The 283,903-nt window shown below is 34.7% G+C and overlaps 2 protein-coding genes across 2 annotated transcripts; one reads left to right on the forward strand and one right to left on the reverse strand.

Moving 5' to 3' along the window:
• Positions 1-26,210: 26,210 nt before the first annotated feature.
• LOC129222288 (disks large homolog 5-like) lies at positions 26,211-138,164 on the reverse strand. Its single transcript, XM_054856773.1, is given in 27 exon segments — positions 26,211-26,314; positions 30,039-30,148; positions 30,342-30,451; positions 37,001-37,230; positions 41,031-41,266; positions 44,833-45,046; positions 46,580-46,682; positions 49,517-49,697; positions 51,547-51,724; positions 54,726-54,828; positions 56,123-56,285; positions 59,746-61,645; positions 63,328-63,514; positions 64,511-64,687; positions 64,772-64,874; positions 70,884-71,011; positions 75,374-75,509; positions 79,851-80,067; positions 113,028-113,349; positions 116,436-116,678; positions 122,265-122,588; positions 125,729-125,779; positions 125,781-125,897; positions 127,540-127,694; positions 128,990-129,074; positions 133,760-133,908; positions 137,879-138,164. Coding segments are annotated over 27 exon segments (6,312 nt in total).
• Positions 138,165-239,917: 101,753 nt separating this feature from the next.
• Positions 239,918-273,047, forward strand: LOC129223333 (growth factor receptor-bound protein 14-like). The gene is made up of 13 exons (XM_054857899.1): positions 239,918-240,075; positions 247,272-247,395; positions 257,557-257,716; positions 258,187-258,317; positions 259,215-259,304; positions 260,558-260,698; positions 263,252-263,359; positions 265,697-265,798; positions 267,379-267,486; positions 267,666-267,782; positions 268,977-269,152; positions 271,474-271,567; positions 272,883-273,047. Exons 1-13 carry the CDS (start codon positions 239,927-239,929, stop codon positions 273,045-273,047), a joined length of 1,665 nt encoding a protein of 554 aa, XP_054713874.1. The 5' UTR covers positions 239,918-239,926.
• Positions 273,048-283,903: the final 10,856 nt, after the last annotated feature.

The raw sequence follows: 283,903 nt of genomic DNA on the forward strand, positions 1-283,903 counted from the left end.
GATTTAAATCATTACTGGATTTTTAACCACAATTATTCTAAAAGTTTTTACAAAAGATTGTCTTTAGACTTTGGAACATCAGATGACTGAGGAGCAAAAAATTTGCAAACTGAGGCTATGAGAAACCTATAAGTTTTTTTTCCAAAAATTGGCTAGCTTTATGCATACATATTGTTGATAAAAAAATTTTGAAAAAAAAAATAGAACCGACTTCAAAATTGCTCTAAAAAGTGAAAAATAATTTTATTCTTTAAACACCATCGATAATGCTTTTAAACATAATTTTTGAAGTTGGCGCAAAAACGATCGATAAAACCATTCACAGCCATAACTCAACTACAAGTATAAATTTAACCACGTCCAGTTTCTTCACTACCACATGCATTACGCATTGATGACAGCATATTTGAGTAACGATATAAATGTTTCGTTCCTAACTTTGGATGCTTTTTTGATAAAAATATGAACGAAGCATGGTTACAATGGATTTTACTTTTTGTTTTTGCGCCAACTTCAAAAATTATGTTTAAAAGCATTATCGATGGTGTTTAAAGAATAAAATTATTTTTCACTTTTTAGAGCAATTTTGAAGTCGGTTCTATTTTTTTTTTTTCAAAATTTTTTTATTTCATTCTTTTTAGTGTATATGTAGATATTTCAGTAAAAGTAAGAAGTTACCTAGTAAGAAGTGCGGCTCTATATCACTGTATTGCTTTAGAAAAGCCTTTATTCAAAATTATCATTACAATTACTATTAATGTTAGAGTTATATGGCACCAAACTTTTATAACAATGAGTTTCATATTGTCGCGTAGATGAAGATAGCGAAGACAATGTGAAAGCCAAATGAAGCGAATACTCGTTAGTCTCAACTCGAGATCTTAATTCAGAACCACGAATGAACGTTACATCTCCTTATATCCAACTTGAAAAAGTGCTGAAACTTTCTAGACTTGAAAAGATACAGAAATTAATAGAACATTCGAGAAAATACGGAAAACAGTAGAAACGAAATTTTAGTAAAATTCACTTTGTCCTACTCGGGATTTGAACCCAGGTTGCTCGTGCGGGAGACGAGAATTCTACCACTGAGCCACCGTTATCCACGGATGACAAGTGCGAACTTTGCTACAATATCATTTTAATCATTTAATAGGGAAATTTACTGTTTTTTGCCCATAACTTTTTTTCTAAAGAACAAATATGGTCAAACAAAGTAATGGGACCTAAGTTGAGCCATCCTCTATCCATTAAAAAAAGAATCATCAAAATCGGTTCACTAGGTGAGACGCTATGAGTGGACAAACAAAAAAAAAAAAACATACATACGGTATGAACTGATAACCGCCTCCTTTTTGAAGTCGGTTAAAAATGTATCTAATTTGATGCTGCTGTATTATCGCAAACGGGACGAAGACTACCTTAATGATCAAAATTTGACGTTTGACTCCAAATTATGAAATTTTCGAGTCTAATACTTGCTTACTGCTAATAAAGACAGTAAAGTAACCAGGTTATAATCAAATAGTGTCACGATAATTCGTAACAGAGCATATTGCCATTTTCCCTGTAGTTGTTTACAATTATTTTTTTAATTTGAAAAAGACTGATTTGTACAGAAGATTTTTGTATTAGCAGAATAAACAGAACTCGTGTTTGGTGGTGAGATAGGTGGGTGCAATGCCTCCTCTTGATCTTTTAAATGAAGCATCAAATTGAAAACATCAGATGAAAATTGCCAATAATGTTCAAATCAGTCAAGACCTTATTAAAAAAAATTTATAAAAAGCAATAATTTACATTTTTTCCAAAATGTTGTTAAAATAAAAATACATAGATGCTTAATCTCATTCATTATACATTCCATTACTCGTCAGGTAAAAGATCTCTCAGGTATTCGTTTGGTTTGACAAAATTAAATCCCTAGTGCAGTTTCGCATCGCAAAGAGCTCAAGGGTCTGGCATCAGGTGGAAACTCGGCATTAAAATTTCCTGTGCCAGTCACATCCGCGCCTTAATGGTAGCATATGAAAGACTAGATGCCATATCGGTGGTTCGCACTATGTCCGAAAAAGCTAAAGCCTCTAACGAAACCCCATTAGAAAGAAAAACGAATTGGTAAATAATTATTATTCGTTGCAAAAAAAATAATAACGATAAAAAAAAACGTCAATACGCCTTTTTTTTTCTTCAAATGATTGCAGCAAAGGAAGTCTCCGTCCCTCAAAGAGTTAATAGTTTGTTCAAGCTTTTAAATGATGGTTAGATATGATAGTTGAATGAAATTTCTAATAGAAATTTCATTCAATTTCGTATTATCAAGAGAATGTTATAAACGTAAATAAATAAAGAACTAGTTCCAGTTTTTTAAATGAAACCTTGCTAATATTTTCGTAGCGAGGATGGTTGAATTTTGCCAGAAATCTTGTTCAAATCGAACAGAGTGGCGGAATTACGTTATATAGCATTCATACTGTTATACATTCGACTCGACAGATATAGATTTCTTTATTTTTTCAAATAAAATGACTTGTACATATTTTGTTGAAATATAAAACAAAGCTTTAATATCTTATTAAATTATCACCTGCATTTTCCAAGTAATCCCTAGAACAGTGTCCGTTTTCCGATTTTCTTTTATTGTGAACTTTTTATTAATAGGAATTATTCTCACTCATTTTCAAAGCATCAGGATTGAGGAAGCTTATGTGATGGAATTTTTCTATCCATGTTTGGAAACTTAGTATGGCATAACTTTGAGTTTAATGTTAATTTTATTAACTGACAATAATTTCTTTGCCACTTAATATAAAATTTTCGTTAACTAATTCTAACTAATTGCTCTATCAATTTCAATTATTTAATTAATTTTAGTTAATTATCATATTCTTATAATTAGTTTTAATTGGATTTATTTTTCTAACGTAAATATGAGCTACTAAGTCTGCTTTTGCATGCCTCCTCTTTTGAAGTTCGTGCAACCTTGGACCCCCCCCTTAACAAAGTTCTAGCTACGTGCCTGGGGTCTGTAAAAAGCTGCGGTTTCATTTCGCCGTCAGCTATTACCTCCTTCGACTACTCTGCACAGCTGCAGTTTCTGCAGTTTCCTTTAAAGATACGCGTTGCGACTCATTTACACCTTTTGTATTATGAAATATAGTGTCATCAATTTCTTCTTGAATGGGATTTTTAATTTCTTTTCGCGTTTTATTTTTTCCTAAATTTTCATTTGCAGTTGACTGATAATTCATTTCAAAGTCTGCTATTGTAGTAACATTTCCCTGAACAAGAAAATCATTTAATGCACATATTAATTTCTACGTCTGTTGCTTTATTAGAAATAATGTCTTGTGACTTTGTTACTACATCAGGATCGTAATTTTTTCGTAAAACATTAAATACATGTTTTGCTTAGCAATATATATGGTGTAAAATGTTATTTGCATGAGGGTCTTCTGGATTTGTACAGTCACTGAGTTTAATTTTGAAAGTTTCATTTTTGGAAATTTCAATGGCTTTTTTAAATTGCTGACCTGCAGAATCTGTTTTTATCGCCACCAACTGTTTTCTTACACCGCCTTTTCCGAGACAGAAAAACCACTTATTTTTGTCACCAACGAAAATTTTGGATCTGGTTGTGTGTAGCCTACAACATTGTCTTCATGAATGGAAGTAGGAACAATATAGTTTATTCTTATCCATTTCGTGAAATCTCTTACTTCTGCCCATGCTTGCTTTATGAGTGCACTTCTCTTAGCATTCTGCATGCCATGATGCGGTTTTCATTTTTCAATTCTTTTTGGGATCACATTCGTTAATCGTTCAGTAAGTAATGTATATACTCTTTGTCATTCCATTCTACTCTCTTCTTGATACATTCTAACACTTTATCATAACCAATGAGTTTAACTAATTAATGGGCACTTCATCTTAATCTGACAAAAAAATACATAGTTTATAATTAATTTTCAGCCTTTCTTTTTTCGAAGATGGAGGCAAAAAAACTTATAAATGAGTTTCTGGGAGAGAAGACATCGTGGATAAAATAGCAGTGATAAGTTAAGAAAAAAATAACCGTACTTAAAGATTTGCAGACTTTTCAATAACGAACCGACAAACAATACTTTCTCTACTCAGAAGCTTTCTCTTCTACTCTCCCTCCAAATTCCTTAAGAGCACTCCCAATGTACGATATTCATATCCGGTCAAAGAGTTTAGGGGGTCAGGGGTATACAGGTTATTAGAATTCTGTCAAACGATTATACAGTCAAACCTCGTTAAAATGAACTCAAAGAGACCTTCAAAGTGAATTTATCTCAACAGTAGCTCGTTTTATCCAAAAAACAATAGTGTTAGGTGTGTTAAGTGATTTTCAACAGAAGGACAGGGATCCCAAATGTACTTCGCTCTAGCAGTAGTTCGTTATAATCGTGTTCGAATTAACGAGGCTCGATTGTACTAATGTTTAATGATCTTAGTCTGAAAATTAAAAGTATTTTTAACTGCGAAAGTTCACCCGAAGTACTTTTAAAACAGCTAATTCCGAGAGCCAAAGTGAAAAAAAGATTTATCATAATTTTTTTAAAAATAAGTTAATAAACAAAAAAATTAAATATTTTGTTTTTAATTTATAATAAGAAGATAACTGAAAAATTAATCAAGTAAATTCACCAAAAAATTATCACAAAATACCCAAAAATTAGCTCATAATTTCAAAAACTCATTAAAGCCGCCATCTTGGATTGATGACGTCATACAGGCCGTCTGACACAAATTCAAGCAAAACACCCGGTGAGGCATAGTTACACAAACTATAAGGAATCTATTAAAGTTGGTCTCACAATTTCCTCACGAAATTTCCCACGAAATGTAGTATGCCCCCCTACTGTTGTTAAAACGCAGTTTAGACCATCTTTGATAATGTTAGTGGCCCACTAAGTGGGAGGAGAGGTTCGACGGTTATGGCATTACTTTCATTTCACATATTCCCGCCGAAATTATGCAGAACTATCGCTGCAACATGATTTCTTCGTTCCCCAATGAAAATTCCTTTCTTCGTCCCGATTTGTCTGTGCAATGTGAAAGCAAACAAGAACCGTTTATTACCGCAAAAGAACTCAATTACTATTCGCGTGGAATCAGATGAAGCGTGACGTCATCGCGTAAGGACGTACCAGGCCATTCAACCCTCACCTTGACACTCGGAACGTAGGCATGCGATGCGTTGCACCGGGGGGGGGGGGGGGGGGACCGATTGCCCCGAGGTTCTGTTTTCTTTTCTGCGCTTCTGTCATTATTTTCATCGCTCTCGGCCCTTTTGCAGTTTACATGATGATTTAGAACTGTCGCGTTGATCGTCGAAGTGGAACAGCGTCGAAAATTCAATTTTCAAGTGAATGCAGTAAAACCTCGCTGCGCAGAGGCATGAGCGCCCACAAGTGAGAGTAAGACCTCCCCCCCCCCACCCCGCCCCTAGACATTGGTACTGTCAATTTTGAAGTGAAACTTTTTATGTGAAGGCATTGAAATTCCGACCGGAAAGATAGGTGCAACGGAAATGACGTAGTTGTTTTTTGTGTGACGATAAATCAAACATGCGCTCTTCTCGCTTTCTTTCTCTCTCGTTGTCCATGGCTACGTGAACTGCTGTTGGTTATCAACAGAGCATCTGTTGAAATTCACACTTGTGTATAACCAAAGCATTATTGTTTCGTGTTCATTTCGTTGTTTAAAATCTATTTTATTCACTACTAGTGGCACCCGCACGACTTTGCCCGTAGTAGAAAATTAAAAGGTCTTTTGCTTCGCCTGTATATTTACAAATCATGTATGATAAATTTTCTCGCCAATTGTCTTGTGCCCATGTTACGGTTCCACGTTATGATAATTTCGTAATTTACTCGTCCATCATATGATAGTTTTGCTCTTAAAATTGGAATAGAAAAAGAACCACATCGAATTTTCGAAAAATCGCTTCGAGGTGCACACCCCCATGCTACAAACTAACTTTGTGCTAAATTTCATGAAAATCGGCCGAACGGTCTAGGCGCTAGGCGCGTCACAGAGATCCTGACGGACAGAGAGAGAGAAATCCGGACAGGAGAGACTTTCAGCTTTATTAGTAAAGAATTTTTTGATTTCCAACGAGAAATACCATGACCCCATGAGTGCCAACAAAATGTCCTAAACTTCCGAAACGAACATCACCAATATATTGTATGAATTAACAACTAGATAGATAATAGATAACACATAGTTCCAACTACCTCATACCTACAACCACAGAAATAAGTGAACAACAAACGAAAGAGGGTAATAAAAACAGGGAACATATCTTGTTCGTTAATTAACTGCATGTATATTACCAGGGGAAAAATGTGCTTTTAGCAGTTTGTTGACAGCAAGAGACTTTCCATCGACAGTGACAAAGTGGAGGTCACAGAGGCCGATACCCACCCCCCTCCCCCCAGGATGGTTCAAAAAAACTTTTTTTCACTTAGAGTCCAGGACACCCCTATTTTTTTTTTTTTTTATTTTTTTTTTTTAGACTTACTATAGTTTTTTGTTGTAAAAGTTTTAGCTTCTTACTCAAATTTTAAGAGGGTGATCAATGACCCCTTAATTTACCATTAGCCGTATCATAAAAAATGTTACAAATTTAGAAGAATTAAATTTCCCCAGCTGTTTTTTTTTTTTTTTGTAAATAATTATTTTATTGTAATGTATATGCATATTAATCGTGTATATTATAATATGCAGCGTTGTTTTGTCAGTTCAATGTATTTTTTAACCGACTTCCCCATACTGATTAAGTTTGGGGGAGGAGGTTGAGCACCTTCTTTCAGTTGAAACAGGTCGCTAAAATAAAATTCCTCTTGTATTACTATCCACAAGTCTAAAAATATTGAGTAGTGTCATGTTTATCTAGGAGAAACTTTTTTTTTTACATGTATTTTTAACCCCCCCCCCCTACCCTTGTTTGGGCTCCGGGTCCAAAGTTCGCAGGTTTACGCAGCTAATTCGTTTTCAGGGTCTTTCTACACACCATTTATGACTAATTAATATTAATTTCTAAGAGGACATAAGAGGACATTTTTTTGTAGAGTGTTCTTGAATTCCAAAGTTTTCGGTGCTGATCAGAACCGATTTTCGGTTTGAGAATTCGATTACTCTTTTTTTTTTCGTCCTATTACTATCGTTGGACACAAGAGTAATTAAATATACACTCTTTTAATAAGAAAAAAAATATAGACTGCTTAAAAACAATTTTTGTAACTTCTCGCACTCATGATTCTTCAACTTTCTAAAGGCTCCCTTCAGCTTTGCAGTGAACGAAGGGCTCTAAAATTCCAGTTTTGATTGCCTAAGAGGTAGGCTTATGCAAATTTATTAATCCTCAGTTAGTTTGATATAGGAAAAACAAACATTTATAAGTGCTTTTTGGCGTTTTCGACCCACTGTGCGCCCCTGCGGGAGGGGAATATTAATATTTTTAGCCGCCAAATGACGAATGGCGACCGCTAATCTTGATCTTTAGATGGCGATGACTTTGCTTACAGTATAATTGCAAATCGCTCTTCATTTAAAATATGTTATTTGCAGTTTAATCCTCCGAAAGCCCTTGAACCTTTCCCAAGAACAACTGTTACTTCTTATGGTTTTATTATGGTAATTTAGTTTCGAATATCTCGTTCAGAAAAAAAGAAAGTTCTCTCAATTTTCACCTTATCAACTCCTACACAATCGAATCAAAATTGTTCAACGCTCTCGTTCTCGGAACGGAGTTTCCTCTTGCTATGGATTGTTCCATTTTTTTTTTTTTTTTTTAATTATTATTTGCTTTATAAACTTATCAAATTAGTCATAAACTGTCTATTATCCTTTCAGAGAGACAATTGGCTTTATTATCCCTTTTGATTGGCATACAAATTAGAAATGTGGAACAATTGAATGATTTGGATATAAGGAAGACTCCAAAACGCTTTCAACTACTGCTCGAATTGACTGAAAAGCTTTGAACGAATTCAATTTTGTGCAGAAGGGATGTTTCCGGTGCGCAAGGGATTTCATTAGCGAATTCATGTAAAAAATTTTGCTAAAAACGGACAAGGTCGAATTATGAAAGAGTGGCACGAGGTGAGGTGCATGTCAAACTTCGTTGGCCTTACAATTTATTTTGTTAACAGTGCATTCTTCCAAGGGCGGAAGAGGAATCGGAACGTTTTGTTCGTTGTGCGTGACTGCTATTTCTCAAGTAATGGACGGATTCAGACAAAAATTGGTCCATAAGTAAACCTCGGAGAAGCAAGTGCTGATTCAATTTCAGCGCCAATAGATCGAGGGAGGGGAAGAGAAGAGTATCGAGTAAGTTTTCTTGATATCAATTGTAGCTATATCACAAAAAGTAGAGCAAGAATTCACACTAAATTCGATGTGCAGGTGAGCTACAGAAGAAACTGGTGCGAATTGGTTTTTGGAGTCAATAGTGGCTAAAAGGGGAGGTACAATCAAACGTTTCTTCTCGTTTTTGGCGTTATTTTTTAACAGTATCTTTTGTACGATTGCACACAGTATTTTGTCCAAATAAAGAGTTTGCAAAATGAAACTTTTTTTGCCTAAAAAAAATTACTGTTGATTCGCACATTATTTGATTTTGAGTGTTAGGACACACCCAAAATAAGATAATGCGTTAATCTAACAGTAAAAGAGTCAAAAAAAAAAAGAGTCATGTTGTGAGCTCTGGACAAACTAAAATTGTGGAATGACAGCTATACAAAACTCTCTGACAAAAGAATTTTTTCCTCTTAAAGAAACTACTAATTACGTGTAAAAGCGCAACAATGAAAGATGAAAATACGGGAAATTTAGCACAAAATTAGGGAGATTTAGCTACAAAAGTTTGAGTGTAAAAGGAATTTTTAAAATAAAGTAGGGAGTTTTCATACATCGATGCTGTAAAGAACCCGAAATTCGGCAGGAATATTTTCATGATCTGATACATGAAAAGGTCTCGGTTTTGCAATCACGATTGTTTTACTGTAAGGATGTTTCCCGAAATTCTAACCACTAAAAAAATCCCATATTGAGGGGGGGGGATTTCGTTGTTTTGATGAAAATTAGGGAGTTCAGGAGAAGGCATTAAAATTCGGGAGCCTCTTGAATAGAAAGAGTTGACAGCTATCTAAAAGGCAGCTATCTTAAAATTTGAATAACTATACAATATACATACTATTGCACCAATTTACAGCTATACTTTTTATAGAGCGATTTTCAAACAATAGATAGCATAAACGAAACGGTGTGTATAATTTGAAACCTCAAGTATTTTCTATTCCAAAATTTCGATTTTCCGAAAGCGGATAATCGAGGTGCGCATTCCGAAAAAAAAAAAAAAAAAAAAAAAGGGAGTATATTCGTCGGAACCATGCTAAATAACTAATGTGAAAAATCGCGTTTTTCAAATTCGATGTTTGCAGTCGTACTCAAAAAGGGCTATTGGTTATAACCACTTCAAATCATGGACGGATAAAAGGGAGGGGCGATGGGGCGAAGGCCCCCTCATTGAGTCAAGATGTAGGAACTCTCCCTACATCTTTCCACACGTTTTTCGAAATTAAGAAAATTAAATTTTTGACGATTTTAGATGGGTTTTTGTGGGCTCTCCACCAAAAAGTTTTTTTCAATTGAAGTCCAAAAAAAAAAAAAAAGCAATTATAAGGCACTTTTGATGGCGTTAAGGAAAGGAAGAGGTTCACATTCGGTTCACCCCTCCGGAAATTTTTAGAAATAAGATTTAAAAAAAAAAAACTTAAATTGAGACTATCTTTAATGAAGGGGGCGGAAGTTTGGGAATTCTTAAGAAGGCTTAGTATCTAAAATGAATTGCCCCCTCCTTGAATACGTTTTGGATCCGTCCTTGCTTCAAACAAGTTTTTTTTTTTTCTTTTTTTTGCTCTTAATGTTTTTTTTTAACAATTAAGACATTGAAAATAGCTAAATGCGTCTGGTGAGAAAAAATTATATTCAGTGTTTTGGCTCTCCTAAAAAAAACAATTTTCACATTTGTCAGTGTTTAGCATGGTGCCGACGATATGACAAAAACTTTTCACATACCAATAGAATGACTATATAAAAGAGAAATGAGACAAAACTACACGTGTTTAACAATGTAATCTTTTACTCTCTATTTCACATAACTTTACATCATAAACTAATATCAACACTTTTGGAAATATATAGCTGCAATCCACATGACTGATATTCCATGTTTTTAAAACCGGTTTCCCATTACCATTTTCTTAAAACAGTTTTAAAAAATCAATACTGAAACATAAATTGCAATATAATTTGAAGAATGTAAAACTAATAAAAGTATCTCTTTTGCATTGCAAATGAAAAATTATCACAAAACAGCACGCTTTTCCAACAAAACTCAACGTGCGGCTGCTACATAAACGTCATAATCGCAAGTAAAACACAATAATACACAATGAACTAATCAAATACAGTCAAATAAAGTATAGCTGATGGATATTAAACAATGATTAAGTTGTGGAAAATTAGAACTCCTTTTCGCCTCCTCCTTCTAAGCTATGTATAATACAATCTTTGTAAAGTTGCTAGCAGCAGGAAAATGCAGACTTTCCTAGAGCCCAACCTGGCAATAAACGCCGATAAGTTAGGGAGGGAGGGGACATACTTGGCAAGAAATAATTCGCCTAGCTAATAACTAGCTACGAAAATGCCAAAATGCAGACTTAACAGAGCTACAAATTCGTGGAATCTGTTAGATTTAACTAATAATAGCATGCAATATTTCCCCAGAAATCTTATTGCTGGAATGGGGACAAATATTTTACACCAAAAACAGACAAAATTACTAAAAAAAAAATTTCGCATTTCCACAACCAAGTTTGACTCGATCGGCACGTTTTTCAACAATGCCAAGCATGATCAGAGAAAAAAACATTCCAAGTGAGCCAAATCTGGTTACATCTGTATAGATAGCTACATGCAAAATTGGCAGAGTTTGAATTACTAAACTTGGCGAGCTATGTCCTTTTCGGCCTGGATGAATAAACGCACTGATTGAATTGAATACAGTAAACTCCCGATTATCAATTTCCGCGGATAATAAAAATCGCGGATAAACCACAAAAAGACTGAAATGAGGGACAAATAAGGTTGAAAATTGTCCTTCCTCTAAAACTCGGCTGCACTGATGCATAATACTTTTTACAAAGAGTTGAAATATATACAGTGCAGTAAAAATATTTTGTATTTTTACACAACGGAACTTTTCGTCAATAACAAACAAGTGTATGCACAATGAAGAAAGCCCCCCCCCCTCCAAATATATAAATAACCAAATAAATAAAACAAAAACAGCTGAGTTTAAATTTACAATTTTTCGGAAAAAAAAAACCATTGGTTTTTGCTTTTTGTTGCAAAAATACATGTTCCTAATTGTTGATTGACTCGCGGATAATCCACACCGCGGATAATCGGCTCGCGGATAATCGGGAGTGTACTGTATTACTATACCATCACAATGTGATAAACTGTTCATTCAAGGTATGCCGAATACGATTGTAAAATAACGAAGGCAGTGGTGTAGCGAAGGGGAGGTCTTGGGGGTAAAAACACCCCCAGAGGCCTTTGTTTTAACTTTATTGCCAATCCTAATGTAGTAGTTTATGCACATGTTAGGACTGCTTTGATCAAAATACCTTCCCTAAAAGGTAATTCTGGCTACGCTAGTGAACTAAGGTAACTGTTGTAGAATAACAACAAGAATTCTAACCAACAAACAAATTGTTGCCTGGTTGGGAGCTAGTCAAGCACGATACTGCAGTTTGAACTTTTGAGCAGTATAAAAGCTCTTATCTTTAAAGACTATCAAAAATGTGAACAATTATTGTTCATCCAGGGCTAACTGTGATCTAAATAAACTAGCAGGTGATATACTGCAACAAGCGTTCAACATCTACACTGAAAAAGTGTGTTCGATTAATCAACATTCAGTAACTGCACTGTAACATTTTCATCGAAATTTTAATATAGAGTTTTTATAAGCAAGATATTCACATGAGCACCATTTGCAAAGTGTAGCGGTCTTAAGCTTCTGTTTTAAAATCCTATAAATTGTAAGTTACAACAAATCGAGATTATCACATACACCTTTTAAACACCTGGCAAGAAATCTTCAATGGTTATGATATCAAAACATTATATAAATTTAATGCCATTTTAAGAATCTCCCAAATATTTTCAAAAAAAAAGGTCATTTTCTGAACTTTATTTTGAGCAGATAAGGCTAAATATTTTAAATAAAAACAAAACAGAAAAAAAAAAACACACAATTACTTTTGAAAAAAAAAAAAAAGAATGTTTGGACGTTTGGAAGCGTGAAACTTAATGAAGGAAAACCCTCCAGAGGGCAAATTTTTTTTTTTTTTTTTTACCAGAGAAGAAAAATGAGAACACAGCTAATTTCTAGTACAAATTGAAGCATTGTGTTCGATAACATGCTATTCTCAAGTCTAAACTAATTTCGACTACATCTGAATCTGTATTAATACTTTTTATCGATCTATTTATAACTCATTCAAAGACAGAATTGGTGTTTTTGTAAAAAAATATAAAAATTGAGAACAACATTTTCATCAAAGCAAAGAAGAAAAGCGTAACTTTTACATACACTAACAAAAAAGTGACCTCTTCTTACATGAAAATAAATAAATATAAAACTGATTACTTACAATAATTTTTACAAAACGGCCATAACAAGAGAAACGCAACAAAATAATCAGTTTGGCCTTGAAATAAGGAAAATAATAACAAGCTAAAAGCGAATCATTCACCTGGAATTAATTTGAAGTCGATACTTTCCAAACTTTCAGAAATAACAAAATATTTATTGCACATTATAACATAGAAAATCATATAAACAGCTTTTTTTTTAATTGAAATACCACATATCAATTTCACATCTCAAAGAAAATCTCACAGATATTCCATTCTTTTAAATAAGGCTCACAAGAAGACAGTCACCAAATTAGATTTACAATTGTAACAAAAATTTATACGTTCCAACTTTTATTAACGTAGGATGAAGAAGTTGAGCTGTAATGTTAACAATTTACTGGTTAACATCAAAAAGCGATACATCTTTTACAATTAAATGGTTTTGGACAAACACAGCTCAGATTTTTTTTTTCTCTCTTCAATTTTGAATGTCTAATCTAAAGTTGGAAAAATCCAACAATCAACTTTCTCTTTTAAAGTCAATTCTGAAAACGTTTTGTTCAAACAGGACGGAGATCAAAGCGTCTTCCAAACGTTGTTTTCAGGCAGAGTATTTAATGAGCAATGGACATCCATATGATTTACATATTGCAATATTTTGTGACCGATTCTCTGTGCAACTTTTTAAAAAAATATGTTGATCAGAGGAATTAACATTCGTTTTTGCATCAACAAGTCTGGAAAAAATGGAGGCAACAGCTACAGTGGGGGACAAAAAGTCCTAAACATTTCAGGTTTTTTTTCTTTTTTCTTTTGCTTACTTTTTTTTAAAGTTATTTTTTACAAAAAAATTATCAAACTATCTTGACCATTGCTATTGATTCTAATTTACTTTTTCATGCTGATTTAAAATCTGCTCAATCAGGCTGCTTTCAAATCCTTACTTGAGAAAAATATATTTAATTTAAAAAAAGGGAAAGATTTACTGATAAGTTTGATGTTAACTTATTTCGATACACATGCATAAAGAAAATAAATTAACTTAGTGTTTATAAAAAGTAGCTGGTTATGATATTCTTTTGGCAGCCATTTTTTATTTTCCCTGTAGTTCTTTTTGGGGCATTAATGCATTCATGGTCATTCTCATTACTTCAATGATGGGAATCTTCCTTTACTAACTCCTCAGAAAAATCATCAGCTATAGTCAAGAAATGGCTCAAAATTGTCAATCGGAAAGTTTTTGGACGTGTGTCATCAATGTCAGTATCCTCGTTGGTTTCAACCTCCCTTGCCACTTCTTAAAGATTTGCTTCAGTGAGCTCCTAATTGTGCGAGTTTAATAACTTTACTTCTGGGATGAGTTCTGGAACCAATATGAAAAAAATGTCTCCAGTAGCCCAAGCTCGCTTAAAAGAAGACCAAAATGCTGTTTATTGCATGTTACCAGAAATCTCAAAAGTTTGGATTTTGAAAGAAGTGAAAATTTATTCTGTGTGAAATTAAAACTCATCCTCAAAAAACAAAATAAAAACATTAAACCACGTATAATCAAGTCAGCATAAAATGAGGGACTACAATGTTTTCCCAGAAGCAGTACTTACGTACAACAGGGTGAATAGTTTTGAGTGCATGATCTTCATTGAGAAACAGTTCATGGGCGCCCATAATAGGAGGCAGAGGCAGGGTTGGCTTTCTGCCGGCAGAAACTAGTTTTTGCTGTACCAGTGGCAGAAACTGGTTATAACCGGTAAAAAATGGCAGAAACTGGCAAAAATTTAAAAGCGTCTTTAATAACTAAAGTAATTATTAAATGATATTTGTTTAAGTTAACTAAAAAATGAAACTTCATTTCATCATTTCAAAAAATAAAATCCTATGTTAGTGCCCTTGATTTAGTTTGGAAAAGGAACTTTTCAATTGCAGATGCTTGAAAAATTTGAATTAATATAACGAAGGACGAGAAATAATATGGATGCTCAGGAAATAGGAGTGACATACAGAATTAAACAGGGATCAGTGATTGTAATTTGCTAGCTTACATGCTTCATCTAAATTGCTTGTGATTGAAATTATTGTGTGCTTCAAGAAAGTGCCGGAATTTTACTTGCCAATATTAAGACTTTGTCGCTATGTCACAGCTTTATAAAATAAATTAGCCCTATTTCTAAAAACTTATTTTCCCAGTCAAATTTTTACCACTTTCCCAGGTACTAGATTGTGGACAAGTTTAGAAAAATATACAATGGATGAAAGTTTCACAAACATTGCTTGTTCCTTGATGCATTGCCTATTAGCTCTTCTGTAGCAAGGATATTCTAAAATTTCTTGTTTGTGCACATTAAATTGAGAAACTGTTTAGATTTTAGAAAACACCGTTTCTAAGATGCAACTGCAGGGTTAAAACAATGTCACATTTAAGTTTTAACTGTGAAGATATTGTAATTAAAGTGTGCTTTGGGTTTAACAACTAATTACGTTTTTCCATGCATTTGCTATTGTATGTCAGTAATTAATTTTTTGTCATTTTGTGAGTTTTTGCCAGTTTCTGCTGCACATGTGGCAGAAAGTGGTTTTTGCCATGCCGGCTTCAACCGGTTTCTACCAACCGCCTTGGCAGAAACTTGCCAACCCTGGGCAGAGGGGACTCAAGCCCCCCTCTAGGTATTAGCACAGCTAATTTTTACGAAAAACTGTTTGTACAAAAACCAAAACAGTTCACCAAAAACCATTGATGAATAACAGTTATTAAAATTCCTTAACTTGAAAAGTTTAACCTAATTTTATTCTGCTTTGAAAATATTTTCAGAATCATAGTAATGTATTTTAGATAACGGATTTGTCCTTTCATGGAAATGAAAGTATGAATTGGAAGTTTTTTTAAGTGCACTAACTACTGAAGTATGCCCAACATTAGAATAAGAAGGGTAATAGTAGTTTAAAATCTCCATTCAATTTAGGAAAATATTCCCAAAAAATGCCAATTGTAATGAGGACAACAGATTTGAAAAATCCTCATCAGTTAGAAGTTAGTAGGGAAATCGGTAGAAAGTGAAGGGAAAAAAAATCTCCCTCTAACCCACCTTTAAAATTACACATATGGGTGCCTTCAGAGCAGCCTAGTTGGGTGCAGATATCCAATTGCTGGAAATCTTTTTTTATCAATTCCTATACTTGATAACAACATTATAATTGTTTCAAATATATTTAAGTACAAAACAAAAGCCATAAAACACTGTTCCTTAAAGCACAGGAGTCAAAAAAAAAAAAAAAAAAATCAAATGTCAATCGCACATTTAGTTCCAAGCACAATCCAAGAAATCACACAAAGTTTAAAATGATGCATGTGAAAGTAGCCTGGAAATACTTTTCAATCTCATCCATACACAAAGTAATAAAGAGAACCGGTAACCAAATATTGCAATAGGTTCACATACTAGATCTGAGCAATGAGGTGCATAATGGCAGGCATTTTGTACCAGAAATATTGGTTTTTCAAGTTTGTTCTAGTTTGCTTTGGCAGTTATACAGATTTTAAAAGTTAGCAAAGTTCCAAAATACCCATCAGGATTTTTTCAAAAAAAGTATACACTGGGTCTTTCCTAGAACTACAAACCGGGGTAGATATTTACACCACTGAGAAGAAATAAAAAGTGGAAAGAGTGAAGTTTTCAATTCTTGAAGCAAGGATTCCAAGTCACATGACATATTAGGGTCAATCAATAACTAACAATTTAGAGGCCATAAAACAGATTTTCTTTATTTCAGTCAGTATTTTTGAAGAATGTGGAATAGAATCTGTTTTATAGTCTCTGACTCGCTATTTATTGATTGAACCTCATATTTGAAAGAAGAAATCAGGTTTCTTCTACTTATTTCACGTAAAACGTGTCTCCCATTCGTTGAAGTTGAACCATGTGACTTAAGATCTTTGCCTCAGCTTTTTCTATGCCAGTGAACTTGCTCTCTTCAGTTCCTAATTCCTGCTCTAAGATTGACCCCCAGTAAACTGGAGTTTCACCACTTTTAGCTATTCAAATTATATTTTTATCAACTAAATCTTGATAAAAATTAAATTGCTCTTTACTTTCTCTTTGGCATGAAAAAAAAAACATGTATTTATGAGACAGCTTACAGTTTTCAGAAAGATTTTACGAGTAAAAACTCATGGGGTACATATTTACCCCCGTTTGTAGTTCACAGGTTAAAAAAAATGGGTGTAGTTCTAGGGTTAAAATGAACCAGGGGACTGGGTGACAATCCATCACACAAGATTGTGTTTCATAAAGAATTTACAAGAAAACATTTCTGTTTTCCCTTTAATATTAGATATTTTCACATCTTATAATAAGAGTGACTAAAAACGGAAGGGGAATTGCACACTGCTATGTAAGAAATTGGCCGACACAGTGATATAGTGGTTAGACGTTAGTTCCTTACAGTGGCGTAGCTAGACCCGACTTTCGGGGGGGGGGGGGGGTTACTTCTTTTACATATATACATATATATATATAATCGCTTGGAATTTTGTCCTTTTCTTCTTTTTTTTTTCTTTCTCTTTTCTCTTCTTTTTCTCTTTTTTTTTTGAGACTAACGTTTCGGGGGGGGGGGGTTGTCCCCAAACCCCCCCTCCTTAGCTACGCCCCTGGTTCCTTATGATCAAAGGAGCAGGTTTGGTCCTGGCTCTAGTTGGTGGATTTTCAAGACGCAGAAAATCGACAGCATCCATGTCATATGATTATGCGGCACATAAAAGATCCCTTGAGTGTTCGTTTGGCATGGAGTATCTATTGGCAAAATTAAATTCCTATTGCTGTTTCGCATCAAATAGAGCGCAGGTGCAGCCATCTAGTGGGGAAACTGGGCGTTAAAATTCTCATGGCATGATATCTCACCGAAAATGGTGCCACATGAAAGAGCGGTTGCTATGCCAAGAGATTGCACTAGGTCTGCAAAAGGCAGTGCTTCTACCGCAGCACCATTAGAAAGAAAAAAAAAATGTAAGAATGATTTCACATGGTATATAATTGATGAAAAAATGAACTACACATTTTTTCACGGAAAAACTTGACTAAACATCAAACAAAAAAGAGATTTGCACATACAGTAGAAAAACAGCGAATCGGATAAACAAATTCCCTTTCTCTAGAATTGTCATCTTACAAAAAAAACAAAAAGGTTTTTAAGATATTGCAATTGAATGCTAACGAACCACGCGCAAAATGGTCAGAGTGAGGATTAACCACACTCCGAAATTTCTCACGACATCAATAATGGATACAAGCTATGAATATTGCTAAAATCCATGTACTGTCTGGTCGCCGATGATATGGAGAGTAACATCTGGTTTATAGATGGAAATGGAGGCATGTATTAGTCTTCAGGGATGCAAGGTTTTGCAGATATGTGTTAGCTTCTAAATTGAGCAGAGTCACATTCAAATGAATGAAACACGCACATCAAATTTGTACTCCATTCTCCCTCATTCAGATAGACTTGTTTGTCAATTCCACAGCAAACATGGAATGACAATATCTTCTAGTGGATACATGATTTATAACAGTAGAAACTATTTTTTTTCAACATTGTTTAGTTAATTGAGTACACAAAAAGACAACTACATCAAAAAAAAGTGGCATCTAATGAAATTATTACTAACCACTGACTATTTAAGAGTTTCACCAGTATTGCCATTTTCCATTTGCGCATGATTCATCTTTACCAGGTTTAGATCGAGGGGGGAGCCCCCCTCCACCCTAGAGTCTACTATTTATTATCTATTTATTATTCTACTATTTATTTTTAATTTTTCCACTCAAGAACGAATTTTCTTTTAGATAGCTAAACTCACAGAACCTTGGCAAAATCCTGTATCCCCACTTGATTTTCAGTTACCTAAATAGCATCTAATATGTTTATAATTTCTCAAAATTCTGTATGCGACAGGAGCGATTCACAGAAAAAGAAATTTTTTTAACTTAACACAAATTTCTCTGAAAAAGCACTGAATTCTCCTTTAGTGTTAGGATGCAAAATGCAGCATTAAGAGAATTACTTAAGTCTTAGAGGAAAAAAATGAACTTATATACTGATTTTGTTTTCCTTGCAGTTCAGAATAGACGACCTCAAATTGGGTGACTATTCTGCCATTTCAGAACGGAATAACTTCTGAACGGAATTCTGCTAGCTAAAGGCTTAATTGCTCCGAGTGTGACACGTATTTGAACATTGACTACAGCTGAGATAGATATATCCCAGCCGATAGTTTCGAAGCTATTTGTTAAAGAAAATCCTAGCACTAAATTTTTGAGTTTTAATGTTTGTCCACATAGTAAACAGTGATTTTTTTCTTTTTTATATTAACTTTTTAGTCAAAGGGTTAATTAATCACATCCACTATGAACATATATTTTGATGTGACAACTTTTTTTTCTGCACTTTCGTTTTCCTGTGAACATAAAAAGAATTAACTCACACAGCAGTGTGCCATGTTTTTCCCGACACATCTCATAAGAAAAACTAGTCTAGGATCACTGGGTATACAAATGGACTGGATTTTCTCTTATGAGGCATTTATAGGGTGTAGAATATGAGTTGGACTTTGTAACTGGTTAATGAATGGACTTCAGATTTGCAAAAGCACTCGGCATGCTGTGGGCGGTGTAATTCGATAAAAGATTTGTTTCGTATCTTGGATTACGAACCACCCAAATACTCTATTACGAAGATTTGTTTAACATAAAATACTCAACCAATACATGATTATTACTCGTGTTTTAAGTCTAAGGAAAGGATCTACCAATAAACTTAAAAAATAAATCTTTGAATGTGAAATCTTTTGCTAGAAAACTTTAAAATGTATCTCAATTTTCTCACTTAAGTTACGAAAACTAAAATTTTAAAAGCATAAAAAAGCTTGATCCTTTTCTTTTTCTTCTTATTTATTTATTTATATTTTGCCTTTTTTGGAAGGATTAGTCTTCTTTTAAGTTCACAAAAAAGTGGCAAAACATTGTGTGTAAAAAGAAAAACCTACTTAAAATATGCTCAAAGGAAAGCTGATGTAGATACAGAAACTTCTTACTTTTAATAAAACAGATATTATGCAGATGCCTATTTGAAAATAGAAATATTGGACAGTTTGTACTTTTGCAAACAAGTAATTTTGTTACCTAAATGTAAAACGTTACCTTCAAAATCATTAAAGTCACAACACTAACAAATTCTCTCCATGGGAAATTGTCATTAAATATGCATTGAGAAAAACAGTTGCAGAAAACAATAAAAAAGAAAACATTTCAGAAACAGGGAAAAATTGTTCCCATACTACGGAATAAGTTTCATGTACAAAATAAATTAAAGAATAAAGTTATTGCATAAAATAAATATTTTTTTAAAACTTAGTTCAAATAATAATAGAAATAATAATCAGAAGATTTTTTTAAACACCTACATTTTTTTTAACATTTTTTTTTTCAATTTGTTCAAATAATATGAACAAAAATTAAATGTGTCCTTTGATTTTTATTAAAATTAAGTAAATTTTGAAGGTTGTTTAAAAACATTCCTACGGAAAACAGTTTTTAAATGACTTAAAAACTTTTCTGAATGAATTAAAGTATGTAAAGCTCGTTTATCTTCCATGATTGTATTTTGAATGCTGCTTGCAAAAAAAAAAAAAACAGAAAAATTTTGTACATATCACTAGCATTGCATCCCCCTAAAAGCAAAATATTTCGAATACTTCAACAATAGCAGATAGATTAATGTTTAAAAAAACATAGAGTTCACATACACAATGACAATTCATGTGTAATCAACATACAGCTAAATCATTCAAAATCTATAACATATTAGAAGTTGAAACATTTATTACAATAAAAGCATGAATTATTTTTACATTTAAAATCATTTCAGCTGCCACTAAAACAACTGTATTTTGAATGCAATACTAAAGTTACTTTTCATGAGAAAATTAATAACAATCAATGACATATCACTCAAAGAAAATGTTACTTCCATCTATAAATAATTAAATATAATACAAAATGATAGAACTAATTACAAAAAGTCAGACAAACATATATATCACATAATTGAAAGTTATATATCTTTTACTACTTCAAGAAAATTCAGTAAATAAAACTTGTGATAAAAATACAATGATCAAACAGATGAAAGAAGAGTACTAAAAAGAATTAGAAATCAACTCTCACATATTGCCGAATCTAATACTGTATCATAATTTTTTACAATTACCTTGAAACTTATTAAAGTTTCAATTTCTTCGATAAGACATTTTCAAACAAATGAGGCACAGAAAAAAAAGGATAAAAACCATAACAGGGATATGATAATGTGAAAATACTTTGAAAACTTACTGGTCATATTGAAAACTGTTTGTCAAAATGCTTAATTCCTTTTAAGAGAAGAATGGTGATGATTATTACACTTTTAAGTTAACAGCATATGTTCATAATTAAAACAGTCATAAAGCATAGCTTCTAAAAAAAAACAATATTTTAACTGAATTCTGAAAGCAAAAACTTTCTTGGAAATAGAGAATTAGATTTTCATTATAACCAATAAAAAAATTCAAAAATATAATAAACATTAAAACAATCTATACTTAAATTTGAAAAAGTTTAACTTAAATTCAAACAAAGGTTTCATATATTCAAATCACAGGGGCCACATGGCTTTTGGAGCAGGGGCAAATCAAATTTCGCAACAGAGAAAATAAAATTTTAGAGCAGAAAAACTTTTGTAGCAGGAAAAACCAAAATTTGTAGCAGCTCCCCCCCCCCCCCCCCCCGAAAAAATGTAGCAAACATTATTCAATGTTTTAAAAACTTAAAAAGAAAGAAAGGAAAAAAAGGGAAGGAAAAAAAAACTAAGTACAGAACCCTGAGATTTGTACCTGTTCAGCTAAATTTGTGAGAAACACAATTTCAAATGTTTCAAAACTACTGGTAAATTGTTTTATAATGACACCCTATTTTATGACACTTGGTTTATAAAAGCAATAAATCACTGGTCCCAGCAGTTTATCATTGAGACCAATGTTAAACCGCCTCTCATTTAACGTCATAACATAGTATAAATGGTAAACTTAGTTTGTTTTGTATGACTTTGTTTCAAACTAAAATCTTAAGTTGAGAAAGTATTTCGCTGAAAGTTAGACCATAAAGTTCACCAGACGACCAATTATGGTCAAGAACCTTGTGATGCTGACAGCCTAAAAGTAACCCTAATGCTCACTCAACAGTTTTGCTGCGAAGTTATTACCTTATGACGGGAAATTCTATAATCCTGGGAGTTCACACAAAAAATAAGAAGAAATGGGAAGAAATTAATGTTCATTGATGTATAAATTTAACAGTCATAACAGATTTTAAAGAAACTTTAACTTGTTTACCTTAACTAAATAATTTTAACTTGTATTTCTTCATTTTCGAAACTACAACAAGAAAAAAACAACAATTAAAACTACAAGGAATAAAGCAATTTTGATCACAAATGTTACACAACATTTAAAAAACTTTAAAATAATTCGTTTTTGGCAAAAACAATATTGCATACATAATTTTCATCTTCTCTAAAGATTGCTAAGCATTTCTCTTCATGACTGAAATTTTTAAAAATAACATACAAAGACATTTAAAAAAATTAAAAAAAAGACTAACCCAAGAATAAAGTAGGAGAGTTGATCACATCCAAAATACTGATACTTTTTAGAAGCACTAAAAAAAGTGCTTCTCAGAGAGCTTTTTTTTCTTCTTTTACTACTACCATGAATATCCCTGTCAATGTCTATTATTGCAATACATCTGCGTTCACATAAGAAATTCAGAAAATAAATTAACAAGGTAGTCACAATATAGCCATAGACCAGATATTTAAGAAGAAAAAGCAAATTAAATTAAATGGTGCTATTTTTTAATATGTAAAGTCCTATAAAACCTTTATCAATATTATTTTGCTTAGCAGCCATTGTTTGTGTTATATAATTGTCTTAAAAAAATAAATAAACAAAAATAAATAAATTTTAACACAAGTAAAAGCAGAAAGTGTTTATGGCTTATCATTGACTTAATTGTTGTTTCAATAACTCTTGCTTTGTATTTTGTATATGTAAAGTTGTTTTTACTGCACTGATCATCTAGTCTACAGCTAAACTATTGTAGGTTTGCCCAACTTTCGTTGTAAGATCACCTCAGTTTTCTTTGTTTTTTCTTTTTGCAAATGTTTATTTATGGACTAAACATTAAATCCGGAATAAAACAGATCGATAGAATTACTTACAGTTTATATTAAAGTAAAACTATTCAGAAAAATGGTTAACAAAGTGTTTAACTTGAGCAGGGAAGTCTCCCTCCAACGGCCTGTAAACAGATTGCCAGGCTCATAAAAAGCTTTAAAAAAAAAGTTTGTTCAATTGATAATATATTTCAAAACCTTTTTAACGAAAACTAAGCAAAGAAAATCTCTAAATTCAACAATGGGTGCTTAAAAAAAAGTGGGTGCAGGAGAGGGGGGGGGGGGCTAGTACAAACTAGAACATCTGAACTGAAATATTGCCCCACCTCCAAAAATGTACAATATGAGTATAATAAATATGAATATATAGCATAGCTAAATACATTCAATAATAAATATGAATATATAGCATAGCTAAATACTTAAAAATATTTAAAATACACCGCCAGCTCAGTTATTCCATCAGAGGACTGCAGTTTCGTGCTTTTTAGCACTCATCAGCCGGGAATAGGAATTACCTGAGCTGGAGGCGAAAAACTGCGGTCACTCATCTGGTGTGCTAATTCTACATTTTAGCTACCAGTTTGTTTCTCTCTCTTGGCTCCCTTGAGGTTTTTCGCCTCCAGCTCAGGTAATTCCTATTCCAGGCTGATGAGTGCTAAAAAGCACAAAACTGCAGTCCTCTGATAGAATAACTGAGCTGGCGGTATATTTTAAGTATTTCTGCCTTAGCCCTGGCTTTGGGCGGTAAATTACTTAAAGATATTTTTTGTAAAAAAAAGGTAAAAACATTTGGATTTATGGAAGATTTTGCTGCACATTTTTAAATACATTGTTTTCAAATAAAGAGAGAGATATTTTGGATAATGTCAGATATTTTTAGATACTTTTGAGCTATTGCTGTCTTATGATCTACAAACATGTTGGGCAGTCCCACATTGCATGCAAGTCATAACTGGTTTCCAACAAGGAAAACAAGATTGAAACATCAAAAATAGAGGTGAGCGAATAAACTTCCATATTTAAAAACTGACGTCGTATTAACCAAAGACATACAAAACAAATTCTTAGGAAATGTATTTGAGTACCACAAATGATTTTTCCACTTTTAAAAATTACATAAATTTTCATTTCCTATTAAAGTTTAAAATACTAAAAGTATTAGTAATCTGGACTCTTACACAGAGCTGCCAACTTTTGAAAATCCAAAATCGTAGCAGCATTTTGAAGTGGGGGGAAGGGGGGGGGGGTGCTGCCGATTTAAACAGAGATGAATTTTCAACAGTATAAAGAACAAAAACTGATACTTAACAACTTTCTAGTATGATACAGAAAATATTAATACATAATTTTTTTTTAATTATACTCTTCATGGAATTTTTTTCAGTTTTTCTGTTTTTTTGCCGAAGATTCAATAACTGGATCAGCATCGCGATCTAAAAACCGATCCATCTTTTCACCATGCAACTTTTGAAGAGCGATGTTTGCTGCACAAAGACCGTCAGAAGTTAGATTTTCTGAACTAACGGGTTTAGTATTCATGCTGTTTTTTTCCCCTTCTTTTTTGTGAGTTTTTGGGGTTGTAAATTAAAAAATCCGAAAATCGCAGTTTTTGGACCCGCTTTCGTAGCGTAGTAGTTTAAAGCTGTAAATCGTAGAAACTGAGATTTTTTCGTAGCAGTTCGCAACTCTGCTCTTACACCTTATTTATCACTTTCAGAATCATTTCTGTGGGAGACACTTCTCAATGTTCATTTGCAGTTCTTACATTTATCGGAAAAAAAAATCTCACACATTTTTTTTGAAAGCTTTTACACAGTAATAACAATTAGCCCCCCCCCCTCTTGAAAAATTGATAGCTAAATGCAGCAAATTCACAGGCTGTTTATCGGATCATTTCATTACTTTTTGAGGATATACTTAAATTGTTTTTCGTTAAAAAAACTGGAAAAAAGAAAAGCTAAAAATTAAATTGTACATTAAATTTAAGATAAAATGAATGATTGAAGTTGCTCTTCAAAATATTTAAATTAGAATTTTAAAGTCTCTTGATTGGGAAGTTTCAACCAATTACACAATTCTATTCTGATTTCCCCGACATTAAAATAATTATAAAACTTGAAAACTCATCTACACCAGAACAGAAATTCAAACATTAATTATATCTTTTTTTAAATCTTGTTTGTAATAAAACAGCATGGCTTATTGAGCTGCCTTTTGACATTGCCATAATCAAGTAATTAGTCTAATTGGTAGTAAATAGAAATAAATAATATTTGTATGCAAACAATTGCTAGCATTGGTCAAACAGGTGATGCTCTATTGCCAAGCCATATATTTAATGTTGCAGTGTGCAAAAAGAATAACTTATGCTGTTCTTACTGCACACATTTTAAAAATAAGTACAACAAATCCTGTTAAGTTGACCCCCCTCCCCCCTTGTAAGTTGATTTCTTTTTACAGTGGTCAACTTACTTTTCCAGTACAACAACAACTAACTTTTTCCAGTGGTTTTTTATCATTTCTTTCAACCTATATAAGTTGACCCCACCTGTCAAAGTTGACTACAAAAGTACTGCCCAACAAATTTTCAAATTACACAGGTTTCGCTGTATTTATTATACGACTCTTTTTGTTGCATTGATCGTTCCACCATCAAATGAAAATGAATTTAAAACTTCTCTATGGCAAGACAAGCTTTCAATTCAGAAACAGTAAATTTTACTTTGGCTACAGATTAGCTTTTTTAAAAATAGTTCCTGAACAGACAATTTAAAAAAAAAAAATAAATAAACAAGTGTCTTCTTCTCCCATAGATCATAACCTTAAGCTTGAAATAATCAACAACACTTTCACATTTGTGGTTTGCATTCGCTCAACTCTAGATATAAAAATTTTAAGTCTCAACAATAGTCTGCAGGATGAGTTTCGAAAACAACGCTCAATACCTAACCTTCAGCGCCATCATAGCACGAGGCTGCTTTAATATCTGAAACAAGAGGCTCTTCCGACAGAACCGGATAACATTTAAAATAGTCAACGTCTTTATGCACCTTCCCACCGAAAACTGGAGTGGCAGTTCCGTCGAATAAGTGGACAAGAAACATGTATCATGAGCAAACAGACAAAGTGGTTTTGTTTTAAAAGATCACACATTTAAAAATCTGAAAAAGAGAGGTCCCTTGAACGACTACTCATTGTTTTTGTTAGAGGGAGCCACTGGGTACCCAAAGGGCTTTGCTCTGTTCCTCCTCAACACACGATTTCACCTGAGTGCACATGTAGGCCAGATTGGAGCCTGGAATAACAGCTGAAAAGCAAGTATTAGGCAAAAATTAAAAGCAGACAAAACAAAAAAAAAGAGAGAAAAAGTTTCAGTTATTGAATATGAATAGGAATTTATAAAATATAAAAACAAAGCAAACATTTATTTATGCACTTTTAAGCATTGCTGTGGAGTCGGAGTTGGACTGATTTTGGGGTAAAGGACTCTGAGTCAGGAGTTGAAGGATTAAAATTTCAAGAATTGGAGTCAGTCCTTTTCCCCCAAAATCTGGAACCTAGTCCGTGCTATCAGAGTCACAGTGATTTTGGGGTAGGTAAAAGAGTCGGAGTCAAAGTCTCTAAAATTCGCCGAGTCGGTCATTTTTCTTCCGACTCCCTGCTTTTAAGCATAAGAAGTAATTAACTAAAAGTAAATAAAAATTTCTGAAACAAGAAACTGAAAATTTTCATTTCTATATTTTGAATCATCATCTAGAAAAAAAAATTAAATTTAAAAACTTCATACTCAGTAAAATTTAACTTTATAATAAAAAAATTTTGAAAAAAAAATAGAACCGACTTCAAAATTGCTCTAAAAAGTGAAAAATAATTTTATTCTTTAAACACCATCGATAATACTTTTAAACATAATTTTTGAAGTTGGCGCAAAAACGATCGATAAAACCATTCACAGCCATAACTCAACTACAAGTATAAATTTAACCACGTCCAGTTTCTTCACTACCACATGCATTACGCATTGATGACAGCATATTTGAGTAACGATATAAATGTTTCGTTCCTAAGTTTGGATGATTTTTTGATAAAAATATGAACGAAGCATGGTTACAATGGATTTTACTTTTTGTTTTTGCGCCAACTTCAAAAATTATGTTTAAAAGTATTATCGATGGTGTTTAAAGAATAAAATTATTTTTCACTTTTTAGAGCAATTTTGAAGTCGGTTCTATTTTTTTTTCAAAATTTTTTTATTTCATTCTTTTTAGTGTAAATGTAGATATTTCAGTAAAAGTAAGAAGTTACCTAGTAAGAAGTGCGGCTCTATATCACTGTATTGCTTTAGAAAAGCCTTTATTCAAAATTATCATTACAATTACTATTAATGTTACAGTTATATGGCACCAAACTTTTATAACAATGAGTTTCATATTGTCGCGTAGATGAAGATAGCGAAGACAATGTGAAAGCCAAATGAAGCGAATACTCGTTAGTCTCAACTCGAGATCTTAATTCAGAACCACGAATGAACGTTACATCTCCTTATATACAACTTGAGAAAGTGCTGGAACTTTCCAGACTTGAAAAGATACAGAAATTAATAGAACATTCGAGAAAATACGGAAAACAGTAGAAACGAAATTTTAGTAAAATTCACTTTGTCCTAGTCGGGATTTGAACCCAGGTTGCTCGTGTGGGAGACGAGAATTCTACCACTGAGCCATCGTTATCCACGGATGACAAGTGCGAACTTTGCTACAATATCATTTTAATCATTTAATAGGGAAATTTACTGTTTTTTGCCCATAACTTTTTTTCTAAAGAACAAATATGGTCAAACAAAGTAATGGGACCTAAGTTGAGCCATCCTCTATCCATTAAAAAAAGAATCATCAAAATCGGTTCACTAGGTGAGACGCTATGAGTGGACAAACAAAAAAAAAAAATATACATACGGTATGAACTGATAACCGCCTCCTTTTTGAAGTCGGTTAAAAATGAAGAAAAATAAACAGGTTAAACTGAAGAAAAATAAACAAGACACATTTTAAAAAATCTTAGAAAAAGCAACATAAATATGCGATTTGCGCCATAATACTTCAAAGTTTCAAGAACTTTTTTATGATATCATAAAAAAAAAAAAGGAAAGACAAAAAAGAAAAAAAGTAATCATAGGTAATCGCTATACTGTCACAGTAGAAAAAACAAATATCATGCAAGGAGTTTCATCATTCGATTTCACAGAAAAACAGTATCTTTTATTGCCAGAGTTCCATGGTTGCACCGTATGTTGCTCAGATCATATAAAAACAAGAAGTTCTGTCTAGAACTAGACGAGCCTACTTTCCCATATACCCATACTACTTTCTAATACCTGATCAATCTTCCCAAAAATAGCTAAAATCACAAATTTTTTCAAACATATTTTTAAAATTCTTTAAGCTGATTTCTAGGAATAAAATATTTTTCACTCATCTAAAAAATTAGATGCGTAAAAAAAAAAAAAAATAGCAGCAACTTTTAAACAAAGCAGCTAATACACTTTTTTTCCATCAAAAATCTTTAACAGCTTTCAAAACAAAAAAATAATAATTAAAATTAATAAACTCATTAAAATAAATACATCATATCAAAAAAAAAATCATTTCATTTTCCCCTGTTGCCAAAAACAATTTTTTAAATGAATTAATGCACTTACCAAAATAAATAAAAACAATAAAATGTCAACTTAAAGAAATAATTTTCATTGTCAAAAAAAAATCGTCTGCGCGTATCTTTATGTAGAAACATAAATGACTTCGAGTTTATTCGCCGAAAACTGAATACCTAAATTAAAACTTTAGGTAAAAATAAAAACAAGTCAAATCAATAATAATTATTTCACAGTCAAAACCATAGCTGCAGAGTCAGAGTCAATCTCATTTTGGGGTAAAGGAGTCAGAGTCGAATCTCTAAGAATCGGAGTCAGTCATTTGTCCTACGTGTATAAATTTTTGCCGTCGGAGTTCGATTAATTGTGGGGCACAGGAGTCGGAGTCGAGTGCCCCTAAATTCTCAGAGTCGAAGTCTGGAGTTTGGCGTCAAGAGCTATTTCCAACAAAATTTGTTTGAAGTAAATCCACCTTCAAGTACGGAATCTACATTGACTTTCAGTTTCCCCGTAGGCGCTAATGTTAAAGGATTTGAACTGTTCAAAATTGAGCGGAAAATTGTTCAAATCAAAAAGATATTTTATATACAAGTTTTTCATCAAAAGCTTTTTCCTACAAAGTTTGTTTGAAGCAAATTCGCCTCACAGTTCGGAATTGCTTTGAATTTCCCCGTAGGCGCTCATGTTAAGTTTTTTTGAACTGTTCAAAATCGAACAAAAAATAGTTCAAATCAAAAAGTGAAATATGGGAATAAGGTGTCCTCGCCAAGATCTTTCGAAAAAAAAAAGTTTGTTCGAATCGGACTATTCAATCAAAAGTTATTAGGGGTGGACAGACAGACAGACCGACAGACAGACAGACCGACAGACATTTTTCCCCATCTCAATACCCTACTTTCCAATTTTTAATATTTCAATATTTATTTAATTATTTTATTTATTTTTGACTTTTTTTTTTTGTTTTTTGCGATATTTTTAAGATGCATTAAGCCTTTTTTCATGCTTTTTTCTTCTTTTTCTGACTTTTACTGGGAAAGTAGGCTAAAAATAGTACTCAAGTTCATCCCACATCCACAAACGGTACACACATTGAGCTCTGGTAACGAAAGTTATTGCTTCCTGTTTAATAAAATGATTAATCACCTTGCATGATTTTTTTTTTCTTATTGTGACAATATAATTGCACTTTTTTCCTTTTTCTCTTTGTACAATGTCATAAAAAATTCTTGAAGTATTTTGGGTCAAACAGCATGTTTATACAACAATTTGTTGCTTTTGTGTGAATTTTTAAAATGTGTCAAGGACTTTTCGGACACTCATATGATAATTTTAAACACTAGGAACAAATGTTCAACTTAAATCGAACAAACATTCAACGCACCATTGATTAACTGCTTGTATTCACTTTCAATCTTTAATGCATGTTCAAACATTTCTTTAGCTGCCTTTGTTGTAACTTTTTCTGTCAAGTATCGAGAGTCTTTAACTTCCCTAAATTAAAAAAAAATGAATCAGTTACATGTTTTTATGTATGAATTAACAGCAATTTTAAAAAGATAAATATGCAGCTTTTTAAAAGGCAAACATGCATCACAACATCGGAAAATTTCCAGCTTATGTTTTTCGCTACTGTCATATAAGTCAAACTTTTTTATTTTGAATATAGTAAATAGCACTAACTTACCTTATTTGTTTTGTTGATTTGTATTTTAAAAATATAACTATGGGGTAAATCATGCACTGGTTTAACCGCTCAACTGCTGAAAGACTACAATCCAAGAGAGCATGACAATTCTGCAAAAAAAAAAAAAGTCAGTCAATTGTTGCAGTTAGATTCAATTCTACAACAAACTATTGCTACATCTTCTACAAAAGAATTGCTTTTGCCTACTTGAACGAATTACTCTACCTCCGAAATTACACATCCAAAAGAAAATGGTGTGAATGAAAATACCATTTAATTAAATAATATGATTAAATTAATGTTACTAAGCACAGTAGAACCTTGATAAGCCAAGGTCCCTGTTAACTGAGCCAATAATGAAGTCTTTTTTTTTTTTTTTTTTTTTTTGTAAACAGGTGCAAAGAAAGGTAACAGACTTTTGTAAAAAAAAATGTAAATTTAATAAAATAATGAATTTTTAATTTGAAAAAAAAAAATTTTTCTGGAAATACAGTCAACCCTCGTTTATCGCGGTTAATTCGTTCCAGGCTTTACCGCGATAACTAAATTTCCGCGAAGTAGGATTTTGTATTTATAAACCGAATATTTTCCTAACTAGAGCATATAAACTTACTTAGGACAATTTAAATAGGTTTTTAACATAGTTTGAGTCCTCTAGACATGAAATAGCACCCTTAGCCACCATTACAATTGCATTACTTAACACTAGAACGACCGACATTTTCTGTATACCTAGAAAGACTGAAGGGGCCAGTGTGGCCCCTACCCATTTTTGGAGTGAATTCTTTTAAAAATTCTTCCTGGGGGTGTCCACATGCCTGATACACCTTCTTTCATGACTAAATAAAAACTTAGTACTTCATTATTTTTAGTTTTTCTCTCTATGCTGGTCAAAAGGTTGAATTAGTTTTCCTTTCTAAGAGCAATGGCCACCGTTAGGATGGTAAGCAGTCGGTACTGTTTATAGCACTTGGATATCCAACCGGCTGCATAAAGAGGAAGTTACAGGTTAAACTAGAGTGAATGGCGTTTTTTTATGCTACAACAATTAGGATAAAGGAAAAAAATTAATTTTTTAATTGTCAAAATGCTTAGGGGCCACTGTGGCCCCTCCCGTCTTTCTAGGTATAAGGATCAATATTAAAAGTACTATGAAGCGAATGATTAAATGATTAAACAAGCATTCAATTAGTGTCATATAATGAAAAGTCAGAAATTTCCATTAAGTTCCGTTAGATATTATCTGAGTTATTAAACAACAAACTACGCGAGGGGCCACACAGGCCCCTTCGACTTTCTAGTGTTAATATACTACATAAAATATGAGAAAATAAGATACATTAGACATAATAGATATCTCATAGTTATATTATTGGGAAGTGAAACTACATAGACACATGCTTTTCTTACACACTACTATTAATCTATGAAAATAGCTTAACTTATTCGATGAAGAATTAATTGCCAGTTAGTGACCATATATTCCCCCGTTCTTCTAGATTTATCCTCATTAAAGGTATTGCGCATACAACTTAAAAAGCTAGTACACTGTTGAACACCATTTACAGATTTATTTATCCTCTAGTGGTTTATACTTCCCAGTTACAGTGTTTAACGGTCAAACTGAAATAGTGATTTGCTACACTTTCTTCGGCGATTTTATACCTCCACTCCCTCAACTTGTACAACTACAGCCCCTCAGAAGAGCTTACCTTACTTGAAGGACATACTTTGTTATTATTTTGTAGGAAAAAATTTAATGAGTGCATAAAAAAAGGCTAATTAATATATTTGAAAAAAGAAACGAAAAAACCGCAATGTAGTGAAGCCGGGAAAGTCAAAGCGTGAAGTAGCGAGGGACGACTGTAAGTTTTTTTAATGTATCTTTCAATATTTAACTTGGCATTATAAAAAATTACAAGTTATTTTCATATTTCAGTTTTTTTACAACAAAACATACTTTTTTGATTTTCATTTTCATCTTTTAAAAATATTCTCTTGTATTTTTAACTAATACATTTTAAAAACTTGCAATCCTGTAAAGTTTTTATACAAAGTTTCTATTCAAACACCCGAGGCACTAGCAGTTCCAATTAGCTCTGATTATCAAGGTTCTACCATGTAACATTTTGTTCACAATCATACAACACTTGACATTTTTCATCAGAAAGAATGTTATTTTGTAACGGCAGTGTATGAGTTAACAATTGTGATCGCAAAGAGTGAGTTATTTACAGAGCTGTCAACTGCTACCAAAAAATCTTAGTTTCTACAAATTACAGCTTTAAACTACAATGCTACGAAAGCGGGTCCAAAAATTACGATTTTGTTTTTGTTTTTTTTTTTAAATTTTTAATCCCCCCCCCCATAAGCTGCATGAAAACTAAACTGTTACGCTCAGAAAATCAAACTTCTTAATGTGTGCTGATGGTCTCGGCTTAACAAGCATCACTCCTCGAAAATTGCATGGTGTAAAGATGAATCGGTCTTCAGATCATGACACTAATACAGTCATTGAATCTTCGGGGGGAAAAAGCGGGAAAACCTCCAAAAATTTCCGAAAGAATATAATTTTTTTAAATTTCATATTAATATTTTTTGTATCATATTTGAAATTTGTAAAGAACCACCTTCTTTTTTTGTTCTTTATGCTGTTGACAAGTTTTCACTGCTTCGGCAGCACCCCCCCCCCTCAATGCAAAATACTGCTACATTTTTGGATTTTCGAAAGTTGGCAGTACTGGTTATTTAATTCAAGTTTTTATTCAGCTCAATTGTATCACCTATTTTCATTATGCTTACACATTAAATGTTCCACAATTGCAACAATAACTGTTTAATATAATAAGTTTGCATACAATATTAAAACATTTTCTCCCCTTTGTATGGAAATTAACAAAGATAAAAATCGAAAAATGGATTTTTATAAAATTTCTGATGGAATGGAAATGGAGAAGCAATTCACATCCGTCATCTTATGACTGATGGTTCTCTAGATTTAGGTAAAACAGACATATGTATAAAGAAAGAAATGGTCATTTAGGATGTGGTAATTATAAAGATCTAGTTATTATGGCAAATTTGCACCCAAACACTCATTGTAAAGATTAAATTTACAGCGTAATGGGGTTGTTTCCAAAATTTTAAAAGTATTTTTTTCTGAAAGAGCATGTTTAAAAACATAGGATCTGACCATTTTTAAAATAATTTATTTAAGTTTAATATTAAAAAAAAAATACTTAAATCGTTACGCTTTCATTGTTTACACTTCTGTCGTGTGACATCACAAATGATAAAATGCCATTCAATGTTGCCATTCACAGAACAAAATATTTTATTTGCACCTTCATTCACATGTATTGGCAGCGATAGGGTTGATAGCAAGCGTAGAACGCAATTTTAATTCGCTGCTTGATTATCATAATGTGGAAACGTAGTAGAAAGATGCATCAAATTGCATCATTTGTGACGTCATAAAGTCATAAAGACCAGGCCTTGTTTGAAAAATCGGACATTTAAAAAAAATAATTTAAAAAAAACTGTTGGGAAAATGAAAGTATTTTCTGGGTACATGTAATTTTTTTGCTCATTCTATCCATTTCAATGACTAAAAGTAGTACTTTTGACTGAAGGAAACCACCCCATTACATATTAACTTTATGGTATTTTTATTTCTAATCAATCGTAAATGATGGAGATAAGTTATCTGGAAATTTTGTGTTTAGATGAAGTTTAGCTTTTTAAGTTCATCTATGTGGATGTTTTTCATGAAGAAACATAATCCCCCCCCCTTTCCCTTTTTAAAAGTAAAATCTGCTCAAGTCAAGCTTTGAATGAACCCAAACGATTTGTAACTGTGGTGATAAAAATTTGTCCTCTTAATAAACGGACGTCCCACTTGCCAAAATCGATTAACTTCATAAAAGCAAAAGGCGAGAAATGTGATGAACAAGATAGCGTTATCCGTAGAAGTGAATAGCAGACCCCGAAGTGGTTTTTTGAGGGGAAAAAGTAGGAAATAAGGAATCAAAAATTAAAAAAGTAGGAAAAAAATCGCTTAAAAAAGTAGGAAAAAATAGGAAGAGATAGGACTACACACACGTCAAGACGACTGACAATCATAAGTATGGAAAATAAACTAGTGGAAACAAAGATAGTAATTACAAAAATATGAAAATAAAATCTAAACAAAGAAACACCTTTCACCTTTTCACCAATACAGTAATAAAATTTTTAAGTGTGAAAGAATAAAATGCAATATAGCGATCGCAAAAAAATAAATAAATAAATAAATAATAATAATAATAAAACTCCTATTTTGGTTCAATAAAACCATTTTTGTTTCAGATTTGTTTTGTCAAAAACGAAAACATTCCTTCAAGAGCATCCATTTATCATTTAAAAATACTATCACTTTCAGCTCCTGTTATCATAAACTATGATACAAAAGCAAAGCAAATATTAAATTAGTTTTAGTCAAAAATAATCAGCAGTTGACATGCATTCTTGCATAATCAGAGGCAGATGTTTGAATTTGAAAAAAAAAAAAAAAAAAAAGGAAAACGACTGAAAATACAGAACTAAAATAAATGTGTTCTGAAGTATGGGGCATAAAATTTATAACAATATAATTAAACTAAATAAATAACGAAATAAGTCAACTAAAGGGTTTGTACTATGTTATGTATTTTTAGCATTCAACATACATTTTTGTTTCAGGCACGTCATTTATGGGGGTCAATTTCTCCCCTCCCTGGCTTTGGAAAATTAATGCTTAGCTATACATGTTTGTTCGGTTTTTTTTGTTTGCAGATAAAATTTGCATTCAGTATACATCCTTCGCTAGCCACCTCCGGGAGGGGGGGGGGGTTGGGGGGGGAATCAAAGTGATGCGTCAGTTCTAATTTTAATCAAGCAATAAAAACGAATATTGTTTTAATGGTTTGATGATTTTTACCTCCTTCTTGTTCCAAAATTTTTTGGCACGAAAATAAGAGGAAACATCCATGCATGGCAAACATAACATTTTTATCAAAGACAAAGATCAGTTACTAATGTTTCTATGTACATAAAAGGGAAGGCAAATAGTTTATCTCAATCCTCACCATACAACAAAAATATTCATTCGGAAATTGTTTACGAAATTGAGAGTGAGGGGGGGAAGCACTTGGCATCAAATGCCTGCATATATCTCTTTCTCCCCCCTCCCTTTGATCAGGCGCAATAAGTACAATAACTTACAGTAGATACGCCGCATCGGTATAATTGCCGCACCCCGAAAAGAGTTAAGAGTCTGTCAAAAAAATTTTAAATGCTCAGAAATGTCGCATTGCCAGAAACACAGCACATAAAAATGATGAGAAACTCCTCGATATTGATGATATATGAGAGTAGAAAATACCCATTAAAAAGAAAAAAAATACATATTAATTTGTAGCTCTATCTCCCAACTTTTAAAAATGAGAAGAAATAAAAACAAAGTATTGCATTTAAATTGATTTCCGATTTTTTTCTCCAAAAATTGGGAACGTTTTGCCCATCCAGGTTTTGCCGCTTTTTTTTTTTTTTTTTTTTTTGCAAATACACTCTTTGCAAGGAAAGAAAATGAAATTTTATAATCATGTTTACGATTTAGAATGAACAATAATCATATTTATGAACGAAAAAAGTTTCCGCGATTATTTTTGAAGTGGTCCGTTTTTGCGAATTTCTGTTAGATGTCGATTTTATGTTGTACTAAAATCAATAAAATATGTACAGTATACAAGTGTTTCAGTTTTTGTTTCTTTATGTCCTTTTAAGGTTTTACATTGCCTTTCTGTTTAAATAGAGCTCCATTTCACTTGTAATCATACAAAAAATTGGCGAATAGGAAATTCGGTTTTTCCCGCATTTTTTGAACAGTCGGCCGTTTACTTTAATTAAAGCTTCTAATTGATGGGTAAATAATATATAATTGCATCAGAATGAGCCAGTATCTATTTTTTTTTTCAGTTTCGTTAATACAGTAGGACTGAAGTCAGGGCGATAAAAAGAAAAGTCGATCATAAACGCCGCAACGGCGAAAAAAAGTCACTTACGAAAATTTAACTTTTAAACACACAAACGCCGCGGCGTTCCTTCCAGAAATTACTATAGTCTAGTCATTCAATGAAAAGCTAAGGATCCGCTTGTTCCTTTTACTTTTCAAAATCAAAACATGCAGAAAATTATCGGCGCGGCATTGTAAAAATAAGAATCAATGCACAACTAGAAGTGCTATACTAAAGAAAGAAAAAGTAGGAAAAAAAAGGAAAAAGTAGGAAAATAAGGAGAGAGCTCTAAAAAGTAGGAAAAAGTAGGAAAAATAGGAACTCTTCGGGGTCTGGAATAGCCTCTCAAGTTGCATTTTCTGCTATCACATAGTCAGAAATGTACTGAACCAAAACTTTAATATAAATTAACATACTAAGCATTGAAAAAGCACTATTAAAGAAGAAATGAGAGTTTTTTTTTTAAAGGTTAATCGATTTGGCATTTGAGGCATCCAAATATCAAAACAACGCTCTAGACTTATTCTGGTCGTCACCACAATCTGAAAAATCAGAGCAACTTCAGCTTCGGTGGAGTGAGCTAAACAAGCGATTCGTGATCGCTCAATCAGCAAATAAAACGCTTACTTTATCACAGAGTTGTTTGATAGCTGTCACGGTGGTGCATTCGAAGTGGTTTCCCCGCCGCCGAAAGTCCACGAACTTGAGCTCCTGAAGACCCCTCTCCATCATCGAGAGAGAGCCCTTCATTTTCTCGGGGATGCATCGTTGGAACACGTGCGGGAAGTCCTGCTCCAATTGGTCCACCACAGCTTCCATCAGGGGGCCCACCACGATCACAGGCCGCAGGGACTCGTCTATCGGATCGGAAAACAAAACCACGGTTTACTTGATTTAAAAACGGTTTCATTTTCTGATACAAATACAAATGAGATGACCAGTGCCCCAGCTAGGCTGGTCCTAGTCAATAGTCCTCAACAGGGTTGGCAAAAACCCAGGTTTTTTTTTAAAAAGCCCATGGACCCAGGGTTTTTTTAAATAAAACCCAAAAAAAAACCAACTAAAGCTGGGTTTTTTAAAAGAAATTGGGTTTTTTTTGTCTTTCTTTAGGGAAAATGTGGGGTACTTGTGGAATATTGTAGCGTAAGTATACAGACAAAGAGCAAAAATTGTCTTGGGGTAAAAAAAAAGCTGGAAAACTAGTTAAAACTCAGGGTTTTCTGAAGAAAAGTATAAAAGACGATGAAACCCAAGAATAGTGAAGTTTCAGAGTTTTTAGTTTCCATGATTACCAATAGTTAAGACAAGTTACTTCTCGAGTGATAAAATCTATTTTTCGCTTTATTAATTTTTTTTTTTGCATTTTACTTTATTGTATTTCATTTTGTTATGCAAAACTACTCTGGAACCTCAAGTAGTTTAAATCCCTTTTTACTGAATTCCAGCTTAATCAAGACATTTCTTTGAATTTTATGTTGCCTGTTTCTCTATTTCTGTGTTCAGAGTAAGAAATATTAAACTTTTTCGTAAAATAATGAAAATACTGTACATCCTATTCTGTTTTCTATCTGACCGTTTGTAAAACCTGTTAATTTCTAAAAAATATACCATGTTCGAGATATGTGACGTGTTAGTTTGCAGAAAATAATTCACATGAAAGCCTTTTAGCTAGAGTAGTTTCCTCTACACTTTAAAATCTTTGAAGTACTTTTTTAATGCGTTAAGAGTTAAGAAATACCTATTAAAGTTCAAAATTAATTTTTTTCCCATTGTCTGCGGTGAAGAACAAATAAAAAAGAAATTTAAATTATGAAAGTATTTAAATTTATTAACTTTTTAAAAAACTTCTCAGATATTAAAAAAAACCCAAAAGTGGGCTAAATAATGGGTTTTTTTAAATGGGTTTTTTCAAAAAAACCCATTAGGTCCAATCCGGCCAACCCTGGTCCTCAATGAAGATCAATGGCCCTCTTAAAACTATCCACCCCCTTGTTCATCATGGCCTTTTCCGGTAAGCTCTTTCGAGCGCCTAAGACCTTACTAAAGTAGTCATTTCCCCCCATTTCTGGCTCAGCTTGAGCCTTGATGACTTCTCCTCCTGCTTTCTGTGCAAAAACCCAGCCCAGCAACATCCTTCATTTTGATAAGTTAAAAGAGCTGAATTATGTCCCCTCTGACTCTCTTTTGATCCAGGCTATACATATTACACTTTTTAAGTCTGGTATCATAAATCTAAATCTGAAAGTCCAGTAAACTGCAGAAAAAACATTCAATTTTTCGAAGCAGTCTTAGTTTTATCATAATTGGTCCTAAAATATTTAAATTTAGGCTAATTTTCACGTATGAAACCTCCTTTCTAATTTATATAATTGAATCGATTTAAGTTAAAGTTAACTAAAAACGAATTAATATGAAACATTTACAGAGAACTCAGGATTCAATTCAGACACAAATTGGGTCTGCTTTGAGGCCCTTTTATAATATTCTACATTGCAAAAACAGCCACTTCACAAAATATTTTACTTTAAATTTAGATCTTTCACAAAATTTTATTTGTAAAAACTGTTCTGTCATCCCTTTTAGGCTTAAACAATTCCTCTAAAAGCAAAACATTGTGGCATAGTCGTAATGTTTGTGTTACGCGTACTTTGCCAAGTGACATACAGTTTCCATGGACTATAAATTTATTAGTGCAGTCTGGGCTATTTGCATATATATGAGTATTTACACTATTTACAGTCTTCACCAAAATGAACATACGTGATGTCTCACTAATCCTTTGCTTCAAACGGAGGACTTTAAGGAATTGCATACAGTTCGTATACTTTAATGCTGAAGCGGCACAACAAGAGAGTAGTGCCTCTGGAGCTCAGTTCCCAAACTTTGTATGAAATTGCTTCGTACCCCATTACGCGAGTCCGCAGGTATTTTTTTAACTCCCCACCACAGAGTCCTGACGTCGTCTCCCTGATCAAAAAAAATTTCTTTCACAAGAACTTACCAAGAGGCGTGTCCGTTGCCAACATTAATTTTTTAATTGGTTTCTTAGCGCTGCGATCATGGCCAAATCAGGAAGAAATTTGATTTCCTTGACCAAAGGCCCCCCCCTCCACAAAGTCTATACCCTCCCACTACACTCGGCATCTCGGCACAAGATCAAATGCAACCATGGTAATCATCCTTCAAAAGATGCAACACCGCCAAAGGATCGGAGTCCCAGCCTGTTCACTTACTCAGACAGAACAGCGCTGTACGTCAAATCTTAGGTGAACTACCAAGGTCGGTCAGCAGCAGAGTCACGTGGTAAGGAGCTTGTCGCAATATCAGTAACAAAACCTTCACCTTCCAAGTCATTCCCAGATGAAGTCCTTTAGGCGAAAAGGATTTCATATATTTAGAAGATTTGTGATAGCTAAACTTCCTGTGTAGGATATGCATAGCTGTACCTAGCATGGATGACACCTGGGGTGGTAATTAATGTTGAACCATTCCCCCAACGCAAAAAAAAAAGTTTTAACGTTCTATGTAAAAAATTATACTATTTTCAGAAAAAAAACTATATTTGTGTAAAACAAAACTTCAAGTTTGGCACAAACTTGCCAAAAAAGACAAATAAAAAGTACAATAGGCAAATAAAAACTATGAACGCTTTTTATATAAATTGCCCTGGCGCATATGTGTAGGGCTGTCAGGAGGTCAAAAAAGTGAAAGATTGCAGGAAAAGAAAATAGCATGTATTTTGCAAAAAGTCTTACAGTGCTTCTTAGAATGGCTTTGTCAGGATGGTTGGCCACCTGTATCTAATGGTTACTGACCAGACGGACATTGCTTGTCTGGAGGAGATAGAGTTACAGCCATAACATAACACTCCAGGGTCCCCTCCCTAACACTAGACATGGTTTAACCGGTTGGATGGGGCCCTGGAGACAGCCCCCTGCATTTTTTTTAACTGGACCAGGAGCTGAGCAACCCTTGATCCAGCATATCCATTCAATTGCAGGACTTGGTGACTATGAGCATATTTAACGTGCTCTAGTCACCATCAGCAAGCCCGGAACCCTCTAGCTTCGAGTCTGATGCCCCACCAATCAAGTTGCTGAATTGATACACTACATGTTGTTGTTGTTGTTACTTATGCCACTCGGTCGGGAACCCAAGCCCGAGTAGCGATGCTACTCAATTTTAAGGCAGAGGGGTTACGACTTCCGTTAAATCGAGCGCCTATTTTTAGGTGGAAGTCCAATTTGGCTTAGACAACACAATAGATGGCAGCACCATCTACGGACAGTTCGATAATTTAGAACCAGACCAGAACCGAATAACTTTCTGGTCTAGCACCCATAGAGGTATCGTTTCACTTGGAGGACATTGTGAACCCGAGCATATTTAACGTCGCCCAGTCACCATTAATGACGACGGTGGGTATTCGACCATCGAGGATCGAACACGAGACCCTCCGGTCACAAGTCTGATGCCTTACCGATCAGGCCACCACGGCCTCATATATACAGTACACTATATATATACACTATATATACAGTACCTAATGCATGCAATACATAAAACCCTATTCTGGCAGCCACGATTTTCGCTCGCACAATCTCAAACCAACATAAAGATTTTTTCAAAAGAAAAAAGTATGCGTTCTGTGACTCACAGTGCTTCTTCTGCACCCTCTGGTAGGTGGGGGGCAGCAGCTCCTCCCCCAGGTCGCTGCAGCTGTTGATGGAGACGTCCGAGAAGGAGGCCAGCTCCTTGCCCTCCCTCGAGTGGCTGCGGTGGTGGCGCTTGCGCCGGAAGAAGCTGCGCCGGGCGGCGGTCGAGCCCCTCCTGCCCCCCTCCGCCCCCTCCAGGTCCCCGATGCTGCGCTTCATCAGCAGCTCCTCCTCCACCCTGGAAGGACAAGACACAGATTAAGAGAGAAAAATATAAAATGGACTTGAAACCAGTATGCACTCAAACCTGTTTTTTTTTGCCGTCTTCCTTTTCTTTTTTTTTTTTGTGCAGTACAGTAATTGATGGGCTATAATTCTCCAGCATAAAGCAAGAAAGAGAATAGCCCAAGTTTTGCAAAGAATAATGATAATTCAAAGCTATTAAATTAGCAAAGTGTAATACGCGATTGGAATATTAAATAGAAATTTATCTTCTGCTGCATGAAGAATCTTATATTAAGTGACGAAAAGTCATTCTTTAAAAATATCAACGATTTATTAAACAATTAACAATTGTAAAAGATAAAATGAGAAAATAATAAAGTAACTTGAAGAATCAATAACTCAAAGCCATACGCAAAATTAAAGTATAATCATGGACTTTGTAGACCTATTATATCTATTTACTAATTCTATTAAATATTACCGAATGTTCCATTGAAGAGGTTTTCATGATCTCTATTCATAGATCTCTAATACTAACATTTCAATAATGCATCACGAACACTAAGTTCGGCGAGTTCTAGTAGAATCTATTAGATCACATCTAACTACCGATCAGAAAACTAATTTCCAATTGATCCATTCCAAAAACTGTGAATGGCTATCTCGATGGCTGAAAAGCCAAGAGCCGAAAACCCTCAACTGCAAACTGCAAGTTGGCAAACTAAAACATCTATCGTAGATACGAGAAGTGAAAAAGAGAAAGAGTCATATCACACGAGCGTATAAATACTGCTTTCCCAATTAGCATAACGCGTCCTCTCAAGTTCGACACGTGCGGAAAAGACGTGTGCAAAAAGCTTCTAGAATGGCTGAGAACGAGTGACGTCATCTGACCTTCAATTCTTCAATTCGCCGGGAAGCGAAAACAGATTCACTCATTGTTTACGTTTTCATCTGAAGTTGAAGTACGCGGGAAGAATCGCTTGTCAAAGCAAAAAGGATATTACAACGCGAACATGCTAACATGCATAGTAAGTTTACAATTAAATAACTTTAGTTTGTAAATGATGAGATACATATAATTAAATAATAACATTGTGCTTAGGATAAACTTAGTGTTTATCAGTAACCCCTCACTATATTGTGCTTGTTGGGAGACAACAAAAAAGCGCGATCATAGACTAATAATAAGAATAGACCCAGCTATGGCAACCCTTTTGCTGCTCATCAACGAAACCATGTGACTGGTGGATATCCTAGCAACAGCGGGCGTTGATCGTGGCAGACGATCAACGCCCGCGAGAAATAAAATAAATAGAATTGATGGAATACGGAAGAATGATCTTTTACGGAGTCCGATTTGCAAATTTGTTATTCTAAGTTGTAAATATTTTGTTAATAGAGTGAGTTTTTCGTTTAGATAGTATTGTGCATTTTTTTTAGTCAATTTCAATAACTCTCTGAGCAATTAAAGATGCGAGCGCTCAAAAAGAATCGGCAAACGGTAAGATTTTTACCTACAATTTCAATTTAAGATACCGATTAGTACATTTTTGCGTTAACGCAAAACGTTTACGCCATTACGTCCACGCCAACGCTGACGTAGCAGTTCCAAATGAAATAAAAGTTACTAAAAAATGTGATCAAAAACTAATTACTAATGTCAAAATAATGCATAACTAAAAGAAAAACAGTTCAATCTCTGCACCTGGAAAAAAAATTATAATGAAAAGACATTACGTCTTAAAATACATGTCGAGTGCCAAACTATAGATAATGTTGCCATCTGGCAACTATGCTGCCAAAGTTCTCGCCAAGCCTTTCACCAGTCACATGATGTATCCATGAACAATTTTTTCATCAGTAAGTCTGGGAAAGCTCGGTCTACTCTTATTATTAGTCTATGAGCACGATATATCCAAGAGAGTGATATAACCAAGGTCATAAAAAGTCAAGATTTAGTTAACATATTAATTAATGGCATGTGCACTTATACAAACATCATTATCATGTATAGACTAATTTTTCAATAAAAGCAGGAGAAAATTAACTTTACAATTGTCAAAAATATATATTTATATACATAAATATCTTTATTGCTTCATCTTGGAATAAAAATCAAGAGTTGTAGCTTAAACTGCAACAAATTTGGATGGATGGAAAACATAAAGGTTTTTTTAATTATTTGAAAAAGAGGAAAAGACCTTCTCTGAAAAATATAAACGTTTCTGTGGCATCAAACACAAAGTAACATTTTTTTTAATATGATTTTTCAGGAGACAAAGGAAAAGCACGATTTTTCCACATGAGCGATATATCTGTTAGAATTATTTAATTTATTTGGTTGTTTTTCGTACGTACATTTGAAAGCACATTTGCATATTCTTTCTTATGTATTTAAAGTGAAAAGTATCACTGTAAACCGTGAACTGTAAAATTCTGAATTATGCAAATGTTTCGCGTACTTATAAGGCAAGGAAAGTAGGTGTGTTTTTTTAGAAGGTTATGCCGTTAATTTTGTTAGCTACAAAGCTAGCAGCCATGAAATTCATGTTGTACATTATAAACATCCTCAATAAAAGATTTGCTTTTAAATAAGTGTCTTCTGATCTCAACAGACGGAAATTGTTATTTAGTTATCATGGTGGATGTATAAACACTATTAGCGGTATTATATTCTACAATATCAAGGAGCGATGTAGCAAGGGGTTACTGTACATGAAAATTTCAATTAAATCAGGACATAATTGAGGCAGTGAGAAGCAAAGGGATCTAAGTGGACATTTTCAAGTTTTGAGTAAAACACATTTAAAGATTTGCTCCTAGGTAAGCTTTCATTGAATTTTTTTTCTAAATCCTGCTCGATAGCAGCAACTACCAGGGCTACTAGTACCAACTCTTGCCCCAAGATAGAGGAGAGGTTCACCTACCATGTGTACTGGTTATCTCCAAATTTTTAATTTGCCCTTATTACATCCCTTTGTGTCTCACTGCCTCCATTGATGAAGTCATCTACAAAACGAATGCTAGATAATGTCTTCGAGTGCTGAAAGTGATTTTGCACCAGTTTACCACGAGAAAGTTCGCATGTGGTCAGACTACAAAGGATAATGGTTGTACGTTTTGAAAAGTTTTGGTTGGGTAAAATAAGAATATATATAGATAAAAAAAAAATTTAAATGTTCGCATGCTTATTTTTTAAATGAGAGTGTAAAAGGTTTGGTGAAATTCCGAGCAGCTGCCATGTTTCGATTTTGTCTAAAGAAACAATTCCTAAAGAGAGAGAAACTGAAACAATCAATTCCTTTTAGGGTATGCTGGTCTCACTCACTAATAAAAAAGTAGCTTTGTAGTGCTGATAATTTTATGCTAATTTATATAAAGATAAAGCGCTAAACTTGTCATGCAAACTTACAGAAACACTGTTCTAGTAATTTTATTTTATCTTTCAAACTCAGACTATTTACTTATGAACATAAGTTCTGAAAAATATAGAGATTTGTTAGAAATGAAGCCCTCATCCTAAGAAAAACATAAACACCACACAAAACAATAAACTGCAATTAAAAATCTAATTACTTGTATTTGCTTGGAATAAATCCACATTTGATTTTCTCGCCTTCTTCATCAACGAGCCAAGCCTGCCAAAGACCAGGGACACCGTTGTACATAGTGTTGTCCACGTACAGAATATCGTCTTTCTGGTAGGTCAACGAACCATTGATGCTCATGCGGTCAAACATTGCTCTGATGTAAAAGGAGTCCCCGGGCTGGTCCTGAATAGCTTGATATTCTAATCGGAAAGGAATACATTACGTAAAAAATTATCCATAAAAGTCTGAATAAGTCTCGACTCAGCTCCCCAAATTGATCTACACCCTATATTATTCAGGGGACAGTTACAAACATGTATAGGGTGGTGTCTAAAACGTAATTGACATATTTTAAAAATTCATAGCAAAGCAACAAATTGGCACATGGAGATGAGGTTTGGGCTATAATACTTTACAGGCTCAAGAATTTTTAATGATATCGCAAAAAAAATAAAAAAAATAATAATAATAATAATAATGGACAAAACAAAAAAGGGAAAAAAATCCCCTGGCTTAGGGGATTAACTTACCGCTTAAGTCATGTGAGGTGTTTAATCATTGTTTTAAACTGAAAGCAATACTTTTCATTATCATTCATCAATGCACACATTGATAAATGATAATAATCTTTTTTTTTTTTACAATGTCAGCAAAATGTGTCGAGGATTAATGATACTAATCATTTTTTTAACGATGTCATCAAAATGTGTCAAGGACTTTGGGACACCCTGTATTTTTAGAAATGGCAATTGTAAGAGAGACAAGAAATATATAGAACTATAATTTTCAAAAAACTATAAATTTCATTTTCATTAACACAATTTTTGCCAAAAATGATTTTGGTATAAAAACAAAAAAAGTCGAGTAAGTAGTCCTTTAAAAAGATAAAAAGTAAACCAAAAAGACTGTAAGAACAAAGGTACTCAAAAGATGTTGATTGTTTTCTGACCTGGGAATTTCAACCACGGTTGGCCTGATTGTCCTTAAAGGATATTTTCACCTTTTGGTCTTTTTTTTTAAAAGGATACTTGAACTGCAGAAAGAAAACTTAAAAATCACTTATCGTGACAATACACCTTCAAGAACAGTCAATTTCCTTTTTTTTTTTTTTTTTTTGCAAAATAACTGAATGAAAATCTGGAATCACAGAAGACAATTTTTCCCTATTTTAAAGATGCTTTTAAAAAAGACATTTTTCCCTTTCGAGTGCAATGAAAGAAAATTTGCTAGCAAATCCAAAGTGGGTTCACAAAAACAATCACTAGGCAAGTTTTGGGGATTAGAAATATTGTCAAAAACTATTGCCTTAGAGGTTATTTTGGTGAAGATATTAGAGACATTAATATTGACCCATTAAATAAATGTATTTATTATCATGAAAATGTTTTTCAATCTTAGTGAATAAATTAACAAATAAAATATAAATATTAACTCAAACTATAAAATTTGTTTTATCAGCTAAATATGAAATAAAAACTTCCTGAAATTTTTTTTTAAATACAGGAAAAAAACACGATTCATTGATGAAAAGAGCTTGGGAACTTGTAAGAGAAAAGGGGATTTTTCAAGACCCTGCAGTTTGTTTTACATTCGCTAAATATTGAGATTTAACATGCATAGTATTTTCCTAACAATTACAGCTTTTAGGTTTAAACACAAAACAGATTGCCATAACTACAAAAACATAAAATTAATAATTAAAAATAAATTACACTTAAACATGCAAAACTTACTTTCCATATTATGAAGAGCTAAAATCTTTACAGTGTCGGCCGGTTTCGCTAGCTCATATGCTGCTTCTTCTGCAGTTGCGTGCCTCAAGTCGATCCCATTATACTGTAAAAGAGCATAAATATATGGTTATATATACAGTAGACCCTTGTTTTATGCGGGTTTATTTTACGCGATTTCAATTATAGGCAGTTTAAGATTTGACATTTATTTTATTTTACGCAGATGAGTTTCAGTTTTATGCACATGCAGCAATGCAAACAGATAAAATTTTACGCTCTTTCAAAATCCAAACTCCTAAAGATTGCACATTACACATAATAGATTGCATTTTGGCGTGCTAATAACCGGAGCTTAGGCCACTGGAGAATTTTTATGCGATTGGTTCCAGGGCTCTTTCCAGAAGTAACGTTTCTAAACTCACACAGTTCAGAGCTCATTGGACAAAGAGCTTTTAAAAGTAACAAAGGATGAAAGAACCAACGAGGATACCGATATCGGTGACACACAACCAAAAACGTTCATATTAAAAAATTTGAGCCATTCCTAGACAATGGAAATGATCTTTCTGATTTGTTAGTGAAGGAAGATTCTATCATGGAAATGACGCAAGGGATCATGGATGCGTTAATGCTCTGCAAAGAATTATGGGGAAAAATTCTTAATGACTGCCAAAAAGACCAGCTTCTTTTTATAAACAGAACACGAAATTAATTCTTTTTATGCATGGTCTGCATAGAAATCGATAAAAGTACACATTAAACTTATACATACAATTAGTCATCACTAAATGAAGTTTTTTTTTTTTAAGTCTATGGAACCCAACCCCTATTTTAACACTAATATTAGGCTGTTTTGATTTATGCAGCATTTACGTGGAACATAACCCCTGCGTATAACGAATGTCTAATGTACCTTAAATACAACGGGATACAGACAAGCTGCTTTTATTACCGTACATTCAGTATGGAACCAATTACACAAAATGGTTGTTTCAGGTCCATTCATGGTTAACTAATTTGTGAACGAGGCAGTTCATTATTGATTATTTATACCATAATACACAAGAGTGCATAAAGCTCAGCATGGTTTGGAGACAGGAAGGTCCATCATTTTGAAATCAGAATGCCCCCTCCCCCCCCCCCCCCCACCATATTTTTTACACAAAGTAATTTTCTGTCAAGGGCAGGTGAAGGATAGCACACAACTGCAAATTTTTCTTTCTCATTTTTCTTTTTTACATTTTTGTCATCTATTGTACATTAGCATTGTTGTATAAACTTGTTTATTTGGTTTCTGCTTTAAAAAAAAAAAACTCTTAATTTCCAACATTTCTCTATTGTTAGTATTCAACCCAAAATGCGTTTCTTCAAATATCTCGAAAACTCATTCCTGTAGATACTGTCATTTGCCTGTTCACAGCGGTTTTGTATTTTGTTGCTTCTCCCTATAAAATGCACTGAGTATATAGCCTTTGCCAACCTCCCGTAATAAATTCAGAAATGACAGACACTTTTTTGTGGGGAGTTTGTGGGAGAAAAGGGCGGTTATTAACGCTGTAATATGATTACTTTCATAGGGGCATTGCAGCATTGACCCAACTACACAGCAACCCTATCCTTTTTTAAATGAGCTCCCAAAGAAGAAAGGTACACCTTCAAAATAAGTTACCGAGTTAAGTCGAAGTATTCGATAAATTTAGCAATTGAAGCAACCTTCAATAAATCCTCTTTTCTTTTTTCCTTTTTTTTTTCTGTTAGTATTATTTTAAATATTTTTTATTTTGGGAAGGCTGCTGCCTTCCCCTGCAACCTCTGGACATGCCCATGACAGCATATGTATCTCTATCTTTGTTACTTAAAATCAATAATGCTAAAATAATTATATTAAGCATAAGAAACAATCAATCAATGTTTATTTGCATAAGTTTAGAAACAATTGAGATTACTTGAAATAAAAAAAAATTACTCCTTTTATAATTTTCAATAGAAAAAGAAACTTTTCAACAAATAAATACCTTTTACGGAAAGGGGGGGGGGGGCATTTTGAGAAAACTAACTCTGTAGGGTTTTTTTTCCCCGACATTTAAGGCATTTGTTTCAAATTTAAATTTTGAAATAATTCCCATTTGAGATAAATAAATACCTTTGTGCTGAAAAGTAAAGTAAGAAATGAGAACCTCAAGAAGCACAAATTGCAGATTACTGCAAACACTTGTTTCGGCGTTACAAGGAACACCCTTTTCAAAGCAAAAAGTAATGAGCTTATGGATGAAAAGACAGTGTCTTTTCATCCATAAACTCATTACTTTTTGCATTGAAAAAAGCATTCCTTGAACACGAAATTACATTCCAAAACACATATCTGCAGTAATCTGCAAATTTGCTTTTTGACATTGTTATTTCTTACTTTAATTCCCATTTGGTTACATAATGAATACTTTGCATTTTTGCTTATTTTTAAGTGTTTCCTTGACACCCAAGTGTCACATGTTTTTGAGTTTTTGCTGTTGTTGTGCAGGAAACATTTTGGCATTTCCATTTACTTAATGCTATTTCTTTATTACTTTCTCACAAGTACACAATACAAAGCATAAGAAACAAAAGTTTGAAAGTTTTTTTTTTTTTCTGAAAAAAGCTACTTTAGTCATGTACCAAAAAACATTGTTTAGGGGCAAGTAATCATGATGCAAAATGCAGCTGATAGGTCAAAAAATGCAGTACATTTCAAACTTTACAACAAAATCTATTACAACTTAAATATTAGATTTAAAAATATGTTTAAAAACGAAAAGTTACAAATTACTACACTAATTGCATTTTGTAATGCCAAGTTAATTTGGCCTAAGCTTTGGTTGCTGGTCAATCAAAAAGAAACTTCAGGATAACTGGTTTATGGAAAAGAAGTTCCATTCTGTTACAAATACTTTTAAATGTTACCTCTAAAATCTGATCACCAGTTCGTAAGCCATTCGGGCCCTGTGCCGGAGAATCATCTTGCAGAGCATGAACGAAAATTCCAACAGCGTTTCCGCCCAACAGACTGATGCCCAAGTTTGAAGTTGCTTTCTTCAAAATCACAAGTCTCGCTTCAGGGTTGGAGCTTTTGTTCCTTTTCTCGCTACACATCAAAGTAGCAAAGAAAAAAAAAACAATTAAAATTTAGTTCTCAAAATAAAATATATGTTAAATACAGATGCCATGAAAGCAACATTAATTTTGAATTTAGTTACAGTGCTAGCCAAATTATTAGATTAAGACTGTTTTAAAAGAAAATTCTTTATTGATTACATAACTATAGACACATTAACGAACAGTGAAATAATTATCTAATATTTAGTATGCATTCCCTTGTTCTTGATGAGCATTTTAAGTCTTTTTGGCATACTTTTCACAAGGTTTACACTTTTTCTTTTACCACTTTTTAAAAAAGGAGGTAAAAATTGTTTTTACTCACTATTATACAGTAGAGAACCAATTATCCGGGAAGTTCGGGACCATCGCTATCCCGGATATCTGAATTTCCCGGTTTTCTGAATCGCTAAAAAACGCTATTGGACGATTGTTTGTAAAACTTAAATTACTATAATAAATAGTTATTCATATTAAAATAAGAAGAAAACAGTTCAGAAATGCTTATAAATATCGAAATATTAAAAACTACTAGTGAATGAATAATTTAAACACCAAAACACTACTAATCTGTCATAATGCCTAACTCATAATACCGGGGACCCTCTGTTTGGAAAAGAAAGGGAAAATCTTCCACTTTTCGATGCTTTTAAACGAAAGAAAATGAAGGGAAGGGCAAAAAATAAGTTTTTGAATTATAGTGTATAAAATAATTCACTTTCATGATCGCACTTTTTTTTTTTTTAATTTTTTGTAAAGGTTTCGTGTTTGCGATTACGGTAGCTATTGATAACTAATGCTTTTGCATTTCGTTAATATCAACAGAAATTTGATTTATGAGTTCTTGCAGCCTTATTAGTCTTGCGTTTAATGGATTTCTAGATTTCACGATCAACTAACTATCCAAAAAAATCGCAAATCTGGTTTTCGGCGTTTCCCACACTTTTGAGACGTCACTTACGCCAAATGCCTTTAATTAGAGGATATTCAATCAAATACTGCATTAGAATTTGACAATATTCATTTCCTTAGCTTTCAGTTGGAATAAAACACGAAAATTTCAGACTTACGAATGTACTTTTTAATTCAAGAAAATCTTTCGGAAATTTTGCCCCGCATAAAGGATAACCATTTGAAGTTAGTGTTTGCAACCGTTTCTCATCAGTTATATGGTGTTTATTAAGAAATCGTTCATATTCTTTTGGTATTGCAGAAAAAATGCTTCATTTTTCAAAAATAGTCAAAATGGCGTATTTTTAAAAGATGGCGGAAAAATCGGGTAAAAGTTGCCGGTTTTCTGGTTTCCCGGTTTTTTGGTTCCCGGATAAAAGGTTCTGCACTGTATATACTCACTAACTACCTAAAACTAACTTTAAATATAACAGAACACACTAATAAAAATAACTAGTGAACTGTTTAAGCTGATTGAGGTTATGTTCCTGGTAGGTAGATAAACAAAGAACATAAACAAAGCAGACAGTGCTGCCACCTGCAAACATTAAATTACGCTAAAATAACGTAATAATCAGTGTACAGTACGTACTGTACTTTAACAGTAAAATAAATACTATTTTAATACAGTGTACAAAAAAAACTCTTATAATAATTTGTCCAGCACTGTATTATTCACAGCTGTTCCAGTGTCAAAAGGAGTCTGTTTTCTACTTGTGGTGAAGTTTTAACTTTTACTTTATAACCAGAAAAAAATACAGCCTTTCTCCGGAGTTGAAATTTTCTGACCTACTTCAGAAATTAAAAAATTTCCCCAATTTAAATGGGTTTTTCAAACGGGTGGACACTCTGATGAAAGGATTTTCAGAAAACTGTAAATTAAGTACCTGTGTCCTGCTTTCTTCTTGGTTAGAGTAGAAGCTGCAGAACTGGGGGCACTCGGCACATCCTCGTTGGAAGCATCGATGGACTTCATGTGACTCATCTTATGCGGCATCACAGGAGTTTCACAGGGAGACATCGCATCGCTGGAATCTTCGTTATCGGGGACAACCTCTCTGAATTCTGAAACAATAGGGAAGTTGCAACCTATTAAATGTTCATATTTTGGCTATTGGATATTGTTAATTGACCCTCAAAACTAAAAAATTCCCCATCGCCGAATTTAAAAATACCGTGGTTGATTTTTAATGAATTTTTAAAAATCCACGCGCAAAAGTGTGCTCTTCTGAAACGTCACTAGCCTACGTCAGAGGGCACTAATGGGCAGCCTTCCGCCCGAAGATCCCTTGTTTTCGCTAGGGACATTTTAAGCGCGCCGATATTTATATTTTTTAGAAATTCAATAATCCTTTTGAACACACTATGGAGACCGGACTCGTTAAAGCACAATCTATATAATCTTCCTCATGTAACACCAATGAGGATATTCGAATATTTCCGAGAGGATGAGAGGTTTAATGTTCCAGAAACGCGAGGAGTTAAATGCGAGGAGATAAGCCTTTTACGTTTCGTCTGCGAAGTCGAATGCGTGACCTTCGGCTTCTCCCCTATCGGAAGTGCGCCACTTCCTATGCCATTTGACGTCACAAGCGCTTGAACTTTAAAAATTAATTTAAAAAAAACTACTTATCGTATCGCAAAATTTTTTTCACCTATGATGTTCATACATGTTACTCTATCATATAAAAATAAAATTCAAAAATCGAAAACTTCCCTATTCAGTGAAGTTTTTAACATTAAGATAATATTCTAAATGCTTCCTAAGCATGAAATGAGTCAAACAGAGTTGAATTTACTAGTCTGTTTCTTTAGAACAGGCACATATGCAGGGTTGTAGTTTTGGCCAGACAAAACTGATTTTATACAGGACACTGGCTAAAACCGGTTAAAACCGGCCAAAACTGGATTTAACCACCATAGAACTGGCCAAAACTAAATTACATGAAAACACACTTCTAATTTGTATGTATGTGAGATATGTGTGTTTTGCAACTACTAAATCTGTCAGTTGGAAGTTTTTTAACTAAGCACAGCAATTTTAGTTAATTAAATATAATATTAGTGAAGTAATTTATATTATTATAACAATAGTAGTGAACAAATTTCAACTTTCTTCAAAATTATAACTGAAATTGCTCGAAACTAAAACAAAAGACATAAGGAATACAAAACATCCTGTAACATAAATATAGTAACTTTTCAGTAGTGTTGCTTTTTAATTTTCAAAAGTGTTTTCCCCCTGTACCTTTAGTTTATCTTCTAAACATGCTGTAATTTCTACAAACTGTAAAACATACCTACTATGTAGATAAATAATGAAAGATGAATGATTATGGTTTGTTTTGCATTTCTTTTTAATAAATTATTATTTGGTTTTCATTTAAAATTTGATAATTATCTAAGTGGCCAAAACTGGATAAAACTGATTCTAACCCGGCCGGTTTAACCCGGTTTTATCCATGCTTAAAACCACCATTCGCCGAAACTCTTACAACCCTGCACATATAGGACACATTACCTATGTAGTCTCCATAGAAATGATAAGACAGATAAGTGAGCCACTCCTGTTTTTCTGGCGCTGCAATCAAGGAGCCTCAATGAAATGAATAGTGTGCTAAATCTATATTTATAATCACTTCAATCAGGCTCCTCAACTGCAGGAGGAATTGAAATAAATGTCGGAGCCCCATTGAAATATTGTGTTAGCACACTAGATAAAGGTTTTAATGAGGTTCAAAAAAAAAAAAAAAAATTATATATTTTTAAAATTCATTAAATAATAAAATATGCATGCATTTTTAAAAAATGTCAAAATTGGATAAGCACTTTTCCCCATTCTTTCACATAAATTGCAGGTCACACTCATGATGAGTTGGGAAGAAGAGGTTGGGGAAGTACTGATGTGAGCAGGAAAACGGCAGTATGTGCAGAAATGAGTTTTCGAGACATTTGAAGAAATGTGTGTTGGATTCAATAACAACAATAGGGAAATATTGGAGTTCGACGTCTTTTTGCCACCTTTTTTTCAGCGGAAACCAAATAAACAAGCTTGTACATGAAGGCTAACCTAAAATAGATGACATAAGTGCAAAAACAAAAAACAAAAATGAAAAATTTGCACTTACTGCCTTTACCTGCCTACGGCAGTGTAAATGGAGATTTTCAAGTTTTGAGTACAATGCGTTTAAAGATAACGTCCTAGGTAGGCTTCATTGATTTTTTTCTAAATCATGCTGTACAGCAGTAACTACCAGGGCTACTAGCACTTTCTCCTGCCCTAAGACACAGAGAGGTTCCCCTACTATTTGTACTAGTTATCTACAAAATTTTAATTTTGCCAATCGAAAAATTCATTTTGCTACAAAAAAAAATTAGTGATCCTCAAATGTATTGTAATACATAGAGTGAGATCCATCAAAAACCATCCACATAAACAAGATTCATGCAAAAGTTGTTAGAGGAAAATGTAAGCTTTACTCAGAAATAATTTTTTTACAGTTTTTTAGTTAAACAGCTTCATAAAATCAAGTTGGTTTGCCTGTTCTTGATCTTGAAACACATTTTCTCAACGATTAATTAATCTCTTCAGATTTACCAAATTAGAATTTAATACTTGCTTAATTTATACAATAGATTGAGCACATATTTCTGTAACATCTTCAAAATATTTTCACTTAAAAAAATTATGTACCGTTCGCCTCTGAGAAGTTGAGCTGTGGACTTGAGCAAGTCCATTTCTTTCAAGGGAGAGCAAGCAGTAAAGAGAGGAATTGTTAGACGCAGATGTGGGCTATTAAGCCTTCTGAACTTCAACCGTTTTTCATCACCCCTATTTCGACAAATGGAATCGTTTAATCGGCCGGCCAGCGGAGCTCAACTTTCCAGAGGCGGACAGTACACTTTTTTCCTCAAAATTATACATCAAAAATAAATTCAATACATTTACAAAAGTCCTAAAACTTAGTGGGGTATAAAAAAAAATTATCATTTATTATGAAGTTTAAGATAATTGTAAGCTTTTGTTAGACAAAATGTTATTTGATTATTCATACAAGACACTTACTTTCAGGATTGTATTGCACAAGCATCGTAATGCTGTCGATGCATTGCCGTAAAACATTTGCAGCAAGACCATAAGTTGCACTACGCATGTTTATACCACACACCTTTAAAAAAAAGAAGACAGAAAATTAATAACTTTTCAAAAATTTATACACAAAATGCGTAGTTTACATCCAACATGCAAAAATTGATGCTATGCCAGCTTTAAAAAAATAGAATATTGTTTTTAGAATTTTTATTTTTTGCTTTGGCACAGAAAATGTCAAAATATCAGTTTTGCAGCTACAAATTTTTCTGTCTGTCATTATTCCGCATAATTGATGCAGGAGTGAAAGCCCTGTAAGAGCAACTGAGGGAGATTTCAGAAAGAAAAAAAATTTTAATTCTTATTTCTGTTATATCAACTATTTTTTTAAAAGAATGTTTCATAGAATCACGAAGTTTCCCCATGAGGCATCTTAATTTTTGCTGTTTTTAATCTGCTGATAAATACTCCCAAATTAAACAGTTAATATAAATCTGTTATCATTAAAGACCAAAATTGAGGCTGTGAGAAGTGGATTTTTTTTAGTTTTGAGCAAAACGCATTTAAAGGTCAAACTTTAGGTAGGCTTCCATTGAAAAGTTTTCATAAATCGTGCTGTATAGCAGTCTCGAGCAAGGCTACTAGCACTACCTAGTGCCCAAAAACCAGAGAATATGTCCTACTACCATTTATACTTGTTATTTCCAAATTTTTAGTTTTTGGCCCTTGCCAAATTGGAGAATGTCAACTTTCAACGGCGATTCACTTGAAATATTCGGCCTTTGGGTCATGTCTCACCAAAGTTGATGCTCACTGAACATGTTGATATTCACCGACTAATGTCCACATTTATCGAATTTAAGACTGTAACAGTAACACAAACATACAGGTTTCATAAAAAGATACTTTAAAAATTTTTCAGGTTTCAATTTGCATAATGCAGTTATGATAAAATGTGTAGTAGACATTGACGGGGGGGGGGGGGGAGTTTTATCAAGGTTAAATGGAGTTTTTCAAAAATGACTTTTTGTTTTACAATAAGTTTTTTTTTTAAATTTCATCAAGTAAAAAATGAAACAATATCTTCCGTTTTAAGGTTTAATACATTGCATGTGTACATTAACATACTCTCAGTAAAATGAATAATTGGTGCACTTTTGATAGTTGAAAATTCAAAAAAAAAAAACTTCAGGACCATTTTTCCCCTACCTATTCAAATAAAAGTAAATCAAATTTTTTTTTTTTTTTTTGCATTTCTATTACAAAATATTTTAGCATTATTTTAGAAACCGCTATTAGGGTTTTTTTTTTTTTTTTTTTACTTTTTTTTTATGGAAATGTTTGTTAAAATACTTAGATATGTATGAAATTACTTCAAGAAGATGATCTCCGATTTGAAGACCAGCTTGGGCAGCAAGGCTGTTTTTGGTTACCGAGGAAACAAAAATGCCACCCCCAGCTCCACAGCTTATTTGGATGCCCAGAGGCTCGGAGCTCTTTTCGATGCAAATGCTTCTCAAATCACCAGGCTTAGGTCTGAAACAAGAGTAAGAAGATGAGCAAGCGATGTCAATAAACAAATAAACAAATGTTTTTAATTTGTTTTCAGAATACAATCAATACAACTTTGCAAGAGTCAGGAATACTAAGGGGTGAGGGGAGGAGGGAGAGAAGGTCTATTTAAAAAATTAAATTTAAAAACTAATTTATTAATTATAATAAATTGATAATTCATTAATCTTATTTTTTAAAACAATGGTCCCCATCTATAATGAAGTTGAAGGGACCTACTAAAATTTATTATAGCCATAGTTTTGTCACAAAAATAACGAGCAATACATAGGTAGCATTAACTCATCGGATTTTGCTCGGCCGATCATCGACTCCTCCTAAACTCATCGCGTAATGCACGCTGATATCGTTGCGATCAGAATCCGAGAACGGTTTTCGATGAGCTGTTTTTTATCGGAAAACTATATCGTTACAATCAAATTTTCCGATGAAAATTTTCCGAGCTACAATTCATCGGAAAAAGAGATCGTAACGATCAAATTTTCCGATGAAAATTTGCCGAGCTACATTTCATCGGAAAAAGAGATCGTAACGATCAAATTTTCCGATGAAAATTTGTCAAACTGCATTTCATCGGAAAAAGAGATCGTAACGATCAAATTTTCCGATGAAAATTTGCCGAGCTGCATTTTATCGGAAAAAGAGATCGTAACGATCAAATTTACCGATGAAAATTTGCCGAGCTACATTTCATCGGAAAAAGAGATCTTAACGATCAAATTTTCCGATGAAAATTTGCTGAGCTACATTTCATCGGAAAAAGAGATCGTAACGATCAAATTTTCCGATGAAAACTTGCCGAGTTACATTTCATCTTAAAAAAAGTAGGTCGTTTAAATTTTCCAATAAAAATTTTCCCAATCTAAAATTTTTGGAAATCTCCCAACTGTTAAAATAGGATAAGTTTTATTATTTGAATATCCTATTTATCAAACGTAAGGCTTTACGGATCAACATTTAGGCTTGAGAATCGGAGGAAAAATGACTGAGACTTTGACTCCGAATCCGACTCCTGGATTTTGGAAGGGTTTACTCCAATTTGCTGCAAAATCAATTCAACTTTAACTCCACGATTCCAACGCCGATTACCTCACTGGAATTGCGAACAAAATGAGACTCCGGCTCTTGAATGATTTCTCTCTATCTCCAAAACAATTCCACTCCGTTCAATTTGACTCCCAAAATTACCGACTCCGACTCGGTTTGCGGACAAAATGATCGACTCCGACTCTTCACTAGCTGGCGCCATAAGTATATTCCTTGAATAAAATTCTCACTTTCCGTTCAGAAATCTGTCATAGCCTTGCCACCCGATAGATGGCGCCACAAATGATTTTTTATTTAATACATTATTTTCCACCTTGGAGAGAGCATAACTTGTCTAGTGGTTAGCATATGAATCTCGTATTCCAGAGGTCTAGGGTTCGATTCCCGGCTAGAGTGACTAAGATTGAACTCACGAATCTCGCCCATCAAAAGTTGTTAAATTAGAAATTAATTAAACAAGTTATTAAAAAAATAATATATATATATTAAGTAATTGTCCCAAATGACGTCATCCGAAAATACCCCTTCTGAAATTTTCCTTTCCACTGTTAATTTTTTTTCCTCCTGCTTGTCCCTATATCGTAGTTGTTACTACTTGGCATCGTATTTTCATCCTAAATTCATCGCCTCGGAACGACACTGCTCGTATATTGCTCCAAATTTCATCGTATTTTCATCCAAAATTCATCACCTTGGAACAGCACTGCTCGTATATTGCTCCAAATCTCATCCTATTTTCATCCAAAATTCATCGCCTCGGAACAGCACTGCTCGTATATTGCTCAAAATCTCATCGGTATAGGGAGCAAAATTCATCGGTTTCCGATGATCGGATTCTACTATTGCCGATGAGACATATTGGAGCAATTTCCGATGAAAACTCATCGGAATCCGATCATCGGCCGATCAAAGTTTGATCGGATTTCGTTGAACGGCCGATCATCGGCCGATGAGTTGATGCTACTCGGGTATATAGCAAAAAAAAAAAGAAAACGGATTAATACTCTTAAAAAGGCCACAAAAAAAAGAGAGATTTCTGTAGAACTAGTTCGTCAGCAGCGTGTATTTCTTAATATTTTTATTTAAATGTTATAACATTTAATGACGTCTCTCAATTATTAAATTTAGCAGAATATTGTAATAACAAATTATTCTTACAGTTATGTCTAACTTAGGAATTTCTCATACCAAACCTATTTTAAATAAATTCATTTACAATAATAATTTTTGTTTTGAATATTTTTTGAGTGTCAGTAATTACCTTCCAAAGAATCTTTTGGGAATTCAATTGCATGATTAAATTTAGCCCTAAAAGAACAACAAACTAGGCAAAAATGTGAAAATACTGCATATTTTGCATGGAATGGGACATAAGTCTCATTTTGCTCCAAAAGTGTCAATCAGTTACCCAAAGAATTGCCCGACAGCTATTTAAACCAGGGCTGCGGAGTCTGGGGGAAAAGGACCGACTTCGGCAATTTTAGAGAGAGCCCTTGACTCCGACTCCTCTTCCCCGAAACCAGTCCGACTCTGACTTCGTACGCACTAACAGAGTTGCAGTCTTTGAGAGAAAATGACAGACTCCGACGCTTTGAACTTTAAACCTTCGACTCTCAACTCGGACTCTGTTACCACTAACTCAACCCCACTCAGACTCCACAGCCCTGATTCAAACAAGAACTAGAGCAAACTCCTCGGCTAGATCAATTGCTGAGGAGGGTGTGAGTCTTCCTGGAGATCTCACCTTTTGTAAGATTTCCACCAAGGCAAAAATAGAGTTAAATAGAAAAAGGAAAACTCACCCGACCTATGGTACTTTGCAAAATGCCTGGATGAATCTTTCAGATTCAGACATAGATCCCACTAGACCACCTACTCCCGATTTTTGAGTGGACATACGAGAGAGCTCTCGGGTTTTGTGAGGGTCATAAGACCTTTCTAGAACGCCACTGGTGTTTCATTCCACTGTGGCCTCACTTGCTCACATCTTAGTTTGCTTGGGATTTGCAAAGGATGAAGTCCTTTGCAACCCAAAACTCAGGCAGTGAGAAGCAAAGGGATGCAAGTGGACATTTTCAAGTTTTGAGTAAAATGCATTTAAAGATAACATCCTAGGTAGGCTTTCATTGAAATTGTTTTCTAAATCATGCCATACAGCAGCACCTACCAGGGCTAAGTACCATCTCTTGCCCCAAAACAGAGGAGAGGTCATTTTACTATTTGTGTACTAGTTACCTTCAAATTTCTTATTTTGGCAATTACATCCCTTTACACTGCTTCAACTGTTTTTCGACTTTTTAGAGATATTAGGGATTCATGGGGATTGTCTAGCGCTGCTAGCAAATTTCAATACAAGTAAAAAAAAAACTGAACTTACATTCTTCCCCTGAGGTCCAACGCTTGAGATCCGTCGGGATTCTGCCACTCGACCGTGAAAGGAGGCAACGGGCTGCTCCTCTCGGACACGGAAGAAGCCTTCTCGATGGAACTGCTGGACACCTTACCCGCAGAGGATTTGGAGGTGACGCTCGGATTGGACGGGATCCGTATTCTCTGCGTCCTCTTGGGGTAAGTCAGTAATCCGTCAGTCACGGAAGAGGGGCCGTAGGAGTCCTCCCGGTAGACCGTGTGGACGTGGGCCGGGACGACCCGCTTCGGAGTCTGGCAGGAAGAGTTGTGGTGGTAGTGCAGGTCGATGCTCTGGGTCGGCGACGGATTGGAATAGCTGTACTGGGACGGGCAGGGGGAGGGGGAAGGGGTGAAGCTGTGCCGGCTGCTGTCCTTCAGGGAATACCTCCCGCTGTCGGCGTGGGTGTGGAAAGAGCGGGAATCCACGAGCATGGATTCCGTGGCGGAGACGCTCAGGAGGGAATCCCCGCTCCTGGAAGTGTAAACGGAAAGACCGGGCGGAGAGGAATAGCGGGAAGCGGAAGGCAGCGGAGAGACGACCAGGGCGTTTCCGTGGTTACCCGTCGTGTGATTATGGGGGTGATGCGAGTGGGTGATGCCGCGCTGGCCGGTGCTGAGCGTGTAGAAAGGGGTGCTGCTCCGGAGGAGGTTCGGAGGACTCATGACGGATGACGTAATACTCGTAGGAACTGTAACGGGATACATGTGCCCGGACCGGGCGCTGAGGGGTCTGTCGGGCGAAGAAAACGACAACGGCATGCCGACAGAATGACTGAAAGAAGTCCTGTCCACACCCAAGCTCAGGAGGTTTTTGCCGCACTGACTCGAGGAGTTGGATTCCAGCGAACTCAGACAGTCGGAGTCGGAGACTCCGAACATGGCGGACTGCGGCCTGGCCCGGTTTCGGTTCTTGTAGTACTCGAGGACGTCCTTGTTGGGATAGGCGGACACGACGGAATAGTCTAGTAATGAGCTGGGACTGGAATTCCCGTTGTAAGGTAGCCTGATATCACTCAGCTGTTCATTGCTTTGACCAGACATGCTTGTTTTGTGTGGACTACTGATATCTGGTGAGGCATAAGAAGATCCTGAGCTAGATGTCTGAGTGTTGCTAGCACTTGGTGAGATAATAGGAATATTGGACTTTTTGGAACAACTAGAGGCCGGGTGCCCGTGTTGACAGTCCACAAACACCGATATCCTGTCACTGTTCATGGTCACTGAAAGACGGCCATTTTCATTATCACTGCAGTCGTCTAACAAGTGGTTCATGGGAGATTCTGGAGTTTGTTTTGAACATTGCATGGTGGGATCATACAAGCTGAACTGCTTGTTTACCATTGCTAGAGACTTCCTCTCAGATTTTTTGCGACTAGGATACCTCGCGACTGTCCCGACTTCCGAATACTGAATCAAGGGACCTTTGTACTTGGGCCAGGTGCCTCCGTTCTTTTCGGGTTTCTTCGCGCTCTCTTTCACCGATTTGTTCAGCATCTTGCTGTGGACTTCGAGAACAGAATCCAACTCTGCAATGGGATCCTCTTCCTCGTGACCTAGAACCGAAGAATGAGGACTGGTGGGAGAACTCTTCTTGTCTTTTGATGTGCGCTTCTCGCCGAATATTTTATTATAAGCTCGATCCAACAAAGTCGGTTGGGAAGATGGATATCTCGTTCGATCATCGGACGCAGCTTTTCTCCGTCTGGTGATTGGCGAGAGAGGAGACAGGTCTGGAGATTTTTTCGAATGCTCCGCCTGACTTCCGGGTGATTTTATAGAGCTCTCAGAGTCATTGTCATACATTAAAGGCTTCTTTGGTGTTGTCTGAAGCACATCTTTATCTGGCGATGACGGAATACTATCTCGACCTAAAGCAAAATGTTTTATTAGTATCTTAATTTGAATAGTTTGATTTTTAATTATTATGTAATTAACACAATGTTTATGGTTTATCATATTATTTAATTCTATAGTCTAATTTCTAAGAGCAAGCTTTAAGGCATAGCAGAAAATGCATAAGTATTTTTTGATAATTGTGGAGTTGGCTGAGAGACAGGAGAACTAAACACTGTTACAGCTTAAAAAGAATTAGCGTAGAATTCAATAAGAACTCATTCAGTAGCTAGGATTTCACCTCACCTAGCGGTGAGCTTTCTTACAGTTATTAGTATGAGCTTTGATGTTTTCTAGTTTTAATGCCAAGTATTGGTCTCTCTTCCATATTTGATAGCTAATAATGATTATTGGTATCATTGCATCAATATATAAGTTGGAAACACTGTAAAGTTTTATTCATTAATTAGAGTTATCTTTGTGGGCAGAATTATAAAGTCCTCTAATAGATAGCATAGCAATATACATAAAATTGAAAACAAAGCAGAAGAACAGTAATTTCATGTATGACAATAGGTAAATAAAACTGCTTTTATCTCAAAAAAATTTTTTTCAAATTATTTGACTTATTTTGTTCAGGATTGCAAAATTTGCTTGGTTAATCAGAAATTTTGTGCTTAATGGGTGCTTTTCCAATAGGTCTTAACAGATATTTGGATAGGGCAGAGTCTGTTACAACCCTTTTCTCTCCCGTAATTACTTTTTTTCTATCTTAAAATTTGGCTAATAACTGCAAGAACATTTACTTTGTATTTTCAAAAAATCTTGTTCCGGAAAACACACAACGAAAGATTGTATACTCAGTTTTTACGTACATGTACTATAATTAATTATGAAACTAACAAAGAAATAATGACAATACAATATGGAACACCATATCTGGAACACTAGGGACTGCAACCTCTCTAGATTTTGGATTTTAAACCCCAACTCAAAAAATAGGGAAAATTATTGCATTGTGTGATATTTGCCACACTTTTTCCAAATTTCACTAATGCTTGAGTCAAAATTCTTTATTTTCTTTATCAATCTTGATGAAAAGATATTTTGGTATGCTAAATAAAAAAATATTTAAAAAATGGAGATAATTAGCAGCAACATGCAATCTGTAGGTGATATTTTTTATTATTATGCAATTGCATGATACAGTTTGTCAATCAATACAATTTTTAAAAAAAACATATTTATACTGAAAAATCCCTTTGCATTTTTGCTCAATATGCTGCTTTGTAGTGCATACCAAAGAGAAAAAAAAAAGAAGTATAGTAAATTGTAAGCGGATGGTAAAAGATTTTCTGTACAATTGCAACAAGCATAGCATAAAAATAAGCTGTTAGTACTGTTTTCAACAAGTAATACCCAAATGGAAACAATTTTGAAAATTAAATATTTTTACTTCAAATATAATAATAATTTAAGGGAAAAGTTGTTGAATCAAGGATATCGTTAAATCGAGGAGAATAGACATTTAATGCAGTCAAATCCAGACCAGTGAAATGTACCATTAAATTGAGGAAATCGTTAAATCGGGTATGATTAAATCGAAGTTATACTGTATTAATATTTTGATATTTCTACTATTTTCAGATGCATAACAGCAGGGAAAACATGAAATTTCTTCTAATGATCTCATTAAATATTAAGACAGACAACAAACCACGATTTCCAATGGGACTAGAAGTTTTCTTCTCGTTTCGATGATCTGAATTTTGATAATTCGAAACAGAACTTGGTGGAGAACTCGGACAAGGAATGCATTTGGAAACTTGTAGAGTGAGGGTGGAACTGGCAAGATCTAGCAAATCGCTAGCACTTTTCACACTTTCGATGGATTTTCCATTAATCTAGAAAATATGAAAAAAAAATGATTTAAGTTACTCTAAATGAAATAGCATGTTTGGTTGATGCTGAACAACCTCGTTTTTTTTCACTAAAAACAGAAAAATAATTATTTCCAAAAATTAAAGATGAAAAAGAATTCACACTTAAAAGTTGAAATTTAATCTGAATAATAATATTTAAAAAAAGATAAAAGGAAACATATACAGTAAAACGTCTCCTAACGGTCACCCCTCTTATGCGGACAATTTTTGATTCCCTGATTCCAAGGGAAATAACATTATTGAACCCCTGTCCTGCGGACACCCCTTTATTGTGGACAAAAAAATTTGTCCTGTTCGTGTCCGCATTAGAGGGGTTTTACTGTATTTCATTTGTATAACAGTGGTTTAAAGGAGCTATGGAGAAACATCTGTTCCCAATCAATATTATTCCACATATGAAAAAAACAAGTACTTTTTAAAAAAAAGTGATACTGCAAGTATAAGAATGTAATGTAGTCGGCCTCTCGTGGTGCACCCTGGTTAAAACTAAATCCACTACAGTGGCAGAACATTATTTTAGATGTTACATTTTATATTTAAACATTTTCTCCTTTTGGATTTTATATTTTTACAATTTTTCAGTTTTACATTTTACATAAAGATTGGGCCTTTGACCTTTTTAATAGTTACATTTGACATTTTTATAGTTTACTTTGTCACATTTTTATATTTTACTCTCTCTCCATGTGTGCTGATGCACTATGTGCAAAATGATCAATGAATTCATATGCTCAAGTGCTACTGCTAAAAAAAACATTTATGCCGTTCATCTAACTTTTATTATGTACTTTTCCTTTAAAAACATACCTTTTTTAAATTGTAAGTGGAATTTGACAGTTAAAAAACCCCAGAATTCCAGGGTAGCATCACCCCCCCCCCCCCCCGTAGCTCCCTTGCTCTTAAGCCGTTGCCTATATGTGTACTTTATCAATAAAAAGCTGTTACAAATTAACTTACAGATAGCAAGCGATCTCCCACAGCTATAGAACCTTCTCTAGCAGCAACAGATCCAGGGGTGATTCTACTAATGTAAACTCCATTTTCAACAGCTAAACCATGATGTTTACCTCCATGGACACTCAAAATTACATTATTCACGCCTCTACTGTTGGTCATCTTTCTTCTTTTTACGACCTAAACGAATAAAAGCATTAGTTTCACCCTTAAATATTAATCTAGTAGCTTGATATTTCAATGCATGAAGTCAATACAACTCACCAACAGAGTCGTTCCATTGCAATTTTTAATGGCTTCAATTGCTGTTTTGCGATCCACATTAGAAACATCGATGTTATTGATTTTCACAATGCAGTCGTTGATTCTGAAATGAAATTGAATAAATGCTGAACTAACTCCAAACAAAAGTTACAAGTATATATTTTGCTTTCAACCTTAAGAAAACATTTTTAAAAATTGAAGTAGAAATAAAAGTGTCATCTCTAATTTGTAGTAAGCTCCGGCCTATCCACAATTTTCCATTTTCTAGCAAAAAAAATTTGCACTGATTAATTACTGGATGTAAAAAAATTAATCCTTTTCAACTTAGTACAGTACAACCTTGGATTCCTCGGGAAGAAAAAAAATTGGAGACATCAAGTTTTCAAGTTATCAAGGTTTTGAAACAATTACACCAGTAACTCTCACAAATGCACACACATACAACATATATATTTATATATGTACCGTACCATATGACCACTTTGCATAACAATTAACAAGTTAATTTTGAATTGTGTCGTAATTTCGACTTTCTTTCATCTACAGACGTCAAAGTTCTAATTTTATCTTCAAGCACATTCAAGCTTTTCATTAGCCATTTTGGCAATTTTAAAAAATGCAAAGTAACAAGGAACTTATTTTCCCCTTTTTTCAACTATAAATTTATCCCCTGTCCTCAAGGTGAGCATGCGTTCCAAAGAGTTAAGAATCTAACTTTTTGAGGAAAACACTGAGATTAAAAGAGACTGCAGCACCCCCCCCCCCTCCCACACAAATACCCACGACCCCCCATTCTTTGTTATACTTTCCAGTAAAAGGGAAGAAAAACCACAGCAGATATCTAAAACTAGTTCTACTACAAAAATTATCAATGGAAAAACATCAATTAAAAGTCGCTTCTGCGGAAAAATTTCAATAGATCAAGGGCTTTGAAAACCAAATTTCCAGATAACTATGGAAAATACATAAGAATTTTTATGTAAAATGTAGAGGAAAAATTTTGTTTTGAGATATCAAGGTTTCACTGTAAGTTTAAAACCTACTTTTCAACATTCCCACTTCTTTCTTCCTCCTCTCTTCCAATAACATCCAACCCTCCAAGGTCACCAAAACCCGACAAGTTGAAACCGGATTTTAACACCTACACTCTCTGTCTGCGTAAACAAGTAACCTAACTAGTTTTGTCCAAAAAAACAAATTTCCCTCTCCTACCTGTTTCTTGCTTAACTCAGTGACCTTGCTTAACTGATGATGGGATGAAACCCATCTCTAATAAATTCGTAAAGTAGCAGAGTATAATAAATGACTTTAAGCCTTTTTAAAAGAAGAAATAGCTTTATTTGCTATCAACACTTAAAATAAAAACATAATCATTTCAAATAAATATTTCTACGATGACAAATTGGATCCGAAGTAAAAAGCTTTAAAAAACTATTGCACTATTAATATGAGTTGTCGGGATAATATGAATATCACCGGTACTAATCATTTTCCTATTATTCAATAGACTAACTCTGTGAAACTATCTTCTAACACAATCCCATTGTGAGAGAAAAAGTGAGTCTTTCAACTACACAAACATTGTGAATTAGATCGCGGAGTGCAAGTGGTGAAGAGACGAAGTTCAGATTCTTTTATCTTCCACCTAATTACCATATCATTCACTAAAGTCGCATATGACCAGATGCCAACGCCCACTACACGTGGATAACGCTATTGGTTTGAGTCAGCAATGACGGGATAAGCCACTCCTTCTTCAGCATCACACTCATGCCACACCCCTTCAATGATCTTCACACATGTGGACGAAAAGCGAAAAAGATAACATCCGATAAATTTCCGATTATTAATCGTTGAAAAATACGATGTAGGAAAGTACTGATACAAGATTAATATCATGCAGATAGGACACTAAGCATGAACATAGGAAAATGACACTAAGTTGAATTCATACACACTAAGTTGAACACTAAGTTGAATAGCATAGGAAAATGACACTAAGTTGAATTCGTAACAAGGTTGAGTAGGTAATAGCCTAGGGTAGGAATTTTTTAGCAAAAGCAAACGTCCGAATAGTAAAAAGTGAGAAACATAAAATAGCATTTTTATCTAACATTAACCTGTAGCGCATGAAGTTGCTCCATGCTGCTCGTTGTAATCTTTACTAATAATAAAGCTGAAAGTTTCTCTGTCTGGATGTCTGGATCTCTGTGACACGCATAGCGCCTAGACCGTTCAGCCGATTTTCATGAAATTCGGCACAGAATTGGTTTGTAGCACGGAGGTGTGCACACGGAAGCGATTTTTCAAAAATTCAAATTTTGTTCTTTTTCTATTCCAATTTTAAGCACATTTTACCGAGCAAAATTATCACAACGTGGACGAGTAAATTACCTAATTATCATAACGTGGAACCGTAACATTGGCGAGCAAATGAACATAGCAAATTGGCGAGAAATTCGTCATTCATTATTCGTATAAATAAACAGGCGAATCAAATGACCTTTTAATTTTCTGCTACGGACAAAGCCGTGCGGGTACCACTCGTATCAAATATTATAGATCAAAAACTATATTCTGGGTCCTTTCAAAATAAACCGATCATCTTCAATTTGCATCAAGAACAAATGTTGTAAATTCGGAGCCAAATGAAAAGTCAGAAACAGGTTTCTAAACAACAGACAGAAACTTTTTACTAATAAAATAAGCATGCAACTAAGGAATACAACAATTCTTGGTTTGTTATTTTCTTTTCTTTCCCGAAATTCCTATGTTATATAAAAATAATTAAGTAATATTTTAATTACATATAAATTCTGGCTCACAAGATTGAGCTTAGCAGGAGGTGCGGACCTTCGGGTGAAAAAAGGTTGGGCATCATTGCCGTAATCTAACGTTACTTTGCTTCGATTTAACTTTTTTGAGTTTGTGTATGATGCATGTAATCCCTGTACAATAATGAACGATCTTTTTTTGAACTTCTGCATAAGTTTTTAATAAACATTGTCAACATTTTTGGCTTCAGTATAATATGTATGTAGGAGGTATTGATTTTTTAATTTTTTTTTTTAAATATTGTGTCCACCATCAGTTTTTTAGGGGTGCCCGCTAAGGGGGGTGGGACATGGTGCAGACTGCATCACTTAAATTTTCAGGGGGTGGTATCTTAAGGGATACTTTGCTTTTCTGGGGGTGGATACATCCTTGCTCTTGGGGGGGGGGAGACCCTTGCATTTTCTACTCATTTTACAGATTATCCGCAGTTGTTGTGTCACCCTATTCCACAGAAAATCAATTATTTATTGCATGCATCAATTTGAGTAATAAATTTTGTTTGCTTTCATGGCGAAATGTGTTGTTTGTGCATAACCCATGTTGATTTTTCTTCTGTCTAAAAGTATATGCTTGTTTTATATATATCAAGTATAAACCTATTTTGAGAGAGAGAGTAATATTTTCTTTAAAAAAGAAACAGCTTGTTTCAAAAAATTTATGACAATAATTTACAGATGTATCAAACAAAACAATCATGACAAATCATGACTGGAATATTAATGGCTATAAGTTCTAATAATAATATATATAGTGATAATAATATATTATTATTAGAACTAAGCATACTATATATGAAAAGAAAAAACTTTAAAATCCAACATAAACACACTAAGTTGAATTCGTAACAAGGCTAAGTAGGTAATAGTCTAGGGTAGGAATTTTTTAGCAAAAGCAAACTTTGGATATGTATTTAAAAATATCAGTACATTTTTATCTTCCACAATATCATATTCATTATTATATAGCATTTATCTTCATTTATCTCATGAAAATAAAGCATTTTCGAGGTAATGAAACGGTCCTACATAAATGCCTTAAATAGTTATCCCCGAGTCAACATTTGCCCCTGTTACAATAAATGAATATAAATTCAACAAAATAGTATTAAAAAAACAGCATTTATGCATAATTTCAAGTTTTTTATGTGAAAACTCTTCAGAGGTTTCAATTGGGATTTTAAAGTGGAAGTCTTTTTACTTTTAAGGAAATTGGGGTAGGGTTTGTGAGATACAGTCGACCTGTGTCCATTAGCAACAAATATCTTTGGTGATAAAGTCATTTCACAGTATCACTTTTTTTGCCATAACTATTTAATTAACTGTTTGATTAGCACATTATTTTATTGAGTCTTTCCTACCTACACACAAGCCTAGATTAAAATAATGTGCTAATCAAACAGTTAATTAAATAGTTATGGCAAAAAGAATCACAGTTCGAATTCCACATTTGGACAAAATACTGCAAAAACGTTCATCAACCATGTTTTCAGCTTTTTCAAAACGATTAAATGTTTAGTGAAAATATTTGCAAAATCTTTACTCTTTTTAGCATAAATCTCAATCTTTTCAGCATTCTGCAATCTGATTGCATCCACCTCTGAAAAACTTGCTCGTTTTTATTTTCTGTGTGATTCTACAGCTTGGAAATGTATAGTTTTGAATTTAACATCATTTTTAACCAATCTTATATTTTATCTTCTGTAAAGGAGGACTTGTGCGCCACATCATTTTGCCACACTCACTTGCAATAGGGAAGTTTTCGATTTTTCAATTTTATTTTTATATGATAGAGTAACATGTATGAACATCATAGGTGAAAAAAAATTTGCGATACGATAAGTAGTTTCTTTTAAATTAATTTTTAAAGTTCAAGCGCTTGAGACGTCAAATGGCATAGGAAGTGACGTCATGCACCCTTCCGATAGGGGAGAAACCGAAGGACGTGCATTCGACTTCGAAGACGAAACGTAAAAGGCTTATCTCCTCGCATTTAACTCCTCGCGTTTCTGGAACATTAAACCTCTCATCCTGTCGGAAATATTCGAATATCATCATTGATGTTACTTGAGGAAGATTATTTAGATTGTGCTTTAACGAATCCGGCCTCCATAGTGTGTTCAAAAGGATTATTGAATTTCTAAAAAATAAAAATATCAGCGCGCTCAAAATGTCCGTACGAAAACAAGGGATCTTCGGTGGAAGGCTGCCCATTAGTGCCCTGTGACATAAGCTCGTGACGTTTCAGAAGAGCGCACTTTTGCGCTTGGATTTTTGAAAAATTCATTAAAAATCAATCACGGTGTTTTAAAATTCGACGATGGTGAATTTTTTAGTTTTGAGGGTCAATTAACAATATCCAATAGCCAAAATATGAACATTTAATAGGTTGCAACTTCCTTTTTCCCAATGCTGCTGCATCCAATTTAATTCAAGGATTTTTAGAATAAAACTCTAATCAAGTTAGTGAAAGTTATCATTAATTTTAGCAGCCATTATCTTAAGTTGAAAAAGATTTTGTGTGAAAAAAAAATGATCAAATACGTTCACATGGCCAATAGAGAGACATCGGGGAATTTTCCTGCTTTGGTAAATTTTCCAAAAAATTTTGCAATTTACTCAAACCAAGGAGATTATCTTTATTACTTACATTGTTTAGTATTCATTATTAGCTTTTCTTAAAATTTTGGAGATCAATCCAGTTATTACAATTATTAATCATCCTGGCATTATGAATAATATAGCCTATAAATATTTTTGCTGTAAACACTTTCTTTCTGGAGATCGACATGACAGGGACATGGGCACCCATATGCAAAATTTTAAGGGGTGGCTCATATATTTTCCCCATGGTTTAGCAGGATATTTTTCCCCGTGAAAACCGATTTCAGTACAAATTAGAGTTATTAAAATTTGGCTATTTTAATCACTTATTAATTAATGGCTAGAAAAGAAATGTTTCTACATTTTTTCCAAAGAACAAAGTACTAAAAGCAAGGAAGTTTTAATTTCTAAGGGTGCGGGGCTTGAACCCCACTTGTCTCCCCCCTCCATATGAGCACTCTTGGACGGGGAGTGGGGGAAGTAAATATTTTTAACTGGCTAAAAATTTTTTTTTCTTTTTTCAAATTCCTCAAGGCCTGGGGGGGAAAGGGGTATTTCAAGTCAAACTTAGGCAGGAGAAAGAGCTGAACTCAATCCCAAACACAAATATAGATTCTCAGATCAATCTGTATTTAACAAACGATACGGAATTATCAGAAATATTTTCTCACACTTACTTGAGTTTACCCTCCGCTTTGCTGCCTTTTGCAATATTCCGAATAAAGATGGGATTTTCATTTCCATTTTGATTATCACTCTTGCCACCTCCAAGCTCAAGGCCAAGTTCATCCTCCGAAGAAAATTTCTAAAATCATTTATTTGACTTTTGAAACGAAATACAATAAGCATTTCAAACAATGATTGACTTAAACATAACAATATAGTACAAAATTTTAACATTTTAAAACTGCAAAATTTAATTTATGAAAGCACCCTTGGTCTCCAAACAAAAACAATTTACAGTAAATCTACAAACGTACATAGATATAAACTAACAAGCGATATACGAGTTTTATTTGTTGACAGGTGTCAATTTTTTTTCTGCAATGATAAAATGGCAATGCAGCTTAGAAACAACACAAGAGTTAGTTAAACAAATTACCATAAACAAAATGCTAAGTTGAGTTATAAGAAAGCAATCAACTGTATTAAATGGAAAAACTGATACATTAACCCTAATAGCATTTATCCATACTTGCATTTATATTTACCCTTGTTAGAATTTTTAAGTTTGATTTTAAAGTTTTGAAACATTTAGAGAAGTAAAATTAATGCAACACAAATGTCTACTACACTAATGTATGATTTGAATTTGAATGAACCCAAAACATAAAAACTAGAATAAATAAATTATTTATGAAAGCATCCTTGACAACTTAAGGGAAACTTATTAATGTTTTACAAACAGAAGACTTCCATCTAAAAATCACTCAGTTAATTTAAAGCTACAGTTGTTCTTTTTTTCAAGAATATTGAAAATGCATGTTATTACTGTTAATTCTGAAAATTAAAACAAAAACTTCTTTAATGAATTAAACATACTACCTAAAGAATTTTTTCAGCTGTGATGTTTATTAAAACTATAGATCAATATCTTCATTTAAAAAAAAAAAAAAAAGTGTAACATAAAACAAAGAAAAGAGATAGTTTTGAGCTGTAAAAGGGTAGTTTCTGTTACGAAATAACTAAAGTCGAAAATTTTCTGAAATATGTACTTGGTTAAAACCCTAACTACTACACAATCCACTCCTACTTAGCACTACTAAGAATTGTTAAACTATGACTAAGAAATATGTAATGTGGTTGTTTCCAAAATTTTAAAAGTATTTTTTTCTGAAAGTACATGCTTAAAAACATAGGATCTAACCATTTTTTAAATAATTTGTTTAAGTTTAAAATTCAAAAAAAAATTACTTATATCGGTGCACTTTTATTGTTTACATTCAAGGGCGCCCATATAGGAGGGCAAGGGGGGGGGCTTCAAGCCCCCCTTTGAAATTAGAACTTCCTTGCTTTTGGTATTTTTCCTTGCAAAAATGCAAAAATATTTATTCTACAGCCATTAATGAATATGTTATTAAAAATGAAATATTTTAATGACTAATATGTCCTGAAATCGGTTTCCATGGAGAAAATACCCTCCTAACCCATGGGGAAAATATCTGAGCTCCCCCCCCCCCTTATAATTTTGCATATGGGCGCCCTTGTTTACATTTCTTGCCGATGACATCACAAATGATGAAATGACATTCAGTGTTGCCATTCACAGAGCAAAATATTTCATTCGCATCTTTACCCACATGTATTGGCAATGATATGGTTGATAGATAGAAAGCTTAGAGCGCAATTTTAATTCGCGTCTTGATTAACATAACTTGGAAACGAGGTACAAAATGCGCCAAAGAGCATCATATGTAATGTCATCAAGACCAGGCCATGTTTGCAAAATTGGAAATTTTTAAAAAAGTAATTAAAAAATAACTGTTGGGAAAAAGAAAGAATTTTCTGGGTCCATGTTATTTTTTTTTTTTATTTATTTTTTTTTTTTTATTTATTTTTTTTTGCTTATTCTATCAATTTCAGTGACTAAAAGTACTAATTTTGACTGAAGGAAACAACCCTATTACCAAAGAAAATGAAAACAAGAGATTCATGTTTTATCATCAAAACTTGATAGTTACCCCCCAGGGGTTCCTAATTTACAAACCCTTTGAAGAATTATGATTATCCCACGGCCTATCTCTATTACATAGGTACATATTGATACCTTGAACACTAAATGGTACACCTTGTCTCTTCTTGTGGCACATTAGGGTGCCAGAGCCCCCCCCTCCCTTTTTTTTTTTTTTGGAAAACCCTGGCTTACCCCACATAGCTCAAATTTTAAGGTAAACAGTGTAACTAATCCAAAAAGTCTCTTGATTAAAGATAAACAATGTAATTAATGACAAACAATAGCAAAAGTAAACTTTTCACCACATTCTGTAGTTTTAGACCTTGCAATAGTTTATTTTCTTAAACATACATTGTACATGTAAAACGGCTTTTGCACCTTTTCTAAAATCGAATAAAATATATATAGGTTGAACTTGATTAGTTAAAACGTAAAATATCCCAATGGTTTATTTAGAAGAAATTAAGGTCCATATATGAAACTTTTTCTTAAAACAAACTCTTCACAAAATTGTAAAGTTTAAAAACAGAATCTAGCTATATTTCTCTGTGAAAAGATTTAATTCGCTTGTATTTATTTACAACTGTTTTATTGTCAGAATCAATATCAGTAATTTTTTTTGAAAATTTCATAAATTCCATAAGTGTTTTCACAATGTTTAGATAATTCTTTTAAAAATCCTCAAAGAAGGATTCTTGTGGGAATACCTGGACACACTGTACCACATTACATATGCAAGAGAAAATGTATGCTTTGGTAATCAAAACAAAATTCAGCATTCAATACCATATGTGAAAGAACAAAAAAATAGTAGTTCAGGCAAATGGTAAATTTTTAATGGGGCAGAATAGGCAATACACTGGTAGACAAAATTATATACTCAGGTTTTTTAAGTTTTGTTTTAATCATAACAAAATTCAGTTCTAACTTCTTTCATTCAAATAAAGATGAATAATTAAAAGTTCTTAACTCAGTATAACTAATCAATTAAATTTAAAAATTAACTTAATTAAAAAAAATAGCAACTTTAGTATTTTATCAGTGCAAAAAACTTGAACAAAATTATAAACTCAAAGGAAAAATTCCTGGATTACATTCAAGTTTTCTTTGAATAAAGTTCATTTCATGCCTAAATACAAACTAACGTTGCCATCTGTGCTCATTCTTTGCTTTATTTTTCAAAATTAATGACAAACATTAATACCACTGCTGGACAAAAACTCAAAGTCAGTCATTATATAGGATTATATCAAAGAAAATGATTGCCAAAATAGTGTCAGTGTCCATACGAGAGACAGGGTTCGTACTCAATTTCAGAAATAAAATGAAGGAGTTTTGGAGGAGTTAAATGAGATTTTGAAGAAGTATTTGGGCTGCCCTTAAATGTTTTTTTTTCAACGCATTCGAACCGAGTTCATCCTTTGTTACAAAGTGTCACACTTCACCTTACTCCTTCCCTTGCCACATGTCAAATTTTTCATAAATATAGTGTTATAATAACTGCATGCTTTCACTTTTTATCACCTTCTCACCTCCCCTTGTCACAAACCCCTCTCCCTCTCAAGGCATGACATCACTTGTGGATGACCTTTTTTACATTGTCAAAACTACAACTTATCAAACAATTGTTCTGTTTACAACATTCACATCTACTTATGTCAGACATGTGACCCAAACAGGATGAAAAATACTGAAATTGCATTGTTGTTAGTTTACAGTCAACTAATCAACTAACACAACATGGTTAGTTTACTCTACTACATCTGAAAGTTCTTCCGTGTATTTTTGTATCCTATTTTAATTGGATGCATGAAATTAACTGGAGCACGTTGAATTTAGCCCCTTCTATAATGAACGTCCCTTCTTTTTTCCTGCATACAGTATTTTGCTCTCACAAAAAATACTGAATTCAGTAAAAATACTGAAAAATCACATGTCTGTTATGTATTTTTAAATATTAAAAATAATAATTAGTGGAGGGAAAAGGCAGATTATGCAGTCTTGAACTAAAAAAGAAGGAGTTTTGAAGGAGTTAAAACCAAAATGAAGGAGATTGAAGGGCCCTTCAAAAAAATTTCCTAATTGAAGGAGTATTGGAGGAGTTTTGAAGAAGCGTACGAACCCTGGAGAGAGGTTCCTAATGCAATAGGCTTAGTACCTTTCTGCAGGGGAATTAAAAACTGTCAGCATAAAAGAGGTTTAAAAAGTTTTGATTTAGCAAAAAAAAAAAAAAAATCCTCAAATAAAAAGGGAAAGGTCATTTTTCAGATTCAGCACTAAAAATACATGAAACAATTATCAAAAGATAAAAACCAAAATGCTATTCAAATTTCGCAGGTTGCCTTATCTGGCTTACAATAAACTATCAGCTTTTGATTTTAACTTTCATTTAAAGCTAATCCATCAAAAAAGAAAGATAAAACTTGATGAATCAAAAAAATGATTTTTTTTTTCCTTGATTTCATTTAAGTCTAACATTAAGTAAAAACTTACCAAGGCAACTTCAACTGTTTCTGTATCCCACTCTTGCATATCGGCATCAATGGCAGAATCTCGGCTGTGGTTATTTCCGACCGAGTTCAACTGCTTCATTCGAGATTCTTTCTCTTGCTGAGCCTCGATCTTTTCCCTAAAAAATGTGTTTAGTTTTTTTAAAGCATACAAAAATTTCCTTTCCCACACATGAAGAAAATTTCTTTCGCTCAAACATGCATCCATTAGGCCTAGATTACTGTATTTCCGGGAGTAAGCGCTGCATCTAAATATATTCTCGAGGGAAAAACCATTTAATGTATGCGCCGCACCCCAGTATAAGCGCCAACCCAACATCAAACAACTTAAAAGCACAATTGAGGCAGTGAGAAGCAAAGGAATGTAAGTGGACATTTTCCAGTTTTGAGTTAAATGCATTTAAAGATAACATCCTAGGTAGGCTTTCATTGAAATTTTTTTCTAAATCCTGCTGTATAGCAGCAACTACCAGGGCTACTAGTACCATCTCTTGCTCCAAGACAGAGAAGAGGTTCACCTATCATGTGTACTGGTTGTCTCCAAATTTTTAATTTTGCCACTTACATCCCTTTGTTTCCCACTGCCTCAATCCAGGGGCGGCAAATAGGGGGAGCAAGAGGAGGCGGTTGCACCCCCAAATATTTTGCGCAAAATATTAAGAAATCGGGAAATTCAATTCACATAACGCGCGAATCAGTGATCATATGCAATACTTAAAAAAAATAATAATCTGCAGACGATCTTTAGTAAAAGTTGATGAAATTCGAGACCTGTCCAGACACGAGCAACTGTTTTTTACTATTTAGGGTAATAACTTAGAAATTCATGAATCATTTTCAGAACTTCCAGAATAAAAAACAGATGGAGAATAAGTTTGTTTCAACTGAAGAAGAAATTTCCTCATATGGGTTAAATGCCTCATACTTTTAAGTTCAGAGTTAAGATGATGCTTCTGCTTCTAATGTGAAAGGACAGTGCACAGGTGTGACTGGCTCGATTTTTACGAGAAGTTCCTTGGTATTTTGAGTTCATTGTTGCGATTATATTTAAAATGTACGTTCAGTTAGTGAGTGAACATTGATTCCTTCTGTTAAGAGGCATATTTGAGCAATTCAATACATTGTATACTTTCATGGAAACTTCTTACAAAAGACACGCTATTTTTGAAAAAAAAATTCGTGCATCAACAAGTACTTTTGTTGGGTTTACTTTTGTATTTCTTTAACTGAGAGGTACAAAATGGTATTCAAAAGTTAAAGCTAGAACTCTTGATTGAGCTCCTATTAAGAGTTTCTTGTTAATTTGGAATTATTAGACCCATTAAAAAAATATTTAAACAAGTGACAAAAATTCACATGATGATGCAAAGTCCTATGATTGGCTCAATATTTTGTATCAAATAATAGATTCATTCAGTTTCTAATGAAATTAACACAAGATTTAGTGATAAATCTAAGTTCAATATTATATGTGCAGGTTATTGAACAAGATAAATAAAATATTTCAGTTACATGTAAAAGTTGTTGAACGAAGCAAAAAGAATTGTTTTGTGAAGAGCCAGTGTACTTCAATGATGAAAAATGAAGACTAGAGCACAAATTTTAAACTTGCGAGGTTTTTTTTTTAAAGAGAAAATTTTTAAAGATGCATTTTCTAACATAATTTTGTAGCTTCAATTATTTTTCACCAATTCCAATCAACTCAGCTAACTGTGAAAGATCCTTTTCGTGTCTCAGAAGGTTAGAGATTTTTTTTTTTTTTGGTGCATGATGGGACAAGCAAGACTTTCATCTTCAGCTACACTGCCAAAGAGCATGCCACTGGACATTGACGGAATATAGTACCAAGATTTCCTTTTTTTTTTCTGGATTCCAAAAATCGAACATTAAAAATTTACTTTAGAAACGGCAGTATCAAGATCTTTTCCGTTACAGTTTACTATAAAATAAATTAAAAGCGTGGAAATTAAAATTTGAATTTCTTTAATGACCTTACTTAAAAAAATGTACTGGTATTTTATTCCATATTGAGAAAATTCATGTTTAAAAAACTCGACCCCCCAAATGAAATGTTGAAATGCCGCCCCTGCCTCAATCTATACATATAATAAAATAAGATGTTTGTGTGTGTGTGTGTGGCGCGCTTCCCGAGAAAACGGCAAGGCCTAGAAAGATGAAATTTGGTATACAGGTGCTGTTTTTGCCAAAGATGTGCAACTCAGGCTTCGATTTTTAATATTTTAATTAGGAAAAAAGTTATTTAATAATTTATGTGTTTTTTTGCACTTTTTAGTACTTTTTACCTCACAGACCCCGAACCAATCACACCACACAAATATATTTTGTACTGTAGTGTAGGAAGTTTAATTTTAAATATGATGAATGAAAAAAGTTTGAAGACAGAGCAATTTTTGTATTTTTTACGAATTTTCGAAAAAACCTTTAATTTGCAGTTTTTTCCAGGTTTTATTTTTTTCTAATATCATCCTGCGAGAAGTATCAAAGCCACATTTCTAAAATTTAATTTGGTTATAGTTAAAAACATTTCGCCCTCTTCAGAAGAAAAAAGTTCTTAAGAATAAGCAATAGTTTTTCTTTTACAATTTTTTTAAGCTGAACACATCATGTCTTTCCAGGCATCGGTCAAAAAAAGGTTCTTCATTCCTTTATGCCTCTGACGTCACTACTTGGATTTCGATTCGATATTTACGACAGAATCTTAATCGCAAACAATGGTAATCTTTTTTTTTACTATATAGCTTACTTCTACATTTTATGACGTGATGACCAGGTGTTTTTCCGGCAGCGCTTGCTTTTTTTCTTTCCTTTTGTTTTTATTTAGGGATTGCATTTATTTCTCTTTCCATCCCCCCCCCCCACCTCCAAGTTGGACGTTTTGCTGTATCTATAAAACGAAATATTTCATAGTTGTGCGCATTTAATTCAATAAAAACAGCGAGATTTTCTTTTCTTTGTCAAACGCTACTTTTTGCACACTATGGGGAATTTTGGAGATAACTTTTTTTTTGCTCAACTTAAATTTTAAAAAAAAAGCGGTTTTTTGAGTAATCTTTGTTTTTATTATGAAATGGGCGGGGAGGTTAAAATAAATAGTGGTAGATCGTAAAGGTAGATAGCCGCCGAAGGCGCCAATCTTGGCATGAAAATGCGAATGGCACAAAAAAAGATAGAGATGGATTGATTAATACTGCTGCCAAATTTATTAAAACAGCTGTCGAAGGCGGCAAATGCTAAGTAAAAAGATAAAGTTAGCCAAACAGCCGCCGTAGGTGGCTGCTTGCATAAAAGGCGAATGGCGTAAAAAGGCAAACCAGCTGGTCGCCGCAGGCGGCTAGTTAGTAATAAAAAAGCTGGAATGAAATGAAAATGAAAGAAATATTTTTACTTAACAAAACTATATACTTTATTGTAAATATAATTTTCTGACCTTGAGGGGAGACATTCGTTGGTTATACAGAGCGAGGGACGTGAACCTTTCCCCTCAGTGCCTCTATAATGTCAAACTCTCTGTCCCAATTAGCACAAAAACATTGATCGAAGTAGAAACGACATAGGTCGACGTTCGAAAATCAACCAATATTGGATAAGGTTCTTGAAACATATAGAACTAAGTCGATGTATATTTTTCGCCGACTTGATTTAAAAAGTCATTTTTACTGCCTATTTCGATGTATGAAATCAATTAATTATTATTAAAAGCATTTATATAATAAAACTGTTACTTATAGAAGTTACTTATAGATAGTTTTAATACATAGAAATTTGAATACATCGAAAAACATTGTTTTATGTTGGAAAAAGATATTGAAACACTGACACTTTTTGACGTGACTGACTTGACATACTTTTTCAATATTAATCGTTATGTTGTGTTAACTGCTGGCAGCAGGACGATGTGGTCCCATCTAATGGCAGCATTTTCAATGTTTTTTCTAAATCTTGGAAATGTTTTTTAATTGAAAAAAAAAGACTATCCGCCGCACCAGTTTTATGCGCCACATCGGCAATTGTTTTACTTTTTTCTTGTATGCGCCGTGGCACTTATTCCCAAAAATACGGTTATAAAAAATTCATCACCTCTATGACAGCTCTTGTCGAAGTCTTTGTCACAAAAGTGTGAATAAATATAGGGAAAAGCTAAATTTTAATCACTAAATTAGTTTTCAAAATTACTTTTATTCTGATAAATACACATCCTATTTCCTTTATTAATGCATTAAAATGTGCAACTTAATGCATCTAAATAATACATTTGTACACAAATATTAGTTTCAACAAGCTTTTTTGGCGGTAAAATCCCATTTTGGCCACTTGTAACCGGTTTTTAGCAGTGGCATAGTCAAAATCTGTTTTGTACGGCCAAAATTACAACCTCACAGTTAATTATCCAAGTTATGGTGTTATGAAGAAGCAAAAGCACTCCCAAACAACAAACTCACCTGAGTTCTTTAAGCTCCTTAGAGGTTTCATTCTTCTGTCTTTTTACGTCATCAGAATCCCTGAGTGCCTCGGCCAAATCGCTGACCGCTCGATCCCTTTCCTTCCGCAACTTATCACACAGGGATCGGATGCTCTCTCTTTCCAATACGATCTTGTCCCTCTCACTGAAAGCCCAGTCTCGTCTCCTCTTGCACACTTCGGCTTCTTGCTGTGCCTCTGCCAGGTTCAAGGAAAGAATAAACAAAACTTGAAATGCAAACATTTAATATAAAGCGTGGCTGAAGTAAATACGAGGCGTATTTTTTAGGTAAGTTCCGTTTTGATATAAAAAAAGAACGAGTACAGATAGAGCAAAGAAATTTATTGCACAAAAATCTACCATCCTTACGCTATTTTTTGACATTGCTCCCGTGATTTTCCAAACATTTGTCATAGCGTGGTACAGGTTTTTGTATACCTATTCATAGAAAATTGCCGCCTGTGTAGTCAGCCATGGGATAACATGTTCTCTGAGCTCATTATTGCTGTTGTGCCACAGACCACCTTCGAAAGACTTTAGATGCCGAAACAAATGAAAGATGCTGCGGGCGAGGTGAGGGCAGACCAGAGGATGTTCAAAAACGCCCAGCCAAAGCCCTGTAAGAGTCCTCATGGTTGACTAAACGGGCGGTAACTTTGTACGAATAGGTATACAAAAACCTGTACCACGCTGTGACAAATGCTTGGAAAATCACGGGAGCAATGTCGAAAAATAGCGTAAGGGTGGTATATTTTTGTGCACTAAATTACTTAGCTCTATCTGTACTCGTTCCTTTTTTATATAAAAACGGAACTTACTTTAAAAACACGCCTCGTATAAAGGACAGTAAATATCAACAACAATGAAGTTTCTGCAAAATTCTCACTGTTTTTAAATTCTGTTAATATTCTAATCAATATCATGATATACAGATTAGTTGCAGACATGTTTCCTGGCCTAAAGGAATCCCTTTTTCAATGCAAATGAAATTTATCAGATGTCTTTACATCCAAAAGCTCACTGTTTTGCATTGAAAAAGGGGTTCCTTGAAACCCAGAACCCTAAGTCTGCATTAATCTGCATGCTTGAGCTACAAAACTGTGGCTTCTCGGCACAAAGGGATTCATTTCTTAAATATCATGATTTTCCTGATATTTTGAAAAAATATTTGAAGTTATATGCATCATACATAATGTACAACCACTGTTCTCCCCTCCCCTCCCCCAAAATCACATGTTACCCATAGCATTTGCAACTGGATTCAAAATAACTAATCTTTTAACAATATGTATTTTCCCAGTCAAACAGTAGACTTCTAACTCACTAACAATGCGAAATAAATTTTTTCTTTTTTTTTTGTGGGGGGGGGGGGGAGGGGGGATTTCAACTCCTCTTTATGTGCAACTAATAGCATTTGTTTAGGTATTTTAATAATTTTACAAGCATATGATTTGAACTACTTACTCAACATCCTACTAATATGCAAGAAAAGATATAAAATAATAGATTTGTTTGTCATAACTTTTGTTAAAGAACTCAGGTCAAAACTAGAAGCAGTATCTGAACATCACAAACTAATAGAAAGAAAAATATTTTCCAATCGTAGTAATGTATAATTTAATGAATCTAGAAAATACAGACATTCAAAACCTGGGAACACCAGACATTTTTTCCAATCTTCATTTAATTAAATTTTAAAATAAGAGTTTGCTATATCCAATTCTAAATTCTTAATGAAATGTAGTTTAACTCTTTTAACTAAACACCAAATGAAGAAATCTACATATGCCCTAGAAAATTTCCTAAATCACAGACATTAGCAAAGCATTCATGAAGATTACGAATCACTGTTTAACTCTGTGGTTTCCAAATTGTGAGTTACACCTACGTAATTGTACAGAGGCACGCAATGTTTGCCAACGTGTCCTTTTTAACATTCATTCCCTGGTACTTCACTTGGCTCATTTTAAATGGTGAAGATCATTTTTCATTCCGTTCATTGTCATCATGTTTGGTCAAAGTTGCATAGAAACTACTTGTTTGGCGATATACTTTTTTTGCTTTTTTAATATAGACTTTCAAACAAAACAAGCATTTAAAAAAGACTAAAAGTTTCATTAAAATGAGAAAAAAGTCCTAAAATAAGTAAAGAAATGTATTACAATGTAAAATAATCCACCAAGTAACCACAAAGCCATTAAACAAAGTAAAAAGTTTGATTCAAATAATCCGCCAACTAAATAGAGAAAATAAAAGAAAAATGTTAAATCAACCCCTGCAGATATTCATGGAGTCACTTTAAAAGGTCAAATCAAAACAAGAGGAGCAAACATGGCGATGATATAAACATTATTTATCTATTTTTGGTTATACAGAGAAAGTAAAAAAGTCTCCAAAGTCAAGTGACGTGCCTGAAAGGAAAGGTCAAATCAAAACAAGAGGAGCAAACATGGCGATGATATAAACATTATTTATCTATTTTTGGTTATACAGAGAAAGTAAAAAAGTCTCCAAAGTCAAGTGACGTGCCTGAAAGGAAAGGTCAAATCAAAACAAGAGGAGCAAACATGGCGATGATATAAACATTATTTATCTATTTTTGGTTATACAGAGAAAGTAAAAAAGTCTCCAAAGTCAAGTGACGTGCCTGAAAGGAAAGGTTCCGAGAAGTGAACTTTCAATAATAATTGAAATAATTGAAACTTGAATACAACATTGAGAATTGTACTTTCAATATAAAGAAAAGTGATGTTTTCATTATGATCTAAAATTGCATGAAAATTGTATAGAACGTGCATAAAGAACAAAAATACAATATAACAGTGCCTTAGAGTGAACAAAAAAACATAAGCTAATTATATCCCTAGCTTATTACGAACTGATGCAGAAAAAGTGTATTGCAGAGATTCAGTTTATAAGTATCGACAATTTTAACATGATTCAATGGATTACATGTTAAATATTTTCAATTTGAAACCAGATTCAAATTTTTTTCTTCACTAAGTTTGCTGACAACTTGGCAATATATCGCCTAGTTGCTGGCGAAAACTTAACGACCATAACTGGCGAGTGGTTGCCAGATTATAAAATCACAAAAGTTTGCATCAAAATTAACACTGATATAAAAAAGTATAAAAGATCTCTTTTGGAGCATTTGAATGCAACCAAAAATAGAGGTATACAACTAGACCCCACTCTGAGTCTACATACAAAATTTCAACCTTCTACAGCAACCCATTTTTGAGTTATGCGAGATACATACATATACACAACCAGTGGTCGGAAGTAACCAGTCAGGCCGGTCATTTCAAAAATTTCCAGGGGGCAGCAAAGGGTTTTACATACATACGAAAATGCATAATTGCATTATATTTCTAAAATCCGGTGAGGGGAAGCAACTCACCCCCCCCCCCCCTCTCCACCACCACCACCACCACCATTGCCCAAATGACAAGTCTGACTGTAAAAGCTACTTTTTTTTTTTGGAGTTCGTCTTAGCAATTTGTGTTGTCTAAAACAGTAGGGTCTTGTGGGGTAAAGTGGCCATAAAATACAAGTTTTTCAACTTAGGTAAATAAAAAATACAGGAATTTGTTTTAAAACTTCAAAAATTTTTATCATTATTTTACATTACATTAACAACTAACGAACTGCACTAAATTTTAGGAGGGAAAAAATTGATTTAAATAGCGTAATGGCATTTTCTTTTCCATATGTGTTAATGACCTGGGGTGGGGTTAAGTGGTTATAATTAAAAAAATTGATATAAAACCATCATAAATAACCATAATTTTTTAAATGCTCAACACACCTAGTTCTTTTGACGAAATTAACTTTATTTAAATAAATTTTTGATGGTCAGAAGTTGGTTCACCAAAAATTTTAATCACATCACTCCTACATTTCATCAATATCATCAGGAAAGGTATCATAGTTTGAAATGTTTTATTTCTTTAGGAATGTATTCAAGATAGCGTCTGAATATGTCTAACCACCAATGTTTTTTTACATAATAAAAAAACATTACATTCAAATCGAGTTCCAAAAAAATACTTAATTAAAAAACAAAAGGGGAAAAATGATCAAGCTTAATCAATGCATACAAAATACTTCTAGTTAAAAGTTTCGATTTTTTACTGATATTTAACAGATGATTTTTTCTGAGAGGAGAAGGGGGGCGAGTAGCATAAATTATTCTACCAGAATAGACTGAAAGCTGTGGATGCAGAAAAAATTCTATGATTTTTTTTCCAAATATTCTACTATTACAATCTTGCCTTAATTCAATCAATATGCTATATCAAATTTAAACTTGGTTGTATTTAATTCATTTAACCCTAAAAAAAATGTTTAGTAAACTTAATATTTAACTGATATCTGCCTACAAGTGAAATTGTTATTATACCATACAGCTATTAGTGAAGATTAAATGATTTTAGATGAAAGATATATGTTAAGCTTAACCTATGACCACTTTACCCTATCTTACTTAAGTTGTTCTAAAATCTATATATATAAAAATGGAGTTTGGTAAATTTGTTCCCTAAGATCTCAGAAACTACCCGGCAGATTTGGCTGAAACTTTCACCGTTTGTTCAGTTTGGTACTGGGAAGGTTTATAGACAAGTTCGAAAAAAATCCGCTTGATAGTTCCCTTTTTATTCCAATTTTTGTCCCAATTTTCGCATAAATGCCCCCAATATGGGGGTGGAAAAAACGTGCACATACTAACATTATATGTCCATCGAAAGCGCCAATTTTTCTGCTGAAGATGGCATCTGCTAGAAAGTTCTAAGTTGTATAAAAAACAAGTTATGAGCTTTTTTGTTCCATGTTCGAAGGCTTTCATCAACCCAATTCATTATTTAATGTATCATCTCAACTCCCAGTTGATAGCTGAATTTGTTGTATTGTTGAATATTTTTGCGTTTCGTCTGACTGTTCAAGGCTTTTCTCAAGTTAAATCTTAAAGTAACGTTTTTACACAAGATTGGCTAATAATGAATGGATTTGGCTGATCATTTTCCATTTAAACGGAACTTTAATGTAATTAATGGTTTTTATTATTATTTATGCTGATTGAACACTTACTCATTGTCCAATCAATCAGCAGAAATATCGCCAAAATTTTTGCAGAAAGATTTCCGTAGCTGATGCATTTGGCAGTTTTTTCAACATCGCTGTTTTTGAAGCCGAAGACTGCGTCATAATGTTTCTCAGCTTTCACCATGTAAACAAAATATCGCCAATCAAAGAATCTTTAAAAAACTTTTTTTACTGTGTTAAATAATCCAGCAACTAAATTAGGCAAATCTATAAATAGCACAAAAACTTCCATTAATTTTCCTTTTTGCACAATTTCAAACAATCGCCAAATTTTACTACTTATTTTGGGAGTATTTCGGATGAAACTCTTTAGCGCCATTTTATGGTTACCAAAAGTATCTCAGCATCTGGCGACAATATTTCTGTAACGAAAATTAATATCATATCGTTTTACAAAGTAAGGAAAGGATGGGGAGCATCATCGAAGGTATCCCAAAACGATTCCCGCAAATTCGGTAAAATCGCACCAAGAACCCACAATGATTGAAATTTCCCAAAATAACTAAAGCAAGTATAAGGGATTACGAGCTCGGCTACATTTTTTTAAACACTTCGTACTTCAATAGCCATACAGAGAAGGTTTTAGATTCCATGTTAAAAAAAAAAGTATCAATAGATTAATCCTTCTAAATATGAAAAGATTAATTTCATATTGTGGAAATTTGTATATGCTTAAATATCGTGCTTTCGTTTCTAAATGAATACTTATTTCGTTCTTTATACTAATTGATATTTTAGTTTTATGGGTAGGGAAGAAACTCGATTTTTAATCACGTTAAAAAGACGTGTTTTAAATTCTTTCACTTAAAACAGAAAACAAAAGAAAGTAACGATTTTTTCTCATAATTATCACTGACCCAGGCAACGCGGGTATTTTTGCTAGTATTATATAAAATGAATCTAGCTCAGCTGTTTACGCAGACAAGTTTTAGAGACATCCGGGAAGGTGCCTAGACAACCAATCTGCAAACTATTTTAATAAAGAAAATTTTACAAAGAAGTATAAAGAGGTGTTCAGATTTTAAAATGTTTCATATGCAGACAAAATGATTTTTTCTCACGAAATAAAATACTGCAACTATCAAAATTTTAAATTCAGAGTATTGTTCTTAATTGTTAAAATCTAAAATAAAAAATTTACCACCACTTTCATTTATTTCGAATATATAGCTTGTTATTTGATTTATGACCACTTTACCCAACTGATCACTTTCCCCACCAGACCCTACATAAAAATCTCATTCTAATAAAATAGATTAAACACTGAAATAGCCATAAGTGAAATTCACGGTGTTCCAAAAATGACTAATACATTTGAAAAATCAATAAACGGGCAGCGACAGAAATATACTATTTGTTGCATTATGCTTGGGACAACAGTAAATTTTCAGACGGACAAACTTTCAAAATTAGTTACAATGTTTCTCAACAGATGGCGCTGCAAGTATTTAAAAGGTATTAAAGAAAACGCAGTCTGTAAGTTTTCCAAAATGACCGGTATATTTGAAAAATCATTAAAAACTAAACTGGCAGCGACAGAAATACTGTTTATTTGCAATATGCTTAGAAAAACAGCCAATTTTCAGACAGACACACCTGCAGCCTCCTCTAAATACCTACAGCGCCATCTGTTGAGGAACATTGTAACTAATTTTGAAAGTTTGTTTGTCTGACAATTTACTGTTGTCCCATGCAAAATGCAACAAACTTTATTTCTATTGCTACTCTTTTAGTTTTTTTTTTGTTTTTTTTCAAATGTATCAGTCATTTTTTTAAGAACCTGTATAAACCAAGGAGTTTCACCAGTTAATACAGAGTCAATGCAGCAAACACATTTATTTGAACTATAACAAGCATATACAACAAGTTTAAAATCAACAACAATATTTAAACAACAACACTTAACTAAATTAGGCTTCGGGGAAACTGAACTATTCTGCCATGCTAAGCACAAAAGTTGTATCTGCACTTTTTATCAAAATTGAGTTATAGTCACCAGGTGGTTCTTTATCACACATTTCACCTAAATATAATGTTTAATAAACATTTGGCCGTGGAAAATATTTTGGTTAATGCATCCACCACTAGTTTGATGTGAATAAGTCCTGGCCTCTAAATTTTGTTTTCATTTAATAATTAAAGTTAGAAAAGTATGTTTAAAAATGTACTTAAATCCATTAATAGAAAAAATTACATGAACTCATAATCAGAATTTTCAGAAAATATTTCATATGAGAAATTTTGAACAAATAAACTAAGTGCTTACCGTTAAGTATGAAAGTGTTAAATACAGAACAATAAAACTTAGATCTAGCAAAACTTAGAACAGAAATGTAAAAAAAAAAAAAAACCCTTGCACAAAGCAGTAACACAAAGATTTGTGAAGTAAAACTTTTTTAAAAATTGCACAAGTATTACTCATTAGTTGATAAAAAATTTGATTCTCATAGTAAATAATAAAATGAAACATGAAACGAACTAAGTACAAAATTACAAAACTTAACACATTTAATAAATTTACATTAATTCTAGCAGTCAAAAAAATAATAATAAAAGAAAAATACATAATAGCACGACTATACGACAAAACTTAGGATTAGCAAAATGGCGATTAGAAACGTAAAACTTCGAAGTTCAAAATATTAAAAAACTAAAATTATTTACATTAAAACTTAAATTTGAGAAAAGAAAAACTAGAGAAAAGGGATGAGAGTGGTCAGAGAGCAAAAGAGAGGAAATCTAAAAAAAAAAAAATTCATGCAGAAAAGGGATGATAACCAAAACTGCATCAAAATAACCCCTGGAAGCCAAACAAAAAATGATACTAGTTTCAAAAGTAATAATTTGTTTTCTCCCATATGAATTATGTTCGAAATAATTAGGCAGCAATTAATACATGGCACATCTTAAAGTATAATATTCATTTCTGAAATTTCAATCATAAAAAAAAAGGTCAAGAAAATGGGGATAGCTATGTTAAAAAACCAGTTGCATATCAAAGCTGTTAGTTGTAAATAAAAGCTGTTATAAATTGGAGTAGGAGGCAAATTGAAAGAAAAGAAGTTGAATCTTTTTTCGTCAAGCTATGTAACTATGGTTTTGTTATTATTGCTTTTCATTTGTTGCTATAATCTCATTTTGTACAAATTTGCTGCATTGCACGATTTTTTGCAAGTTTGTTTATTTCTATATAAATTTAAATTTCCAAAGAGAGGCAGCAATTTCTAACCCCTGAGTCTTCAAATAAAGGGTTGAGGGAGCCAGAGCTCAATCTGCATCACTCAATGTCAAATTTTCATATTTTTTGAGAAAAATATCTTCTTTGGTGAAAAACATTAGAATTAATAGTGTTGAAAATGAGAACATAAGTTTTAAAATCAGGTTTGTTTCTAAAATAAAAAATTTCAATAGAGTGAAAATCTTAAGTTTTCCTTGTGTGGTAGAACATACATTTCATCGCAAGAATTAAAAATAAATATATACATATATTTTTTAATAAATGAATGATTATCCTTTCTCCTTGCATTGAAACTCAAAACTTGAGTTTAAAAAACTTCATGATAACATTTCAGGGTCAAAAGAATAACTTGCAGTTGCCACATTGTAATCATGAAATCCCTAAAATTTTAACAGACTTTATGCTTAAACCATTTTAAATATTTTGCACACTTCTTAAATACATAAAAAAAAGTAACCATATCAAGTTTCATTAAAATCGAATCACTTTTTTTTTTTTTGATTGACTTTTGCATTTTTTAAAGAAATTTAAGAAATAAAAATAATTTTGAAATAATGAATAAAATAGGCAGATATAAGGTAGCATATGGCGAAAAACCTTCCAATATTAAAAATGATTGAAATATTTGCAGGATGGAAAAAGATTGAAATCTCAAACTAGGTATGCTGTTTTCGGCGAAGCGTTTTTCCTTAAATTTTTTCGGATTTCGGCGACGTTATTAGCATGTTTTCCAAACATAAGTTTTAGGCAGATATCGTGAAGAATAAAGATTCGAGGGGGGAAAACAGAAAGAATAAAAAAAAGGACCAAAAAGTAAGAAAAATTAGAATGTTTCCAGATTTTCAGAAAAATAGAAGCGTTAGGAAGACATGAAAATGGCAAAAAAAGGAGGGAAAGTTTTAAAAGCCAACAGAGAAGGCCAGAAATTCTGGCAAAAGCCGGAAAAATGTCATCCCTAAAACTTAAAAGGAAACAAAAAAAATGCATAAGGACTAATTTCATAGAAAATATTCATTTTAAAGATAAAACATGCAAAATGTTTTAAGTTCAAGAGATCAAAACTAAGTTTCATGAAGTTAAACTTAACAAGAAATGGAAAAGCTCTAACCATGGAAAGATAAAACTTAAACTTCAGAGGAAAGCTTAGTTTAAAAATTTAAAAATTTCTAAGTCCAAGAGATAAATCTAAGATTAATCTAGTAAAACCTAGGAAAAATTTCTAAAATACTAAGAAGGAAATAATAAACTTTAAACTCACACATCAAAACTTATGAAAATGCAAAACTTCCAAGTTCAAAACATCAAACACTAAGATTCATCTTGTTGAACTTAGTAAAAATACAAAAGTATTAAGTAGGAAACAAACTTTTGACTTACATAGCAAAATTTTACTTAGAAAAAAATTTACAAATTTTTAAATCCTAAAAAATAATATTCATAAACTCAAATTTAGTTTAAAAATATAGAAGCATTCTCACAAAATGACAAAATTTACATCTAAGCAAAAACTGAGAATAAGAATGCAAAACTTTTTAAAGTTCAAAATATCAACATTTAGACTTATATTGTTATACTTACGAAAAAAATGGGAAAGAATAAATTACATAGGAAAACTCAGAATTAAAAATTAAAAAAAAAAAAAAAAAAAAAAAAAATCCAAGTCCTGAAAAAAAAAATATTATTACTCAAGCTGGTAAGCAGTGAAAACTAAATAAAAGGCGTATAAGTACTAACAAACGTCTCCCCTCTACTGTTCGACCACGGATTGTATGGAATTGGCAAACATCCAGGTAAGGCGACTCGATCTGAGTGAGGGGAAAAAATAAAAATTTTATGCGCGTATTTCGCTTATTTGAATGAGATTCTGCTTAATTTAGAGGCTAACATACATCTGCAAAATCTGACATACCTGAAAACTAATAGATGCTTCCATTTCCGCGTGTAAACCGGATGTTTGCCTTTCCATACAATCCGTGGTTAGACAGTAACTGTCTCCCTAACTATGCTAAACAACTGAATGTTGAACAAGCATATAAACTTAATAAAAAAAATATATATATATTGAGAGTTCCTAATACACGAACTATCTTAAAACAATCAGATTTTTTACAAGCTTTGAATTGTAATCTGTAAAAACTCGCTGTTATAAACCTACATATACAGGGTATTCTGGTTTAACCTGCAAGACTTCTATTTTCGCAACCGTTAGTCCTAGTTGCAAACTTCCAGTTGCAAAAATGTTCAAAATCAGATGCAGAGTTAAGATATTGAAAGTTTGGAGCAAAAATATAAATGAGTCAAAAAATACAAAATTTAACTTTTTATACGGACCCTATATCCCCTAACTTATATTTAGGGAAATAATCTCCATTGAAAAATAATTCCAACACAAAAATTTTGAGTTTGATCAATATTCAGCGAGATATGAAAAGCTGCATTTTGTGACTTACACCACTTTACACTCGCTGTCAACTACTTTTGGGGGAAAATATAGTGGTTAACAATCGTTTTAAATTATACGCGTGCATAGATCGGTTTTTCAAAATTTTCGAGGTTTTGTAGTGTGTTTTTGAGTAGCATGACATTTGAATTCATTTTTGAATAGCAGTGAAATGTATGAATATAGTAAAAACCTGTGAAGTTGACCACCATTGTAAGTTGACCAGCTGTCTAAGTTGACAGCTTTTTTTCAGGAATGGAATTTGTCTTTGTCACATAAAATCAACCTTTGTAAGTTGACCACTTGTTTAAGTTGACCACTAAAGTAGTGCACCGCAAGTGGTCAACTTACACAGATTTCACTGCACTTTGTTCTTTTTTTTACTTTTGACAACCTGTCAATCCTTTGAAAAGGAGGTAAATTCCAATCTCACCTTCTGTACGGTCCCTTAAAACTTCGAACTATAATATCTCCTTGAGTTTTGGTCCCACAAATGTCAAGTTTTTTGTGTTAGTAATATATTTTAATGGAGATTATTTTCCTAAATATAAGTTAGGGGACCTAGGGCCCGTATAAAAAGTTAAATTTTGTATTTTTGACTCATGTTTATTTCTTCTTCAAACTTTCAATGCATAAAATCTGCATCTGATTTTGAACATTTTTGCAAATGGGAGTATGCATCTAGGACTAACGGTTGCGAAAATAGAGGCCTTGTAGGTAAAGCAGAACAACCAATATATTAAACAAATATTACAAAAACGCTGTTACAATATCATCCTTTTTTTCCAGGGCAAAAAGGATAGAAAGCCTCGAAAAACTCTTGATACATCACTCTTCTATTTACTCTTGAAAAAGGCACAATCCCATTTCAAAATATGAGTCAATGCTCTTAAGTAGAAGTCCTCAAAAACTGTCATATTCAATTCTTGACACCATGATACATCAGATCAGAAAAAAGTCCAATGCACTAATGCATGTTGTCCTGCAACAAAAACATTCTGCGAGTAGACTATTCAAAAATATATATTTTTTAAAACAAAATGACATCATGAAAACAAACATCATGAAAATCAAATTGTAGAAAAATAAACTCTAATACAATCTATTAAACTTTGCTTTTGTTTTTCAAAAAAAAAAGTGATACTTTTCTCACAACAACTTCAGTTTAAGATCCGTCAAGAACAATTAAGCACAAATAATTTACACTCTTATAAAAGATGTTAAAAACAATCCACTGCATTTTCTGCGATGTTTTTAAAATATCATAAAGATAATTCTATGATTCAAAAAACTCCTAATACAAAAATTCATTTATACAAAAAATTTCACTAAATTGCTTTTAAAAATTTTTTTAACTTTAATACATTCAAATAAATCTCGCTTTTAGGGACAAAGGTTTGGTGATAAAAATATTTTTTACTGTTTAGGCTATAAAAATACACAAACAAAAATTTTCAATTCTATCTCTTTCATGGAACTTAGATTTCTCTTTTCACCTAAAATTATATGTGATTTCCCGCACCATCTACTTTTCAAACCACCACCTACCTTTCTAAAAAAGGAGTATACAATTTTATATCTTCATCAATTCGATCCCCCTGATAATTCGATATTTTAAAAATCAACAGTTTTGTAATTTTCACATTATAGATCACTATCATTATAAAGCTCTTCATTTGTGTTAAACTCTGATGCCTAACTTACGGTACCTATCACCACTCCACTGCAGTTAAGTTGAAAGTCATTTTTGTAAAATTTATCCTCTTCTAACTGAGCAGATTAAAAGTTTATTTCTTATTACTGTCGGGCAACCAAACTCGGTATCCCTTCTTATGGGAAGCAGAGAATACCAATATTCCCTTTTCGGTATTTAAATCATCACTAGTTCTGTACTTTTTTGGAATTCCTGCATGAGACACTGTACCAAAAGGTTTGAGGTGTCTAACCAATAGTGTACAACCACTGAAAAACTCAAAAGGAGATTTTTTTTCGCATTGTGGTATAACTTATTCCAAGTACACATATATACACAATATAGCACAGACTCAGGCTAAAATCTTTTATCCATACCAATGTCTTTTAATAACATTTCAGTCCCTTTTGTTACTATTTGATTTAAAACATCCTGCTGTCCCATTAGTTCTGTCAAACTCTTTCCTGTTATCGGTTTAATTGCCTCTACTTTTAAAAACTTATAGGCTCTAACACAATTTTTCAAAACTTCTGAAACTCTCAGAAAAATCATCTTTCCTATTACATGGCCCTAACACTGAGACACGCAAAAGTTCCAAGGGCCTTTTTGTATCAAATTAAATTTTATGACCTCAAATTCTTCCAAATCACATTCGCATTGTAATTATTCCTTTTCAAGATAAGGTAGTTCTTTTAACATTGCATAAAACATAAGTATTTATTATTTACATAAGCTAGTCTCTTATGCCAGTCTTCCAAACTTCCTACATCATTGTTTTGATAAGCTACTTCAGATTTAACAACTTATGGATTTACATAATATACCCCCCCCCCCCCCATTTTAAAAACAGCTGTAAATATAAATTTTACTTTGTCGAATACTTTCATTAAACTTTTGTTGACCACGAAAACAGCTCCATTATGATCAAAACGAGAACCAGCTAACAGATTACTTCTCAAATTTGGAGCATGCACTACATTGGACATTTTTATTTTTGTTCTACCAAAATTAGCAATTATATTCTCAACATCTTAGATAGAAAGAGCGCAGCTGCACCGCTACCGGTAATTCTTTGTTACAGGAGCAAATTAAACAAATAAACTTTTATCACGGCAAAAATGATGGTTAGCTACAGTGTTAAAAAACCAAAGGGAAGAATTGTGATTTATTTAACTAAAATTCACTATGGAGATAAAAAGAATGATTGATACTCACTCCGACTGGGTGATGGAGGTCTTGATCTGCTCCTTGAAAAACTTCTTCAAGTCAGAAGTCCTCTGTAATTCTTCCTATTTGAGTCTACACCCTCTCTGGTTAACTGAGCAGCATTTTTACTTGGACTGATAGCAGGACATTTTTATGTTACTTCTGTTTGCATTTAAAACACAAGCTCAACCGAAGACCAGTTACTTAGATCAAAGTAATTATCCGAACACCAGCTTCAATTTTTTAAATTTTTGACGACATTCTTCCGGCACTAAATCTACTACAATTTTGTACTAGGAAAAAACCTTATCTGTTTTACATAAAGCGTATATATTCTCATAATTTTACTGTAAGTACCTCAACAGTTGAAAAGAAAGATATTTCTCAGTAAATTCTGCAAAGTACATGAAATCTATTCCACATATTCAACAGCCTGATCGCAAACTAGTCTACTGGTTCATCTTCTTTCATCCAACAACTAGTCAGTTCTGAGAACAAGCACATATGTACTGAGCAAACATCAGTGTGAAAATCGTCTAAGTCTTTCAAAAGAATCAGCTAGACAGTGACAGAGTTCTATAATGTTTTTAAAATGTGGATCAATACTCAAATAAATTACCAACAAAGCAGCCTGCTAGGAAATCATTTACTTCTTTATCAGTTGCACCTGATTTCTCATCTTTTAGGGATAATTTCTCCTCCCTAAGGGCAAATTCCACAAGCGTTTCCCCCTAAAAAAACGCAAACTTCATACCAGTAAACCATTGGGTGTAATTATCATCTTGAAGCATTTCAATATTGATGCCCTGAGTAGTCATTCTCAACAAAACAATATTAAGTTCACAGCAAGTTGAGAACATTTTCGAAATCCACCAAAACGAGCTGATGTGTGCATCATATGACTTCCTTTTACGTCAGTTTAATGATAATAGCGCCTTGGAGTAAGCAAGGAAACGCTAAATATTTTCACCCCTAGTTTCTTGCGAATCGAAGCAAAAAAACGTTTTACACACATTTATTTCCCCATTATTGGTAATTTTTAACCGACTTCAAAAAGGAGGCGGTTATCAGTTCATACCGTATGTATGTTTTTTTTTTTTTTTTTGTCCACTCATAGCGTCTCACCTAGTGAACCGATTTTGATGATTCTTTTTTTAATGGATAGGGAATGGCTCAACTTAGGTCCCATTACTTTGTTTGATCATATTTGTTCTTTAGAAAAAAAGTTACGGGCAAAAAACAGTAAATTTCCCTATTAAATGATTAAAATGATATTGTAGCGAAGTTCGCACTTTTCATCCGTGGATAACGGTGGCTCAGTGGTAGAATTCTCGTCTCCCACACGAGCGACCCGGGTTCAAATCCCGACTAGGACAAAGAGAATTTTACTAAAATTTCGTTTCTACTGTTTCCCGTATTTTCTCGAATGTTCTATTAATTTCTGTATCTTTTCAAGTCTGGAAAGTTCCAGCACTTTTTCAAGTTGTATATAAGGAGATGTAACGTTCATTCGTGGTTCTGAATAAAGATCTCGAGTTGAGACTAACGAGTAGTCGCTTCATTTGGCTTTCACATTGTCCTTACTATCTTCATCTACGCGACAATATGAAACTCATTGTTATAAAAGTTTGGTGCCATATAACTGTAACATTAATAGTAATTGTAATGATAATTTTGAATAAAGGCTTTTCTAAAGCAATACAGTGATATAGAGCCGCATTTCTTACTAAATAACTTCTTACTTTTACTGAAATATCTACATTTACACTAAAAAGAATGAAATAAAAAAATTTTGAAAAAAAAATAGAACCGACTTCAAAATTGCTCTAAAAAGTGAAAAATAATTTTATTCTTTAAACACCATCGATAATACTTTTAAACATAATTTTTGAAGTTGGCGCAAAAACAAAAAGTAAAATCCATTGTAACCATGATTCGTTCATATTTTTATCAAAAAATCATCCAAACTTAGGAACGAAACATTTATATCGTTACTCAAATATGCTGTCATCAATGCGTAATGCATGTGGTAGTGAAGAAACTGTGAACGTGGTTAAATTTATACTTGTAGTTGAGTTATGGCTGTGAATGATTTTATCGATCGTTTTTGCGCCAACTTCAAAAATTATGTTTAAAAGTATTATCGATGGTGTTTAAAGAATAAAATTATTTTTCACTTTTTAGAGCAATTTTGAAGTCGGTTCTATTTTTTTTTTTTCAAAATTTTTTTATAATGTGATTCAGTGGTTTATTCTTTAAATATCACCAACATTGGCCGAATTAAAACCAGACAAAAATTTAAAATAAAAAAAATCGCCAAATTGGCGACAAAACTTGGCGACCTAAAGCTTGGCGATATATCGCCAAGTGTTAGTCAAATTATAACACCACTTGAGTTAGCATTGAAATTAACAATGATCCCCCCAAAAATTAGTAAAAGACCCCCTAAGGAACATCCGAATGCAACCAAAAGGGAAGGTGCACAACTAGACCCGACTAGGAGTCTACGTACCAAATTTCACCTTTCTAGGACATACCGTTTTTGAGTTATGCGAGATACATACACACATACATACGTACGTCACGAGAAAACTCGTTGTAATTAACTCGGGGATTGTCAAAATGGATATTTCGGGTGTCTGTACGTTCCTGGGCATATATCCATGTGTGGTGGGGTCGAAAAAAAATCTCAACATTCATTCAGGGGTTAGCAAAATGGAAATTAAGGCCGATTTTTGAGTGAAAATTTTTTCCCGAATACAATACTTCCTTTTTTGTAAAAGGAAGTAAAAACAGCAATCCTACTTTTCAACAACTAAGTCCAACTATATTAACAACATTTTTTCAAAGTCAGAGTTGTTTCCTCCACAAAAACCAAATTCCAATCAATAATTTACACAATATGTGACCCCCCCCCCCCACACACCCTCTCCGCTTCTGATAAAACGGAGATAACTCTCAAATAGCCACAAATGAAAAATAAACCTAGAGATGTTTCATCAAGTAATACAGAGTCAATGATCAGAAAGCAAACACATTTATTTGGACCACAACAAACAAATACAACAAAGTGAAAATCAACATTAATATTTAAACAACACCAACATTTGATTAATTAGTCTTTGCGGAAACTGAACTGATACTAACTCCTTACTGCACCAAAATTTATAACATCTGAGTAATATTTTCACTGGGGTATTCAAATACCAATAAACACAACATGAAACCATATTTACCCAATTCTATCCTATTGACAATGATGATACACACACGTTTCAACTACTCACCCAATCCACACCTATTTCACTGTAGTCTAAGACAAAACTTCAACAACCATGGTTAAGAGTGCAAAAGAACGCTGAGAAATCAAACAGATCGCTTCTCATCATACTTACAATAAATTTTAATTATTATACTGAAATATTAATATAATTAAATATTTATCAAAGTATTTAATTATATCAATATTTTTGTTTAAATAAAGTAATTTAAAATATTGATTATTAAATTATTATGTCACTCACGATCGTCTTGAACAAGCGTGATTGTTTATATGCATCGGAAAACACTTGTATCAGAAACAACCCCAGTGAACCCTACAGCAGCGTACTTCAGACGCGTGTGCGTTTCTCATTCGTCAGCTTGAAACTCCTCCAACTACAGCAAACGTTGGTTGGTTCGCTTGGTTGCGTAATCACCTCTCTCCGGTGACGTCAGCGTGCGTTTCGGCGAGGAGAAGTGCTCCTCGCAGTCAAGGTCAAAACAGACGAAAAATACGCGAAAGTTCGGAAAAATTTGCATAGAGCTAAAAATCGGTACGGACCTTAAGGACATCATTGCATATGAAATGTCAAAAGTCCCCATCGATCCCGGAAGCGCTAAAAAATTTATTCAAGGTCAAAGGTCAAAAAATCGATTTTTTCATAAATATCTCTTAAACAGAAATTGTTATCGAAAAAATACAGGTTATAAAGTTCGAAAAGTATGCAATTGTGTACAAACAAGCGGGGATTAGGAGGATGGGTCATGGGGGTCATACAATTCCCCATAAAGCTACCAAATATAGCCTACAACTGCATTGGTGGACATAATTTTTTGGAAAATTCAACTCAGATCTCCTATTTGTACCCGTATTTGGCACTTTGACTGTGCAATTAACATAAATATAATTTAGGACATCATTATAAGTGGAATGTAACAACCCTCACTGATTCCAGTGCAGTTAAAAATTTTATTAAAAGTCAAAGGTCACAAAATCAATTTTTCACAAATACCTCTTAAACGATACTGAATGTTATTGTAAAAATGGGGGATACAAAGTTTGAGAATAATGCAATTATGTACAAACAAGTGGGGATTCAGTGGGTGTGTTGTGGTGTCATACGTCCTCCCCCCCCCCCACTGTAAAGCGATGAAATCAGCCTAAAACTGCAGTTTGGGGACCCAGATTTTGAAAAAGTCACCCTAATCACAATCTGTGTCCAAGTATTCGTTTCATTGCACAATTAACATAAAAATAATTAAGTACATCATAGAAAAGAGAAATGTCAAAAGTTCCCGACGATCCCAGTCGGGCTAAACGTTTTATTCATGGTCAGAAAATCGATTTTTCAATCTTAAACGGTGTTTTAAAAATAAAGGATACAAAGTTGGAAAATTATGCAACTATGTACTTAAACAAGTGGGAACTCAGATGCTGAGTCTTGGCAGTCATAATCCCTTTCCCTTCCCTCCTTTAAGCAAAAAAAAAATATTGCTTGAAACTACATTTTGGGGGCAGATATTGTAAAAGTTGTATTTGTTTATTTTACCAATTTTGTGAAATTTCCTTCTTCAGGCACTCATCATGGGCGGATTTATGAGGGGCGAAGGGGGGCAATGCCCATCAGTCTTGGGAGGACTTTATACATGTTAACAATAAACCTTCCAAAATCTTAACATGATTTTTTTTTTCTTTTTTGAATAGTTCAGAAGCGAAAATGAAGATAACAGCGACTGTCCTTTTCTGGGAGAGGGGGGGGGGGACAAATCTGTACAATATATTACGAGTAGTAAAGCGGTCACTGGGATGCTGAAATGTGTTGAAAACAACTACTTTGAACTGAAAGCTATTAGGGCAAATATATAAGTGAAAATATCGACTGAACGAGCTATGTATTCAGCTGCAATACTTAAAATAATCTACGATTATTTCAACAAATTAGAAACTGAAACTAAGATTTTAAAAAAGCGGATTTGCCTATAAACTAAACAAGCTATATAGCTTAGGACACTCGCTTTGTTGAAAGCCCCCAACTGCAGAAAATTTCATGATTTGTTCCTTACCAAAAAAAAGGGGGAAGGACTTGGAAAAATAAATTTCATTTTAAAGTGCTTGAAAACCTTGAAAATTTTGGAAAAGTACAGATACAAACCATAAATTTAAACATTTATAACAAATGGGAGGGGATAGACAAATCATGGTTCTCACGTTTTTGCAACATAGTATTACTTGAGATAAATTTTTGGAACTCACATGTTTCACATCTTGCTGTTTATTTAATCCCAAATGCAGTGCAGTATTTTGGAAATTCTTTTGTATTGCTTGCTTCTATCTTACTTCTACTGCATATTGTTAATCTGTTCAGCACAGGGGGGGAGGGACACCACCTCTATTCCTTTTCGTTTTCTGCACTGTTGTAATTAAATAATTTTAATTGTTCTAGAGTCCTTAAAACGGATTAGATGAGTCTTTGAAATTCCTAAGCAAAGGGTGAATCAATTTAATTTCTTATCAAGTGTATAAATTATGAATTGTCCAAATGGGCAGCATGGTACTCTCCTGTTATCTATTTTCTAAATCTGTACACCATTTTTTTAAAAGCATTTTTTACTATTGATCATTTTGTATTTAATTCATTGTTGTATTTGTGGGTGGGTTAAAGGCTTGACCAAAAACTAATTTAATTGAACCGACAGCCCGATGTAAGCAAATAACAAAACATAATCTTATCTTCTCCCTAGCTTTTTCTCTCTGAGGACTGCTGCCACTGATTTGTCCACCCGAAAACAATTTTTATTGTGCATTATCATAATTGGCAAAAGAGTATTTTGCTATTTTTTTCAGAGATCTTTGTGATTTGAATTGCAGAAGGTTTCAAATTGCAGAATTTTATATCTATTTTACAAAAATTCCTACAGGGGAGAAACCCCCCGGACCCCCTAAAACTGTTTATATTCTATTGGAATATTCTACTTGATATATCTAATTGGGTATATTCCCTACCTAAAAGAGGCACCATTTCCCATCGTGTACTTCTCTCGGTCTACAAAAGATACCAAAAAGCTGAAACAGCTTACGGCCATATTAAGTCTATATGAAAAAAATCCAGCCTTGATTACAAATAATATTGCTCCAAAAAAAAAATCCTGCCCCCCCCCCCCCAGGAACTCAGTCCTAAATCCGCCTATGGCACTCATATTATCAAAGTGGTAGGAAAAGAAGTGTTGACAGCTTTAGGGAAAGGAAGCATTTTAGTCAAAGTTTCAGTTGGAAGAAATACAGAAGTAATTAAGCTGAAAGATGTCTGGTATGTCCCTGGAATTAGCAGAAATTTGTTTTCAGTGTTAGCTGCTCAGGGTAGAAATCAGAATAGTGAATTTACTTCTACTCCTACTGAATGCTGGTTGAAGATACACAATGAAGTATATGTGGAACTCTCTACAGGGCTGCTCTAGAGCCAATACTTCCAGATAAAGAAATGGAAGTTTAAATTGCGCATACATACTGCGGGAAAAGTTCCTTACTGCAATTGTATCACAGTAGATGCGGGCATCAAGACAAGCGTCACGTTAGGAAAATGCTCAAAAATGAATTCAATATCAAAGTGAATATTGATAAAGAGCCATGCGAGCCTTGCATTATACGGTAAATCACATTGTTTAAAATTCGGCACTAAACCAAAACTCATGTCGATGGACGTCTGTGGACCATTTGAAGAGTCACATAGAAAGTATAAGTATTTTGTTGTGTTCAAATATCATTATTCCAAGCACCGGTATGTTTTCTTTAAGTCCGATGTTGCATTTTCTCTAAAATCCTTCATAGCTCATGCAGAAAATTTGTAGCATTCAATTAGAGAAAGGCTTAGGACAATAGTGGTGAGTTCGACAACCAAGAAGTTTGAGAATTTCTTCAGATGAAAGGAATTATTCAGAGACTCACAGCACTATACACACCAGAACAAAATAAAACGAGCGAAAGAGAAAACAGAACAATATAGTAGAAATCGCCAGAATGCTAAAGTATTCCAACCAAGAAATCGAATTTCCAGCATTTTTACGGACAGAGCTTGAGAATACAGCTGCATACACTTTAAACAGAACTGGAATTTCATCCGTGGAAAACGCTATTCCACATGACTTATGCTTTGGAAAAAGTCCAAAAATAAAACACATGCTTATGATTGGTTCACTTTGTTATGCTCATGTGCCGGTACAGAAAAGAAAGAAAATGAATGGGAAGTCTGTTAAAGATATAATGGTGATGAATGTTATAGAATTTGGATAGAAGAAAGAAAAGTAATCCTGGTCAAGAGATTTGATTTTTCATGAGAAAATGAAAGAGTGTGAAAACATATTACAGTTTTACAAGAAAATTCAGATTCAATAAATCATCCACCAAATCAAGAAACATGTGAAAAGGAGGAAGAAGAAGAATTAAGATAGGAAAGTGTTAACATGTCCAATACCGAAGCTGAAAGTACAAATGAAGAGGATGAACTTAAGTCTTCACATGGTATGAATCTAAGAGATTGTTCTCAGATAAAGAAACCAAAGCAATTTGAAAAATACATAATGGAAATTGAATTCTTCATCTATGAAGAAAAATATCTAGAAACATATCGAGAAGCCACAGAAAATTTGGAAATGAACAACTGGAAAAAGGTCATAGAAAGTGGAATGACTTCGATGAAAGAAACTGAGACACGGCAGTTATGTAAACTACCTAAAGGAGTCAAGCCAATACCATGCACAGGGCCGGATTTAGGGGAGGGCAGGCGGGGCTATTGCCCCGTGGTTTCCACAACAAAGGGGCCCCCACAATAACATTTTTACAAAATATCCCAACTTTCATGGGTTGAAAATATTGGATATATACATATATATATCAAAATTTTCTGATATACAGTCGGACCTCGTTTAAGGTCACCCCTCGGGACTTCACGAAAATGACCTTATAAGCGGGTTGACCTTATAACCGATTCATATACATTCATTGATAAATAAACATTTAATTCATTAAATCACTTCAAAATTTATTACGTTCAAAACTATCAGTTTATTAGGTTATTACAGTTAAATTGATCTGAACCAATTTAAATTTTTGGAATCAATAAGAAATTTTGAAATTATTTTTTAAAACTTTCATTTAGAGTAAAGCTGCATTCAAATATCCCCAAGCAAACAACTGATATGCAACTTACCTTACTTAAAATTGTCATTAATACAGGATTAATGTGTTTTTTCTTTAATTTAAACAAAATGGTTTCTGAGTATTTTCTGAAAATTTCTTCAGCTTCTCATGACTGGTAAAAGAGTGCAATATGTACACGCTGAGTGCCCGCATTACTGCTTCATATTTTAGTATCACTGTCGTAATGCTCACTTGCTACTGCATTCTGTGCATAGGAAAAACGACTTTTCACTTTTTAAGGATCGTATATCGCAGTGAATTCTTCGAAGTGAATCTGTTAGGCACTGAAATCATTCAAAGAAATCTGACAAAAGTGACCTTATAAGCGATTAATGTATTATGACCTGACCATATATCCGATAATACATGACATAGAATTTATATTCAGTGAGAAGGGACTTTAGAAAAGTGACCTTATATGCAGGATGACCTTATAAGCGGATGACCCTATATCGAGGTCTGACTGTATATCAAAGTATCGGATATTTTCGAAAATATGAAGATCTTTTCGAACACTGATTAGGGGTCTCCACTCCTTCGTTGCCACAGGGTCTCCACACTTCGGCCTTGACCATACAAGTGGGTTTACAGAATAAAAAGAAATCCAGATGGAAGTATTGAGAAATACAAGGCAAGGCTGGTAATAAAAAAGGTACACTCAACAGAAAGGAATTCACTTTCAAGAGACCTTCAGTCCGGTTGCAAGAACAAGCACCGTAAGAACTTTACTCAGTATAGAAGCAAGTAAAAATATGAATTTAGCACAATTTGATGTCTCAACAGCCTCCTTGTATGGCAAGTTAGAGGAAGATATTTTCATGTGTCAACTAGAAGGCTATGAAGATGGCATTGACAGAGTAGTATGCCACACATTTAAAGAAAAGTCTTTATTGGAGAATGTTTGCGTAAAATTGGTTTTGTAAGAAGTGAAGCAGATGTATGTTTGTTTATTAGAAGAAGCAATTGGGAACTATTTTTGTTTGCTCTGTATGTTGATGATGGTTTGGTTGCATCAACAAGTAAAGAACACTAAGAAAATTTTCTTGGAGATCTGAAGAAAATTTAAAATTACAACAAAACCAGCTGAATACTACTTAGGGTTTGAGATTCATCGTCAAGAAGATGATTCTATTAAGTTATCTCAAACAGCCTACACAAGGAAAGTTCTTGAAAGATTTGGTATGGGTGATTGTAATCCTGTGTCTATGCCAATTATCAAAGAGAGTATTCAATCAGGGAAAGTAATGGGTACTGAGACATTTCCCTATAGACAAGCCGTAGGAGCACTAATGTATATCATGACAGGAACTCGACCTGACATAGCTTATGCAGTAGGAGTAACTTCTAGAGCTTTAGAAAGTCCAAGTGAAGAAGATTGGCAAAGAGTCAAAAGATTCAGATACTGGAAGGTAACTTTAGATAAGGGATTAGTTTACAAATCACAGGATACAAGAAGGTATTCTAGAAAGGTATAGTGAGAGGACACGACAACAGGGCGTTCAACCACAGGTGTTGTTTGCATTTACACTGGTGGAGCAATATCACGGTGCAGTTAAATGCAGTCTACTGTAGCAATTTCCACTACAGAAGCAAAGATAGTTGCAGCAAGTGAGGCAGCCAGATAAGTAGTTTGGCTAAAGAGACTGATCAAGGAAATAACAAATCTGAAGCAGGTACCAGAACTTCAAGTGGATAACAAGGCAGCAGTCAAATTATCACAGAACCAAGGAGAATACCATAAGAGAACAAAGCACATTTGGATTAGACATTTCTTTGTCAGAGAAATGGTAACAAGTGAAGAAATTACTGTGATGCGAATTCCTACTGAACTAGTTAGCTGACATTTTTACTAAGCAACTTTACGGCCCTAGGATTCTAAATCTGAGTATCAAAATGGAACTGATTTAGAATTAAGAACTGCAAAATGAAATTCAGGAACACTAAACAATAATAAGGGAAAGTGTTAAAGTTGTATTATTATTTTTATATATTTCTTTATTATTGTTTGGCAACACTAAGTACTTTTTGAAGTTTTACAATGTTGATCATCTAGTTAGTTGGAATAAAGTTTTGCTTAGAATATTTTCATCACTTCATATTTATACAGTTTACTCTGCTAAGTAGATACATAACCTTAACATGTTATTTAAAGTCATTAGGTTATGTAAAATTTATCATATATATTGTTCCAAACCTCCTAGTTGTGTCCGTATATTGCACTTTGATCCCTTTCCAATAAAAGAGACCTTCCGAAACCAGAAGCTGGATCCACCCTTGGTATAAAAAATGTCTGAATATTGTTTCCCTCCCCTCTCCCCTCCTCCTTATAAAATAACATTCATGAGATATCTCGCAGTTTTTGAAATTTGGAAACACTGATATGTACTCCTTTATTTCGTTCTTTCTTGTGACCTCGAGAAACAATTAACTGTCACGCCAATTCCCCCTGTGATTCACACTCCCCCTCCAATTTGAGAGGGTCAAATTACCATTTGGGGGAGAGTGGATGCGTTAAAATTCCTTTGCATGAGCATAGTCAGTCGCATATTCAGGGCCGGATTTAAGGGAGAGCAGGCGGGGCTACTGCCTTGCGGCCTCCACAACAAAGGGACTCACTCCCCCACAATAAAATTTTTACAAAATATCCTAACTTTCAAGGGTCAGCAAATTTTACGTTTTTTTTCTCAGACTTTTTTTTTTTTTTTGTATTTCTACAATGGATGCTTGCACAAAAATAATATTATCGATATATCAGAAAGTCCTGATTGCAAGTATCCATTTACTATCAATTTTTTATTTGATCGAGCATTTCAGTGGCAATATATATATATATTTTTAGTCATTTAATTTGTAATTTGTACCTATGGGTTAAAGAGATGATGTATTGCAAATATCATATGAAAATAATCTTAAAAGTACTTAACTTTTAAAATGAAATGTATGTTTAGATATAAATAAGACATGTTTATTGGTATCATTTGCTACATGAATATGCACTATTTTAACAAATAATTTTTCAAAGATGTTGCAGGATTGCTTCATTTGCAGTAATCCTTTGGCTGAAGGTAAAACTGCTGCTGTTGGACGTGAATTAAAATTTTTGATTGATTCAAGTAGTGCAAGGAACGAAGGGTTTGTTGAATATTTGAAAGACAGACTGTCAGTGGCAGTCCATGCACAGTGTCACAAAATGTACACCCAAAAGTCCATCATGGCAATAGCTAAAATACAACGAGAGATAGAGACCAGAGCATCCTTGAGTAGTCTACCTTGTACTGGAGTCCAATCAAGTGAAACAATATTTTTGTTTTTAAATTGTTGCTTATTTTGTGGTGATGAAGGAAATGAAGAGACAGAAAGGAAAAAAAAGGCAGAATATTCGGCGTGCAATTTACCAAGTTGCTACTCTTTCCTTTAAAGATAACATTCAGAAGACTGCACATAACCTTTCAGATGACGTAGCAAAAACTAATTGCACACATGCAATATGAGTTATTTAGTGGCTGCCGAAGGGAAGTACAATATCAGTTGCTATAATTCGTTCTTCAGCCTACTACAGGTCTTAAAGCAGCTCGTCCTGAAAATCCTACTATTAACTATGGTGATGAAAGAAATATTTGCTTATATTGAAAATGACGATGTTCGGTTTTCACTACAAGAACTAAAAGATATTTGCAAAACTGAAGTTCTAGATGATAAAACAATTCAGACTCTACTTGCACCCGCTCTAGAAAAAACTATTTTTTTTAATTGCAACAAGGATTTTAGACATAATTGAGGCTGTAGAAAAGTTATATTGTTTTGCTCACAAATATGTAGTAATTGCCTAGGCCGATCGAGCTCCAATGTCAAATCAAATGCAATAGATGCTGATGAAGATGATGTTGATGAAGAAAGCATATGTGATCCACCTTTCCATTTGAGCAATCTTTAGAAGTTCAAGACCAAGGAGAAGAAGAAGAAATTGGACGATCATATCACTGTTCAAGAGCTTGAAGAATAATTAAAATGTATTTTTTTAAAAACTAAATAGAAAACTGTATGATAATATTTGTGTTATTACCTCTGTTGTTATTCTGCACCTCATATGAGAATCGTATTTTTAAATAGTGATATTTTGGTTTTGAAATACCCCGAAAAAAGTACTTATTTTTAAATTTTTGTGCAACGACTCCATTTGATCATGCGAAGCATATAAGAGACCTTTAAATGAAAGCAAGAACCATTTTTAAATGGCTTCACGAATTCCAATATCTTACTGTCGACAATTAATTGGTGCCATTTGCCAGAGAGGCAAAACTACATGAGCTTATTAACAAATTTCTTTCTTTGGAATAAATAAATAGTAGCCAAACAGGTAGTTTCTATGCAACTTTGACCAAACATGATGGTAATGAAAATGAAAAATGATCCCCAAGATTTAAAATGGGCCGAATGATATACCACGGAAAATACCCAATTCTCTATGTTTACTGCACTTAAATGTGTGTAAAAAAAAGTCTAAAAAGCTACTCATTTAAGAAGTACTGCTTCTAACTCACACACATAAGTATATGCCTCCATTATTTTGAGTTGCTAAAAATTTCTATTAAATAAGACTTAAAAGGAAGTAGTGTGGTGTGCTCTAATCATACTTTTTCCAAACAACTTTATTTTGTTAATCATATTTTTCAACATCCGAATAATGCCATCAAAAGCGTTTATCTAAACAAACAGATTTTATAAATGAAACTAGCCTGCGTGCCCGGCGTTGCACGGGCTACTTAAAAAATGAAAGAGATGTCCAATTGATGTTTTTGTATTACTCTGACATCAGTTTCTAAAGCGCTAAGAAGTAAATAAATACGCGTAATGCAAGGTTTGTAAAACACCAGTAGAGCATATTTTTGTCAAAATTCTCTTTAAGGTTAATCATAGTTATCAATGATACAAGTTATGAGTATTTTCAATTAGCACAAAAGATGAAAATATATGCATTATCAACTATAATTTCCTGTCACGTTGAATTAAATCTGATAGACTATATCTGAAATATTTATGTACAATTACGATCATCTTTTTACATAAAATGACACACACATTTTGATTGATTATGTGAAACTAAAGCACCAAGACTAAATAAATACCAATAAGCATTAATTAAATACCAAGTCATCAGATTCCAAGATAGCTTTAGTTAAAATCCTTAAAAAGAATTTTTTTGTTCAACTCTGTTTCACTTAAAGAAATCCAAACAATCTTAATTTAACATATTCTTTTAACGATACAAACTGTATTTCAAAAATAAAAACAGGAAAGAAAAAGAAAGTTATTGCAATTCGAAAACTCACCCATGTAACGGGAAAAAGTTCAACAAAATAAACATAATTAGTCGCACATCCTAAATGTATCAAAATATGAGGCCGGTGAATGATAAACTTACACTACAATCCATAAACATAGCTAAATAAACGACTTTTATATGAGGAAAAGAGTTAAGAACGTTGAATGTAAAAAATAAAAAAAGGACAGACGATAAAATAAAGGCTATATCCGAATAGAGCAACCAATTTTAAACTAATTTGAAATGAAATTCTGGATGGAAACGTTGTTTTAAGATTTGGACAGCAGCCAAAAAAATCTCTTTTAAAACAATTATTAGAATTTTATTTGTTCATACGCAAAATGGCAACAGGAAAGAAATAAAAATTCCTGAATAACGTTATGTTAATTAACGTTTTAATTAATATCTCCGCTAATTAAAGTCGTACAATTACGGGATTGGTTCTATTGTTTTCTTTGGAAAATTTCGAATTGATCGGTATCTCGTTCGACTTTCGATTCGCAGCGGTTCTCGAGGAGATCGATCTTCAGACAGACAGACAGACAGACGGACGCGAACAGATTTTAATATTATAGTGGATAGTTGCCAAGGTGGTTTGCGCAATCCCCCTCCAGTAGGTTTATATACAACTCTGTTCTTCCGAAGAACTAAATTTCAGCACCCTCAGCCAGGGTTCATACTCTTATTTGGATGAAAAAATTCTATGACTTTTCCAAGACTTTTTCATGACTTCATAAAAATTTTCATGACCTTGTTACACGAAGAGATTAGTACTATTTGTCAATTTTCTGCAATGGGTATTGGCAAAACTATTATGTGGATGACACTACCTTATCAAAGCATTCACTTGTGACAGAAAAAACATCAGCACATAGAACAAAAACTAATAACTATTCTTATTTATCTTTTTAATTCAAGTAAAGTAAAAATTTAATGAATGCAATACATAGATGTTCAAAATTAATAAATATTTAATAAACAGAGCATAATACAGTAAAACCTGTGTAAGTTGACCATCTGCGGTGCACTACTTTAGTGGTAAACTTAAACAGGTGGTCAACTTACAGAGGTTGATTTATATGATAAGGGCAAATTCTGTGCCTGAAAAAAGTGATCAACTTAGACAGGTTTTACTGTAGTAATAAATGGAGCAGAATATTAATAATTGGGACAAAGGTTGAATGAGTCATTACAAAGTTTTCAAAAATAAATTTACTTCATAAAAATATTGCACTTTGGTGTCAACAGTGTATCTAATAATCTATGTAACTTGACAGTATTTTTGTTTATTGAAGTAAAGCCTCATTTTTCAGTTAATTAATTTTTTGTTAAGTATTAGAATTCTCTATTTCTTTGTTCTATTGCCTGATTGAACCTTTATTTTCTAAAGCCTTCAACAAATTAAGATAAACTCTGACAAGTTGAATAATGATTTTTTATGAGTGTGTGGTTGAAACAAACTTATATGCAATTGAAGTATACTTTTTGAGTAGCTGTGGCAAAATCTAGAACGTGCAAGTCCAGTTCTAAAAAAATATAAAATGCGCTGAAAATAATTGTGAACTCTAAATAAGTGATATCCCAGCAGTAAAACCACATTACAAAAACAGGCGGAAGGCTCTAAAACAAGCAAATGAGATAGGATTCAAAACTCAGATTCGCTTTTTGGGATGGTTCAGTTTTCCAGTGTAAATAGCTTTTACATGCAATACTGTTAAATCACTGAAGATTTCTAATGTTCTTTTAGCTTCTGTTACTTTCTTTCTGCCCAAGACATTTTTCCATGACTTGAAATCAATTTCCATGACTTTCAATGAAAACATTAATTTTCTATGACTTTTCCAGGTCTGAAATCTGTTTATTTTTTTTTCCATGACTTTCCAAGATTTCCACCATCCATACGAACCCTGCTCAGCGCTGTACTTCCTTTGGCTTTGCTTAGTGAAAGAAATTTAATTAATATGTTTAAGGTACATAAATTGTACTCCTTCAAAGGAAAATAAGAAAAAATCATTGCATTAAAAAACACATCGCCTGATTCAGTAAAATAAATAATAAACAGTGTTTTCAATTTTTGTGCGACGCAGCTCTAGAATCAATCGATTCTGTTCCTCGCACCTTATAACTAAACCATTAACTCGAACTATTCAATAACTTCCACTTTAAGCAGAAAAAAGAGAAATATTGAACACAGTATAAACGAAGCCTTGAGAAAAGAAAAAACCTTGGTCTGCGAGTCGCTTCCGCTTTGGCCACTTGCCAGAATGAGGGTGGAAAATGATTACGAAAGAAGAACCAAGAGGAGAAAAGTTACTTTCAATCATTTTTAATTAATATCACCACAAATTAAATTTGCACAGCTATGCCACATAGCTAATTATGTGGCCAAGAAAATTACGAATCTATCCATGCCGGTTTGTTGCTCGGTTTTTCTTGTTCACCAGGTGTAGCGATGACATAGATAGATACATACAAAGATACAGCAACTTTTATCAATTAGAAATAGGAAATGATATGTCAAACAGCTTTCAATTACTGTAATGTTAAAAAAGCAGCACCAAAACATTACAAAAGACAGTAAAATCCTGTTTTAGTTAAGATTATTACAATGAAAATCCCATTTTAGTGAAAATTTTGGTAATCTCCAACTCAAATTATATAGGAACAATGCCAACAATTGTAATATAGGTATAAGGAAATGTAGTAAAATCAAAAGGATTTTGCTGTTCCGTTGGACTTTGAATGGAATTCGACTAGACTCTGTTTCCTTATTTTAAACTTAGTACTTTTAATGAATAAATAAAGAGACTTATTTTTTTCATCTGCTGCTTTGTGTAATATACAGTTGGCTCTCTGTTTAACGACTTTCAAGGGACCACAAGAAATCGTCCTTAAATAGAATGCTTTTAAAACTATAGTGGACCGTCTGGGATCGTGTAAAGCCGTCTTTAAATAAAGAAGGTCGTTAAATAGAGCGTCATTAAACAGAGAGCCAACTGTATTTTAATGCATTAGGTTCTAAAAATGCATACTTGCATATTTAACTTTAGCATATAAGTGTTTTGCTATGTAATTCCTACTTTAATATTAAATTTGCCAAGTTGGTTGTCATGTATTTTACAGAGGAAAACATGCATTTTGTGTATTATTGTAATATCATAACGAAAATGCTTTTTAACACATCTCCAAACTCTAGAGACGGAGTGGTCCCAAAGATTCCCGATTTTCATGGTTCAAAACATATATTAGTTTAGAAGCATTTAACACATTTAAAATCTTTATTTTACATTCATAGACATGTCAGATAATCTTTTGCCGAACTCTCCAATTATATTAATTTGATCCAAGTTTTTAGAATTCCAGATAAAAAAATTGTTGCTGTCGTGTTATGGCCAGCAAGTGACAAGCTAAACAGGTTTACTTTTTAAAAAGGTATCTCTAAGTACCGCCAGCTCCCAAATGTATTGTTACTGGACAGAACCAGGTGATAAAACCTGATCTCCTTCCAAAATGCTTGGTCATAAGAATAAAGAATATTCCGAGGGATATTTTCAACAATGCACAATAATATTGAGAACATCAACAAGTGAACGCTAAAACCTATTTCATGCCTAACCATGGATTTTCAGTCCATCACACATTTCAGAAAGCTTTTTTTTTTTAATCTCTAATCCAAGACACTTTTTTGAGTTGTATATATTAATTTTCCCCACATTACAAAAAATAATACAGTTGGCTCTCAATTTAACGACTTTCAAGGGACCACAAAAAATCGTCCTTAAGTAGAACGTGTCATTAAATAGAATGCTTTTAAAACTACAGTGGAGCATCCGGGACCGTGAAAAGTAGTCTTTAAATAGAGAATGTCGTTAAATAGAACGTCATTAAACAGAGAGACAATTGCATTAAAAAACTTTAGTATCAATTTTTTAAAAAAGTCTTGTCACAAATTTTGTAAAACAGTTATTATTTTTATGTTTTTATGTGACCAATTGGTAGTAATCTCCTTAATTTGGCATTCAATCCACTAATTTGCATTCAAAAGTATATTAGTTCATGATGCCTTACCTGTTAGCAATTTAACAAGCTCTCTGCATATTTAAAAGTCTTGGCAAGAAATAAATAAAATATTGCCAAGTTGGCATTATTTTTGGCGACATTTTTTTTAGGTGCAAAATTTAGTGAGAAATCGCCAAATGTCACCAAGCCTGCTTACTTTTTGAAGGTTATAGAACATTTTAGAAATTTCCAGTGCTTTACCATGCAAGATTATAAATAGGGCTTGCTTTGTATCGATAGTGAGTTGTCAGTCGACTGTTGAGAGCTCTGATTTGTAGCTTTGCGATTGTAATTGTATTTTTCAGTAAATATTTCGTTAGCGTTTTGTTTACACTGTTTAACAACATTTCATGGATCCAATTTAACAACTGTACATAATCATTAGTAAATATTTGTAAATGGTGTTGCTGTTTTTCTAAGATGTAATCTTTTGCCAAGATTACCTGAAGTTGACCTGGTCTCATAACAATATTAAATTTATGTAGCTAAAATTGCACATCACAAATATGCACATCTTACAATATACCTACAAATACTTTGAACTGAATTTCAAAAAAGAATAAATAGTTTTAAATTCAGAAGGTACAATATTTAAGAAACTTATTATACAATCAAACCATTGCATCTCCTGAAACTAGATTAAATAACAAAGCCAAATCCCTTCTATTATAGCTAATGCCCACAATCCTTTTTTTTTTTTTTAAATTTTTTCCTCCTTTCATTGAGAACTATTTAAATACATAGTACTGTGTGAAAAGAAACTTAAATGTGTATTTTTAGCACACAATGCTAAGCACAAAAGTGGTATCTGCAGGCGAGTTCGAACTGTGAAATTGCTTTTTAATGTTTTATGCCTAAATATATTCAATTAAGATGTCACTTTTTCAGCAAATTTTCTTTAATATTTCCCATTGACAAATAACTATGATACTTTGTATTTAGATAAAATTACGAAAAAACCACCAGATGACAATAACTGAATTTTGGTAAAAGTGTAGATACGACTTTTGTGCTTAGCACGGCAGTATTGTTCACGGGGTGAACAGCATATCTTGCTCATGTCATTTGTCTTCACCCTCTATGCGTGGTGGTACCAAAAAAGGAAACAAATAAAATTTCCTTTAAAAAAAATTTTCCTCTTTAAAACCACAAAAATTGCTGCAGAGGTAGTTATTTTTTCTTTCCTTCAACAATCATGGATGGCAGCAGAGCAAAAATGGCTTTTTACACTGTCTTAATTTTTTGTTCATATCTTCCCAATTTTTGAACCAGAAAATGAGAATTTTAGTGAAATTTTATAATTTTTAAGTTGTCATAGCACAATTCACCATTTTTCTTCCTTCTCTAAAGATGTTCAATTACATCTTTGTAAAAGATTTAAATTCATTTCTGAGTGGATAACAACAATTTTTCCTGCCACAAGTGGGCAGTGTTAACAAAAAACAACACCACCCAAACAAAAAAAAAAAAATCTTTAAAAAGTTTTTTTGTCTGTAAAATCTATGTGTAGATGAACATCTACACCATATCATAGTGTACTTTTCTTACAGTATTCAAAACTTTTAACAAATTTTGCCAGTAAGGGTAATGCACTTATGAAAGACAACAGCATAAAAAAATCCAAAATTAAAACTTACCCAAGAGCTCAGCCTGAAGCCTCTCAACTTGCCTTCTTAAGCTCTCCAATTCACTGTTGGCTTGATCCAAGTCATCCAGCCACTGAGTCTTGATCATTCCATCGCAGGAATTCTGCCACTGGTTTTCGCGTTCCTTTCGAGAGCTCTCTCTGGAGATGGAGTCCCAGTGAGATTCGCACTTCCTCCAGTCCTTCTCCCTCTGGCTGCCTTCTTCCCGACCAGTGACATAGTCTCCGTACTTCTCGCGCAGCTCGTTGCATTCTTTCAAAACGTGATCCCTGTCTTGCAGCACGGATGATATCTCCCTTCTTAACGTCTCAACCTAAATAGAGATGATTTTTAAAAACGTACCTTTGGTAAGGAGCAAAACACTGCAGAAAACAATCAAGGAAAAACAATATTGAATTAGTTTCTATAGGGGTACCCAACCTAGGGGAGGGAGGTCATGGTGCAGACTCTGCCATTGAAATTTTTAGGGGTGGGGTATTTTAAGGGGCATTTTCCTCTTTTTGAGGGGGGCTTCCATTTTGGTGGGGGGTCCTTGTGGAGTAGGGGTGGTGCTCTTGCTCTTAGGGGGATGGCCACTCCTGGTTTCTAACAAATTAAAGTTTACCCAACCAAGACTGGCAACCTGGTTTTGAAAAAAAAATTTAAAGGTTCCTATTTCTGTCTTTTTGAATTTCTATGCTCTATAGTAGATTAAGACATTGACATAGTAATTGTTACATTGAAATGTGTTAAAAATAATTTCTATTTGGATAATACAAGGAAATATGTTTAACATGAAAACACTTAACATAAAAAATAAGTAAATAAAAAACGATATGCATTAAGGACAGTACACTGCTCAATTTGAAATAATATTTTTAACACAAAATTTTTTTAACACAAAACAATATTTTGATCCCCTCAGTTTCATGTTAAAAGCTTTTCGCTGTATTTTCTGCATCCGAATTTTTTTTAAAAAAAGTGTAAAAGTAATAAAACAAAGAATACTGGTTCTTCCATTTAATACAAAATTATAATTTCAATTAGAGTAATACAAAATCACAGAATACTGAACTAATCATATGATACAATTCTGAAAGTGAAAGAACAAAAATACTAAAAATTGATAAAATAGAACAAAATAAAAATTTTAACCAAATCATTTTGCGGATATTTTTTCAGTTTTGAAAGAAAACCATCATATTAATACAAACAGGGCTGTAACCAGTTTTAGGGAAGGTTTTACCAAACACATTTTTTTGAGAAATCTAGATGATCAATCAAAATAGATTCTGTTCGTATTCCATTGATTTTTGCAAACAAAGTTTATTTGAATGAGGAGAGAAATTTCTGCTTTATGAGCATTAACATGAGCAAATGTAGCAGATGGCATGCACATTTAATGAAAAAAAAGTCTGATGTGGACTTAATATACTACTTCTTGGTACGACTAGTAAACATTGGATGTTATTTTACATACGCAAAAGAATAGGTGCATGTACCGATATACATTCATCAGAAGTAATGCTTCTCAAATGCATATTTTGTTGAAACTTATAAACTATGTCAAGTGCATAGAGCATGGCACTTTCCAATTGAAATAACTTGGATGTTTTGTTGCCCTCTGAGCTTTGAAATTGCAACGATAATATTAATAAAAAAAGTCACCAACTATCAAATACGCATACTCAGCAGAAAACAGAAAAACTGCGAACTGTTACAGAAACAATCATACTTTGCAGAATTCATTAAATTGCACTCGAGGGGCTCCTCATTTGGGAAAAATGCTGAATGGGAATGAGTTACAAGAAAAAACAGCAATGGAAAATTTCATGCTTAGTTAAGATTTAGAACTTCTTCTGGTGATTCAGTAATTTAAAAAAAATCTAAAAGTCAGGTTCAGAAATCAAGTAGAACAACAAGCTTCTATTTCAAACACAATTTTTCAGGCGGAAGGGGGAGGGGGCGGTTTGAAAGCAAGGGAGGGCAAAAATACCTCTGAATTTTAGTTCAATAAACATTGCACAGAGTACAATTCAGGAAATAATCAGAAAAAGGACAAACTAGAAACAGATGCTAAAAGATTGCTGCATAATCACCTGCAATGTGCTGAAATGACCTAAGCCTTTTTCTCACGTGCACGCATGCTATATACTGTACAGAACAGTGGTATCATCGGGTCATGGGAAATTCGAGAAGCTATGGCAGTGCCCTTTAATCAGGATTAGAGAAACGATTTTCCTTTTACAAACGAAAATCTTGATAAATTGCGATAAAATGATGATAAAATAAAAAATTTAGGAAAAACGGGAGAAATTGATACTTAAATGTAAAACTGGGAGAAATGGACAAAAAACGGGAGTCTTTGAAAAATCAGAGAGTTGGCGGGTCTGGAAAATGTCATTGAGGAAGGAACTCAAAAAAGTAAATGCTACAGAATGATGGTTAATGAAACAACGAACATCTCTCAAAAAAAAAAAGATACAGACGCAGCAAAAGTTTGTAAACATTTTTAATATTACTAATTTCATTTGTCACGTGAAATTGAACAGAATAATAATATAACTTTTTAGAATATATTTATTTAAAAGATCTTTAGAATAGTGTTTTAAAACTTCAGAGGGGTTTTATATCTATATACCTCCCCTGCAACTCCCTGAATACAACATTATAGAGGTTGTTCCATTTAAACCTGCAAAACCTCTATTTTCGCAACAGTTAGTGCTAGATCCATACTTCCAATTACAAAAATGTTCAAAATCAGATGCAGGGTTAAGATATTCAAAGTTTGAAGAAAAAATAAAAATGAGCCAAAAATACAAAATTTAACTTTTTACATGGGCCCTAGGTCCCCAAACTTACATTCAGGGTTAGCAGTTAACAAGTGTTTAAAAGTACATGTGTGCATAGAGTGGTTTTTCAAATCGATTGAGGTTTTGTAGTGTGTTTTTGCATATCATTGCATAACATTTGCATTTGTTTTTGAATAGCAATGGAAAACATAAATACTACGTTTTTTTACTTGGACAACCTGTCATTCTTCCGAAAGGGCGATAAGTTCCAATCTCATCTTCTATATGGTTTGAACTCTAATATCTCCTTGGGTTTTGGTCACACAAATATCAATTTTTTGTGTTAGTAATATCTTTCAATGGAGATTATCTCCCTAAATATTAGTTAGGGGACCTAGGGCCCATATAAAAAGTTAAATTTTGTATTTCTTGATTCATTTTTATTTTTGCTTCGAACTTACAATACTCTGCATCTGATTTTGAACATTTTTGAACAAGTATACATATAGGACTAACAGCTGCCAAAATAGAGGAATTGCAGGTTAAAATGGAACACCCTGTATAAGTTGAAACTGCTAGTAAAAAAATATATATATACATAACAGTTTGAAGACTTGTTATTGCTTACTTCTTCCGCATTAGCCTTCTTATTGCCTTCGGTGCTCTTTATCTTCTTCTGTGCCTCGTTCAACTCTTCCTGCAGCCTTTCCATTTCCTTGTGCACAGTGTCCCTCTCAGACATGATCAGAGAGTACTCTTGGACGGCAGCGTTCCTCTCTTCAGTCAGTCGAGCCAGATCTTTGGTGGCTTTGATTCTGACTGCCATGGCTTGGTTGATTTCTTTCATGGCTTCATCCCGTTGCTGCTGGACCTGCAATAAAATATGCATTTTCAAAAAAAATTAACATTCACAAAAAGAAGGAAAAGTAAACGTAATAGACAGTTGGAGATGCGCGATTTTTTGTACGAAGTAGTTTTGTTTTTTTATTACATATTTTGTTATTAATTGTTGCTTTTATTGTATTGATTTATTCCCTATACAGTAAAACTTGTAATCTTGAAAACCTGTCTTTGACTGCTCTTGTCAGGTACAAAATTAGCCATGTATCATATTTATCAACCTCCATAAGTTCTGTACTTCAGTGCCAGAAGGACATAGTCACATTATGATTATTTTACAATAGAGAGGAAAACTTTATTTCTGGTGTATACAGAGAATGAGATGCACCCTCTTTTAACCCTGGTAAAAAGTTGAAAAAGATTTTTTTTTAAGAATTACGTTCACATGGCTCGATGCAGAATGGGCTTCTACATACAATGCACTAATAAACAGAAAATCGCATTTTTTGGACATATGTCATTCTGGCTCTGAGGTACAGACTTGACCACTAAAATACTGCACCGAAAGTAGTAAACTTACATGGGTGTCTCTGTACTCTAAATAGTTATCAATATTTTGTGTTTGGTAATCTTATTACATTCAGTTTAAATAAATGCTTATTCTCATTTGATAACCATTCATATGGAGAAATAACTGATATAGTTTTAAAAGTAAAAAAATACATATGCTGTAATGTTTTTTTTTTTTTTTAATATTAGTTTTATGCATTTTCAAACAAACTACAATATTTTCTGGTTAAATATTGTTGATCAACAGAAAGAGTAACAAGTAGGACACTTTGCAACTTGCATGCATAGAATGTTTTGTTGAAACATATTAAAGGATTTGATAGCTAAATGATACATATTGTCTAGTGAATCCTTTTCATTATGATGCACTGTTCACTGACTTTTATCATTATGAGAAACTTTGAAATCAAGCAGTTTGAAAATAAGGAAATTTCATACGTTAAAATAGCATTCAACTTTAAAAGTTATTGAGATATTTACAAGATGCAAAAAGATAGACATTTCAAACACTGCATTTAATTTTCAGCAAAGCACATGCACTATGTCTGCAAATTTCTAAACACAAATTTATTCTAAAAGAGCTATTTATAGTTGAAATTAAGATGAAGGAGAAGTCTTAATAACTCTTGGAAGTCCCCCTCCAAAATTAGATAAAGAATAGGTTATTCCATTTATAAGCTCTTTTCTGATTGTTGATTAAAAGTAATGGAGGGTGTAGGTCCATAATAAAAAGCAAAAGGAGAAGTTTTTTTTCTTTCTTTTTTTTTTAAACAAAAAGATGGTGAAATGGAAATGAAGAGCAATAAAATAAATAATAGGTTTAAAATAACAAATAAACAAGAAATAGGCAGAAAAACTCAAGTATTCTCAAATGAAAACTTGCTTTGAATTAAAAAAAAAAAGTCTTTCAAAAAATTATTTTAGTAAAAATAACTAATTTTTTTTCCACCTATTTTTACTTAAAAAGTCTCCTAAGTTGCGTAGCGCACAAAAAGGTAGTAAAAAGTCACATTTAAGTAGCCTGTGGCTACCCTGTAATTATTAACATTTTGGCATTGAATGATACGTAACGCAGTAGTAAAACATAGAGCAAGAATGCCTGGAAAAGCCATATTAAGAATGCTTCATTCTTCTAAAACAGTAAAATTTTAGTAAAAATAGGGAGAATGACACACAATTTTTATACTTGATTTTAGATTAAGGAAACATGCATGTATAGCACAATAGTTGCAAATTAGTACCTTATTTTCGGGGATAAGTACAGCAGCGTATACAAGAAAAAAAGCAAAAAAATTGCCAGTGCGCCGCATATAAGAAGTGCGGTGGATACAGTGTCTTTTTTTTTTCCTAGTAAAAAAAAATTCCAGTTTTTAAAAAACATTGAAAATGCTACCAACAGATACCACCACATCTTCCTGCTGCCAGCAGGTTGCACAACAGAATCAATGCAGAAAAAGTACATCAGGCACATCAAAATATGTCAGTATTTTAATGTTTTTTTCTTTACATAAAACAACCTTAGCCCTGGCTATTGGGCGGTAACTTACTGAACGTTTCTAATGTTTGCAATGTTCTCTATTTTGCTTCTGATTTCTATATAAATAACAATATTACTAAATAAACGCTTCTCATAATGATTAACTGATTTCAAATGTCGACATAAGCAGTAAAAATGACTTTTTACATCAAGTCAGTGAAAAAATATACTTCCGACAAAATCCTGTATGTCCCAAGAACTTTTTCCGTTATTGTCCAATATTCAAATGTCGACCTATTAGTACAGTAAAATTAGGCCAAAAAATGGCCAAACCCAAACATCCAAAAAAAAAAAGTGAAACCTGTTGCAAATTACTTCTTACCCTTCCAGCAAGAAGGGGTAAAAAGTCCCAGCACTTTGCGCGTCGGGTTTTGGGGGGAAGGGGGGGAGACGAAATAATCCTCTATTTAAATAAAAATAATTTCTATTACTTAAAAAAAATTCTGAAACCTCGCAGAAACCACTCTATAATAGTAAAACAATAAACTCTCACATAAAAAAATTCTAATTAACCGGGGTGTACAGGCGGGGGGGGGGGGGAATGGGGGGGGTGTCCATGGAGCAGCTTTGCGTCATTGGAATTTTTAAGGCAGTTTTTTCAAGGGGTATTTCTTTCTTTATTGAGGACTTTTATTCTTGATGGGTACTCCGTCACACTTAAGGGGTGCGCCATCGCTTTGAGGGGGGGGGACCCTGAATTTACATTCCAAAATCACAGTGAGTGCACATTTGCAGTGAAGTTCACGAAAAAATTTCCCCGACTTAAACTTTTCCGAAGTACAAAATGCCTCACAATGATATGGTAATGTCAGAATGATAATTCTAAAAGATCTAAGCGAGCTCAGTAACCAAATTATTTGTGACTGGAGTTATTAAACTGTTTAGAGCGCTGGAAAAAAAAATTCCTGTGCAGCATAAAAAAAGTCCAAATTGACCAAAGTTTCCCTACTTCTTCTTGATTAACTTACTTCAACTTCTCTACAATCTTTTGCCATCACCGTAAGGGTGGGACAAACCGGAATTGCCAATAGTGAGACGGGCAATGCTGCAATTCTGCACCCTCTAAGTCGGTGGGGGTTCTCATTTGCAAACACCAAGCAACCTCTCTTTTATGCAGCTGGTTATGTGAATTATGCTAAATATGCGGACATATACTTGCAACTCTATCTGAAACTTTTGAGTACATTATGCGATAAAAAAAAATTTGATCACATCAAACATCAGCAATCCATCGATCTAACGCAGTGACAAATTCAGGTGGTCTAGAACCTGTAGTGATTCAACGATAGAACAAGTCTTGATGAGAGCAATGAGCAATACATCAATAGAATGCTAAATATTTACACCTTTTTGTCTCCCAGTTTGGAAATCTCAATCCGTTTCTAAAGCCCCAGAAGTTTCTTCCCTCTCAAGTTGGTATGGGTATTGCTCGCTGATGATAAGGTGAGTTGCGATAAGACCTTTAACGTTCGGGTAGTAACATCAAATCATATTGAAGTCAAACAATTTTGTGGCATTTCTTTGTAAATTAGGTAAGCACAGTTATGTCTTTAGCTTCTGTTACGAGAGTAGTTACTATCTGTAAAGATGTGTAAGCCCAAACCATCTTTTACATCGAATGGTATGAACAGTAAAGATGGAATAACAAATTGCTAAAAACTTCTGGTACGAGTTATGCGCTGATCCTCCATCAGTATTCGATGAATCTGGTTTCAGAAGGAAAGAAATCCTGTATCGTTAAAGTGCTTTTATCTGAAGCAAAAGGTTCATCCACCATCACAGAACGAACAGCTGGTGTCATATATGAGGCAATGAGAAGCAAAAGGGATGTAAGTGGACATTTTCAAGTTTTGAATAAAATGCGTTTAAAGATAAGATCCTAGGTAGACTTTCATTGATTTTTTTTTCTAAATCATGCTGTATAGAAGCAACTACCAGGTCTACTAGGACCATTTCTTGCCCCAAGATATAGGAGAGGTTCACCAACCATTTGTACTGGTTATCTCCAAATTTTTAATTTTGCCCTTTGCTTCTCACTGCCTCATATGTAATAGAAGGAAGATACCCGCTTGAACATATTTTTGGTAATGATATGTAAGTTTCAAGGGAATATGCCAGCAATGCAGCGTGTAGGTCACTTGTAAGTATGGGAAAGCTAGTGTCATTTTTGATGAGTGTAAAGAAAGCACCACAGAAATATAAATGAAGTCCTATTACAACAGCCAAGCCTTCTGCTCTAGAAGACTTTCTGCGTCTCAAATCTTGTGCTTGCTCTGAGGGGTTCATTGGATATAGTGAATGTTTGAAAAGTCTGAAAGTAGACAGAAGTGCTCAATTATATGCTCAAACTGTGTTAGACATAGCTGCAACAATAACGATTTTGCTGAGGATCTAGATTCCAAAAAACATCTTGATAACGAAGACTTTTTGTTACAAGCTTAGGAGAAATCATTTGAAAGCAAAAAACAGTTCAGCGTTATTTTTCTGGCCATTTAATCAAATGTGCACCATCAGAGGGGGTGGGGGGGGGAGGATAATATTTTAGTACATAATTTCGTTTTGGGACGTGAGCTACTGTTCTTATGGGGTGGACAGTCCTGATTTATGCATTTTAGATTTGCATGAAATAATACTTCTACTTGAAATAAAAGGTGGGGGGGGGGGTTGAGGATTTATTTTATTTGGCAGAGGGGGGGGGTGTTGTAGCTTTGAGAGGAGGTGCACCATCGCTCTTGGAAAATGGACACACTTGATTTCTAACAATTTTCTTAGCATAAAATAATGTTTCCATATGAAATGTATGGAAGGGGGTTCGGGGGGTACTGCTTCGCTTTACGGGGATAGGGGGGCTCTGTAGCATTTGTGGGTTTTGTCATCCCTCTTGGGGGTCAAACACCTTTAATTTTATGCTTTTAAATTTAGTATAACATAATATTCCCACTTTAAATTTATTCTAAAAATTCTGAAAAAATACTCAAAACTGCAATTTTTAGATGCCCCCCCCCCCTTCCAAAACCCGACGCACAATGGGGTGGGACTTTTTACCTGTTCTTATTGGGAGGGTAATAAACAATTTGCACCAGGTTTAGCTTTTTTTTTTTGGATGTTTGGGTCCGACCCCTATTTTTACTGTACTATATGTGGTTTCTACGTCGATCGATATTTCTGCGCTATTTGGGCCAAAGAGTTTATAATGTGCGAGGGTTTGAGGAGAAGGGTCTGCATCCCTTACTGGATAACCAAAAAATGTCTTCTCCCAAGGTAAGAAAATTATATTTACAGTAAGGTATACATAGTTTCGTTAATCAAAATTATTTTTTTCATTTGCATTTTATTCCCGTTTTCTTTGCTACTGATTGTACTTTTAAGTTGTTTAATGTTGGCTGTGGCGCTTATACCGGGTGCAGCGCATACATTAAAGTTTTTCTCCCCCCTTCAAAATATATTTTGATGCGGTGCTTACTACCAAAAATACAGTAATACAAATTAAATTAAATACACACTCATTACCTTTGCAAGCTGTTCTCTAGCTTCGTTGCGTTCTCTCAGTGCATTGTCCCACTGTCGGATAGCTGCCGTGCATTGCTGCTGCAACCCATTACGCTCATGCATCGCAGCATTGCGTTCATGGGCAAGATCTTCGTATCGCTTCCTCCAACAACTCAACTCTTCCTGCGTCACTTCCAGTTTCGATACACTCGCGCTATGAGAAGCCACGAGATCTGCATACCTCTTGTGGAGGTTATCATACTCCTCTTTCATGGCTTCACACTTCCTTACCACAGTTAAATAGAGCTGATGAGCCGCTTCGCCTCCATTTTCGGTCAACATTTCCTGTAAAGAAAGTTTTAATGTTTCAAAGTGCAAAATTACATGAAATACAGTTTCAAATAAGAAGGTGATGTCGATTAAACAAAAACAAGTTAAAACACTATAAATATTGGAAATTATTAGTTTGCCCAATTAAAATAAAATTGTCGGAAGTTCTTGCTAAATCTTAAGTTTTAAATTCATACAAATGTAGTTACAAGCACTTAAACTGCAAATGAAGTAATCCAAGTAATTCAAGAATTTCTTTCAGCAGTCTCGGGAAGCAAATTAAAACCACAAAATAGTCTGCAAGATAAACCGATACTAGATAATTACAAAATCAAAATTAACATCGAGAAATGCTTAAACATAAGGTATTAAAGTTAAAAACTACACGTTCATGCTACCATTGGCTTATATCACATAAAATGTGGTACAAAAGCTCTTTTGCTGAAATTTAAGAATATTTTTTCTTTAAAAAAAATTAGGTATTTTTTAGGTATTTTACTAGAATACTCTCTGGACGTTCTCAAACTGCAATATATGTCACAGTGTTGCAATGTTTCTTGTAATATATCAATTTTATATCGTATCAATATTTGTGATGTTTAGTTTACACTTCTTGATTGGCAACGCCAACACTAAATCAGTTGAGTTTCCGTGCTTGCAAATAAAGGTTTGTTCTTTTTTTAATCTTGTGCTTGTTACTGTTCTATTCATTCTGTTCATCTCTTACGCAGTATTGCATTAATTTACCACAAGTTATTATATTTCTAAAACAGAACTAATAACAGTTATTGCAGTAAAAAAGCTATATCAAATGCTGGCATATTTTTTTGTTTAATTTGCAGAGAATGATGAAAACCCTCTTACTTCAGAAGCATAATTGGAACATTTATTTATATATTTATTGATTTTTAATAACTTTTTAGCTCAAAAATAAAGCATAGACATCCAAAAACATTTAAAGCAAAATATCAATGTTTTAAGGAAAATGTTGCTGTTTCAAAAACATTGACACTGATGTTGCATCCTTAAGGTATAGCTGCCAACATTAAAATATAAAAACTAGGGAACTTGAATAAAAATTAGGGAGGCTTTGCATGAATGAATTTAATCATAAAAGTTTGAATGTAAAGGGGATATTTTAAATATAATTAGGGACTTCTTAAATTCAGTCTGTATAGGACCAAAATTTGGCAATTTGAAATCCATCAGGGTCTAAAATTCAGATATAAAGATTACTACTTTTTTCAAATAAAAATTTTTTAAAAACCCTACAACTTCTCGGCTTAAACAGGCCTTGCTTGCAGCTGATAAAGTTAAAGAATTTCAGGGGGGGGGGGAGGAACGGGACAGTTTTTTTTTCAGTCACATTTTTGGGAAATAAAAGTTATGCAAATAAAGAAAAATGAAATAAACATGTTTCAAAAACGATAGGATGTATACAGGGCCTGTTTCAGGGATTTTAAACAGACAGCCTGCAAATAATCCAAATTTCAAAAGTCTTACTACCAAACGGCACGAACTTGAGGGTCACGGATTTGGACAAAATTCTAGCTATAGGTCAATTCCCACTAGGTATGAGCGCAGGTAAAGCGGTTTGACTGCATAGGCCCTGATTCGGCTGCAACGGGGGTCAGAAGTTGATAATTTGGACCCAGGATGCAATGGAGTTTCCTTTAAAATTACCATTCTTATCCTTTTTTTCTGCTTCTGTACTGCAGTATGAGCCATTTGCATGCTTACCTTCGAATTAATTATGTTGGATACTAATTTTTAATAAGCGGTTCTCAAATTTAAATTGGTTACTACTTTCAATTTCAATAACTTGAATGCCAAAATAACATAGTTACAGGATGTTTATCGTTTGCAAATGAAACTAATTATTTTCGTTTTATATTAATCGTGTGCTGGTGAAAAGTGTTTACCGTTTGCTGATAAAAACATTTACTTTAACTGGATATTTATCGTCTGCTACCAAAGATACCCCACATTGATAAGCAAAAATGGGAGAGGAGAAAAAGTTCTGATTTATTGCACATGGCACACACACAAAAAAGAAAAAAAATACAAGATCGTTTCGACTTTTCAAATAACTTAGATAGTGCCCAACCTGTTCTCCCTTATACTCAATTTACTTACAAAAGATGCCAAAGGTGTTGGGAGATCGAACATAGTGTCGAAGTCTGGAATTCCAATGGAAACGCCATTGCATTTTAGGGCCAAACTAGCAAATTTGGGCCCTTGTTGCAGCCAAACCAGGGCCTATGCAGTCAAACCGCTTTAGCTGCGCTCATACCTATTGGGAATGGACCTATAGCTAGAATTTTGTCAAAATCTGTGACCCTCAAGGCCGTGCCGTTTGGTCGTTAGCCACATTTCAAGATTCTTAGCCAAAAAATAGTTTTAATAAATTTTAATGGTGGTATTTTTCTTTAAAAGAAAACTCCCACCAGGGTCAAAATAATTTTCCAATGAAAACACTTACATTTTAAATAAATATGTAGCATACACATACTTAATAACAATACATTAAGGCAGTTAATTTTCATTCTAGTACAACCAGATTTCCTTGCAGAGGGCTGTGACTCCGATTTGGTTTCACATTTTGTTCTCTTGCTGAATTTTTAAGAATATTTTGACATAATTTTGAGGATCAAGAGAAACAATTTTTTCTCTGGAAAATTTGGAGAATTTTCTGTTCATCAATACTTTTGCTAAGATAAATAAATACCTTTGTGCTGAATAGTAAAGTCAGACCAAACAACGTAAGTAGAATAACGTAAGTAGTAATTTACAAATTTGTGCTTCTACTTACGTTGTTTGGTCTGACTTTAATACTTTTGCTAGATTGAGTGCTAGTTTCTTCTGCCTGATTTATGATTTTATCCCATTTGGAAAGGTGACAAATGCTTTGCGTGGGCCCTGGTATATATAATTTTCATACTCATGTATGAAAACGTTCTGTTTTTGAAATTGCCAACATTTTAATCTCAGGGTTTTTCCCGAAATTCTAACCACTGATAAATCTCTTTCTCTACTTCATTAGAGAGTCTAGGAAAAAGCATCAAAATTTGGGAAACTCCCGAACGAATAGGGAGAGTTGGCAGCATGCTAATGTAAGACCATACATTTTAAAAGTATTTTCCTTCATATGTTACCTGTTGCTGCCTTTGTAATTCATTCACTTCTTTTCTGTCTTCTTCTCGAAACCCGCTTCAACCTCTCTATTTCTTGCTCTAACCTCAGCTTATCGGCCAGGAGTTCGTTATACTGCTTTTTCAAAATGATTGTTTCATGCCGTTGATCATCTACTTTGGACGAGGATCCCTAGAGAGAAAAATGTATGGGAAATCCGAGAATGCATAATCTCATAAAATAAAGCTGTTAGAGATGCTTAAAAAATAGAATAATCCATAGTATATAACTCAGCAACCAATGTACTTAGTATGCTTTGCTGGTGGACTATAATAAGTTATTATTTTGTCTGTAAATCAGCTTCATATTAAGAATTGTTTTTCAATGGTGTAAAGACAGACTTGTTCATGGTGAGGGTTTTCATTTATTTTTATATATGATATAGTGATAGATACATTGATAACTATATATCTACAGTCACCCCTTGCTACTTCGAGCTTCGACTTTTGCAGCTTCAAAACATCGCGGTTTTTTCTGTTTTTTTTTCCAAATATAATTAGCTTTTTTTATGCACTCGTTTAAACTGTTTCCTACAAAAGAATAACAAAGTATGTCTTTCAAGTAAGGTAAGCTCTTCTGAGGGCTGTAGCTGTACTAGTTGAAGGAGTGGAGGTATAAAATCGAAGAAAGTTGGGAATCGCTCTCTCATTTTAATCGTTAAACACTAACTGAAAAGTATAAATCACTGTATTATTACATCTGTAATTGTAAATGGTGTTCAAGAATATACTAGATTTTTAAGTTGTATACGTAATACCTTAAATGAGAATAATTGTAGATGGGGCACATACGGTCACTAACTGGCAGTTAATTCATCATCGAACAAGTTGAACTACTTTCATAGATTAATAGTAGTGTGTACGAACTGCCTCTGTGTGTGTAGTTTATTTCTCAATAATTAACAATGTGATACCTAATACGTCTAACATATCTCATTTTCTGATATTTTGTGCAATTTTTTAAATAATGCAAATATAGTGGTGGCTACCTTTCATGTATAGGGAGCCCTACATAGGTTAAAAACCTATTTAAATTGTCTTAATTAAGTTTTATACGCTCCAATTAGGAAAATATACGGTTTATAAATACAGAATGCTACTTCGCGGAAATTCAGTTATCGCGGTAAAGTCTGGAACGAATTAACTGCGATAAACCAGGGTTGACTGTATATGCAGGTAGCGCAGAAGACACATAGAGACATTGAATTTTTTTCACAAAGAAAGATTTTTATTGGAGCTGCGCTGCCATAAATTGCTTTTTGAAGGGATTTATCCTGAGGTCCCTATACCTCTTTTAAGAACACCACTGATGTCTTTAAAACAAGCATATAATATTTTTACATTGAAGTTATTTGCTCCTTTCTCATATCCTCCCCACCACCCACACACTGAAAATCTCTTGTATGATGAAAAAAATAATGATTTAATGGGAGGAAAATGTTGATTAAATAACAAAGTTTAAAATCGAATTTTTAAAAAATCCTAAAAAAAGAATCATGCCCTTTTTCTAAAAAATTGTACTAAACACATTCCAACAAATTTAAACACTTTAGGAACGAATAGTTTATCCACAACAAACAAACTAAATTTAGCAGTAAATTCTACAAAGTACTATCAAACAATTGATCTATCAAAACTACAAAGACTGTTGAAATGCCCACATAGATTACTGATAGTTTAAGCATGAATCTCAAAAATATAAGTACAATTGTAACACAGGGTGATCATGTGCATTCTCTCTTAAGTAACTGTAATTGGTCAGTTAATTTGCATACCTTTTGCTTTGAATGATAAAACTCGGGTTCCCTCAGTGAGGATTCTTGCTTGTGTAAGAAATCGTTAGTGGTGTACCTGTGATGAGTGTCATTGATGGGATGAACCGACTCATACTCTCGATTAGAATTCAACGAGTGATCACTGGTGCTAACCCCTAAAAGTAATGAAAAACAAATGAATCCATAAATAAAGAATTATCAAAAAAAAAAAAAAATTCTCAGACTCACACTGTTTACAAAACTCTGTCATTAAAAGACTATGAAGCTTGAATTGATCAATTAATTAACATTTTATATTTTTTTTCTTTTTTCAATGTTATAAAGCACAAAAATTGCAAAATATTGCAGACACGTGTTTCGGTGTTACAAGGAACACCTTTTTCAATGCAAAGAAGTGTGAGCTTCTGGATGAAAAGTCATCCCAGAAAAGCAACACGGTGGAACAGGAGATAGTATAAATATCAAAAAATAGAAATACAACAAAACAAAAAAGATAAAATGACACCTGGAGGCAAAATTTATTATATAATTCCATCAGGAAAAAACCGTTAAGTAATAAATTTTCCAAGAAAACCCATAAACAATGCAAAAAGTCCAAAAATGAAACCACTCTGAATAAATTAGCAATAAATTTACCAGCGGGAAAAACTATGTATGGAAGCAATGTATCAAATGGAGAAATGCAGGAAAAAACAGAGTGAAGGATAAAACATATTGGAATTAGTTAATCACAAAAAAAAACGAAATAAGAAAGCAAAAAATGAAAAAAATTAAAAGTAAGAAATGTAGGACGTTTACATAAAAATAATAGAAAAACTAAATAAATTTTAACAAAGGAGTCCACACAGAAGAAAAATAGGGAACTGCAGTAAGATCGTTAAGTAAATTAGAACGGTTCCTCAGGATGTGGAAAGATTCCCAAAAATCAGAATTTTCAGCACAAAGGTATTTATTCGTTATTCGTTATACAGCATATTGTTTTAGCCATCCTATTTCCTCCTCCAAAAGCAACAACAGAGATAAGAATTCATTGACCAGTTTTGTTGTTACAGAAAGATGTCTACTGTTTTTTTTTTTTTTTTCTTGCTTTTCAAGTCTTTCAACTTTTATACATGTCTATTAAATACTGCTGAATAACTCCATTTGTCATGTTAATCGATTTTGTTTTACATTTTTCGCCTTTTTCTCCTTTAACTTTTCATTATTTGAAACCAGGAAGTAAGAACGGGCTACTAAAAGTGCGTATGGACCAGTGAAATTTTGTGCTTACTAGCGCATTGGACCAATGACTTATTTTTAAAATTTTCTACCGCTGATTTAAAGCAATTAATTCATATTTTAAAGCATATTTTTCTTTTGACATAGTTTTTTTAAGACTATTTAAATACAGTTGACTTAAAAAAGGTTAAGAAAAGAAAAAAAGAAAAAGAAATACATGTTTTATACTTACCATGATTTTTACTCAATGTACTTAAAGAAGAAATCATGCTGTCACCACTAGTGGTAAGTCGGCGATAAGAATTTTCTCGATCCAGCTGAAAAATGTAATTAAAGTTTAATCACAAAGCATAAGATAAAGTTCTAAAAAGTCAATCTATATATATAAAAATGAATGTTTGTCTGTATGTCATCCATGAACTCAAAAACTACCTGGCAGATTTGGCTGAAACTTTTACCGTTTGTTATTTTTGGTACTGGGAATGTTTATAGACCAGTTCGAAAAGAATACGATCGATAGTTCCTTTTTTATTCCAATTTAAGTCACAATCCATTGGATAAATACGAATAAAATGATCGGCTGCAGAAATTAATTCGCGTGAAAGATCTCATTGATAAGAAGTTAGCTGTTGCCATTTTTCTTGAGTTTGAACAAATGAATTCTTTCTTTATTGTTTTATGGCTTTTCATGCAACGGGGGGATTTAAAACTTTTCCTATTTGATATTTTTAGCGATGGATTGATCTTGCAAACTGCGTGAGTACAAAATTTGAGTATAGTCACGGCTTCACTCGATACCTGGACCGATTATTATGAAAATTGCTAGATATATGTATTTTTCCACGGAGAAGGTGCATAATATGCTCATTGAAGCCACACGCCACCAGGTGGCACTGCAGAGTAGCAACTTCTGCCCAGTTCAACCGATTGTCATGAAAAACAGTGTAATGATATATTTTTTTGTTGGCGTAGCAATGCGCATCGGGTACAGCTAGTTCCTTAATAAGCTCAAAACAATTCAGATTGCTCTTTCGAAATCAATTATAATTACATGTAAATATTTTGTTTAACGTAAGATTGGGGATGCACTACAATAGATGAGATGCACTATGCCATATTCTTTTAATAGTTTTTGACGACTCATTATTTACAAATAAAAAAAATCTATTGCAAACAAATTATTTTTGGCAAGTATAAATGAAATTGTAAAAGTGTATAATATGTCATTAGAAGCAGAAGAACTACAACTCTGCTGCAAGGAGGTAAAGGGCAGTATCAGTAGAAATGAGTTTGTTAGACATTTGAAAAAACCCGTTTTGGGTTCTAATCTAACCATAGGGAAGTGTTGGAATTTGACTTTATTTCGCACTTTGTTGTTAGTGGAAACCAAATAATACGCAAGCTTGTACAATAAAGCTACAGTACAACAGATGAAACAAATGCAAAAAAAAGAAAAATATACAGATATACTGATTACCTTCCAATGAGAGAACTCATACAGAGAAGAAAATATTTATCTGCATAATAAAATACATTGCTGCAAAAAGATTCTTTTTTAAACAGTTAACTATACATTTCTGTCATTGAATGTGTAAACTATATTATATGTATAAACTAATTAACTCCTAGTAGATAACAAGTTTAAAATATTTCTCATTAGTAACTTCTATAACAGGGGTTCTCAAAGTGGGTGCCGCAGCACACTGGGGTGCCCCAGGGAGAGGCAAGGGTTGCCACAAAGTGTCATGCCAGTCCACAGTTTTAATATGCATTATATAACAAGGACAGACAAGGGGGTCATGAAAATTTTCTAATTCTTCAAAGGGTGCCACGAATCAGGGAAGTTTGAGAAGGAACTCCTGCTCTAAACCAATAGTTTTCTCGTAAAAAAAAAATAGAGAATACGTACTGTTTGACCGCGGATTGCATGTAATTTGGCTATCAGCCAAGTCTGGGGCATAGCTAGGGGGGGGGGGTTGGGGACAAACCCCCCCCCCCCCCAAAACGTTAGTCTCAAAAAAAAAGAGAGAAAAAGAAGAGGGAAGAGAAAGAAAAAAAGAAGAAAAAGAAAAAAAATCACTACGACTTTTTTCTGTGTAACAAAGGTCAAAAATTCACTTTGCTCCCCCCCCCATGCCATTGAAAATCTGCTTCATGAGTGACCCTCAAGTATAAAGACTCCTCCCTCTGCTGCAACAATTTTTTGATAATTGAGTGAAATTTGACACTTCGCTTTAGAAATGAGATTGTTTGTTAAATCTACGTATAGGCAGCCTTTCTTTGTCATAGATTCTGCAAATTGTTAAATATGTTTAATTTTATGAGCCAGGCAGTGGGAATATTGCATACAGACGAATCTGTATATTTCGAATTTCACATTTTAAAAAAAAATCGAGATAAAGAGGTTTTGAATTACGGAGGCTTTAAGAAACTGTTTATAGAAATTTGAAATATGATGGTGAAAATTTGAAATCGATGCTAAAGACAATATGGGCTCTTGATTAAAATTCCTACATTATTAAGTGCTTTATTGCGAGTTTAAGGAATCATTTTGACAGTAAAAGAACTTTAAGCACATCTTTTTCAAGAAAAGTATTTTATTGCTTTTTGGTCCCTGATTTTTTTTTTTTTTTTTTTGGATTCATTATTTATCCTCTTGAGGTTAGCAGTTGCAGCAAATCTAACTTGGCCAGTAGTCTACGATTTTCCTTTTTTCATCACTTGAAAAAAAAATTATACTTTCTTTTCACTCCTATCATTTCGGTTTTCTAAGGAATCACAATTTTAAGAAAGAGAGCAACCAAAGAACAGTACTAATCCAGATAACAGAGCGAAATGGCTTTTAACTTGAATGACGTTTAACCATGAACTTTAATGTTCATCTTAACATGAAAAATCTGTGAATTTCACCCCTTAACTCTTCTTTCAAGAAAGTGCGCGAAACGACTGTCCTTTGGTTAATCTTCCTGGAAAGCCTATTCGTGGAACGCATTTCTCCCTTTTTTCCACTGCCTCTTCAGCTCTTGAAGACAATTCCTCTGTTTCTGGGTTGAAGAAAATGTTTTTGTTTGCTGCTTTGAAGATCATTGGGCTTCGAATCCGAAAATGATAGCATAACCGGAATTCGAGACGATAGAGGTTTTTGTTGGTCTGGTCTTGTGTGCGTCATAGGTCATAGTCAAAACTACCTTTGCTAACCAGAGTATCCATTGCAAACACATTGATTCTTCAGCCAGTATTTACTGCGTATTCTTTTGGAAATGTACAGTCTGTTTAAAGTAGTACATTCTAAGGGAAAGTTGTTGCATAATGAAACGAACAAGACCGATAACAAGCTTTTTTCAGTTCAAAGAAAAAAATTTAAATGACGAAAAGGGTTGCTCTAAAAAGAGAAAGTTAACGTCGTCTGAAGAAAACGAAGTACAGTCTGCAAAGCAGCGTTAGTCCCATCGGACCCTTCTGAAGGTAATTTTATTTTAAAAACGAGATGAATCTAGATTTTTTCTATTAGCTTGGTTCGGATTAAAAAGTAGAAAATAAAAGACTTCTGTTTATAATACCCGAAAATTGCTGTTGCTCTCTCAAATAGATATTTATGTAAATTATAAAGCAGCTAATAAAATTAAAAATAAATATCTTTATAGATATATCTTTATAGTCTGACCACCGATGAGATTGAAAGTCAAACATCCAGTTTACAGGTGGAAATGGAAGTATCTATTAGCTTTCAGGGATGCCAGCTTTTGTAGATGTGTGTTAGCCTCTAAATTAAGCAGTCACACTGAAATGAACGGAACACGCTCATCAGATATTTGATTTTCCCCTGAGTTGGATAGACTGGTTTTGACAAGACGTTGCTAGAAAATTTCACTTTAAATTAAATGGAGGGAAAAGAAAAAAAAGTTGAATGTTCTATAACATTAAAAAAATAAAAAAATTCTTTGCTTTTGTTTTGTTTGACACAAGTATTGGAATTGGGGCATCCCATTCCAAAGTATGTAAGATTCACCTCCCTCTTATTTTTTTTAATACTAAAAAAATTTACACACACACACACACATACATATATATATATATATATATATATATATATATATATATATATATATATATATATATATATATATATATATAAAGAAGAACCCCCCCCCCCCCCCCGAAAGTCGGGTCTAGCTACGCCTCTGAGACAAGTGAAGGCGATTACACCTAAATGATTCCAATAGGGAAGATGGAAAAACAGCGATGGGATTTTGATGCACGCGTTTCATAATTTCACCAGGGCCTTATTTTATTTATTGTCTTTATTGAGGTGAAAATGAGTAGAAATACAATGAGTTTCTATGGAAACAACAAAAAGAAAATAAAATGTTTTCATTTCGTTCTGAAATTTAAAAGCAAAATTGTAAACTCTAAATTATGTTGCAAACAAAATAAATCTATTAATTTTTGAGTGAGAATATCAATCGAATATAGTTTGATTTAAAAATTAGTGCAGTGAATAAATTGCAATTTTTATAAAACTGAGTAGAAATAATTAAGGGACAAACGCGCACATCTGTCAGAAAAACTACTATCCCTAAAAGGTAATAGACGCGTCCATTTCCGTCTGTAAACCGGATATTAGCCTTTCCATACAATCCGTGGTTAGACAGTAAGCTATACAATAGTTTCACCTTTTGACAAAAAGAGTTTTATAAAATGCAACACTCATGATTTCTTTCATTGTTACATAAATTGGATAAATTTTACATTTATTTGTAGAAATCAAAAATGATTAACAACTGTTGACCTAAAAATCATTCATCTTAACGTAATATACATGCTTTTAATTGATCTGCAAAATAATCAATAAACAAAAGATAGAAATAAAACATTGTATGTTGAAGGGAGCAATTATTTTGCAAAAATCATTTTTCCAGTTGTTAATCAGCACAAAAATTCATAATCTTTGAATACCAAACTACAGTTTAAGAAAATGACTAAAATCGAAAAATTAAAGCACCTTCGAATGATTTCTACGCCACACTTCTCGATCACTGTTCACGACGTGGAGATCAGTTTTCAGAATATTTTGGGAGAGATCAGCATCTTGATGTGAGCATAAGGACTGTGGAGCAGAAGATGGACTACTTCGAAGATCATCGTTCATACCTGCATTGACAGTTTAAAAAATCTCAGTTTGGTTCAATAAGCAAATATTTAGCTGAAAAAGAGATATCTTTTTAAAAGGTTGGTAATTTTGTGTCGGCAAAAAGGTATTTTTGCTAGAGATGTACCGAGTACTCGGCACTCGGCCAAATTTTGATGAGATACTCGGCCAATACCGAGTATACCTGAATATTGTCCAAGACCATACAAAAATTTATCAAAAGCTCAAGCATATATAATATTCTGCCATCATTCACAGTTTAAGTTTACAAGTCAAATTTAAATTTTGGGAATAATGAAGTTTGAAATGCTTCAATGGAATAAATCCTTATTTTTATGTCCCCAAAGTTAATAAAACTTCTTTATTAAAAATTGTGCAAAAAAACGGTAAGTATAGAAAATATAGAATTTTTATATTAAAAATGGATTTTTGCTACAAACAAAAATTAGTTATAAGAAGTATAAAAATACCTTTGCTCTTAAAAAATAAAAGGAAGTAAAACAACGTTAAAAGCACAGTGCAGGAACACTGCAGACACGTGTTTTGGCGTTACAAGGAATTCCTTTTTCAATGCACAAAATATGAGCTCCTGGATTTAAAGGCATCCGACAAAAGTCGGATTTTTTTGTCGAATGTCTTTACATTCTTTAGCTCACATTTTATGCACTGAAAAAGACATTCCTTATAACGCAGAAACAAGTGTCTGCAATGTTCCTGCACATTTGTTTTATTTTCTTTTAAAAATTATTTATGTTTGGCGGACTAGAACTGTAATAGATTGGTATAATTTGTTTCAATTCCAACTTGATTAATCATACCTTTATTAATTTTTAATTTTAAAAATAATTTTTTTGTAAAATTTTTGACATATATACATATATATATATATATATATATATATATATATATATATAAACAGTTTTTTAAATAATGCGTAATTAAATTTCAGCAGGAATTTAGTTTTAAAAACTATTATATGGACAAGGAGGTCTATACTACTATTTCAATAAGTTCAAAATTCAGCACATGTGTGTCGGTGGTTTTTCTTAAAACATAATTCGTACTTGTTAACTCGGCCGAATAGTGATAGGCCGAGTACTCGGTAACTGGGTACTCGGTCAAGTAGTAAAAGGCCGAGTCCTCGGTACTCGGCCAAAGTGCTACTCGGTACGTCCCTAATTTTTGCAAGAACTGTGGAAAAAAACATACAAATATGGAAAAATGACAAAAATCCAATCCCACATAAAGTTGCATTGAATTCTCCCAATTATGGAACAGTTATGAAAAACAAATTACAAGTTATCAATCTTATTCTGAAATTAATTCATAAATTATGTATTTTAATTTATTAATTTACATATAATAGTAATACCAATGGTTTTAAAGCTCTGCTACAACATATCGCAACAAATTAAATACGTTCATAAGTTGAATTCCTCGAATATTTTTAAAAATTTGTATCTTTGAAACAGTAAATTGTGAAACTGCTTAGACTACCCCCCCCCCCCCCACCAACACACAATTTCACTTAGATTTGTAAGATACTTAATTTTGACAGAAAGTCATTGAATAATATAAAAAAATGCAAGCACTTTTTCCTTCTCCTTAAAAAAATAATGCTTTCATTTTCTAATTTACCTAGGAAATAAATATCTGAGGAAAATAATCAAGAAAGACAGGAAAACTACCTGTATATTTCTAGTTCCACCAGACAATCATATTTACATTGTAATAAACAGTTGTTTTCCAATCTTAAATATATAAACTGAAAATTTTATTCTTATGCTTAAAATGTTTTTAAATATTTAACCGTCAAGGCAAATTAAATATTTTATTTATTTTAAACCAGAAAACAAATAAAACCAAAATTTAAATTTAGAATATATTTTTTTTTTGTGTTCTTTATTAACTCGCTGAGGGGAAAAAATCAAAAATGATAAAACCGTCTTATCACAATTTGAATTTATACACATAAATAATTAGTTTTTATGCAAGAAATGTAAGTTATAAATGAGAGTTAATCAAATTTAAAGAAGAAAAAAACATTATATCAAAAAAGTCTTACCACAATTTGAATTTATACACATAAATAATTAGTTTTTATGCAAGAAATGTAAGTAATAAATGAGAGTTAATCAAATTTAAAGAAGCAAAAAACATTATATCTGAAAAGTTTCCATCTTTCAGGTCATTTAAATATGTTAATTCAATCAAACATTTCCACTTTGAACTAAAAACTGAAAAATAAAGTGTTAAAATATGGAAAAATTTTTACTCATTCTGTGATGTAGCCCTATTACATACATAACTTGAGAAACGCACAAGAATAATTCAAAAACTCTTTCTTAGGAGACTACAGAAGAAAAATCATTCTGTTAGTGCATAACAATGACAATTTAAGTCGGGAAATCTTGCTTGTTTAGGTATGACTAACACTGGCCACAGTGACCCAAATCTCCACTGATGCTTTAATTTTTCACACATCAAGGAATATGATGTCATTTAAAAGGTCATTGCATGTTTTAATGAACAGTTAATGCTCACTTAAATCTACACATAAAATAAATCTGTCCACACTAAATGTTTTTAACAAAAAATATATGATAAAAACACTTTCAACAAAATTATGAATTACAATTTTCAGATTAACATGAAAAAAAAGTCGTATTTCAGATCAATTTTTAAATATATACACTAGCATCAAATTGGGCAATTATTTGATCCTAGGGTATCCAAGAGGGAGGGGGTCCCTAGAACTTACTGTGCCATTGAAATTTTAGGAAGAGGAACTATTTTCTTTTTTTTGGGGGGGAGGGGTGGAGGGACTCTCATTTTGAAGGTATTTCACAACATTTAAGTAGAGTGTGCCGTTGTTATTGAGGGGATGGGAAACCCTGAATTATATTATTAATATTTTCAGAAATTCAATATGTTGTTACTTTTATCAAAAACATTTTCAAAATAAAGTGCAAGTAGTTCAATTCAAAAATATTTTAATGTTTTTTGTTTACTTTTAAACTTGTTTAAATTTAACCAATAAATGGAAAGAATACTTAGGGGGAGCAAAATAAAAAACTTCAGTACCCTTTTCCCACTAGATTCTAAGTTATGTTTGTTTACATGATACGTAGAACACAGACTTGGTGCATAATTGATTTCAACGGAATTATTCAAAAAGGACGTAGTCAGAAATCAAGTGAATATTTGTTTGTGTTTGAGTCTTTAGCTAAATATTTAAAATATTTTTTTTTAAGCTCCCAAATTCAAAGTTGATGAAATTTTAGACTGAACATAAGATCATCAAATGAGGATAAAAATAATGCAAAATTGCTGGATTCAGGAAAAGAAAAGAATATATAAAGAATTTATTTTCTACACAGAAACTCAGTTCAACAGCTTATTTAAATATTTTTCAAAGATCTAGCTCAACATATATTTATAAACAATGTTGCCTTTGGTTCTATATTAAAATTTAAAACCTTAATGTCTCAATTTCAAATATTATTGGGGGGGGGGGGGGTTCTTCAATTAAATAATAATGCAAAGGCATTTGAAAAGGCGTGGGAAAATAACACACCATGGGCAATTAAAGCATTGTATTTACATGGATGTTTACTAGTGTTGGTGTATAAGTTCATAATTAATTTTTCCAAAAAACGTAGCCCAAATGTTGCTGATGAGCTGCGATGCAGTCTTGAACACTCTATGATCTTCAAATTGAATCAATAAATGATTTATAGCTTATTGATTGAGCATCACTTAGGTGAACACTAATCTGTCAAATTTGAAGAGGCGGTTTGTTTACTCAAGGCAGAGATAACAGTAACACAGGTATATACTAAATGCATAAGACCGCATTTTTAAAACCTTTTTTATAAAGACATTTATACATATATTGGGATAGAAATCGCAGATTGCAATAAGAATAGCCATAAAACACACAATACTCATATCATACACAAACATACTCACCACTCATTTTTTTGTTACCACTCAAAAACATTACTGTCAATAAGTGAGGGTATGTGTTTTCCAAAGCCAAGCAGAAGGCTTGGAAGGCCTGGGAGCCTTTAGAAGGCAACAAATCTAAAAGTTTTTCTGCCTTTGCTCCCGAACTAGTGTATTTCCTTAAATCTGTCACGTCATCATTACTTAATACTCCATTTGATTGCAAATGTGGAATCAAACGGTCGATGTCTACACATTGCAGAAATCGAGTTCTGTGAAATTTCAATAGTTCCTTATGTTTCTCGTCCATTTCATTTAAGTACTATGCACACATAATTGAGCTTGTATACAGTTCACACAGCACCATTCCGACAGAACCTCCACTGACAGCCGCCATTTTGTATTAGTCATAGCAAAGTTCAATGACGTACGATTAAACTAATAATTTTTAATGACATTAAATTATAAATGACTTTCAAATTATCAATTGTTGATAAAGATGACAAAGAGAAAAAAATTAAAAGTTTGTCAACAGGTTCTTGCGCCAAGCAAGAAAAACAACGATTTTTTTATAAAATATTTAACAAGCTTTTCCTGCTTTTATTTCCCGAGAATCTACTTCAAAAAGTTACATATCCAACAAATACATATATTCTCTCTTTAAAAAAGGTAAGATTTCGAAACATTTAATTTTCAGAAATAACATTTTAGCTAGTTCACACCGAGACTTTTGCTATAACGAGATCTCCTTATTATAACGGGGGTGCGGAGATCACGCCTTGCCTCCGTACAAATGCACAGGAAAGATTTTCATCACAAAAAGGAAATGACAGCAAGATATGCGATGGTAATCGAACCCACGACCTCCTTTACTACGCTCAGGCAGCTGCAAGCACCTTTCCCAGCTTGGCTGCGGAGGCCATTCTGTCCCTTTTAGGGATTCCTTCTAAGCTTTTTTAGAAAATACATTGGTAAACTTCTTAAATTATGTCCCGTTAATGATGATAAAAAGAAAAAAATCTAGAGTATGTCGTTCAAATCAGACGGCTTTCTTATATTAATTGAAATATACGTGAGAAAAATTATGGCATTCAAAAAAAAACTAAAACACTAAACGGAAGGCGGAAAGGTGTACGTGCATTTAATCTTCAGCTAGCAGGGAATTTTAAATAATTTTAAACCTCAGTGTTAGTATAAAAATATGAGTTTTTGAGGTGTATTTCAGTATCTCAGATGAAATTATTTACTATAGAAACAATTTTTCAAAATGCTACTTCGGAGGCCACTCCCCCTGCCAAACCCAGTAAAAGGAGCGCCTAAAACCGTTTTCAAGAGCTTCAATTTCAGAAAATAGAAGAACTACCAAACACCTCGCTTTTTGATAATATCGAAATTCGTTTACGAAATATTGCTATTTTAGAAATTCAATTTGGAAAATATGCCGAACCTAACCCCTAACGGTCCAAAGCATGGTCTACAGAGTCCCCTTTTTAGACTTCAACAACAAAGAGTTTCAGATCAGGTGGGCCCAAACGCTCTGGTGTGAAATCTGAAAAAGAAAAAACTACAATTTAGAAAATTTTCTGGTGGAGAGCGTTATAATCCCACCAACCTAGTTCAAAGGCGCACCCCCTTGAAATATTGCAAAGACAACCCCCCAAAGCAAGAACCCTCCCCCCCCCAAAGTAAAAAAAATATGCCTCAACCCTCTCCCCCGACTAAAAATTTCAATGGCGCAGTCTGCGCCACGCCCCCCCCCCCCCCCCGCCCCAGAACTCACCTCTGCATTCGACAGCACTCCCATTCCATTTCATTTAGGGACTTAAAAAAGCTGCACAGTCAGTGCATGGTATTCTCTGGATATAAATACACTCCAGAAGCTTGTAGATTCGATGCCCAAACGACTACTTCGTATGTAATATTTCGTTGTTAAAAAATTATGAGCAAAAAGTGTTTTGATATTTTTAAATGTCTTATAAACCGTTCAGTTCTATATAATTTTGTTGCAAAATATGCTTTTTGAGCAATCACAAATTGTTTATTAAGCTCACTTGACAGACGTTGATGTTGCTCTGATTTTTCAGATAGCCGAGACGACGTGCTCGTTATTTTTAATATTTATTAAGAGGACAAAGTTTCGTCGCCATGGTTACAAACCGTTTGTGTTCATTCAAGGCTTAACTTAAGCAGATTTTACTACTAAAAAAGAGGGGAAGGGGTGGTTGCGGAATGTAAAATACGTTTTTTTCAGGAAAATTTTAGAAGTAAAAATTCATCTAATTACAAAATTTCCAGATTATTAATCCCTAACATTTAAGGTTGATAAGAAATAAAAAATATCATAAAGTTATACACTGTAAATTTAAACTTTATGATGAACTGAAAATTTTCCATAATAACCAGATCTTTATTACCGCATCCTAATGACCATTTCTTTTTTAATGGATTCGCCTCGTATTACCTAATCTAGAAAACAACCAGTCATAATTATAGTTCAGTAAAATTAGCTTTTTACTTGGAAAAAAATTAAAATCCAATCTTTTTCCTCACAAGGAGCTTTGTTGTGTCTTTCTCAACAACATCTTAAAAGTCCCCGACTTTTCGCTGTCCGCTTCCCCCCTTTTTTGGGGGGAGGGGGGGGAATTTAAATTATACTATCTAGGAAAGTGGGGCATCCTCTCTAACGTATTTTTTTTACGCTGAGTAGAATAAAAGCATAACCGAATCCATATTACAAATATTTAAAGAGCTTTTGTCATAAAAACCAATTCTTGAAACTGATTAAGAAGTACTTGCTTTATTGTAACTTCAGAATTTTTCTTTGAAAAAATTAACAATTTAGATTTTTCTCCACGTAAAGGTTTGTTCTGTTTTGTTAAATAATAGCTTAAAAGAGACCATTTTGTTGTTTGCACGCATCCCTCCTTTTTTTCGTGGGGAGGAGGGATTTAAAGTGAAATATATAGGCGCAAGTGGCGTATTGTTTTACGAGTATTTTTTTTACGCTGTATCAAATAAAACTATAACCAAATACACATTTCAAACATTTTATAAGAGCTTTTTGCTTAAAACTATCAATTTTTGATACAGATTATGAACAACTTGTTCCATTGTAAGTAAGTGTAAAGTATTATTGAAAATAAGAATAGTATTAAAATTGTACATTACGAAGGAATCTATATAAAAACATCATGTTAAACAACCATTTCAAAATTAATTTTGCAGCGTAATGATTTGTTATAAGAAAACGTTTATATTTGTTGCTACTCATAGAAAGAATGTTAAACGTCCTGAATACCCTTCTTTTCACTTAGTTCAGTCTCACTTATATGATTTTTTTTTTTTTTTTTTTTCAGAGATTCTTTCCATCGGAACTGCATTAAGGAACGATTGTCCTGACAAGGGCGCCCATACACAAAATTGTAAGGGGCGCTCAGATATTTTCCCCATGGATTAGGAGGATATTTTCTCCATGGAAACCGATTTCAGGACAGATTAGAGCCATTAAAATATTTCATTTTTGATAACTTATTTATTAATGGCTGGAGAATAAATGTTTTTACATTTTTGCAAAGAAAAAAAGTACCAAAAGCAAGGAAGTTCTGATTTCAAAGGGGGGCTCGAGCCCCCCCCCCCTTGCCCCCCTATGTGGGCGCCCTTGTGTCCTGGCAATGCCCACAGGCTTGAGAGCAACGAAGCATCACATTTTGACATCCACATGCATTGCACCAAATTTTGCTGCATGTACAGAAAATTATTTTAAAATTTGAATCTGGAGTGAGACATTGGGTTGTTCTTACTGGATTTAGCATATTGTCGTTCATAATCCAACCCCTCTGGGTTCATGTCGTTTTCAAGTCATTGTCTTTACACGATAATAAACACGAAATGAATGCTATTGGACTGCACTTGAAGAAGAGGGTAGTGTACTTAAATATACTCCTTTCTTTTTTAAAACGGATTTCCTATTCCTATTCAGAGTCACAACTGACTACAACTGTATTTATGTCGAGGACTGCATACCAAGTGCCTTGCCTCCATTATTTTATATACCGATAGATGGCAGCACCATCACCGGATCGAACAGTTTATGAGAATTTAGAACTAGTCCAGGAGCTAATAGCAACCTGGTGATAGCACCCCCAGAGGTATCGTTTCACTTGGAGGACATTGAGATCACGAGCATATTTAACGTCGCCCAGTCCCCTTTAATGACGACGGTGGGTCTTCGACCATTGAGGTTCGAACCCAGGACCCTCCGGCCCCGAATCCGACACTCTACAGATCGGGCTACCACGGCCCCATGAAACGGATTTAATAAATCTTTAAAAAGTTGAGGTACCGACAGTTGTCTGATGAAGTATCTTTGGTTGCTGCGTCATAATGTTTATGCCATTTTCTGCTGTCTCTGCGTATGCAAAACATTTTTTTGAAAAAAAAAAAAGATCTTGTTGGGAGGAGTTCTAGCAGTTAGAATCACGGAGATCAATATTCTGGACCATAATAACAGAAGCATTACAGTTAGTTTGTGCGATAATGAGCGTTGTTTCAACATCGTTGGATAAACGGTTGTATTTTGTGGTGTACTTTGCCCAGTGCACACCACTGGATATATTGCCATTCTTAGCTTCAAAGAAACTTTCGAGAAAAATGTAATTCTCGTACTTTTTCTTTTGTTCATCCAAAAAAAAAAAAAAGAGCGCAGTGGAAACGAAGAATATCTCGACTTTGTAATTAACTTTATGTTTTCGAAATCGAGAACGTAGGTGGACTTGGACAGGTGTTTTTTTCTACATCCATCGCAATCTTCCGGTTATGGTTAAACACCTGCCGGCGGGAACTAAAGCCAAGTGGATCCCCATTGAGCATTAATATTAAACGATGTTATTTTTTTCATTGAGACGAATATACGTAACATCGAGATTTATTCTTTACGTAGGCATTTAAACTTTCTTGCAACTCCATCAAATGTCAAAATAAAGGTGAAAAAACAAGTTTTCGAGGAAAAAAATCAGTGTAAATTTGTCTACAATGAAGCGCTGTTTATACTCGCAATTCAAATAAACTAGGAGGCGCTGCAGTCTCCCGGTTAATGGCTGCTGAAAAAGTTAGAACCAAGTTCGATCCAATTACGTTTTTTTCTTTTTGTTGTCCTGCCCAGCCTGGAGACTTCTTGTCCGTGCAAAATTGGAATGTTTTACCTCTTTGGCTAATTTCTTAAATCGCCTCAAGGTGGCACATTCAAGCTCTAGAATTGCGAATGATAAGTTGGTTTCCGTTTGGCTGAGGATTAAACAAGTCCCCTTCCTAAAATGGGTAAGGATCTACCTGCGCTACTGATTTCTCCTCTTTCAACCCAAACGAGGTCTTCCAAAGTCATGTGTCTTTTCACCAGAGTCAGTCTACGCTAGCAAATTCCGAACAGCTCAGTTACAACATCCCGAGACGGAAATTTCGCCCTTGTTTGGAACTCATCAGTCTGATTTAGCCGTAACCGAGACACAGGCAAATAGGCCCATATAAAAGCCGAGCATATCTTCGCACTAATAGCTAAAAGTATTCTAATACGCCAGCAAGTTATGGGAAGTTATTTTTTTGCAGCTCGGCTGTGGTTCTTTCAGGCTGATGAGCCCAAAAAAAGGGCTAAACTGCAGTCTCTGGATGCTGTAATTGAGCTGTTCGATGTTTTCTTGAAGTTCTGTCTTAGCTCCGGATGTGGAGTGGGTGCTTGTAGCTCACTGTTTATGCATTTCTTGTTTATACCTATTTGTCATTTATGCGATTGTAGAGATTCAAGAAGAGTATTTTTGCTTTTTTAATGCGCAGCCTTATCAACGGCATTGAAATAATAGCTCTATGTTAAGGCACACCTATTAAGCGACCCTCACTATTCCCCAACACGTAACACAGATAACTGCATCAATTATAAAAAGATGGCGCCACTAGACACCTTCATCTCCACAATTTGAAGAGAGAAAAATTCATTCCAGCCTCCTATACCCATCGTAGATGCTAACGATAGTTCACAGGACTTTCGGATCCACTAATGTAAGGATCCTTCGGATCCAACGAAGTAAATCATTTTAAGCACTAGCACAAAAAATAAAAAACAGCTTTAAACACTATGTCCAGGGGTACCCGACCCCTTAAGGGCAAGGGTGCACCTCCCTCAATTTTGCGGAGATCCCTCCTAAAGCAAGAGCTCCCCCTTCCTTAAATGAGAAAAATACAACTCAAAACAACCACTCCTAAAAATTTCAATGGCGCAGTCTGTGCCATGACTCCAAGAGGTGGCAACCTCTGCTATGTCAAGCTTGAAAACGCTCGGCCGGGAAATGCAGTAGTCAGGGACTGATTTACGGTGGGGCATTCGGGGCCCGGGATAGGACACCAAAGGAAAGGGGGCACCAAATTTCTGTCATCATTTTTTTTTTTTTTTTTTTTTTTTGAGCAAAAAGACAGAAAGAAACTCCAAAACAGTTTTATGATGGACAATGTGAAGAAGTCATATTAGACTTTAAGCGAAGTTTCAAGGTTTCCTGTTTTTATGCAATCTGTGCTAATTTGATTACAAAACTAAAATTCAGGATGTCAGCCTATGATGGCATATTAAAGAAGTTTTCTTGCTTACTTGAATGCGACAAGCAAATTATTCGAGAAGGTGCAAATATTCTTTAAAAGTCTTACTCCTGTGATTTGGAGGAATCTTTTCCTGGTGAATTTATTCATATTAGTTCAATCATCGGAAAAGAAAGTTTAATCACCAAAAAGTTAAAAAAAAAAAAAAAATCCATAAACTTGGTAAATGGATACTTTTGCCAATGTAGATACAGCCCTGAAATATTAAATTATTATACTTATATTAAATGACTTCTTTGCAAAACATCTTAATTGTTAACTTTTTTCGTATGCAATCGATATTTTAAAGTTTTCTTTCAATCAAAATAATATTCAAAAATTATACCTTCATATTTTTGAGTGTATGTGTGGGGGGGGGTGGAGGGCACCATATTTGTCAGTGCCCCGGGGCACCCAGGTGTGTAAATTGATCCCTGAATGCGGTGCAAAATAATTTTTTGCTTAGCTCCGGAGTTTCGTAATTTGATGCGGGGCAGCTGGCAACCTCTTTGAGCTTATTTTGTAAATAGCTAACAGGCAAGGGCGCCTCTATAAGGGGGGGGATTTGGACTCAAACGCCCTCCCCTTTGAAATTAGAACTTCCTTGCTTTTAGAAAAAAAATTTCAGGATCAGGAGCACAACTCCTACACTTTTCAAATTTAGGTGATTTCGATGTTTCTGAGATTTAAATGTTTTTGGGTCAATTTATAAATATATGCCATCCTTTTTTTTTTCATTTAGAAGATCGATGTTTTGAAACATTGATGTTTTTCAATCAATGACGCTTCTATGTGAGAAATTTTACTGCAATTTTCAATTGAAACACAAAAACATCAACATCGAAAAACATCGAGCCCAAAAAATCGGAAGTAAAACATCGATGTTTTAACAAAAACATCGATATTTCCAAAACATCGACATCTACATCGATATCGCACCCCTACTGCACACACATACGCTACGCGCAAACCACAAAACTTCAAATTTGATCCAATAGTGGTCACTCCAAAATCTGAAATTTTCAGTAGTGGCCATATGTATGAGTCAGTATAGTGGCCATCTGACATCCTTTCCTTAGAATTCACATTACTCACTTCAAATTCAAATAACTAATGGATAAAATTGATTCAATATGATAGTTACATTAAGTACAAATATATTTATCACATTTTTATTGTACATTTCTTTCTTCAAAGTACACACGTACTTAGGATAAAATAAAAAGTTTTTAGTAGAAAATTTGTATTTTTTGTACGCTAATGTGAAAAATAAAGTAAAAGAAAATGAATGTACTTATATAAGTATTCTACATATGAACTTTGGTAAGTATGAACTGAATAATTATTATCACTACGAAATCATTTTTACTAATAAAAAAGGCCCGAAAGTTGGAAAGGATGGCACAGACCCGAACTGTAAAACTAGTTTTTCTGCTTGAAGAACTATAGAGCAGTGAAAATTACATTTCTTAATCACAAAGTTAAGATGCTCTGTTCCCGTTCTATTGTGTTCATAACGGTGATTGCAGAAAGTAGAGTTACAGGAAAAACTAAGTAAATGAAATTGAATTCTTTTCGAACAAATAAAATTTTCGCAATCAGGGACCGTAAAAGGTTTTAATGCATTGTTTTTTTTTTTTTTTTTGAGCAATCACGATTGCTTATTGCTTTCATTTCACCGTCCTTGATGTTGTGGTTCCTTTTTCAGCTTGGACCAGGCATACCAGCGCCACCGCACACCGGGCTCTGCAGGCGCGGCTCCGAGCACTCTACCTCCTGGAATCCGTTTCTCTTGGTTGGGGGCGTCCATGTCCTATACACACACACACACGTTCATACACGCACACACACTCGTTCATACACGCACACACACACGCTCATACACACAAACCTTTACACACATACACACGCCTACGTGCATACACACAGGTCTACGCACACACACAAGCCTGCACATGCACGCACGCGCGCCTACACATACACACACGCCTGCACACACACAACTATACACACGTAACCGCCCAGGAGGAGGGGTAGGCTTGGGGGGGGGGACAGGAGCTGTTTCTAGAAACAATAGCCCCCAATGAGTAGGGCCCTGTCGCAACTCGTGATTGCGAAAAACATAATTTGAATCCAAAATTTCAGAATTCAAATTAATTATCTTTTTTTTAATTATTTTTTTATTTTTTTAAATTTTCTGACGAGTTTATTTGAGCAATCACGCATTGCTTACTATCCTCACTCGACCATATAGTTAATATTGCTCTTATTTTTCAGATTACCAGGACGACAGTTGTTTTTAATATTTATTTAGAGAGCAAAATTTTCGTCGTCATATTTAAATTGTCTGCTGTTTTATTTTATTAATTTTTTTTCATGGCTTAACACAAGCAGACTTAGCATTTAAAAAAAAGGGGGGGGGGGGCTGCATAAAATTACGTTTTTAAAGGAAAAAACACCTATATAGATGAACTTAAACAGCAAAATTTCCTCTAAATACAAATTTCCAGGTCAGTAATTCCCATCATTGAAGATGATAAAAAATAAAAATACATAATGTGATACTCTGTAAATAATGTTTATGAGAAGCGCACTGGTGGATATCGGCCATAAAATCTTTATCTTTAGCACTGCATCCTCATTATCATTTCTTTCTTTGTGGATATGCCTTGTACTGCCTATTAGGGACAACCACCAGTGGCAATAATGCGGGTTCAGTTTTCTTGGAAATTTCCATTCCATTCCATTATAGAAGCAAGAAACCCAGCGAGTAGGGTCCTATCACAATTCATGATTGTGAAAAACATAATTTGAATTGAAGACATCAGAATTCAAGTGATTTTTTTTTCTTTTCTTCTTTTGCTTTTTATTTTTTTCGTTTATGGAAAAGACAGCTAAAAAACGGGGGGGGGGGGAGCATTTTTTCCGGAGACTTTTTTAGTTTCATGCATGAGGCTGAGTAATTTGTAAGTTTTTCCTTTTTGAGCAATAACGATTGTTTATTGCTGTCTCTTTGAAAGGGTCTGACGTCTCTCAAATTTATTACCTTTTTGGTTGGTATGGAGCAAATCACTTGCTCAATAGCTCGCTTTATGATTGATAGATATGTTTGTTTTCTTTATTTTATGTGGAGACCAAACCTTATGTACTGACTTGAAATACTGGATCTACGATAAGTTGAAAGATGATTTTTTAAATCATATCGAACTTAAGAATTTTTTTTACACTAAATATATTTTTCTGATATCATTTCGAGCTCATGCTTATTTTCATTTTTTCGAATGAAAACAAATAGTTTTTTTTTTAATTTTTAATTTCGACTTTTTTAAAAGGAATGTTTTTACTTACTTTTCGCATGACATAATTTAATATTGCTGAAAAATCAGAGCAGATAGGCTGAAATTTATGCAAACTTATAACTTTTAGAAACAAGGAGTAAAGAAGACCATAGAAATTCTGAAAGAAAAGCTCGGAGTGTTATTAAAATAAATAAATAAGTGAAATAAAATAAACTAGTATGTTGTGGCCGTCACGAAAATTTCTTCGATGTGTTTCTTATGAATTCTTGGCTCTTTCGTAAAACTGCTAACTTCTAAGTTTTGCTATTTAGAAAAGCAGAATCTAGAGTGAACATTGAAAATCATATAAAAAGACTTACCTAAATATAAATTATAAACACTTTATTGAATAGAAGATGATAACTCTACCTCAGAGCCGGAAGGACGTAGGGGGGAAGGGGACTTTTTTTCTAGTGCATGCAAAGGATGGGACGAGAGTTCTTTAAACCCTGATGACAAATTGAAAAATTAAAAAGGATCTTTTAAAAAGAATTACGTTCATATGGCTCGATGGGGAATAAGCTTCTACACACAATGCACTAATAAACAGAAAATCTCAATTTTTGGACTTATGTCAGTCTGACTATCAGGTACAGAACTTTGAAATCATTGCAATTTTTCCAATCGTTAGCTAACAATTAAACCACCTGAAAGGTTTTCTTGTTACAAACGTAAGTAAAAGATGATTTGAATTTGAATTTCATTCATTTTCAAATTGTTGATTTCAACTCAAGCAAACAGTAACAAAAATTAGTGCTCATTAGAGCGATTGGCGGCAAATTTCAGGGACAGTCTCTGTGTCAGTTCACTTTTATTTCAAATGTCATCTAAATCGTAGCATTACTTCGTAAGAAATAGTGGTCACAATTTACTTGAAAGAACATTCGAGCAACACCACCCTCCTTCCAGTTATTGCCACCAAAATCGAATCAACTTTTTTTACCCTCTAAGGTTCACCTGTCGATCAATTTTTGCAGTCACAAGTAACGAGAAAAAACGAAAAAACGTTCGATTACTCGACCCCCTTTTGAGATATTGACACCAAAATTAGATCAGCAAATGTATCTTCTAGAGCCTACATATGGATAAATTATTGTTCGATTCCACCAATTGCTTCCTATAGCTGTCACGCATAACGGAGAAAATGTTTGATTGCTCCCTTTTGGAGAAATTGGGGCCAAAAACAAATAGGCAAAAATTTATGTGAGAGCAAATAGGTGTACCGAATTTCGTTTGATTTCGTGCAGTAGCTTTTGCAATTTGCACTAGGGCGGCTGCCAAAGGCCAATGGCATGCATACAGACACACAGATAGACTTTTTCCGAAAATGGTCGAAATGAACTCAGTACACCTCAAAATTGCAAATCCGTCGAAGTTCGAAACTTTTCATAAATCCAAAACTTTCTTCTATAAATGAAAAAAAAAAAAAAAAAACCCGAAGGCAGTCCTAGATGTGAAAATTTTAACATATCAGAAACGTAATAAAATTTCATTTATTTATTTTTTCTTGAACTATACTTTCCGTAATCACCATTTTGCATTCGCAAACGAAGTTTCGAATACAGAATAAGTTACCTTAAGATGAACCGTAACGGCATCGCCATTTTGTTACGAATAAATCTAATCTTCATTGTATTCAGTAGATCGAGAACAGTATCCTAATTTTGTTACGAAAAAATTGAATCTTCACCGTTATGAACATAGTATACTAGAACGGGAACAGAGAATCCTAATTTTTTTTACGAAGAAATCTAATCATCGTATTCACAATTCGTTATGAACAAGAACATAGCACAGCAAGTAGAGTATCCCAATTTTGTTAGAAATAAATGTAATTTTCACTGCTCTATAGGTCTTCAAGCTGGAAAACTACTTTTACAGTTCCTGTACGTGCCTCTCTTGCCATCAACCGGACGCTCCGATATCGTACTTTCCGATTCCGATACCTGATATCGATACCATATCGAATCGTTGTTGTTTCTAACTGCATATCTGCTTGACATTTTTCAATGTCTCTCCCTCTGATACAATTTTTGAAGAAACAGTCCGATTCGATCGAAATAAATCTTGTGTGCGAAAGTACTCGACCACAGGACGTTACATGTTTCATTTTCAGATTTGAACAATACTTCGTTCAGTTTTTAAAAAAGTTAGTTTTCATCCTTAATAATCCCAAGTAGGTAAAGGGGCCAGTAACAGACAGTCGTATAAGTTTGGATTTAAATAATTTTAGACGGGTGAATCTGATGTTGCTGTGGCCCGTGAATACGGTGCAACCATCTAGTGTTATCAGAGTGGATTTTATGAGCCAGTTAGTATACCATATGTAAACCAGGCTGCAGGTTTTCTGTTGATGAGGAATTCTGGTGTGATTTCAAAAGTGTAAAAAATGTTGATCGGCAGTTAAAAGAGTTGCCTGTTAATAAAAACCTGAATGGGTTTGCGAATTCATAGAGTTTTTGCCCAAAAATAAAAAAAAGAGGCTAAAATACCGTTTTATTTTAATGTAGCGAAACAAATAATGAAAATCAGTAAGTGACAAACCCTCTCTCTCTCCCTCACTCTCTCTACTAATAAGTTATACAAGTCGATACTCGATTTGACATGCAGTCTACAGCATTGCTTCTTTCTTTGAAGATTTATGTATGGCAGCAGCATGGGCGCCCATATGCAAAGTTGCAGGGGGGGGGGGGGGCTCAAATACTTTCCTCGTGGTTTAGCTGGATATTTTCCCCGTGGAAACTGATTTCAGGACAGATTATTCATTAAAATTTGACATTTTTAATAACTTATTCATTAATGGCTGGAGAAGAAATGTTTTACATTTTTACAAGGAAAAAAGTACTAAAAGCAAGGAAGTTCTAATTTTAAAGGGGGGCTTGAGCCCCCCTTTCCCCCCTATATGAGCGCCCTTGGGCAGCAGGGGTGATGGGGGAAATTCGGGGAGTGGAGTGTACATACCCATTCCTACCAGAGCTTTGGAATTCAAAATTAAAAACCCAGAATTTTTCTCAGTGTTTAGATCAGAGCTTATTACTATCAGGTATTTACAAGGCAGTGGTGGAAGGTTATGAAGTCAGCACGAGCTTAGTGCGAGGTTTTTGAACATTTTGAATAGAAAAAGGGAATTTTGTCCAATACTCATCCTTTCCTCATTCTATCTGTTACTGTGTATCTTCAGATTTTTCGGTGTCTGTTACTGGGAAGTCGGACTTTTTTTCGAAATTGAGCAAATAAAAATAGAATTAACTAATTCAGAGGATCCAGAAGTTGCCAAACGTTAGATGAGACGTAGTTGCGTGAGAGAAAAAGTTTCGAAAGTCTAAATACATTAAAAGACTCAGAAAATAAGGAAGTTGCAACCTATTAAATGTTCATATTTTGGCTATTGGATATTGTTAATTGACCTTCAAAACTAAAAAATTCACCATCGCCGAATTTTAAAACACCGTGGTTGATTTTTAATGAATTTTTAAAAATCGAAGCGCAAAAGTGCGCTCTTCTGAAACGTCACGAGCCTACGTCACAGGGTGCGAATGGGCAGCCTTCCGCCGAAGATCCCTTGTTTTCGCTAGGAACATTTTGAGCGCGCTGATATTTATATTTCTTAGAAATTCAATAATCCTTTTGAACACACTATGGAGACCGGATTCGCTAAAGCACAATCTAAATAATCTTCCTCATGCAACATCAATGATGATATTCGAATATTTCCGAGAGGATGAGAGGTTTAATGTTCCAGAAACGCGAGGAGTTAAATGCGAGGAGATAAGCCTTTTACGTTTCGTCTTCGAAGTCGAATGCGTGACCTTCGGCTTCTCCCCTATCGGAAGAGCGCATGACGTCACTTCCTATGCCATTTGACGTCACAAGCGCTTGAACTTTAAAAATTAATTAAAAAAAAAAACTACTTATCGTATCGCAAAATTTTTTTCACCTATGATGTTCATACATGTTACTCTATCATATAAAAATAAAATTGAAAAATTGAAAACTTCCCTGAGAGCGATGTCTTAAGCATGTCTGTTACTGGTGCCGTTGCCCTAATACTTGCTTCGAACAAACTCAATCGTGAAGAGTTTTCAACGTAGGGAACATATTCAAGAAAGTATTTCTTGATTTGATTAATTTGAGATTACTTTTTGATAAATTCAACATTTTTTACCATGTTTTGATCTTTTTCCTCTGAAAATATATTGATACGGAAAATTACGTAATAGCAACTTAAATGAAGTTGTTTCCTTCAGTCAAAAGTACTACTTTTACTCACTGAAATTGATAGAAAAAGCGAAAAAAAAATAATAATAAATAAATAAAATAAAAATAAAAATGAATAAATAAATAAATAAATAATTTGAATTTTGACATCTGTAATTCAAATTATGTTTTTCGCAATCACGAGTGTGTGTATGTAGGCGTGTGTGTTTGTGTCTGTGTGCAGGCATGAGTGTGTGGGTATGTGTGTGTGTATGTGTCTGTATGTGTGCGTGTGTGTGCAGGTGCATGTATGTATGTATGCATGTGTAGGGTATGGACGCAACCTGGAGACCGTGCTCGCTGAAGGAGCAGCATCAGGAGGGGCCGGTCGACGGTGGTGCTGCAGAGGGAGGCGGGGGGAAAATAAAACCATAGGAATTCAAAACAGTCAAATGAGAACAATAAGCAATGTTATTGCTCAAAAAGCATGGACAGAGAAAAACTTATACTTTTCCAACGTTTAATTTTAATTAATTATTTTTGATGTCCGATTTTTGAAATATGGCGTGGTTTTTATGACGTCACAAGTGGTGAAATTTGGTGCGCTACTCCACTGGTGCGCTGAATGCTTACGCTTGCTGTCTACTGCGTTTCCGGATAACGATAATTAAGAAGCGTGTTAAATATTGTGCTCTACGTTTGCTATCAACCATATCGTTGCCAGTAAATATGAGTAAAGATGCGAATTAAATATTGCATTCTGCGCTAATGGCATTTCATCACTTGTGATGTCATGTGCAGAAGTGTAAAATATGAAATTGAATCTGCACACCGATTAAAATAACTGTTAAAAAATATTAAACTTCGTCAAATTATTTTTTAAAGGTTTAAATGCTATGTTTTTAAGCATGCACGTTCAGAAGTTTAAAATTTCGGAAACTACCCAACTGGATAAATTGCAGATATTCTGCATATGTTTTAATATTTTTGTTTCGAGGGGTAGAAAATGTTGTTGAAAAAATGCAAAATAACTTTCTCCGCAAACTTTACATTGACAAGGGCAAGGAATAAATGATTGAACCAATAAATTAGAAGCACTAAACTGCCGAGGGAGTGGAAAGCGCAGTATCTGCACAGATGAGTTTTTGAGATTATTCGAAGAAACGCGTTTTTTATTTCATACTAACAATTGGGAAAGGAAATTTCCCGAATTTGTAGTTTTAAAAACATAATTCTATACAATCTTTGGGCTGTTAGTTGGAGGGAGGTTCGAGCTCCCCCCCCCCCTCAGTAATGCTTCAAAATTTAAAGTCTAAAATGTGATTGTTGACTAGTTTCAGCAAGGTTAGGAAAAGGAATGGCGTTCACGAGTTCTTTCCAGCAATTTTTGCTTTCTTCTATATCTAATATATAGAAGAAAGTATTGGATTCGTGCAAATTTTCGAATTTCGAATTTTGACGGATTCGAACGTTTTGAGGTGTGCTGAGTCCATTTCAACTATTTTTGGAAAATGTCTGTGTGTGTGTGTGTGTGTGTGTGTGTGTATGTGTGTGTGTGTGTCACGTCTGTGTGTGACCAGTTTTTTGTGGCTGCTCTACAGCAAAAACTGCCGCATGAAATCGAACGAAATTTGTTACACATATGTGCCCCTATGTGAACTTGTGCCCATTGGTTTTTGGCGCGAATTCCTCCAAGGAGGGTGGAGCAATGGGACGTTTTTTGAGTTACGCGTGCTTGCTATTCCTCGGGAAGTAACTGGCGGAATCAAACAAAATTTGGTCCATATGTTGCCATTAACAGGAACAGGTGCTGATTCAATTTTGGTGGCAATAACTCAAACGGGGGTTGAGCTATAGAACGTTTTTTGTCGTCAATTGTGACTGCTGTATCTCAAGAAATAATGAACGGAATGAAAGAAAAATTTATCGGCAAGTAGCCCTTAGTGGGTATTATAAGAGCTGATTTTATTTTGGTGTCAACTGCTAAAAAGGGGGTAGCGCAATCGCCCGTTCTTTTTTTCCATTGTGAGTGCCCTATCTCAAGAAGTAATGCTACGTTCTGGTTGAATTTTTTAATATATGTGAATCCATATGTAAACAGGCTTTGGTTCAATTTTGGCGCCAATCGCGCCAAGAGGTGCTGATTTATTTTTATTATCATTATTTTTTAGCGAATAAAAATAGCTTTATTAATGCAACAATAAGAAAGATAAATCGTAATAGATTGTCGTCTGCGTATTTCTCGTGATTTTAATTGTATGGAAATGATCGGAAATATTATCTCAATGATTTAAAATTTTTAACTGTTGCCATCTTATGTTTGTTAACAAATAAAATATTTGTTATTAATTCAAGCAAGGCTTTTAAAATAACTTTCAATTTTCGCTCTTTGCTTTGCTTTTGCAATAATTCAGACATTGGGATGGTCGTCAAGTTTTTGCATGTGTAATTTTGTTTTTGTTGGGAATATTGCTTCCTCGTCAAGCATGGGGAGGGATCAGAAAAAAAAAAAGAAAAAGAAAAATATAGAAGAAAGTTTCGTGATGGCCACAACATACTAAAATGTCAGTAATCCAACGTTATTAAGCACAAAACTTGCAAATGATTGCCTTTTAATATTATATTTACATACTAACTGCACATAATTGCCTGTTTCGTATTTCAAATCAATTTTAAATAGAAATTTTCCAACTGTATAACAGTACATTATTAATATTAAATTAGAAAATCGCCCGTCAAGGTATGACGGGTGAAAATTGCTTCTACTTTTGAACGAAGCTATTGCCTGTTTGGTGATATTTTGATAGCTGAAATTGTAACTTAACTCCAGTGGATTAACCCTAAACTCCAGTAGGTAGCGTTCATTGTTGACCCCTTTTTCGTTTCTTCATTCCCCTGAAATGAGTCTTACCAGTAAAACAATTAAGTGACCGGATCGAGTTCAGCCTTGTCACACTAAAGCCTTACCCTGCATGTTAAAGATTAGCAAAACATATTATCAAATTACCATGCCGTGGCGCGAGTTTCAACGTCAATAAAGTACAATGAAGAGCTTCAAGACGATAATTAATATTACTTAGAATTAGCAATTATAATTTTATTAATTTAAATTTGATTACTTTTACATTTCAAATTTTATTTTGACCAGTTATCCTTTTTTAAAAATATTTAAAAAATGGAGTTAAATTTTAAAAAGCCCGATTTTAATATTTGAAAAAAAAAAAAAATGCGTAATTTAATACCCTTAGAGAGCGGCCAGTTTCAAAAGCCCAGGGCGGCTTCACATTCAAATACACCTCTGTTTACAGGCAGGTGTTATTAATCTTACATTAGTCCCCCCCCCTCCTCCCGGAAAATGTTTTCTGACAGATCAGCAAATTTGGAGACAGTAGCGCAAATTTTTAGGATGCCTATTGTCTCTTCTCATTTGATGTTGGCAAGGCATTTGAGCTTGTTCGCACTTTATCATTCGGTAAACATTCTGAGTTACATTCGTTTAACTGAGAGCTCCCCCTCCTCAAAAATTTGAGTTCGGGGCTCGCTTCTCTGGCTGTAGTTTATACATTTTTATTCTTCATTGTAGGGGTTGCAACCACGTATCCCCTCTCCCCGTTCGCTGCTCTATTGTAATTCAAAGCATTGAGTAACTTTTATAAGCAGTGACGGCGATTCGGGGACCCACTTTTTATGGTTCTATTATTTATTTTATTTTCTAATTTAGAAATCAAAACTAGAAATTATAAAAAAGCAGAAATGTCAAAATGTTCAGACCATAATTATTTATTTTACTTTGTATATCTATTTACAAACATTATTTAGTACAAGCAGTACCTTTTAGTTTATGTATTCATTCTAACTCATGTCTAAGTTTTTTTGGGGGGGAAAGTTACTAAGATTTACATCAATACTGCCGTGCGCAGGTAAAGAGCAGTAACTGCAAATTTTTCTTTTTTTTTTATTTTTTTTTTTAGCAATCACGTTTGCTTATTGCTTTTATTTGACTGTTTTTGGCGTCCTATCATTTTATTTTCCCACCGCCACCCTCCGCACCATCACCGTCGACCGGCTCCTCACGATGCTGCTCCTACAGCGAAAGCCGTCTCAGGTTGCATCCATGTCCTACACACACGCGCATACACAACTACACATACACCTACACACACATACACATATGCATAAATACAGACACCTACACATACACACAAAAACACACACACATACACACAACTACCCACACATTCATGACTGCACACAGACACAAACACACATGTCTACACACACAAACACATACCCCCCACACACAAACACACACGCCTACATACACACACTCGTGATTGCGAAAAGCATAATTTGAATTCAAGATGTCAAAATTCAAATTATTATTATTATTATTTTTTTTTTTTTTTTGAATTTTTGTCATTTATTGCACGTTATCTTCATTGTATGAGCACGATTATTTGGTTTCTACTGAAAAAAAGGCTCGAAAAAAAGTCTAATTCCATCATTTTCCTATTGTTAGCATTGAATCCAGCACACATTTCTTCAAATATCTCAAAAACACATTTCTGCAGATACTGCCGTTTATCAGCACACTGCAAAATAGCTTCTTTTTTTTGTAGCGCCCCCTCCCCCCATTTTTTCTGTTTTAATCGCTGCCTCTGTTTATAAGTGAAAATTCTCATCCCCACCCTCCATAAATCTAAAAATGGATTCCTCCGTTCACCCAGTTCCGAAACTCTCGCACTAGATGGCGCGCTTCGCAAGTATTCGATGTCATCATTCCCTCGCGCGTACCTCAGCTCAACGTTCGAAAGCTGTCATTGAGTGCGTTTGCTAGTGTCAGCTGCGTGTCGCTATTTCGTCAGGGCGGGTGCCTGCATGCAAATACCTTGTTTGGAATAACAATACTCAAGTCTCCTACATTGGAATACTCAAAACGGACCACTGGCGATCCATATGATACCCAAACCGACTCTTAACGGGTGAGCATTTCAGAAATATGTTTTCTATTTTCAATAACAATGCAGTCTCCGCGTAACTGTCTTGCAAGTCATTCGAAAACAAACAAAAGATCTTGGGTGCCACTAGAGGTGCTATTTTGGTGTCAAAATTGTCATATTGTTGCTGGAATTGGAGGCTTTAAAACTAGTTTCTATTTCGGATGATTCACTTCATTGCAAATGTTTTTTTAAGGCATGTAAAAGATGTAAACAAATAAAAAACGTGAAAATTTGAATTTTTAACCACAGGATTCTGTGCAAAATAAAAGTTTTGCATTGTTGAATTATTTAAAAAAAAAAAAAAACTCAAACAAAATTCGACTAAGGAAAAACGATTTCTTTTTTAAAAAATCGTCTGCACTTTTTTGGTAAAAAAATTTGCAGCTCTCGTATTTTTGTAAACAATTCCGACAATTTGAACCTCTCCGTCTGTGCATCGTAATTTTTATAATTTACCAATTTATTACGATTCTTCGAATCTATTGATATTTTTAAAATTGTGTTTTCACTACTTTTAGCTGACACCTGTAACAATCTTCAATTTACTGCTAATTCGTGTAAATCTGGTTGCAATGTGTTTTCCGTTATGGAAAACTATAAGACGTATTGATGTGGCATTGTATTGTACTGTAATATATAAATATAATATTGTAGGATTTTTTTTCTGCCCTTTGGCCATCTGGCATTTAAATCTCTAACCAAAGATTTAAAGGTGCGATTTCCGGGAAACGATGTTGGAAAAAAGATTTTCTGTTCATCCACAAAACCGTATTGTAAATGTAAAGAAAATGCGTTTTGCGTTGTAATGCATCAAATAAAAATACAACAGGTTAATGTAAAGTTGTTTTCCCTCCACTTAGACCATGTTTGCGTCGAATTTTGTACTACTCGATGGTAAATTTCCAAGGGGGAAAAATTCTTCACCAACAACGTTGTTTTGAGGACAAATTGAGTAAACATATGTCAGTAATTACAGCAGCAGAAAAATATTTATTTTTACTTGGAAGTATTTATTTTCCTCAAGTTATTTGAAATTCACAAACATATGTTATTACACAAAACAAGTGTACTGAAACTATAACATTTCAAATGATGTATTTAAATAGAGTATCAATACTTCATTAAATTATTTTTTGTGTTGAATGTAATTACTGTTCTCTGATCATTAATGTCTTATTTACGTTTTAGCAGATTGAAAACGCATATAGTTATTTTTTGTTTTTTAAGCAATACATTTTACATCTTAAATGGTTTAATTTATAGAAAAAAAAATAATGTCGATGTTAATTCATACGAGTCTCATCATATTTTAACCGCAGAACGAAGCGATTCCAACATTCCAAGTTCATTTCATATGAGAATATAAAGTTTAAATTCAAATGTGAAGTCTTTTAATTAGTATGCTGACATAAATGAAAATATGTTAGTCACATCAAATCGGTTTGACAAGAGTGACGAAATTTTTATCAGAATGACGTGATTCTAAGAGCTATAAGAATTGAAAGTGTAAATTAGGTTTTCTTTTTGAAGTATCTCAATTAGTATGCCGACGAAAATGAAAATATTTTAGTCTTCAAATCAAAAGAAAACAAGAAAGACTTTTGTATTTTTATTAGGTAACGCCACAACGTTATTAAAACCATCTAGAACTTGCGCCGTGAGCAAAATACATCAAGACGTGGGGGGGGGGGGGGGGTTTTGTTTTATTTTGTTTCACAAAAAATTTTTCAGCAAGAATTATTACTTTGTATTTGATGTGGCGCTTTAGATTTTTAAATAGCAAATGAAATTTTTTCAACTAACATTTTAAACATTTTTTGAGAGAAGTGGGGTGAGAAAAATTTTTACACTTCGAATTCTAGGGTCACTCATTTTGACGCGAGTTCTGAAAGAAGAATAAAATATAATCAATCAATTCCATCATAGAACGATGTGATTCTGTTAATTTTTATGCAAGTAAAAAGTGTACAATTAAAAAAAAAATTGTTATGTTTTAGTTTAGTCGTCACTATGGAAGCATTGTCAACATAAATATTTTTTAGATTAAGAAAAAAACACTTAAGTTAGCAAACCTGAACACAGGCGCGCCCCAAACTTAAAATTTTTGGGAGGGTGGAAATTTTCAATTTGCTTATTATAACTCCAAATTTCGCAGAATGATGATTATTTTGCCGAATAGACCTCTAACTTTTGCCGAATGATGATATTTTTGCCGAATCGTCCGACAAAATATGCTGAATAAGAAAATTTTTGGGAGGTCACAGTGACCTTCCGTGACCTCCCATCGGGGCGCCCCTTCCCGAACATAAACAACGAAATTAATTTAACAGAGCGACACAATAAATAAATGCGCTCCTTTTAGGCGAGCCCGTGTTTGAGGGGCGAGGGATGAATGGGGACTCGGGTTCGAACGTTCCAAAGCGATAAACAAGAGGCACTGGGAATGGTGCGACGCATACGCAGCATCGATAACAACGAATGCCCGAAGGCGCTTGTTTACCAATTGGCTGCTACGCAAATAATAATGATCTCGCTTTCTACAATCAGCGACGGTCGAGGGGATTGTGATGGCGTCGCGCGTTTTCCTTCGATTCACCGCATTCTTGGAGAAACGGTGGGAATAGAATGTCTGAAGTGCGTTTCATTAGCGAAAAAGAAGGAAGCTTTTTTTTTCTTCGTTTTTCTCTTCTTTATCAGATTTTTTTTTTTTTGAGGGAAGGCTTTTTTGGAAACATGCCGAAAAAGTGTTTGGAAACATTCTCTGAGTAACGCAGCAATTGAGATTCCTTGGGCGAAAGGAATATCAGAAATGGCTGTGCTTTTGCTCGAGTAAAAATTTTCCATTCAGAAATTAGTTTGTTCAAAAAAAAAAAAAAATTTTTTTTGGAAGTCAATTTTGTTAAAAGAATACGAGAAATGTGCAAGTAATTTCGTCATAGGGACAAGGTTTATGTAAGGCCCCTATATTTCAAAGTAAAACTTTAGCATGTCTGTCAGGGTCCCCCCCCCCCCAAACCTAATTTTTGGGAAAGGGAAAATTTTTGATTTTTCCAAATGAAATTCCGACTTTTGCAGAATTATAAAACACGAGCATCTACACGCGACACATATAGACTTCTAATGAAAAGAGACATTACAGAAATTTAAAAAGAAAATTTCCATAATGTCTCCGAATTCGCCGAACCGTCAGATAAAATTTGCCGAACATATTGTTACAGGTTCCGGTGCGACTTCCAACTTTCTTGAAAGTACGACACAGTTCTTGAGAAAACACAAGAGATTTATTTACACTATGTACAGGAAAGATCGTCAACAACTGCTAAATTAATCATCAGCAATTAAGCAAATTTCACTCAACACCGTAAACTCAACGGTTACACACGTAACATCAAAATACAAAAAACCACACAGCGAAATGCCTCGCAATCAACAGAGCTAATACACTCTCAGTAGAAATTCTCAATCGAAACTCACTTTTTATCACGCGGGACGCTTTTATAAACATCCAAAGAAATCTCTCAAATATTCCACAAGATTCCCGAAAATCATAGACCGTTATTTTATTTCTTTCCATTCACAAATTTTATCATTCAGAAATGAGGGGACCGTATACTTCAGCCGAATGTACGGGGGCTGTATATTCATTACAAGAAACTATTTACAGTTTACGTTACTGCAATGATTTTAGATGAAAGATAATTTAATAAACGCCAAATTTATCTAGATTACGACAAATTAATCACAAAAATAATTACTATTTACAGAATTTGTAACAATATTTTTGAGGTCACAGTTACCTCTTATCCGGCCGGGCGTCCTCGACGTCTACTTCGAGAAGTTACTTAGTTTGTTATAAAGATGCAGCCCATCTTTATAATACACTTAGTAACTTAAGGTTACGCCAAACTTAGTAACTAAATAGGGGGGGGGGGTACTGCGTTGCTGCTCATCAGCTGAATCAAAATATACGTGTGATGTGCTGTTAAAAATAGTCGATATCTTGTGTCAAGCATACAAACCTAAAATCTTAGCCAATTATTCAAATGCTATCCTCATTTACGAGCCCACGTATCGCCGTTTGTCAATACTAAACATGCCAAGGACTGCCCACAAAAACTGACAGTGAAAATCAAAGAAATAATATCGCCGAGGGTAAAAAAAAAAGACGTGTGTAGGCTTGGCCATTCCTGCAATCTGAGCACGTGCAGCGTGATTACTTTATTCGGTACATTTTGCTTATAACGGAAGCACTCTCTTAACTATTCTATTCAATACTTATTATGCCACCCTTTCCGCTTCAGAGCAATCGGTAAGGTTAAAAGTATGATTAGATTTGTTTTAAAACGGTGAATTAAAATGTAGTCAACCTCCGTTGATTGAAAACGATAAGCACACCCTGATTGCATGAGAAGAATTATTAAGTATTTTGAATATTGAATTAAGAAATTGTAATTAGCTTTCGAATTTCTGATTAAAACTCAGCAATCCAAACCAATAAACGAAACTTCAGATCGGAAATTAAATTCTAATTGCTTTTTACAGCTAATGTGATTTTCGGATTCGAATAAATTAAATTGGCCATTGCAAACGAAAAAACTACGTCCTTTTTTGACTTGCATGTATAGTGTTGACCAGTGGTGCCCACTTGGGAAGGGGGGCGGGGGGAGGGTCATGGCGCAGACTACGCCATAGTGTTTTGAGGGGTATTTTCATTTTTAGGGGGGTCTTCCGCTTTTTTTTGGGGGGGGGTCTTTGCAATATTTAGGGGAGGTGCGCCCTTGCTCTAAGGGGGGCGTGGTGTTGACTTTAGAATGAAATGGCCGCTATCCCTTGAGGCCACTTCGTGTTCGGATTGCTCATCCGCAAAAAACAAACATTAATGTGGTCAAAAAACACACTTCATTTGGCACTGACAATTTGACTTCTGATCGGCTGAAGCTTCAACGGAAGTCGCTACTACTTTTTGTCGAACCACGAGTTTGCATTGCCGACAACTATTATTGGACATCTAAGAATTTCTCCCTTTTAAACCTAAACATAAATGTGCTCTTTCAAGGTTAAGCATCAAGTTACTAGACCCACACGTTATACCTGGTCCCGTTGATGTCGATTAGCATGAATTGCGTAAGCAACAAAATGAATGATTCCATGTGTAGGTTGGTTTTGAGTGGAGGCGCCCCTCCCACTCTCTAGGAGCGGTATATGCTAATTTAACACAGGGGTGCCCTTCCCCCCCCCAAGTTCGATGGCGCAAATCCCCCCCCCCCCACACACTTTAAAATTTTCTCAAACATCTTTCCCTTTTTTATTTTTTATATTTTAGTTTTCCTTCTTATTTATTTGTTTTTTTTTTTTAATTTTAATTAAAATTAGTTTATTTGTTTTTTAAATTTTAGCTCTCTTTTTTATTTATTTGTTTTTTAAAAATTTTAATTAAAATTAGTTTATTTATTTATCTTTAATTGTTATTATTATCAGTATTGTTATTTCATTAGAAAAGTTCTGTTCTACGTCAATGACATACACTCATACAAACTAAATAAATAAATGAAATGAAGTATAAACAGAATCAAATAAAAGAAAATAAAAAATTTAAATAAAAAATAAATCAATAAATAAATTTAAACAAATCAATAAATAATTTATTCCCCCCCCCTCCCAATTTTGATGGCGCAACTTACGCCATAATCCCTAAAACTTTGCTTTCATTCCCTTTTATTCTCAAAGCTTTCTAATATTCGATGTTTTTAAATGTTTAGTCTTAACTGCTGAAGTCTTTGTCTTCATTAGTTTGGGTTGTGATTTTTCTTCACACTTTTTTTCACCATTTCGACCCAATCTCCCTTTTCTCACAGAGTGTCACACTTCACCTTGCCCTCCGCCAGTGGCGCAGCCACGGGAGGGGTTTTGGGGTTTTACCCTCTCAGAACACAAGCACATTCATTTCCTCTGTTAAAATCAATGGAAAAAAGCAGAGTATTTGAGCTTTTCCAAGCGGAATAGGTACAAAAATAAAAAATATCTTACTGCTTTTAATGATCGGGAAGCAGTCAGAAATTACTTTTCAAATTGCATTTGACATTCATAAAGACATGAGTGTATTTGAGGGGGAGATTTTAAATGTTCTCACGAAAAAAACGCAAAAAATGAATATAAGATTAAAGTAAAACTAATAATATATATTCTGTGCTTTTTCCCACTTTCTTCGTTTTATAGTGATATCAGTACGAATTATTAGTTGTTTTTTAAGCAAGTACTTTGAATGAATAATTACTAATCTATAGAAACTCTTTCATATTGAATAATTACGCATTTTAAATGAATGGGAAAGAAAGCAACAATTTTTGATTTTGAAAACCCCTTCCAGAAAAATTTTCTGGTTGCGCCACTTCCCTCCGCCCTGCCCACTGTCACATGTCACGCTATTTCTCACAAACATATTAAAATTTGCTAGGTGTCGCACTTCTTGTCCCCCCCTGTCAAATTTTGCGACCCCCCCCCCCCCTCCCCCATCGAATCGTGACATCATTCTGTACCTCAAAGCCAGACCAACGCGTGCCACGCGATTGCTACTTTGCAGGAGAGCGAAATAACTTTCATTTGATGTTTGCAAAGGATGGAGCTCGCTCTGTTTTATGCTGCTAAATACTTATAAGGGAACTTGTTTTATAGAATGGGGTTGTTTCCTTCAATCAAAAGTACTACTTTTAATCACTAATTGATAGAATAAGCAGAAAAAAAACATGGGCTCAGAAAATACTTTTATTTCCCCAACAGTTATTTTTTGATTAATTTTTTTAAGTGTCCGATTTTTCAAACAAGGCGTGGTCTTGATGACGTCACAAATTGTGCTCTTTGAAACACTTTTACCGCGTTTCCACGTTATGATAATCAAGAAGCGAGTTCAATTATTGCGCTCTATGCTTGCTATCAACCTTATCGCTGCCAATACACGTGAGCGAAGATGCGAATTAAATATTATGCTCTGTGAATGGCATTTGATCATTTGTGATGTCATCGGCAGAAGCGTAAACAATGAAAGTTCACCGGTTTAAATATATTTTTTTTTTTAATATTAAACTTAGTCAAGTTATTTAAAAAATGGTCAGATCCTATGTTTTTAAGCATGCTCTTTCAGAAAAATACTTTTAAATTTTTGGAAACGACCCCATTATAAGGGAACTTGTTTTATAAAATTACGTTGCGATGAGCTCGATGCGGAATAAGATTCTACATACAGACAGTAACAACCTGAAAATTGCCATAGTTGGACTTACGCTAGGCTGGCTCTGAGGTACAGATTCGTGGACAGCCCCCCTAAGCAGAAATCTGTGTGTGTTTTCCCCCTCCCCCCCCCCCTTTGCTTTTTTTATATAAAGAAACTAGTGGTACCCGCGCGGCTTTGCCCGTAGTAGAAAATTAAGAGGTCATTTGGTTCGCCTCTATTTACAAGTAATGGATGATGAATTTCTCGCCAATTTGCTATATTCATATGCTTGCCCATGTTACGGTTCCACGTTATGGTAATTTCGTAACTTATTCCTCGTGTGATCATTTGCTCGATAAAATGTTCTTAAAATTGGAATAAAAAAAAGAACAAAATCGAATTTTCAAAAAATCGCTTCGAGGTGCACACCTCCATGCTACGAACTAACTTTGTGCCAAATTTCATGAAAATCGGCCGAACGGTCTAGGCGCTATGCGCGTCACAGACATCCAGACATCCTCTGGACAGAGATACTTTCAGCTTTATTATTAGTAAAGATAAAAAAGATAATAATAATAATAAAGAGATTATTAATAATAATAAAAAATAATAGAGATTCTGTTCATTAGTGACGAGTTTTGAACTTCAAATATCGTCACCTCGGAGCAACAATAGGATATCTTAGTGTTATTCCTGGGATTAGATGTCTTAGTTTTGCTCTGAGGCGACGATATGTTCTTTAGATGAAAACCATGCGTTTTTCTTTTATTTTTCATATTTTGAGTGATTATATTTTTTCAATCAATGAAAATGAGCGAGGAAGAAAACAGAACGCCCGTTTCTTTGGCTGGGCGGGCACCTTTATTTCTAAAAAGCTGTTCATTTATTTACTACGAAGTTGAATCAGCTGTCGTTTCTCTGCCATTGAACGCGTTGCATATTTTTTCCGATAACAGAAGGAAAGACACTGGAAGCAGTTGGTGCGCAGTTTCAATTTACCACACCGTAATTTTTTTTAGTATCCTTATGGTATATTTTGACGTTGATGTCGAACTTAATGTCGTTTTCATAAATTTGAATACGCCTTGGCAATTTTTGTGCAAATAGACTAGCTTTTAAATGATAGTCTTGATTAGAAATGGGCTATGTCATACTTTTTGATGATCTGTTCATCAGAGGATCGTTCACTTTTTTTACCCGTTCATTGAACTCGTTCATTAAAAAACGTTGCGTATGATCTCTGCACAAGTTACCCACAGGGTTCGAAAATATCGAAAATATTTGATATTTCGATATATCCGATATTTTCAATCAGCACAAACTAAAGTCTTTAAAATAATAAATGCATCCTAAAACCATTCTTCATTTTCTCATATTATAATTAGTATATGTATACTTAAAATTAAGGTTTCTTTCATTATTTAAATCTAATATTTCATTTTACATTTCTATCAATTTTTATGGTGTTAATTTAGCATTAGCTGTTTTAATAATTTTTCTTTACTTTTACACAGTTGTATTATTCAGAAAAAAAAAAAAAAATGCATTAGTCGGTGAACAGTCATAGTTTCTTTTTTTTTCTGACCTGTGTTTAATATTTAATTAGGCAATTCTAATATGAATTAAAACTTATAAATTACTAATAACTTTATGAATATAAAATTAAAAAAGAATATTATACTACTTTGTTATATTAATGATGTATTAATACATCATAAAAATATAGTACATAACTTTCTGGTTATTTTTAATAATAAATGTTGAACAATGTTACTATAATTAATATAATTTTTTCATTGAAAATACCGAAGTTGAAAAAATAAATATCAAAAATATCAAAATATCATGATACTTTCATAATAAATATCGGATATATATCGTGATTTGTATCATGATATATATCGACTGATATATATCGGCGAACCCTGCTCACGCACAATTGAAAATGTTTCATTCTGTCAATAAAATTAAGGAAAAAAAATTAAAATTAGTTGCAGTAAAAAAATATGTCAATGAAAATGTGATTAAAAAATATTTTATTTAGGTTTAGATGTATAAAGCAATTATAGTTCATTTTTGTTACATGTTGTTTCTCGTTGACCGAGGGGTAAGATGTCTATTTTCCGTTTTAAAACTTGTGGTTTCGTTTCTGCTTGGTGCGAAATTAAACAAAAATTGATGTGGTAAATTATTTTTAAAAGAAACTGCCAAATACCGCTCTCTGAAACATTTTCAAACCTACAAAAATAGTAATAAAAAAGAACAAAATATAATCTTACGTGAAATAGTGCATTAATTCTGAAAAGAAAAATCGTATCTCCGAGTACAGTATAGTCACAGGTGAACGGAAAAAAAAAATAAATAAAATAAATAAATAAAATTAAAAAAAATAAATTAATTAAAAAAAAAAAAAATATATATATATATATATATATATATATATATATATATATATATATATATATATATATATATATATATATATATATATATATATATATATATATATATATAATTCGAATTCTGACACTTTGAGTTCGAATTATGTTTTTCGCAATCACGAGTTGCGACAGGACCCTACTCATTGGAGGCTATTGTTTCTAGAAACGGCTCCTGTCCTCCCAAGCCTGCCCCTCTTCCTGGGCGGTTACGTGTGTGTATGTGTGTAAGGACTTGTTTGTGTGTGTGTGTGTGTGTGTGTGTATGTAGGAGTGTGTGTATGCAGGATATGGACGCCACCGCCTAGGAGGAGGGGATTCCGGTGGACAGTGCTGCTAGTGGAGGCTAGGACTAGAGGAGCAGTTCCGTCCTCCGGTGGACGGCGGTGCTGCAGAGGTCCCTGGTCCATTTTGCAAAAGGAAAATAAAAATAAAATAAAATAATAATAATAATAATAATAATTTTGATTGTGTTAAAAGTGAAAGTAATATCGAAACACAAAAATAAATTAACAAAACAAATTACGAGAGGGAGTAGCCATAAAAGAAATATCAAAATCGTAGAGAGCGTAAATGCATTGTTCATTTGAAGGAGTCGGTCATTTAGAACCGTTCGTTTACGAAAGACACATACATCCCTACTAGTCTTGATAGAATTTCATGTTTTCTGATAACATGGAAATGAAGCGTTCTGTTTTCGTGATGTATAAGTTTTACATGCTTCTAAGACAGCACGTTATTTTTGGAAAAATTTTGCAATTTATATTGAGGCCTTATTTTATAAATACTGTAAAACTACTTCTATGTACATTAAGCGATAAGATTTTTTTGGAGGCGCGGTTTTTCATAATCTGCTGATTCCTTATTGGCCGAGCACTGATCGTTGTTATCTGTTGCTTATCAAACCACTGTGTGATGTAACAGAATTTGTACCGGATTCACAACCTTAGATGAAAGTAAACAAAAATGCGTATACTTTAAATCTTTTATGGCAAATAAAGAACATAATACCCTATATTTAAAGGTTTCTTTCCTTAGACCAGTGGCGCCGAACATTTTTTATCTGACGGTCGCACCTCATATTAAGGTGTTTATCGTAGGTCAGTAAAATTTACCAAGTAATCCCTATATCTATGTATATAAAGGTTACGGTGTTTCTTTGTTTGTTTGTACCCGATGGCTAGAAACCCCATAGCACCTACAGCCGTGAAACTTGGCACAAAAATTCGAACGTACCCCGGGCCCGTGCACCACGAAGCCGAAATTCTAAATTTCGAATTAATTTTTTTTAAATTAACTAATTAAGCTAAATTTCGGCTAATTAGGGGATAAAAAGACCCCCCATCCCCACACCCAAATATTATACATCGTTGGAAAGGGTTTTCCTTTCCAATCCGCTGCCTTTCACTCGTTCAAAAAAACAAAACCGGCAATAATTAATAGTCCAGTCAATAGATACATTTTACCTTGCAAAAAATGGGGTCAAAGATTTTATTTTTTTAATTTGTACATATTGGTGCTGACATGGAAAAACCAAGTTATCCAACACGAAAGACCCCGGGAGAACTTTTGGGGGCCGAAAAACCACAAAAATTTATGACTTTTTTTGTTTTTTCCAAAATATCTCCGAAATGGTTCAACTTAGAAAAAAGTTTTAAATGTAAAGTTTAAAGAACATAAAATTTCCTACAACTTTTGCATTTACAACTTTTTGGTAGCATAAATAACAAGCTTGCTATAGCTCTTTGAAAATAGGCAGTTTTCCTCCACTCCGAAAAAAAAAAAGATTTCGCACCGAAAGCAAGGCGTCAAACCTATTAGAACTTGAATAGAAACTTTAGTTTCAGAGAGTTTATTGACAGTTAGAGTAGTTTGAGTTTCTTTGCTCCCCCCCCCCCCCGCTGGACAGAGAGTAGCAATTCTGGCTGACAGATTAGTTCCCACTAGACTCCAAAAACAAACGATGTATTATGAAACTGAAAACATACGACGATGCAATAATAAAAAAAAAAAAAAAACCCTTCCCCACTGCTCACGAACTAACTTCTCTGATCTGACAGAGGTAGTCTTCATCAGACTCCAATAATAGATGATATATTGCTGTTTGTAACTAGATTACACAATATATACATTCATTTGAGGGATATAATTCGTACATTCTAGTCTAATTATTGTAAAGAGAGATGCGATTTTTAAATATTAATGTGAAGGAATGAATATTAGACAGCTAATAAGCAAACAATCAACACAGTCATGCATCCTATGCTCTGATACAATAATAATAATAAACCCTCCCCCACCGCTCACGAACTAATATTTCTAGTCTGACAGAGGTAATCTTCAGTCAGACTCCAATAACATATGATTTATATTGCAGTTTGTAATTGAATTACAAAATCTTCACATTCATTTAAAGCACATAATTCGAACCATCTATTCTATTACAAGCGATAAATGCAATATTCGAATATAAATGTGAAAGAATAAATATTAGGGTGATAATAAGCAAACAATAGACATAATAATCCATAAATAAAGGTACAATAGTAATACGTAATGAACACTTTGAAACAATTCTGCAGAAACTGACTTTTTGAGGCATGAAAAACCCAAAAGAATTATCTTTCAAAATGAAAATCAAACTGTAGAAGCTTAATACAGATTAATTACAGACAGAATAATACAGATTTAAATTACAGAGAGATTCATTCGACCTTAAAGCAAATTTTCACAATTTGTGCCTCTGCAGTGTTTGCACGTGCATTTAAACCTGCCTTGTGACAAGAACAGGCTCCAGTACAATTTTTCTTGCAGGTACAAGGCACAATCTTCAAAAGATTCTGAGTAACTGAATCTCTTTTCGTGTCAACATGCATTAGACCTTGCTTTCTGCGTTCCCAACCCCATTACTCTGGTTCAATTATGTTGCCCAAACAACTTTGAATTTGGTGGTAGAACCGATATGAGTGATAACGTCCAGCATCCTCCCCCTCCCCTCCCCGCACGTTGGAGGTAGCCCTGCAAGATTTATCTTAGCCCTGTATACTAGTTTCATACAAAGATTAAATTGCAATGTATCCAAAGATAGGTTCAAATACTTTACGTCACCTGTGTATAATATTTGAAAATGTTTTCTCCAGCTGCAATTAAAGCATCATGATGACAGATTGGGTCCATAAATACTTCAATAGCTTCCTTAATTTCAGGAGTTTTTTTTTTTTTTTGACTATCTTGTACAACTTAATTTTGCCTTTGCCAAAGATTGCCGAAATCGTATCACACCCACTAAACGCATGGATGAAAAGAATATTGCTGGGGTCAAACTTAAAAGATATAGTGGGGGAAAAAACAAATCACAAGCAATCCCTCTTCCAGGTTTTAAAAAGAACAAGTTGCTGAAAGGCTGTCCTAAAGCTGTCATCAGCACCAACAGATCTATATCCTCTCGCCTACTATAACAACCTTTTCAATTTCTTTTGCCTTTGAAAGAGCAGTAAGTAAGTTGGCATCATCTTGAGTCTGCCTGACTTCAATGCCTCTTCGAAATATGTCTCAAGAAGTTGAATAAGATAGTTCTTGTTGTTATAATTTGTCAGTAATCTTTCTTGAGGAATTAAGTTAACATGTTAGGTTCAACCATTACTTCAAGGGAAGAGATTGATTGCTCATTGATATAGCATTTGTGACAGGCAGTGTGAATTGTCACTTCTTTTAAGAACTTCAAAAAACGCTGATGTTCTTCATTTTGCCGTTTTGCGCTGCATCTTTGAAGATTTTCTATTCCCTTCTAATTTACAATCTTTATTTCGCATTCATGCAAACTGATTTCGCAAATAATAATAATAATAAAAAAAAAAAACACCTTCGTCAGGCGTAATCATTTCTAGGGAAAAAATTATAATACAGAACACACAAATTGATAAAACATACTCTCGCTCAAACCCTGAAGTGACCAACATGAGTAGCTATTGAGTCGATTCATCTCATTTGGAGAGAAAAAAGGGGGGATGGAATGGGGTGTTTTGTTTAAGTTAAAGGGAACGGAGGCATTTACCCTCAACTGTGAAAGACAAATGATTTCCAAGGTCAGACTGCCGGCGTTTCTCCTTTTTTCCTCCGTTATACGATGCGCTTTCACGCACTTCGCTGGGGGGTTCAGAAAAAGTGTGACTTTCAAGAAGCTGTAACTCGCTTGCTTTTCATGCTACAAAAATGTTGTAATGACAAAAGTTGAAGGAAATTTAATTCCCTTTAACATTTGCATTGGAAGTTTTTTTGTAATTTTAACCATTTTTGAGATATTTTGAAAATACGACAAAAAGTCACAAATTTTTGGGGGTTTTCGGCCCCCAAAACTTCTCCCGAGGTCTTTCGTGTTGGATAACTTGGTTTTTTCATATTGGCACTAGTATACACAAATTTAAAAAATAAAATCTTTGACCCCATTTTTTGTAAGGCAAGCCCGTTTTTTTCTACCTATTGACTGGACTATAACTGAATGTAGATAAATGCATACATTTTAACGTACAAATGCAAAATCTTTTTTAGACATTCTGATTTCTTTCTTAGCAGACATTTCTGGGAAAACACAAAAGCGGACCCGGAAAATATTCAAGGAGGGTTCGATTAATTTCAGATACTTTTATAAAATCCCAACCGTCCACCCCCTAACATCATGAAAGATTGGCATTTTTTTTTTTTTGAGCTTCCATTTCTAAAAAATTCTGGCGGAGTGTACTGAACCCCATTCTTTACCTGAATGCCATCAAAGGTGTCCTACAATTTCCTATTTTTTACTTCAATTTGAAAACTTTACAGGGGAGAGCCCCCGAATCCCATCTAATATCATCTAAGATAGTCTAAAATTGAGATTTTGGAACTTCGAAAAACTTCCAGTACGAAGTTCAATCCCTATCACTTAAATGTTAAATGTGCTACAGTTAAAGTTTTTAAGACTTCTATTAGTCTGAAAAAATTCAGAGAGAGAATCCTCTTTTTTTTCGTTAGTAAGAATCGAAGATCGTCTAAAATTATGCTTTTGGAACTTCAGTGTCGAAAATATGCCGACGGAGAGTTCCTGCTCAAGGAGGGGGCGATCGCCCCCATCGCTCCTCCCTTATATCCGTCCTTGAGCAAACAAAAGACCGCGATAGTTTTCTTACGGACGATTCGCAAAAAGAAATCGTATGTGGCCTTTGTTCTTTCTCCTAAAGCTATGTCTCGTCAAAAAAATAAATTACAATTATACGACATTCCATTTTTTTTATACTTTTAATAGAATTGAAATTGATACTTTAAACATAGAAAATCTGTTTTTCTTCTCATTGCTTGGCGTTATTTCTTGAAACGAATTATTATTCAGAGACATATTTCGCAAAATTCTTCAAGTTTGCAATTCATACTTACAATCTTATCTTCGTTGAAGCGTTGTGCTCAAACACATGATGGATAAACAATGATTGCTGCAATTGAAAGCTGTGTAAATAGTCAAGATTTTCTAGTTTGATATTTGGCGAAAAAATTTGAAATGATTCTATTAGCTCTTGTTTACAAGGAATCAAGTAACTGAATCATTGTGATACTGTCATGAGATTGTTTTTAAGAGAAGTGTTTCTTTTGCTACATTATGTAAATATATAAAATTTATTGAGGAAAACAAATCTAATCGATGAGCAGATATTTACACTTTGGTTCTCTTAACTGTTGTAATAATAAAAACTAAATTGTTTTTGTAACTTTAAATACTAATCGAATAACTTTCCGCCATTGGTGTTAGAGTGAAAATTGAGATAGTTATGGAGTTCATAGGAGTTATTAAAGCTTTTATTCTGACTGCATGCTATTAATAACAATGACTTAAGTTTAAATTTTGAGTCATAAAATTTCTTTTATTTTCTACATTGCTGAACTTGCGTCACTTGACACAGCTTTTATTTTCGAGATAGACCGTGCAACGCAGCTACAGTTGGGGCAATTCTAACCTGACAGCGTCGTCAGGGGTGCCCACCGGGGGGGGGGGGGGAGTATTATGGGGAAAGTTGCGCCATCAAGATTTGTGTCGGGGAGGGGGAGAGTTTTTAATAATTTTATTTATTTATTAAAATTGATTTGTTGATTTATTTTTAATTTAAACTATTTATTTATTTTATTTTAATTTAATTTCTTTTATTTTAATTATTTTGTGTGTATGTTATTGGAGCATCACTGAACTTTTCTGACAAAATAAAATAATAATCGTTAAAAATTAATAAATAATTATTTAAAAAATATTTTTTTTAATGAATAAAATAAAAAAGAGTGTTAAAATAATGAAATAAAAAAGGGCAAAAGTGTTGAGAAGAGGGGAGGGGATTTGCGCCATTGCTTTTTTTTTTGGGGGGGGGGCACCCCTGAGCGTCGTAATGCTGTGATTCAGCCTGCCTAATGCTGCCAGTTTAGGTTTGCCCCATCTGTAGTATATTATATTTCCAGTAAACTCCCGATTATCCGCGGAGTAGGGTGGCACGGTAACCGCGGATAAGCGAAACCGCGGATAATCCGAATAATAGGTAAAGAACGATACTTAATGTATGTAATAGATAAAAAATATTAATTACACTCACACATTCATTCAAATTATAACTAAAAGCATTGCTACATTGCATCTACTAACATTGAATATAAAAAATATACGTAAAATCTAAAACCGAACAACAACACTATCACAAGTTTCAAAAAAAAAAAAAAAAAAAAAAATTAATTTGAATTCTGAAATTTTGAATTCAAATTATGTTTTTCGCAATCATGAGCTGAGACAGGACCCTACTCATTGGAGTTATTGTTTCTAGAAACAGCTCCTGTCCCCCCCTCTGCCTCTCCTCCTGCGCGGTTACGTGTGCATATTTGTGTGCGTAAGTGTGTAGGCTTGTGTGTATGCGTAGACCTGTGTGTATACACGTAGGGGGGGGGGGAGGGTGTGAGAGTGTGTGAGCGTGCGTGTGTGTAGGACATAGACGGCTCCGACCAGGAGAAGCGGATAGCTCAGGACCGGAGCAGCCGCGCCGCGCCGCCTGCAGAGGACGGTGGGCGGTGGTGCTGCAGAATCTTCTGGTTCAAGCTGAAAAAGACACGGAACATCAAAAACGGTCAAATGAAAACAATAAGCAATCGTGATTGCTCAAAAAAAAAGTGAAAGGAGCCGCGGATAATCCGACCGCCGATAATCGGGAGTTTATACTGTACACAAAATAAGTGGGTTTCTCCTTCGAAGAACAAAATCCACTCTCTTCTCCGTGACTTTAGGAAAAAAAAAGTTTGTTGGGTCACAAATGTCACGTGACAGACGTACCAGCCGAAAAGTGGCACATAAACATTCGGGAGGTTGTCCACCCTGCTGGAAAAGTGTTTGTCTCGCAGATTTATTTACCTCAGAAAAGGGCGCAACCTCTTCCCCAAGGTTGTTTTTCGCGCCGTTTCGAGTGATGGCCGAGCGATGTACAAATTTAGCAGACGACAAGTTCAACAGACGATGGTTTTGGAGGACGGCCGATCCGATAGCACAGGTGCGAACTTGGTACCCAGATCTAGGTGATCCGGTTGAAGATGAGCCAAACCGTTTTAAATTGTTTCCCACTTCGTTTTACCTGTACGCTAATTGACTTGACAATACGTACGTCGCGTTGCTCTCCATTTTGTGTCCCGGATTTCCAGCTGATAGGCTAATTAAAATAAATCAGGAGAGAACCAGTGTTTTAAAACCATGGTGCCAGTCCTAACATATTGCCACTAGTAAGCAGCAGGGTTCGTTGATTTAAATCAGCTTGATTTAAATCATGATTAAAATCACGATTTAAATCAATTAATTTGATTCAAGTGTTTTTTTTTAATCAAAATCCTTAGTTAAAATCATTTTATTACATTTTTTTTAATTAATTCTGCATTTTTAGAATGTGTTGCTCTAAATTTAACTACATTGCATTATACTATCTTAACGTCAACAAGCGAAACTACGTAGATCCCTCTTGATGTGTGTGAAACAGATTTTCCTTCTTGCAATATTGCTTTTACTCCAAAATTACAGTTCAATTCAGTATAGAACCTAATGAAAATGTTCAGTTTTTCTCATACACCATCACTGATATAATTAAGAAAAGTAATTGTTCAACATATTCTTTTACACTAAAACATACATGATGATGGAAACCATACTTTTAAGCAAAGCATATAACAAAATCACTTCTTACCGAAGCATTATAACGTATTTATAAATCTTAAAAATGTATTGAACAGTTAGAGAATTTATCTTAGTTTGAAAAGTAAGCTGAATAGATTCATCTACTTAAGAATTTTTTAAAAATATTAAACTTGAACAAATTATTTAAAAAATGGTCAGATCCTATGTTTTTAAGCATGCTCTTTCAGAAAAAAATACTTTTAAAATTTTGGAAACTAGCCCATTATCTGTCTTGGGCTCAAAAGTTTGGTATCCCGTATAACACAAACTTTTAACTTTTAAATACATACCTGATTTTTTTCATCAGTGTTCCTAAGTGCAAAAAGGTGAAAATGATTTTGTTTCCATTGCATTGTAAGAAAATAACATTAGGATTAAACATAAGCTAAACTTTGCAATCGATAAATGAAAAATGTAGTCGAAGCAAAATATGAAATAAAATAAATAGAATGATTCTATTTATTTTATTTTAAATTTTGTTTTGTTGTTGTTGCTCAGACGAACTTTATTGCTACAGAAAAGCTCAGATATTTTTTCTTATAGAATGCGTTTTGTTCTTAGTACAGAAAGAAAGTGGATTAAGTTTCTTCTTGTCTTGCAAAACAGTTTTAATCTGAGGTATGTAAAATAATTTATCGTTAAAACAACTCATAATTTTAAATCAGTGGTTCTTTGTATGTTCTGGTTGCTAGTTTTCGTTTTTATGTTCTATTGAACCGAAATTTCAGCTATTATAAAATTTGCACCTTATGAATTGGTTTCGATATAACACGGTACACATTGACATGATTTATGATATGTACATGATTAAGTAGGTTAAAAAATGAGTAAAAGAACCATTTATAAAAAAGTTTCGTAGTAACACGGTTTCGATACTACACGGAACGAATTAACCGTGTTATACGAGGGATACCTGTATTTTGTTCTTTTATTATTATTATTTTCAAGTCGAGACTTTTTATCCCCTAATATTACTGCTTGAACAGAAATATTGCGAGACGAAGTTACTGAGATTCATGTTGGGTCATGTGTGGAAAATGGGAAAAAAAAACCACATAGTCACACTTGTGCTGATTTTTGGAACTGAACTATTCATGAATGAAACTAGCCAACATAAAGAAGGCATTCTGGGAGTTACGCGTGTTCCAGACAAGTCTGCAGACGTCATCATTGTTTGAAGACTGCACCGTGAAAATATTTATTACCAAAGTTTAGTGATCTTACATTGTTCTCTCCAGAAACGTAAAATAACCGGTTTAAAGTAGTTTTATTAGTCACGTTAAAGGTTATCAAGAACATTTAGTTATGACAAGAGTTCCGTGTTCCTTGATATTTTTTGTGGATAATTTAGGCATTTCCGCCTCCCTCTCTCCTTTTGTGAATTTTATTTTAATACAAATAAGGTTCTCAGGTATTAAAAGCATAGCAGATAAGCATACAATGTAATCATTATGAAGTTTAAAAATTAAAGGTTCTCCTTAGGTATTAAATGCATAGCAGATAAGCATACAATGTACACGGTGTTCTGTTTTAACCTGCAAGACTTTTATTTTCGCAACTGTTAGTCTTAGATGTGTACTTCCAAAAATGTTCAAAATCAGATGCAGAGTTAAGATATTGAAAGTGTGAAGAAAAAATAAAGATGAGTCAAAAAATACAAAATTTAACTTTTTATACGGGCCCCAGGTCCCCTAACTTATGCTTAGGGAAATTTTCTCCATTGAAAAATCATTCCAACAGAAAAAGTTTGACATTAGTACGACCAATATTCACCGAGCTATGAAACGCAGCGTTTCGTGACTTACACGACTTTACACTCGTCATCAATAACACCTTTTGGGGGAAAATATAGCGGTTAACAAGGGTTTAAAATTATATGTGTGCATATAGTGTAATTTTTCAAATTGTTCGAGGTTTTGTAGCGTATCATGGCATAACATTTGCATTTATTTTGAAATAGCAATGAAAAAAATATATACTTATTTTATTTGCTTCGACAATTCACTTCACACCCGAGGGTCCCCTGTTCCTATCACAGTTGTGACTTGTCCAGATGAGGGATCCCCGGGAAGTTGAAGCTTATTTATTTATTTTAAAAACAATTATTTACTTACGACAACCTGACATTCCTCTGAATGGGCGATAAGTTCCAATCTCATCTTCTATATGGTCCCTCAAAACTTTAAACTCGAATATCTCCTTGAATTTGGGTCGCACAAATGTCGAGTTTTTTGTGTCAGTAATAGTTTTCAATTGAGATCATTTCTCTGAATATTAGTTTGGGGACCTGGGGCTCGTATAAAAAGTTAAATTTTGTATTTTTTGGCTCATTTTTATTTTTGATTCAAACTTTTAATATCTTAACTCTGCATATGATTTTGAACATTTTTGCAAGTAGAAGTATACAATGTAGGATTAACGGTTGCGAAAATAAAGGGCTTGCAAGTTAAAACGGAACCACCCTGTGTATATAATCGTTATTAAGTTTTAAAGTTCAAGATTCTTCTTAGGTATTAAAGCATAGCAGATAAGCATACAATATAATCATTATTAAGTTTAAAAGTTAACAGCCTGTTGATTTAAATCTTTCAAAAGATTTATGAAATAGATTTAAAAGATTGTACGGGCCTTGTTATACAGTATTTTCTTCTGACAAACATGTTTTGATTTTGTACATTGTAAACAACTCTAATGAAAATCACTGGCTGCAGGATGTAGATTGATATTGAAGGTACTTTAATGTTGCTAAATGTATAGCATTCAATTTACGTGTCGTTTTGAATTACGTTCGGGGCGGTGTTTATATTTCTTTTAATGTCTTAATCCTGTCATTATCGATGTAGGACACAAGACGCGATACATTGAGTTTCCGGGTTGCTAAAAATGGACCTTTTAGATTGACATTATCATCATATCCAATATGTTACACAGTATAAAGAAAGCAAAAAGATCTTAAATTAACCTTATTATCATGAGTTACATGATAATTGTTTGATATATTGCACCTATTTAATGATTTTAACACTGACCTTTTTCTTTCGCAAAATGAGGCTCAATAATTACATGGCTATAATGCTAAATTGATATACATATATTTTTTTAGCCATTATTTAGTATTAGTGGCGGCTTCACACGTGAATTCTACTTCGCCCGTTTCTATCTTATCTATCTTCTGATGTTTGTTTTTCACTGCAACAAATATGCCCGAAGCGTTTCCGAGCTGTTAAGCCACGCCTACGTCCCGAGCCATTCCGAGGATTGCCGAACGCTGGTGATAACTGACAGATAAACAAGCCGAAGGGCCTACCTGTTCGGCGTGATTCGTCTCGTAATCGTGCCGCCGGCTGTTGTTTTCGATTCTTCTTGCCCGTTTTCCCTCTCACTGGGCCATGCTTAAATTCCAAGTCAGGTTGGAGACATATTTGGTCATTTAAACGGGAGGAAATGCCCGAATAACTTGATGTTTTCGCGACGTGTTAAAATAAATGCTCTTCCTAGTTTCTCCAAACATTCACATGCATGATCAATTCATCTTTCACTACAAGGATAATAGAAAAAAAAAAATAATAATAATGATTTTTGACCTAACTTGTAATTTATCAACTCTATATGCAGGGGTGCCCACTTAGAGGATCATGGGGCAGACTGCGCCATTGACAGTTTTAGGGGTGTTGTTTTGAGGGGTATTTTTCAGTTTTTTTTTGGGGGGGGGGTTTCTTTGCGATATTTAGGGAGGGGTGTGCCCTTGCTCTTAGGGGGGCACTCCTTGTAAATGTCATCAATTCCCATGAGCTAACAAGAGTTCCTGCATTTATTTTCCTTTCGGGTGAATTTTTACTGATTTGGCGGAATAATTTGCGTCTGTCAGGGCTCTCGTGCGGGGGGAGGGGTCGGACTGAACCATTGATATATTTCAGGATGGAGGATTCTAGTAGCATTTTTATCTTTTTGTGGGGTTCTCTGTTTCTTTTTTTTTGGGGGGGGGGGGGGGGTTGCCGTCGCTTTTGAGGCGATGGCACCCATGAGTATGAATATTCGTTCGGACGAATAGAAAAGGAGTCTTACTTTTTGGCTTGATATTAAGCTCAGCGTGAATTTATAATAGCAGATTGCATAAAATATTATGTTATAAAAATATGTGTACATTCAGATTCAAATCATAAATTTTTATTCATATTTAAATTATCATTCATTAAAAAAAAGGGTCGATTACTTTTTTTGTGATTGATAGATAGCTATCCTATCCACTTGATCCATTACTTGGGCTGTTGCACTGCCACTGTTGTCACAACTTGAAATAATCTCTGAAAAAGTTTTTACGCAGTAGTAAGGTTTCATTTTTTGTTTTTGCACGTGTCGGTAAATTTGACTCTTCTGTGATTAACAGATAGCTAGTCACCTGATTGATTGCCGGTGACTGTTGTCACAATTTGAAATATTCTCTGAAAAATTTTATACATGGTAGAAAGTTTTTTTTTTTTTTTTTTGAGCAATCACGATTGCTTATTGTTCTTATTTGACTGTTTTGATGTCCTATCTTTTTATTTTCCCACCGCCACCCTCCGCACCCTGTCACCGTCGACCGGCTCCTCACGATGCTGTTCCTATAGCGAAAGCCGTCTCCATCCATGTCCTACACACACGCGCATACAAACACAACTACACACACACGCACACAAACATACACCTATACACACAACTACCCACACATTCATGCCTGCACACAGACACAAACACATATGCCTACACACACATTCACATACCCTCCCCCCCACACACATTCATATACACAACTACCCACACACTTATGCCAGCACACAGACACAAACACACATGCCTACACACACATACCCCCTACACACAAACACACAACCCCCCACACACAAACACACATGCCTACACACCCGTACACATGCCCCCTACACACAAACACACAACCCCCCACACACAAACACACACGCCTACATACACACACTTGTGATTGCGAAAAACATAATTTGAATGCAAGATGTAAAAATTCAATTTTTTTTTTTTTTTTTTTTTCACGTGACGGTAAAATTGATGCAAAAATGGAAAAAATGAAGCTTTTAAATTTCTATTATTTGTTCGTTTTATATTTTTAATTATACTAAATTCTGCTTAAGGAAGAAAGAAGTGAAAAAAAATTTGAAATTTCTTCTAGCAACGAATGGCTTAAGAACTCAAATTAGTTAAAAATTGTTTTTCCTGAAATATCGGAATATTTCTTTTAGGATTCGCATGATTTTTCTAGGTTTTTTCTTTCGTTTCTCGGAGAAAAATTGCATCAGTTTTGTATACTTCCATAAATAAGCCGGCGGATGGGATGTGGAATTATGTCTTTTGCGTCAAAAGCGGCCACGTAATCAGTAGCGGGTGACGTAATTTTATCCCTTCCTCTCGAATGAAGAATAATAATGAATGTTTTCCTGCCGCTGCAACTGCGTTCTGAGGAAAAATATAGAGAATGAATGGCATTTTTTCGTCTTTATTTTTCTTTTTTTTGTTCTTAGTTAAATTTTAAATTCTTAATGAGTTTCTGTTAAATGAGAAAAATGTATGTCAGGAAAAATTGAGAACCGAAGTGAAGAGAGCTAAGCAACGACTTTAGAAACGAGGAACGACACAACTTAAAAAAAAACTCATATTGGCGTTTCAAACAACCATGTTCTTTTTATAGTTTACTTTTCAAACTTTCAATGCTTTTAAATGAAGAATGTTTAACTATTTTTTATGAAATAATCGTTATTGTAATGGCTGCGTTTTTTGAGTTCGAACTACAGTAGAACGTCAAAAATCAGAACTTCAAAAATCCAAACGCACCAGTTATGGCTCCACTTCCACGATTTGGGCACGAAGAAGAAAGGAAGGGAAATTTTGTTCAACTCTCCTGTACCGATGGTAAACTAGAGATCCTATATACGGATCCTATATTGGATCTCTATGGTAAACTGCCTTAGTGCCCGACTGAGAAACGTTTTGTAGTCCACAGATTTATCTCGAAGCTTCCTCGCGTGTATTTGATGGGTAACTATGACCTCGGGCATTGAACTTAAAACCCTCAGATCCTATAGGACTGGTGCTTTCCAATAGACTCCCCACGGACTTAAAGTCACTTCAGTATCTGATGAAAAATTCATAATGGAGATGTGGACCCCTAAAAAATGGGAGCCGCCCTAAACTGCTTCCTTTGAGGTTGGGTTGCAATGTTAATAAGATTTTGTAAATATAATTTGTTAGTATATGGCTTTTATATATATATATATATATATATATATATATATATATATATATATATATATATATATATATATATATATATATATATATATATATATATATATATATATATATATATATATATATATATATATATATATATATATATATATATATATATATATATATACAAGGGCGCCCTTATGCAAACATTTAAGCAGGGGGGGAGCTCAAAAATTTTCCCCATGGAAAGCGATTTCAGTACATATTAGAGATATTAAAATTTGACATTTTTAATAACTTATTCATTAATGGCTGGAAAAGAAATTTTTGCAAAGAAAAAAGCACTAGCAAGGAAATTCTTATTTCCAAGGGGGGGGGGGCTTGAGCCCCCTTGCCCCTCTATATGGGCGCCCTTGTATATGTATAATTCGCACTGTAAAGCTTGAAAAGATTTTGAAGCGAGATCGAATTTTGAACTGCAGTAGAACCTCATTGATCAAGACTAATTTGGGGATCCAGGTTTTCTGAATTAATGAAAGTATGGATTAAGCAAAATAAGCTACAAACTGAGCCAAGGTACAAAAACTACTGTTCGCTGTAAAAAATGTGTGATTTGAATAAAAGGGAGTGAAATACAAAACTGCATAAGAGAAAATTAAAAAAATACAGCCTGCTAAAATACATAATTGCGCAAACTTCGGATTAATGAGGGTATTGTATTTTGTTTCATTCTGAAAGACGAGCTTTTCAAAGAGCAAAGCGATATTTTTTCGCGTCTTTCAATTGTAAATGAATATCATTCCGCGGTAGAATGTGCTATTCTATTTCCGTCTTTGAAAATCGCTTATTTCTAATTGTTAAAATCGAAAAGGTTTTGACATCTGAGGTCGGATCTCAAACTTTTTTTTTCTTTCCTTATTTGCTCTGTCTGAAACGACAAGTGTTTTCAACTTACAACCTGGTTAGACGAATTTAGAGCGCGATTATTGTTTTTGCGAAAACAGGTTATTTCGCTTGGGAATAACAATCGGGTTTTCCCATGTAGTACTGTTTTCCCGTTTGTAAGACCTGCTAGTTTTTACTACAAAAAAATTTAAAAAAGAGGGGAAATAAAAAAAACAACAACAAATCCGCCAAGCAGTTAAAATTATTCTTACGCAATCTAATTTATAGTCAGGCCTAGTAAGAGAAAACACAACTCCTTTAATTACTTCCTGGGCCCCAACATTTCTGTGCACGCCTCTGATGCAGGGACATAGGGGTAAACAATATGGAGGGGGCCGATAAAAGTCATTTCTGACGGGTCCCAAAATTTTCTGGGCCTGCTTATGTGTACATATCCGTATTTTATCATTTGGACAGATTTGGAGTTCCTTTTGGCAAACTTAAAACTTCTGCTGTCCCAAAAATTTAAGTTTGGCATTCTGATTGTGAATTTAAGCTGAATTGGCTGGTTGAGTCGAAAACATCGTTAAAGAAAGGGAAGTTAAAAAAAGAAGAAAGCTAGAAAGAAATTAGCATGACCGCAATGGAAGATCCTTCGGCTTATTTTGACAGGATAAATTTAAAACACATGATTTAAAACAATAAAGAAGAAGAAGCCCTAATGAGGAAGGATCCGAACTCCTCTTTAATTTCATTTTTGTGCTCCGAGCAAAATCGTGAACAGAAATGGAGAAAAGAAAAAACGAAACCCGACTGGGATTCTTTGCCGACCCGGTTTCGTTCGGTGGTTGCGAAACGGATGTTTTTGCAAAATGGTTGTTGATGCTGTTTACTCTTCGTGAATCTTCTGGGAATTGGCTTTTTGGTCATTGTTTTTTTTTTATTATTATTATTTTTTTCAAACGTGGAACAAAAAAATATGTTATTGTTGATCGAAACGAGCTTTTTAATGGTGCTTTTTACGAGTTAATAGCATTCTGAAGGATGGGAATTAAAGTATTTCGTTGTTGTGTTGACCGGTGTAATTCAAAATATTTAAGTTCTCATGATCGAAATTTTAAACATTTTCGTTGCAGCTGCGATCAGGGGAGCCCCGAAATTAAATTTTTGGGAAGACGAACATTATCAATTTCCTGAATGGAACTCGAAATCTTGTTGAATAATAATAATTTTTGCCGAATAGAACTCCAAAATGATTCGGCGACATTCTAAGTGAACTGTATTTTTGATTCCAATGAAGACTAATTTGAATTTAGAAAAATCCTTTATACATTATTTACAAACATATATAAAATGATGCCGAGTTGAGCTATTCTGCGGAGTCTCGCAGACGATTTCTATGGTTCACTAAATAATCAAGGCTCGTATATGACGTACTGACGCAATCCTCAGACAAAATTTACCAAATAAGGAAATGTTTCACGGCAACCCTGGCTCTGATAATTAGTTTCTTCACTGAAAAAGTTTGAAGTTTTACTTAGAATTTTGAAGCAGTTGAAAGCTGGTTCTCACTTGAGGCAGCTAAAAAAAAAAAGAAAAAAGGGGGATTTTAAGAGGGCGTTTTAAAATTTTGAATAAAACCACGTTTAAACGTTCAGATACTGCAGTGGTTTCCAAACTTTTTAAGGCAAATCCCACCGTTTGCATACAGAATCTGTTCAACTCCCGGCCCCTTCAATTTTCGAAAAAAATCCAATTTCATAAATGCTATCCAGCAGTTACGCTGTATTTAATGGGTAAGATAACCAATACCTTCTCTACTAATAATAAAGCTGAAAATCTCTCTGTCTGAATCTCTGTAACGCTCATAGCGCCTAGACCGTTCCACCGATTTTCTTAAAATTTGGCACAAAATTAGTTTGTAGCATGGAAGGTAAGCACCTCGAAGTTCTTTTTAAAAAATTCGCTTTTGTTCTTTTTCTATTCCAATTTTAAGAACATTTTGCCGATCAAATTATCATAGCACGGATGAGAAAATTACCAAATTATCATAACGTGGAACTTTATGGGCGAGCGAATGAACATAGCAAGCTGGCGAGAAATTCATCATCCATTATTTGTAAATATACAGGCTAAACAAATGACCTTTTAATTTTCTACTGCGGACAAAGCCGTGCGGGTAATGCTAGTATTTAATATTAATTTGTTTTAATGCAACAAAACATTTTCAGTTTCTTATCTCGTGCAAAAAAAAAAAAAAAAAAATAATTTGAACTTTAAAGTCTTGAATTCAAATTATGTTTTTCGCAATCACGAGTGTGTGTGTATGTTGGCGTGCGTGTTTGTGTGTGGGGAGGGGGTATGTTTGGTTGTGTGAGGGGTATGTGTATGTGTGTAGGCATGTGTTTGTGTGGATGTGGGGGGGGGGTATGTTTGTGTGTGGGTAGTTGTGTGGATGTGTTTGTTGGTGTGCGTATGTGTGTAGGTGTGTGTGCGTGTATGTGTGTGCGTATGTGTGTACGTGTGTGTGTGTAGGTGTGTGCGTATGTGTGTAGGCGTGTGTTTGCGTATGTGTGTGTAGGTGTGTGTGCGTATGTGTGTGTGTAGATGTGTGTATGTGGGGGGGGTATGTTTGGGGGGTGTGTGGGTAGTTGTGTGGATGTGTTTGTTGGTGTGCGTATGTGTGTAGGTGTGTGTGCGTGTATGTGTGTGCGTATGTGTGTACGTATGTGTGTAGGCGTGTGTTTGCGTATGTGTGTGTAGGTGTGTGTGCGTATGTGTGTGTGTGTAGATGTGTGTATGTATGCATGTGTGTGTAGGTGTGTGTATGTATGTATGTATGCATGTGTGTGTGTAGGATATGGACGCAACCTGGAGATGGCTTTCGCTATAGGAGGAGCATCGTGAGGAGCCGGTCGACGGTGATGCTGCAGAGGGTGCTGGCGGGAAAATAAAATGATAGGACGCCAAAACAGTCAAATAAAAGCAATAAGCAATCGTGATTGCTCAAAAAAATCTCTTTCGAATTACATAAAATTTTAAGGGGTGCGGTATTTGTTTTCATCCGCTCCCCCTTTTTGGTGAAACATGTGAAATTTTGCTTTGAAAAATTAAATAATAAAAATAACAAAACATCTTATTCGAAGTTTTGAAAATTAAGGAAAAAAAAAAACCTCTTCGAAGGGCTAACTTCTGAAGGTGCAAATTGATTTTGTACGAAATTTCTAAGTTGTAGGTCCAATGAGGTCTTTTGAGTATGGTTCACAGAATATTGCCTACGCAATGCTACGTTGCTAGTAATCTACAATGCAGCAAAAGCACGGAAGTTCTTTCTTTTTCTTTTTTAATTTTTTTATATGGAAATATTTATAATAGTGAAATTAATTAAAAGTATTAATGAAGTTAATTTAAATCAAAAATTCCCCGCTTTGATGATTTAACAAATGCATTTAAACAATGAATGTATTTGGAAATATTGCTTTCAAGTATCGAGACGACAACGAATGAGAATTACAGAACATTAAATTTACCTCATCTCTTTTCTTGCCAGTAATTTAGCCTTTCAGAATTGATTACAAATAAATTATTGATTACAAATATATGTAGTTCGACCTAGTCAAAATACGTTTAACCTAGTTCAGTGAAAGTTTCAATCCTTTTAAACTACTTTTCGATTTGTTCAATGCCTCGTTACTTGGATCACATTCATTCAATCCGAGCAAAGCCATGTTAATTATTAACATTTTGGATGCTAAAAAAAATGGAACGTTTCATTCCATCCATGGTCACCACCCATAATTTCTGCCATCCCGATTGAGCTCATCAATTTCGGTTCGTTACCAATCATTAATGAAGTCACATGACGAACCTGCTACTTTTTTTTCATTATCGGTCATCAGAAATTCCTGTGGTCATCCATTCTTTGCCAACTTACTCATTCCAATGGCTCTAATGGTCTTTCGTCTTAATGTGTTCGACCTTGGACCGTTGCCAGATTGCCCTCTCGTAGAATATAGAGGGCGCCATTGTTCTTTCCGCGAAAACGGTCCTTTGTTCCTTTTTTACTGTGAGAGCGAGCGGAACTTTTGTCTTTTCATTACGTGGGCGTGGTAATCCATGAAGGTCGTTTCATAACGAATATTATTTTCCGAGAATATTACTTTTTGTTGCCGCAGAAAACAATTCTTGATGTATCATTTTTCTCTATTCTATAAAAATTGTGAAGCCTTGAGACTTAAAGACTTGGTAACAGTTTTCTTCTTTTCATTTGAATAATTGCTTTGTTTACTTAGTTGAGTTATTCAAAATATTAAACTTGACAAACATCTTTGAGGACTGATTTAAAATTTATTTTTGGCCCATTATTAGTGACATTTTGAAAAAGGCAGAAATTGAGTGTTTGCCAGGCTATTTTCTTCCTAATTTTTTTGTCATCAATGATTGATTATTCTTATGAAGGAACTGTCGACTTCGAATATCTTTGAGAAAATTAAGATTCATTCCCTTTTCTTTTTTTCTTTTTGTGGTTTCAAAGTTTGTATATTTGCAATTCAGAAGCTTGAATACGCTACCTCGCGGTGGTTTAGGAAATAAGCGGAAGAGGTAAAACCTTTCAGTATTGCGCGTACAAGGCAGATGTCTCATTGGACGGTTAGGTGTTTGAGGTTGTGTCTTCATTTTGCATCTTTCAGCAGCATTTGGCCTACGACAACAGCGCCTCCAATAGTTTATTAAAACATCGAATTTTGTGCTAATGTGTTGTTTTCTTTCTCACTCCAACGTGTGCTGTTTTATGCGAAAACTTTGGCTCCAACGAGGTTTTTCTAATAATAAGATAACAAAAACCGAAAAATAAAAATAAATTAAAATTTGCTAAAGTACCGAAAATAAAACTTTTAACTTCCGTTTGCTGTCGTGACTGTCGGCAATCTTCTCGTGATTCTATTGAACGCTTTTTAACCCAGCTGCCTGGACTGTTAGAAGTTCAGTTCTGTGAGTTCTTCAATCGCTAGATGGTAGTGGCACAAGTGTGTTATATGAACACCAGCTGTTTGCCAAAAGGTCATGAATTGAAAAAGTTGAACAAATTTGACGACAAAATGATAATAATAGTAAGAAGAATGAAAAAAATATATATATAAATAAATAAAAATCATACACACGAGTCGAACCGCACCATGCTGCGGACACTTGCTGGTGAGATGAATTTACTAAATTAATCAGTTTGTTGGCACGCTCAGTTTCAATGAGGTGACATCTGCGTCCAGCTCGGTTATTCACTAATCTAGACTGACGAGTTCTAGTAATAAAGAAACTGCAGTCTCTCTGGATGTGATAACCGGGCTGTCTGGTATACTGCGTATAGTTCTGCCAAATCCCTAGCCTAGGGGCGGTAACTTACTGCTTGAGACATCTTTCTATACACCTATATCAGTAAAGACATCAAGCCAACAAAATCTTATTTCTGCCGTTGTTTCGGGTGAAAGACAGTAGCTTGGCGGAAAACATACGTTATGCTGTAAAAATGTCTTTATTTATTTTTTCTTCCAAAGAATACCTAAATATTGTGAATAAATGTGCACATTTTTTCTGGGCAGTTTGAACAAAAATGATGAGCTTAAATTTTTGAAAGTAAAGCAGGAGTAAAATTTCACAGGTTCAACGTATAACTAAAATCTATATTCTGCTGGTCCGAATGATGTTTTTGTGCTCCCGGACCAGCTGATGTTTTTGTGCTCAGCGGACCACTGTTAATTTCGAGCCTTGCAATCAAGGCATCGACTTTTTCTTGTAATGCTGCTTCTTATTTCTTTTCAGAGCATCATGATCCAAATTTTTCTCCGAAACAATTTTCCTTCAAGTTGTGACGTAGAATTGTTTAAAATCATCTATAATGAAAATACACTGAAAATGTTTTATACTTTCGCTTTTCGTTGTGTTTTAATGAGAAAAACCTATGAAATAATCTATATATATGTTAAGAAAAACAAAGAGACGGAATGAAGTTAAATTAAATGATGTTGGAAAATTTGATTTTTTTGTTAGTAATTTTTACGGTAAATAAATACTTTGGTTGATAATCTGAAATGGTTGGGAACAATATCTTTTCCGGTTAACAAATTTGAGTGGAATCAATCATAAATAAAATAAGATTAAAAAGAAAAGGAACAGTTGCAGACATGTAGCTTATATTATTATCTGAGAGAAAAATTGTTCAAAATTAAGACAGTTTATGACACTATTTTTCTTTTTTTGAGGGGCTGTCGTAATTTGGTTTCAAGAAAGTTTTGGCTTGTTCAGTTCCACATAGGCAAACTTCGAATTTTCTTGTAGTTTTCAGAAATATATCTACCTAATTTACCAATGATTTTATTATAACTTTGGGGATGTATAATTATGATGTACTTAAATTTTAATTTCTGATTAAGTGGACTTGCGAATCATTAAAATTCGGAATACCGGGACTCCATCGTTTTTAGATTAGTTCAAGAAAAGTGAGCTCGGAATCTTCCATCAAGTATTTTTCAATATCTATAGAAATGATTTGATATTTTTAAAAAAGGCTTTAAGAATACATTTTTTTAAAAAGGTCTTCGCAATGTATGTTTTTAGTATAATTTTCTCATTGTGACGTTTTTGTAGGTAAATGTTCAACTCGGAAATTTTCTTAATTTCTGAGGAAAGGAATGTTTGAATTAAGTTTCCATATTATTATCCATTGAATAAACAACTTTATTTTATCAACTTTATGGGAAATGTATGTTTTTAGCCCTCGTAAATATTCCATTCCAATTAACTGTGCAAAGAACATTTGACATCCCCTCAAATTAAAAAAGGTTCCATTTTATGTATCATAAAAAATATTTTGATTTTCCACCTTATTTATCCTCTTCGGCGAATCTTACCAACGACCCTTTTCGTTCACATTTGCTCTTTCTCAGAACGAAAACAAAGCTAAATTGTCTTCGGATTAATTTCCTCTTTATATATATTTTCCTTTTTTCGTTTTAAGCATTTTCTACCCGTTAGCGAATGACCGTCTAAGACCGTAACCGTAATTGCTTTCGCATTAATTTGTTTACTCTCGTGGCAACACGGTTTAATGCTCTCACCTAACCAATCATCTTCTCCGACAGTTATGGCGGACCTGTAACCCTCGCCAAGGTGATTTAAGCTTATCTGGTTTAGAATGTTAAAAAGTGTAAAATTTTATCTAAATTGCCGTTACGTGATGGTTTTAAAAACCGTGTTCCAGGTAGTCCGAGATTGTATTGTTGATTCTTTTTATCAGCATTCGTACAAATCTGTTGAGTTTTATTCGTGTCTGTTACTCCTTTCGTGTTTCGTTTGTGAATGAATGAGTTGAGGCTGGCAGAGGCGAAGTGATGTAAGTGACAATAATAAAAGTGTTGAGTTAAACGTGTGCTGAGTACAAACCATAGGTAGACTTTCATTGAAAAGTTTTCTGAATCATGCTGCATAGCAGCACCTACCAGGGCTACTGGTATATCTTCTTTACAAAAAAAGTCACAAAAAAGACGACAGCTCTTCCTGCTATTTGTACTTTTTAATCTATGAACTTTTTTTGCCACTTATACCCCTTTGCTTCCAAATGTGCTTCAATAAAGCTTGTTTTGTATGTATCAAATGTTACTTAATACATTATTCAACAGTTTCAAAACTGAGTTGAACCGAATGGAGCTTTGTACGAAAATATTTTTTTTTTCTTTTTTTAACTGTGGGCAATTCCACGGGTAACTGACAGACATTTTTGGAGCAAAACAATACGTATTTTGTAATAATCGACGCAAAATGTACATTGTAAAAACAATCTTTTTCCCAGGAATATCGTATTTTTTAGGCTGAATTCAATAGTATAGTTAAATTCTCAATCTACATTTTAGACGATAAAAAAAAAAAAAAGAAGTTAGAAGCATAGTAACTGACTGACTTACTTCTTTTTAAAATGTGAGACAGTTACCATGTGTTTAATAAATATTTAAAAATCAACCAAAATGTATTTTGGGAATTAAATTATTCCATTAAATTAAGCTTTAAAAATACAATATTTCGGGGCAAGATCGTTTGCACAACATATATTTTACGTTGAATTTTACGAAATACGTATTGTTTTGCTTCAAAAATGTCAGAGTTACCCGTTGAATTGCCACTGTAAACAACTCGATCATCGATTACTAGACATAGGTTCTGCTAAAGGTTTTTTTTTTTCAATACACGAAAATACTCCTTGACATTTTTTCAGGAATGAAATTCGCAACTCCAGAGCTCGAATACGCTACCTTGCGGTGATTAACGATACAACTGAAAAAGGTAAAACATTCCGTTTCACGTGTTTTCTTTGGGGTAAATTACAGGCTTCAGACAGTTTGTGATGTCATGTAATTTCAAAGAAATAGAAAAGAAAGCTTCCCACAAACACGGCGAAAAATTACTGTCAGTCACTAAGCTTCAAAGTAAGTTATAAGTTACGGCATTTGTTTGTTTTACCTTTTTCGTCCGCCATTAAACATTGGCTACAGCGCCCCCTATAGTTTATTGGAGTTGCGAATTCACGTTAGAGGAGTGTTACATGAAAGCAGTAAAGATCAGAATAGTTATCCATTCCGCAAGAAAAGAAAAAATAATAATAAAAAAAAAGAAAAGGAAAAAAAAAAAAAAGAAAATTAATTTGAGTTCTGAAATTTTGAATTCAAATTATGTTTTTCGCAATCACGAACTGAGACAAGACCCTACTCATTGGAGTTATTGTTTATAGAAACGGCTCCTGTCCCCCCCCCCCCCAAGCCTGCCTCGCCTTCTGGGCAGTTAGGTGGGCATAGTCGTGTGTGTAAGTGTGTAGGCTTGTGTGTGTGCGTAGACCTGTGTGTATGCACGTAGGCGTGTGTGTGTGTGTGTATGTGTGTGAAGCCGTGTGTGTGTAAGACATGGACGCCTCCGACCAGGAGAAGCGGATAGCTCAAAACCGGAGCAGCTGCGCCGCGCCGGCAGCAGAGGACCGTGGGCGGTGGTGCTGCAGGGGCTTCTGATCCAAGTTGAAAAAGGCACGGACACCAAAAACGGTCAAATGAGAACAATAAGCAACCGTGATTGCTCAAAAAAACATCCAAAGGATAAGATGAGGGAAAGAAAAAATGAATACAATTCTGATTTTTAACTTTTAGAATGTTTAATTCTTTGTATTTAAAAAAATAAGAAGCATTCAAATGCTCCCCCCTCCCATTTTGCACAATGACGAATTTTTATTTAATATGCAACGTGTGAAAATACATTTGACTAAGTTTTTGACACGTGTTTTCGATCCCTTATAAGCTTGAAGTGGCGTTTAAAATATCTTTGTATACGACTGTACCAAGGGTGCCCCAATGGGAGGTCACTGTGACGTCTCAAAAATTCCCTTATTTGGAAATTTTTGTCTGACGATTTAGCAAAATTAACATCATTTGACAAAACGTGGAGCTCTATTCGGCAAAATTATCATCATTTGGTGAAATTTCGAGTTCTTTTCGAAAAAATTATCATCGTTTGACAAAAATTGGAGTTTTATTCGGCCAATTAAAGATTTCTGCCTTGCTAAAAACTTAAGTTCGGGGCGCCGCTGAGCAATAATACCAACGTGCACCCTAGACCCAAAACATGTATATTATTATTGTTGGGAACATCGATAATTTTACACATTGATACCAAATAAAGTTTTGAAATGATGGCGAAATAACTTGTTCATTTTCATGGAATGTTTTGAATCATCCGTGGGCGAGCTTCTCCTGACTAGACTGTTTTCAAGGAAAGCATCTGAGAAATTTCGGCGAAAATCCCGCCATCCCGCCCCGAATTTCAGCCCCTAAGTCCCGATTTGCATTGTTCTTCGCGTAGGAAGTAAGTCTAGACGTGATCATAATTGGGGTGCCGTGATATTGATTGTCTTTGCTGTGAATTTATCACAATACAATTTCGTATGGTTCCCTTCCTGTCATGGTACTCAATAAATAAGAAAGTGAGAGAGCAGAGAGATGAAAGCGGATTTTTTAAAAAGTTTTTTTTTTTTTTTTTTAAGTAAAACGCGTGCTAATAAGTCGCCTAAATCTATGTAGGAGTCCTCAGTGGCTAAGAGCATGGCTATCTTCGCGAGGGAGAGCTGGCTGATCGAAGAAAACCATGCTCAGAGGTCAAAGCCACTTGGTTTTCTGCTTTATTTTTTAGTTTCCGTTTTATTCGTAACATTTTAATTTAGCATTTTATTTTTAATTATTCCTTTTTGGTGATTCATTGTAAGTGTTACGACTAATGCAATGCTAGTCTACCGTGCAGACTATTTTCAGACTTTTTCTTCTTCGCAGATTACTGGAAAAAAAAAAAATCCGCTGCCGGGTATGAGAGTTTCTTCTCCTATTTGTTCTAGTCTCATTTGTCTTATCTCAAAACTTTCAATTTTGAGACTTTCACCCCTTTTGACTGAAAATATACATTGACTAAATTGCTAGAAGTGGACTTGATCACTTTAACAATCATGTTACTTTATGCATTCCTCCGTGCTGGCCACCGAAAGTTAATTTCGTTGAGTCTTTGCGCTGACATTCATACTACATAGTTCTTAACTTTCTTCAGCCCTCTTTGCGCAAATAGGTAGTTTATTTGTTTCACAAGCTCTTAAATTTCGTTACACTCGACTTGATGGCTGCATCCCAAGCGCACAGGAAAGGGTAATAGACGAATTAGTTCGACATCAGAATACGCATCCACTACGATGGCAGAGTCTCTTGAAGGAAGTAATAATCATTTCGTTTACTACTGTGCGAATTTTCGCAGTGCCCTTCAAAACAAATTTGAATTTTATGAAGTAAAACCTTATGTGTCATGCTTTCATTTGAGACTAACTCCTTTTTTTCTTTAAATGAAACTAGTTTTGGTTGAATTAATCAGTCGCGTTTTTTTTTGCGATTGTTCCTCCAATTAAGAACTTAAGATTTTTTTTTTTTTGTTACGAAAATAAGGTTTTGGCTGCGTCAGCTGATCACATTGACAGATTCTGGAACACAGCCAGGTTCCCGCCTTGATGTAGCTCGGAGCGGATACCTAAAAACGTGTTCATACATTCGATCATGGCCTTCTGCGAATACAAGGCCTATCTGATCAAAATAATCCCCAGTTCAAAAAAACGAAAGAAAACTGGCGTCGTTGGCAAATTTCATTCTTTGCCTGTTTTTCGAGTTGGATTAATTTCGCTGTCAACTGATCTGGGCGAAAAAAGTTGGTGTCACTTTTACCACAAGTCATGTTCCACAATTAAGTCTCATCCCTATCTACGTACACTTATGAAACACTTATCTTTAGAGCTTTGAGAAAGACTCTGTAATGTAAAAAGAGATTAATCAGTTCAGTAAAAAGGGGTGCCCACCCTTCTAAGGGCAAGGTCTCACCCCCCCTCAATATCGGGGACCCCCCATAAGGCAAGATTCCCTCCCCCACAGTGAGAAAACCCCCCTCAAAATAACCCTCTCAAAAGTTGTTCAATGATGCAGTCTGCACCGTGTACCCCCCCCCCCCCAGGTGGGCACCCCTGCATTAAATGAGTACTTTTGCTCAATTGAAGACCTCGGTGGTAGCTCTCATGCACCCCTAAGGATTTTTGACAATGGGGATTTTATACAGATTTTTGACTGTTTAAACCAGTATTACAAAACTCTTGTCACACTTTTTGACGTCAACATCCCAACCCCTACTCACACCCACTCACATTCATTAATTTTTATACATATAGATGTGTTAGTATTTGCTTCTAAGAAACCAATTTCAACGATATTTTATTACAATACTTATAATGTTACAAATGTGTAATTCTCACTTTTTGGCGTCCCATTCTTGCTTCAGGGGCATTCCACGGTATTTTTGACATTATGTAGAGTCCGTAACGTGACCTTTTTTTTTTGCCATAACTTTATAATTTACCGTTTGGTTTGTAAATTATTTTAATTTCAGCTGGTGTGTTGGTAGGAAAAGATCAAAATAAAATAATATGTTAATCAAACAGTAAATTAAAAAGTTATGGCAAAAAAGGTCACGTTACGGACTCTACATAAATGTCAAAAATACCTTGGAATGCCCCTTCAAATACATGTAATAATTCGAAAGAAGTTTGGATTTCTAATAAACATTCAAATAATATTTGTCAAAAATTTAGTACTTTTTTTCAACACAATTTGCACCCTTTTGTCACAAAGTGTCACACTTCACTGTTTCCCTTCCTGTCCTTCCGTCATATGTCACTATCCCATAAACATATTGTTTCATAAAAGTTTTTATATCAACAAAAATCTGTGATGTCCCGCTTCTTGTTACCGCCTCCGTCCTCCCTGTCACATACTGTCACAATTTCACGAACTCCCCTCTCCCCCTCTAAGCGTGACATCATTCGTGGTCGACGCCTGAGTAGGACACCCCTTTCTCCGCCAGGGCTACGGAGTCGGAAGGAAAATGTCCGACTCCGACTCCTGGATTTTGAAACCTCCGACTCCGGATTTTTTTATATATTTTTTTTAATTTTATTTTTTCAACTCCCTCTCTCCTTTCAGGGGAAGGGGTAAACCTCTAAACAGAGATTGAAATATTAATTCCATTTCATGAAAATTTCACATTTTGTTTTTTATTGTAAACCCAAGACGCATACAACGTTAGAAATTCAATTTAAAAATCAAATTTTCCAATAGTTACGAGTTAAATAGTGAGATGACTTAAAAATCCCTTTTAAAAAATTTGAAAATGTTTATCTGTAATTTTCCCCCTTTAATGTTTAACAAATAAATATTGATCAAATCGTGTGCTTTCAATTTTTGAAAGCTGTAACTTGAGAGAAAAAAAGCTTTTTTTCTAAATCCAAGTTCGTGAGAGGGGGTGGTTTGCCCCGGGTGACACCCATCTGGTAAATGACACCCAAAGTTAATTTCAGAGTTTATAAAAAATATAAATACTTTAATTCTGAAAATTTTCGCGAATATATTTTAAATTATATTTTATCAATAAAATTTCAACGAAAATAGGGCACATATACGTCAGGAGCTAATTTTACACAAAATGCGGCGGCATACAAATTTGTACGAATTGCTATTACTATACCTATATTTTTTCGTCGCTCAATTTTTAATTTAAATTTTATTGGCTGCTTTAGAATTAACCTTAATATGAAGAATTTATGATTAACTGCAATTATTGAGTGTCGTAATCAAGAAATCATTTACACTTATTTTGTTCCATACTTTTTAGTGAGAACCAAGCTTATAGAAATAGTCTTAATAAAGAAAAAAACAGATTATTTCATCGAATCTTTTGGATTCCTGCTTTCGCGCCAGAACTTCTTTGAATTTGCCGATCTCCCTTAAACGTGTCAATCTTAGCTACGGGCTTCGACTTACTAATTTGTTACGTTTCTTTTACTATTTCATAACTGAGATCGAACAAAACACTATATTTCTATTTTTATTTGAAAGTGGTTACTTGAAAATGTTAGGCAACAAAACCGTTTGCTGACAGTTGCTATTAGTTAAGTTAAAAAGCAAGCAAGCAAACTAGGGGACGGCTACCCAACTCCTTTACTCTAAAATCAGTCCGACTCCGACTCTTCGACTCCGACTCCACAGTCCTGTTCTCCGCACTCAATTTAGACTCAGCTTCTTTTGAAATACGGGATCATATTATAAGGTAATGAGAATATATTTTAGCAATGAGAATTTATTTTTATGTCAATTTTCATCAGGGACGGAAACAGGGGAGGATCATGACCCCCCCTCCCGTTGATAATTAATATCCATTAATAATATTGATAACAGTATCCATTCTCATTGAATTCGAACACTTTATGCTTAAAAATGTAAATGATTTCAGCTTTTCATTGCATCAATTATTTTTTAAAGTAAATATTTGAAATATTTCTTTTTTTATTTTTTCATGGCTTATGACATAGTATGTGCATTATGCCTGGTAGCTGTGATACTTTCCAAGCAGATTCATAAATTTTTCAAATCCAAAACCTTCGGTTCATTCGCGGGGGAGGGGGGGGGGCATTCTTCAGCATGACCTTCCTCCCCCCGCTAAAATAGTTGTCTGTATCCACCCCTAAATTTCATTTGAATTCAGTTTATGACCTTCATTCAAATCGATTTCAAAAGCCAGTTATCCTTCCTCCGTTTTACTATTCTTTAATAGCTGTGAGCGGTTTGAAAAATATTTCGCTAATGGGTTAGAAATTAAAAATCAAATGCGCACTTCAAAGTCAGGAACCGATGGCGTGTTTGTGCGGAACATTGGGCCTTTTATTCCACGCTGGAATTTCGAAGTTGACCTTTAACGACTCAAAGGTGATCGTAACCTTTACGACTCTTGACATTTTCACTTCTTATTAGTCAAGCGTGCAATTGGATTTTTCTAGACGAAACTTCTGCGTCGAAGACAGTAAAATCTTTGCCGAGAGATTGTCAATTTTTATAGTAGCATGTTCTTTTTTTATTGTTATTACTTCAAGTATTGATGTGAGAGAGAGATTGTCATCCGAGATCGATTGAGATCCATTCCATTACAATTGTTCAAGGCAAGGCTAGTGAGTCGGAGTCATGGAGGGTTATGGAAGTTATGACCCCCTCCCCCCCTCTAAACGGTCGACAATATTATTCATCCATCATTATTGCATGTGCTCATAAATTTAATAATTTCATGCTAGATGGATAAAGAAGATCACACAAAAAAATTATTACTCTTTGTATTCAAACGTTTTATGAGCATTGACAAAATGTTTATAATTTGTTAATTATATGTTTAAATAAATATTTGGAATAATTCTTCCTTTTATTGTTTTTAAAACTACTATTGAAGTTCATGCCCTATTAGTCGCCTTATTCCTGGTCGATTTGGTGCTTTTTACTGCCATTGAAACACTGACAGAAATTTTTTATACCCATAACTCTATGTTTTTCATAATGCCCCCCCCCCCTTTTCAGCCTTAAAATGCAAATCTGTATCGCTTCTGCATGGAGTCGGAACGATTTTGGGTCAGAAGTCGATTCGGGAGCTTTAACATTTCTGGAAGCAGAGTCATTCATTTTTCCTCCGAGTCTGCAGCTGTGCCAAGGCTGTGGAGTCGGAGTCTGTCATTTTCTCACCGACTCTTCAGCGCCGGTATAGAGCTGTTTTAAATCATATGGGTTCAGTTCCTTTTGAACCTCTTCAAATCTTTTAGTATATTTGTCTTTTAAAGAGACTGGAAAAGGCTCAATGCTGCACGGTGCTGGCATGGTAATGAGGTACTGTACACACTGTACATAGCTCATGGTACAATCATTACAATTCTAATTTTAAATCAGTAGAAAGAACGTTTTATCAAAATTTTGAGTTTTGTCACTTTTTTTTGCCGGGGTACGATATGTAGTCTTAGCAGGTAGTTCGTTTTAAGCGTTCTTAGCAGGTAGTTCGTTTTAAGCGTGCTCAAAGCACCGAGGTTCGACTCTATAGTGATTTTTTTTTGGTCTGCTTCACTCCTATAAAAGACACTTCACTTCTCAAAATATGGTAAGGAGCATTTTTATGCCATGGAAAAAAACCCTAGGTAATCTCTGCTTTAGTAATTTTTCTTCAGCAGAAATGGTGGCTCAAAGTTATTATGAATGACTGTAATCAACAGGATTTCAGAGTCGAAAGATAAAATGACCGACACCGACTCTGGAAATTTAAGACCCTTCGACTCCCCAAAATCCGTCCGACACACAGTTGCAGACTTGGAAAATGATTGACTCCGACTCTTGAAACTTTAAACCTTCGACCCCGACTCCACAGCCCTGGTAATCAACACTCATGGGTGACCGCATACGCTGTAAAGAACATCATGAATATTTGCGGTTGTGCGAACAAAAAAAAATATCCTTGTTTTCCCCTGGCTACAGTGAGAGTGGGGTCTCATAAATTTGTATTTTGTCATGTGCCGCTGCTAACTGTGATTGAGTCTGGTGTGGCCAAGGATAGATATTGTTCACCCCAGGGCCGTGTGGTATATGTATTCGGCTATGATGTATTCATGAGGCTAATTCTGAATCCCAAAATAGGCCATTCACAAAAATCGTTGTGCAGAAAGGGACTCGTCACAAAACGTTTCACACGCATTCAAGCTAGTTAGTTGGAGTAACTTGGACTTACAACCAGGGATTAATTTAGGGAGGCAAATCTGGTAACTGTACGTGTTTTTTTTTTTTTTTAAAGGGGGCCTCCAAATTTGAAATCATGTAATCAAGTTGTCATAACATTAAGTATTTTGCAAATGATTTTCAGTATTTTTTAGGTTTTCCTTTTATTTGTGAAACTAAGCATTTAATTTCTTCAAAAGTTGGGTCTTTCACAAAGTAGACTGAATAAATAACTGTCTTCTATGAGAATGAAAGAAAAAAAAATGAGCATTAAAATTTCATTCATTATAAACTACGAAATAGACTAAGCAGCATCTGGGTATTTTGTTTTCATACTAAACATGTAGGTATGCAATGGTTTTTGCTATGTAATTGTAGCAACTAAAGCTAATATTTACTCATCTTAATCGAAAGGTCTTGTTCAACTGAAAAGTGTCATTAGTCATTATAGTGTGCATGTAGTTGTGTATTTTACTGTTAACCAACGATTAATAATCTGGAAGTCGCCAGGTTTTCTATCAGCTATAACAAAAGGCATGGCCTCAGGGATCTTTGAAAAATGAATTTTAAAACTTTATTTTTTATTGAAATTCTCAATCTCTTTTGGATTGGGGCCCCAGTTGCTGTTTTTGCCCGGGGTTCACTCGTTTAAAGCGGTCCTTGCCTCAAATTCTCTATCCTTTAATTAAAAGAGGAGGGTGTCCCTTAATTTTTTCTTCGGACTGAATTAATGCTTCAAGAAAACAAAACTGAAATTCTCGTGCTTGCAAGAAAATAGCTTCCCCTGTTTCTATGCTTATATGATAATTTAATATTTGTTTAATGTCAGTGAACAGAAAGTGAAACTTAAAACTGTGTTGGGCCGAGAGGAAACGGAAAAGGAAGTACGTAAGTGCTAATTATCGAATTAAGGATGATATCTTATGACTCTCTACGAACGAGAGATCCCGGAAATTCTTCCTACATTGAAAATATTAGAATGCCAAATATTATCACCATCTTCTACGAAATTTAACAAAATTCAAAGTTGAAATTCAAAAAACATAATTTGATACAGCAGTTGGACCATGTTTCATGGAAAATTTTAACACATTTAAATAGCCCTCAAAATTCAATTCTCCCGTCGCATCCTGTTTTTAAAACGAGAAACTCAGTGCGCCCTACTAAACTGATTCTCAACTGGCATTTTAAGCAAAAGTATTGATTTATTTAAATAAGTAGAATATATATATAGTGGGGTAGGGGGAATCTGATGTATTGACGTCATTTCCAACGAATCAAAGACGAAAAATTAGTTAAAAATAGTCAAACATAAGACTTCGATTTGTGGGGTAAAAAATAAGCCTTTTATATGTAGAATAACGGTGACGGCATTTAATGACTTTTTTCATTTATAACCCCAATGCTCATCAAATACCATCGACCAGTATTTGACGATTTTATTTATTTATTTATTTTTGAGACATGGGTCTAAAAAAGTAAGAGTCACACTCATTTGCAAACGTATATCGTCGCCTCAGAACAACAGTAAGATATCTTCAGGGCTTGATTACCGCACAAGCCAACTAGGCCCGGGCCTGGGACCCCATATTCCTGCGGGGCCCCCGAATGTTTTAAAAACTAATGCATATCATTAAAAAATCAAGTTTTTTGAGAAAATTATAAAAACTAATTATTTATTGATTGAAAACATTCTCTTTTAAATTATATTGAATATTATTTAGCATTGACTTGAAGTGATAGAATAGAGAGGGGGCCTCATAGCATTGTGGGCCTTGGGCCTCACTTTCAGTTAGTCGGGCCCTGGATATCTTAGTGTTATTTCTAGGGTTTGCCGATATATATCAGTCGATATATATCATGATATATATCACGATATATATTCGATATATATATTTTGAAAATATGATATTTTTCATACTTATTTTTTCAACTATAGTATTTTCAAAATAATAAGTACATTAATCATAGTAATATTGGTCATTAATTATTAAACATAACCAAAAAGTTATGTAATATTTTTATGATGCAATGATACATCATTACTATAACAAAGTAATATAATATTCCTTTTTTACTTGTATTTTATATTTATAAAATTTTTAGTAATGTAACAATTTTAATTCATATTGAAAGTGCCTAATTAAATATTAAACACTGCTCAGAAAAAATGAAAATGTCTTTTGACTGTGCATCGACTAATGTATATCATTTATTTCTGAGTCATGTAACTAAAAGTAGCTAACAGAAGAAAAATGAGTAAAACATCTAATGCTATATTAACTCCATTAAAATTGATGGAAATGTAAAATGAAAAATTAGGTATAATGAAAGAAAGCTTAATTTTAAGTCTACATATTGTAATTATAATATTAATAAAATAAATAGTGATTTGAGGATGCATTTACTATTTTGAAAACTTTAATTTGTGCTAATTGAAAATATCGGATATGTATCAAAATATCCGACATATATCAAAATATCGGATGTTTTTGACATTTTCGAAAATATCATGATCGAACCCTGGTTATTTCTGGTATTAGATATCTTACTGTTGCTCTGAGGCGACGATATATGTAACTCTTTTTTTATATTCTTCTTTGTTTTTCTTCAAAATCAACTAAACAATTGTATAATACAGTGGAATCCGCTTAATGGGACCACCGGTTAATCGGACCAGCCGCTTATTCTGACCAAATTTTAAAGGACCGAAACAAATCCCATTGCACACAAGCCTAAAATAATTAGCTTATTGGGACCAAAAATCCGTTTACTCGTAACCGAGGAACATAAGAACAAATTGGAAAATAATTAAAAATCGCCCGCTTGAAGCGACTTTCCAAGTGGATCAACAAACTTAATAGTTAGTGTAATAAAAAATTAATAATGGTTTTTTGTAACTTTCCATTAAACCCAGAAATATTTGCAGGAAAAAATGGTTAACTAAACTTTTTCATTGCACGGCGGGACTTCCAGCACAGATCAAAATTTCAGTAAAATTTCAAATTTCATCAGTTTAGCAAGCACATTCAATGTGTAAATTTGAAAAAAAAAAAAGTAGTTGTAAAATACGTAATTTACATTTCATTGGAATGTTAAATGACCGATTAGTACTTTTTAACACTTATTTTTTCACTGTCACATTTTTAGTAACTTCTAGTTATTGAATTAAAGCGCTATACTGACTGAAAGGAATAACTAAAACCGTATCAATCTGAACACGTTGTTAAACGAGCATAAAAAGATTATTAGCTTTATTTTAATTTATTTTTGAATAGAAAAATTTCGTAAACAGCAATTTTTCTTCTTTCTGGGCCCGTCACAAATGACTTAACGGGTCTCCCTCCGTATTATTTACCCTTACGTCCTACATAGATTTCACCCCTCATATTGCAAAACTCGGTTCGGGCCCGGGCCAACGGGTGTCCCTTCTCTCCCCCCCCCCGTGCACGCCCCTGCTGAAAGGTTAGATTTGCCCCTACTATATTTTAATTGAAGCTTCGAAGTACTCGAATGTCGAATTTATAAGCCACAGTGATGTCAGAATGCAAGGGTGCCCATATAGGAGGGGGGCTGGGGGGGGGGGGGCTCGAGCCCCCCTTTGAAATTAGAACTTCCTCGCTTTTAGTACTCTTTTCTTTGCAAAAGTGTAAAAACATTTCTTCTTCAGCATTAAATGAATGAGTTATTAAAAATGTCACATTTTAATAACTCTAATCTGTACTGAAATCGGTTTCTATGGGGTAAATATCCTGCTAAACCATGGGGAAAATATCTGAGCCCCCTCCTTAAAATTTTGCATATGGGCGCCCTTGTCAGAATGTGCGGTTTACTGAAAGTTTAAATTTTTTAAAAATATTAATTTATACTTCTTCAGACGTCAAGACTACACATTAGCCACTTTTAACTATCAAAGAGTGTACATAAAATAGCAATTTACCAGGTCAAAACATCTCAATAATCAAAACGATTCGTGCACCATCAAGGGATTACGGTTCATACCAAAACACTAGATGACCTGCCTGTTTTTGACTTTTAAAACTAGAAAGTAAGACTAAAAAACAAGCTGAAACGTTTTCAGTCATCGCGGCAGTAAATCAGGCTAATGCCCAGTATATCTTCGGAGCAGGAAAAATCCTTCTGTAACCAAAGTTTTATAACATGTCGTTCAAGGCTTATGCAGTTCCTGCCTTCATCAGGCTGGAAAAACATCTCTATCGGAACGTGTTGGAAGCATGCGGCGGATGTTTTCATGCTCTCGAAGGATTACAAGTCATTGTGAAAGTGATGTCTTGTTGCGCAATACACTGTTGCACGAGATATTTACGTGTAAAAAAGAGGTAATGATTTCAAGGATTCGTTTGATTTGTTATGCTATTGCGAGGTCGTTGGCGTAGCCAAGGGGTAGGGGAATAAATGATCACCCCCCCCCCTCCGTGAAGCAACAAAACTATGTATGAGCATACGTGCATAGGTCCCAAATTGCACTTTTTGGCCTTTAATTTCGAAAAATTTCATATGAATCCCCCTCCCCAATGAAATATTTATCACTATGTCACTGAGTTGAGTTGCCTTCACTGAACTTTTCCGTATCCATATCGTTAGTGCTGTAGTTGGAAAAGTTGTAAAAAAATTGTGGAGGCACTTACCACCTTGGGAGCCGGGGGAGGGGGAAGCGGGTAAGAAGTCATGAAAAGGAAAGATGGCTTTGATCCAGTTTACATTACATTTATATAAATTTAGCAGGAAAAAATGTGTCCCCTACGTGCTTCCCCAACTACAGCACTTAGTATAGGGTAGGGGGGGGGGGAGGAATGGGACAGAAAAATATAGAAGTTGTCGATTGAAATTACCCAGCATGACTTATACTTGTAGGCTATGTTCGAGTAGAGTTAACAGTTTACCCATGTCATTGATTTCATGACATTTGATAATGTGTGTTGTTAGTGGGATGAGTGTCCGTAGGAAGTTGTTTTTATATACGATCGGCTGACCGGTAATCTATTAAAACGTTTTTGGTTAATCACCGGTGAACCCGAATCAACCTGTCGCTCAATTCGAACACAACCATAGTAGTGTGACGATTAAAAAAAGGAAATTTATTCTTAAGAAGAAAATCATACAGAACATCGTCTGGCAAACAGGAAGAACAAAACACAGGTGTATTTAAAGAAGAGAGACGACCTCCGCTAGTTTTCAATTTCAGTTCTGAGTAGTCGTTACAAAAGTGTAAGTCAGATGGTAAACAAGTCCGTTTTTCAATCTGTCTTTGTTTTGTCTGTGTAGTCAAATTAATTTTCTCACGCACAACGAACATGATTCTGTACAAAAACGGAAATTTGTCTCTTCATTTACATGAAGTAACAAGTCTGCAGTAGCTACGTAATTGGAGTTAGTCAATTTTATAAAAGGAGGAAAAAAAAAATATTAATAGTAGATTGGTGATGAAAGAGATTTAAACTAAGGATTTCCTAGTTGGGCGACATTCTACAATAGTGGCAACCATAGTGTTTGCCGCCATGTTTGGTCAACGTGGAAACTCTGGACACTATAGTAGAAACTGCTTATTTGACGATACCGAATACCATACATTATTTCATTACTTTAATTTTCTTTCAATGAAATAAGTCATAAAACAAGATTAAAAGTTTCATCAAAATGTAAAACAATGAAAGCAAATAAATAAATTAAGTAGTTAAAAAGCATAAAAATGTAAAATGATCCGCAAAATAAATATATCGAGAGCCATTAAATGACATTCAAACTTCCATTAAAATTTAAGTATCCCGCAAAAAAAAAAAAAAAAAAAAAAAAAAAAAAAAAAAACCCGCAACAAGCCAACATAAGATAATATATTCAGTAAATTACCGCCCTTTAGCCAGGGCTAAAGCAGAAATACGTGAAATACACCGCCAGCTCAGTCATTTCCAGCCGAGGACTGCAGTTTCGTGCTTACTAGCACTCATCAGCCCGGCATAGGAAAGTGACTGAGCTGGAGATGGAAAACTTCTTAAGGAAGCCAAGAGTGCGAAATGCCATCTGAGTTTCATTGCCGTTCCATCTCCAGCTCAGTCACTTTCCTATGCCGGGCTGATGGGTGCTAATAAGCACGAAACTGCAGTCCTTGGCTGGAAATGACTGAGCTGGCGGTGTATTTCACATAAGATAATATACCCCATCTCTCACTGTATGCAAATGAAACATTGATTCATTTAATGCAGGAGTTCTCAATGTAGGTGCCGCAGGGAGAGGTGACGGGTGCAGCGAAATATCCACTGTATCAACATATACTATAACAGAGATAGGCTGTGCACTGAGCAAGTTCTAGTCCTTCTTAGGGTGACGTGAGTCGAAAAAAAATTGGAACCCCTGATTTAATGCATTATCGAATAAGATTTCAACTTTTGATTCTTGTTTATAACGCATTATCATTATACATTTGCATTGAAATTACAAACCAAAAAATGTCACTCTTACGCTTTTAGGGGTTCTTGAAATGACTGGATTCTTTGGGTTCTTGACAAGGGAAACAGGGTACAAGAAGTGTGACATTACTTATTGTTGTATAACAACATCCTATTCCTATTCAGGGTCACAACTGACTACAACTGTATTTATGTCGAGGTCTGCATACTAAGTGCCTTGCCTCCATTATTTTATATACTGATAGATGGCAGCACCATCACCGGATCGAACAGTTAATGAGAATTTAGAACTAGTCCAGGAGCTAATAGCTACCTGGTGCTAGCACCCCCAGAGGTATCGTTTCACTTGGAGGACATTGAGAGCATGAGCATATTTAACGTCGCCCAGTCCCCTTTAATGACGACGGTGGGGACTGGGTGGGGGTAATAAGGTGTAATAAGGTGGGTCTTCGACCATCGAGGTTCGAACTCAGGACCCTCCGGCCCCGAATCCGACACTCTACCGATCGGGCTACCACGGCCCCGTATAACAACATGTTTATGAAAAATAGTGTGACATGTGACAAGAGTATGGTGCAATGTGACTTTTTGGCATAGGAGGGAAGGGTCAATTCGTATGAAAAAGGTGTGACATCATTAATGGGCCAGCCCTAATAGAAAAAGAAACGTACTTTCCTCTTTAAAATAAATTACTCTTCTCCTTAAAATCGTCCTCTAAAAATCAAAAATATTCGACCAATAAAACTATAAAACTGCTTAACTAACCAACCGTTTTTTTTTTCGTTGTCTCTCACCCGTTTTGTCTCCTGAGTTCTGATTGGTTGTCTCTCCCCTTACTCTGAGCCCGGGGTTGACATGTTTGCTGATCGGTTGTTTGTTGTCATGTGTACAGAAATCCTATTGGTTGGCCCTTTTTGGTATAAATACCGGTGCCCACGTGATCGTTGTCAGTTCTCTCACGACTTTCGCTTGTGTTGGTGAGCTTTTTGCACTGATGAAGAGATTCCATTGTAGTCTCGAAATAGCTGTATGCTGTATTTTCTTCAAAAGTTGTGCTTTATTTACGTTGGTTTTCACTTTCATCATATTGTAGCACACAGCTTATATGATATTTTTTCATTCAACTGTCATAGTGGTATTAAATATTCGGAACACGTTCCCCCACCCCCTTTTCTCATTTAATAAACAGATGCTGCCGTTAGGGTTGATTGAAATCAATTAAAATACTCGAATGTCGGAAGTATTGATTGATGGAAACCGAGCAAAGCTCGGAACCATATAAGTATCATGGTCGCATTACTATAATTAGACAATTACCATTCCTTCCACGGTCTAAAACGGTTAACATTCTACTCGGCGTTTAGAACTTGGAATGTCTGGAATGCGTAATCTATGTTTTCCAACTTCTGCCAGAATTCGCGAACAAGACGGCGGAAAACGCAAAGCATAATAACAAAAAGATTATTTTGCTTTTATTTTTTACTTATTTCCCCCTAACTGTTGTTTATCCCGCCGGGTTGTTTTTCTCCGATGCGTTATTTTTATTTTATTTTATTTTTTCCTGTTGATAGGATTTCGAGAAACGAGTTTTTCAAGAGCTGTTTTTTTCTCTCGAAGACCTTGCATCAGGTATCCATTAAAGGAAAATCGATATGTTATTTTTTTAAGTATTATTATACGTATAGCTTTAATTTATTTATGGCGGGATTGAAATTAAATAGCTAAATTTGAAACTGAAGCACCGCTTCTAAGTGAAGTGGATTTTTTTTTTTTTTTTAATGAAATTGTTGATTTTTCTGTGATTGGTGAAAGTATTTCCATGAAGCTTTGAAAGAGTGTTCCTAATTTTATAACGTGTACCTATTTTAGAAAAAGGTAACATTACTGTAGAAACACACTAATCCAGCGGTACCAAGGGCGCTCATATGCAAAACTTTAAGGGGGGGGGGAGCTCAAAAATTTTCACCATGGTTGGGCAGAATATTTTACCCAGGAAACCGATTTCAGCACAGATTAGACATATTAAAATTTGACATTTTTAATAACTTATTTACTAATGGCTGGAAAAGAAATTTTTATACATTTTTACAAAGAAAAAAGCACTAAAAGCAAGGAAGTTCTCATTTCTAGGGGGGGGGGGGGGTCTTGAGCCCCCCTTGCCCCCCCCCCCTATATGGGCGCCCTTGAGCGGTAGTTAACCTATCGATTTCAAGCCTATTTTCAGTCTGTCGCGACCACATTCTGGTCTATGTATTTTGTCAGAGTACCAAGAATAAATATTTTTTTCTGGGAAAAAATTCGGCTCAACTTCGTCATCAGAAATCATCGTATATATAATAGAGATGAGACGGGCTCAGCCCGGGCCCGAAGTGAGCTCGGACTCTAGAACCGAAAATAGGTTTCGGGCTCGGGCTCAAGCACAGATATTCACTCGTCAATCTCCATACAAATTCAAAGCAAATAAACATATTCCTACTGTGAGAAAATGAAAGGAACATTTAAACCAGTTCAATCAATGTCAAATTCCCCCCCCCCCCCCACACACACAAAAAAAACCTCGCTTATATATTGTGTTTTTTTGCGATTATTATTGCAATATCTCATACAGTAATGCATTTGAAGCGGAGCATTTTTAAGAAAATTTCGAAACTTCTGTTACTGAAGAACATTTGACGTAACATTGTTCATTAACAGAGAGATCATGTTAGACTGTAGAAGGCTCAGTTTTTGATACAAGAAAGTTTCCTTCGGGCTCCAGCGGGCTCGGATTTTGGTCTGAGACAATATCGCTCGGGCTCAGGCGGGCCCGGGCTCTCAAAAATGAGCCCGAACTCATCTCTAGTATATAATAGCCGATGATCGAGTAACGCGCTTGTTCCAACAATGAGACTCGCGTCACCACATGATAATTTGATAATGTGTTTTGGTAATGTTTAACATGCAGGGAAAGATTTTTTTTTTGACAGGGCTGAACTTGATCCGGTCACTTAACTGTTTTACTGGTAAGACTGTCATTTTAGGAGAACGAAGAAACGAAAAAACGGTCAACAATGAACACTACCTACTGCAGTTTAGAGTTAATCTACTGGAGTTAGGGTTACAATTTCAACTATCAAACTATCACCAAACGGGCAATGGCTTCGTTCAAATGGAGAAGCAATTTTCACCCGTCATACCTTGACGAGCAATTTTCTAGTTGATTGAATATTTTTCAAAATTTTTGTAATTGTTAGAAGTTCTTTAATTTTTAAGAGAAATTTTTTTTTTACCTTTCGTTTTTGAAAAATATCCACAAAAAGTAACTTTGGACTTAAAAAAGGAACTTTAGATGTCTACAAATTTTTAAAGTGGGAAAACATTGTTTAGAATGGAATTTTACCAGTGGCTCATTAGCCCCCCCCCCTTCAAATCGGTAAGTCGAATTTAGTATTTTCCTAAAGATTAGCAGTTAATTTAGGTTGCCTGTCACTGACTTAATCAATTGCAACACAACAGCATAATTACACTTTGACACCAACTTTAAGTTGGTAAAAACTACATTTTAACTATTCCAGATTGGTCGCGTCCCATTTTTTTTTTTTTTTTTGGAAAAAGAAGTAATTATTGATTAAAATTCATTTAGTCAATAACGAAATTAAGATTCAATACCAGTTTTATTTTTGAAAAATCACCCTCCCTTTCCCACTATCTATTTTGAAGCACCCCCCCCCCCCCTCCAACTTTTTGGGTGTACCATCGGATATGACTACATCGGAAGGACCGTCTAATTGAATTATTACGTCATTACTCAAGTTTTGTGCATTGATAGACGATTGCTTTCCTTGAACGAAGAAAATATTTTATGTCAATATGTTGTGACGAATTCATGATGCAATGTTGTTGATAATTCGGTGCTGAAACAGCCAATTTGCAAATCGTGGAAAACCATTCTTCGTTATGACGGCACAATACGGAGATTTAAATAAAAAAGATATTATTTCTTTAAGTGTGTCATCAAATAACGCAGCGGTCGAGTCATCCGTGTAAAAGAATAATTGTAATGGGAAAGTTTTCTATTTTCTGTTTGTGTTTTAGCTCAGTAAGAAAGTTGGAGAAGGTGTTTTTTTTTTTTTTTTTGTCAAAGCTGTTATCCTGTTTTGGCATTATTTTGACTTGTTTTTTGTTTTTGATTAATTACGAATTATGTACTTATTATCCTCACTCGATCGAACTTGATGTTGCTCTGATTTTTCATATTGTCATGGTTAAAAAGTACGACGGTTGTTTTTAATATTTATTTAGGGAGCGAAATTTTCGCCGCCATGGTAACAAATCGCTTGGGTTTGATTTTATTCATATATTTTTCAGGGTTTAACTCAAACAGACTTTACATTTAAATTTTTTTTTTTTTTTTTTTGCAAAATTACGTTTTTTCAGGAAAAAAAAAGCACCTATATAAATGAACTTAAACAGCAAAACTTCATCTAAATACAATTCCCATCATTTAAGATTGATGAGAAATAAAAATACGTAACGCTTATACGATGTAAATAATCTTTTTGATAAGTGTACTGGTGGATATCGGCCATAAAAGTCTTTATATTTATTACCGCATCCTAATCACTATTTCTTTTTTTATGGATATGCCTCGTGTTTTCCTATTCTAGAAAATCACCAGTCATAATGTGACGGGTGCACATTTCTTGGTCATCTCCATTCCATCTGTAGAAACAAGAAACCCAACGAGTATGATCCTATCGCAATTCGTGATTGCGAAAGTCATCATTTGAATTCAAGACATCGAAACTCAATTGAGTTTATGTTTTCAATTTGTACCCAGTAAAAGGGTCTGAAAATAGATACAGTCGGACCTCCATATATCGAAGTAGCAAATTGTCGGAAAAAAATTCGATATATAGAAATTTCGATGTATAGAAACGATCTTATTTTGTCGTAAAAGTCTCCTAAAACATTAAAATTGAAACTAATTTTCGTCTATGAAATCCAATTTCAAATTAATACGAGCATCGGATTAAATAAAAGTTAATAATTAAAAAAAATAAAAGAAATTACATTTTTACGCCTTCATACATACATCTTCATTCTTCAACTCAACTTGATCCGCAACATTAGGGGATTTTTCGTTTTAACAATGTAATCGAAAGAAAAGTAAAAAATCAATCTACCTTATTTTTGAATGATTTTTACTGCCGCTAAAATGACTAATCAACAGACAAAAGGGAGAACTTGAAACTAATTTTACAATGTTACCGGTTACAACTAAGATTTGAAATAAACTTGAGGGAATTTAAGAACTTCAGAACGAAACAACGACCTATCTACACATCCCTCAACCTCAGATTCCTTATGAGTTTCGTAGCAACCTTAAGTGAATATAATGTTCTCCCCTAACCTTTATTTTTCATGAGACAAACAGTCTAAAGTGCAAAAAAATCTACGAATGTCTCGAAAAAAAATTCGATATATAGAGATTTCTTCGATATGTAGAAACAAATTTTCTATGTAATGAACATGGAAATGTGCTGGGATTTCGATGTATAGAAAATTTCGATATGTGGAAGTTCGATATATGGAGGTTCGACTGTACTTCGTGCACTGCAAAATTTGTCATAATATCTCTTTAGTTATCACGATGGCACTATTGGCGACACGGTTCAAATTTTGTTCTTTGGTTGCACTGCGCCAAAAACAGAATCACGCTGGAATTCTTGATTGTTTGTCAAAAGATCGTATCATTACCTATAAATTCCAGGAACTCCAACAGAAATTCGTAATAAGTTTCACAGCGAGCGGCAATAAGTTTTCCTCACTAAATAAAAATGTTAACGACTTTAGGGTGATTCTACCGAAAGGGTAAATCTTCCTACTCCATTGGAGAACGTACTAATGAGAACTTCTTATGAGTTCTACCGAAAAAATGTGAATGTTTTGGGTCTTATCGTTGCTAAGATATGCGAATAGAAAATTGACGAAACTAATTAGCAGGGGTGATTGTGTTCCGGTATTTTACCGAATGTCCGGTATTTTCGGACGTATTTCCGGTGTTTTTATGTCCGAAAATACCGGAATTGTGTTTTTTTTTGTTGTTGTTATTCTTTTATCTCTACCTCCGCAAATTTTTTAAATTATATAATACTCATCAAATATACCTGCAAGAGCCTTAAGATGGACACCTATCCCTTAAGATGGACAAATGTCAAGATAAATTTGTATAACACCAGCTCAAAAGTAACTTTGTAACCCATTAAAAATTTAATCAAATGTACACACAATATTTTGACTCAGAACTATTTACTACTATGGCAAAGGTGCACTTAAGTAATAGGGGTTGAAGATTACCCCCTCCCCCTTCAGGTGTTTTTTGAGGAACTCACAATCACCCCTGTAATTAGTTAAAGCAGGTCATGGAAATGCCTAGAATTTAGGGTATCGGATTCGATCCCTGGTTAAATACCTGAAGTTATAAAAATCCACCGAATAACGTTTCTTGTTAAACTTGTCCCGTGGTCGGTTGCTAAGTAGATTACCATAGGAAAATATAAGGACTGAAATTCAAGACTAGGAGCAACGCCTTTTCTACGCCTCCTGCAGTCAAATATTATAAACACAGAAACTCACAAGGAACCTAGGGGTGCCCCCTCCCCCCCAAGAGCAAGAGCTCACCGTTCTAAATTTCGCACCCTCCCCCCAAAGGGAAAAATACCCCTCAAAACACCCTCTAAAAATTTCAATGGCGCAGTTTGCCCCATGAATCCCTCCTAGGTGGGCACCCCTAAGGAACCAGCAACCCCCCCTCCACTTCAGTGTATGGATGCCCAACTCGCTCAAAATATTTGTTGGCTGCAGAGTAACCCACACTGTAAATAAGCAGAAGAAAAAAAAGAGAAAATTCTTAATTTTCTTTCTTTTACTTAAATAATGTATTAGAACTTAAACATTTTTGTCATTTGGAGGACTCGAAAACTCCTAGTTTGGTAATCAGACCCTGACTGGGAGAAAATTTCCATCCCCTTCAGCCACGTGACCGAATAGGGAAGTTGCAACCTATTAAATGTTCATATTTTGGCTATTGGATATTGTTAGTTGACCCTCAAAACTAAAAAATTCACCATCGCCGAATTTTAAAACACCGTGATTGATTTTCAATAAATTTTCAAAAATCCACGCGCAAAAGTGCGCTTTTCTGAAACGTCACGAACTTACGTCACAGGGCGCTAATGGGCAGCCTTCCGCCGAAGATCCCTTGTTTTCGCTAGGGACATTTTGAGTAGTGATGTTCCAGATATTCGTATCCGTATCCGTATCCGCGGATATCCGAGGAAAAATAAAGATCTGTATCCGTATCCGTTACTTTTTTGACGGATCTGAAACGGATCTTTTCCATTCTAAAAATTTTAAAATATTTGAATAAAGACTCTTAAATTCCGTTTAAATTAGGTTTTATTCACTATTTAAATTATAAGGTATCATTTCAGAAGCCAACGGCCTTTTGAGACATGCTTTTTTTTTAAATTTTTAGTTTAATATTAGTTTTTGTTATTAATATGGGGTTTCTGTTTTTCTTCATTTTGGTTTTTCCCGGCATCCTTCAAAAAAAAGGAGACTAAAGTCTCTATTTAGTGTTTGTAAAGGTGTTCCCGGCTTTGTTATTTCGTTGGTCGGAGCAATTTGGGTGGAATGGGTCAGAGCTGCATTTATGCTGAAATGAAATGCGAAAAATTATTTCGAGCCTATCCAGTAGCAGCTTTACATTCTTGCTCCTGTATCCTACATCTACCGAGCAAGATACAAATAATTTTTCATATTCTATTTAAGCATTAATGCTACGCTGACCCGTTCCTTCCAACTCTCCATCAATTTCAACGGAGATTTCTTCAAAGAGTAAATCGTAGTCTTCATTATATTTTCGTCGTAGATGACACTTTTTGAAGAAACAGTGTCATTATAATGACGGGAATACCTTCCGTAATAAATTTTACACTTGGATAGTTGAATTGGGCAAAAATATTTTGAGATCCGTATCCGTATCCGCGGATCTTGACACTAATGGTCCGGATCCGTATCCGAGGATCTACTTTTTTTAACGATCCGGCACATCACTAATTTTGAGCACGCTGATATTTTTATTTTTTAGAAATTCAACAATCCTCTTGAACACACTATGGAGGCCGGATTCGTTAAAGCACAATCTAAATAATCTTCCTCATGTAACATCAATGATGATGTTCGAATATTTCCGAGGGATGAGAGGTTTAATGTTCCAGAAACGCGAGGAGTTAAATGCGAGGAGATAAGCCTTTTACGTTTCGTCTTCGAAGTCGAATGGACGTCCTTCGATTTCCCCCCTATCGGAAGAGCGCATGACGTCACTTCCTGTGCTATTTGACGTCACAAGCGCTTGAACTTTAAAAATTAATTTAAAAAAAAACTACTTATCGTATCGCAAAAATGTTTTCACCTATGATGTTCATACATGTTACTCTATCATATAAAAATAAAATTGAAAAATCGAAAACTTCCTTATTGTGGTGGATGAGATGACTAGTGCCTCCATCTCTCGCTGATTAAGCCAGTTATGGTCATTTTGTGATAGGGGCAATTACGATCGACTACTAGGTGCCCCTTTACAAAAGCGCTTCAATTTCGTGTCGTTGAAAAGGCGAATATTTATCCCACGATATTTATAAACTACAACAATGGTAATAACAATAATAATGGTTATTTAAAGCACAAATTGTCAAAATTCATGCATCTTTATTGGAATCTCGGAACTTCTTTTTCAATGCATTAAGTTGTGAGCTTCAGAATTTGAGTGAAGTTAGTATTCCAAAGCTTACACTTCATAGATTGACGGGCTCTTTGTAACACTGAAACAAGAAACACAAAACAAGGATTTTTTTTTTAGTGCTTTAGTCAAGTAGTCTTTCTCCAGTAGCGTACCTAGCATGGGTGACGCCCGGGGTGGAAATTTGTGATGTCACCCCCCCCTCCCGCCCCACCACAAATGCAAAAAAAAAAAATCTTAATATTCTATGTAAGCATGAAATTCATACAATTTTCCGTCTAAGTACAGACAATGCGAACCTAATCCCGAGTATAGTATTCACCCGATGATGTGGGGTAGAAGAAACGGGAGTTCTAGGTTGTTTCCCCCCGAAAATTTTTCAAATTTGTTGTCTTAAAAATGCATTTTAGCTTCATATTTTTCAGAAAATTGCAGTTCTACTTTGGGTGTTACCCCCCCAGACGGGTGATACCTGGGGCGGTCTGCCTAAGGTCCCTATATATACGAGCCGGCGCATCAGCTTAAGATCAGCCATTTTGGATCGGAGCGCGTGTTTGAGTGGTTGTCTTTTCTGGCGAGTTATCGCGTTTGGTGATTGTTCACTGTGAACAATTATTAGCGGTACGTGAATTCTTTATTAAATAAAATATTATTTTCTGCAAATTTGGTGAAATCCGAAACTTTGCTGTGGTAACCCTAGCGGCGCAACAATGAAAAATACTATCCAAAATGGCTAAACTTAAGCTGATGCGTCGTCCTATTTATATAGCGGCTCTAGGTCCGACCCCCCCCCCCCCCCCCCCGTAGTGACGTCACTGCTTTCTCATTTATTGTTTCTGTTAGCTGGCACACTTATTGCCTCCTTGCAATTCTTGTAACACCTTCGTCGTGTTCGATGAAATAGGATCTCCCTTCCCTTCCTTGCATTCCGGAGAGCAAAGAGTATTTTTATGATTGATCTCTGAGGTGCTCTGTCAACCGCTACCCTACCCTTTGTGCTTCCGATGGGAGGAAAAAACTCATAAATTTAGCAGACCTCTTTCCGAGAATTGAGCTTTATTTTAGCTTTACCTCTGGAAAACGATCTGATAGCCTTCCAAGTCGGTTACTAAGTAAAGGCCTTGGGGCCGCACCTGCCTTGGACACCTTCCAGGATCAATGGGAGTGTGCTCATCCCCGCCGCGTGTCGCTGCAAGGTGTCAAATGCGAAGACGAACACGGGGTGGTGCGCACGCGGAATTAATTTCCTTATTGGATTAGAACACTTTCTGCGATATCGTGGGCGTTGCGGGCTCCGACGGTTTGAGATGCGCACTTGGCGATATTTTGAGAGTAGTTGTTCTAAAATAACCAGCTTGTATTTTACGTGTATGTATGTATGCCACTTGTTGAAATGTTGGTGCCACAGCCACAACAAGCACGTCAGAATCCCCCCCTCCCCGGGATGGGGGCGGGGAGTCGCATAACTGCCCAGAACTTTCTCCTGTACTAGAGATTTGATCATGCTGGAATTAGCACTGCACAAACAAGGGTTCTTGGATCCCTTCGTTACGACCCTAATATGCATAAAATACAATATACAGTGAAACTCCTCCTAACGGACACCCCTCAAGTGCTGATGTCCCTCTTATGCGGACAATTTTCGAATCCCTGATTCCATGGCAAATAACATTATTAAACCCCCTGTCCTGCGGACACCCCCTATTGTGGACAAAAATATTTGTCCCGTTAGTGTCCGCATAAGAGGGGCTTTACTGTATAATGATACATTGTAGTGAATAAATATTCACGAATAGTTTCTTTGTAGCTAGTAAAATTAAGCTACAGTTAGATGTATCATTACAAAATACCGTAGAACCAGTCGTATCCAAATGGTTGGGTTTTGAAAGTATCCCACTCCGAGACGCGGAAAATTTACTTCTTTGAACATAGAAAAAGACAAAAAACTAACCATATCCCCTTCCGAAATATTTTTCTCTCTGTGCCAACGGTAAGCACGTATTTGGAAGAATCCAAATACGGTAAAATGCAATAAAAAAAGCAGTTTTTTTCTTGAGATGAAAAAATTGAAAATTCCAAAAAAAAATCCATAATAGTTCAATAAAAAGCCAACTGTCGCCAAAATGGGCGACATTTGGCAATTTCTCACCAAATTTGACGCCAAGAAGAATGCCAACATTGACGATATCCCTTAACTACTCTCCAAGACCAGACACTCCTTTTGTTAAACTGGCTGGTTCAGCAGAAAAAACAACCTACAAATAAAGCTTCATAAATGAGGCAATTTTGAATGAAAATTAATGGAATAAATCCTAATTTAGAGCAGATTAAGCGCACAAAACCGTAAAAATAACATCTATTTAAAGAGACAGAGAAAAAAATGTTACATTGTATATACCGGGGCACGCCCATTTCAAAACATTGTTTCAAATGAGTTTCTTTTTCTGCGCATTCGTCCGTGGTTTGACAGGGAGGCAGAAATATAATTTCTTACGTTAGGCTAGACGTCATTTATTTCCCATGCCACACATGGGAGTGACACGTGCCTCCACTCCTGGCGAGAAAAAAACGGATTTTTTGTTTGAATTGCGTGATATCTTCAAGCGTGGAAGGTTTCCACATTGTTGCCTTGCTCGTCAAACCTGGACACTGGCAGATCTCTGAGAGGAGTGGGTGTCGTGAGAACTGCAATCCTTTGATCTCTCCGTGGCCTTCGGAGGGGTCCGCCACCTTTCTGTTGTTCCGGTTCGGCGACTGCCGTTGGATCGAATGCTCTCCCATCAGCAGGGTCAAGGTTACCCGCCACTAGTTGCCGAATCGGCATGACCAAGGACTCATCTTTTGTCTTTATCGCAGGAAGTCACCGCTTTCCAGGTTTGGAGAACATACGCAATTAATGCACGGGAGGGCGTGATCAGACGAAACGTGTTGAAACATGAAACCGTACAAAGCCTGATTACTGAATTCGACAACTACGCCTATCCCAGTTTTGTAGGGACCCTAAAATGGCTAAAATTGTTTTTGCCAATGGTTAAAATGATAAGGTTTGAAGCCGAAACTCCCAAAAAAGTGAATCTTGATTTAACAATTCCTACGATTCAACATTTCTTCTCGGACTCTCTGTTTATGACAATTCATCTGCAATATCTAAAATGGGAGGGGAGGGGGGAAGGTAGCGGTCTAGCAGTCTAGGGCCCCCAATATTTTGATTGGGCCCTGAATGTACTCCCCCCTCAACATCATGCGCTACCTACCCCCCCCCCCTCCCATTTTAGATATTGCAGATGAATTGTGTCATAAACAGAGAGTCCCACAAAAAACGTTGAATCGTAAAAATTGTTAAATCAAGATTAGTTTGGGCTTTTGGGGAGCCAAAACGTAGTGGATTTGTAGGTTTGGGGCCCTCTGCAACGCATTTTTGGGGGCCTCTTTATGAATCACAGAACTATGTAAAACATCATGTGGACCTTGGAATCTCTTTCGGAACCTCTATGGCCCCTTTTCAGTTGCGACATGGTAAATTCGCAATTGAAGCCACACGTGATATTTGTCGAATTTTGTCTTTTTTAGAAAACATGCGGTGAGACATTTTTGGTCAACACATCATTTTACGATGAAACAGGTAACCTGTCTCGTTGTTCCAGTACATAGTAGTGAAACATTGAAATGTCCCGATTTCTGAGGCGCCAAACTCGGGCACTGATATTGTTTCAACCGAAATTCCGTTGGAATTGTTTAGGCATTTTTATACCAATAATTTGGAACGTGAGAACTTGATTTATGTTTTTTCGATCCTAATACACCCGCAGGAAGGATACTTGTCGCTCATGAGTAATTTGTAAACTAGCGGAAAAGCAAAATTGCAAATCGTATTTCTACAAGCAATATTGATTGTAAAAATAAAAATAATTGTATGAAATCCGGTCAAGAATTTCATTCTAATTTAAAATCAACACCAAATGTGCTCACGTAAATGTGTATTAAAAATATAGTTCTTCATTTATTCTTTCTTTTTTTGAGCAATCACGATTGCTTATTGTCCTCACTTCACCGTCTTTGATGTCCGGTTCCTTTTTCAGCTTGGACCAGGGGCCTCTGCCAGCACCACCGCCCACCGTCCTCTGCGGGCGCGGCTCCTCCGGTTCGAACTATCCGCTTCTCCTGGTCTGAGGCGCCCATGTCCTACACACACGCACTCTCTCTCTCTCTCTCTCACACACACACGACTTCACACACGCCTACGTGCATACACTCAGCTCTACGCGCGCACACACACACAACTATGCACACGTAACTGCCCAGGAGGAGGAGCTGGCTTGGGGTGATAGGAGCCGTTTCTAGAAACAATAACTCCAATGAGTAGGGTCCTGTCGCAGTTCGTGATTGCGAAAAACATAATTTGAATTCAAGATTTCAAAATTCAAATTAATTTTCTTTTTTTTAAATTAATTTATTTTTTTTCTTTTTTACGTATCCATTCCGTTAATTTCTGTAAAAAGCATAAACTAAAAATATGCATTTTTTTTAAAAATGCAAATGCAGCTGTTTAAAATTGTTGAAAATACTCATTAGAATGAAATTAATAAATGAATGATCCACCTTGCTCACACAACTTGAATTCGATGTTCTCTTTGAGAATGTGTTCCATCTTCCCTTTTTAAGCGGTGGGTGTTGTTTCAAAAAGTTACAGTTCAAGTTAGCTGGTTCAGTAACCGTCGGAACCATCGAAGCCTACATACAAATTAAAACAATTTTTACCCAATTGGAGCCAATTTCGAGCCTTAATTCGATGTTCTCTTACATCTGGGCGGCCTCGTGTACCGCGCTTAGAAAAGTTACAGTTCAAGTTAACGGTTCAATAACCATGGGAAAAAACCCACCTTAAACAAACTTCTTATTAGTGGCATCTCCACACATCAGGAGAGCAGATCTCAAAGCAAATTTATGAAATGCTTCGGATTAAAGAAAAATAAACAAGAGGAAATGACATTATTAAATGAAAAGTCATCTCCTGATCTTCAGCGTAGCGTAGATAACTGCTCAGGCGTCGCTCAAAATAATTTATTCTTGTTGTTGTAGATCAAAAGCTGTCGATAAATGTTATTAGCACTTCAGAGGATGAAATGTTGTTTATTAAAGTCTTTGGCGCGTGTCTTTCTCGACTTGTTATTTGCGTCTTAGGAAGGGTCACAATGTTGATGTTGGTCACGATTAATCTCGCGGTTATTACGTCAACGGAAGCGTTGCGGCGAGATGGAAGCTGTAATTAAATCACAGATTTAAATTAATTCTGTATCCGCGGAGATTATGGTAAACATAATTTGAAAGCTGTTTACAGAAATAAGTTTGTTTTGAAACTTGTTTTCGTTAAAAATATCTTTGTGAAAAAAAATCGAAATATTTTTAAAAGAAAATTTGAATTTTCGACATCATGAATTCAAATTTTGTTTTTTTGCAATCGTTAGTGTGTGAACAGGCGTGGATGTGTGTAGAAAACGTGTGTGTAGGCATGTGTGAGTGTGTGTACGCGTGTATATGTCTGTGTATATGTAGGGCATAGACGCAACCGCTCAGGAGTTGCCCCGCCAGCGTAGGCCGGTGGACAGTAAAGTTTGCAGAGTTAATTTTTGCGCTGAAGTTAAGCCTTGAATGAACGCAAAAGATTTGTAACCATGACGACGAAAATTCGTCCGTTTAATAAATATTAAAACAATGAGCTAGACCAGCGGTTCCCAACCGGTGGTTCGCGAACCCTTGGGGGTTCGCGAGAGGTTTTTAGGGGGTTCGCGCAAAAAATACTGTAATGGCGGAGTTTTAACATGCCTGTTTGTGATGAAGTTTTATGCTCAAGCAGTTTCAAGCAAACCTGTTTGTGATGAAGTTTTATGCTCAAGCAGTTTCAAGCAAATGTTACTCATTTTTTATTCATTTGTCTCTCGCACATTTGATACTCTTAGCTTGAAAATATTTGCATACTTCCTGATATATTTTACATTCAAATACATTAGTCTGTCATTGCAAAGTGCCGGTTTTAGCGCTTCCATTGACAATGATAGGTGATAGCTCTGAAGCCACGATGAAAAAGCGTTACTTATGAATACAATGTCCTCAGATGAAAGAATTTGAAAGCGTTCGTTTCCTCAGAAGTTTTTGATTGGAAAGATTGTGATTAAAATCGATGAAAACATTACATGGAGCATGAAACACGTACGAGAGTCTAAAATATTTTGATATTTAGTTTTTTTACCATTTGAGTTCGACGAAGAGCTACCGATCTTGTGTTGTGTCAAAAATGCATAGAAGTGTGATCATGCTGTTGTTTGTTGCTATAATTTTCTCATTACACTTTATTGTCGAAAAAGGAAAAGAATGGCTAGCAACGCAAAAATACCACAGGAAGCATGAAAAATTAATTACTATAGAAAATTTTCATGGATGAAAGTTCGGCAATGTGAGGTTTACACAGTAAAAAAAAAAAAAAATCAACGGTATTTAACCATGCAACTTGATTTGCGCTATATATAAATAAGGAATTTATGAAATTTGTGTAGAAAATTTCTCTTGCTAAAAATTACATATTGCGTAAATATTGGAGTAAATGTGTACATTGAAAATAGACGCTTCTATTATTTTTCAATATGCGCATTTTACTCCGCACTTATAGTATAATTACGAGAAAATTCTTCAGCAATCAAACGATTAATGTAAGCAGTAAATCTCTATCAAGCACTTAGGCTCGTAGTCCTTTTCAAGAAGACTTAAACCAAGATCTTTCTCATTTTACTGTAAGAAAAAAAGTTAATTTAGTTAATCTGATGAAAGTTCCCTGAAAGGTATTTTATAGATCATTCTTTAATTGACTTCTGATTTAGTGATAATAGAGATAAATGTACGCCTAGGGTCAAAAAAAATTTCACCCAAATTTAGAACCACTATGTTCCACAAATATCCCATTTTCATAATTGTTTCAAAGTTGATTGAAGCTCAACACAGAATAGTCACTCTGTTTATTTTTTGGTGAATTTGTTTTGCATTCATTTTTTAGCGATCATTTTAGTTCGTAGCAATATTTGTAATTCTTTATTTTGCAAGTATGTTATCGTTCTTGTTATAAACTATGTAGCAGCATCAAACTAAAAAAAAAATCTCTCAAACTTTATTATCTATGTGTATTTGTGTGCGTGCGCGTTTTATTTATTTATTTATTTATTGCTTTTTACTGATTACCTAGTACTCGAGGGGTTCGCCAACTTATTTTGGAGTTTGGAAGGGGTTCGCAAGGGGGAAAAGGTTGGGAACCGCTGAGCTAGACTTATTCTCGCTGTCGTGGCAATTTGAAAAATCAAAGCAACGTAAACTTTGGTCAAATGAGAATAGTAAGCAATTCGTGACTGAAAAAAAAAAAAAAAAAAAAAAAAAAAAGAAAAAAAGCAAGCTGTATTCCGACTCTTGGAATTTTAAAACCCTCCACTTCCAACTCCAACTTGGCAGCCTAGGTTTTATATAGTGACAACTCTGTTATAACGTCAAGCAGGGGTGATTGTGTTCCGGTATTTTCGGACGTATTTCCGGTAGTTTTATGTCCGAAAATACCGGAATTATGTTTTTTTTTTTGTTATGCTTTTATCTCCCTACCTCCGCAATTTTTTAAAATTATACAATACTCATCAAATATACCTGCAAGAGCCTTAAGATGGACAAATAAATGTCAAGATAATTTGTATAACACCAGCTGAAAAGTAACTTTGTAACCCATTAAAAATTTAATCACATGTACACACAATATTTTGACTCAGAACTATTTAATACTATGACAAAGGTGCACTTAAGTAATAAGGGTCAAAGTTCCCCCCCCCCCTCGGTCTCGCTTTGAAATTTTCAGGTATTTTTTGATGAACTCACAATCACTCCTGGTCAAGAAATACTGGTTCCTTACAAATACTCTGGATCTTTGAATATAATAAGTTTCTTTGTACTCGATAAATTTATCTCCCGCCCCCTCCCCTTCTAATTAGGGGCTGTCCAAACATGATGTCGCTCATTAGGGGGAGTGGGGGACTAGTGAAAGACATGAGGGAGGACAGGGGCGCAGAGAGCCAAGGCGGGCCCCTTGTCAGTTATGTAGCCGGGCCACTCCCGCCCCCCAAAAAAAGAAGAAAAAAAAAAGAAAATGGGAGAAGAAGAAAAAAAGGCCGGAAAAGAAGAAAAAAAGGGGGGAGAGAAAAGAAAAGGAGAAAAGATAAAAAAAAAAAAAATCAAAACTGCTTACTAGAAAACAATTAACTCTATTTTAAGTGCCATAAGATTGAATATCAAAAGAGTACATTTTACTTAATCGTTACGTTTTCTCTTATTTGGAGTCCCCCCCCCCATTTTCTTTCTTCTTTCCCCCCCCCTCTTTTCTTTCTTTTTTTTGGCGTTAGTGTCGACCCCCCCCCCTCAGGGGTCCCTTGTTTCCGACTAGGCTAACATGGCCTCTCGTCGAGCCTGAAGGAGGAAGCAGGTAACAAGAAGTGTGACATCATACTTTTTTGTTTTTTGAATAAAAATGTTAAAGAAAAATAGCGTGACTTGTGAGAAGAAGGGCGGGGGGGGGGAGGTAAAGTGTGACGCTTTGTGAAAAGAGGGTGAGGACGTCAAAAATGTTGAAAAAAAGTGTGACATCATTTATGGACAGCCACTTATGTTCCAAAACATTTCTAGAAAAATAATTCTAAAAGGAATATTTTACCGAAAAACATTGCTACCGGAACCAAGGTCGAAATCTCAAAATGGTCTCATCGAACCCACGGTAGTTTGTGACTAAATCGTAAGCGTACGGAAAGACATGTATTTTGGGAATACGCAAGAACGTGGCGGATCTGGGAGTGGATTCTATTGACGTCAATGCAAATGATTTCTTGATCAACGAAAAAGATCTATCTTCAACGAGCTGATGTGTGCATCACATGACTTCCTTTTACACCAATTTAAAGTTATTTCCCCATTATTGGCAATTTTAATGGGATTCAATTAACTCTCTGAATATCACCAACAGTGGCCAAATTGAAACCAGATTTTAAAATTAAAAAAAAAAACCGTCAAATTTGACGCCAAGTGGGCGACAAAACTTGGCGACCAAAAGACTAGCAGTGTATCGCCAAGTGTCAGCTAAATTATAACACCACTTGAGTTTACATCGAAATTAACAGCGATTTCCCCCCAAAAAGGGGCAAAAGACCCCTTTACAAACACCCGAATGCAACCAAAGGGGAGGTGCACAACTAGACCCACTAGGAGTCTATGTACCAAATTTCAACTTTCTAGGACATACCATTCTTGAGTTATGCGACATACATACGTACATACAGACGTCACGATAAAACTCGTTGTAATTAACTGGGGAATCGTCAAAATGGATATTTCGGGTGTCTATACGTTCTTAGGTATATGTGCACGTGTGGTCGGGTCGAAAAACTCAAAATTCATTCGGGGGTGTGCAAGATGAAAATTAAGGTCGATTTTTGAGTGAAAATTTTTTCGCGAATACAATACTTCTTTTTTTGTAAAAAGAAGTAAAAAATGCCGCTGCCAAAAGAATTTTTTTTAGATCAAAACGTTTATTACATTTTTTGCAATTGAATAGTCTTTGTGGGCTAATGATGATTAGTGCCGTTATATCGATCATCGGAGTACCTATATCTTCTCCCGCGCTGCATAGCAATGCTGAGGTACAAGGTAGGGTGTAGTTGGAGAAAAGTTTTCATGTCAAGTAGTTTTTTCAATATTTTGAAGGAGTTTTTTGCTTCTTCCATTAGTTAGAGGCGTTGATGAAAAAATGATCGAGTCAACAATTGATCGCGATACTTATCAACTTACCTTTTATGAACCGAATAAGACAGCGCACATACGAAATTGAGCAGCCGATATTTTTTCTATAGCGATAAAGTATTACAAAACTTCAAACGCAAACTAATTGTTCAATAACGTTGTTACAGGTGCGTGGCGAGGGGAAGAATTAGGGATGCCCCCCCCCCCTAGAGTCCAGGGTTTTATCACTTATTTAACTCAGTGGCACAACAGCTCGTGGGGGCCAAGACCTACTGTACCCATCTCATTTTTCTCAACCGTGGGCTCTGGGCTGCAAAGCAGACGATCTGGTAGGTGGTCAGCCGAACGCGGAACCACCAGTATTTAGCTCCCAAGCACGCTTGGTACTCATTGTACCAACCCACCAAAGGGATCTTGACCGTACCCAATCCGGGTCCGTGGCGTGTGGAAGCGCGACTTAGCCATACCACTACTTAGCCTTAGAACTACTACTTAGCCATTTGACTTCTTTAACACATATTGCCGATTCTAAAAAGGGAGTATATAATTACTGCAATAATTTTTTTTTTTTCTGTAGATAATATGACCATCGATTGTTGTTTAACAAAATTATATGATTGCTAAAGGCACAAGTGTATTTCGAGAATATACGCAAGGACACGCGCGATGGTTCTGGGTGTGGATTGTAATGACGTCGATGCAAATGAGCTTTTAATCAAAGAAAACAAGAAAAAAAAAATCTCTGTCAAAAGAGCTTGCGAAACGGAATTTGATTTTGTTGACATAAGAATATCTTCTCTTTTCACACCAGTTACCCTCCTATTCCGCAGCTCTGTCTTTTATCGGGTTTCTAGTAAGTTTCTACTCTTGTTTTGATATCATTTCACACTAGCCGCTAACGGCTAGACGCGCGATTCGACTTTTATGCCATTCACCTTTTTGCGCCAAGAATGCGGCTTTGGCGGCTGCTTAAATAAATATGGCGGAGGTATAAAAATTATTTAAATATCTATGTCTTTTTGTAGCTAGCTATCTATTCAACTCTTCTGAGCTCCCGACAGATGCCCAGTTAGCCCCAGGGAGAAAAGAGGTCTGCGTTCTACAAACAACAATCTTAACTTTTAAAAGTTAAAATTGGGGATGCACTGATAATTGGCGCAGGGTTCGTACGCTCCTTCAAAACTCCTCCAATACTCCTTCATATAGAAATTTTTTTGAAGGGCCCTTCAAACTCCTTCATTTTTGTTTTAACTCTTTCAAAACTCCTTCTTTTTTAGTTCAAGACTGCATATAATCTTCTACGACAATAACTTAAAATATTTCAATTCACAACTTAACTTCATCACAAGGGCGATTGTATAAGGGCAATTTTAATGTGATTTGGTATATTTATTTGTTTCATAAACATGTGATTTGTAAATTGATCATAGAAGTCATAAAACCTGAAGGTGAAAATATTATTAGATAACTAAGAAGTTTCCCAAGTGAAGTAAAACATGCTTAAATGGTGCTTGGCTATTTTTTCAAGTTTTATGATTATTGTTTTTCCCTCCACCTCGCTCTCAGCAGCAGAAGTCAGGTTGTCTAATTATTTAAATATTTATAAATACATTCTTTGATGTACTATATTAAGTGAATGTGTTAAAAAAACAACTGTTTTGTAAATCGCAGATTTGGTATTATAAAATGGGTCATCCACAAGGGATGTCGTGCCTTGAGGGGGAGACAAGTTGATGAAATTGTGATAAGGGGAAGGAAAGGGTGACATCACACAGTTATTGTAACAATATTTTTTAAAAATATGACATGTGACAAGAGGAGGAGTTAGGTGAAGTGTGACACTTTGTGACAAGGGGGGGAGGTAAAATATGTTGAAGAAAAGTGCAACATCTTTAAATGACAGCCTATTAGTACTCCTTCAAAATCTCATTTTACTCCTTCAAAACTCCTTCATTTTATTTCTGAAATTGAGTACGAGCCCTGTTGGCGGTAATTGGTTACAAGCCTTCCGCTTCTTGCGCCCTATCCACTTGGATTAGTGGTTTTCAACCTTTGATCCGCGAGAAATTTTCCTGTGATCCGCGAATAGCTAGTGAAAAGTAATTTGCATCTTTTTAGTTGTAACTAAATTTACTAAAGCACACTTTTGGATCTATCTTGTTTCACTTTATAAAATTGTGGTGAAAATATTAATTTCTATCGTATGGGGTCCGCTTTGGATTCGAAAGGTGCAGTGATGTTCCCATCGATTATTCTGAGGGTATGCTACAAGTAATCCATTACGCACAATGTGTGCATGCGATCATATGCATAATATGTCATCTCATAATATGAAACTATTTGGAGCTAGAGGGTTTATGCTATGTGTGTGTGTCTTTAAAAAGTTTGAGAGTATACGGCGTATATGAAGTATACTCTGTTGGAACACCACTGACCAGGTGGTCCTCGGAAGTGAAAAGATTGAGAACTACTGCACAGGGGTGCCCATCTCAGAGACTGCGTCATTAAACGTTTTAGGGGGGTTGAGAGGTAGTTTTCTTTATTTGGGGTGATCTGGCTCTTTTGGGGAGGGGGCGGGGAGTCTTGTGGTATTTAGAGGGTGCGTCCTTGTTCTGGGGAGGGAGGCTCGAGATAGCTAGATATTCTGCTCCAGGTGTAGACCTACTGTTTTTTTTTCCTATATTAATATTATTTAATAGTTATTTCCAAATACCTATTTCATAACATCCCGTCTTTAGCTGAATTTATAATCCTGATTTTTCGTTAGTTTATGTTACTCTCAAACTATCGATAATACGGCAATGTCTTTTATTGGGTTTTTGCTCCATACTGTGATGTTTTATATCGTTTTCTTTTTTACCATCAAAATCATAACATCCCATCTTCCGTTGAATATTTACTACTAACTTTTATTTCACTTCCCAAATTCCTATGTTATAACTTACTTTTTACTTTAAAACTGAAATAATGATTTGTTCAAAATCATTATTTCATTTAATTTTCTAATTTAATTTTATTTTTTTTATGTTAATTTATTTCAGTTCATTTTCTTTCTTCAGTTTCGTTTTGAAAATTAAATGACTGAATCCAGTACGAAAACGAAACTAACTTATGATTTGAAATGAATTAATACCTTTGTGCAACCAATACCTCGTTAGTATTACGGGAGCGTTAGTGTAACAAATTAACAAAAGTAAACAGCGTATATAAGATGCAAACTGATTGCAGAAACTCACTTCTTTGATTTTAAGAAGGGATTCCTCGAAACTCTGAAACACGTGCCTGCGCCTGCAATTACATTTGCTAATGATGCTTCATATACGTTGCTTACTATTAAAATTCATGGCTATTGAATTTTTTATTCCTTTTATTTTTCTGGTATCACATCACCTCCGCCCAATAGTTACTCCAGTTCCCAAAATTCATATTTTGATGGGTTTATTTCTGACCATTTCCTCCTTATTCTGTTGTAAGTCGTTGGGTTCAGATTTGACAGTTTATATGATTGCAGAGATTGTCCATACGTTTGCCAAGCCAAGGCCACAGGTTCTGTCATTAAATTTATTTATTTTTTTTCTTTTGCACAGAAAAAACAAACAAATCAACTATTCATACCCTCTGCAGAAAACATTCTTTTATGTTCTGCAGTGAGAGAAGAAAGGTAAGTACTCACATAAAAAAAATAATGAAACAATCGGAGCTTTAGAATCGGAGTTGTTTTTCTCATAAAAAATAAACCTCACGACTGTTATGCTTTTGAAATGAGTGGAGCCACGACAATGAACTCCCCTGTCGACCCTTTGTAGAAAACATTCCGCATATTGTTTGTTCGCTGCAGAAACAATTCTCGCTCCGCCTCCGCGCGTCAGCGGGCTGTGAGCGGTGTGGGCGGGGCCTGAGGGTGACGTCACGCACTGGGTCATTTCCTGTTTACTTCGCATGCACCTGTCTCGGAGGAGAGGGAAAAGAAGACAGGTTGCGGCGTTTGCTTTTTACTTTTCACGACTTTTCGCAGCTCCGTCTGGGAGGATTTTGCTTTTTATTGCGCCATTTGCGCAATTGCAAAGGGAAGCAAAAATACCCATTTCAATGTAACTGGAAGATCAAAACAATTTTTAGAGCCGTCGTTCCGCAGTGAGCGTAGAATGGAAGATACTTGAAAACAGAAATGAGAGTATTTAGCTCTCGCAGTGGCGAATCCAGGGGGGCGGCTATGAGGCTGCAGCCGTCCCCAGAACGGAACTAATTTTTTAGTGTCTACGTATCTTAATGTAACATATTTAAAAAATGATATATAATCTCCTACATTCATCCTATCTTTATCATTTAATTTGTTTTTGCTCTTCTTACGGTTGATAAACAAATCTGCAATAGAAACAGGGATGTGTATGTTAGTTTTTGAATTTTGGTAATTTTGCTCTTTTTTTCAAAAATTTGTTTATTTATTCCCTAAAAGAAGGAAGGGAGAGAAAAAAGTGCAGACTGTGGCGTTAGGCATAGCTACTTGTTTTTCTGTCTTTTTATTGTCGTGTTTAGATTCAATTCTGAGAATTTGTCTTCGTTCTCGTTGTTTTTAACTATTAGTTTGCGATTTTTCACGTTTTCTGTCTCCACGTTCGTCTACACTCAGGAAATTTCATTAACGGTTCACAAAACCCCTTAGATAGCAGCTAATAATAATATAATTTTGAAAAAAATGCTTTCGTTTACATCAATGAACTTTGGTGATGTCAAGGAGACAAAGTTTTAATAACCTCAGCCGCCCCCAGAACCAAACCTTGGATTCGCCATTGAGCTCTTGCTCTTGAATCTTGTATGGATTTCTGATTATGGGGTCGTTTCCAAAATTTCAAAAGTATTAAAACTTAATGTTTAAAAAAGGGTTTTTTGTGTAAAATTACATTTTTTCAGTAAAAAACACCGATACATAGATGAGTTTGAACAGCAAAACTTCATTCAAATACAAAATTTCCAGATTACTCATTCCCCCATCATTTAAGAGTGATAAGAATTCAAAAATGCATAAACGTATATAATCTTTATTCTTAATCATCGTATCTTAATCAGTGTACTGGTGGATATCGGTCATAAAATTTTTAACTTTATTACCGCCGTATCCTAATTACTATTTAAAAAAAAAAAAAAAATATGCCTCGTGTTACCTTTTCTGGAAAATCACCAGTCATTATATGACGGGTGCAAATCTCTTGGCCATTTCATTTCAATCCATTAGTGTCAGGGTTGGCTTTCTGAGGCAGAAACTGGTTTCTGCCCTGCCGGTGGCAGAAACTGGTTATAACCGGTAAAAACCGGCAGAAACTGGCAAAAATTAAAAAGCATCTTTATTAATTCAAGTAGTTACAAAATGATATTTGTTTAAGTAAACTAAAAAATGTAATTCCATTTCGTCATTGTAAAAAATAAAAGTAATTGCCCTTGATTTAGTTTGATTAGAAAGAGAACTGTTTAACTGCAGATGCTCTTAACAATTGCATTAATCTAAAGGATGAGAATCTTAAGGTCACTTAAGAAAAAGAAGTGACATACAGATTTAAACAAGCAGTTACTGGTTGTCATTTGCTAGCTCATACACGTCATCTAAAATGCTTGGGATTAAAATTATCACGTGCTCAGGAAGAAAATGCCAGAATTTTACTTGCCGATCCTCGATTTTATACCTAATATCACAGCTTTACAAAACAAATTGACCCTATTTCCCAAAACTTATTTCTCCAGTCAAATTTTACAACCACCCCAGTTACTACATAGTGGACCAGTTTAAAAAATATATACAATTGATGAAAGTTTAATGAATTTTTGCTGGATCCTTGATGGCATTTCCATTTAGTTCTTCTGTTGCAAGAGTATTGTGTTATTTCTCCTCTATTTATATTAAATTAAGAAATCATTTACATTTTCAATTCACCTTTTCTTAGAGACAGCTGCAGAGTGCAAAAAACATAATGTTTGATTTCGAATGATATTGTAATTAAATTGTGCTTTGGCTAACATTTCATTATTTTCCCATGCTAAATTCTTATTGGGTATCGCAGATTTCTTTTATGTCATTTTTTGAGTTTTTGCCAGTTTCTGCCACAAATGTGTCTGAAATGGGTTTTTGCCATGCCGGTTTTAACCGGTTTCTAAAAGTGGTTTTAAACACCTTGGCAGAAACTTGCCAACCCTGATTTGTGTAGAAAAAGAAACCCAACAAGTAGGGTCCGTTCGCAATTCTTGATTGCGAAAAAGCATAATTTGAATTCAGGACATCAAGACTGAAATGATTTTTATTTATTTGTTTTCGCTATTATTTCGACAAACACAAGAAGGATTCGACAAGGTATTCATAGCAAGTATCGGAAAAAAGCGGTATTGGGAACCAGGTTTTCCTGATTTGGCCAATATTAGCCATTTTGGCTATTTTTGATCACACTTGACTAGAAAAAACTCAAAACATTAAGCCAAACCCATCGACATTTTGCTAAATACTTATCGACATTGTTCTGAATTTTTATCAATGTTATTTTGCATAACAGGATTAATACTAAAGAAACGTTGAAGATTTAAAAAGAATATTAAAGCAATAGATTCAGAAAAATGTTAAAGCACTTAAGTATAGAATCAATAAATCTTTCACATAAAAATACGGGAACTGGCTGGGAGAGCGATCTTCCTGTAAGTTGGCTACTTTTCACAAATTTCACGGAGCGGTTTGGCTGTTTTCTTAGTTTCACCTGGCAACCCTGATCGGAACTTGCGAGAGATGAAAAAGGCGGTACGGACCATGAACTGTAAAACTACTTTTTCTGCTTGAAGACGAATAGAGCAGTGAAGTTAAGATTTCGTCGTAACAAAATGGGGATATTGCTTCGGTTCTGCTCAAGATAATTTATTCTGTATTTGAAACTTCGATTGCGTATGCACAGGAGCCAGGGGAGTCCACAAGGGGGGAGGGAGATTATGTTTCGAGTTGGCGCCATCATTTTTTTTTGGGGGGGGGGGGGAATTTTGTTTGTTTATTTGTTTGAATTTATTTATTTATACATTTTATTTATTTATTTATTTTTTTTATTTATATTTATTTATTGATTTATTTTTATTTAAATCATTTATTTTATTTTATTCTGTTTGTATTTTATTTCATTTATTTATTTAGTTATTGTGTGTGTGTGTCATAGGTGTAGCGCAAAACCTTTCTAATATAATAATAATAACAATAATAATTCAAAATAAATGAATAAATAAAAATATTTAAAAAATAAATGTAATAAAAAAGAGAGCTAACAAAATAAAAAATAAAAGGAAAGATGGTTGGGAAAACCTGGGGGGGGGGGGGGGGGGATTTGCGCCATTCAGCTTGGATGGGATGGGCAACCCTGACAGGAGCGATACAAGGGAAGAATCATGGGGTTCATGACTCCCCCTAAACCGTCGATATTGCTATCGTAACATGTTTTGTTCAAGCACTTAACGAATAAAATGTCAACGATTTCATTAATATTTTAAATTCACCAATTATTTTTGAAAGTAAATATTTGAAATGCTACTTCTTTTCATTGATTATGAAATTAATTAGCAACGTTTATGCTCTATTACGTAACTTATTTCTGGCCGATCTAGTTTTTTATAGACACCCTAGCAGTTTACGAAATTTGACGTACCCAAAACCGTAGATTCGTTCATAGCGGGGGAAGGGGGTGACATTTTTCAGTCTGACCTCCCCCCCCCCCTAAAATGATATTCTGTAACCGTCCCTGCGTATACATAGTAGTGATCACGCGAAGTCCAGAGAAAAATCAATGTATAAATTAGAATTTACTTCTACCAAATTAAAGCTTTCTCGATTAAGAATTGCAGCCAAGTTTTGGAAGTTTTTTTCTTTCTTTTTTGGAATTTCTGTGCTCTATTGCTCTTGAGTTTCTAAAAGTTATAGGGGTGTTTTTTTTTTACAGATTTCAATCATCTTTTTATTTAATCTTTCTAAATCTTTCTTATTAATCGTTTCTAATCATATTGAAAAGCACACAAAAAGAGGGCTAATGAGTAGTGTTATTTTAAAGCTGTATAATACATGGAACAAGTAGAATATGTGTGCGGTGTGAAATGTGCACAATTATAACATTAAATCTAAGGTAGTTAAAAAAGCTAAAAGTTTTTTTTTCTTTTTTTAAACTTTTCGGTACATTAGAACAGACAGAATAAAACTAAAAAGCATTATAAATGAATTAATTTAAATATATTTTGTGTAAACAATTCCTATCATAGAAATATTTTAAACTTTGAAGTACAACCATTCATAACTTTCGTATCTAAGCGTTTAGGGTTAAATTATGAAGTAAAAACGTGCGAATATAGAACCCGGAAGAAATAACCGGAAAACAGTAATAACTTTTAATAAGGATTCATTAAGATGAGATTTATTGTCTGACAAAATAAATTAACTTAATCAATAAATAAAGACATATTCTATTTATACCTATGGGAGAAAAGGCAGACGATAATTTAGAGAATGAATTTCATTGGCTCATGTGGCTTACCATCTACCAATCACAAAGACAAACGATTTCGAGATAAATAATGTGTTGGGCAAATCGGTACCGACAATATGCGCAATCGTAATCGCTGAAAAAAAAAAGGTGAGGGGGGGGGGCGCTTTTGATGCAATGTAGCCAACTGAAGTAAACAAACATGTGCCTTATTCAGTAAATTACCGCCCATTAGCCAAGGCTAAAGCAGAAATACGTGAAATACACCGCCAGCTCAGTCATTTCCAGCCGAGGACTGCAGTTTCGTGCTTATTAGCACTCATCAGCCCGGCATAGGAAAGTGACTGAGCTGGAGATGGAAAACCTCTTAAGGAAGCCAAGAGTGCGAAACAAACCAAATTGTGGTGGAAGCCAAATTGTGCTGGAAATGACTGAGCTGGCGGTGTATTTCACGTAAACATGTGCCTTGGCAGCGACTGCAAAGGTGATGTTGATATGCAACAAAATTGATTTTTGAGTTTTCTCAGTTCCCGTGGGCAAATGGTGCTCAAGAATTTTCGTTGAAGCTGTCATAAATTCCGGCCAACTGTGTTGTCGAAGGAATTCCAGAGATTGCGCACTCTCAGAGAGGGAAACAATACCTTTGTCTAGTGGCAGTGGCGTAATGCCGGTGTCAATGTCCGTTACGGAAGCTTGCAATGCTGTGAAGATAGCTGGATTTTATTTTATTTATTTTGTATTTTTTATGAGTATCTTTCAATTTGAATATAGAGGGAGAAAGGAAGGTAAAAAAAGAAAATTTGAATTTTTGACATCTTGAATTCAAATGCGGTGGTTTCCTTCAGCCAAAAGTACTACTTTTAGTCATTGAAATGGATAGAATGAGCAAAAAAAAAAAAAAAAAAAAAATAATAATAATAATAATATGGACCCAGAAATACTTTCATTTTCCAAACAGTGTTTTTAAAATGTCCGATTTTTCAACTAAGGCGTGTGGTCTTGATGACGTCACAAATGATGCACTTTGCCGCATCTTTCTATCACGTTTCCACGTTATGATAATCAAGAAGCGAATTCCTATTCCTATTCAGAGTCACAACTGACTACAACTGTATTTATGTCGAGGACTGCATACTAAGTGCCTTGCCTCCATTATTTTATATACCGATAGATGGCAGCACCATCACCGGATCGGACAGTTAATGTGAATTTAGAACTAGTCCGGGAGCTAATAGCTACCTGGTGCTAGCACCCCCAGAGGTATCGTTTCACTTGGAGGACATTGAGACCACGAGCATATTTAACGTCGCCCAGTCCCCTTTTATGACGACGGTGGGTCTTCGACCATCGAGGGTCGAACTCAGGATCCTCCGGCCCCGAATCCGACACTCTACCGACCGGGCTACCACGGCCCAAGAAGCGAATTAAATATTGCGCTCTACGCTTGCTATCAACCATACCGTTGCCAATACACGTGAGTAAAGATGCGAATCAAATATTTTGCACTGTGAATGGCAACACTGAATGGCATTTCATCATTTGTGATGTCAGCGGCAGAAGCCGTAAACAGTGAAAGCGCTCCGATTTAAGTATTTTTTTTTTAAATATTAAACGTAAACAAATTATTTAAAAAATTGTCAGATCCTATGTTTTTAAGCATGCTCTTTCAGAAAAAATACTTTTAAAATTTTGGAAACGACCCCAATTATGTTTCTCGCTATCACGAGTGTGAGTGTGTATGTGTGTGTAGACGTGTGTATATCTGTGGATAACATGATGTTCTTTTTTTTCAAAACTGTCTGTTAACCGATTTTTGTTTCCTTTTTTTTTTCATTTATGTAATACAATTTTTCATTTATGTAATTATATAATGTTAAGTAGCCAGTAACTCTGAATTGTGATTTCTATAACTTTTTTTTCTTATGAAGTGTTTTCGTGATCAGGAATAACATATGTCTTTTAAATAATCTGGATATTGAAGGATTCTCGATTATTCGAAAATTTCGTTTGTACAAAATTGGTCGGTCCCATTTCCTACCAGGGGTGCTATCTCCCCCAAGTTCAATGGAGCAAATCCCCCCCCCCGCCCCATTTTTCTCAACCTTCTTTCCCTTTTTAATTTTTGAGCTCTCTTTTCTTAAATTTATTTATTTTGTAAAATATTTTTTATTTATTTGTTTATTTTTAATTATTGTTATTATTTTTTTAGAAAAATTCTGTGCTACGCCAATGACACACACACACAGAGACACAAAAACTAAATAAATAAAGGAAATGAAATATAAATAGAATAAAATGAAATTAAAAAAACATTAAAAATCCCTCCCCCCCAAAAGTTTAGATGGCGCAACTTGTGCAATAATCCCCCCCCCCCCGGTGGGCATCCCTGTTTCCTACTGGTAATTGAGGTTCTTTTGCAATTATTTTACATACATTTTCCTAACAGACTGGTTGAAGGCTCTTCTTGCCAACATATAAGCCTAGTTGCTTAATATTAAAATTTTTTGCAAAGAACAAGAAGCAAAAAAGTAATAAATTATGATTCCCCCCCCCCCCCTATCCTGTCACAATTATTGTTAAAATTTTGTAATTTTTTGCAACATTTCGTAAGCAGTAGTTTTTTTGCAGCCGACACTTCTGCTATCCATCACTCGTGTGTTTAGAACTTTGAGAAGATATGCAGAGTGGGGGGTAGGCGTACCTCCATTCCTCTTTCTTCTCAGTAAGCCTTTTAGTTGGAAAGGTTAGACTCGAAGCTACCCGGAAAAGGATAAAATCGAACCTTTCTGGATTTCCGGGATGCGCTCTCGGATCCCGGAATCGTGGGAAAGCGCAGACAATTTTAGCATTCGACTTCGGGGAGTTCTCTGTTCGAAGGGGGAGTGGGGGGTGGAGAGCTCTGTTGGCACGCTGCCAAGCTTCTGGGAGGCCGATGTTTTCCATCGATTGTGTATGCACAAAAGCAGCCCTACGTCACAGGCTGGTGCAATGGTCGGGCACTCAACCGGAGATGCCGGGAAATTGTATCTCTTTGTAGCACTCTCAGGTTGTTTTTATTGTTGTGTCTGTTTTCGAAACACTTCGTTACTTTCCATGATCGCCGGAGAATTTTATTTTTTTTATTTTTTTCACAAAAGATGTTTACTTTGGCGGCTTGATGATCTGCCGCATCTCTTTTTTTCAATTGGGAAGTTTTTTTCGACCTCATGAATTATTCTATTATGTCTCCATCATATCTTCGAGAGGAGGTTATGAAACATCCAATTTGGTCGATGCCGATGTCAGAAAGTTTATATAATTTGTTGTTGAAGGCTGCTCTTCTGGAAAAGGGGGGCGTGAATGACTTGAATGTATGACGTCACTCTGACGGCATTCGGAAATATTGACAGCCATGTACAGTGAAATCTTTTTAAAAGACAAATGTGAAGATGAAGTCAGAGGAGCAATCAGGGGCGTGTGTATACAGGGGAGGGGTCATGACCCCGCCCCCTCAACCTTTGACGCTATTATGTATCCATACTGCGTTCAAAGAATTCTTGAATAAAATGTAAGCAATTGCAGTAATCTTTTCAATTCATTAATTCATTTCTTTCACATTATTAAAAAAAATTTTAATGTAAACATTTGAAATGATACTTATTTTCACTGCTTATGAAATTAATTAGTAACTTTTTGCCCCATTAGGTGCATTATTCCCGGTAGCGTAACTATGGGGTATACGCCCCTGGCGAAAGAAAGAAATTGCGCTACGCCCCCCCCCCCCCAGGGTTGCCCACATGGGAAGTCACCGAGGTCATTGTGACCTCCGAAAAAAAAAATATATTCATATAATGTATTTATTTTTTGGAACATTTTGATTAATTGATTCGAAAATAGGAGGCAGCATTGTTTTTTTTTTTTTTTTCTTATTTTCTTTTTTATGCCCAATGTCCCTTCTCAGTATGCATACCCCCTCTAGTTCTTACTCCAGAGGCGAGAATGGCCGCGAAATGTCCATGGCATCAGAGTATGTTTTGTTATAGGGATAGGCTAGGGTCCCGTGAGAAAATACTAATTCTTCTAAAGGTGCCAGGAATCGAAAAATTTTTGGGAGCCCCTGGTTTTTGGGAACCACTTTCATCGATTGTACCGCTTCAGTGGGCCCTTGTAGATGGGTTTTGGCCTGCTCTCCTGAAATTTGTGTATCGAGCCCTGCCCTTTTTACTCTCAGAGCTGTGGAGTCGGAAGGAAAATGACAAACTCCGGAATTCCAGAACCTTCGACTCCGACTCCTTTACTTCAAAATCAGTCCTACTCCGAGTCCGCAATCGCTGGCTGAGTTTCGGACTGTGAGGGGAAATGACTGACTCCGATTCTTGGAGCTTAAAACCTTTGACTCCCGAATTCTTTACCCTAAAATCAGTCCGACTCCGTACCCCTGCTTACTTCCAGGCCCGACGAGAAGCCATGTCAGCCTAGTTGGAAACTAGGGGACCGGGCCTTGGGGCGGGGGGGGGGGGGGGTGACACTGACGCAAAAAAAAAAAAAGAGAAAGAAAGGAAAGAAGGATAGAAAAAAAAAGAAAGAAAAGGGGGGGGGGGACGCCGAATATATGAGAAAACGTAAAGATTAAGTAAAATTTACTCTTGCTATTTACTGTTGTGACAGTAAAAATTGAGTAAATTGTTTTTTAGTAAGCAGCTTTGATTCCCGCCCCCCCCCACTTTTCTCCTCTTATTTTCTCCCCCCTTTTTTTTTTTTATTCTCCTTTTCTTTTCTTTTTTTGGGTGGCGGAAGGGGCCTGGCGACATAACTGACAAGGAGCCTGCCTTGGCTCTCTGCGGCCCTGCTCCTTACTCCTTAGCCTCCTCCTCAAAACGAAAAGAATTCATACCTTCTACCGAAAATTTTTGAGCCCACCCAAGATGTGTCAAAAGTTGGCGCCAGTGTTATTGTGCCTCTCTAAAATTCCGTAAAGTCTCCGACGGTGGTGACAGCTCCGTTTGTGTATGTAATGTCTCCGGTTTTATTTGCGGAGCGGGGGCGACTGTTAAAGACTCGTCATTCGGAGTGATTGTCAGTTTGCGGTTTGGTTGACGCAAGGGCGAAAGAATGGGGATCTGTTTCTGCTTTGTTGGATATTTATTTATTCGCCTCCACCGCGAAGTGTTATCTTCTGTGAAATAGGATTGCACCACTCGGCGCAAGCCACGCTTTCCTGAGTTTTGTGTGCGCATCACTGGTGGGGCGTTATCGCTTTGCTCGAGTTTTTTTGAAAATCGTTTCCGGTGTTTTCCGAGTGTTGGGAAATGGGAATTTATTGTGATTAATTTTTCTGGAACATGACGACCGCTGGAATATGTAGAGCTTTTATTTAATGCTTGGCATTTGCATCGCTTTGAATCAGATTCAAGAAAATAAGAGAGAGAAAACTGAAATATTCATAAAAGGAGCCATGAAAAGGCCTTGTTGTCCATGGGCGCATTTGGAGTATTTCATGGAAGGGAAGCTGTCCCTCTCTCTTTCAAAATAAACGAGCTGATGTGTACATCATATTACTTCCTTTTACTCCAATTTAATCTCATTTCCCCATTATTAGCAATTTTAATGTGATTCAATAGTTAACTCTCTAAATATGTCACAGTGACCAAATTGAAACCAGATTTAAAATTTAAAAAAAAAAAAAAAATCGTCAAATATGTCGCCAAGTTGGCAACAAAATTTGGCGACCAAAAGACTGGTGATATATCGCCAAGTGTCCGAGAAATTATAACACCACTTGAGATTACATCGAAATTAACAATGATTTTCCCCCAAAAAGGGGCAGAAGACCCCCCCCCCCCCCTAATAACATCCGAATGCAGCCAAAAGGGAAGGTACACAACTAGGCTCCACTAGGAGTCTACGTACCAAATTTCAACTTTCTTTGACATACCGTTTTTGAGTTATGCGAGATACATGCGCACATACATGCGTACATACGGACGTCACGAGAAAATTCGTTGTAATTAACTCGAGGGTCGTCAAAATGGATATTTTGGGTGTCTATAGGTTCCCAGGCATATATCCACGTGTGGTCGGGTCGAGAAAAAAAAAACACAACATTCATCCGGGGGTGAGAAAAATGGAAATTAAGGCCGATTTTTGAGTGAAAATTTTTTCGTAAAAGGAAGTAAACATTCTTCAAATAGAACCAAAGAAAAAAAAAAAAAACACCTCATATAAATAATAACCGATGATCGAATAACCCGCGAGTTTCAACAATGAAACTCGCGCCACGGCATGATAACTTGATATGTTTGGTAATGTTTAACATGCAGGGAAAGGAATTATTGTGACAAGGCTGAACTCGATCCGGTAATTTAACTGTTTTACTGGTAAAACTTTGTCATTTCAAGGGAATGAAGAAACGAAAGAAGGGTCAACAATGAACGCTATCCACTGGAGTTAAGAGTTAAAATTTCAAATATCAAAATATCACCAAACAGGCAATAGCTTCATTCAAATGCAGAAGAGTAGAAGCAATTTTCATTCGTCATACCTGGACGGGCGACTTTCTAGTAAATAAAAATTCATTTGAATTTTGACGTCTTGAATTCAAATTACGTTTTTCGCCATCACGGATTGCGACAGGACACTACTCGTTGAGTTTCTTGTTTCTGCAAATGGGACAGGAATGGAACTGGAGAAAAAATTCGCTCCCGTCGCATTATGACTGGCGATTTTCTGGATTAGGTAATACGAGACATGTCTACAAAAAAGAAGTGGAAGTTAGGATGTCGTAAAAAAGATCTGATTATTTTGAAACCAAAATACAGCATGAAAACAGTAAAACATACAGCTGTCTGGACGAACGGCTAATTCCACCAAAAAAGACGCTTAACTACAGTCGGGGCAAACTTAACCTGGCAGCATGGTAATGCTGTGATTAGGACCTGCGTAGCTTTTCCAATGCTGCCAGGTTAGGTTTGCCCCAACTAATAGACTTCGTACAGGCTCTACAAGTTCAACCTTCTACTGCTGACACGACACAAATACGTACTTTCGTATCGAAAAAACTTGTCAAAATCTATTCTGGAGTGATTAAAATAGAAATTTAGGTTAAGCCAGTGCTGGATCTAGAGAGAGCAAGCCGGACCCCTTGTTCAGGGGCGGTCTGGCCCATCGGCCGACAGGCCGATTCGCCTATGCACCTTTGTGCCTTCAAGCCAAAACACCCTTTTTTTAAAAAAATTACTTTATTTATTTCTTGAGGCAACTTTTTTTTTTTAATATCTTTTCTGTTCTTTTTTTTCCCGCTAACAAACATGTGAGACTTCACTTCGTTTTTTTTATCTTTTCTTTAAACTTGTAGACTTGTGTGCCATCTTTTTTTTTCTTTTTTTTTATTGAGCAATCACGATTGCTTATTGTTCTCACTTGACTGTTTTGAATTCCTATCATTTTATTTTCAACCAGCACCCTCTGCCAGCACCACCGTCGCGTCGACCGGCCTCACGATGCTGCTCCTCTTGCGAAAGCCGTCTCCAGGTTGCGCCCATATCTTACACACACACGCATACATTCACACACATACACACACTCATGCCTGCGCACAAACACATTCTCCTATACACACAGTCATGCCTGCACACAGACACAAACACATATGTCTACACACACACATACGAATGCCTACACACACGCGCGTACACACCCAGCACTGCATACACAACACGCACGCACACACATGCATACACATATATACACGCACCCACATACATGCGCCTACACAAACACACACGCGTTTTCATATACACACACGCTTGTGATTGCGAAAAACATAATTTGAATTCAAGATGCCAAAAATTCAAATAATTATATATATATATATATATATATATATATATATATATATATATATATATATATATATATATATATATATATATATATATATATATATTTATATTTTTGCGCCCTTTCGAGGTCAAGGTTGGCGCCCTCTTGCGGGACCTAGTAAACCCCTGCTCTTGCTCCGTGTAGCAACTTCTAAGGGGAGACAATTTTGCCCTATTTCCAGTGTGTGTGCGTGCGGTGGGGGGGGGGGGAGTCATTGAATTACGCTATACAGCTTGACAAGGGCGGCAGTTTCAATTTTTTTGCTTCAGCTTGGAAAAAAAACGAAGATCAGGCCCTGTTATGAGCGGGAACGTTTTCGTGAATGCAGTATTTTCTTTACTTCGTACATGAGGAAGTGAAAATGCACGAAAGCAGCGGGGCAGGTGCGTGCATATGGTGGGTAGAGTGTGTTGTTGCTTGTGTATTTATAGTGTGCGAGTGTCGAGACTGACTCGGGATTGTTGTTTGTGTTTTCAGGAGGAGGTGGCCCCTGAAGTCGGAAGGATGAGCTGCATCGAACTTCCACGGCCCGGAAATATCTTGTGAGATTTCCTTTTCTGTCTGTCTGTCTGTTTTGCCTGGGTAATCTGAGACGCAACGTTAGCTTAGAAGAAGGGGGGGGGGGAGAGCTTTTGTGTGATAAATATGGATCAAAGTTGGCTTCTGGCTGAGTCCTTTTTACACAGAACTATCAGGGCCCGATTAAGATATCGAGGGGCCGTAGCAAGGGCGCCCATATGGGGAGGGGGCAAGTGAGGGTTCAAGCCCCCCCCCCCTTACAATTTAGAACTTCCTTGCTTTTAATACTTTTTTTCTTTGCAAAAAATGTAAAAACATTTCTTCTTCAGCCGTTAATGAATAAGTTATTAAAAATGTCAAATTTGAATAACTCGAATCTGCACTGAAATCAGTTTCCATGGGGAAAATATCTGAGCCCCCCCCCCCCCTCTTACAACTTTGCATATGGGCACCCTTGAGCCATAGGCCAAATACTTTTTTGGGGCACCCTGTATTCAAACTTTTTCCCTAAGCGTTGGCTGAAACAATTTTAGCCGTAGACTACAGTAATTTCAGCCGTTTGGGTCCCCCTACATAGGCCAGGGGGCTACTCTAGGCCAGGGCCTAGTTTGCCTATTCAGTAATCAGGCCCTGAGAACTATGAAAATATCGTTCAATGGGTAGAAAACGCTTGAGTTTTCCTTTTAAATATTGAGATGTTTCGTTGAACTTTTATTTAGGGGGTGGTAGAGGGGTCAATTACCCCTCTGTCTTTAAAAACGAGATGTTTTTACATATAAGTGGGGGTTTAGAATGCACCCTTTGCACCCCCCCCCCCCTCCGCGCATGGAAACATTCGAAATGATGGGCCTGATGTTTCATTTTATCTTTCCTGTTTTCCTAAGTCATTAGAATTTTAGAAAAAAAAATCGAATGGTTGAAAGCAAACTTCTATTGAAAAAGGTAATGACCAAGGGAAAACACAACAAATAATTTAGAGAAAGTTCTTGTATTCGCCCCCTTTTTCGAAAGTTGCTTTTAGCTAACGGATGGAGAGCGAGCGAGCCGTAGTCATAGACAGTAGTCATAAAATTACTAGTCCAATCTGAGCTGAAATTATTTTATCTTTAGTCATTAAAATCAATGAGAAAATTCAATGAGTAAAAGAAAATCCCACCAAAAACATTCTGTAAAAAACTAGCCAAGTCTCGATGGAGCTGCTTGTTTATCTCTAAAAAGTAATGAAATCTAGACAAAGTCATGTCAAGTCGAAGGTTCCTTACTGCGATTTCTTTATTGTTATAGTTAATGTTGTGTGACTTGGCCGTTAAACATTCTTTATACGTTAGTGGGTACAAGTCAATTTTGTTTACACGTTTTCCAAGTGGCAATTTTCCATCGTCAATGGGTAGCGGTTCTGGCGACAGATTGGTGCAATCATGTCATGGAGCACCTGGTTTCGTACCCTTTAACGGCCAAGTCACACAACATTAACTAAAACAATAAAGAAATCGCAGTAAGGAACCTTCGACTTGACATGACTTTGTCTAGATTTCATTACTTTTTAGAGATAAACAAGCAGCTCCATCGAGACTTGGCTAGTTTTTTACAGAATGTTTTTGGTGGGATTTCACTTCTTTTTGTAGAAACATTTAATTTGTGTAATATTCGAGTAGACTAAAAATAGGCTAAATTAAATTAGAAGATGTGTCCCACTACGCTGGACTTTTGCAATGACAGTCGATTTTTTTATGTACCAATAGTAGACGGGAGTATTACCATATCTCTAATACAGCTGAGGGTTCTTCATTAGATACTTCAGACTTTCGATTTTTGACATCAAATGAAGCGGCCCACCAAGTTGAATATTTTTTGTAAAGGCAGTATGTCGATCTCTAATAGTTTGGTTGGGCTCTTGTGTTTTCGTATCAGGGTCACTCCAGATCTTCGATTAGCCTAGTTTTTATAGTTTTCCCTTTATGTGACCATTAAACCCTAACTCTGTACCAAATTTCACTTCTCTGAGTTTAGGGGAAGTACTAGTTCTATTTTGATGATCATGAGTGAGTGAGTGTCATAAATGCGAAACTTTGCTTTCGTTTAACTTCGGAACTAAATGACCTACAGACTTGAAATTTCGGATTTTAAGTATGTGATTATAGCTTACTAGATGACGAAAATTCTGCGTTCTGGTCTCATCAGAAGGTTCTCAAATAGGGGCCTGAAAAGGCGGCGAAATGGTTCCAGTAAAGGATGGTACGGAAGTGTTTGCTTCGCGCTCGACTTGGCGGGGGCACTGCCGTGCCCCCAGATTTCTGATAGCAAAAGAAAACTTCGAGTGACAAATTTTAAATAATTTAAGTAAAAGGAACCAAGAAAAAATTTTGTGACTTGAGGGAAACTTCAAAAGACTAAGGAGAAAATCATGGAAACCAAGGAAATATCTAGTAATTTGGAGATGGATAATGACTAAAAGTGCAAAACCTGAGAATCGAGGAAAAGTTGTAGTTACTTGGACTATAATTTTAATGACTGAGGCGAAGTCCTGGGAACCATGTGAAGTTCTAGTGATTTGGGGTACGATCCTAATGGTTCAGGGAAAAACCCTGGGAGCCAAAGAAAAGTTCTAATAATTAAAGAAAAATTCTGGGAACTATGGAAAAGTTTAAGTAAGTTGGGGTTAAAATTCTTACAACTAAGGGAGAAAACTTGCGGGAACCAAGGAAAATTTATTGGGATTTGGAGTAAAATTCTAATGTCTCAAGGGAAAATCCTGGGCGCAAAGGAAATGTTCCTGTAGATGAAGAGAAATCCTGGGCGTAAAGGAAAAGTTCTAGTAGATGAAGAGAAATTCTGGAAACTAAAGGAAAGATTCTGTGGCTTTAAGTAAAGTTGTTACGACCTGAGGATAAAATTCTAATGACTAAGAGGAAAATTCTGGGAACCAACTGACTTAGGGTAGAAATCGAACGACAAAAAGAGAAGCTTGTTTTTTTTCTAAAAAAAAAGAAAAAAGGAAGCATTAGGTGCTGGGGGAGGGGAGGAGGGAACTCGCGTTTTGTAGCAATGCGCCATTGTTGTAAAATGCGGGTCTTGAGCACACGTTGTAGATTGCAATTCTTGGTGACGTGCTACAGCATTTGGTGACGTTCATAATGCGAATCACATTAATCGAGTAAAACGTAAAAGAGATACGATGCAAGAAAACTTCACTTTTTCCCACGGATAGAAATATTATTTACTTTACGATAGAAAACCGAGATAAAGAAACAAAAATGGTTGCAAAATTATCGCTGACTGCTTAGAAGTTGAATAAATAACTCGAGAAGGTCACGGTATAGGGTTATAAACATTAGCGCCATTTCAGAGTCATCAGTTTTTTTAGTTTCGCAAATCGAACTCGGTTGGCAGTTCTACTTTTGGAATGCTGCTTTCAAATTTTGTTTTGATTTCAAGTTGACCTTTCGGAAGGAAAACTTCCAACCAAGGACTAGTTCATCTAGTTGTAATGAAACCATACTGCGAAAATTCGATTATAGTCAGTGTTTTAGTTGAGGAAAAATATTTGGGGCGTCACGAGCTTAAGTTTTTAGGAGTGGGAGGGAACCCTTAATTTACCGAATAAGCTCCGAATTTCATCAAATGAAATTCCGAATTTCTCCGAGGGATAAACTACAGTCCTTCACATCCTATATTTGTAGGTGTGCATGTTCTGCATGAGAAAAAAATTTAGATACCATTAATTATTGGTGCAAAAATGCTTGAAGAATTCCACCCATTGACTTATAGTTGAAACATTCCCCGTCTTTGGAACGGGGAACTTCAGAAAACGGAACATTTCAGTGTCCCACACGGTTATGTATGTTTTCATTTTGGTGGGAGCCAATATAACCAAAAATCTGTCAAACATTTACTGTATACAAATTTCCGGTGAAAATATGCATCTTATTTACTTTCGTACATTATATGCTACCGCGAAAGGCCGAAACTGGTAAATCTAGAGTCTCACCAGTGATTCACCGGAAATCTTCGGTATTTCGTATGTGGAAGTTGATATCCGCCAACTTATGTCGACATTTACCAAATTTCAGACTTTTACAGTGACATATTCTATAGCAGCGGTTCTCAATCTTTGGGAGTGCGCCTATAGGGAGGCTTAGAAAAATTTCAAGGGGGGCGTATAAAAGGTGAAATAAAAAGTGAAAGAAATTATAATTTATTCAATTTTGTGGTCATATGTGAATACTAAGTAACAATGTCAACCCCCTCATTAGTGTTGTGAAAGTGACTATGGACTGTAGGTTGGGCGGTTGTACAAAACAACCTCACCTAGAACTATCTATAACCTACGATCCTAGATTGTGTGTTATTTCTTGGTTTCTTGGACTTCATACCATGTATCTTATGACAGTTTCTAATAACAGTAACACAAAATAAAGTTTTGTGTAGCAATATTAATTTTCGTGTGTGAAATTAGCTTGATATTTATTTAATGATTAGCTTCAATTATCCTATACAGCTTCAGTTTCATGTTGTACTACTTGTATAAACCACATATAGTCGCCTCAGAGCAACAGTAGGATATCTTAGTGTTATTTCTGGGATTAGATATCTCTTAGTGTTGCTCTGAGGCGACGATATATGGGGGGCGTGACCTCTTGTCAGTGGTAAGAGGACGTAAAACCTGAAAGGTTGACTATTCCTGTTATAAAGGACAATAGACGTCCAATGGATAAAATACCGTTTCTTGAGCACTTGCTTGTTTTCAGTTTTTCTCGGAACGATACCGGTTTATACGCAGTTTTTGGTATTGCCCATAAACTTTTCCAATGCTGTCTAAGTTCAGACTGGAATTCTGTAATTTAACTCTTTCTCTGCCTCTCAAAGTGAAATGCGACTTTGCGTTCCATGGTTATTATTTCTCGTCTAGACTGGATAGGGACAATTACCCCTCTTATTTTATGAAAACAATTGAAAGACTGGCCTGCACAGGTGTTTCCCCGCGTGGACCATTTTCTGAGCCAATTCATAATTAGATTCGGAAAGTCGCCTTGCGTGCAATAGTGGAGGCGTTTTTCCGTCTCGGATGAAAAACTACAAATAGGCGGCAAATCGGTGGTCTGTCCCGATCATCGTCGTGAAGTCATTCTTCGTGCTTTTGTAGTAGGTGAGACATCAGTGATGAGCATAATCGAGTTCTCATAGTCGAATCACTCGACTATTCAAAATCACCCGAGAACTCGATTATCACAAGTTCTTGATTATCAGCTCTCGAGTTCTCGATAATTTCATTTCGAGTTCTCGATAATCACATCTCGAGGTCTCGATTTTTTTTTTTTGGGGGGGGGGGGGGTATTTCCTGTTTTCGGCACCTCAAGTTCTCGATTATCACATTTCGAGTTTTCGATTATCACAACTCGAGTTCTCGATTTCAAAAGATCTCGATTATCAATCACTCGATTTATAAGATGTGCGTGATTCCCGAGATCTCGATTGTCAAAAGTTCTCGATTGTGCCTATCACTATGAGGCATTCAATCGGAAGAGATTACCGTCTAATAGACCTCCCCTAAACAGAATTTTTGTTTGCAATCATTCTATTCTATATGGAAATCTTTGCAGTAGTGGATTTACTACCTCGCAAGTGTGATTGGACTCGCGCGATAGGCGTTTGTTTGCTAATCTTTCCATCTCAATAGTTATCATTTCTTGCATTTTTGTTTCGGCAAATGTTGTTGTGACTAATCCTATATGGTACAGCTTAGCTCTACACCATTTCCATAAAACCAAAAATCTCTAAAATTCCGAAAATTTTGGATTTCCGTTTCCGAAAATTTTGGGCTGACAACACATTCTAAAACTGAAAAATTATTAAAAAAAACTTTTAAAATGATTTTATAAAAATTTCAATTGTTTTTGTATGCATATTTGAATAAATTTTACGGGGGAGGTTTCATGAGTACATAGTTAAAAGCAAAATAAGTATTGCATTACAAAAAACTTGACCTACCCGCTACATTTCTGTAGATAATTTTGAATTGTGCGCGCAGATACTTTATATTTTTATCTTACTACGCTAAACGGTACTCAAGTAATCATCAAACGGTACCCATGTCTACAAACGGTGCACGCATTGTACTCTAGTAATGAAAGGTATTGCTTTCTGTTAAATGAAATGATTAAACACCTCACATAACGTTTGTTTTTTCTTACTGTGACGATAGTATGATTACCTATAATGTCTAACCACGGATTGAATGGAAAGGCAAACATCCGGTTTACACGCGGAAATGGAAGCATCTATTAGTTTTCAGGGATGTCAGATTTTGCAGATGTATGTTAGCCTCTAAATTAAGCAAAGTCTCATTCAAAGGAGCGGAATACGCGCATAAAATTTTTATTTTTCCCCTCATTCAGATGGAGTCGCCTTAGCTGGATGTTTGCCAATTCTATATAATCCGTGGTCAAACAGTAATTACTTTTTTCTTTTTTTCATTTTTTTACGATGACATAAAAAATTCTTGAAGCTGTGATGTACTATGGCGAAATCGCATATTCTAGCAACAATTTGGTGCTTTACTATGAATTTTTAAAATGCATCAAGGACTTATCGGAGACCGTGTATTTTTGCTTGTTTACCAATCTTTCTGTCCCAGTTACTATAATGTTTTACATTTTTTTCTCGACAACTACCGGATAAATGATATAAGGGACTAACTTAAATGAAAATACATAGTTCGATTTTCTTCAAATCTCATGTGTGAAGATTCAATAACTATACCACCGTCTTCGTGGACCCTCTTTGGTGGTCTTACCCGAATGTCTATACTAAGTTGGAGAACACCCAAGGCAATCCCTATCAGGCTACTTGATGATGGTAAGAACGTGCCCGAAACCACTTTATCATTTCTTCCATTCTCAAACAAATTTTCTGTATCTACTTCGAATCGAATCCGTGGACCACGAATCGGGCGTTTTCCTTATTTCTACTTGCTTCCCTGTCGCCACAAGTAGCGTATTGATTGTTTGTTCTAAATGTTTTCCTTCGTTAAACAATAGATGCAGTGTATACATTTAGTTTCTTTATTTTTCAGTTTTTTCTGTCTAATAAAAACTCTTTGAGATGCATAGGATAGGGCGTATATCTTGTTCTTTTTTCCGTTTGCTTTTAGTCTTTGGCTAGACTGTTTATAAGTTGTTTTGATGTCTTGTACTAAATCCATTCTTTTGTCTTGTTGTAGGTGTGGCAAACCGAAAGAGGGCGACATATCTTGCCAACTGTTGCTCGGAACATCCGCTTCTTCCGTCGAGTCTGAAACCTTCGCCAGCTATGCTTCCCACAAAAGAACCGACGAACCCAGAGAGGTCAGTGTTTGTTCAACAAAATAAGAACCTCATTGCATGTTTAGTAGTGTGTGTGTGTGTTTGCTTTCAATTAATACTGGTTGCATTGTTTCTACTCAAGGCCTAATTACTTTACAGGCCGCCTAGGCCTTAGGCCCGCTAATTTGGTTGGCTTCCCGATTTTTGCTCAAAATTGAAATTTAATTTTTGTACATTGTTTTTTTCAGCCAAAAATCTTTTTTATTTTTATCATTCTTTAAATAGGGAACCCATCCCCCCTCCCCTAAGGGCGATGGTGATCCCCCTCAAATGCTGTGAATTCCGCCCCCCCCCCTTACAAATTTCTTTGGCGCAAGTCTGCGCCATGAACTCCCCCTTCTAGCGGTCACCTCTGCTTTAAATTTGAAAAAAAAAAAAAAAAGTTAATTTTTTTTAAATATTCATTTATTTATTTATTCATAAAGGGCTACTGATCAAATTGATGTCTATATTTATTTGAAAAATAGTCTCTCTATCGCTGTACCGAAAATTGTATTGTCTTGAATTTTCTGTATTTGCTGGCAAAATAAAGATCTTTAATATTTATTAATCCTGTGACCCTATCACTCGTTAAACGGATATTCCGATTGAAAAATCCATTGTAGGTTTTATATTCTACACCTGGGAGAAACCTAACCTGGCAGCATCGCAATGATAGGATTAGAATCAGCGTAACCTTCATAATGCTACCAGGTTAGGTTTGCCTCAACTATATAGCCATAGCGGTGTGCAACTATCGGGAAGAGGGGGGGGGGGCGTTATTGTCCAGCATCAGTAGTGAATACTGCAAAGAAAGGGATACTACTGAAAAGTAAAAGCATAAATAGGTATCTATTTATAAGGTACTCGAAAATACCGAATTGCTTTTTCTGTATGCAAATTTTAACAAAAGTAGCCAACTGGTGGACCCAGGTTCTAGATGCAGAAAATCTTCTGCGCCCATGTCGTATGATTATGCGGCATGTAAAAGATCCCTTGGGTATTCATTTGGCTTAGAATATCCCTTGGCTAAATTAAATTCCTAGTGCAATTTCGCATCAAATGAGAGCCCAGGTGCCTCCATCTGGTGGAAACTGGGCGTCAAAAACACAGTGCCTTAATGGTGACACACGAAAAACTGGTGCATTGTTGGGGAGCGCACTAGGTCTGGTTATGACCCAGACGCCTTTGAGGTGGGTCTCTTATACAGCCCCATTGGGAAGGAAAAGAAAAAAAAAAGTTCAACTGAACGAAATATAATTTTTTTTTCATATTTGAGAATAATCAAACTAGCGGAGTATTAAACTATGATTCCTCTGGATCAGCGGCGGATACAAACTACAATTTCAGGGGGGGGGGTGCATGCTGAAGATTGGCCCCTCCCCGTATAAAATACTGTGAAAAATTTCTGAAACTTCTTGGATGGTTATAAAAAGCACTGAATCGGTTTAGGAATAAGGCATCTGATTGGGTGTAAATGTTACAAATTAATTTCATAAGCTCTGAAAAAAAGAAGTATTTCAAATATTTACTTTCAAAAATGGTTAATGAATTGAAAAAAAGACAGCTGAAATTGTTTACATTTAATTCATACAGTGTTGAACACACTGTGGATGGATACTATTGTCGGCGGTTTAAAGAGTGGGGGGCATTACCTCCATGACCCTACCCTGGACCTCGATGTCAGTAAATTGGTCACAGCATGGACCAAATGCAACATTATGAAATACTCTGAGAAAGTAAAAATATTGTTTCCCAGAATATTTTACTCTTTCTCCTCTCTTTTTTCAGACCAGCGACTTTTTCGCTCTAGGCTTGGGGATTGGCCCCCTGGCCCCCATCCCTTTGTTTCCTTCCCACTGGCTCAGGAAATGCCCAATATGATTACAGATCTGAAATTCTATAAGTTAGGAACTTTTCCCCCCATATCATAGAATTGGGAAGCATTCGTGTACTCACATCAATGGAACTTTTGTGGTCGTTGACCCTGATTTCAGCAATCCAGTATGTCACAATCCATTAATTACGGCCTCTCGCTGCCTTTTAGCTGAATTCAAATTGTCTCGTAATAAAGGCATAGCCTGGAAACTGTTTCAAATTCAATAACGAGGTACTTAGAGCATTTATGTAATTTGTAACATTGCAAAAAAAAGCAAATCCTCAAAAGGTACAATGTCTGCATCTTAAAAGACATGAGATGACTGTTATTGGGTGAACATCCTCCCAGCTATTAAACGACGTGCTTGGAATTCTACTAAATCAGCATCAATATTATCTTTGGGTGACATTCTAGGAAAAATAAGCTTTTTGCTGGGGGAAAAAAAAAAAAAAAAAAAAAAAAAACTTAACTGGAACGTGATAATCAGGGCCGATCCTAGGGTGTCGGCCGCTCGCGTGCAAAGACCTAATGTGCCGCCCCTCAAGAGTAATTTGCATATTTTGACTCATCTTTAACGTCCATATAAATCTTTCTTCAAATTTCTATACCAAGTTCTAATTTAAAAAAGAAAAAAAAAATGATGAACTTATAAAGGAAGAAAAGTCTTATAGTAAGAAACTCCTTAAGTACAATTCATATCTTTGAAGAAAGTAATAGATACGAAAATTTACTAGTCTTAAAAACGCATTTTATAGTCTGTCTTCGGTGACATCAGAGGAAGGACGGAGGAGGGGGAATCAGGGGAGGGGGATTACTCCGAGAAAATTATCGAAATTGGCGTTTGAAAAAAAGTTTTAGTTAATCTTTGGTTGTGTTCGGTTGCAAGGACAAAAGAGTCGGGCATACTCAAGGTGTATGGAGAAATTTTCGAAATTGACGTCAAATACCGCAATTTTAGGAACTTTTTCGAGATTTCAGGAGATAGTAATCAGTGAGGGAGATGAAATCAGTTTGAAGCTATTTTTTGTGAACGTATCATAGGAAGAATCAGCACTCTTCCCGAAAATTTTCCGATACTTAAGTTTTAAACACGCAATTTTGGGTTAGTTAAAGGTTTTGGGGCTCCAAGCGGATCTTTCTAAAAGCGCAATTTTATACTATCTTTGGTGACGTTAACGATACTGGGAAGCTTCGGCAGATCTAACGGATATCTTTCGATATTAATATCTGAAAAATACAACTATAGACTTTTGTCCACCTCACCTCAACGATTGATGGGTATGCCATAGCGCGGTAAAAAGTTACATAAGCCAAGCAGTTCTACTCCGGAATTTTTTAGAAATTGAAGTCGCAAAAACGTTATTTTAGGCATTGTTTGATAACGATGGGACTAAAAGCGAGCGGGGGTTCAGTGTGCCCTCACGAAATGTTTTTACAAACTGAAGTCTATTTCAGGCTAGTTTAGGCAGGAAGGGTTCTGTGGCTCCACGGAACCGTCTACAAACGAAATTTTGAGGTATAGTGATTGCATTGGAGAAAAGGGGGATCCGGGGTCTTTCCCCGAAAGTTCTTGAAACTAATGTCTGAAAAACGCAATTTTAGTTTGTTTTTCAATAAATTAAGTGAGAGGGAGACGGATTAGGGGCTTCTCTAAAGATGCTAACTGAGACTGTCTTTGATAGTAATTGCAAAAAGGCCATTGCAAAAATTTCGAAAAAGAAATCTGAAAAACGTCATTAAGCAATTTTTGATGACATTAGGAAAGGCTGTCCTCTAAAAACACATTTTAGATTTCGGAGCCAACATTTTTAGACTATGTTTGATTATGTTAAGGTGGAAAGGATGAATCAGAGACTTAATTGGGTCCTTAAGATCAGTGGTTCAACCAGTGAAATGTTCCGAAATTAAGAGCTAGAAACGCAAATTTAAGCCTTCTTTAGTCTCGTCGAGGTCATGGCATCCTTTTGGATCTTCGTTTAAACTTACTACCCGGGGCAAGAGTCCTGTCCTCCTGATCTGAAACCGGACAGTTCATTCGGGATTTTAATTAGAAAAAATTGCCGTAAAGGGGGAAAATTTCAAAATTTTAGTTCGTCATTCATATATGTTTGACTCTCAAAGGAGTCGCAATTTTCCACTTTCTTCCTACGCATCCACGATTATTGAACACAGATTTTGTTGTTTGAAATGCTTATGATGAGAGTATCTAATCAGTATAGCTTTTTTTTATATAAATAAAAAATGTCTTCATTGTTTAGGTCTATAAAAGCTTGGGGGGGGGGGACATAATAAGTGGGCGCCCTTGGTGCTCCTTTTAGAAGGCACCCTTTCATGCTTCAGGAGGGGTCCATTTCCCTCATTTCCCCTCCCCTGTATTCATGCCTGATTACGGGTTCTGTCACAAATTTCGTAACTAATTGAAGCATGTGTGTAAAGAGTAAATATTAATGGACAATGAACCAACACAATGTTCCCAAACATTCTATTTTTCAGAAACTATGCTATATGCTGTTGGGAAATCGACACTTACTTTGATAATTGAACATTTAAAATTCAGCATATTTATTCGACTTATTATAAGTTATCTTGTGAGAAATTCTTGAGGAATTTTTCTTGATTATAAGAACTACATGATGCGGCCTGCGGCCGCCCCTTGCTTCGGCCGCCCTTGTGCGGTGCACACTCTGCACACCTGCTAGGATCGGCCCTGGTGATAATCTGATGCAGGTCAATTTTATTCATCGCTGTGCACATTACATAGTACGCAACTTCCAAATATCTTTTTTGGGACCTAAAAAAATCTAAGGAAAATTACGAATTATTCAGCACAATGACGCTCTGCATATCATGGGGGGGGGGGGGGACTCTTACAACTAGGTAACTAAAATTCCGTTTTTTCATACTGCATGGCAGGAACTCTTAAATGTTTTTCCACAATTTTCGTTGATTCTGAAGACTTGATTTAAAAGTTATTAAACTACTATTTCATTTTTTTTAATTAGAAGTATTAATTCCTTCTTCGGAACAACAATTTTCAATTGATGTGAAACATTCTATTTTGCCGATTTTTTTTTAGTTGTCTGTATATGAAATTTCTTTTATATATTAGTATTGAGTACTACACTCAGAATTTTTCATTTGTTTATTTGCGTTTTTGCTTTGATTAATTTAAACTGATTTTTATGTTTTACATATACGATACTCTTAATGCCTGGCTTTCAAAAATATGTCCACTTTTCAAAAAAGAAACAAAACGAAGCGGGCTATTTATGCACGCATGTTCATAGAAAAATACTTTAAGTTTAGCTACAAAAAACTGGTTATTTGCTTTATAAAGTTGTATTAAGTTTTAAGCATAAAACCAAGGAAGTGTAGTTATCATTTTCTCGTCAGAATTAGAGAAAAGAGGGAAAATAGAGGGAGGCTTAATTTAAATGCTCACACAGATACTGCTATTGTCTGTAAGCCTTAAAAAAAATGAATTTTTGATATCTTGAGCTCAAATGATACTTTTCGCAATCACGTGCGTGTGTGTGTGTGTGCAGGCGTGTGTGTGTAGGATATGGACGCCACCACCAAGCAACTCACTGGAGGAGCAGCACCGGAGGGGCCGGTCGACTGCGGAGGGTGGCAGGGGGGGGGGCAAAAATAAAATCAAAAAACGGGCGGACGGACGCCTAAAACGGTCGAGCAAAAACAATAATTCGTTATTGCTAAAAAATAATAATAATTTGAATTTTGACATCTGGAATTCAAATTATGTTTTTCGCTATCACGAGTGTGTGTAGGATATGGACGCAACCTGGAGACGGTTTCCGCTGGAGGAGCAGCATCGGGAAGGGCCGTTCGACGGTGGTGCTGCAGAGGGAGGCGGGGGGAAAATAAAATCGAAGGACATCAAACCAGTCAAATGAGAACAATAAGCAATGTGATTGCTAAAAAAAATAATAATTTGAATTTAGAAAATTTGAATTCAAATTATGTTTTTCGCAATCGCAAGTTACGACAGGACCCTACTCATTGTTACTACACCACTCGTTTATTTTTAGAAACGGTTCCTGTCCCTCCTCTTGGGCGGTTACGTGTGTATAGTTGTGTATGTGTAGGCTTGTGTGTGTGTGCGTAGACCTGTGTGTATGCACGTTGGCGTGTGTGTATGTGTGTAAAGGCATGTGTGTGGGAGTGTATGAGCGTGCGTGTGTCTAGGACATGGACGCCACCAACCAGGAGCAGCGGCAACCAGGGGACAGTGCTCAGGACCAGAGGAGTCGCGCCTGCAGAGGGCTTTGGGGTTCAAAAGGAATCGGACATCAAGGACGGTCAAGTGAAAGCAAATAGCAATCGTGATTGCTCAAAAAAAAAAAAAAAAAAAAAGAAAAAAAAAAAAAAGAAAAAGAAAAACCATAGAGCGTAAATTAATTTCGCTTTAAATCGATACTGTTTTCTGTGCTGCTATTAGTGCGTTCCATGACTAAATGCATTCGTTGTTTGGACAGTATGCCCCTTTGTGGGCATGGAGGCCGACTGGGTCTCACAAAAAGGTGCCAACCTTGACTCTTAAAGGACACACGAGTTCGAGGGCGCAAAAAAAAAAAAAGTCGCACAGGTGCGTCCAGGGTGGGAAGCCCTGCCAAACCTGGCAGCATTGTAAAGGCTAACGTGGATTCTAAAATCACAGCATTATGACACTGCCAGTACTTAGGGTTTTAGGGTTGCCCCAGCAACAGATATAGACAAAGAAATCCGCTATTTCGCAACGTCAATCCCGTGTTTGACTTCTATTCTATTCTATTCTAGAGTCACAACTGACTTCAACTGTATTTATGTCGAGGACTGCATACTAAGTGCCTTGTCTCCATTATTTTATATACCGATAGATGGCAGCACCATCACCGGATCGAACAGTTAGTGAGAATTTTGAACTAGTCCAGGAGCTAATAGCTACCTAGTACTAGCACCCCCAGAGGTATCGTTTCACTTGGAGGACATTGAGACCACGAGCATATTTAACGTCGCCCAGTCCCCTTTAATGACGACGGTGGGTCTTCGACCAGCGAGGATCGAACCCGAGGCCCTCCGGTCCTGAGTCCAATGCCTTACCGATCAGGCTACCACGGCCCCCGTGTTTGACTTGTAGAAGAACACATTGGTGCCAAGCAGACAGCGGATGCGAATAGCATTAGTTTTTTTTTTTTTTAATATTCCAGAGAAAATCCCCAAATGTAGCATAGTGACAGGTCAGTTATTTCGAATTTTTCCGCTGAGGTGGGTGGATTGGCTAGGCTGCTGAAAGAGGTAAAGCCATAGGGATCCTACTAAAAATGTTAGATCTCTATGGGTAATACCAAGACCGTGCCACTTGCCTATAGGAAATGATCTGTCCAATCTCACACCCGCCATGTACGCGCTTAAGGGACTGTCCATAAATGATGTCGCACTTTCCCCCCCGCCCATTTCTGACACTTCCCCTTCGTCACATGTCACGCTATTTTTTATTAGCATATTCTTGTAAAAAAAGGAAAGGCGTGTTATCGCATTTCTTGTTGCCCCCTCCATCCTCATTATCACATACTTACAATTTCATCAACCCCTCAAAAGTGTGACATCTTTTGTAGACAGCCCCTAATTTAAATGTCTTACTTCTTTGGCAAATTTCTTAAATCACCGCAAGGTAGCGTATTCAAGCTCTAGAAGTATGAATCGTCATCTCCACAACAGTAAAGCGCATGATAGATTAGCACTCCACCAGTAACTAACTCCAAGCAGAGAAACAGCTTTACCGCTCAACTTATCTTTCTCGCGGTTCCCGATTTCGTTTTTGTTCTTGTTCTTGGATATGCGGTTTTTGGTGCGCCAACGAGAGAAATAAAAACTTCGTTTTCGCCTTTCTCTGTTAAATTTGTTGTTCCTTCTGAAAATATTCATAGACTGAAAGTTATTATGGCTGCATCAGTTGGAGTTCCCGTGAAATTGCTGAGGGAATTTATCCGTAAGAAAATAACTGTCAATACATCTTCGGAAGAAGTGTACAATGGAATTTTACAGGAAGCTGAAGACAACCTCAACATTTGCTTGACTGATGTGAAAGTGACTTTTTGTAGCGGTGCCACTGGGGACATGAAAAGCGTTTACATCAAAGGTTCGAAAATTCGCTACATTTCGCTTCCAGATGAAGCAAAATCTTATTTAGTGGAATTGTCAAGACCACCGGCGCGTGGTCGCGGAGGCTTTCGTGGTGGACGAGGACGTGGTGGTGGCGGCGGTGGTAGAAGACCATTCTTTCGTCGCTAGGAGTTTTTGTTGACATTGACACAGCAAAACATTTTGCAGTCTCCTTTGATCAATTATTTGTATCTGGAATATTATGTAATTAAAAGCATGTTAAAGCTATGAATTCGTGATTGGTAACTTCTATCGTTAAAATGCTGATTTTTTGCTAAACTAAATGTTTCTTTTTTTGTAGGGAAATTGAATTAACATTAACAACGTGTTTTAAGCTCAAACTTAAGAACTTTTCTTTCTTGAAAGGGAAATCGGGAGGGGGGGGGGGGGGGGTGATGTTTTCTAACTATTGAGAAAAGAAAAAATGCTTCAAATGCAATTAATATGTGATTGAGGTAACATTTAAAATTGGAAATTTTCACAGGACCAAAACTACAGGAAATAGATATTAATTGTATAATTATATATATCTAATTGTAATAAGTAAAAATTAATATTTTTGAGAAACTAATCAAGACTAAATACTTTTCTCAAATTTAGAAATTGTGTGTCAATCGAAGAAAAATTACTTTTGAAGGATGACAGTTTTATTTTCTTGTCAGTCTTGTTTTAAATTTAAACTATAAATATTCATAGCAAACTTTTATTTTTCAGTTTTCATACTTAATGCCTTGCAATTGACGTATATTGATTTTGACTTACATGGCGCCCTGTTATAGCTGGTATTTTCATTACAGTTAATAGGATCTTCCTTAAGAATTTTATATTCAAGCTTTAATATAATTGGCAGATTATTGTGTCTTTTAGTGGAAGTTTTAAGCTTGTTTGATAGCTTGTTGTCAGAGGAGCCCCAAATTTAAATATTAGCGAGGAGGAAATATTTATTGAACAATAAATAACGAGCATGCATGCATACTTAGATTTAATAAGAAGAGACATTAGACAACATAAACAAAATAAAAATTTCTATGTAGAAAAGTTATAAAATTGGTAAAATAAGGACAACTTTAGGGAGGTCACAGCAAAATCCCTTGCAAGATGTTCTTTAAAAAAGATAAAATAATGCTAGGTGGCTGGTATGGGGGCAACTACCCCCCCCCCCACTTACAAAAGCAAAAAAATCTTGCCCCCTCACTTTTCAGAGTTGAAACTTAATGATCCAATGAGTAATTAATTTTATACAGTAGATTGATTTATTTCACGAAAGAAAACTAAAAATTTTGAATGGACTTTTATCGTCTTATTTCACGAGAATGAAACTTTAAAATGGAAGTGAAAAGCCTAAAGTGGTCATTCATCGCGATTTTTGCTGCCATATTTCAAATTTTAAGGATGTTATTTTATAAATTATGTTAAAAAAACCACTAATATTGCCCAATTTTACAAAAAAAAAAAAAACAGCTTCACTCTAACTTGCACTCTAACTACACTTCTTTTGACCTCCCCCTTTTATGGTGTACCAGTTTCAGGTCCAGATCTGTGTACCTCCTGTGCAGGGAGGCCCACATCCTTAAGGGGCTCAGCAACCAAAGAAATTGGAGAAAAAAAAATAGAAAAACTAGCACTAAGACTCATTAACATTACAGGTATACACTGCTGATCGAGGGGGGGGGGGGCCCAGAATTTATAGATCCGACCTGACCAGTCGCCTAGGAAATTTTGCTTGGGTACAGGGGGTGGGGGTGGAGAAGGGACATCTGTTGGCCCCCAATATTTTTCAAATGCAGGCTGAAATATAGGGGTGCACAATACGGGGGGCCTTATATGTTATATTTGTGACAAACCCCAAAATTTCTGTGCATGCCTGCTTGGTTATCGCAGTAAACTAGTGCTACCATTCAGATATAGAATTTTGCCAACTTGAATGTGTTACTTTCTAACAACAAAAAGTTCTCATATAGCTAATTAACCCCCCCCCCCCCTCACACACACTCTAGTCCAAAAATTACATTGTTTGATTTGTGTGTCAGATTACAATATTGTTTTCAAAAGTCTGATTTTTTTTTTGATGATATGGTTGGGAAATCAATTTTAAGTTTAGAAATTTGTTTTTAATTTTTCAGGTGACATTAGACTTCTACACAGAAGATGGCGTTCAGCAAAAATTGGTTGTGGAGGAAAACTTACGGGTATTGGACTTATGTCAGTTGCTTACTCTCAAATTCAATGTTGCCAGATCTCATACTTGGACATTGGTTGAACAGCTGACATCACTTGGCATAGGTAATTCAGTTTTAATCCTGTTTTTGTTGTTTGTTTATCAAATTAGGACATTGCAATAACATGGCTTTGGGCCTCTATCCCAAATCGTTGGTTGGCGCGTTATTGTAGTAATCCCGAAGTGGTGGGTTCGATTCCTGCCCATTGCCCTGGTTGTAACTTCCTTCTCTGTGCAGTTAATTCTGTCCTACACTATGTGCCTGTGTTGTGCTATCTGTCATATTGAACGTGAGTTCATAAACGGGTCCTGTGTGTCCAAGTACACAAACTCGAAATGTATTGTCAATAAACCAAACTAAACTAAACATGGACTTCTGATAACTGGGGTGTAATCTAATGTCAAAAATAGAGTGCTAAGCTTCATTTGGTAGTCATATTTGAATGAGATTTCACCACAATTATCGAAAGCCTTTTTATTCTTGAAGATAGAAACAAGTTAACTTTATCAATAATATCCTTCTTTTGCACTTTAGAGCGCAGCTTGGAAGACCACGAAGATGTCCTACAAGTATATGCTGGGTGGAATCATTGGAAAGGTGGCCCAGAAAATAAATTCATTTTCAAGCAAGATTTTCGAAAGTATGAATTCTTCCGCACACCCCAGGTATAAAGCTCATCTCTCTTCTTTTCCATTTAAAAATTCGATGTAAAAACTTCACTTTAAATAGATTTTTTGTTTTTCAAGGGAAAAAATATTATCAAAATCAATTCAAGACCTAGTGCTAAAGGGGGGGGGGGCTCACACAGAACTATCAGGGCCAATTAAGATATCGAGGGGCTGTAGCAAGGACACCCACATAGGGGATGCAAGTGGGGGATCAAGCCCCCTTTTTAAAAATTAGAACTTCCTTACTTTTAGTACTTTTTTCTTTGCAAAAATGTAAAAACATTTCTTCTCCAGTTATTACTGAATAAGTTATTAAAAATGTCAAATTTTAATAACTCTAATCTGTATTGAAATCTTATTTCTGTGAGGAAAGATCCTGCTAAACCATTTGGAAAATATCTGAGCCTCCCCCCCCCCCCCCGCTTACAGTTTTGCATATGGGTGACCATAGGAAGAAAATTAGATTTATGAAAGTATTCTGTTTCAAAATTCCATGGATTTTAAGAGGGTTTTAATAATTATCATTTTTCATTTCTTAATGTCCTACATTGAAAAACTTTGAATATTATTTATATTGGAAACTTTATTAAAAAATTGGCAGTACCAAAATGTTTAAAGGAGGCTCAAGCTCCCCTCCCCTTATGGTCGCCCATGATTGACTGTAGTTAGATACATATACATTGGTATCGCCTAGTCAAATTTTGCATTTATTACTGAGTGCTTTTTCTGTTTTCACTTTTTGTGATAAGTTATTTCTGAATTTAGCATTCAATATAGTGTTTTTTTCTTTGATTTATTTAAATTGTACTTTTATGTTTGTGATTAATTTGTCATAAATGTGTACAGTTGTAACTTTGTCAAAAGTATCCTAAGTAATCTTAATTCTTATTTTAGCAATTTTTTCCACTTTCAATGCTGGATCTGGGATCAAGTATCGAATGTTTGTCGGAGTCTGCTGATTTAGCAAAGTTTGTTACTTTGCAGGTAATTCTTTTCATAAATATTTAGACATAAAAAATTGTAATCACTTACAACGATCTAAAATCGAAATTTGCCGTTCAGAAAAATCTTTCTATTCTAAAATCGATGGGGCCTAAGTATTACTTTTATATCAATTAGATTCATTAACCTGATAGTACATAAAAGGTTTTTTGGCATTATAGCACAGATTGAGAATTAATTAGAACTATGAGAGTTTTGCCATGAGTTCACACATATACCTTTTCTGTATTAATATTTATGTAAATGCAATTTTTTATATTTCTAATTTTAGCTGTTATTTGTTTAAAAAAATTAACCTTAAGGCTGTGACTAAAATTATATATTTTGGAAAAACATTTCCTTTGTGTCAAAACAAGGAGTAATAGCTCGTTTTAAAATTCTCAAATAGTTCCATCGTGTACTCATGGAACCCCTAAGTATGTGCAGATATCAATTTTCATTTTCAATTTGTGCCTGATTGACAAAGCATTTTTCAAAGTGCACTATTGACGGCAAGGAAAATACAGCAAACTCCTCAAATTCCACTCCCCTGAAATCCACGACTATCAAAAATATGTTCAAAATTTGCAAACAATGAAATTCACCATTAATTGTAAAGTAGGAATTTCGGATTGAAATTGCGTTAAGAATGTTTGCTTTCAAAAAGCTGGAATCATTTTTTGTTTTAACACTTAATTTGCATGAATATAATTCGAATTATAAGTTTTGTCATACTTTATTTTTTTGTTAGGATTTTCTGTAGACACATGGCAGGTGTCATTATTTCATGCTTGCATTTTGGTACACCTCTCCATTAATATGTTATTTTAAACATTAATTTCAATATTTACATTTTATTTTATCTGAGCATATGTGCATCAATAGGTTAGGGGTTGTATAGTGATATGATGATGCTAAAAATAAAGCATGAATTATTTGCAAGAAACAAGAACTGCATAAAATTGTTAAAATAAAGAAAGGGCTTGAAAATTAAAATATTAAAAAAATACTTGCTTTGAAATAACTTTCTTAGGTATTATAGTATTTTTATCTAATATGCAACAATTATTTTGAAAATAATATTAATAATTTGCAACGTAGCATAGCAAAATGGGTGAACAAATTTGGAATCGCTTGAAAAATTTGCCAATTGCTTGGTTTCAAGCTGCATTGATACTTAAAAGTTGACTGTATTTTGTAATGTGGAATGTCTTCTGTCTTTTGGATCATAAACATATTTATTTTATATTTTGTAGAATATTTTAAGCAATGGAGAGAAATCACCTACTGTTCAGAGTCTTCTATGGTGCAGGGAACCTGGAAAAGACTCCTGGAAGAGGTTATTCTTTAGAATAGAAGGTCACACACTGTGTTTTGCTTCCGCATCCTATGCAAAAGTATGATCTTTTTGTCTTTTCGTAAAAAATATTTTTTGCACTGTCAATAATTACATGACTTAAAATAAATTGCACAAATAGCAAATATTTGTCTTTTATTTGCTAAAAGAAAATAATTACTGTAACCAAATGCTATTTCTTAACACCGTTTTTTTTGCATTTGTGTCTACTCTCTATTTTTGAGAAATGTTATATAATATGCTAGGTTGATATCTAATTCCAATAGCAAATACAGGGGAACCGAATAGTCTTAACTGCTTGTAAAATGAAGGAAAACAAAGGAAAATTAAGAACTACGATTCAAAAGCCAAGCTGGTTTTTTAGTGTCGGCTACTTTTGTAAAACGTTTGAATTCAGCGTATGACACAGCTAGGTACCTCATTATGTAAAATTTAATTTGGTATTCTTTAACGTAAGGAACGGAATCAGCTTGATAACGGGTCATTTCATGGTACTTTTGACGTTTATGTAAAGTCCGTAACTTGACCTTTTTTCGCCATAACTTTTTAATTTATTGTTTGATTAGCATATTGTTTTCATTTGAGCTTTTCCTACCAACACACCAACTCAAATTAAAATAATTTGCAAATCAAGCAGTAAATTAAAAAGTTATGGCAAAAAAAGCCCACACAATATAAACTGGTGGAATAGACGTTGAAAAGTCGTCGAATCTGGTCCAAACACTCGTCTATAACTGATCTAAAAACTGTCCCTAACTCTTCGAAATGTCCCCTCAGAACAGTCGAAAGTCGTCTTGTCCACATCGAAAAGACGACTACTATGGATGAAAAATGGTGGAATTAGATCAATAATAGAAGATATCCATAGCGCTAGGTAACGTTACCAAGAACAGTTATAGATAATCTAAAAAACGTCTTCTAGGTGCGCTTATTAATACAGCACACCTTTTTTTAATTCTGGACTCTTAATTGTAATGTTTATACGACACATTACATTTTCCTTAACCTTTTAACATTTATACACTTTTGTCTAATCTGCCAGTTCAATTTTTTAGTACTTATTGCAATTACACTATTAAACTTAAAACCTTATTTTATCCAACAGTCTTATTTCCATATATCATTTTGAAACAGAAATCATCAACAACATGAATAAGTTTACCGAAATCAAGGCGCTATAAAACAGGCGCTAAAATATCAGAAGTAAAAAGCAGTGCTGCTCAATGTATGTTGAAGCACGTGCTTCAACACTAATAACATAGCAACAAGTGTTGCCAAACATGTCAATAAATTATAAATATCATCATTGTCATTATATTTTTTTTAAAAATAAAGTGCTAGCCCTTGAACCATTGTTCTATTAACTAATGAACTATTTTTAATTCACTTTTCGCAGCAATTAGAACCACCGCAATCTGCTCTCACCCCATCACTGTTTGTGTTGATTCTACTGCACACTTCTATTCAACGTTTAGTAGACGACCCTTGTGGATGATCTAATTTACGTCTGCAAAGGATGACTAATAGACGTTTAATAGGACATCTAGAAAAACGTTTATTAGTCATAGAATATATATCACCTTTAGATGTAGATGAGTTTTAGATGAGTTTCGACGAGAAATAGTCGTTTTACAGACGATTGTGCTGTTCTGCATAGATGTCAAAATTACCATGAAATGACCCTAACATTATGTTGTGCCTATAACATAATGTGGATACAGACTAGCATTTCATGGGGAATCATGCTGAAAAATATAGGCTTTTGGGTACGAAAAATTTCTAGAATTGTTTGGGTGTCCATAAAAAGTTTCAAATCGGCCAGGAATAAGGAACCAAGTAGGACATAAACTTTAATAGTTAATTTCAAAAGCAATGAAAAGAAATATTATTTCAAATATTTACTTAAATTAATAGTTAATAAATAAAATAAATGTATGGCTAACACTTAATTTCTATTGATAGAGTATAACATTTGAATACAACGTGTAATAACATATTTGCTGGAATCTGAAAACAGGACTGAACCAAGACTAATTTGGATTTTTTGAGGTTCCACTCTAGTTTTGTTACGCTCCTTTGATATCCTCCTCCAATAAGAGAAAAAATCATTGTTTTTAAGAACTGTTGTCTATGACATAAAGTGCAATTTTCTTTCCAAGTTGGTAATTTCATTTTAGATAAATGAGCCTATGAGAAATGTCTAAATACCTTAGTTCTAAAATATTAAAAATATAATCAGCAACACTGAAAAAGAAAAGATTTGCAAAAAATGTTTTCGCAACAAGTAATACACATGACAAAAGGCATTTCTCAAATATTTTTGCATCAATAAGCTCTTGCCATTGTAAAAGGTGTATCTTGTAACCATGAAATAGTTCATCTACAATTTTTGCTGATGGACCTGTACTTGCTTTGTTGTTTTCTTATAATCTTGCTTAGGAAACCAGTTTTTTTTTTTTTTTTTAATTTTCAATAGTCTCTTAGTATTTATGACTGTACTTTAATAATTATCCTTTACTTTATAACATTTAGTATGTGTTAAGTTGTTAAGCAGTAATTTTCACTGTTTAATTTTGTGTTTTTTGTACCTTAGGATGAGAAACAACAGTTGTGGCCATTCAGGGATCTATCAGAATATGAAATTTATACTCCTATTGAAAAAAGTTGTACTACTCCGACATCTTATAGCTTTTGCCTGAAGGTGAGTCGTTTATTTTTAAGTAGTTTTTCTTTTCAAAACAATCAGATAAATTATGTGAATTAATTGTCCCATTTCACTAAAAAAAGAATTAGTTCTAAGAATGGTGAACATTACATAGCTCTTTTAACTGACCAAGACATCAAGTTATCAATTTTTTAAAATCAATTTATCATCAGTTAGTGACTGCTAGCAGCCTGAAAAATTATTCATTGATTAAACTCAATTGTTTTGCTCGAGTTCCCATGAAAGAGATCTAGAAAATTAAGGGGGGAAAATCATGATTTTCTTGTTTTCTTAACTTTTACATAGTCATGGGCAGATTATCACATTTTTCAGGATCAATTTTAAAAATCGTTTCAGGTTGAGGATCATTTAATGACCCGTTCACAATCATTTGAATTCAGTACTGGAAAAAATGTGATGTTATCGTTATCTGGCCTGTTAATGTTAGATCACCTTTTTCAATTGATTTAATGGCCAAATCATATTTATGTAAGAAACTGATCTGACTTGAGCTAAAGCAAAGATCCAGCTTTTGATTTTGGAAGTTGTCATTGTCAGAAAAGGGAAGGGGGGAGTTGGATTTCTCAAAACTTAAAGTACACTTAAATCTCTTTGTTTCTCTCTGCCTCAATTACACACAGCATTTTATGTTAAATGGAAAAGAAAAAAAATAGCATGGTCGGAATTATGCAATTAATTTATTTAGACAAAATCTGAAGCTACAATTATAAATGTTTATACAACATCAAAAAGTCTCTTGGTTACAAAATTGCCGCTGTTAGCACTGTGAGTGTAACTGGTGCCGTTTATGTAAGAGGAAAGGCAAAATCATACTGTGTTGTGGAATGCGCCAAACCATCACTGGTTATTGTCTTTCAAAGACAGTTTCGCTAAAAATTTGGTAAAGAACCACTGCATAGTCTCAGCATTGAGCGGTGGGTGAAGCAGTTTCAAGTCCATAGCCCAATGCTAAATTGGTCAAACTAGGGGAAACAACATGCCATTGCTGTGCTGGTCACCTAGATCTAACAACCCTTTGTGATTTCTTGCATATCAGAATTTTGTTAAAGATATTTCTAAAGGATTTACATTCTGTAAATGTATAGTAAATGGAGGCAGTTCCATGAAGCAGCAGGAAACCATAAAGCTAAATCATTAACAATTGATTCTTTATTACCAGTGTGGTAATAACTTTAACATTGCATAGCCATTTGCCCTGTTGATGTAGGGGCACTCATAGAAAATCTATAGAAATTTTGATAACCAGAGTTGAACAAACAGGGTTCGTACGCTCCTTCAAAACTCCTCCAATACTCCTTCATTTAGGAAATTTTTTCAAAGGGCCCTTCAAATTCCTTCATTTTGGTTTGAACTCCTTCTTTCTCAGTTCAAGACTACATAAGCTTCCTCTATGACAGTAGCTTGAAATACTTCGGTTGACAACTTAACTTTGTCACAAGAGCGAAAAGGGCGATTTTAATGTAGTAATTTCGTTTTTTCCATAATTTCCATTATTTTTCCATAAAGATGTGATTTACAAATTGATCATAGAAGTTATAAAAGTAGAAGGTTAAAATATTATTATTAGATGACTAAGACATTTCATAAATGAAGTATACCTTGCTTAAATGGTGTTTGGCTATTTTTTCAAGCTTTTTGATTATTGCTTTTCCCTCCACCCCACTCTCAGCTGCAAAAGTCAGTTTGTCTAATTATTATTAAAATATTTAAAAATACATAAGCAGATGTACTATATTTAGTGATTGTGTTAAAAAAACAATTGTTTAGTTAATTGCAGTTATGATATTGTAAAATGAGTCATCCACAAGTGACGTCATACCTTAGGGGAGACGGATTCGTGAAAATGTGACAAGGAGAAGAGAGAGGGTGACGAAAAGAAACATCACGCGGTTATTTTAACAATATGCGTTTTAAAAATATGACATGTGACAAGAGGAGGAGTAAGATAAAGTGTTACACTTTGTGACAAAGAGGAAGGGGGTCAAACATGTTGAAAAAAAAAGCAACATCATTTAAGGACAGCCCATTAGTACTCCTTCAAAATCTCATTTTACTCCTCCAAAACTCCTTCATTTTATTTCTGAAACCGAGTACAAACCCTGACAAAATTTGATTAATTAAAATAAAGTAATTACAACATTCAACATACTGCTTTCTTTTTGTTCCATTCAATATAAAAATGCTCTGTATTAGGCTAACGTCATGGACATTATCTTACTAGCACCTTCTTTTTAATGTTAATTAAAATAAAGGATGTATAGACAAATATGGTTGTAACGGTCGAAGTTTTTTCATGCTTTGATCATTTTCCAGAATTCCGTATGTCCAGAAGAAGATTCTCGGAATCTGCTGTGGCTCTCCTGTGAGAGCGAGAGACATCGTCGGTGCTGGATCGTTGCTCTCCGATTAGCCAAAGTGAGTGCATTTAAGCCTATTTACAAGATCGAGTCATGTTCGTTAAAGTATAACACTGCATTTTGTTTGTATGTCTGAGAAAAAAATATTAGTGAGAAGCTACTGCTGATATTTGTTGAATGACGATGCCTTGCTAAGTTAATGTTCTACTAAAACAAAAAGGTTGATTAAACAGTGGAAACTTTGATTTTTTTAAATGAGGTGGAATTTGATTGAAGCTTCAAAGGTAGTTAATAGAATAGGAGTTATAAAGATATTTGCAGTACAGAATCAGATATTGTCGCTAGAACAAATCCTATTCCTTCCTGCTCATTACCTTCCATATCTTTTTCACTGAGGATCAGTACTACTCGAGGATTTTACGCCTTGTCATTCTACCAGGTTATTAGTAAATAAATATTAATGTAAGCAAGATCTCTAATACTATTAAAGAGTTGTTTGTAGGTTTTCTGAGCTGTAACTGTGAAATTTTCTGATTTTTACTTAAAGAAACATAATTAATAGAAATTCACTTGTTGTTGAGTTTGGACTAGATTAACTAGATTAACTGCAATAAATGATGTCTGACTGAATCATTCATTTAAGGGCCATTTCACAGTATTTTGTCCAAATGTAGAGTTCGCAGCATGGCACTTTTTTGCCGTAACCATTTAATTTACTGTTTGATTAGCACATTGTTTTATGCAAGTTCTTCTGCCCTTATATAGAAGTTTGGTAAGACCCCATTTGGAGTATGCTGTTCAGTTTTGGTCTCCTTATCTTAAGAAAGACATTAATGTATTGGAAAGGGTTCAAAGGCGGGCTACAAGGCTAATAAATGGACTTTCTCACTTAGACTATGATTCCAGGCTTAGAAGGCTAAAAATGTACAGTCTTGAGCAAAGAAGAGACCGAGGGGACATGATTCAGTTGTTTAAATTTATTAAAGTGAAAGATGTTACGGGGCTGAAGTTTAGCACTGAAAACAGGACAAGGGGTCATTGTTTTAAGCTATTTAAATCTCAGGCTAACACGGATGTTAGGAAAAATTATTATTTTAGCAGGGTAGTGGAACCTCGGAACAGCTTACCGGAAGAGGTGGTAATGAGCAAGGGAGTAGACGGTTTTAAGAGGGCCATTGATCTTCACTGGGGATTGTAAATTGACTAGGACCAGTCTAGTTATGGGCCCAGAGCCTGTTGCTGGTCGTCACTTTTGTATTTGTATTTTGAGTCTGAGTGATGGTAGAACTAACTCTAAATAAAATTTTGTGCTAATCAAACTGTAAATTAAATAGTTATGGTAAAAAAAGTCATGTTGCATACTCTACATTTGGAGAAAATACAGTGAAATGGCCCTTAAAACTTTGCACATTTTGTGACAAATTGTAAAATATTTTTTTTTTATTTTATCAATCTTTTTGCCGAAAGCAAATATTTTTTCACCTACATTGTTCAAATTAGTAACCTTCCATTCCCCACCAAGTTTTACATTGCATTTTTTGTCGTGTATTTGTGCTATGTATTTGTTGCACGTATCAAATATATTTCACCATTATTGTTATTGCTATAAAATTTCTAACTTTATCTAAACAATTTCAGTATGGAAGGAAAATTCGAGAGAATTATAAGGAACTTCAGTCCAGGCATTCAGATTGTGCTCTTGATTCCGAAGATGGTGGAATTACGAATCCCATGGAATTGCTCTCTGTAAGAAATCTAAGATTTTGAATTAAATATAACTTTATTATATCTTTAATGGACTTTTTTTTTGAATGTATAACTTTTTTTATGTGTGCATTAAACAGGTAAAACTACAAAGGTAAAATTTGTATGTAGTCAGAATGCATAATTTTGTCTTACTAAGTTATTTGTCTTGTAACTTACAGGATTACACTCCAATGAAACCTCGAGTTGCCATGGATTTTACAGGATCTCAGAGTAGGATTGTGGATGATCCGAAAGAAGCAAAAGCCATAGCTGCCGCTGAAGGCCATACATGGAAGGTAAATGACATTTTACTTTTTTTGATGTTTTAAGTAGGAAAGTTCAGTTGTGTTGTATTGTTGAATAAAAATTTCGGGGAAAATATACAGTAGGTAGGCATCCTTGTTAACGTGATACATGATTTACTCATTGCATATTAGATTCTCAATATTTTCTTTGGAATCTCTTGAAATGGAGAACCATTTTTATGAAAATTATTCCTTTATTTCAAAATCTTCAGTGCATTGAATATCAGTTAAGAGGCAGCATTGATGCTTTTTTTTTTTGTCTTAGCTGCAAAAATGTGCTCCTTGGGGGTAATTTTTAAATAATTCAAAAGCTAAATCAAAGTTCTCTACAAAGTATACAAATATATTCTTCTTAATATATATATGTATATATTTTTTCCAATGGCTAAGCAAAAATAACAGATAACAAAAAGATATAACAGAACAATGGAGTACTGAACATAAGATCGAAGTCATTGTCTAAAGAGTGATCTTGCCTCCCAATATCTCCTCTCTTCTGAATAACATCTAAGAGCTCCACAATGGAGCAGATGGTCCCTGTCCACTTCTCCTCCATAATCAGTGTCTTCTTTTTTATACATTACAGAGCAACAACTGAGCATAAAAATATAATTGTTTAATTTTTTTTAACAAAGTTTGGCATCAAAAATAATGATTGGATGTTTATCATAGTTGTCAAATAAAATTGTTGGTTTCAAAATACGACTAACGACCAGGATCGGCTCTCTGCCAACAGCAACTGGTTTGTTTTTCCCCTGGCAGTGGCAGAAACTGATTAAACTGGGGTGTCCACCCCCTAACAGCAAGGATGCCCCCCTCCGTAAATTTTGCAAAGAGCCCCCCTCACCCAAATGAGAAAAATACCCCTGAAAACATTCCCCCCCTCCTAAAAATTTTAGTGGCTCAGTCAGCGCCATGACCCCCCCCCCCCCCTAGGTGGACAAACATGGATTAAAAATAGCTGAAACTGGCAAAACCAAAAAGCTCCTTTGATAATTCAAGTCATTATTAAATGATAATTATTTAAGTCAACTAAGAAATATAACTCCATTTCATCTTTGTAAAAAATAAAATCCTTTCTTTATTCCGAACTTTATAGTAATGGACTCGTTTTCTGTTGTCACAATTTCAGTGGAAGTATTTCAATTTATTTGCACTCCCTAAAAGTGTCCTTGCCATTTGCAGCGTCGCTTGCCCTGCTGTCGGGCCCCTTCGGGGGCGGGGGGCAAGGAGCAAGAGCCCAGTCCCACTGCCAGGCCAGCCCTGGAGTTTGGGGTCCACGCCCTCCAGCCCTGGTTTTACAGCGGGATGTCCAGAGACGAGGCCACACACCTGCTCACCAAGTACGGGACTGTAGACGGGTGAGTTCCAACAGAGCTTTTTCTTTTTACTTCCTTTTACAAAAAAGGAAGTACAGTAGAAGACCATTATAACGCACACCTTGGGACCAGAGTTTTTGCGTCATATAGGTCATTTCACAAATTTTGAAACTAACATTCAGAACATATCTATATATTAGCCCTTCAGAATGAGTTTTATCTGCAATGAGTATTAAAGCACCAATATTACAATTAGTTATTCGCAAATAAATATGTTTCACAATCAAAAGAAAGTGCATTATCCTGCACTTCTGCTAGCTTCATGGCTCGCATAACAGCTGCATTTTCAAGAGCCATCTGGTATTTTCTTTCACTGTGAGTACTAATTTTAAATTTAAAAGCTTTGAATTAAGGTGGAAAGATGAAAAACTTGCAAAATTTAATTTGCCTAACCATTTTTATGTTTGCAAAGCAAAACAGGGGGATTTTTTATGCTTCCAAAACCTATTGTTTACTTCTGAAATGTTGTGCAGTTTATAGAGAATTGCATTATATAGGTCGGCGTTATAATGGTCTTCTACTGTATTGTATTCGCGAAAAAGTTTTCACTCAAAAATCGACCTTAATTTCCATTTTGCTCGCCCCCGAATGAATGTTAAGTTTTTTTTTTTCGACTCGACCACAGGTGGATGAATCTTTAAGAACTTATAGACACGGGAAATATCCATTTTGACGATTCCCGAGTTAGTTACAACGAGTTTTCTCGTGACATCTGTGTGTACATATGTATGTATGTACCTATATGCGTATGTATGTCACATAACTCAAGAATGGTATGTCCTAGAACGTTGAATTTTAGTACATAGACTCCTAGTGAGGTCTAATTGTGCACCTCCCCTTTTGGTTGCGATCGGGTGTTTCTAAGGGGGTCTTTTCCTACTTTTTGGGGGGAAATCATTGTTAATTTCGATGTAAACTCAAGTAGTGTTACAATTTGGTGGACACTTGGTGGTATATCACCAGTTTTTTGGTCGCCTAGTTTTGTCGCCAACTTCGTGACAAATTTGGTGATTTTTTTTCTTTAAATCTGGTTTTAATGTGGCCACTGTTGGTGATATTTAGAGAGTAAACTATTGAATCACATTAAAAATGCCAATAATAGGGAAATGACATTAAATTGGAGTAAAGGAAGTCATCAGCTCGTTTTGGCTAATCTTAACTGATGATTCAGAAAATTTTGAGAGACAGTACAGTACCTGTCACTTATAAAATCACTGGATTATAAAATCAGCCGCTTTTTGAAATCAAATCTGGAAGAACAGAATCATTGCAACACCAAAACATGTTAAACCATTCTTTAATGAAATCACTATCGCCGTTTTATAGAATCAAAATTTTGGAATCATACGTAAAAAATTGATGAAGAAGCACCAAGAAGTGGAGGAATTTGGTCTGAGAAGCTGAGGAAATCTCAGTGCCAAATTTGCCTTCTTCAATGGATGTCATTAAAGTGCTTGATGTACATACAATACACTTTAGAGCAAAGAAAAAAAATATAATATTGAACGGTAAAACATTTAATAAACTCTGAAATGATATTGAATCTTTACTCTCCAATTCTGTTAACCAAACTGCAATACGCCAATATTTTAAGACCCTAGTGTAAAAAAAAAAACATCCTGTTTAGTTAAAATGACAACTGTGTTTTGAAATACTTAAAAACAAAAATGAATGACATAATTCATTTAGTTTTTTTAAGTATTTAAACTTCAAAATCTTCATTTTTTAAGTATAGGTATGCTGGTTTATAAAATCAGCCGCTTTATAAAATCAAATATCCTGAGAACAAATGTGATTTTAATAACCCGGGGGTCACTGTATTGCAACATTTCGATTATTTTTTATCTGTTTTCAAAATAACACCTAACGTCTCTTCTCATTAGGTTTATGTAGGTATGTGTTGAAGTTCTAGACTAGGAAATCTGAATAGTAGCCACTGGCTACCAATGTCATAAAAGATGGTCGGCACTTTTTGTAGCCATTAAAATGTAAATAAATAAACTATTTGCCTTTTATGCATTCATGTATTATTTATTTCAATTTTACTCGAGTTTTTTTATGTTTTTAAAATAATGCCTTATGTCTCTTCTTACAAATGTATGTATGTATTGAAGTTCTAGACTAGGAGGGGGGGGGGGGAGTCTGAATGTAGCCACTGGCTACAATGTCATAAAAAATGGTAGCCACTTTTCGTAGCCATTAAAAAAATAGAATAAATAACCTATTCACCATTGTTTTATGTATTCATATATAATTATTGCAATTTTACTTGAGGTGTGCAATTGGTTGCTTTTTTTGTTTAGGGTCTTTCTGGTGAGAGAAAGTCGAAGGAATCCCGGGAGCTTTGTTTTATCCTATGTATACAACCATAAAGTACATCATTGCCAAATATTTCCGGTAAGATGCATCTTTCTGATGTAGTTCAGTATTTCGGTGCGTAAGTAGCAAATAAATCTCGATTGACCTATACAAGCTGAACCTTTTTGGGGCACCTTTCATATCAAGAAGCTCTTCTCTTTTGCTTCACAATACTGGTAAATAAACTTGTTCAAAGAGTAATATGAACTTTAAAAAAAAAAAAAAAAATAATTGCAATATAAATGGTATTTTGGTGTCAGAAATAATGGAAAAGCAACTATACTATACAACTCTAAATTTTGCCTCTTAGGCTTTTTTTTTTTTTTTTTTTGAGTTTAAGGATAATCTGAAATAAATATTTCAGTGTAAATTAAAATAGAATTGATTGCCAAATTGTGAAATAGTCGCCAGCGAATTAACTTAAAATATTGTCTTTGATTATCCAAGCAGTTTTTTTTCACAGCAGAGAGGATACAAGAGTTGCAGTGAAATTTAAATGACCCAATTCTCGCCAAGGGAACATAGAGTTGTATTGGTTGGAAGTTGTAAAATTAAGCTTTTCATTGCTGCTCCTTAAAAACACAAATTATGATTTTTTAATTGAATATTTTATGACTTGAGTATCTCAATTCTAAAATTTATTTAATTTTTTGTACGGAAATGAAGTTTTTAAAAGTGCTGTTAATGATTTACTGTGGAACTACTTCCGTGTGGCGGAAACTTATCAGTCTAGGCATATTGTGTACTGTCAGGGATAGGTTTGCACCAACTGTAGCTGGACCCACAGCTTCTTGCTGTCTCTCACTTTAGATTTATGTATTTACTAGCGGTACCCGCACGGCTTTGCCCGTAGTAGAAAATTAAAAAGTCATTTGGTTCGCCTGTATATTTACATATAATGGATTTTGAATTTCTCGCCAATTCGCTGGCGAGACGGTTACACGTTACGATAATTTGGTAATTTACTCGTCCACGTTATGATAATTTGCTCGATAAAATGTTCTTAAAATTGGAACAGAAAAAGAACAAAATTGGATTTTTGAAAAATCGCTTCGAGATGCTCACCCCTATGCTATGAACTAGTTTTGTGCCAAATTTCATGAAAATAGTCCGAAGGGTCTAGGCGCTTTGCACGTAACAGACATCCAGACATACATACTTTCAGCTTGATTATTAGTAAAGATTTGTGATAAAAATAACACCATTTTCTAATATTCTTAATTCATTCTTATCTCCCCCCTCCTTTTTTTCATTTTGTTACATAATTTTTATTAGTTAAAGCAAAAATGTAATTTATATGCATGCAAATGAAATTTATATGTGGCTACATGTCAATGTAAATTTGTCTTTTAAGGTTGAAGAAAAGGACCAGCTATGCTATTCTTTGGACAATGGCCGCACCAAATTCTACGACTTGTTGCAACTGGTCGAATTTTATCAACTAAACTTAGGCTCCCTGCCCACCAAGCTCACACATTTCTTGGTGCATCGACCACGCACCAACGGGCAAATCAACTGAGATTCGACCCATCTCTCTTGACAACATTCCCCATGAGCCTGTGATCATCCCTTTTATCGTGTGCCTGTAGAATTTGTGCCAACCAAACTCTTTTCGTGAAAATGGACATAGCTTCCTCACCGAGTGGGAAAGATGCGTCAAATGTTCGCCATTCGACCATCGGTGGAACTCTGCCATCTCGCACTAATCTGGTAGATTTACTTGCCGATAAGAAAAGACTACACTCTGTTCACGGAAAAGTGGCGTAGCTAGACCCGACTTTCGGGGGGGGTTACTTCTTTTATATATATATATATATATATAGATATATATATAATCGCTTGGAATTTTTTCCTTTTCTTCTTTTTTTTCTTTCTTTTTCTTCTCTCTTCTTTTTCTATTTTTTTTTGAGACTAACTTTTCGGGGGGGGGGGGGTTTGTCCCCAACCCCCCCCTTAGCTACGCCCCTGACGGAAAAGATAGATCGAAAATAAACAAACGGGTTGCCGGCATGGGCGGATTTATGGGGGGTCAGAGGGGGGGCAATGCCCCCCCCCCCAGTTTTGGGAGGATTTTATGTAGTAACAACACATCTTCCAAAAATTAAAAAAAAAAATATTTTTTCGTTTTTGAATAGTTTAGAAGAGCATGGGTGGATTTATAGGGGGGTCAGAGGGGGCAATGCCCCCCCAGTTTTGGGAGGATTTTATGTAGTAACAACACATCTTCCAAAAATTTAAAAAAAAAATATTTTTTCGTTTTTGAATAGTTCAGAAGAGCATGGGTGGATTTATAGGGGGGGGGGGGGCTAAGGGGACAATGCTCCCCAGTTTTGGGAGGGGTTTATATAGTAACAACTTATCTTCCTAAATCTTATAACAAAAAAAATCATGATTTTTTCTTTTTTGAATAGGAAATTAAAGTTTATTTTTTCTTTTAAACTTAAAATAGCCGTTTCTTACAAAGTTTGAACAATACTGTACAAGTGTATAATCTACTACTCAATTTCAGAGGTCAATTAAAAGGTCAATTTAAAAAGGACAGCATGATTACACACAGTAATGAAAACGACACATGAAAAAGTAAAGAATGGCCTTACGCATCACAGAAAACAGACAAAAACATTGGGGGGGGGGGGGGGGCAATTAAAAATGTTGCTCCAAAAAAAAATCCTGGCCCCCCCCAGGAACTCAGTCCTAAATCCGCCTATGGTTGCCGGAAGGTTTGACCTCTTTGGTGATTTTATCTGGTATTAAAGAAAGTAAATACAGTAAAACCTGATAAATTGACCACCTTTGTAAGTTGACCACCTGTCTAAGTTGGCCGCTTTTGTCAGGAACGGAATTAGTCCTATCTTATATAATGAAGGAAAACCTCTGTAACTTGACCACCTCTCTATCTTGACCACTAATATACAGCAGCTTTGGTTTGGAGTATTGTAAAAAACCCTTTGTAAGTTGACCACTAGGCAAAAGCATCAGATTTTACTAAAATTTTAATCAGTTATGCATCTAATAAGCAATCAAACATTTTTTAAAAAACCAATGAATATTTATGTTTCTATCTAAAAACATTGGGCTAATGTTAAGTCCTAGAAAATGCGCCAAACTTCATTAAGGAGTTATTTTGTTGAAAGGTAGGTTACCATTGTTACAAATGTACAAGAAAAAATCAAATGAAGAATTTAAATCACTTTTCAGTAATTATGATTTTTTAGGTATTGTTAATGTCAAGCAAGCAGTTTTTCATAAGCAATGAGACATTTTTTTTTTCTTTGATCGATTTACAGGCATTTTAAATTTGTATGACAATTTACGCGTCACTCTGGTAAATAATCTCTAAAAATATTTAAAAACATTTTTACTTCTTGTTTTAAAGTAATGTTAAACAATGAAAGTGAGTTTAAAGTATTCCAATTAGTTAAAAAATGAATGCATGGGGCAAAAAATGACAAAAAAAAATAATTCGTTACTACCCTCTATAAGTTGACCACCAAAATACTACACCGCAAGTGGTCAACTTACACAGGTTTCACTGTACTATTTGCATCGCCTGTCTGCTCGGCACCAATTGGTTCTCTTCCGAGCGAAACACGTATTTGGGCGCCAAATGGCGCATTTCTTTGTTTATTTTCCGTCTATCTTTTCAGCGAATGTGGTATGAATATCTTTATGCAACAAAGTAACAGTGGGGAAATAACATTGAAAATTTGCAGATGATCGCAGACGCAAGTTTTGAGGCGTGTTTCGGATAACTTCATATGGGAAAGCTCACACTTTTCTGCATTGAAGTTCCTCGAAACCCCAAAACCTGTGTCTGCTGTCAGTTGCTAACTGGTGCGTTTTCTACCTTGTTTTCATGCTGTCACTTGCTAATGTCTTGGAATATCAGTTAGGGGGAAAATATGTTATTTATTAAATTTTTCTATGCAAAAAGTGGAGAGACTCGGTTTAGCTTCCTCGATCCATTCAATTTGGATTCTTACAAAAGCAACTTAGAAATTGTTTGGAATTAATCAGCATGTGATGTGGAGTTCAGTTTGTATGCAGAATGAGCAAAAAGTCCATAGAAAGTTTATATGAAACAGGAAAGTAATCCAAATAAAAAAGTTTTCCAGGGTTAGCATTGCTATGTCAGTTTTTTTTTTCGTAAAGACAAAGTTTTATTATTATTATTTATTTGGGGGGGGGGGGGGGATATTGTTAGTTTTCTTTTCTATGATCAGAACCAGAAATTTTCTGAATAGGGATATATCGCTAAATCCCCCCCCTTGAGCCTCCCCCCCCCTTTCCTCAAAACTGCTACTATGAGCAACCTCTATGGGAATATACAGATGATGAGAAGTTGTGTTCCTAATAAAGCTACAACCAGCTCATTTGTAATTTAGCCGTGGTTTTATTGGTTCTTATAATCATCCCATGTCAATTTTCCCACTGATGTGGTTCATACTTGGGCAATCTATTGGTGATGAGTAACCCCCCCCCCCCCCCGCCTTATCCTCCTGTGACCTAGCACTACAAATAACTAGTTATTCCAGTTAGTTTTTTAGTGTATATTCATTTAAAATTTCTGTTTTTGCCCACTGTGTACAAATTTCTGTTTTAAATTGATTGACACTTCATGGAATCATTGTACTTCTTCAAGTGTTGAGAAACTTCGTTAATTTATTGCAGTGTAGGATCCACTTTTTTTAATGCATTTTTGCAAAAAATATGTTGTTGAGACTTGAACTTCACCACTGTGCCACTTTTATTCTCCCCAACTTCTGTGCAGTAATTAGTTTTCTTCTTTGAAATATCGAGTCTGTAGATAGCAAGTAAATGTTTAACAATGACAGAGGCGTAGCTAGACCCGACTTTCGGGGTGGGGTGGGGGGTTACTTCTTTTATATATATATATATATATATATATATATATATATATATATTATAAAACTTGTTTTTTAGTATAAAAAAAATAAGAGGGAGGTGAACCTTACATACTTTGGAATGGGGTGCCCCAAGACCGATACTTATGTCAAACAAAACAAAAGCAAAGAATTTTTTTAAAATTTTTTAATAATATGGAAAATTCAACTTTTTTTTCTTTTCCCTCCATTTAATTGATTGTGAAATTTTCTAGCATCGTCTTTTCAAAACCAGTCTATCCAAATCAGGGGGAAATCAAATATCTGCTACATAAATGTGGATTTAACAAATCAATATCATTTTTAAGGCAAAGTGTCAAATTTCATTCAATTACTCAATTATGAAAAAATTGTCGCAGCAGAGGGAGGGGGTCTTTATGCTTAAGGGTCACTCATGGAGCAGGCATGGGGGGGGGGAGCAAAGTGAAATTTTGACCTTTGTTACTCAGAAAAAAGTCGTTTTGATTTTTTTCTCTTTTGTTCTTTCTCTTCTCTTTTCCTCTTTTTTTGAGACAAACGTTTCGGGGGGGGGGGGATTGTCCCCAAACCCCTCCCCTTAGCCCCTGAATAATGATGATTTCTTTCGACAGACATTTGGGAGTTTAACGTACTGGAAGTAAAAGAAATATTTTTTATTGTCCTCTATTGCCTTGTTTAAGCAATGATAAAACATACGCTTTTTTTTTTTTTGAAAGTATTACATATTAATCTTACAGCAAGGGTGGTTGATGAAATTCTAGTTTTTTTATCCTCTAAAAACTGTAGCTATGATGTTAGTAGTAATCCGGTTTCAGTCGGGTGCAAAATGCTGTAAAAAAGTGCCACTGGCTATCTAGCTGGGTCATACTGCATCATATAACTTTTAAGAATGGTGTTAATTCCAAAACTGAACTCTCATATACATCGTAAGTTACTGCCCCTATGGCTAAAGCAGAACTACAAGCGTATACCAACGGGTTGATTATGACATCCAGATGCTGTAGTTCCACTCTCATTAGAGGTCATTAGTCTGGTATAGCCATCAATGAGTTGGAAGCAGTAAACCTCTCATTAAAGCTGAGATTACCTTCACATTGGTAGCTAAAATTAATTTAGCTCAACCAGCCAGAGTTAGCAAGCTTCAATGAGAGGACATCTGCTTTCAGCTCGATTAAGGGTATTCCAGATGGAGTCTGCTTTTTGTGAATGTATCGTCTGCTGTGATTTACATTTCAGTTATCCATTTATTATTCTCTGCAATGCTTCTTTGTATTATTTAATTTATTTACAGTTAGTGCTATCGTTTTTCGTAATGGCAACAATAAAAGAAATGAGAGAACCATTGAAATATTTTGGTGGAATGTGAATACTGGTTTTTCTCGCCTGTTTTTGGTAAAGAATAATATATTTACATTTTTGCAATTATACAATTATAAGTTTTTTTAAATAAAATTCGTATAAAATAATATAATAAAACACTTATTGAGCCTTGGTGCCAAAAAATGTTTCTTCCTTTCCACTTCCTTGGAATTTTAATGTACATGCTCACTAGGGTGGTTCAAAAAAATTTTTTTTTAGCTAGAGTTCAGGAAACCCCCTATTTATTTATTATTTTTTTTTTACACTTACTACTAATAGTATTATGCTGTAAAAGTGTTAGCTTCTTACTCAAATTTTAAGGCGGTGCTCAATGACCCCTTCATTTAACATTAGCCGTAGCATAGAAAATGCCACAAATTGAGGGATATTTAATTTCCCCAGCTATTTTTTTTGTAAATAATTGTTTTATTGCAATGTATATGCATATTTATAGTGTATATTATAATATGTAGCAATGTTTTTTCAGTTCTATGTATTTTTTTTAATCCCCTTCCCCATACTATTGAAGTTTGGGGGAGGGGGAGTTGAGCACCCTCTTTCATTTGAAATAGGAAGCTAAAATTCTTCCAGTATATCGCTATCCACAAGTCTAAAAATATTGAAGGGTGTAACAATATCTAGGAGAAACTTTTTTTTACATGTATTTTTGAGAACCACCCTAATGTTCACTTATTCACTCAAGTGAACTAAATCAAACTCTTTACTTTTTATTAAAATATACTTTTTATTACATAATTCTAAAAAAAATTTAAATATTCTCGGCCAACCTCTTGTGTCAAAAGATTTCAACTGTTATCACTCATTTCTTTTGTCGTTGCAATTACAAAATAAATAAGAGTAATAATAAATAGCGCAGAGGATAAAAAAATAAAACAAAGAAATACAGTACCCGCCACTAATAAAATCACTGGATTATAAAATCAGCTGCTTTTTAAAATCAAATCTGAAAGAACAGAATCATTGCAGTATCAAAACATATTAAAACCATTCTTTAATAAAATCACTATTTGTTTTATAAAATCAAACTTTTGGAAATCATACGTCAAAATTAATAAAGAAGCACCAAGAAGTGAAGGAATCAATCTCAGAAGATGAAGAAATATCAGTGCTAAGTTTGTCCTTCTCAATAGATGTCAGAAAAGCGCATGGCGTTATATCATGCGTAACTTTAGAGGCAAGAGGAAAATATAATGTTGAAAGTTTTGCAAAACGTTTTGTAAACTTTCAAACGTTATTATTCTTTACCCTCCAATTCTGTTGAATATTGGCGTATTGTTGTTTAATTAAGACTCTTGAGCAAATAACAAAAAAAAGTATCATCATACGTTTAAATTGTCAACTCTGTTTTGAAACACTTGAAACAAAAAAAATAAATAAAAATTAAGCAATTCATTTCGTTTTTAAAGTATTTGAACTTCAGCACATTTCATTTTTAAATGAGTGTAGGTATACTGGTTTATAAAATCAGCCGCTTTATAAAATCAGATGTCCTCAAGATGAAAGTGACTTTAATAAACGGCGGGCACTGTATAAGCATTGCAGACGATAATAAATAGAAAAATATTACGTATAAAATACAGAAGACAATAAATTTACAAAAAGCAGAATCGTAGACTGATGATCTTTCATAAGACATCTATTGCAGTACCTTGATCGAGCTGTCGGTGTACGCTCCTAGTTCTATGCCACCTGTCCGAGTCTGTTATACCCCTTGCATATCTTTTACCCACCTGACACAATTTCTCTGGGATTGGTGTTGTCTCACGCAATGACTCGTGTGTTCCATTAAAATAAGTGTTAGTTAATTTATTGAGAACTTTATAGATGTATGGTGTTGTCACATGTTTGTGGAAGAAAGTTTTCTTTCACGTGTTCGGAAGTCTCCGTATTGTTTATTTGCTGAGTGGTGTACTCAAAAGTTAGTGAGCTATGTTAGCGTCATAGCGTATATTGTATATTATGTATCTTGAATGCAACTATTTTAATTATGTATTTATTGCGTGTCTTAAATGATATAATTTATTTTCATTCGTCATCGACTGCGCATTTTACAATTGGTTTTAATTTATTTTTCACAAAGAATCTATTGTGTGTGTAAGTTCATATTTATCGTTGTTAATTATTTTTGTTGGAAATCTTTAATTTATTATTTATGAAACATTTTTTTTTTCGCAAAATTTAGACAATGCTCACAATTGCAAGCAGCACTAAAGATTTGACTCCATCAATTTCTTAGAAGAATCTGCATGAAGGATTCTCATTGGATAAAATTTATACAGTCAAATCGCCATAACTTGGAGCCTTATATTTCGAATGCAGTGAAGCCTCAATAAGTAGTCGACCGGTTAAGTGGTCACTCCGTTTAAGTGGTCGTTTTTCTTTGGTCCCGACAAGGTCTCATTCACAGTAATGTAAAATGACCCTCCTTTACTGGTCACCAAATTTAATTTTACCCGCTTAACTAGTCACTCAAAAGTTGTTTTCTAAAATTCCTTTTCCTTATCGGATCTTAGAAAATAGGACTTAGTTCAAAAGCTGTTTGATATTTATTTTTCTTGAAATCTCGATTCTGGTCATTCAAAGCATAATTCTTGCTGTGACTCTGCCGAGTGCCGAGAATATGAATCTAACTCCTTTCAGCAAGACAGACAAAATCTAATACCTGGAAAAGTAAGTCAGTGTTTAACATCCGTTCACAAGGAACAACAAACACTAAATTTAAAGCTTGTTGCGTTAGAAGAGATAGTTCTTTTCCGTAAGCAACAACTTCATCAGTCAACATTGAAGGATTGTATTGATGTACCGTAACTACATAAAAATAAGTTATTAAGTAATGTATAAGTAAGAGGAAACAAAACAAAGTAACTATCATTAGTATTTTTCCCCCATTTTAAAATTTCCACTAATTTATAGACATTTATTACATAAGCTATTGTTTTTCTCACAGAATTCTACTGCTATTCGTAAATATTTGTAAGGTTTTTTTTTCTTCCTTAATTTCCCACTCCACATAAGTAGTCACTCCGCATAAGTGGTCAAAAATTTTCGGTCCCTTGAGTGACGACTTAACAAGGTTTTACTGTATTAGTTTTTTCTCAAAACTTTCTTTAAGTCCCAACCACTGGAGAAGGCTGCGGGAAATTCCCATGACTCAAACTACTAATAGCTATAAAGGTTTTAGCCAGTCCCTCTGAACTTCGAGTTATCGTGTGTTGACTGTATCATGCAAGTTTGATAAGCCAATAAAATTGCAATTCACCGTAAGAAACAGCACAAAGTGTTAAGTGTTGTTATCAGAGATACTTTCTCCATATAATTAGAGTAAAATTATGCGGAGGATATTGCTGCCACTTTTTATAAATAAAAATAGATTAGTAGCTGTAGTATAAATTTTCCTTTTAAAATCATTTAATTTGTATTTTAACTTTCAGATTTAAGCTTTGTAACAATTACAGTTTGCTTAAATCTAGGCTGTTATTGTTTATTTTAATTGGTCTTTGAAAACTGTTTTAGCCGAGTGAGTGCCATGTATTTGAATGTGACTATTCTTTAAACTATGCAAAAAACCAGAAAAGAAAAACTGCCTTTGATGCAAAACAGAGAGCTGGCTCATCTATTTTCGTATCTAGCTTCAAACCCCGAAAGACTAAGAAAAGATAAATCACAAAAACATAGTTGCTTTTTGTTTGGAACATTTTTATTCTCAGGCTTAGAACCAAAGTATTTTTTTTTTCTTTTTATTCAGTACATAAAGATATTGTCCATTTTTTTTTTTTTTGCAAAGAAATGACATTGGTGTAATACACAGGCACAATTCTAGGAATTATTTGAATACTTCTTTTATTTTTTATTCCTTTGGATGCATTATAATCTAACTCCTTACTGATCTCTTAACTTTATGATGTCCATACTATATACAGGGGTTAATCTCTAAGGGGAAAAGAAGTGTGGGAGCTGCGTGTAGTCTTCAGAACTTATTTTCATACGTAAATAGCCTGAATTTCATCTAATGTGCAAAAATTTGCATAAAATTTAAAAAGCACAGGGGCTGAGCTTCCATAGGCTCCCATGCAAGTTAATCCCTATATATACATATAGAGATATGCTTGTGCATAACATTTTTTTTTTAAATTATTTCTTATCTTGCAGTTTAAAATTTTATACAAAAAATATTGAAATTGGTCATGATATTAATACTGAAATAAACAATAAACTTAAATAATGCAAAAGTGATGCAAGAACTACGGTGAAGCCTGTTTGTCAGTGCAAATGGACAACTTCTAAGTTGAAAAGTAGTACACCAGCTCATGCCAAGTTGTTCAAAAAGGGGGGATGAAAAATATTTTCTTCCCTTGGTTCAATTTTCAAAAAAAAAAAAAAAAAAAAAGGTGTCACAAAGTATGTCAAATATTTTATTTCAATGACAAACCATGTTCATACATTTGTTTTAAAGTAAAATTTAAGATCTGTTAAAACAAATGACCACTGTGAGATAGCTTCATTAAGCTATCCTTCATGCAGCTTTACACCAGGGATTGTCCATGTGTCTGTTTTAATAATGTCACACTTTTTCCAACATATTTAACCCCCTCCCCTCTGTCACTAAGTGTAATACTTCATACTCCTCCCTTCCCCTTCTCACATGTAACACTAAATTATTTACACTAGATTATGTTTTACTAACATTGCTATTTAAAAAAAGGTTTTACCATCCAAAGTGTGTGTCACATTTCTTGTCACTCCTTCCCCTTGTCACAAACTATCAGTTTCATGAACCTTTTCCCCCATCAAAGTGCGACATCATTTGTGAACGATCCCGTATGCAACTAAAAAATTGAGTATATTAATAGAAATACTAAATATATACCACGCTATACAAATTTATTATATGGCAGCATTATTTTATTATATTGTTGCCTCAGATCAACAAACGCATCAGCACTTCTGTATTGAACTGTCAATGGAAAGTTTTTGTAAAGTTATATAAATAAGAGAAATGTTGTACTTACACTTAGGTTAAGCATAACAAATTTTGAATGGGAGAGGATAGCTCCCCCCCCCCTGAGTACAGTGTACAATGCTGTCATCTTAGTAGTTGCCATACATTAATTTGCATTGATGAATGAGCTTCAACCAAATCTTTAACTAATGATCGTCGTACTTATTTGTCAAAGTTTAACATCCATGATTTGTGCTTTTTTGTGTATTATACAAAAGTACATACTATGTGTATATATTTTGTATATGTATCAGAAGTACTCTTTAAAAAATATATTTATATGAATAATATGTATGTGTCATTTTCTTGTCATTGTAAAAATGTATAGTGTTTTCCGTTTTAAATGTATGTATCTTTTTAAATTATTGAGTATGTTGTGTTTTGTGTCTTATTTCTTCATACTAATCTATATATTTATGAACATGTTTAGTTTCTTCATTGTAACCTGTATTCTTTATTCTAATTCTTGTAGAAATCACGACACTCGACTGAATGTAGATTAACTCAGTCTCATCCGACCTATGCAATAAATATGTTTCGCTATGAATTTTTTTTTGCTTGATCATTTCACTGATTTTATAGCCAATCAAATGATGTCCTTTATTCGCTACAACATGCAGGAATAGTCACTATATTACTGTTTTGAAGCTAAGAATTGGTTTCTGAAAAACAGTTGCAAATTTTGCATTTGTCTTCAACCCGAACGTGGTCATTTCTTAGAAGAACACTACTGTAAAACAATCCACGTTTAGTTTCAATTTTAAATGAAAATACTTTGTGCTTCAGAATGCATATACAAAGAACTTTCATTCAATGAAAAAAAAAATTCCAGGCATCCCCTCCCTCTTTCTGGACTTGGAAATGATGAGCATGCAACCAAATTTTGAAAAAAAACTTAAGATATTCATGCAATGGAATGTTACTAAACTATAAATAGTATGAGGGACTTACAGATTTTGCATCATTTCTGGCTTTAATATTCTTCAGAATGCTTTAAAGTTTTGAAAAACATGATTTTTTAAGAGTAAAAACTTTTCAGTTTACAAAATCTGATTTTTTTCCCCAACTCGGAATATAAACTATAATTTATACCAAACCAACTCAGGTGTTAGC

This window comes from Uloborus diversus, chromosome 5 (assembly GCF_026930045.1).
Source record: "Uloborus diversus isolate 005 chromosome 5, Udiv.v.3.1, whole genome shotgun sequence".
Lineage (NCBI taxonomy): Eukaryota > Metazoa > Arthropoda > Arachnida > Araneae > Uloboridae > Uloborus > Uloborus diversus.

Coding starts and splice junctions, on each gene's coding strand:
- LOC129223333 (XM_054857899.1), top strand. CDS start 239,927: ATGGTGGGTAGAGTGTGTTGTTGCTTGTGTATTTATAGTGTGCGAGTG. Junction 267,487..267,665: donor ATCCCATGGAATTGCTCTCT/GTAAGAAATCTA, acceptor TGTAACTTACAG/GATTACACTCCAATGAAACC. Junction 269,153..271,473: donor AAGTACGGGACTGTAGACGG/GTGAGTTCCAAC, acceptor TTTTTTGTTTAG/GGTCTTTCTGGTGAGAGAAA.